General features: G+C 37.9%; 7 protein-coding genes across 23 annotated transcripts; 3 read left to right on the top strand and 4 right to left on the bottom strand.

Moving 5' to 3' along the window:
• The first annotated feature begins 7,048 nt into the window (after window positions 1-7,048).
• Window positions 7,049-34,173, top strand: LOC149083227 (pyrethroid hydrolase Ces2e-like). Its single transcript, XM_089236425.1, has 10 exons — window positions 7,049-7,485; window positions 8,030-8,230; window positions 9,586-9,745; window positions 10,737-10,922; window positions 12,980-13,170; window positions 15,677-15,839; window positions 17,355-17,635; window positions 20,909-21,062; window positions 24,133-24,268; window positions 33,541-34,173. The coding sequence occupies exons 1-10, from the start codon at window positions 7,264-7,266 to the stop codon at window positions 33,929-33,931; spliced, it is 2,085 nt and encodes a 694-aa protein (XP_089092551.1). The 5' UTR covers window positions 7,049-7,263; the 3' UTR covers window positions 33,932-34,173.
• Window positions 34,174-41,736: 7,563 nt separating this feature from the next.
• Window positions 41,737-82,575, bottom strand: LOC149083228 (5'-deoxynucleotidase HDDC2). 2 transcript variants are annotated; one of them, XM_089236430.1, is made up of 8 exons: window positions 82,435-82,522; window positions 82,234-82,337; window positions 78,497-78,565; window positions 64,030-64,160; window positions 57,618-57,720; window positions 51,035-51,103; window positions 45,614-45,746; window positions 41,737-41,941 (listed from the first exon to the last, which is right to left on the bottom strand). In XM_089236430.1, exons 3-8 carry the CDS (start codon window positions 78,563-78,565, stop codon window positions 41,811-41,813), a joined length of 636 nt encoding a protein of 211 aa, XP_089092556.1. In that variant the 5' UTR covers window positions 82,234-82,337; window positions 82,435-82,522; the 3' UTR covers window positions 41,737-41,810. The 2 variants fall into 2 exon arrangements, with proteins under 2 accessions (XP_089092556.1, XP_089092555.1); XM_089236429.1 differs by lacking the exon at window positions 82,234-82,337 and having other exon boundaries at window positions 82,435-82,575.
• On the top strand, window positions 82,556-101,672 carry Ak2 (Adenylate kinase 2). Its single transcript, XM_089236428.1, has 6 exons — window positions 82,556-82,656; window positions 86,229-86,381; window positions 88,937-88,982; window positions 94,286-94,476; window positions 99,027-99,194; window positions 101,380-101,672. Exons 2-6 carry the CDS (start codon window positions 86,262-86,264, stop codon window positions 101,602-101,604), a joined length of 750 nt encoding a protein of 249 aa, XP_089092554.1. The 5' UTR covers window positions 82,556-82,656; window positions 86,229-86,261; the 3' UTR covers window positions 101,605-101,672.
• A 5,210-nt stretch (window positions 101,673-106,882) lies between these two features.
• On the bottom strand, window positions 106,883-131,679 carry LOC149083230 (alpha-tocopherol transfer protein-like). 2 transcript variants are annotated; one of them, XM_089236427.1, is made up of 6 exons: window positions 131,226-131,679; window positions 127,988-128,172; window positions 117,953-118,195; window positions 114,007-114,203; window positions 110,701-110,811; window positions 106,883-107,352 (listed from the first exon to the last, which is right to left on the bottom strand). In XM_089236427.1, the coding sequence occupies exons 2-6, from the start codon at window positions 128,160-128,162 to the stop codon at window positions 107,119-107,121; spliced, it is 960 nt and encodes a 319-aa protein (XP_089092553.1). In that variant the 5' UTR covers window positions 128,163-128,172; window positions 131,226-131,679; the 3' UTR covers window positions 106,883-107,118. The 2 variants fall into 2 exon arrangements, with proteins under 2 accessions (XP_089092553.1, XP_089092552.1); XM_089236426.1 differs by having other exon boundaries at window positions 127,988-128,177; window positions 131,226-131,678.
• A 14,488-nt stretch (window positions 131,680-146,167) lies between these two features.
• On the bottom strand, window positions 146,168-162,991 carry LOC149083231 (alpha-tocopherol transfer protein-like). 2 transcript variants are annotated; one of them, XM_089236431.1, is made up of 6 exons: window positions 162,791-162,991; window positions 159,104-159,285; window positions 156,370-156,612; window positions 149,965-150,161; window positions 148,719-148,829; window positions 146,168-146,650 (listed from the first exon to the last, which is right to left on the bottom strand). In XM_089236431.1, exons 2-6 carry the CDS (start codon window positions 159,258-159,260, stop codon window positions 146,423-146,425), a joined length of 936 nt encoding a protein of 311 aa, XP_089092557.1. In that variant the 5' UTR covers window positions 159,261-159,285; window positions 162,791-162,991; the 3' UTR covers window positions 146,168-146,422. The 2 variants fall into 2 exon arrangements, with proteins under 2 accessions (XP_089092557.1, XP_089092558.1); XM_089236432.1 differs by having other exon boundaries at window positions 146,311-146,650; window positions 162,876-162,932.
• Window positions 162,992-166,599: 3,608 nt separating this feature from the next.
• RpS8 (ribosomal protein S8) lies at window positions 166,600-183,714 on the top strand. Its single transcript, XM_089236433.1, has 6 exons — window positions 166,600-166,693; window positions 170,480-170,586; window positions 173,782-173,881; window positions 177,001-177,176; window positions 178,936-179,065; window positions 183,571-183,714. Exons 1-6 carry the CDS (start codon window positions 166,690-166,692, stop codon window positions 183,678-183,680), a joined length of 627 nt encoding a protein of 208 aa, XP_089092559.1. The 5' UTR covers window positions 166,600-166,689; the 3' UTR covers window positions 183,681-183,714.
• A 27,209-nt stretch (window positions 183,715-210,923) lies between these two features.
• LOC149083233 (uncharacterized) lies at window positions 210,924-281,985 on the bottom strand. Of its 14 annotated transcripts, none has more exons than XM_089236438.1 (12): window positions 281,906-281,985; window positions 266,047-266,201; window positions 265,629-265,796; window positions 253,295-253,450; window positions 246,463-246,672; window positions 245,759-246,368; window positions 232,561-232,666; window positions 231,973-232,048; window positions 230,403-230,554; window positions 224,235-224,419; window positions 216,092-216,272; window positions 210,924-211,069 (listed from the first exon to the last, which is right to left on the bottom strand). In XM_089236438.1, the coding sequence occupies exons 2-12, from the start codon at window positions 266,166-266,168 to the stop codon at window positions 211,035-211,037; spliced, it is 2,001 nt and encodes a 666-aa protein (XP_089092564.1). In that variant the 5' UTR covers window positions 266,169-266,201; window positions 281,906-281,985; the 3' UTR covers window positions 210,924-211,034. The 14 variants fall into 14 exon arrangements, with proteins under 14 accessions (XP_089092564.1, XP_089092566.1, XP_089092560.1 ...); XM_089236440.1 differs by having other exon boundaries at window positions 216,078-216,272; XM_089236434.1 differs by having other exon boundaries at window positions 232,537-232,666.
• Window positions 281,986-288,358: the final 6,373 nt, after the last annotated feature.

The following is a 288,358-nucleotide window of genomic DNA, read 5'->3' on the forward strand; positions in this document are numbered from 1 at the left end:
CCTCACAAAAATGAGATCCGGTTGAAATTCTCTAGAATTTACAAGGTAGGAGGACCTCGGAAAAACCACTTGGCCCGGGGACCCCTGATGCTCTTAAGACGGCACTGTCTGTTCCATCACCATGTGACGACTATAGACCTTCTGAATCTAGAGATGTTTATAATACAGTCAAATCTCGTTACAACAAACTCCAAGGGACTGCAGCAATCGCTTCATTGTAACGAAATTTTACTTTTTTCATCGGAATTTCCGATCTTAGGAATTTTACTTCGTTAAAAAAATTAATTCATTCGTAAAAAAATTAATTCGTTAAAAAAATTTCGTTTCAAAAAATTTATTTCGCAGAATTCGATTCTAAGAAAGAAATACTTATTTACGTTCTAGATAATAAAAAAAATGAAGTTAAATTTCAAAACTAACTCAAAACAACTGAAATCACTTACGCATTGAATTTTTTTCGAAAAAGCCTTTTTTCCACCTATTTGTTGTTTCACCTACGGATTGTTCGAGAGGCAAACAATCCGCGCGTAATTTATTTATTTATTTTTTTGACAAGTATTGTGGAATCCGAGGAAACAACAAATATTTTTTAAAGTATAAGCGTACTCAAACGCGTGCAATGCTTGAAATAAATGCTTGAAAGATTTGGCATCCAAAAGCACATGTAAAAGTGTTTTCTCATCGGAACATCTAACGAATTGGTCCAAGGGCCGGCTCAAGCGAGGGTGCAAGGGGTGAGGTGCACCCGGGCGGCAGGTTATAAGGGGTGGCAGCGAAGACCCCAAAATTTAACACAGTAAAAATTCACGTAACATCACGCTTTTGAGTCATACCTCGACAAAGGAAACGTTGAGCAAATAGACACGGGGCGTCTAACCATAATACCAGAAACAAGGATGCAAGCTATCAGGGAGGGTCGAGACAAAATCTGTACCCGTGCCGGACTTATTTTTTGTGTTTCCTTGCCCCAACAGCTCTTACATCCTGCGTCAGTACTTCTAGGCTGGAATATTTCGTGGGACTCAAGCCAGATTTTCCAAGATGCCCCCTTCTACAGAAAGAAAGAAAAATTATAAGGATTTAGTCCAGGGACTCTGTCAGTCCCACTTGGGGGTATACCCCTCCCTCATGACTTATCCAAACAATTACTAACAGAAAAAAATTCGCCCTTTCATCTCGGATTTTGCGCCCCTCCAGAGCAGGCAGAAAACGTTTTCTTTGATTTTTTTCGGCCAATGAAACTATTTTTACCCATTCACCTCGAATTTAGCACCCCTCTTGAGCGGCACCTTGTGCGGCCGCAATGGGTCACATGGCCAAGTGACGCTCCTGTCTTCTATCACAAGGGGCAAGAGTGCATTTCCCTCACCCAGAATTTGTTCCAAAATAGTCAAATGAAAGCAAAGGAAAAATTCGGCTTCTCTCACTTCTCGACCCTGGAGTACCAGAAACACCTGAAAAAAAGTTTTCTTAATAAAAATAACCTAGTTATATATTATCTTTACAGGATAAGTGATGATGCCTTACAAAAATAAGTGCTATTTCAAGTTATCTAGCATTATCAAGAATGGTAAAATAATTCTGGAACAAAAAAAAAATTCTACTTCAAAAGTGGGACGTATGATCACGCACATTTCCGTGGTAAACAATGATGTGCGGCTTTCTTCTAAAAAAAAAATCAGGTTTATCTCGAGGTCCCCTTCACTGAAGCATTGTCAGGCTCCGGCCATGTCAGTGTCGTCTCAACGCATGGGCTTACCCGACAGACCAGACACGACCCAGGCTCGGGGTCAAAAAATACAAAATTCTATTTACTCTACATTTGACACGCACACTGTACATACACACATATACATAGGCGTACGCAGAATTTTCTCGAGGGGGGGGGGTTTCACTTTTTTACCTGCAAAATAACACTATATATATATATATATATATAAACAGTTAAAAACTATATTTGCAAAAATTTAAAAAGTACTCAAAAATGTATCTATTTACAACTGCCACGGGCGGCAGAGCACATTCTGTGGTCTGCCGTATCTGACGATAATAGCCGGGTCATTGTTTACAATCTCTGAGAGGTGTCCAAATTCGAATTCATAGATGTATCGAATTGAGATTTGGTTCATTTTTTAACCTGTTCAAATAATGTATTCTGGCACAAATCCCTCCGAATATCTGAATTCCGCATGTATCATCGAGCCCCAGTAAGCTGACGAAGCGTTTTATTTTCAAAAACCTGTAGAGCACTAAAGTTACCTTTTCTGGCGAAGGCCCACACTGGGGCCGCATATGTAATTGTAGACCTAATAACTGAATTATACAAAATTAATTTACTTCTAAGGCCAGGATTACACTATAAAAGTTTGGTAAAAGTCCTTTTATAAAACTTCAACAATGCAGCCAATAAGGTCACCTGTTGCATTTTCTAGAATGTAACTAATAACCCTTATTAGTTAGATTTTTCGAGTTTTATAAAAGGGATTTTTATCAAACTTTTATAGTGTAATACCGGCCTAAACTAGTGTTTAATTTTGGGGAAATATAACAACATTCCAAGATTTTTTGTAGTTTTTTGCTTTACGTGTTCAGTATGGGCTTTAAAGTTTAATTTTCGGTCAAAGATTATTCCAGGGTATTTCATTTGAGGCTTAGGTTCAAGTCTAACGTTTTCCAATTCAAAATAATGGTTAGGACCTGAAGGAGGATTCTTCAACATGCCATTAAAAACGTTCGTCAGAGAAACCCTGGCAGAATGGGGAAGTGCTTTAATGGCAAGATTAAAATTTTATCAATACTAGGGGCTTTATGAGGTTTAAGATTTTTAATTAAAATGTATATTTTAGCAATGGTTGTTAAAGGAACATCACGGATCTTGGAGGGGGGGGGGGGAACAAGTTGCCAGAAAATTATCAATTTTTCTGCGTATCTCCAGCACCGTAGGACGATCCTGTATCCCATTTGGGGAGAACTGTTTCTCAAACTGGTCAGCGAAAGCCTCGGCAATCTTTATTGGTGTATATACAATACCATTGTTTCCGCTGCGTATTCTTATGATTATATCACGTTGAGGCTTACATATCTTTAGTGCTCTCCAAAGAGAACCATCGGCGACATCAACCTCCTCCATGAAGTTATTGAATCTCTCATTGACATAGGATTTAATTTCCTCCTTGATTTCTCTTTCCATCAAGGAGAGAAGCCTTTTGTCTGATGTCCACCTAAACCGCTGCCACCTCTTGTGGACTTCCCTTTTTTGCCCTAATCTTCTGCAATAACTCTCTTGAAAGTCCAAATTGGTGTCATTTATTTTTGTTTTTATAGTACACCTGCACATGGCACCAGTGATATCACTCTTGAATTGGATAACATTTTCCTGAATGTCCTCAACGGTCAGCCTGTCCAATGAGATTACCGGAAGCTTCGATACCTCGACTGTATAGGCCTCCCAATTTGTCCTGGATTTTCCTTGGGATCAAAAATCTATCTAGAGGATGCGGTGAATCCAGAGTAGCCGGTGACGTGACAGAAATAACTGATTCAAAGTTCTTTGAAATAACGAAATCTATCACATCCGGTCTATGAAAAAAGAATGCAGGGAAATGTGTCGGTGAACTGGGAGCATTTATATCAATATTGTTGTTTTGTATAAATTTATAAAGAGAGGTACCCCTCACTGTAGAATATACATTGTTCCAGGCTATGTGACGAAGGTTCCAATCTCCAGCAATTATTGTAGGATTACCCGACTGGAAAATAAAAGATAAAAGATTAAGATCCAACTCATTATTAGGGGACTTATGCAATGAAACCAGATTGATGCCAAAATTATTGATTCGTATTGTAACAGCAACTGCCTCAATGACGGAGGAATCAATTAAATCAACCTCATTGAATGGAATACCATTATAAACAAAGTTTTTCACCCCATCACCCCTGATGTGGAGGCGGTCCTTTCGGATACATGAATATCTGTGGATTTTTATCCTGTCACTAGGTACGAGCCACGTTTCCTGAATAAGAAATATATCAATATTGAGCTCGAATAGGTCTTCGCATTTAACAGATCAAAGTTATTTTGGGGGTCTACGCCTACATTTGAATCGATCACTGGGAACATTTTTACCACGGCGCAAGAACAAAAGAATGCACTCACCTGGACAATATCCTCAAGCTCTTCGACCGAGAGCCAACGAAGAGGGGCCACAGCAAGAGTCAGTCCACGAGCAAAGCTTTGTCAGCACACAAGTCCATCTGCGTCAGTCAGGTCCACACGCCAGGAAATGCCACCATATCCAAAAGAGTACGCCGATCTTGCAACACACGACCCCCTGCAGCGGTTCTAAGCCGCTCGTGGGTATACAAATTTTCTTTGTGTTCCTTTATTTCCTTAATGTTCGTTGAAAAGCCGATTCCAGGTGGGTCCAGTGTGAAAACAGCTCAGGAACCGTTCACAACACCGTACAAATTACTGAACAACCAATTGCGAATGCTTTCATTGCATGATCCGCGCGCTAGTATATACGCGCCTTTACGGACAAAGTCTCGTTGTTATTACGTGATTTCACCATCCAAGCATCACCTGCTAGAGATAGAAGGCCTCTGCACTGTTTGCCATAAATGTCATTCAAACTATCTAGAAAGTTTGCCACATTTTGAAACACAGCATCCTATTTCGTTTCTTCTTATTTTGGCGTAGAATCTTCCTGATTGGCTCACAAATACCGCGTAGTGATTGGATGTGGGGCATAGAAATCGCCAATTCTGAACCCGAGAGATGACGATGATCGACAGGGTATTTTTTTTCCCTGAATATTCTGAGGAAAAATGGACTGCTTACTGACGTCACAAGCTGAGTGCGGAGACCTTCTATCTCTAGGAGGTCATGTGTGTGGGTGGTTCAAAACTACCATGTGTCAAAATATTTCCATTATATGTAATGTCTTGTTGAAGTCTGAGTAACATAGGAACCCTCACCTATGAATGTTTTAAGAGATTGAGCTCCTCAGCTCCTCCAAATTCATGAATACGTATAATGCTCGTTCTCCGTCTCTGTACGCAGTGCTCCTGAATAGGGATCTTCGACCCCGTGGCTCGCCAAGTCAATTTCAGTGCGTTTGTAGGGTGTGAGACAAGGGCGTAGCGGGGGGGGGACTTGGGGGTCTGGTCCCCGCCCCCGAAATGTGGGAAAATGACAGAAAAAAGGGAAAAAGATGGCCAAATCTATTGTTCTATCACTTTGGTTCCCCCCCCCCCCGAACGAAATTTCTGGCTACGCCCCTGGTGAGAGAAGTTCTTCTCCCTCTATACTGAATATTCACTTACATTTTCATACACTGTTGTCAGTTTGCTCTTTCTTTGGACAACCACAGCAGCTGTATATGTTAGGAATGTAACTTTCATTCTTATTTGCAGGCCACGACAACCACCGATGTTTTCTTTCTGGTTCGTGTGCTCGGATAGCCCCAGCGAGGCTTTTCGAGCTTGGACAACCCTAGCAAACTTTCGTTCTTATTTGCCGGCCTAGACGATCCCAGCAGGGCGTATGGCCAAATAAATTTTTGAACACTGTAATCAGTGTGCTCTTTCTTACAGGCTTGGACAACTACAGCGAGCAGCGCTAGAGAGCTACTGCAACTTTCGTTCTAGTTTGCGGGTTTGGACATTACTTGCAACTTTCACTGTTGTTATTTGTAATATTGGACGGCCACTTTTGTTCTCGTTTACAGCCGCGGCAACTTTCGTTCCGATTCATGCCCTTCATTCGTTCCTCAGAAGTGACGGGCTTGCAGTCATTGCATGTTTGAGTAATGCAAGACTATATCTTGGCGCTATTTTATGCTCTTTACCACTACCCTCCACTGACACTGCCCCCCCCCCCCATAAGTTATGGACTCCCATAAGTTATAATCTGTCTCGAAGTTCGTACCGTCATCCATTCAAATTTTGTCTCCCCCTCCCTACCATCCCCTCCTTACTTGCCGAGAAAATAGATTTTACCAACAACAGTGTAACAATAGATTAATTTCCAGACCAAACAACAGCGCCCCCCCCCCCATTCATTCACATATCCGTGGGGTTTATTAGGGGTTTTGTTATTTAAAAATAAAGAAAAATTTTACAATACAACATGCGGTATGAAATCTAATAATCCGAATCATTTTGATGGTATGGTTATTATGATCATTATGTGCTCTATTATAATTATTTTACAAAATCTTCAATAGGCATAAAAAGGGTTTTCCCATCTAGTGGCAGGGGTTCTTAACCACTTGTCGACAGATGCCTTGGCAACGCAGTCTTAACGTATGGGCCCACGCGGGCATGGCCCGGGGGCCTCAAGAGAAGAGAGTCTCACGAAAATGAGATATACAGTCAAATCCCGTATTAACGAACACCGTTATAGCAAAAATCTGGTGTTAACGAAAACTTTTCTAATCCCCCAGGTAATTTTACATAGAAACAATGCAAAAAAACCCAGAATTCCTTTATAACGAAGTGATTTCTCCGGTCTTTTGGCGTTCGTTATAACGGGATCGGACTGTAGTTGAAATTTTTGAGGAGGATAGGCCCTCAGAAAAATCACTTGGCCATTGAGTGCTCATGGTGATCTTAAGACGTCCCTGAGCCTTGGGGGGGGGGGTCCTTTGAGTTTGAGGGTTTCGTGATTTAAAAAAATTACATAAACACTCGTCGTTTTTATATTATTATCCGTTGAATATTGTTCTGTAAAGAGGTTTATGGGTTTTTATTTTATTCGCTCAGGGAGTCCGTGGGATGCTAAGCATCAAGAACCCCTGACCCAGAGCGAGATTTCTGGAAGCTGTTGTAGCAGGCTTACCAGAGGAAAAAAGAGCAAAGTAATGTTTTTAAAAGCGAAAATCTTTTGTTGCTGTGCAAGTAACTTATGCATTTGTTCTCATTCCAATGAGGAAGGATTAAGTGGATGCATTCGAGGAATCGATTCCCGCTGTCATGGCAACAGTCTCTCGTAGCAACATCAGAGAGAGAGAGAGAGAGAGATTCCGAAGAGAGAAAACAGAGATTTGTTCATCTGTCAACCATTTTTCGTTGAGCTGAAAAGGAAGGGGGGCCCTTTTCTCAACGTAATATCACAATCTCTTTCTCTCAGAATAAATACCCAAGGGAATGACTGATGTGTTTGGTGAAATGATGCGGATTGCGTGATGCGCGCGTTCTTATGAACACGGGGTACAACGGACCTAAAGGAAACGGAAGTGGCCGAAAAGGGATAAAACGTCGATGGGTCGCTTCGGGATCTTTTTGCAGGTCGCGGTCTTACTTGTTTCGACACATTTGATGTGTTTCGGCGAACAAATCGACGACGAACTGCTACCACCTGTAATAAACTGTACCGCTGGACTGATCCGAGGGAAATACATCCGCCTATCAGACGGAGGAACGGTGATTGCGTACCTCGGAGTACCGTACGCAGTACCACCAGTTGGACAACTGAGATTTAAGGTAAAAGAAAAATTTATTAGTAAGTTCGCATATCTGTTGAGGTTAACAAAAGTTGTATATACTGTATGCGTATAATATAATCTTGGACTCGGAAAAGTAATTTCGTATCCTGGTCATCGCGTAGTTTGCGCAACGATCTTCCGCTGAAGATTCGAATCCCATTTCTGACAACGATTCATCAACTTTAATGAACTGTTGGTCACTGTTTGTTGATGAGTGATTTGTCACTCCCCGGTCATTTTATGCATTCATCTGAGCATGGCCGGAACTGGGGGGGGGGGGCAGGGAGAAGGCAACTGCTCCGGGCGGAAAAATTTAGGGGTGGGGACAAATACTGTTACAAATAATTATCGAATTTTAACGTTGTGAGGGTGGCAAAATAATGTTTGCCCCGGGCAGCAAAGATCTTAGTTACGGCTGTGCATCTGAGTGTGTAAGAAGACTGCGTTCTGATGAAATGATCAAACTTCCAATGTATTTGAACTTTCTTAATTTGCGAAGTAGGTACATTCCAGGCGTTTTGATTTTTTTTTAACTTTTGCAGCCTCCAGAACCAGTTCCCAGATGGACGGACATCTACAACGCGACAGAGTTCGGCCCCTTGTGTGTCCAGAGCAAAAGTCGTTCGCATTGGGACATAATAATGGCTCCGGATAAGAAAAAACGCGTCCTCAAAAGACTCGGCCTCTTCGATTATCCTCAGGGCGAGGATTGTCTCAACCTCAACATCTATATTCCCTGGCCGGTAATTACACGTTTTTCTACACATATTTAATCCAGAATATTGTAGTAGCACAATTACAAAGTATGTTTTCTGGGGGGGGGGGGGTTTTTCAAAATACATAAACAGAGTTTTTTTCCGTTGAGTAAAGGGTTCAAGAATATCTCAAAAACGAATATCACGCGACTGCGAATTAATGAATGTCAGAACCGTGTAGCTGACTGAAGCAGTCGTTCCCAATTTTTTGCTCGCGATTGACACTCCATCTAAGCCTTGCTTCGAATTTGCTGAACTAAACCACACTCATTTAGCCTTAAATATGGATATTCTCATCAGAAATTTTGTTGCTACAGATCGGCTGTCTCAGGCAGAAATGATCTTTCAGCAATATTTAACAAGATTCGAGATGTATCAAAGAGTTATTCAGATATCGTTTGATATCATTGCAATTGCAGATTATATGAAATTGAGAATGTGAGAAAGTTATGCACCTCTATGTACCTCTCAGTGATATCACTGGTGCAAGACGAGTTGATGCCTTCTAGTCTGTCATCAACAAGTTAAGACTAGAAGAGCTGAGGCACTCCAAATATTTTTTGAAGTATGGTTTCAGTACGTTACACTTATTCAGGTTTACATCATACATACCACCGTAAGCACAGATACATAGAGGGATCAGACCTCAAGAATTTGAAAATGTGATTGCATCATTCTTTTCCCCGTACATACGCCCTGGAATTCCCTATATACTATGACGCATCTGGCAACTCCGGGACCTATTTCTCCAAGAGAATGCTTTGTTCGTATCGGTGTCGCTGCGTGAATGTGAGTCGGCCGTTTATGCATCGATTATCTAATTATATCTAATTTGTTTTTCAACAAAAAAAATTAGTAGCACAATACACTATATCAAGAACAGTCAAATTTCAATATTTGTCATCAAGAGACCAAAGCCTGTACAGAGCGACCAATTAAAAAGAAAGACAATATTATATAAAAATTAATACAAAAGTTTTAATAAAATAATCATTGGCGTACGAAAAGAGGGGGGTTTGGGGGTTCTAAACCCCCCTCCCCCGAGTCAAGATTATAATGTTATTTTACAGGAAAAAACGTAAAGCCCCCCCAGAAGGGAAAAAAAATCTGAACCCTCCCCCGAGAAAATTCTGCCTACGCCTATGAAAATAGTAATAATGATTTTGCATAAATTTTTTAACAATTATATCGAAATACATTTTACATGGCAGTGGTATTTAATGCAAAAAATTTGATGCGAGACAACCACAGGCAGGTGGTGTAAATGTAATCTTGATGTAAATGTAATTAGCATATTATAATAGTATTTTAGAGACTTGAACTCCAGTCATGTGTTTCGATAGCTTCCCGCGGAATCTGCCGACGGTCCAGGACTGTCCTCCATGGTGTACTTCCACGGCGGATCGTACAAAACGAACGGCGGACGCTTCTATCCCGGGGAATGGCTGTCGAATGCGGGAAATGTGATCGTCATTACGATGAACTACAGGCTAGGTGTTCTTGGTAAGTTCATCGCTAAATTTCATCTTTTCGCATAATTGATTGATCAATCAAAACCCGACGTTAAGTTATTATAGTTTCTTTATGACTGACGGCCGACGTCTCTGGTAACACCATTTATCATCCTAACATCTTTGTTTATAATAGAGTTTCGTTTTTGAAACGGCGATTCTTCGAGCAGATAAAGTTCGTGGAAGAGCGAAACCATATCTTGATTAGTTCTGCGCATACGATGCAAAACCCCGCGATAACGAAAGATGAAGTCGAATGGAAGTGAAAAGTATTCAGGCAGACTCAACCCATTCTATAAAACTCCAAGAAATGAAAAAGAGAAAACACAAATAAGAAACGAGAAACCGTTCAATTATAATAACGGAATCGTCACCAGAACAATCATGCGTCCTAACAAGAAAACAATTAAAAAATAATAATAATTCTTATTTACGTATATACCAAGCGTCGTATTCATTAAAACACCGCGTTCGGATAGACGGGTACCGGATTCAGACAAATTAGCATTTCCCGCTAATAGTGCACGCGGAGTGCCACAATTGGTTTAATTTTTCCATATGCACCTCCAATATATCCTTAACGCAAACTTCAAAATATATTTCAGCACTGAACGCAACGCCGTGAAGCATAATCGCTTTTACTCGGGTATTTTACACCTATATACTGGTGTACGCTGGAAAGTGACGTCTCTGTCTCAGAAGTTTACCATTCATGAACGAATTTGGGAAAATGCAAAAGACATCATGACTTAGATTACGTCATCACTCTAGCGAGCTATTATATTCTTACATTTTCAAATGGGGAGGAAAAGAGACAGTTTCGGTTCCTTCAAGAAAAGAATCGAATGTTGCGCGTTACGTAAAATTTAGCGTCTTGTATTTTCATGTGTACATTTTAATACGAAGTTCATCTTCAGTACGTGAAATATTTCAGTACGTTGTACCATGACAATTTTCTGTATTCTTTGCTCTCGTCACGAAAGGTTTTTTCAGCACGAACGACGAAGCCGCCGAAGGAAATTACGGACTCCTGGATCAAGTTCTTGCTTTGAAATGGCTTAAACAGAATCTCGATGACTTTGGCGGAAATGCGGACGATATAACAATTTTCGGAAACAGCGCTGGTGGCGCCTGCGTAGGCTTACATCTCGTTTCTCCTCTTTCAAGAGGTAAGAATATTAGGTTCGTCCCTCACGATCTGACGAACATCAAAGTAGCGAGGACCTCCGAAACTCTGATTCACTAGGTTGGTCGCCCAAAGGAAGCTACCATGAGTGAAAACAAGTCGCGTGTTTGCACAAGACTACTTTAGCGGTCTTGAGATTACACACGACTGGCTTGTAATCACTCGTGGTAACTCACAGTGGTCAGCTTAAAAGTCGTCAGTGCCGTCTTAAAATACGGCCCAGCCCAATTTCAAATGATGAAAATTAGGGTACTGGGCTAGTAATAAAACCTGTTACAATGATATTAACTTTTTCCCGTACAAAGGGCTAGATATCTCGTCCTAGAGTAGCTTCTTGATCGTAAATGCAACTCGTACACATTCCTCTGCGGAATTTCTAAGGAATCAGCTTTACGTGTAGCAACATGTTGTCAGAGGCGCATTTATGGTTTTTCCGCCTGAGGGCTCTACACGTATTTTGTTCCCCCCCCCCTCTTCCATTCTAGTCTAATTTTCTTGCCTACTCTTTCCTTGAATACGCCACTCTATGCTATTACCCGTTTGGTCTTTCTTGCAAGTATACCTGTGTCTCTTAAGTCACTCTTTTAGTCACTCCCATACTTGCACACTATTTTGATCACTCACATGCTTGCACACGCTCTAACGCTCTAAGTCACTCTTTTGATCATCTACACTTTTGCACATGCTCTGAGTCATTTTTGAATATTCAAATGCTTTCACGCGCTATAGATCACTCACTGATTCGGTCCTTCGCTCTGTAAGTCACTCTTTTTGTTCATTCAAATGCTTGCTTACGGCATAAGTCACTCTTTTGCTCACTCACATGCTTGAAAAGGTCACTCTTTCGGTCATTCACTGACCTAATCCCTTACTGTCTCAGCAGAAGCGGATTTATTTAGGGTTATACAAACTTTGCCACCCTTCTCCCATTCTATTAATTTTTTGGCTACTCATTCCTCAAATTTTCCGCCCTTCTGAACTTGCCACCCTGGGCTTTAGCCCGCTATAAATACACCACTGCATGTTGTGTGTCGTATTAGGCAGGATGCACACTGAATTTCACGTTTTTTAATCAATCCATGTCGAGTTGCAGGTTATATCGCTTGTAGTATGGATCCAGTGTCGAATGCCCTTATTTACACATTTATTTAAAATATTTATGGCTTATTTATAGAGTAGCTGAAAGAAAAACTTAAGAGAGCTCTCCCTCTTTCTCTTTTCTTTCTCGTCACCTCGAAGCTCCATTGGTTTACACCCTGTGAATGGAAATTGTTTTTCTGTTAGTTCTTTCGTTTCATACACTCTTTCACTTAATGCGCTTCACTCAGTTATAAGACGATTTTCTTTTCTGCACTAACAGCCAGAGATATAGCATAATAATGTTATTTTACACTTACGTGTCTTTTTACCCCCGTTCCTTTGCATAGACACATAAGAGATAAGAGATCACTGTATTTACGGCAAGTGGGATGGATGTGGAATGGATGGAAGCCTTATAACCACCTATAATTTGCCTTGCCCTCAAAGTGATGCTGATGATGGTGTCTATTCAAAAAAAAACTCTCATTACTGGGAGTATTGAAAATGTGGCAAACCATTATAAAGGCATAAACTATTATACATATATACCGGCAGCGTTGAAGAAGTGAAAAACCATTGTAAAGGCATATACACGTCTGAAACGCATTGCTAGGGAACCACGGTAACCGAAGTAAACGTTCCGAAAGTGATTGTTGAGGCCCAAAAACCGTTGTTGCACGACAGTTTTTTGCCCATTTAGGGCATTTGCCCTGGTCTGACGAAATTTTAAAGTAGCCTATCGTTCAAGTCGGGTCCCATTTGGTGTATATGCAAAATTTGGCGACGATCGATCTAAAATTGTAGATTTGTATAGAGAACATACACACACAGACACACAGAAAATCAATTTTATATATATAGATAAGTAGATTGTACAAATTTTGTAGGCAAATCACTTGTAAGTAATGCGTTTTGTGCATCCAACTACGAATAATATAAAGAAGCCTTTCTCGTTTGCAGGATTATTTTCTAAAGCTATAGCGCAGAGCGGAAGTCCACTTGGGCAGTGGGCTCTGCAGAAGAGGCCACGGATTTACGCGCAGCAGCTCGTCAAGAAATTCAACTGCCAAGATACGGAAAACTCCAGGGCTATGGTCGATTGTTTGAAGAACATATCCGCCTACGATATCATAGAAAGGAGTGAAGATGCCGTAAGTTTCTGTCCTATTTTTTTTCATATAAATGTGCTATCAAATCTTTTTTTATATTTTATTTTTATCTTCTATCAGAGACGTGATTGCTATCTTTCGATCTTTTAATCGATCACTTCAGAAAAGATCGCGTTTAATATAATTTCCTTCAGTGATAGCAGCTTTGAAAAGCTTGAGTGTTATTTAAATATTTCTAAAAAACGACCAGTGATGACGGGTGGGGGAGTAAATGGTTAGAACCCCAGATGTCAGTTTGGATAGAGCTCCTTGAAAAATATCTAGAAAAAGCACCTTAGATGAGGGTGCCTTCGTGAAATGCATTCCATCCAGAAAATGTTGTACGAACCGGAATAAGTGGTTATTAGATGGGGGCAATGCCTTATTGTAGCAGAAGTTCCAGGAAAAATTCTACAATTTTGTCATTATTGTCAGGGAATTGGTTAACGTTCGGCAGTGAAACCCATGTGCTCTATCAATTTTTTTTTAACGAAGCTCATGTTTGCAACACACTTCCCAAGGTTTTCCTTTCAGAGAGGGACGGGACCAAAGTCATAAAAAAATAAGTTCAATCGTTTTATTCCATAAACATCAATCATTTTCGCACATTTCTGGTGGGATAGACAACCCTCCCCGTAGAGCCCCAGCCCTTCCACTGTATGTGCTTAATTATTATAAAGTAAAACGACCCAAGCAAATAACATCACGCTTATCCATAGGAAATGTATAACAGTTTGTTTTCGAGATCTATACAAACATCACATCACACAAGTGATGCTGTTTGATGGCAGTTTCGAGTCTTCTTTCAACAGCGGCGGTAATTTTTGAATGTCCAAAAGAATTTGATTAGCTTCAGTGAAATTTACCGATTTTTTTTCAATTTTTCTAATTCAGAAACTGGTGATAAGCGACGCTGAAAGATGGCCCTCACCCACCCCAGTATTATTTGTAATCATAGCTAACTTTGAACACCTTTCTCGCATCTTTAATACTTTGAACACTACCGTTGGGTGGCCAAAAGATTGGTCTTCTGGAAGCCTTAGCTTTTATCCTGTACAGCTACAATCGGTTCAACTGTTAATCGGGTTCTACTTAAGGTACTAACTACAGGAGTTGGACAAAATCATGTGAACACCTGCGAAATGAGACAAAATCTTTATTAATAGGCTGTTGGCCCTCCTTTTTCATTAATTACAGCTTGTATCCGTCGTGGAATGGACAAATACAAGTCATGCACAACAGTCACAGGGATACGTAGCCACTCCTCCTGCAAAAAGGCCACTAATTCAGAACGTGTCTTTGGAGGTGGAAATCTACTGCACATTTTGGCCTGCAAAATACCCCACAAAGGTTCAATTATATTAAGATAAGGGAACCAAGCGGGCCACACGAGGTGTTGCAGTTCATCAAGGTGTTCATCAAGGCAGTCTTCGACAATTCCAGCAGTGTGAACGGGCAAATTGTTTTCTTGGAACACAGGTCGCGCGAGAATCAGGGAACAAATATTGCACCATTGGATGAAGATGGTCGGTCAGAATACTGACATAAACCGCTGCATTAACCCGCCCATCCAGGACAACAAGTGGGACAAGACCACGGTGAGACATCGCGCCCCACAGCATCACTGATCCCCCTCCATGCTTAACAGTAGGAAGGAGACAATCAACGTCATAGGCTTGTGCTGGCATTCTCCAAACGTAAACACGTCCGTTAGTCTGGAATAATGTGAACGACGATTCGTCTGAGCAGATGACATTCTCCCATTGTTGTTGTGTCCAATTCTTATGTTCGTCGTTTCAAGGCATTGCATGGTGTCACCAATGATTTTGGAATAGTCGCTCTACCTTGTATGTTTGCTGCCTGCAGTTCACGGCGGATAGTTTTTGTCGATACACCTTCTCCTGTAGATGTGTGTTCATCTCAGATGTTATCTGGGATGCTGTTATCTTGTGCTTTCTGGCCACAATCCGCTTCAAAACCCTTCTGGGTCTATCAGCCATCTTGGACTTTGTTTGCTTTAGGCTGTCATTACCATTGACACAGTACTTCTCCCGACACCGACAAGGGTGTCCGTTTTCATTACTGTGTCCCCGGCAAGACGGCCTTCAACAATCATGCCTCTTTCGAAATCTGTGAGGTCAGCCATAACGAAGTTTTAGCGCCGCAATATACATTGCATCCGAACACTATCACTGCTACGACTAGACTAATGTGTGCACATTATCGGCCACTAAGAGGAATTCTTCCACACTAGAGGGCGGGAGTATACGACAGGTTCCCTCTAGTGTTGTTTTTTGCACAGGTGTTCACATTATTTTATCCAACCCCTGTACTTCTCACGTACATAACACGATTCAGGTTCGAAAAGTTTAACCAGGAACACTTGAATGTGTTGATTTATTTATTTTTATTAATATTATTTTTTCCAATTTTACCGAGTAAGCGGAATGCGAGAAAATTTGCCGAGATCTGCCGACCCTAATAAGTATATTTTTCGTTTGATTTCCAGAAGACTTTAGAAGATTCACTGACTCTGCAATTCGCTCCAGTCATTGATGGAAAGTTCCTCCCAATGCATCCGATTGATCTGCTCTTGAAACAGGATCTGGTGATGAACGTACCAATCATGATCGGTCTAACGAGAGATGAGCTGGAAGTATGGATGACCAAGTGTAAGGTCCCTTTTCTCTCTCCATCGTTCACATTTGTTGCCTCGTGAAAATACATTCACAACATAAACTTTCGAACCTAAAAAAGAACAAAGATTAAATACAAAAAAATTTCAAAAAATATATCACTGTATCGTTGCATCGAGTGTTGTTGCAGTGAGATTTCACTGTGTAATAACATGTTCAGTAGGCTACTGTAGGCTTATAATTTCCTTGAATTTATAAAAGTCCAAAGCACGAATATCACCGTAATCGGTGCCAGCGGTACAACCATTGATTGCCTGATACAGGACTGAAATACACTCATTTTTATGATAATCGTGTACAGCCAGAGCCGTCTTAACGCATGAACCAACCTGGGCACGGCCCAGAGACCTCAACTATATCTAAAGAGTGGGGCACCATGTGATCTGGAACTATGATTTCCGGGTGTAAGCACAGTCGGCTCCCGTATTCGTGGTTTTTTTCCTTTTATTGGATTTTTTTTTTTTTTTGCAACACTCAGAAATCGTCATTCATGTGTTTTGTTTACAAAATTTGAGTTGTGCATATTTAGAATGGTTCGCTAATGACATTACTTTCACCACTAGAGCCGTGGCAGCCTCCAAGAGAGAAACAGTCCCTTCGGGTTGGATTAACCTTTTGCCACAACGTGCACTAAAGAACACAACCACTTCTAAAGAGGCAACTGAAGATACTATAAAAGACATTGTCACGTTAGCGAAACAGGTGGATGGAGAAGGGTTCTATGATATGGATATAGAGGAAGTCGAACAGCTAATTAATAGCAATTCAGAGGTGTTGACCGAGGAGGAATTGATGCAAGTTGATTGCTCCTGAAACTGAAGCGGTACCGGTTAGGATCAAAATAAAGAAGTAGAAGACAAGTTCACCATGAGTAACAGCGGAAGGCTTCGAACATTCAAATCAAGAATAGATTGTTTTCATGACATAGATCCCTCTATGGTACGCTCTTCACATTTAGAAAAATTGCTAAAGGAAGCCTTGTCATTATATTCCAAAATACTCGGTGATATGAAGAAGAAACGGCAAACAGAAATCACAATGTTCTTTCAGAAAACATCGCCAACAATCGCTGCACCCTCTTTTACATTTCGTTCTATCCTCTGCGTCAGTCTGCTCTTCTCACGATGTTCAATAAACGAGATATACAAGAAAAAACTATGGTTTCGGTTATTCGCGGATTTCCCGTATTCGCTGTCACACCGGGAACGTAACCCCCGCGAATGAATACGGGGGGGGGGGGGGGCTGACTGTATGCATATTATTGATAGATAGGCTGTTACTTCCAGCTGGGTAAACAAGGGAGGGAGGTCAGAACATCACTCGTGGCCCGTGACGTTGTGCCCGAATCTGTTTACGTTTAAAAATTGAAAAAAATGATGTTTTATGAAGTTGAGTGTTGTCTGTTTTGAAAAGAAATTATTACAAAGTAAAAATGGAAGCTTCGTAATGGTTGTCGCGAATAAGGCATTAATATTGACTGTTTCCTCGCAGCTTACCAGGAGAGAGATCCCTCGACGATACCTTTTACGAAGGAGCTTCTGCGGAAATATCTCATTCATTTATTGCGCAAACAGAACTTGGCAGACATTACCTTGAACGTTCTACTCCACGTCGTGTACACCGAATACGTTTTCCACCATGAACCATCTTCGTCGCCTCGCCACCGAAGCCTCAGAAAATTGCTGCTCAATATTCTAAACAACAGCAGCTCCAAATTCGAACAAGAAAAGTCTCTTTCTGATGTTTTGCCGGATATAAGAACGCTCGGAAAGGTGAGTCAGTTGCTTTCTTATCGAATCTTCATACCTTATCGACCGGCGTCAACAAACTTCTTTTTTGGGGATCATTCAAGTATTACGTCAGCATCTGGGGGGGGGGGGGGTTCGGATTTGCTGACTTTTGATGACAAGGGGGGGGGGAGGGGGTTTGAAGGTTGCTTACGTCATCAACCACCCCTTTTTGAAGATATCAAATATTCTAAGCTGCTGACGAAATTTTGCTGACGGGGGAGGGGGGGGTCAAAAATGGCTGAAAATCTGCTTATGTAATACTCGAATGGCCCCTTTTCAGCCGCTATAAACCTATTCAAGCCATTTCAATTGTGTCGGAGCCGGCCGCGCTGTGAGTACCCGCACTATTTTGGGTCATGAGAGAGAGAGAGACCGGGCAACGACAGACCCAATTCAAAAATCAAAATCTTCTACATAAGGCTCAAACCGAGCAATCGTGGATAATCAGCCATAAAACAATCTAAAACGGGCCTAAACAACACGGTTAAAAACAGTCTCAGTTAAACCTCCATAATAAGTCACTTTTGGAAGACCAAAAATATGACCTCGTAGGCGGAGGAGGACTCGTTAAACGGATCAAGCCAAGGACGAGCTGATATCCTATCGATGCATTCAAGCAGAAAATACAAATTTTAGTTATTCAAACGAGTTAGTCATGAAAATTGATTACTCGACTTCTTCCTTAATCGATTAATGTTTATTTGCTACACGATTACGCATTTAAACAACACAAAATATGACCTTTTTGGTTTTTAACAATTCGCAAATTTTTCCGCATGTTTATAAAATCCAAATAAATAAATGAAAATAAAATATTCGATATTATTTGTGGGTCCGGGGGAAAAAAGTTTATTTTTACACTGAAAAAACACTGATGAGTTTTGTTTGTGTGGAATTGGAAGTTGAAGAAGGGAAATCCCCTTTTCTGTGAAGAAGAAATTGGAAAACTGTCTCTGATGTGCTTTCTAGACCCGATATAAATTTTCTTAACACTGTAGATCGATTTTTCATACTCCTCCACTATAACGCTGCTTTGTCTTTAAACGTAAACGAACTGTTTTTAAATTTGGAGAACATTCTGACAGTAGGGTGGAGACAGGATTATAGACAATCGTCCAGCTGGAATTAGACCAGTGGTTCCCAACCGGGGCTGCGGGAGAGCATTTTTGGAGGTGCGAGATGTAAAAAAAATTGCACGTTGACTGAATTATTCAAAAAATTAAAATGGTGATAAAAAATTGAATTTTTCAATTCCTAAAAACCACGAATCACATATATTTTGACGCCTCATCGTCTGACTTTTGTTCGCAGAAATGTGTGATAAGAATTTTGATTTGCAAAAGTTTCTTTTTCGATTTGCGATCGCATGGTAGAATATGTTTTGCAACGTATTTGTGACGCGGCTCCCCCCCCCCGCCCTCTCGAGCCTATAAATATCGGATGTATTGCTGCAATAACGTTTTTTTTTTTTAATTTGTTTTATTTTTTTTTAATTTTACGTTAGGGGCCGTTCAAGTATTACGTCATCATCGATGGGTGGGGGGGTTCCGATTTGCTGACTTTTGATGACAAGGGGGGAGGGGGTTTGGATAATGCTTACGTCATCAACCACCCTTCATGAAAATATGAGTTAAGTCGCATTGCTCTGGGGGTGAGGGAAGGACAAAAAGGTTGGGAACCACTAAATTGACTTCGTTAATTTTTACATAATCAGATGACTCCGAGAGCCCACACAAGGACCATTATTTATACTTAGAATGAGACAACCGAACCATGAATACATTTTATGGGTATTGTGTAATATTTTATTATATGCATATATATATATTGTTTCTAGTTTTTGTAATAGCATTTTTAATTGTTGTTGCTGTATTTCAGAAACATGACATCCATATTTGTTATAGGCACCTTTTTCCTCTGCCACCTCGTTAAGCATTTTGCCTGTTAGGCCTTATATTTGTAGTATGTTTTACCCTCACTTGGGTATGTGTATTCAATGATATGGAGCCCATACAGTCAGGGCCGGACTTAGGCAAGTGCGAAGGGTGTGGCTGCACCGGGCCGCTAAAGTTTTAGAGCAGCAAAAGGGGATAAAAATGTTTTGATTACATTTTGACTTCAACTTCTTACCAAAGCAATAGCTTAAAATTCAGTCCAAGATCGATTGATAACCGCTTACGCCCACAGCTGTTGAGCAAGGCAACTTCGTATCTTCACCACCAAGGAAGGCTACTCCAAGATAGAGAACCACTAAGGGCCTGGATAGATAATCGGTCTTCTATCCCTGAGAACCCCAAATCTTCAAGTGCCTGGGGGCGCACTTACAATTTTTTCACTGGGAAGCGGACACTTTTGTCCATATTTATTGCCAAATGACATTTTTTTATGACTACGAAGGAGTTTTAGAGTCGTTCTCGGAAACCAGAGTACCCATGGCACCCTGGAGTATTAGAAACCCCCTGTTCAGAGGGGCCGCAATAATTTTTTTTTGCACCGAGCCGTAAAATACTTAAGCCCGTCCTGCATACAGTATATTTCTCATTCCCACATTCCTCGGCTGAGCGCTGAGAGGCGTGCACATACAGCGTTACAGAAGTTTTAATGCGTATCATTCCAAAAAATTTGTGAAGTTGCACTTCGGATTTTCTTTCTTTTTCAAAATGACACAATTCGACACCTGGTGGTGTCACACATGACTTCTTTCCTTAGCAGAGATTATAGCGTTATATTTCGCGGGAAAAACTTAAATTCACCTACTTCAGAAAAAAAACTGCCCCCCCCCCCACACACACCTTGAGAAAATATCCTGCGTACTTTTATGATAATCAGTATTTCATTAATAATTAATTTAATAAAATTCAGTTATATGTATATATAATTATATAGGTTGTTTCCCTCGGCAAAGTCGTTTCCGAGCATTATAGAATCCGCACATATATACAGGAATGCATGTACTCGCACAACACCACCTATAGATGGTGGTTGCCTTCTACAGGTGGTGTTGACTAACGCAGCTCAATGATGAGATGGCTCGAAATTCACGATGATGAGGAAAGCAAAGGAAAAACATTGATGCGCGGTATCGAAAAGTTATTCAAATTCATGAAAATAATGCTAAGAAATCATATTATGATGATGAAAAATAATTATTCAGAAAAAAAAAAATAATAATTTTCTTCGGAACGTGTATATCGCAAATCTCTCGTTTGCACGCGTACCATTCATGATGGATCTTTTCCTTTTTTTTAATCGCAGATCATCAGCGACATTGACCTGAAAGCACCCGCTGTGAAGTTCTTGGAGCTTTTATCGAACCACGAAAATATGTCCGTCTACATGTACGAGTTCAACTACGCGAGTGCCGATGACGTCATCACCAACATCTATGGAAGCAACAGCGCTGGGGTCGGTAAGTGTCACGAAACACGTGAAACGTGGACTTTTTTAAGAAACTTTTTGGAAAATTCCGCAAATTGAAACGTTGTGAACCCTTTACGAATGCAAAAGAAACCAAAAATAAAATTCGTATCTTCAGGCAAATTACCAAACCTATTAAAGTTATATGTGCTATTTTAAATGCGTTCAAAAACTCGATATACAGTATGGTATAGAAAACCAATATATACGCATATACAAGGTGCTTAGCTATCAGCACGTGCTGTATTTTACTGGTGAACCGTTGATCGTACAAGCGAACTTGTATACTTCCACTAAAGAAAAAGTGTCCAAATAATGCGTAGAACTCAGATGCATCATTCATGCTGCAAGGGTGTGTATAGTTAATAAATAAAAAAATTAACTTTTTATACGGACACATACACACACACAACCTGTGCTTAAAAGTCCAATGAGAAATTTATTGCCCAGTCTTTCTCGATGACAACAAAAAAGAAAAAAATTTCACGTTTCTAAGTGCAATAGTCGCTGAAATATTTGAATTCAAAAAACGAAGAAAAGTTGGGGAAAAAACAGGATAAATGTGTGCGGGTAAAACGCGTTTTACCAAAACCTCCTAGATACTACCATATGAGGCTTTGGTTTTACCCAGCATCAATATATTTGAGACACCATCATCACTGATTTAGATTGGAAGAGTGGATCTATCAACGGGGCCGTTATTTCAGCTTTTTCCGAGAGGGGGGGGGGGCAAAGAACATGTACTCAATGTATGCATACATAAACTCTTCAATTCTCAATGGAGGTTTTATTGATAAATAAAAATGTGCTCTTGTCATACCCATTCATAAATCAGGTAATGTCAATGATTTCAAAAACTATCGTCCGATCTCTATTTTGCCCGTTTTTTCGAAAATTTTGGAGAAGATAATGAAACACAAAATTATAAATTTTCTAAATCAATTAAATTTTTTTTCGAGCAATCAGTTCGGTTTTCTTGAAAATAAGAATACCGAGATGGCAATTTTGAAATTTTCAGCAAAAGTATATGAAAGTATTAACGAGAGCAAAAGAACCATTGCTATGTTTTTAGATTTAAAAAAAGCCTTTGATAGTGTCGATCATCCAATTCTTATGCATAAGTTATATTGTTCAGGTCTGAGAGGCAACACTTATCACTGGTTTAAAACTTATCTGTCAAATAGAATGCAAGCAGTTAAAATAAATGATACAATAGGAACATACAGGATTATTAAAACTGGCGTCCCACAGGGTTCTGTTCTTGGACCGATTTTATTTCTAATATTTGTTAATGATATCAATAACCTGGATCTACATGGTGATTTGATTAGCTATGCCGGTGACACAGCTATTGTTTTGTCAGAACAAACGTATACCATGCTGAAATCTGATACTGAAGAAGATTTAACAAAAATTAACACTTGGTTGAGGCATAATAAGTTAACCTTGAATCTCAACAAAACTAAATACATAAATTTTCAATTATACAATAGAAATATTGAAACACTTATAATTCGATGCCATGAGTTGGGATGTTCTGATGACCAATGTTTTTGTCCGATTGTCTCGGAAACTGAAGAGTATAAATATTTAGGAGTCACTATAAACAAAAATTTGAAATGGAACTCTCATGCAACTGCACTTAGTAACAAAATAAAATACATGAATGTTCGTTTATATTGCTTAAAAAATATTATATCTTCTCAATTTATTCATATACTTTATTTTGCTTGGTTCTACTCACTTATTCAGTATGTTATATGTGTTTGGGGAGGTGATTATGAGTCGAATTTAAATGTTTTAATAAGTGCTCTGAAAAAAACTATAAATATTATTTCCTCTTGTAACCCTACACCATCTGCCTATAATTATAAATCAGACTATAGATTTAATATTGAAAAATTGTATATATACCGAAGTCTAATGTTTATTTATAAAAATCCTACTTGGTTTGAAATCAAGCAATGCCCAACAAACACACGTCTCCGTCGAGGTTTTCAATATAATATTATACAACCTAAAAAAACATTAACCCAAAAGCAATTCATATATTTGGCTCCATTATATTTTAATAACCTGCCAAATGAAATAAAATATGAAAATGAATTAAGAGCTTTCAAAAAATTAATTATCAATTATATTAATATTTTACTACAATAGGAAGGTACTTCTCGGCCCCCAGTATACAGTGTTGTGTCACCTAGGCCTTTGAAATATTTGTCTATCTCTATACTTGTATTTTGCTTAGTACTTGTTAGTAGCCTATATGAAAGTGTTTGCCACTACAGAAACATTTATGTTTGTATACTCTGGACGGATCAAGCGATCCCGTGAGTAGAATACTGTATTTATATATTTATATATATTGTTTTTTTTTTTCTTAATAATAATAAACTATTTCAATTTCAAATATATTTGTATATATATACCATTTTTAGTGTATTTCCAAAAGCCAGGGGGACAACGGCCCCTCTGTCAATAACGATCCACTTACATAAACGAGAACAGAAGAGAAACATGTCTTTCAAGTGACGACCATTCAATGATGGTCACTTAGACTAATGGTTCTTTCTCACAGTGTGCTTCGTGAGTCTTAGGGGCATCGCGGTGAGCTGCCGATATTGATGTGTGTGTCTGTTCGGTGCTTTCAAGTGGTTCGTTGTTGACTGTTTTTGGGAGCCGTGGATAGACGTTGACCAGGGCAAGAGAGCAGAGGGTGACTAAAGTTTGAGAAACACTGACTTGAACCAAAAAGACGGGCATAATGCCTCAATTTCACTTTAAATAAAGGTTTTCTAACCGTGCAGTGTGATGCGCATAAGTTTCTTTCCCACCAGTGTTCCTTCAAGATCCGCGAGAGGCGTTTAAAGGCATTTTCTTTGTTATGAGGACAATGCAGCAGCTCTCGTGTCATCAAAATACAAATCGGGGCCAAAAACGGGACGTATGATCAGCCTTTGACGGAATAAACATTTTTTAAAACAAAATTCATAATTTCCCGCTTTCCAGTGAAATTATAAACAAAAATTAATGTTTATTTTTCTTTTTCGAATATGCAACAGGATCGTACCACGAGAGCGAGCTGTACTATCTGTTCGGCTTCCCACATTTCGATCTCCACAACGCGCTGAGACTTCCAGAGGATAAGAATATATCGAACATGATGATCAGAATGTGGACGGACTTTGCAAAGCATGGGTAGGTCAATTATGGTTCTGCACTCCAATTTATTTATCATTCAGTCGCTGAGAGGTGCCATATTTATTTCCGTCGAGTTGCCTAGTTTGGTATTCGCTAAAGACAAAATTCTCTCTTAGACCATATATATCACTCACTCTGACTATGTATAACGTGATAAACCGGTCCCCCGCCGACCAGCACAACTCGGAGCTGGCTTTTGTACCAGAATATGTTTTCCGGGACAAACCATATTTTAAGATCTTAAAGTACCAACAGCTTTCACAATGCCATGGCCTTTATGAGGGGCAGGTCCTCCATCCTAACGTAAGGAGCCCATCCAGGATGTGGAAGCAGTGTACCCTATTAGTATGTATTCAGAACAACAGGGCTGGACGGGGGTAGGTGCGAAGGGCCCGTAACGAGTTGCCCGTAAAACTGCATTTATTTACTAAATTGATCACGCGCGTATTACATTCAACTGCTTTAAAATGCCAGAACTTAAAGTTCTGCAGATTAGTGAAAAATATAATTTATAATAATAGACACACACATATAAGCCTATGGTAGTGAATAATAATACATGCACCCCCTTCCACTTCCTCCTTAAATGGGTCGTTGATTTTCGACAGGACCTTAGTTAAGAAAGATTTTTAGTTTGCTCTTTGTATTGATATTCAAGAAAATGTTTAGTTGCTGATGATTGAAAAATATATGATCAACCCCAGAGTCCTGTCAGCCTTTCCCTTGTGTGTGTGAGGTGCATTGTCTTAACAGCACCATGAGCCCTCGAGAAAAGAGATCCTTTGGGCAAGTCTTGAAGTGCCAGCCAACCCAAAATTATTTTTTCATTCACTAGACAATTATTTTGTCCGAAGATGATGTCACTCTCCGCAAATCATAGGAAGATTTCAACAGCCCAGGGGTGGGAAGTGACAAAGTCCATTTCGGAGCAGCAAAATTCAGGATTCGGAGCAGATATTTATAAATTGGAGCAGCGAAATTAACAAGAATATTTTCGTTTACCCCCAACCCTTTTAAAAATAAAACAAGTCTTTTGTTATCAAAACAAATCTTTTCATCAGCTTGTTTTTTGTTTCTCAGGCTTTTGGCACCTTGCATTTAGAAAAGTCCTCTACACTTGTCAATACAAGATTCATTGAAAGACTGGTTATTTGTGGAGATGAAGATTACAAGGAATAAAATTCATCACTGCCCCTCACGGGGACTCGAACCCCGGTCTCTCACTTGCCGGACGAGTGCTCTACCATCTAAGCTATGGAAGCAGATAGAATATTTCAACCTTGGAACGTATATATGTGTTGAAAGGCACCGTACCTGGACGGCGTCAACAATCAACTAACAGCTCGCGAATGACATACGCCAACCTTTTTTCTTGCCAACCTGAATTTTCTTCCTGGTAATCTTCATCTCCACAAATAACCAGTCTTTCAATGAATCTTGTTTTGACACCTTGTTTGAAAGAGCGGCTGTTATAAAATTTTTCGCACCAGTCTATTTAAGAGGATTTTTGGTTACTGAGGGCACTATTTGCTGTCTGGAACAGCAGCACTTCAAATGGGCTAAAAATTTTCTGTAAAGTTTTCAATTTTTTTTATACTTGGAAAGAAATTGTTGCAAAATGGGAGAAAATTTCGGAAAAATCAACACACGATGTTTGGCGATGCCGCACTCATTATTTGGCGATCTGACACTCGTTATTTGGCGATGTTAGCAATCTACCGTCAAACCGAAAGATACCCAGGCCACATCGCCATATGGCAATATCGGCTCATTGTCCACACGGACTGGATACCTCTTTCAATTTATTCATAAAAAGGCATACATTATAATCATAACAACTATAAAATCATAATCTGAGTGTAAAATCATAATCTAAGTATAAAATCAATTGCGAGATCACAAATCTACGTATACAATCGGAAATCAAGCACATAATCCTATATATTCCGTATTAAATCTTAATTCGAATATAAAGTCCTAAATCACATATTGAAATCAATAATAAAAATCAGATAAAATTCATAATCGATTTCATCCTCAATTGAAATCGTTCGATTTCCATGACATTATACTGGTCTTGTGCTATCAGTCAGTCTTCTTTGTAGTTGATCAATTTATTTTTTCTTTGTGAGCGGCGAGGTGGTGCAGTTTGTACTTGTGCTATATGCTGATAAGGCGTCCGTGGGATCACTTTGTCTCCGTTGTCTTCTGTCCATCTAATTATTTTTTTTGACTTTATTTATTCTACTTTTGTTTTTAAAAATCTCTCTGATTCAGAGTGTGGCATTTTCAGCAGCGGGCACAGCCATGTGCTTTAGATGTGCAGTTAATGTACATGTTGCCAAGTAATGGATGGAAGTGCCGATTTCACCACAAAGGCAATGATCTGTTCCTCGTTTTTTGAAGCGGTGAAGGTAATTTGGAAAAGGTCCGTGATTGGTTGTAAAAAATACAAGTTCTCTGCTTCAATTTTTTGCGTTGTATGAAACTTTTGGTACTATTTTGTGGACACTTCTTCCAGTTTTGGCATCATTCCATCGGGTTTGCCATAGATTGAGTATTTCTTTTCTTGCCTTTTGTTTCGCTGTTGATGATGGTAATAATATTTTAATTAAATGTGCGCCATTGATTGTCGCTGCTTTGGCTATTGCGTCTGCTTCTTCGTTCCCCCACTCACCAACGTGCGCCTTGATCCAAGATATGCGAATTTGTCGGTTCTTGTGGAGGACCTGCCGAATTTCCCTAGCCATAGCATGGATGGTCATCGGGTTCTGTATTGCATATATACTTGAAATTAGCAATCTGCCACTCATTATTTGGTAATGTTGGCGATTTAACGCCTCGTTATTCGGCAAAGTTTCTAAATTAGCATGCGTAATTCGGCGGGCATGCGATTTTTTTTTACTCCCGGAATGAAAATTTTTTTCACGAAGCATCGGGATTTGACGCAATGGCGATTAACTACAGTAATTTCTGCTGCTTCCAGTGGCGACTTTTTTTTTTTAAACGAAAACTGACTCGCATTTACGTTTTAAAGCTGAAAGACCATTGCAAACCATCTTCAGTTGCACGATCACGGATATTGTCGGGGTTTCGCGATGGAAAGCCCGATGAGGGGCCGGTAGTTTAATAAGGCGATAGTTTAGGTACAGTGGAATGAAATACGCTCTTCTCGGAAAGAATCGTTTCTTGGCAAGCAGGAAAAAAACATTTTGGCGTCCTTTACGAAATTCCCGGCATACTGAAGCAAAATTCGCTATTTAGCGCAGAAAAATACGAAAATACTGTATACTGTTGGAGCAGGATGGCGCAAGATGTTAATTTTGGTGCAGTGTGGTGCAATTGGCGCAGAGTTCCCACCCCTGGCAGTAGGATGATGCGAAGATGAACTTAAGAAAGAAAATTCAACTGCTTTGCTAAAAATATCTTCGCATCAGTCAGCTGTTGCGATGATCTGCGGAGAGTGGCATCATCTTCAGATAACTCGCCATCTGGTGGCAGTGTCAGCGAATTGTGAGCTTTGACTTGATTGTCCGTGCACGGTTCCTGTTCAGCGCACACGTGCTTCAAGGAGAGAGAGGATTCGTCACCTTTTTAGGGTAGTGGTCTAGCGCGCTCATCCGGTGAGAGGACGTGGATTTGTTTCCCCGGAAAGGCGGTTGAATTTTTTGTCCTGAATTCATCTTCGCATCAGACTATTGAAACTTTCGTATAATTATTTTGTTTGCCAGGGCCGCAACTAGAAGAGTGCGGGGGGATTTTTTGTCCCGCACACTGGATCAGGAAGGTCTCTGAATTTGACCCTGTTTTTCCGTTTAAAATTACGGGGAGGGGTTGTCAAAATGGCGACTGGTCTTGGGCGAAAAAGTAATTTTTTTTTTAGTTGCGGCCCTGAATAGGGGCCATTCAAGTATTATGTAAGGAAATTTTTAGCCATTTTTGACCCCTTCCCCCCTGTCAGCAAAATTTCGTCAGCACTGCCCCCTACCTCCTAACACATATTGGTGGGATCAGAAACGTACGCAGGAGGAGGGGGCATAGGGGGAATCATACGCATCCCCCAGACGAAAAAAAATTTTTAACGTAAAAAAAAATTAAAATTTCGAAAGAAAATACCTTTATATATGTATGTGTGTGTTGTTATAATCGATTTCTGTTAATTTCAATGCTATTTGAAAGGTAACAACTCAAAATTTCTCTTTAAGAAATTCATTGCGACCCACCCTTTAAGCCATACATGGTAAACCCTACCTTCACCAATTCAAAACCTCGCATGGTGGAATGATGAACTAACGTTAGAGAGGAAACGTCTGAGAGCACTAAAGAGGAGGTGTGAAAGAGAAAAGGATCCGGACAATCAAATAAGGTTAAAGCAATTATATCGAAAGGAAATTGCATTATACAAAAAGAAAGTCAACAGGGCAAAAAAAGAAGGCTGGATGAAGTTTTGTGAAAAATCGACGGAGCCTTTTGGGAAAGCGTACAAGACTGTCACAAATATAAGTTCATTTCCTCCACAAACATTCCTTGTAAATCCTGATCATACAACAACATCTTTGCAAGCTGCCCAAAACATTTTAGAAGAAATTTTCCCCCAAAATAATGGGGAAAACGAAAATACTGTAACGGCAGTCAAGAAATACACAGAATACTGATACCAGAAACGATCCACCTTTCTCAATTCAAGAAATTAATAGAATAATTGATAAACTAAATGTGAAAAAAGCTCCCGGTCCTGATGGAATAACAAACGCATTGATTAAAAGTATACATGCTTTCCACAAATTCTTTTTCCTGACTCTATTCAATAAATGCCTCAGCTTCAATAGTTTCCCTACAGCATTCAAGAAAGGGCAACTGATACTATTTCTAAAACCAGGAAAAGATCCGAACAATATCAATTCATACCGTCCAATAGTTCTTCTAAACACAGTGGGCAAAATTCTCGAAAAGTTGCTGACACAAAGGATCAACTACTACATCGAGAAAACGAAGTGGATCAGTGATAAACAACATGGATTTAGAAGAGGGTTCTTGACTGAGACAGCACTCTCAAGGATTCATGACAGCATACTAACATTTAAGAGCCAAAAACAAGATGTTGCCCAAATATCAGTAGATATTAAGGGAGCCTTCAATAACGTTTCACATAAAACAATAGTAAAACAACTTCTCAACATCTCAATGCCGGACAATGTGAGGAGAACAATGATTGATACAATCAGAGAAAGACATATCCCTTTTTTACAGATGAAGGTGAGGCCACTATAGTTCAAACGAAAGGGTGCCCTCAAGGTTCCTGTAGTGGGCCGATGCTGTGGAACCTTGTTATAAATGACTTACTCACAAAAAACTGGCCTGAAAATATAAAAATTCAAGTGTATGCGGATGATATTGCTATGGTAATTGGTGATTCTACAATCCGCAAGGTCACTGAGCACGCAAAAGCAGCAATGGTATTATTGGATACTTGGCTCAAGAAAAATAATTTAGAGATCGAATTCCCACAAATCCAATTACTTGTGGATTTCTCACAAAAAGGGAAGACCAACCATTAGACTGCGAAACAATCCAATAAGACACAATATGAACATCAGATATTTAGGAATAATGTTTGATAGAAACCTGACATGGTTCAAACATGTGAATTATCTGATCACGAAAACACAGAAATGCTTACAAAATTTTAAAAGAATGGCTGGTCCTGCATGGGGCATTAATACAAGAATTAGAAATACGCTTTATAAAGTTGTCGCCATCCGCGTTATAGCATATGGTGCTATCGCATGGTTCGGTGATCCCAAACAACAATTAAGAACAAAAGTAGACTCTCTTCAAAGAAAATTCCTGCTATTCATCACTGGAGCCTTTTCCACAACACCAAACAGTGCTTTACAAGTATTAACTAACAATCCTCCACTACATGTACTTTTGGACAACGAAGTACAGAAAGCAAATTTAAGGCTAAAGCGTGAGATTAAAATAAACATATGTAACATATGTTTGTACATGTAACATATCTTCCTACAGATGTAGAGCATAAACATCCACCATGGACGTATCCCCCGGTGAAAGATATTTTGCCGACACAGGTCTTGACCACAGATGCAGAAGAATCAACAAATCGAATTATTTTCACAGATGGTTCAAAGACCGTGGACGGTGTAGGGGCCGCCTACGTCAGTATATACATGGGTGAAGTAACGGACAAATGGAACTGCCGATTGCTCAATAACAACACTGTATTCCAAGCAGAGTTATACGCAATCTGGATGGCGGTCAATTATGCAAAACATTTTGCAGAGAAATCGACTATAAACACAGACAGCATGTCATGTATACAGGCAATACGAGACGTAGAATCCCCTCATAGCCTAGTGCATGACATTAGAAAAATACTGATGGACAACAGAAAGATTACAATACGGTGGGTAAAAGCTCATGTAGGCATTGAGGGGAATGAAATGGCGGATAAATTCGCGAAAGAGGCTACAAAACATCAACATGAAAACCACCTAATGAAATTACCGGCATCCTACATTAAAAATCTGCTCTCGCAAGAAGCGTCAGAGAAATGGCAACACCATTGGCAAATATGCACAACTGGAAGAAAGGTCTTCGACGTCATACCAAAAGTGGGTAAAATGAAAGAAGTCATGCCGAGAGAAATAATAATGTTCCTCACAGAACACGGTCCATTCGGTGAATACATGCAAAGGTTCAAAATCAGCCAGACCAGCACGTGTAGATGCGGCCATCCGGGAAGCGTGATACACTATGTGACACAGTGTGAGTACACAAAGGGATACCATTTGGAGGCGCCGCCGAGCGGAAGAGAGATCTTGTGGAAACGGAAAATTATTTTACAAAGATCTGCAACGAGAAAACTACAAGTCTTGGGCTATTTGATGAATAATAAAGAAACTATTTTGATAATAACTGAAAGCAGGGAACAATCCACTAATGATTCAGAAGTAGAATCTGAAACAGATGCAGATTCAACATAGAGGGGCGCACTTAGGCTCCTAAACCATAAAATTTTAGTAATACACCCTGTATAAATTATGAATGTTTTTGTATATACAATTTCATAGTATGATGGTGGTTTAGTAACCTCGAATATTTGTATGAGCTCATTATGGCATTTTTTCCAATATATGTGTCGTGCATAGTAATGTTTATGTGTATCAACAATTATATAAAAAGGGAAATTTATATTATGTAAATAGTGTATATTATATAAATATATTATGTAAATGTATGTATGGGAAATTAAAATGTGATCGCTGCTACCCAGCACTGTGAACGGGGGCTGTGTTTGATTGTTCCAGCTGCACTTTTATAGTATGATAGTAATTTTGTAACCTTGAATATTTGTATGAGCTCAGGGTGATATTTGTACCCAATACTACCTTCATAGTAATGTTTATGTGCATTCCCAATAGTATAAAAAAGGGAAATTTTTGTAAAGTAAATAATGTATGCATGTAATTCAAATGTGAATGCCCAGCACTGTCAACGGAGGCTCGATTTGATTGTTCCCGTCGCAGTGCGGGCTATGTGTGTGTATATATTGCATGTTCTGTAAGGGGAAGAGCGAGCAGAACTGCTCAGCGCTGTGGACGGAGGCTTTGTTTCTTCGTTTCCCGTCACAGTCGAGGCGCTGTATATACGTAATTTGTATGCATTGTGTATTTAGACCATTCTCAAATCTCTCCCACTTCAACGTGCCAGCTTCTTTTTCTTCTTTCATGTCCACAAGTCTTTTCCACCCTTCTTTTGAAATCCCAGGCTGCGGTCTCCGGCCCTTATGTGCCACTGGGCGCACGTGCAATTTTTCTCCCTAGTCATTGGATTCAGTCACCCATTTTTGTCAAATGGCTTGTACGTTGCATCGAGTTGATGGCTGTCTTCATGGGGAGAACGACGCGAGTAATTCGAAACTTGTGAGCACAGGGAAAGGAGAGCCATCACTATAAATCTTTGTTAACTTTTCCGACACAACTCTGCCTCTTTTGAGGTAACGGAAGTAAGGTGCTTTGCATCAGTCCGGGGCTGTGAGCGGTTCTATCTATCTATGGTAAACCCTTGACTCGCGGACCAAATGTGGCCCTGAAGGTTATCTGATGTGGCTTGCCCCCTCAAACCCAATTTTGTAAAAATGAACTAAGCGGCACATTTACAGATCGCTTAAATGACCCGTGGCGCATTCAAAGATCGCTTAAATGACCCGTGGCGCATTCAAAGATCGCTTAAGTAACCCGCGACACAATTCCAGAACACTTATACGATCCGTGGCACATTTAGTAATTTTCCTCCCCTTGAGTGACATATGGCACAATTTTAATACCTCACTCAAGTTACCCGCGGAACATTCCCAGATTACTTAAGTGTGATCCGCGGCATATAATTACGGATCACTTGAGTGATGCGTGGCACAATTCCAGAGCACTTGAGCGGCCCGGACACATTTCCAGATCACTTGGATCCGCGAAACATTTAGAGATCACTAAAGTGGCTCTGTAGGGCACTTATCAATAGGGGGGAGGGATGTTGCTTCAAGTGCGCACAAACTATCGAAAGGTTTTTCTCGTATTTGGCGCACCGAGTAAGATGCCATGAAGAATATTTCACATTGCCATAAAGGGTGGGTGATGATCTAAGCATAATCCAAACCCCCCCCTCCCCCCCCCCATCGATGCTGACGTAATACTTTAATGACCCCCATATGCCGTGTTATTATGAGGCTCCTTATTCACCTGAACTATCCAGTGGGCCTAAGCGCATGCGCATGGCCGCAAATTGGGGGGAGCAGACGGTTCTCGTGCCTCGGGCGCTAGACACGAGGCGGCGCAAATTTCATTCTGAAACCACTTTTTCAACATTACAAGGGGGAGTCATAATGCGCGCTTGCCCCGGGTGACCAAGCATCTAGTTGCGGCCCTGCATATAGAATCAACTCGGAAAGGCTCTTTGGCGGACCCGAGTGCCCCATAAATAGATTTTCGGTAAATGTATAGAGCTAAAATGAGTTTGGGCGTATTCCCTATCATACCTCTCGTGGGGGAAGTGGTATGCATATAAATAGTAGAGAAGGACCGAAAAACTTCTCGTACCGAGTTCGATAAATGACCTAGTCCGGACCTACAGAAGAACAACTACACACATCAGTTTTGGCCCATCTGGGGTTTTTATGGGCATCATGCAGTTTTATGTCAAATTTAGCCACACGTATGACACCGATGTTTTTTCCTTTTTCATTGGCACAGGAACCCAACTCCAGAAGGTGAAGATGATTTATCGAATTCAGATCAACGTGAAGAGAAGTTCATTTGGGAGCAATATACAGAAGGAGCGGAATGTTTCGCCTCGTTGAATCTTCGCCCGTTCGTATCGCGATCGTACGAGAAAGAACGAATGGTGTTCTGGAACCATTTCGTGCCTCTTCTCCTCGACTATCCAATCAGCTGGTTCGAAATCAATCAGCCAAAAGCTAAAACTATATCGAAATTTCTGGAAGAATGTCACTTTGAAATAATCCTCGCTCTCACATTTCTAGGCTGGGCTACATTCATCCTTATCCTGGCGGTGGTTCTTCACGCATGCATGTGCCGCACGTGCAGGGTCTTCAAGCTGAAAAACGTTCCGATTCCAATATGATCATGATGCGATCGGTTTTCCATTGCTTTACCAATCGCTGAGTCAAGTGGAAAAGAAGTCGAAAAAGAGAACTCGTCGACGTTTCTCTCATCATCACCGATCGATTTGGAGGACCATGACCAGTAAAATGGAAATCCGTACTGTTAAACCAATTTCATCATTTGTGAATTAAGAAATTACTAAAACCTTCAACATTTTTTACGTTAAGAAAATTTTACAATAAATATAAACTTTTAAATTTTTTTCCCCTCTCATCACTTATATTCGCACACACCCACCTTAACATCAGTAGAGCCGGAGTGCTCGAGCAACCCACAGTATTTTGCAACATCCAGCAGATTGAGCATTCCAGAATAAATTCAGAAATCAAAATCTACCCAAAGACCAAGTCGAGCAACCACAGGTCTAAAACACTGTTGACGCCTATGCTTAACACCATTAAGGAGCCCACTTCCAGGGCAAAGTTATGTTCTTAAGCTCTCTACCTAGCTGAAAGAGTTTCTGCCTTCCAATTTATATCTTAGGCTAACTACACACTACGGTTCGGCTACTGCGGTTGATCTTATCAACAACAGCGGAATTTTGTGTGGAACACACACTACACACTGTTAGCAACCGGGGTTTTTATTTTTGAATGTCACGTGACATCTCGGGATTCGTTAGATTATTTTCGCCAAGCTGAAGTTGGCTGCGGTTAGCATGCAAATTCGTGCTCATAAATTGCATTACAGTAAAACCCTCTCTTAACGGACACGCCCTCAAATGCGGTCACTCCACTTTTACGACCAAATAATAATTTCCAGTTGTATAATAAAAGTATGTATTTCAAACCCCTGATTAACGGTCACCCCTCTTTTACGGACGAATTTTTTTGTCCTGTCGGTGTCCGCAAAAGAGAGGTTTTACTGTATATACTAACAAAAATTTTCAGGTAATGAAATTATTTAATTTTTTGTAACAATATTTGCCGTTTGAAATTAATGCGAAGTTAAAGAAAGACAGCCTACAAGTTAACCCATTTTTGACCGCTCTTACAATTCTTGACCAAATCGCGCAATTTTTTTATATATGACTAGCTTACCCGTCGCGCGTTGCTGCTATCTTAGAAGAAAGGAAATTCAAGGAAATGTGTGAAGGAAAGGAGAAAAAAAATTCAAAAAAACTGCCAGAAACCTTCGCGGGAATGTACTCCCAAAGTTTCATGGCGATCGGATGAATGGTGTAGTAATGCATAAAGGACAGACAGACACACAAGCATTCATTTTTATATATATAGATGACTGGTAATTCAAATAACATACTTTTGAAGTTTCATAAAAATTGGACATGAATTTAGCACCTTTTTTGTAATTAAAGTAAATTTCTAATTAATTGAAATTAATCATCTTAGTTCAATCATAATAATTAATAATTACAATTCTGGGAAACCCCACGTGACGAAAAAAAAATTATTTCCTATTTTTTTTTTTTAATTATTTCTGTTGATGGTCCGGAAAAAAAATTCAGATAGAAAATCGGAATGAAATTTCTGAAAATTTCATGTTTTAAAAATTCTAAAAAATCAAATTCATTGTAAACAAATTTAAAAAACAGATACTCATTAGACCTTTTAGGTTTTTTTTCATTACAAAAACAACACATAGACAGGCACGTTCATATACGATACAAAAATAAATACCAAAAAGACAATAATATGAAAGCAAAACACACACAATGCAGCTCTGAGGGACACATATGCATTTCTTCTCTGGTTCATACTTATATTTTTACTGAATGTTTCAAAAATTAGATACAGAATTTGCAAATATAAAAAGTACCTTCCTTCAAGATGTCTATTTATTTTTACTTCTGATCATTTTTTATGAACTTATTGCAAATGGTTGCCCCCTCCCCCCCCCCCCGGTAATTTGTACTTTTTGTATGAGATACTAATTGGTTTTTTTGCTAAAACGTTATAATCGGGATTCAACGCATTTCATTCAAGTATTTTAAAATATATACCTCGGTTTTAACGGCGTAATCACGTTACTTTATGAATGTCATTATAACCGAGTTTTAATGAGATTATAACGAGCTCTTGTAGGAAAGCAAAAAAAAAAATTAATTGGTCAGAAAAATTTCATTTTTTCTTCATCGGTTTTTTTTTATTATCAGTGCAAGAGCGCCAAACAAAGAATTAGTTTCTGTGAAATGAAACTTCATACAGTTCCTCGAATTTGTCTTTTCCCCTCATTTTTCTGGCAACCTGAGAAGAGCGATTCCTTTGTCCAGTGCATCTGGAATCCCATCACCCTCCTTGTCAAACCACTTAATAGACAATGGAGAAACTGGAGAAACCGCGAGACACCCAGGCTCTGTCGCAAGAAGCAACGTAAGCACTTTCCCCCCCCGGAGGGGGGGGGGAAACAGGGCATCTCCGGTAAAACCAAAATTTATTGACTTAATAGACAATGGAAGACATAACCGCGAGTCCAGCCGAACCGTCATCAGGGTGTTCAAACCTTTCCAATAGATGATGGCAGCTTCGCGGTTACCACAACCACCAATAAAAATGTGGATTTTCTCGGTTGCAAAAACCGTCGCCAGTGGTTACGGTTGTATCTGTGCGCTGACAGAATAAAACTATAGATCAGCAGTTCTCAACCGGTGCTCCGCGGAGCCCTTGGGGGCCGCTCGAAGAAAACAAAAAAACAGTAAAATTGAGAAAAATTATAAATATTTTAAAATAATAAAAATAAATTAGTAATCTCGATGAATAAAAAAATATTCCAACGAAGCTCCGCCATAGAAATTAGACCTGAAAGGGCTCCGCGAGTCAAAAAAGGTTGAGAACCGCTGCTATAGATGAACCGCAACCGCGCCGCAGTCAGTTCTCGGCTTTACTCTTGAAAATCATTATCACGAGGCTGTCCGTGTACTCGAGCCCTTCCCCGGGCCGACATCTGCTATAGGTGTTGCCGGGTACGCCCATGCATTAAGACGGCACTTCACAAATTTTTGATTTCATAATTTCAGTTCAATCATGGCCCCCACAAGGGGCCTGACAAGGCTACAGCCCTGGGGGCCCAGGGCTGTAAAATATAAAAATAATTAAACATACTGTGCACAAAATCCCTTTGAGACACCAGCACAAAATCAAACGTGAGAAAGAGGAAATAATGCCACACAAATTGATTTGTTTGGAAAAATGATTTTTGACTAACCAAATACAGAGTGTGATCCTATAAAATTACGCCAGACTTCGCCTATACTAAGTTCTTAGACACTTTTCTTCTAACGGATACAGTAAATAAACGTTTAAAATCCTGATGCACAATGAATGGACTGGATGACTAGTCCTAAAGGACCGTTTACACGCGGTAAGTGATTATAAGTTGGTAAATAAATTTTAAGTTGCCAAGTACAGGCCCGTTTACACGAGGCAAGTGCTTTAGTTGGTAACTTAATTTTAACTTACCGATTCTTCTTGAAAGTGTTCACACGATAAGTGGTAAGTAGAGGCTCGTTGGATAATTTTTACGGAGGTGAGCGTAGTTAGCGCATGCGCCCTTCAGTCTACTCAAATCCACGGAGAGAGACAGACGCATCGCGCGGGAGTATAATAGTAATAATTTTTTATTTATCTGGCATTCAGAGAGGTGCTTTTTTTAAAGCTCATAGCTTTCGTAACGATGGATGAAGATAATCAGGTAGAACTAACGAATACTGTGATCAGAGCCACATTATGATATTTTTTTTAAAGAATATAAATTTATTCAATTTCACTTACCCAAGAGGGAAAAAAGAATACACAACATATTATAAACTTATGTAAGTCATCCAGAAGAAATAGTATAAGATTTCTCTATTTCTCCTCTAAGTTGTAAATATCGATTATATGATATTTTAATCGAAGTTAAAGAGGAGATAAATTATGAATTATGTAAGCCGAAAATACGGGAGAAGATTCTTGGCATTCGTAGGAAATTCTAAGAGTTAAAAATTAAATAATGAAAATTCATTAAACATAAAAATTATTTCCAAATTTTCGAAATTATTATTTCTTAATTTAATCTATAGAGATGATATCTTCATGTTAAATATTTGATCATGTATTTTTAGAACAGATGGCAGCAAATTCGTTCTGGACGAGAGAAATATTCGAAACCACCCCCTCTCTACACCTTATATATATTTTTGAATCTTCAATTTTTTTCAACTCCTGACATCACGTCGATAGAATATTCCATAGCTTTTTCCAACATCGAATAATTTTTAGCTTGTTTGTTAAGGTAATTTTCATTTCTATAGTTCAACAAACATTCATGGCGAAGATATAAGTTGCCAACTAAATCACTTGCCTCGTGTAAACGGGCCTTACGTTACAATGTATGCAGACGATAAGGGCCGTTTACACGGCTTTAGTTGGTAAGTGCACAAGTGATTTAGTGGTTAAGTGAAATAAAAACGGTTCTATTTTTTCCGGTTAAGTAGACCTATGCGCATGCGCCAGTGGGTGTGACCTGCCGCTCTGGAGGGGTCTTTTTCATGGAGGAAAAAATAACAGGAGGTGACATCAGGCACGAAAATTGAAGCCGTTGTGGCAACTCTATGGGCTGACAAGTAAGCCCAAACAAACCGCTCTTTTCCCTATACTTAACATGTGTTTTGCCGGATCGAATTCTCTTAAAATATTAATATCTAAATATATTTAAGCACCATGACTGTTTAATGCGTCTTCAGGTAATCTACATGATCCGATAATGGGGGAAAAATAAAACTTTATCCTTGTATAAGGGGTTTTTATATTTTTAATTTATTTTTGAAAGGGGAAGATCATTTTTCACTCTCAACTCGTCATATGTTTTTAGTTCAGTGCTTCAATTTATTTTAAAAATTTGATGCATCACATTAATGTCTATGGAAATATGATTAATTAAAATAATATGAAGCTCCAATAAAATGCAGTTTTCATAATTTTTTCTTTTAACTGTTTATTTTGCCTTTTTGTTTCGTTCATCATTATCATAGATCCGGGACATTTCGAAAGTGTTTGAGGCCCGTGGGCGCTCGTCTTAAGCTTTACATGAGGAATTTTGATTTCTGAATCAATCCTGAGGTGCTCGAGCACCTTCTGACAGGGACGTAGCTAGGATTTTTGCCACCCGAGGCAAAGAGCATTTTGCCGCCCGCGTGCCTCAAAGTACTGGAAGTGCTCGAGCGTCTTCCGCCTCTGTGTATTTATTGTTTTGCTGCCTGTAGGCTGTACAAATTTCGCCACCCCATCTTCTTCCGTTCACTCTCATATTCTTGAATACGTATGAGTTACTTACCCCGACCCGGCGAATGTGATTTGCCATACGGGGGTTCCCCGAAGGGAGCATTTATTTTCTCAATCAAAAAAAAAAAAAAAATTTTTTTGAATACGTATGATTGAAATATATGCCGCCCATCCGAACCTTCCGCTATGTAGATGCAGTATTGAGAAAAAAATATTAAAAATAAAAACCTTTTTTTACGAGCCGTGATAAGTCATCTCTCTGGCCTATAGTATTTAGGAAAATCATCACTTGGGCTGTTTTTTTCCCCCTCTTCATTTTGTACCTATGGGGTCATTCAAGTATTACGTCAGCATCGGGGGGGGGGGGGTTGAAGGTTGCTTACGTCATCAACCACCCTTTTTGAAGATATGAAATATCCTATGCTGCTGACAAGGGGGGGGGGTCAAAAATGGCCAAAAATCTGCTTACGTAATACTTGAATGGCCCCCATTACTTCGCTTTTAAAGTGGTACATGTACGAAAATTTGAAAAAAAAAAACAGTTTCGAATTGAATTTGAAATATAAAATTGTCTGTGCTCGAGTTTTTGTTGTTCTAACTGGACTGGAAGTACTTCTACAATATTTTAATATAAACAGCTGAAAGGCATTATATATGCTAATGTTTTCCATATATAATGTTTTTCGCAAAAAAAAAAGATTTTTTTTTCAAACACCGCGAGCTTGTTCAAGTGTCTTTAAACATTGTGTCTCTCTCAGCACTGAGGTATTACATACTTTGACATAATTTTTTTAAAATTAAAATGCCGGGAATGAATTTTGGGGCACAAGATATGGGTAAGTTTTGGTTATTTTTGCAAAAGGTTCCATGTTGTTGAAGTTAATATTCGAACACAAATAACAACTAAAATTGTAAAAGCTCCCGTTCAATTGCATAAATATATCCACAGAAGTTGAGGGAAAAAATCGAGTTCCTAAAGTGAATAGTAAATTTTTAAATGATTTTTAAAAACGGGGATGTTTCTCATAGGAAAGCCACGGTTTGTTTGGGCTTACTTGGTCCCTTTAATAGAGCGATCACTGGCAACCCAGATTCCCCATGCTTTCTCAACGGACGCGCTGGTCGCGTCACCTCCTGTTATTCTTTCCTCCATGGGTCTTTTTGCTCTCACGGAGGGGTTTATTTTGATCTCAAGCGTGAACCTGTTTATGCTCCGTCTTCTCCTACCGTTTCGCTAGAATTCCACGGAAATACAGGAGAGTGAAGTGGCCAGAGGACATAACCTTAAAGTTTGTCGAAGAATATTTTCGCCATGGAAGTTTGTTGAACTATAATACCCTTAGAAATGAAAACGACCTTAACAAACAAGCTAAAAATTAATCGATGTTGGAAATAGTAGAAACTGTAGAATATTCGGTCGACGTGCTGCCAGTTGAAAAAAAAATTGGAGATTCAAAAATATATCGGGTGTTGGTGTGGAAGATTTATTATATATTAAAAAATTAAAAACTTGACGGGCGAATATTTCTCTCATGCATAACGAATTTGCTGTCATGTATTGCAAAAATACATAATCAAATATTTAACAAAGATAGCATCTGCATTAAATTAAAAAAAAATAATATTTCAAATAATTTTTACGTTTAATGAATTTTTATTATTTAATTTGTTACCCTTAGAATTTCCTACAAACGCCAAGAATCTTCTCCCATAATCTTTTCGGCTTACGTAATTTATCTCCTCTATAACTTAGATTAAAATATCATATAATCGATATTTACGTCAGTCTATAATATGTTGTGTATTCTTTTTCCCCCTCTTGTATAAGTGAAAGTGAATAAATGTATTCTTCAAAAAAATATCATATAATGTGGCTCTGATCACAGTATTCGTAAGTTCTACCGGATCATCTTCATCCATTGTTGCGGAAGCTATGAGCTTTGAAAAAAAAAACACCTCTTTGAATGCCAGATATATAAAAAATCATTACTATTATTCTCCCACGAGTTGCGTCTCTCCCCCCTCCGTTGATTCGAGTCGAATGTAGCGCGCATGCGCCAACTGCGCTCGCCTCCGTAAAAATTATCCAATGCGCCTCTACTTACTACTTATCGTGTGAACACTTTTCTGAACAATCGGTAACTTAAAATTTAGTTACCAACTTAATCACTTACGGCGTGTAAACGGGTTTTCATACATCTCCACAGGTTGCCCAGCTGACATCTGCAACAGTCTTTTCAAAAGGTGATCCTCACGAGACTACAAACGGATCTGCAGGATGCGTTCAAGAATAAAGCAATAACAATGAAGGGAGTGACTGACAGAACATGGAGTCCTTGGTTCCCTCTATGTTCAACGAAGGCGACCTTGCCCTTGAAAAAGTCCTAAGTAAAAAACACTGGCCTATATGAACTAAATATGATCCCCAGCATTTTTGTGTTGTACGCGATATCATTTTTCGCAGTAAAATTGAAATTTCCCTATTAGAAGCCTTCATGAAACTAAAGTATAAGCAGCATTGGAAATGAAAATAAAAATATACATATTTAAAAAAAATATGACTTTATTTCCATCCAGAATATTAATTTTCTATAAGAAAAATACACAAACAAAAGAGATTTACATTTGCTGGGAATCCCGAGTCTTATCTGCTTCCTGACCACTGGAGTTTCTTTCCTTATCCCTCACTCTCTTTAGGGCATTAATCCAGGTTAGAACTTCTGCATCAGTATTTTCTGCATTAAAAGTAGCTGGAAATAAAATAAAGTTTTTTGAAGAAAAAAAGGGGTCCACAAGATGCAATCACAACATAATCATATGGATAATTTTCAGCCTGTTCTTGAGTATACGGTAATAAACAAGGTGTCCACTTATAGTGCTGTTTAATGTTTGTTTCAAATGTTGTCATCCAGAATCCTAGAAACGATCTGGTAAATGAAAAAAAAACTATTTCTGAAAAAGTTACACAATTCAAATTTTTATATCTTTGTCAGGTCCTAATTAGTAAAAAGTATTTGTGCGCTGACATGCTGAAAAAAAAATGCCATAATTTAAAGGCCAAAATTGAGTTATAAAACATTGAATTTTATTCATTTTGGGCATAATTCCTTACCAGAAAATACATCATTCCAGCCAGCCAAGATATGGGAGGGGGGTCATACAAAAACTTATAATCTAATAACAATAAGACTTTTTTGAGAGTTTGTTCAATGACAAAGAGTTAAACTACTCCTGATGAACAAAGTGCATTGAAAATTTTATCATTATTTCTCTTGAGAATAATTTTGCATGTGACCCCAATTTCTCATTAAAAAAAAACGCTTTAATTTTAATCTCCACGGATCGTTTAAGTGTTCTGTAATTGTGTCGCAGGTTACTTGGGTGATCTTAGAATATGAAAGTGATCTTTGAGGCCTACTTCAGTGATCTGAAAATGTGCCATGGGTCATTTAAGCGATTTGTAAATGTGCCGTTAAGTTCATTTTTACAAAATTAGGTTTGAGACGGCAAGCCACATCAGATAACCTTCAGGGCCACATTTGGTCTGCGGGGCAAGGGTTTACCATATATGGCTTAAAGGATGGGTCGCAATAAATTTTTTAAAGAGAAATTTTGAGTTCTTACCCTTCAAATAGCATTGAAATTGACAGAAATCGATAATAATAACACATATAAAGATATCTTCTTTCAAAATTTCAATTTTTTAAAAATATTTTTTGCATTAAAATTTTTTTTTTCGTCTGAAGGGGGGGGGGGTGGCCCACGGGCCCCCTATACCCCCTCCCGCGTACGTTTCTGACCCCACCATTATGCGTTAGGAGGTAGGGGGCAATGATGACGAAATTTTGTTGGCAAGGGGGGAGGGGGGTCAGAGTTTTGCTGACGGGGGGGGGAGGGGGGTTGGAGGTGAAGAGGGTCAAAAATGGCTAAAAATTTGCTTACGTAATACTTTAACAGCCCCTTACAGTTTCTAGGATGATGAGTGACAAAATTTGTATGTGAAACATTTTTTATAATTAGAAGTTCCCTCCAACACTAACAGTTAAGGAATATTTTTGATTTTTCGGAGTAAGGAATATTAGAAATTAGATTGTATGCCCTGTATAATACTGAAAAATTTTCATTATTTTCAAAAACTCAATTGCGTATTTGCATTTGTACACACACCATAATTTACACTGAAAAAGACAAAAATTTATGAATATTAACAACTCTAAGATACAATCAAAAATGCTGATGAATATAAATAAAAACAGTTCACCAAATTTTCAACAAAAAAAAACCTTCCCTTCAAAAACAAGTTTTATTCTGGTTGCAAACTATAAATTTGATTGAAAAGTTGGAGTACAAAAAAACTACTAAATAAATAATCACACATAGTTAATTCAAGTCAATGTCCTTTAAATATTTTTCTTTGATGGAAAAACTTTTATTTTCCTGAAAATTACTGATTCGCAATGACGAGACATATATCTACTACTATTCCTTTGTTTCTTGTTCTAAAAACCTGCTCTCTCTCTCCCTCTCTTGCTTTACTATATCACCCCTTCTCTACTCATCTGATACTCCCTTGTGGGGCAAGGGGTAAAAAAAGAAGGGTTTCTACTTCCTGTCTATGTATATTTGATGAAAACTGAAATGTTAAAACTTGTGATTGAGAGAATGATGAATTCAGACAAAAATTGAAACGTTTTTAAGACAAATAAAATTTGTCTTAAAGATAAGATGGGACTATCTTTTGATAAGGGTTTACAGGTTTCCTCTTTGTCCATCAAGGTATAGTCCCATCATTGATGGGACTATACCTTGATGGGCAAAGAGAAAACCTGTCTGCAACAGAAAATTCCATCAGTTTCTTAACGTCTTGTGCAGATTTCACTGTATAAGGCAAAAATTTCTCAGCGTAAAACCAGGCTCTTTACATATGAGATGCTAAATGTAATATTGCATAGAGTTTGTTCTATCAAGGATGCTAATAATTTCCTATTTGTTGATTTTCATTATAATTAAACGATCAAAAAAATTCTACATAGGGTACTTGAGGTATATGACTACCTCTCATCACTTTTTCTATAAAATGGTACTGGAGTGAACTTTAATATTTTTTGATAAAAGTATTATTGTTTTCACCATTTCAAAATAAATTTTGGGCTACCTACGTCATTTTCTATGACAAAGTTATTTTTATGTTAGATTTTAAGCAAAATTCATGCATTATTCCAAATGCAAATGAAAAAATTCTATGAATATAATGATTTGTTATTTTCATAGTACACTCAGCTAGTAATGGTGCAGGTTATGAACAAAAATTTAAAGGATTGTATGCAGTACTCGTAAGTTACTCAAATCTGTTAATGTATGTGCAAATTTTTTGAAATTTCATTCTACATATTGTGTACATAAAACACTGTAATTAGACAGATACATGTGACAGACATTAGATTTTTTTCATGTAACCTTAAAAATACATAGCAAAATATCATCAAAATTTCGTAATAATGCAACAAATAGATTTTTATAAATCATGTTTCAAACTCGGGTAAAATGTCAAAAATAACATTCTTCTTAAAAGCCATTTAAAGTTTTTATTCACTTTAATTGTATGTGAAAACACACAGCAATAAAGTGGACATAATTTTAGTTCTGAGCATCATACAAACAACACAGAGCTTGTTTGGGAACCACAAAAAATAGGGTTTTCATAAAAAAAAATGAAAATAAATATTTTCTTCCAAAATGACATTTACACACACACACAACATAGTCGGATATCTTGATAATATTCTCATCAGGCATAGCCTTAGAATACATTTTGCAACAAAATATAAAATTTAAGGACAGACTAATGTGCAAAATGTTTTGGCTCAAAATTGGGCAACAGACACGTCAGCACTGACTGCAAGTATGAAGCTAAAGAAGAAACTCCTTTTTTTCCCTCTCGCACTTCTTATTCATAGTGCAAGAGGTACAATGTCTGATCCTAAGAATTATAATAATAATATGGATATCTTGAGAATACGTGATGATCATGTTATTGAAGAAAAAAGCACTATAGTGGAAGGGAATTCAAATGAAATAGTTTTTCCAATTAATGCTGTATCTCAAGTTGCAAAACTAGCAATTCTTTGGATAACAAGTCATTAATCAAGCGAGCATTTTAAACTTTTTGATCTTTACTAAGAAATCTTATAAGTTTGAATAAATGAGTAAAAATAGTTACTCATCAGGATCACAGGTAGTAGTTTAATTTTACTATGTGACAGAATTCACGCCTACCAAAAAATTCAGAATATTAAAATTAATATGTTGTATTGACATTTGAACTTGTTTTAGATGTCAAAAACCCAACCTTATTTAGTGGGTAATGATGGAAATAGAAATTAATTTAAAATCCAACAACGTTAATGGTCCAAATACTGCACCTTCTATGTTAAGAAATTCCAGAGAAATGCTATGGCCAGCACGTCTCTCATATTCAAAGGCTTGTAAGATCATGTCAAACTTGTCTAAATTTTTAACTGCCTTTGCTTCTGCTGTTTCTTGTAGCTCATACTCCTAATGAACAGGATAAATGTATTATAACACACAGCATAACATTATATAATTTCATTATTTAAAAAAAATCATTTTCTCATATAAGCAAAGAATACAATACCCACATTTCATTTATAAGCTGAATGGCGCGGGGGGGGGGGGGTTAAACCCTTCCGGATACATTTAGGATAACTGATTTGGAAATTTTCATTGACAAGCAGCTTAGGTATTCTGAATATTGTTCCGCAGTGGTCAAAAAAGCAAATATAATGCTAGATTTAATTCTTAAAACTTCTACTCTCCTAGAGTCATCCTTCTGCTTTTCAAAGGCTAAGTTTGTTCTGGCCTAGAGTATGTCATACAGCTTTGGAGACCCTATCTTCAGAAAGATATAGACTTGGTTGAAGGGGTGCAAAGAATTTGCACTGCTAATTTGCACTTGTTAATGCTCATTAACAGATATACAAAGCTTAAGCTATAAAGAAAGACTTGATTCCTTGAATATTTTTTTGGAACAACACAGCCATTATGGAGATATGATTAAAGTATTTAAGATTTGCAATGGAATTGATAAGATGGATCACAAAATATTGATATGCTGTCATTCAACTGCTTTAACTTGAGGACACCAGTTTCAGCTGGTTGGGGAAAATTCCAGGCTGTTTTGTGAGTTATTGGGATTTTTTTTCCAAACACAGTTGCAAATGCATGGAATAGGTTACCACATCTGATGTTGTGAATTCCCCATGATAGACACCTTTAGGAGGAAATATGATAAGCTGGGTAGGAATACCAAGAAGCTATCCATATCCAAATGAATGAAACCATATTTCTGTGTGCAAAGTATTTTCCTATTTTCTGATTTATTAATATTGGTGATACCGTAATTTGCCACAACTATGGTCCAACCCATTTTATGGATCACAAGCTGTTACCAGCATCATCACTCACGTGGATATGGTAATCTGAAAATTACTCGTCGATGATTTCCCATGTAACATTTGAACCCCTCATGATCCCTTTGGGGGATGATTTTTAAGAAATCCTGTCTCAGTGGGTATTTACATTATAAAATACAATATTGACTAAATTTCGATTCATATTTATGGCTTCAGCGATTTTGGCTCAGTGATGATTGCTCCATATTACCTTTGAACTCCCTCCCTAAGGGGGCTGAATTTTGGACAATCCCTTCTCAGTGAATCTCTACATTACAATACAAAAATACTTACCAAATTAATATGATCCCCCCCCCCCCCAGTAGTCAAATTTCGAAAAATCCTCTCATAGTCATGAAATGAAACTTCTAACCAAATTTCATGATGAGCTTCAGCAGTTTTGGCTCGCTGTGATTTCTCTATGAACCCCCTCTTTTTGGCCCCCTTGGGGGTCAAATTTGGAAAAACTCCATCTTCTAGCAAAGAAGATAAAGATGGGTATATGATATAGTTGAAGTAGATTTTCTTAACTATGATTCGTAAGTGATTTAAAACACAAAATATATGATGGACCATAGTTGGGACTTCATAGTACAACTATGGTCCAAAATTTAATTTTTTAAAAATCCATATTTGAGCTACATAAGGAATAAAAAAAATGTTTAATGTTAATGCTGGATCTTACTACAGGCAATATCAGCAAAAAAAAAAAAAAAAAAAAAATTGAATAGCTTGGATACAGAAGTTATGATTAATCTAGAAAATGCGTTATTTTGGACCATAGTTGTGTGAAATTACGGTAGCTGAATTTAGGTTACGATAATCAGATTTTTTTGCATTTTTTTTCTCATTTCTTTTTATTGATTTTTCTTTATATTTCTAGCTACCTTGTTGGACAGTTAGCCTGTTGTGGCTTCTGATTTTATATTTGCATTACAAATACAAACACAAAGGCTTAGGGCCACAACTAGATGCTTGGTCAACCGGGGCAAGCATGCATTTTGTCGCCCCTCATAATGTTGAAGGAGAGGTTAAAGAGTGAAATTTGCACCCCTCTAGTCCAGCGCCCGAGGCACCAGACCCGCCTGCACCCCCTGGTTGCAGCCGTGCAAAGGCTACAACAGGCAAATCATCCAATGAGGTGGTTAAAGATGCCATAAAAAATATGGATGTCACAAACACAGGGTTGGTGAAAAAAACCAAAAAACCAGGTTTTTTTGGTTTAAACCAGGTTTTTTTGGTTTAAACCGGTTTTTTTATTTTAAATAGTATTAACATTAAAAACAATAAAATATCTGAAAAATCATTCAAACTTCCAATAATTAACTAAAATAAAATGTTTATTAATGTAATTAACACTATTCCCATGCTAATTAATCAATAAATATTTCTTACATTTTAACAAAAACCAACTTTTGCAATTTAATTATTTTTTGCTTAACTCAATGGATTACTGAGTGTTTGAAAATTCTTTTAATGTTATTATTAATCATATAATATATAAAGGTTTTTCTCCAGTTACTTTCAGTATACTTAATTAGGAAGCTATTTTGCAAAAAGTAATAAAAATTAGGTGAATATAATGTATTTAATGAAGCATAAATAATGCAGATTAATTAGCAATGGTTTACGATATACGGGGTGATTATAACTAAAGTTCTGATTTCAAAACACTGTAAAAAAAGAACGATTGTCAGAATGACTTGAAAATTGACATGAATATTCCTGAAAAAATTCAATTTTATTTGGTAAAGGGGATAAAGTACTTAAAAATGTAAAATTAATGATATCATGCAACATGTGGGAAATTTGTCCGCAGAATGGAAATGATAGACAGTCATGGCAGAATGATACCTTAATTATAACATTTCACAATTTCATAATTCATGGAAACATCACAAAAAACGAAGTAATTGAACAAATAACTACAACTTACTTAAGAAATGTTAAATATGTTGTCCACCGCGTGTTCTGGCTATGAGGTTGAAAGCACAAAAATTCTTGTTCAACAACAGAATCAAAGTATGCCCCATGGTCATAATGTGGATGTGCTTGCAATTCAGCTTTATTAAACCACTTAATCTGACCACTGTTTATAACATTTTGAGGTATCCCCACAGCCAGAAGTTGCAAGGGTTAAGGTGCATCCTGTCAAAATGGGTCTTCAGCAGCTGGTATTACAATGTGCATCTTGATAGAAGTTCTATCCACACACTGATGCTGTGGAAGTGCCGAAATGATGTGGTTGCACAAAATAGATTATACTGCTGGCCAAGTACAGCATCGTCTACTTGCACATTTTACACTTTTTGCTTTTGCGAAAGAAACTTCCATTGCTTCAGGAGTATCCATGCAAATTTTCAAGTTATTCTGATCAGTACTTATTGTATAGTTTTGGAATCAAAACTTTAATTATAATCACCCTGTATATAGCTGATTATTTTTCGGAAATCTGTTACTACTATACAGTAGAACCTTGATTAATTGGGCTTAACAGTGTGTGTGTGAAAGTATAAAAAAAACAACTATTGAGAAAAGACTGGGAGATATACAGTAGGAAATGTGCTACTTCTTATGGGAAAGAAAATGAAAATGTATGTGAGGTAATGTTAGAACTAGTACACTAGTCTGTCCTTTAAGGACAGCTGGTGTCTTTATTGGATTATAGGACCACCTGCCCCTAGCATGATGGTGTCACTACTGTAGCTGCTTCTTTGTGAAGGGGAAAAAAAACCCTGTGAGATAATACACCATTACATTTAGATGTGTGATGCAATCCTTATTCATGAATTTGCTAAAGATAGAGCATCAGAATGTAGCCAAAGGTTATAAAATGTTGTAAGAATGAGAAATTTAGGCTTTTATATATAACTTTAAATGACTAAGATACTTCATATGAAAAATATATATATATTCTGGCCACTTTTATGAGACTTTTTGAAAAAAACCACTTATAAAATATTATGTCATTTAAAGATATACCATCAGAATGTACCTCAAGGATGTAAAATGTGGTAAAAATTAAACATTTCAGCTGATAATGAACCAATATGATATTTTTCAAGGGAAAAAAATGATATTTAGGCAACTTTTATTTGATTTTTTGAAAAAACCCGAAGTGGTTTTTTTAAAAAAAACCACTTGGTTAAAACCAAGGTTTAAACCAACGTGGTTTAAACCAAACAACCCTGCACAAACATAACTAAAATGCAGCAACCCAATATAAAAGCATATATCAGGAATTAAACTGATAATTAATTAGTATTATGGTCAAGCATGAATTTTTTTAAATCTGTTTTAACCCAACCTTACTGTTATCTCTTTTCCTACATTATCAAGAAATAATTACAAAATTTTAAAAAGTATGTCTTTATGCCAGAAAAAAAGGGCTCAATGTCACGTGAAATTTACAGAATTTCTCCTTTATGAACAGGAGAGCAGTTTGGAGAGTTTGCTGTGTTTCTTTATTGTGACAAGATGCTTTTTGTACAGTGAATCTCTAATTTATTCAAAAAGGACTTAGTGTCTGTCCTATATCTCTGTGCAGTGTAACAAAAGTACAGCAAATTAATAGCATTATTTAAACATTGAAAAAAAATTGGCATGGTGCCCTTTACCTCTAACACAATGTAATATGGAAAAATAATTTTGAAGAGTAATTTCACTCCTGTCCAAAATCTTAAGGGATAATTTTATAAACAAAAGGGTAATTTTTTTAATGAAAAACAAAAATAACAAAAAAAATTACCTAAAACTCGAAGGAGTATTTTCACTTTTCAATGAAATTTGGATTAAAACTGAATGATGTGAGAATCAAACATCTGTATGTGTATTGGTGAACACTACTCTGGCCTACACAGCTATAGTCTCATTAATTCTCTCAGGGGAAATGACAAGATAGATCAACTCCTCAAAAGCCTTTTATTTTAGCATTGACAAGCCTAGATATTTTGTAAAGTTTATTTCTCAGTGGAACACTTTTTCCTATACCCCTTAGTTTACACCTGCAGAAAATCAGCAGAAAGCCTACGTTATTAAAAGAGGGATATGGCATTTTATAGGGGATATTTCTATTATGTTGCAGAAAGGGTTAAGTAGTACTGGCAACATGTATTATCACTATTTTACTATTTTGCAGGGCCCTAACTAGGCTGGGGCAACCGGGCCCCAAAAAAATGTACACTTATTTTGCATAATAACCCTTTCAAGAAGGGCCCCAAGGAAAAGTCTGTCCTGGGGCCTCGAAAAGGCACACTACAGCTCTGCTATTTTATCTTTGTAGACTACCTATATTTTGAAAGCTCCTAAATAAAAAAAGAACTATAAAAATGATTGAGGAATGGGGCTGCAAAATTATTAAAGAAGACACACCTCATATAATTCTAAAAATTCCTTCCTTGTATTCTCATCAACTAAAGAAGAAATCCTTTTCATTGCTTCCTGGAAATAAATAAAACGAATAAACAGAAACAAGGAAAAAAACAGAGCCTACAGTCAAAGAGCACTTAAATAACATTGAAGAGTTTGAAATACAGTAGAACCTCAATATAAGTCATCACTCACATTCTCGAAAAATTATGACGGGTTAAGCAAAGTACTGTTAGTTTCAACATATATTGTGAAAATCTTATAAAATTTGAAGTAAAAAAATTTATTGAAATATGAACTAAAATTATAATATTAGCAAAATTTATGGATTACAATAGGAAAAAAATGAAATTTTTACCTTTTCTGAGCTTTTAGCATTTAATGTATTATGGTAAAACACTGTTCTGATTTAGACCAATCAGAACTGTTAGAATAGTTAGCTTTTTCCTACAACATAACACAAGCACACATTAATTTTACATATACAGTACATGACATTTAATTTTAGTGCTTTGATTTCATCAGTAGTTCATGATAAAACTATAAGGTAATCTCGAACATAAGGCTTACTTTTAAGATGAGGAGCCCTGGGCAAGGAAAATCAGGCAATAGTTTTTTCACAAAGATATTTTGTTTAAATTCGAATCCCCAAATTAGCAAGGACCCGTGAAGAAATCAGCTCAAACAGTCCATAACGTTTCAAGAATGTTTGCTTTTTAGTCAGAAAATGAACAACTTCTGCCCAAATATCGTTACTTGAGCTGTTCCATTTTGGTACATAAGACTTTTATGGTCATTCCTGAACGTATGGCAAGATCTTTTTTTTTTAATTGTGATAACAACATGACAAATTAGTACAAAAAGACAAAAACAGTAACACAGAACAAAATACATACACACATAAAAATAAGCATAAATTAGGAACATTCACTCCGCGACCCCAAGGGATTAGGGTGTCTTTCCAGCAGGTCTATAAAAATAGTCATCTGTTAGATAAGTGGTAACTGTTGTTAATTTTTCAAAAATAAGTTAATTTATGTGGTTAGGGTTTTATAGAATTGAGTTCACTCTTTTTTTAAATGTAAGATAACACAATTCTTTAGTTAATAGCAAGTTATATAATACTCATTTGCATTTTATCTTATTAGTATGATCAATATTATATATAAATTTTTTCATTCAATCAGCATATGAATCAGTACATAAATTTTGAATATAACTCATGCAAGAATATATAAAGCAAAACAAAAAGCGATGAGCATAGTTTGTAAATATTGACTTCAGTATGTATACATAGAATGGTTAAAATTCCAAAATGCTAATTTCTTGCAATATACCAATATTCACAAAAATAATTATAGGCCCACACAAAACCGTATACCTATAATGCATTACATCAATAAATACATTATATCAATGCATCCTGTTTCTCAAGCATCGTATTTATTGCATAATTGCTCCCTCTTTACTAAAAACTATCCTAAAACCATTTAGAAATTTGTAATTTTCATTTGTTTCTTTTTGGATGCTCTTAAACATTGCACAAAATTTTCAAGCTGATTTATAGAATTGAAAATATGATTTTCAAAACTTCAAAAGCCTTATTTGTTTTAACATGTTAGTTTTTTTTTCTGTTAACAACCTTAGCTTCTGAAAACATTGGAATAAGGACTGTTATTGTCTTAGATTTGTTTCCATCCTCTTCACGAAAAGATTTGATATGTGTGAGACTTTTATTTTCTACTTCTTCACCAATGTCTGCATTCATGTGTATCAAATTTTTTTCTTACAGATGAATAAGTGTATGGACTTTGTTTAGACATGGTGTGAAACGGCACTAAGATATATTTATATCCCAAAATAAAAGAACAATATTGCCAGAGACACACAAATATCCAATGCATTTTGCCTGACAATAAATTGGGATTTCAGCAAGTTCTGTGGAGAACTTAATTACTACATGCTCACACACAAACTTTTTTATTTTCCAAGTAGCAGCAGCATTCACACTTGCCATTTGCAGGTCATAATGAAGTCATCCAAGATCTGGTAAAACACCAGATGCAGGAGAAAAACAAAAGCTAGTGAGTGGAACTGGTAACAGAAAAAAAAAATCATTGCTTTTTACTCGAGTGAAAATAAAAAACATTCAGATTTTTTTTTTTTTTTTTGCTGATTGTAATTTTTTAATGTTTCAATGTAGGCTACTTGTTATATTCTGGAGAAGATAAGTAAACCACAGAATGAAGGAAAAAGAATGACTAAAATCTAGCCAGGAATTCTGAAAAAAAATATATATAATCAAATGAAGTATCTGAATCATTACCAAACTTTAAATTATCCAAAACTGGGAAAAAAGCTTGGTTAATTTTAATTCTAGGAAATTCCTAAAATTAAAATTAACCAAGCTTGTCTATATACAGTTTGCACACAATGCTAACCAGTTTTTTCTCCTTAATCAACAACTAGGATGGGAACATTAAAAGATAAAACAAGTACAGTGGTACCTTGGCTAATGAAGACGATTCATTATAAAATTTTGTTTGTTATCCGAAACATGATTTCTCACAGGTTTCTATGTAAAAGCATTTAATTTGTTCCAAGTTTGGTCCGAAATTTTGAAGATAAATTTAGAAACCAGTAAAAAAAGTGTTATAAAAAAAAAATTCGCCAAAGACTGAGCAGCTTCTTTTCTGGACAGCTTCACAACTGAATGAAGGATTTAAAGGAGGTTAAAAAAAATGAAAATTTGTTTACACAACTTCAATGTCTATTAAAAGATAAGCTTGTCAGAAGCTGATTCTTCTACAGGAGCTGGCCTCTTTCTCTTTGCTCTGGAGGAGAAGTTTAAAAATCTGTCCAAAGTCAACTGAACCGCTTTATTTCTAAAAATGTTTTGGAAGAGAGCATTTGTCTCCAATCAAGGAAGGCACACAGTCTGTTTATTTCAGCTTTGTCCAGATGCCATTTTTTGGCCAAAGACTGAAAATTATAGTTTAGGGGCCGTTCAAGTATTACGTCATCATCAATGGGGGGGGGGGTTTCAGATTTGCTGACTTTTGATGACAGGGAGGGGGGGGGGGTTGGATAATGCTTACGTCATCAATCCCCCTTTATGAAAATATGAGTTGGATTCAGAGGGGAAGAGCTGATGACAAAATTTTGCTGACAAGGTGGGGTGGGAGGGAGTAAAAACAATGGCCAAAAATTTGCTTACGTAATACTTGAATGGCCCCTTACCTTTTTTTTATATCTCCTGTAAAAATTTTTTTCTTTTTTCACACTGCCTTCTTCATCTGAAAACTCATCTTTGATGTTCCTTTCTTATATAAATACAACGCCACAACAGGCAAATTGCCCAACGAGGTGGCTGACTTAAGAACATCATGGATCCCTGAGCTCTACCTACTACTGCTACACCACACATGCACCCCGCCCACACCCCCCGTGTACGTGTAGTGAAACCTGACGTGAAGTTTTGTTGTTTCTCTGTAATGCTTGTTATGTGTAGTGCTGCCATCTGCCACCAGTTTTTCTAACTATGAGTGAAGTGTTATGATTGAATGATTTATCGTTGTAGGACTGTTGCTCTCTGTGGCGAGACTTTTTAACAGGGAGATCGGCTCGCATTTGCGCCTTGAAGTTGGGAACCACAGAAAACCAACTTCAGCTGACCACCACTGTGGGGTTCGAACCCGGATCCTCGCATCGCGAGTCCGTCACTATAACCACTCGACCACCACAGCGGCGTCTTGATCTCTAGTTCTTTTCTTAACTCATTCTATAAACACATATGTGGGTCATTCTCCAAAAAAAAACCACAATCCACATTTTCGAAATGAAAAATTCAAAGTTGAATTTTTAAAATAAAATTAATTGCAAATTATTGCCGTGAAGTTTTAATATTTCATAAATATTTTTCATTTTTATTTTGTAATAATATTTTATTTTTCGGGTTTTATGATTGAAAGTCAGGGATTTTGTCCACTGTTATGAAAACAAATATCGCTGTAAAAAAATGTTATTTCTACTGTTTTTATCTCTTAAAATAATGAAATCAGCTGATATCTTACACATGCTAAAAAAAGCAGTTCTAAAACAATTTGGCTTTCATGTCGTTTTGATGGTTTTCATGATTTTTTCCGAATAGAACATAGAAAAGTTCATTGTTTACATATATTTAGCTACTCAAAATCAAAACTTTTTATTTCTGGCAGACAATGGGTTGATAATTTATAATTTAACATCATAGCTTGAAGTGTTCTTAAATTTTTCTGCCTGTGAACTGCAAAAATGTTTCCAGTAACAGAGTGGACACCATTGTAACAGTGTGCACAGAAATGTTTAACTGGGAGAAAGATATCTCAAATATTCTAAATAGGCTATGCAAATACCCTTTCAGTTTCTCAAAAATTATATACAAAGTGCGATAGGTGACCCAGATTCTTCTCTATAACCGTTGAAAAATGTCCACTCCATGAGGAAATTCAAAAAACACATGTGTGCATCCCCTCCCCCAGTTTGAATTTTGGTCCATTGATGTTGACAAATTAGATGTTGCATAAATCTCATGTTTATGCCTCTCACATTAGTGGTCCAGAGTTGACTAGGGGAGGGGGGGGGAAAGGGAGTAGAGCCTGGAAACAACAAAAATAATATAGGAAAATAATGGTTCTGTTCCATAAAATACAGAATGTATTATCATGTAACAATGTTTACTCATACTAAAATGCTCCTTATGACACATCTCCCTGGATCTGTGCCTGGCAGTGATTTTAATGATCTCTACTACTTTACTTTTATATTTTACTGAAAAATAACATGGTGGAGAATGTGGTAAAGGGTTTAAATTAAATAGATAACTTATTAAATTCGATTTAAACCTTCAAAACCTTTCAACGAAGAAAAAATTATGTTATATCATAGTTTCCATTCTGTTGCATTGCTTGAGTTTCTGGAAGACCTAACAGAGTGGAGACAAATTAGCCTAAATTATTATTTTTTCATTATAAATTTAAATGATTGATGAAAACTTTTGTTATATTTAGAAGCATATCTCCATGTACTATCACTGGATGTTGATATAGATGAAAAAAAACTTAATTATTTATGATAATTACGTAACAGAGTGGATATCAGACAGAGAAAAATCTGGTAATAAAGACATAATGTGAATATTAAGTCGTTTTGCAGAAGTCAAATCGAATTGTTGATCAAGCATTAAAAGTAAACCTTTCAATGAGCTCAAAAGTGTTATCAGATTTAATCTGGAATAAACATATATTTCCCAAATGACCGTAACAGAATGGACATTTTAAAATAGGAAAAATTTCCTGACATGAACAAAAAAAAAAATAGTTCTTCATAAGAAAAAAAAAAAAAATTCTCAAAATTTTATTGTCAGTTTTTTATTCATCTATGGCGCATATATACCTGGTAAAGTGTGATTGCGCGTTTATAAAAAAAAACAAATTTGAGATTTGCACCAGGTCGTTTTACTTTTTTCAAGATGGGACAGCCAGATTTTGACGTTTCGCTACAAACAATGGTTTTTAAAAAAAAAATTAGATACCATCTGAAACAAATTAAGAAGTACCATATGAGAGAGCATTAAATGAAGAACTAGAAAAAAATTAAAATTATACTACCAGAGTGCTCTGAACTTTTGTAAAAAAAAATATAAAGTCTCGGAAACGGTTTGTAAACTTTTTTTGGGAATGATCCAAATACGGAAATGCTTTTCAACTAGGGAGGGGAGAGAGAACACCTTGTAGCCTCCCGCATGATCTTGCATCCTGATAATGATAACTTACAGGCAAAAAAAAAAAGTTTGGTCAAACCTTATTTTAAAAATTCGCAAAAAAAATATTGACAGAAAAAAAATTGATATCATAAAACGAATACCCAATAACAAGTACCATATGAGAGAATTAAATGAAAAACTAGAAAAAAAATAAAATTACTACTAGAGTGCTCTGAAATTTTGTAAACAAAAATGATAAAGTCTTGGAGAGAAATGGTTTGTACACTTTTTTGAGAATGACTCATACGAATAAATTCGTTACAATGCTGAAAATTCACGTTTGATTTTTGATATGTGGCTTCACAAGTTGGACAATTCGAAGTTTTAAACAAAAGACACATCATACTCATCATACTATTACTGCTCCCTTTTTACAAAAACTATAACTTGATGTTTTGTGAACACATCAGAACTGCACTTAGAGGGAGCGTGACAGGTGTGGCATCGCAAGGCCCAGCGCTCATGAATACTTTTGATTTGTGATAATAAATCAAGGTGGCTGTGCTTCAACGGTATTGAAATGTTCATGAAAACTGAAATATAAGGAATTAATGAACATTATACAGTAAGCATATTTGTATTACAAGGGAGGGGGGGGGGGAGGGAGGCTTATAAAATTTTTTCTACACCGGGCCCAGCATCTAGAAAATCTACTCTGTTACTGGAAACATTTTTAAAGGCACCCCTGGAATCGAATTCTGATAAGTCAATAGAATTCAAGCTTTTAAATTGAATACCGTATTTAAAAACTGGAAAAAAAACCATATAAAATAAGCAGCATACCGATTCTCTGCGATGTTTTTCTTCCTTTGCAACTCCACAATGAGGCGTCAAATCTCCTACAATAGATTCAGCCATGTCATGCACCAGTGCCATTTTGATGCATCTGAAAAATATGTTGCTTAATATTCCTCTAAAACTAATGCAGCCAATTTTGCATAGTCATCTTTCACTTGTTTGTGTGAAGGACTGACAAAAAATAATGAATGAGAGTGAGAACTGCGTGCAACGTTGCTTCTGTAGCTTAAAGCAAAACTAAGTTAGAAACATATTATACTCTTGAAATTGGTGTAAAATTAAAAACACTGCCATATGATAGAAAGAGTCCAAGTTTATTTAAATCAGTGATTCCCAACATGGGCGATGGAATGTTCCAGAGGGCGGAAGAAGCTACGGGTATAATATAGGATCTTATGCGTTGAATTGCATTGGGAGAAAAAATTTCTGAAGAAGGGGGCGATGGGATAAAAAAGGTTGGAAAACAATGATTTAAAAATGATTACACTCCAATTTTTTTTTCAGCACAAAAAAAAAGAAAAACAAGTGGTCATAGATATGTTTACAAGTTTAAACACAAATATGTATTTTATTCTCTTCGTAGTGCAAATATCGGAAACAGATGGCAGCACCAGCAAGAACACGAAACAACCACAACTGACACATAGATATATTAAGGGCCAGAGCCATACATATACTCAGAACATACACATTTCAGCATGTACCAATTGCTTAGAAATTCCACAAAGGAATGTGTACCAGGTACATGTACAGTTGAGAAATAGTTGGGAACAGCTGAAGTTTGTTTTCTGTGGTTCCCAACTTCAAGGTGCGAAAGCAAGACGATCTCCACATTAAAAAATCTTGCCATAAAGAGCAACAGGCCTACAATGATACAAATATTCAATTACACTTCACTTCTGAAAGACAGATGGCAGCGCTGAAAATCAGGCACGACACACTGTATAGGGTTCATACAAAATTTCCTAAATAAAAATTAAGAAGTCATGGCAAACTTCAGAACTTGCGAGTTTTACAGCAAAAAAAAAAAGGCACATATGCAAATGCATTTTAAATCTACCACACAAATTTTCACTCTTCTCAAAAATATAGATGTACAGCAGTTTAGAAATTATAACTTTTGATTTTTTTTATCCAGCATTATAAGCATTCATAAAGTAGTCAATCCACATACAGATAATCCATACTTTTCTGCTGTCACCAAACTGTTTTAAAACGTCCAAATTTTGGTCACGAGTAAAGAGATTTGACACAATGATGATCTACCTTAGTAAGGCCCTTACACACGGAGCAGACGCAGGTTCGCATCCACATGCCTTTTCACACGAGCACATATTTGTGGGTGCTTCGCCCATATCTGTAGACTCATTTTGTTTTCACCCAATGAACGCTGTACGTGAACAGTGCATTGTTTTTTATATAGTATTTAATTTTTTTAAAGTTTTATTTTATTATTTAAAAATAAAATTGTGAAGTATGAACAAAAGGAAGGTTCTAGCTGTACTAAAAATATTCTTAAAATATTTTAATATAAATTGCTGGCAGGCACTACATATGCTAATGTTTTTCACTAAAATGCTTTTTTCTCAAAACTAAGTTTTTTGTTAGATAAGGAATTTTTTTTTTTAAACATCACTCATTCAAATGTCTAGGGACCCTGAGTGTCTCTCACCACTATGGTGGTACATACTGTAAACTGGGGTGACTTTGTGTCAAGGTTACGACTATGTGCCATTCACAGATGTTAGGACTCAAGCGCTTCCTGGGAGCATATGGATGAATAATTGGTTTCAAAATTTTTCAGGCCAATTCAGGAGCTGTAGATACTCATCGACAGCATTTATTGCATCATCTGCTGTCAGCTGTTGTCTAGAGAATTTTTCAGCTTTTATTGTGATTTAAACTAAATTTTTCAAGTGCGTGTAAACCTCTCCTGGTGCAGACAGTGTGTGTTTCATGGGCACTAGGTAATTTAATATTTCTATGTAGAAGTTACTTACGGTAAAAAATACCTATATTAGAATTGTAAAAATACTGCATTTTGACAAAAATGACACATAAACAAAAAAGGGGGGGGGAAATTCAGGTGGTGACTTTGTGCCATGTTTTTTCAGGGTTTTTATCGTTTTTTCACTAGTTTGTTATTGTCCCAGCAATGGTTCGCAAGTATGTGTGAAAGCTGGGTAGTCGACCCTACCGCAATTACTCAAAAAATGCAACACTTGAAGAGGCTCTTAGTGTGATAAGAAACAAAAAGATGCTCACCATATTTGATCATATTGGGGAGCCACGTGTAATGGCCATGAAGAAAATTGGCAAATTTTACTCATGGCCAGAGAAATTTGGTATGATGATTATCATCATACCAAATTTCTCTGATATGAAATATGAAAATTGATATAGCTAATGAAATTTGGTATCCGAGGTGCCGAATTATAATGAAAATCAAGAAACCTTGACCTATTAGTAGAGACAACTTTGTAGTAGATTCGAAGAAATGAATGTTATATTTATAGTGTTATTTTTTAAGAAGAGCCTTATATTTCCAAGTTTTAAGAGTTCTTTATTTTTGTGGATGTTTCAGGGAATTAAAATTTTCCAAAAACAGTAAAAATAAATGCTTCCTTTGCTTAAAAATGTCAATAAACTTATTTTTTAGGTTTCATGGATTATTTTATTTAAAAATTAAAAAAAATTACCAAATTTTGGGCAGAAATAATTTTTCCAAGGGTTCCAAGTAAAGTTAACCAGAATTCAATAAAAATGGGTGTGACAGGTGAGAAAAAGTGATGACACATAGTCGCCACCCCTAGGGGGTGACTGTGCCACACAAAAGAATGTGATGTGCTTTCCTTGTCATCATTTTTTTTAAACCAGAAATTGAAAGCAGAGATGTGTGATTTAGTAAAATCCCCAGCAGCCTAGGCCAAGCATAAGAGAAGATATCAATGAAAAGCCTAAAAAAAGGTGGCACAAAGTCGTATACAGTACTTTAACACGAGCTTTTAGGATTTTAATTGATGGTTATTTTTTTATTGAATTTCAACTTTACAACATGCAACTTTTTCAAAAATCATCAAAATTTACTCATATTATGTGCCATAAAATTTTTTTAAATAATTTTAATAAAAAATCCTTGTGTTAAAGTATGTAACAAGTAGACAGATAAAGTTGATATATCTCAGAAGGAAATGGATGGATAGACGTATGTGGGTACATCCTTTTGATGAACAGGGACCTTCATATGGTGTTTTTAAGGGTATTTATGGCAAATAATTAAACAAATTCCATGCAAAATCATCTTTAAAAGTAGCCAAAGATGCGGGCAAGTTCGACCTGGACCCGCATCATGTAAATAGCTACATACAACCTAATGTACAAAACCTGTATGTTAGGTTGCGGAGCCTGCACTTAGGTTTTGACACATGCGGATGCCATCCGGACCAGGGTTTAAGCTATGGTCACATTTTTCGCAAAATGCAAAAGAAAATCGTAGAATACGAATGAAGTAGTAGCCACTTTTACAAAAATTCATACAGGAGATACAAAACGAGCAGACATACAACCATGTCATTACATTAGCATTATAGAGTTTTGCTTAAGCTTTTCCCCCCATTTTCGCTTTCTTGCAAAAGGAATTTTTTATCCAGCTTAAACCCTGATCTAGAAACCACACAAACACTTCCAAGTTGTAAATGCATTCTGCATCACTTGAAAGGCTCCGTATGCACCAATAGTTAAAACTTCTTCCAGACACACTTCACCTCCGTGTGAAAGAGCCCTAATATCTGCTATTTGCAGTGTTTGCGACTTTTTCTTTTATTTTGAAAACAGAAACCACCTCTCACATTTGAACTTCAAAGTTGGTAGACTAGAATAAGCCATCTTCAGTTGCACGACCCCGGATATTATCAGAGTTTTGCGATAAAAAACCTGATGAGGGACCGATAATTTAAATAAGAGGCTGTGGTTATCCCAATCCAATTTTCAGGGACTAAATCAATTGCGGGAACATCCATTCAAAAATAAACAAAACAAATCTGTGTCTTTCTCTCTCTCTAATTTCGTAAATTTTTACTGGACTTTCAGCAACTCTTTAAAGGCAAGACGGGATGTCATAATTTCTTAATAAAATACTTCTTAGGCAAACAAGTATTACGTAAGCAGATTTTCCGCCATTTTTGACCCCCTTCCCCCCCCTTGTCAGCAAAACACTAACCCCCCCCCCCCCCCCCCCCGCAGCAAAATTTTGTCAGCAGCTTAGAATATTTCATATCTTCAAAAAGGGGTGGTTGATGTCTTAAGCAAACTTCAAACCCCCTCCCCCCCTTGTCATCAAAAGTCAGCAAATCCGGAAATCCCCCCCCCCCTGATGCTGACTTGAATTTTAATACTTGAATTTTGGAGAAGAGTGAAATTACTCTTAAAAAATATTTTTTCGGATAATTCTGAGCATGACTATGGAAGATGGTAGGAGGGGGAGTGGTGGGAAAGTACGCAGGAATAAAACATGCTCTCTCAGAAAGAATCATTTCGCGTCACAGTGATGCCAACTCATGGGAAATTTCCCATATTCGTGGCCAAAATTGGTCCACATGGAAAATTTCTTGGCATTTGTGGGAAATTTTGAGAGTTCATCAAACAAAAGAATTTTTGTTGAAAAATACATATAAATGCAAAACAATGCTTTTCTACTGTAAAATACTTGAATACATATTTCCACTGATAGATGGCAGCACAATTTCCAGAATGTGCGGGGAAAAATTTAGTCAAAAGGGAAATTTTGCTTGACGAGGTTACCATCACTGCACGACACGCGAGAATTTAAAAATGCTGAGAGCATCATTGGTGACACTAACCCCAAAGCAGAATGTTCAGCACTGTTCTGCGACGAGTCCTCGGCTGACTGGAAATTGTTCTGCTGTTAAAATCCCCATACTTGTAATAGTGTTTTTTGCACTTTTTCTTAAAATTCTTCCAAATTGTTCTGCAGTGGCGCTAATTGTTCTGCGACGTACGTCGCAGATTTTGGCACATTCTGCTTTGGGGGACACTAATACATACAAAGCAAGTATAAAAGTATATTCGAGTTTCCAAGTACTGCACACACACAAAATTAATATATATATATACAGTCGAATCCCATTATAACTCTAAGAGACCAGAGAACTCGCTTCGTTATAACAAAATTTTGTTATAAAGGAATTCCAGGTTTTTGCATTGTTCATATGTAAACTTATCTGGGGGATTAGAAAATTGTTCGTTAAAATGAGATTTTTTCACCATAGCAGTATTTGTTAAAACTGGATTTGACTTGTGTTCACAAGCAAGCGCTATTTGGAACAGAAAAATATGAAATACATTATTTGAGCAGGCTATTAATTTTGCCGCCTATGTCAGAGTTCCCACCACTGGTAGAAGCACCATTTTCTGGCAGGAATGATATTTAGAACTTAGCTAATGCCTTTTTTATTTCAATTTCATTGTTAATTTCTTTAACAGCACAACAATCTTCTTTTACCGTTTTTCTCAGCATATCAGAAGCGGGTAAGGCTACTGGAGTCCGACCAATCAAGTGTCATAATGTCTTAGCTGCACTGTCATCAGCAGAGCTGTTCCGAACCCCTACAGGGTAGCCTTGAAATCCCTATAAAAGAAATCTTTCCCCCTCTTGCAACACCTTTCTTTTTCCTCCCTTTTTAAGGGAACTTCTTTCAGCATCAAGTAGGGCATCAAGGGTGGGCAAAGTTGCCACTGGCTATTTCCTCCCCATAAAGTGCTGCCAAGAAATGACAAACGACTCAACTACTCCGCTAGTCTGTCATCAATGTCATATTGAAGTTGGAAGCCATGCGAACTACATGTTCAGAAATTATTCAAGATTTTCATGCTGATGTAAAGTAAGCGCATATTTCATTTATTTTTATAACTATGTCTTTGCATATTTCGCTATTTTTATGTGATAGAGCATATTTTCAAAATTTTAAGGCATACTTTGCATATTTCATGATTTTTTATAAAAAGTTAATTTTTTCCCTGCTCTTCCAATCCTGCTTCTGGCTGATTTTTGCGGTTCCTGCCTCTGACGAGAGCCCTTAGGGCTACGATTTTTATGCACTAAAAACGGAATGTCGTTGCCGATTGGTAAAAAATCCTGAAATTAAAGTTTTTCAACCAATCAGCAATGACATTGAATTGTTAGAGCATAAAAATACTAGCCCTTTAATGACACTGGTGTATGGCTGTAAATAGATTAATCATCTGAATCAGTGTCTGTAATTCGTGGGAAAAATTGATTAAAATTGGTAAATGGGGGAAATTTTTTAAATGGGGGGAGTGTCAACAACTGTAAACCTATACAAAATCATATGTGGTGCAATGTTAATGTAATGCATACCTATCTCTGTCCAACTGGGATCCCTCTTTTCTACCAAGAAGAAAGGCCATAATTGCCATGCGATACATGTGGTCTGCCACACTTTCACATGGTTGTATATCTCTAAGAACCCAACCAGTCCTTTGAGTATCCTAGAAATAAGCAACACAAAATATACATTCGAGTTAATTTTTTAAAATGCAACATTGAGAACAGAGTTACTCTGTCAATTAAGATTACATAAATTTTAGAAAAGTGCTGAGTTAATATTTAAAATCATTCTGTGATTACCGTAGATAAAATGGAATTTTCAAAAACCGAGTGTAAGATATACTCAAAACAAAAAACACTTAAGCTTGGGAGTTCTTAACCTGTGGCTCTGCTGAACCCTTAGGGCTCCTTCCTAGTGACTTCCAAGGAACTCCTGGACAGTAAAATAAATCAGTAAATTTGATCAGTGAATGAAAAAAATGCCCATTGGGGTTCTGCCATAGACTAAAAAGAGCTTCACAAACAAAAAAAAAGGTTGAGAACTGCTGCTTTAGTTCAAGTCTTTTACTAGGGCTCAAATTTTTATGACCTAAAAATCTTGAAAATATGCAAGCATTTATGACCTAAAAGACATGGGAATATGACCTTAAAGTTTAAAAAGTATGACCTTAAAATTTTCCCATTATTTCATCTCTTCTTTTTCAGTTTGTTTTTTATCTTAAGTATTAAGTTACAAAATAAACAAAAATTCATCAATTTAATGCTTGAATATTTGTACAGTTTCAAGCAGTGCTCCCAACAAGAAAAGGGCAGAAGGTTCTAGTGCTATGGGCAATGGATCACGAAGGATGCCAAGTTTGCTTTTTGTTTGTTCAAAATTATCCGGAGGGATAGTCAAAATTACTTTATGACAATTGTGTGGTTACAGCCCCAGTTATAGGATCTTTTGGATGATTTTGTTAAAAGGGGAAATCGACTCTCACATTTGCAGCTGAAGCTAGAAAATGACAGACAGAAAACCACCACCACTGCAAGGATTCAAATCCAGGTCCTAATGATAGAAATCTTTCTTGATGCACACATGATTGCACAGCAGCTACCATTGGCGCTGCTATCCCCAAAGCCCTGGAAAAAAATTCTGTAACATTTTACTCCGAATATTCAGCTTTAAGCAGTGCCAGAATTAAATGGGGGGGGGGGGCAGAGAGAAAATACCCAACTTGAGGAAGAGGCAATTTTAGTGATGGGAAGTAATGGCAGAACCAAGTCTGCGCCCCTACTCACAACAATCCCTATGTTCAGGCATGTAGAAAATACATTGATTTCGAATGTCAGAAAGGATAAGATCTTTCGCACATGCTTGGCATGCCATTCAGAGTTTCCCTTCAGAAACATAGCAAGAGAATTCTCTGAGAACAAAGAAATAGCTACTGGGAATGCAAAAGGGGGGTTGTTTTTTTTTGGAAAGAAAAGAAAAAAGAATTCACATTGTAATTGCAAAAAAATGCTATATCACTGGAAAAAATGCTTACAGATTAAAATTTTTGCTGATAAAATTTCCAAAAAAATAATTTATTGCTTGAAAATTCCTAAAATATGACTGATCACTGAAAAATACTTGTACATTACTAATATCTAGCATAAAATTCTCTGATCTTGGCACTCTGGAGGAGTTCATTAATTTTCTTCATACCCAAAATATGCATGATTATGATAAATTTTATGATATTAACATTGTTCACTTCAACATTCGTAGCATAAGAGCAAATTTTGACCAGCTGATGGTTCTATTGAATGAATCTATGGATTATATTGATATTCTTGTATTGTCTGAGGTTTGGGTTTTTGAGGATGAGGTTGATCACTATAGATTGCCAAATTATAATTTATTTACGAGATGCAGAGATTATAATAGTTCAGGCGGAATTTTCGTTTATACAAAAAAATCCCTTCAGTTTTTCGAACTTGATTCTATAGTAATGCAAACAGGAGAATTGATAGTTATTCAAGAGCCTACATTAAAATTTACCATCTTCAGCTTGTACAGATCACATTCATTCCCGCAAACTCAATGTATTGAAGAACTTGATTCACTTTTTAAAAATATCAAATATAGAGATGTTTTACTAATTGGTGATATAAATATTGACATCCTTAAAGCTGATTCTGGTACCCACTCAGACTATCAGGACATGTTATCCAGTCATGGATTTACCCCTTTAATTTTCAAAATAACAAGACCTCTCTCTAACTCCTGTATTGATCATATTTTTATTCGTAACTCATTTAGAATCAAGGAAATTTCTTCATCTATATTTACTACAGATTTGACCGATCATTATCCAATCTCATGTAAACTCAAGTTTTTATTGATTAATCCAAGAACTGATGATACTGACAGGAAATGCTTTAAAAAAATTGACTTATCTGGAATCACAACCTATCTTCAACATTATAACTTTGTTTTTACAAATGAAAATCCAGGATTGGTTTTTGATGAATTCATGGTTAAACTTGAAACCATAATTAACAATCATACATCATACTCTCAGATCAAACCGAAAAATAAAAAAAATAAACCTTGGATTACCTCTGACATAGTTGACTTAACCAAGATTAAACAAAAACTTTTTTTGAAAACAAAAAAATACCCATTTGACATAATAGTCAAGAATGCTTACAAAAACGTCACAACATATCTCAAAAAACAAATTAGAGCGACAAAAAAAAATTATTACTCTACTTGTTTTTCAAATTGCTCTACATCATCCGAACGTTGGAAACTAATTAACAAAATACTTGGATATGATAAAAAAAACTACACTCTGCCTTCGGAAACTAATTTGCATGTACTGACTAATGATTTTAATAACCATTTCATAAATGTTACACAAAAAACCCACGAATACGGAAATTTTGAGCAGTATATTCCTCGCAGTGACAAATCAATATTTCTGGCCCCCACAGATCGAACTGAAGTCTATAAAATAGCAAAATCTCTTAAAGACACTGCATCTTGTTATGATACCTTGACTACTAAAATTCTAAAGAGCTTTCCTGAATGTATGTATCAACTACTGGCTGACCTAATTAATAATTGCATTGAAAGGGGTGAATTTCCTGAATCACTCAAATCAGCCATAGTTATTCCTATTTTTAAAAATGGTAATCAGAATAACCTCAGCAACTATAGGCCCATCTCAATATTGTCACCTACCTCGAAAATAATTGAAACACTTATTAAAACTAGGATTTATTCTTTTTTAAAAAACAATTTCTTCTCTAATAATCAACATGGTTTCCTACCAAATAGAAATACTGAATCTGCTCTTTTAAACTTTTCTGAATATGTCTACAAGAATATTGACCAATCTAGAAAAACAATAGATATCTTTCTGGACATAAGAAAAGCATTTGATAGCGTGAATCATGAAATCTTGCTCTCAAAATTGTACTCCTATGGAATTAGAGGAAATACTTTTAATTTTATCCATTCTTATCTCACTAATAGAACTCAAAAAGTTAAATGCAATAATTGTTTAAGTAAAGCCATGAAGATAATCAAAGGAATCCCACAAGGATCTAATTTAGGACCATTATTATTTATAATTTTTATCAATGATCTATGTAATTTAAATATCAATGGTAAAATCATCACGTTTGCAGATGATACTGTAATTCTTTATTCAGGAGATGCCTACCCAACACTTATCAACAATATAAATACCGATCTGTTAACAGTTCGTAATTGGTTTATTGCTAATGATCTTCATATCAATATTTCCAAAAGTAAATTTATCAACTTTTCCTTACGCAATATTCCACATATTGACTATGACATAATTTTCCATGAACCAAATTGTACTAGTAATAATTCATGTGACTGTCAACGTATAGAACAAATATCCTCTATAAAATATCTAGGTATTTATATTGATCAAAATCTAAAATGGATATCTCATTGTAATCATTTAAAATCAAAACTTCATTTCATTTTATACAAATTCTTCAACCTGAAACCATATGTAAACCGATCTTTCTTGTTAACCTATTATTATTCAATGTTTCATTCACACTTACTTTATGGTCTGCCACTCTGGGGAAGTGATTATGTCACCAATATTGCACCCATTATTTCTTTACAAAAAAAAGTTATTAGAATTTTGGCAAGCAATTACATCACTCCAACAAATGAACTTTTTCTTCAATTAAACATCCTTCCTTTAAGACATCTATACTTTTACCGATCCATACTTATAATTAAAAAAAACCAATTCTCTTTACCTCTGAACTCATCAAGAACATCTAATAGACACAATTTTATTTACTCAATGCCTTTAGTTCATAAAACTATCCTCAAAAAACATTTTAGCTTTCTCATTCCTAAATTTTTTAATAGCCTTCCAAATGATCTCATACAGTCCCCCTCATTTTCAATTTTCAGAAAAAACCTCAAAAAACACATGCTACGAATTTTCAATATTGAAAATTATTTCTGATTTCATCCACGGAATCTCAATCACCCCCTGTTGTGTGTGTATTACTGTCTTTTCACCTCCAGCTGTCGAATTATTCATTAAAATACCCATGCTGTCAACTCTGCCAGTCTAATTCATACATAATCATATGTTGATTTATAGTTTTTTTTATGATCACTAAAGCACCCCCCTGTGACCGTTGCATTATTGCATTATTTATATATATTTGTATTTTATGTATTATATGTGTTTGTGTGTAATCACATTCCCCCCCCCCCAACCCCCCTTCCTATTTTGTTTTTTTCATGATTTTTTGTTTTCAATCTCAAAAATCAGTAAATAGTGACTATTTTACACTGTATGATAATTGAAATGTTATTGAATTAACTTCATTGTAACAACCAGTATGGGACCTTGGTGTCTCCTTGGTGGTTTTCACTAAACTAATGTATTGTTATCATTCATCTAACATATTAATAAAAATTGAAATTGAAAAAAATTGAAAATATGACCAATAGCTCTAAAATGCCCAAAATATGGCGAAATAAAAATCTGAGAGCTAATTATTACTATTGTCTTATTTATCCATCCAGGGCCACAAGTAGATGCTTAGTCAGCTGGGGAGGGCATGCATTTTGGCGACCCTGAGTAATGCAAAAGGAGCAGTTGAAGAATGAATTGGGCATTCCCCCCTCTAGTCCAGCTCCTGGACACTAGACCCACCTGCTACCCCCTAGTTGCAGTCCTGCACCCACCAAATGTACCAAAAAATAGTCTGAGGTTTCATGAACACCATTCAGAATCATTCATCCAAACAGAGAGGTGCCACTTACATTCCCATCAGACAATAGAGATGGGCCACATACAAGTGTATGGCTACTGCAAAAAGTCAATTTTCTCTAGGCAGATGGTGCAACAATTAATCTCTAGGTGAGAGATTGGTGTCTGAATTGTTTTAGAGCTTTCTTTCTTTCAAACCGAGCACAACTCAGGTCTATCACCATTTATGGGCGATTTACTACCTAGGGAGTTGTGCCAGAGGTGTAACTGTGTGTGTACCTGTTGGTCTGAGTGCACATGTAGTGTTGTGCTTGATTTTTCAGTGCTGCCATCTATATTTCAGAAGTGAAGTGAGTTGTGTTACGATTGAATTACATTTGTGCTGTTTGTAGGTCTGTTGCTCTCTGTAGCGAGACTTTTTAACAAGGAGATCAGCTTGCATTCACGCCTTGAAGTTGGGAACCACAGAAAACCAACTTCAGTCGACCACCACTATGTCAACAAAGGGGTTTAGAGCTTCTTGAATTTATTCTGGGGCACAAAATCAGGCAAGTGTTCTAGCACCTGCAGCATCTTTGGCTCAGATGCCACTGAAGGGTTTCTGAATTGGCTATTAACTGCTGTTCCATTCAACCTGCATGTGCTTGAAATAACAATGATGCTACAGAATACTATGGTAGAAATAGCTAATTAGCTGCATTTGTAACGAGAAAAGAAAAATCAAGATCTAAACATAAAAAAAACTAAATTGAGCAGAACATGGTAAAATTTGGATATGCACTGATATATAAATGTCTGAAACAAAAGCAAAACAAAAATAGTTTTTAAAAAAACTGAATATAAAATTGAATGCTTGTAAAATATAACACAGTTGACGGTGTTTATTAGAATCACAGATAATGTTATCGTTTGGGCATTGTTATCACTTTTGCAAACAGAATGAAGTAATATAACATGGGATAAACTTTGTTTATTGCTATTGGGTATTCGTTTTATGATATCAATTTTTTTTCTGTCAATATTTTTTTTGCGAATTTTTAAAATAAGGTTTGACCAAACTTTTTTTTTTTTTGCCTGTAAGTTATCATTATCAGGATGCAAGATCATGCGGGAGGCTACAAGGTGTTCTCTCTCCCCTCCCTAGTTGAAAAGCATTTCCGTATTTGGATCATTCCCAAAAAAAGTTTACAAACCGTTTCCGAGACTTTATATTTTTTTTTACAAAAGTTCAGAGCACTCTGGTAGTATAATTTTAATTTTTTTCTAGTTCTTCATTTAATGCTCTCTCATATGGTACTTCTTAATTTGTTTCAGATGGTATCTAATTTTTTTTTTAAAAACCATTGTTTGTAGCGAAACGTCAAAATCTGGCTGTCCCAGCTTGAAAAAAGTAAAACGACCTGGTGCGAATTGGAGATATGCTTCTAAATATAACAAAAGTTTTCATCAATCATTTAAATTTATAATGAAAAAATAATAATTTAGGCTAATTTGTCTCCACTCTGTTAGGTCTTCCAGAAACTCAAGCAATGCAACAGAATGGAAACTATGATTTAACATAATTTTTTCTTCGTTGAAAGGTTTTGAAGGTTTAAATCGAATTTAATTGGATTGGATTTTGAATTTTTTGGCGCAAGGACCAATTTGGCCAAACTGCGCCAAAACATGACACAAAAATAAGAAAAATGTCCTTTTGTCGTGTCAAAAAACTAAAACATATAAAAAGGAAAACAAACGTAAAAAAATGACATGAATTGTAAAACTATAATTTGTTATAAAAACCAATGGCTTTGATGAATTTAAAAATGCGAGATGCATCGCAATGGTCAGATAAAATGTCATGAAGTGAAAGATGATTCTGACCAAAAGCGGTCGTAAAATGATGACGATGGTGCGAACAAGTAAAAGCATGGGTAATGGTAAATGGACTTTGACAATGAGGGCACTGCGGTTGACTCTCTCGTAGTAAAAGATATGATTGTGTGATGCGACTGTGTCCTATGCGTAACCGGGCAAGCAGAACTTCCTCCTTTCGGTTGGTCCTGCAGCTCGAACGCCAGTGGCCAAGTGTGGGCTTGATGGCATGAAGTTTATTATTAGTTTGATTGTTCCAATGATCCTGCCAGCGGCGATGCATCACTTCCCGGAGGATTGAGAAGTGGTCACTGGCAGGTACCAAAAGGCTATTGTCAATGTTAGTTGTTGTTCGAGCTGCGTTGTCTGCTTTTTCGTTGCCCGGTATTCCTACATGACTTGGTACCCAGTAAAATTTTACTGTGGTACCGTGATGAATGAATAGTTCATGAAAAATGGCATGAATGAATGGATGAGTGTGAAAAGTGAAGGAACACAGTGCTTGCAATGCGCTGAGAGAGTCGCTATAAATGATGCATCGTCGGTGGCGTTTGCGTCGTATATGACGTAGAGCCTGAAGGATTGCGTACAGTTCTGCCGAATAAATAGAGAATGTGTCGTGAAGTTTGAAAGATGTCTCCTCACAGCAGATGTAGGCACAACCGACATGCCCAGGGCTCTTGGAGCCATCGGTATATATGGGGAAGTACCTGTTGTACATACCCCTGTGCCTGAAGAATATCTGTCGATATATAACATCTGCTGTGGTGGCTCTAGAGTATAACGATAATGAAAGAGAGACATCTGGCAGAGACTGCTCCCATGGTGCCAGTTGCAAAGCAACTGGGGCCACACGACTGATGTCTATTTGTTTTTCTTCTACAAGTGCCCTCATACGAAGACCGTACGATGGAACACATGAAGGTCGAGCAGCAAAAAGTCTATGAAATGACGGATTGAAAATGACATTATGAAGTGGATGACCTGGTAAAGACTTCATCTTGATATAATATTTCAAAGAAAGTTGTTGGCGTCTTGATGTCAGTGATGGCTCGTTGCATTCGACATAGAGGCTTTCCATGGGAGAAGTTCGGAAAGCTCCAGAGCAAATGCGGAGAGCGAGATGATGAATTGGGTCGAGCACACTCAGATAACTCGGAGGTGCTGACCCGTATACAATGGAACCGTAGTCGAGCTTTGATCGTATTAGAGCTTTATATAAGTGGAGGAGCGACTTACGGTCTGCTCCCCATGATGTAGAAGAGATGACCTTCAAGAGGTTCATCGTCTTCATGCAACGAGCTCTCAACTGTGAAATATGAGGTTTAAATGTAAGTTTCTTGTCAAATGTAATGCCGAGGAATTTTGTATTCTCTACAATAGGTATTTGACTATTATTTAAAAATAATTGTGGGTCATCATGAAGCTCACGATGCCGGCAAAAATGCACAGCGACGGTTTTGTCAGCGGAGAAAGAGAAGCCGTTATTATGAGCCCACTTGCTGATCTTGTTGAGTGCGGTTTGTAATTGTCTCTCGGCTGACCTCATATTCACTGATTGATATGATATCAACAGATCATCCACGTATAGTGCGCCAGTGACTGACAACGGGAGTTGGTTCAACACCCCGTTGAGTCTTAAAATAAAAAGTGTTACACTTAAAATGCTACCTTGAGGTACACCTTGTTCTTGGATTTGGGGAGCTGATAATGTACTTCCGATCCGTACCTGGAAGATGCGTCGAGCGAGAAAGTTCTTAATGAAAATAGGCAAGTTGCCCCGCAAGCCGCAATTATAGAGGTCGGAAAGAATTCCGTGCCTCCATGTACGATCGTAGGCCTTTTCTATATCGAAAAATATGGCTAGCATATGCTCCCTCTTCACAAATGCTTGTCTTGTCTTATTGATGTCTCAAGGCATAACATATTGCATGTTGTGGACCTGAACCGTCTAAAGCCGCTTTGATGTTTAGATAAAATATTGTTAACCTCAAGGTAGTGCATAAGGCGATAGTTGACCATGCGTTCCATGAGCTTACATAAACAACTGGTCAAAGCAATAGGTCTGTAACTGTTCGGTTGTTGAGGATTTTTACCAGGCTTCGGGAATGCAAGAACTATGGCTGCTCGCCAGGTGTCAGGAAATGAATGACTGAGCCAGATCCGATTAAATAAAAAGAGTAAATGTGACAGTGATTCTGGTGAGAGATGCCGAATCATGGAATAATGAATAGCATCGGGCCCTACAGCTGAGTCAGGACTTCGCTGCAAGGCCATCGTCAGTTCATGAAGGGTGAACAATGAATTGTACCCCTCCGGTGTAAAAGGCCGGAAGGTGTACGATGTACGTTCGGCTGATGATTTAATGGGATGAAACGATGGGGGATAGTTCGCATCACTGGAGACAGTGGCGAAATGGGCGGCGATGGTATCCGCAATATCCCTCACATCGCTGATGATAGTGCCATTGGTGTTTAAAATAGTGATCGGATGAGACTGATAATGACCATTGATTTTTCGGATCCGGTCCCAAATGACTTTAGATGAAGTAGATGAATTGATTCCCGTGGTAAACTTGTGCCAGGACTCGCGTTGAGACTGGCGCCTGGTTCTTCTCGCTATCGCCTTTGCTTTTAAAAATGCCAACTTGTTGTCATGGGTAGGATACCGCCGGAACCTACTCCATGCTTTCTTTTGTGCTTTAATCGTAAGATTACATTCGTGGTTCCACCAAGGTTTAGGAAATTTAGGAAGTTTCGAGGAGACTTTGGGTATTGTTTCATTTGCTGCAGAGATGATACAACTGGTCACAAGGTCGACACAGTGGTCGACGTCGGGTTGCGAAACCATATCCTCCGTGATTTCTGCCTTGACCGTGAAGTCTGCCCATCGGGCGGCCACAAGGAGGACCCTCAGGTATGCTATGGCTTCGATCAAGGCACTTAACCACTAGAGGGAAATGATTGCTCCCGTGGAGGTCTGGATCAACCGACCAGGACCAGTTCAGCAAGAGTGAAGGTGAGCATAATGATAAATCTATTGCAGTGAAACTATTGTTTGGGGCATGGAAATGAGTGAAACTGCCATCATTCATGATGGTAAGGTCCATGTCATCTAACAATCGTTCAACCATTTCCCCACGAGGGGTGTTGCTGTTAGAACCCCAAATCATGTTATGTGCATTGAAGTCTCCAAGAAGAAAAAATGGTGGTGGTAATTGATCAATCAGTTGTTCTAGATCTCTCTGTAAGAATGTGTCATTTGGTGGCAAATAAATGGAACAGATGGTAACTCTTAGGCCTGTAGAGATTTCCACCGCGATGGCTTGCAGGTTCGTGAGCAGCGTTAGAACGCGCGACGACACATGATGCGGAACCAGCAGAGCAACACCGCGGCAGGCTCTACTCCCGTCATCGTAGTCAATACGAAACAGGGAATGTCGCCTAATGTTCCATGTCTCCGAGGGCTTCGTGAAAGCTTCCTGGAGTGCCACGCAAACAGGATGATAGCGATTGATTAAATCCTTTAGATCTTCGTAATTGGATCTAAGACCACGAATGTTCCATTGAATAATGTTGGCCATAAATTTTAAATGGATGTAGACGGTTCAAGGTCCTTGAACTTATTTCGGTCTAATTTCCGGCGAGTACCACCGGATTCTGGCGGATTATCGAGATCCATGTCACCAATTGATTTGTCATCAAGCAGTGACATGTTTTGTACTGTAGGGTTCTTCTTTGCTCTCTGAATGGCTTTTCTTGAATATACGGTCTTGAATAGTTTTATTTTAGATTTATTTCCAGCATTGATTTTTGGCTTAGTAGCTGTAGTTACTTTGAATGTGTTCGCTGTTGCTTTTCCTGCTTCTTCGGAGGTGGTGGACTCCTTCCGTATTCCAGCAGAGCAACAGCAGCCACAACTATTACATGGTTGGTTAGATGATGTTTGAGTGGATGTATCAGCTATGGGTTCGGTCTGAGTTGTCACAGATGCTTTGGTGACATTGTTAGTCTTATTAGCTGTTGGTGGATTTGTTACCATATTAGAGTATAATGTACTAGCTATTGGAGTTTGGTTAGGGGTTACACGGCGGCGTGCTTCAATATATGAGATGTTATTAAGGACCTTGATCTTCTGGATCTCTTTTTCTTCATTCCATTTCGGACACTTTCTGTCAAATGCGGGGTGGTCGCCACCGCAATTGACGCACTTGAATGGTGAATTAGTGCAGTTGTCCGAAATGTGGTCCCTCTCGCCGCACTTTGCGCAGGTGGGTTGACCACGGCACGCCATTCGTGAGTGACCGAATTTTTGGCAGTTGAAACATCTTACAGGGTTGGGTATGTATGGCCGGATATGGAGGTTATAGTAACCGATTTTGACATCTTTCGGCAATGTTGGGGATGAAAATGTCAGGATTATATTACGTGATGGAGCTAGATTGCCATCTTTGCGGCTCATGATATGTTTGGCAGATGTTACGCCTTGAGACGCTAGCTCCTGAGTTAGTTCATCTTCATCCATGTTAATTAAGTTAGGGTCTGAGATGACACCACGTGAATAATTCAGCGTGGGGTGGATTTTGATTGTTATGGGAATGTCCCCGAGAGACGTGAGCTTTTGAATGAGTTCGGCTTGTTTGGGAGTGTTAGTTTCGACGAGAAGGTCTCCTGAACGGAGAGCCTTCACTGATTTCAGAGTTCCAACTGCGCCATAGAGAGCTTTATCAATCAAGAATGGTGATACTTTTGACAGCTGTTTATTGGTATCAGAGCTATGCAAGAAGAAGAATGAGATAGATGACAGATTTGAAGAAGCGGTTTCTGAGACAATTGTTTCACTTAGAGTAGTTCTTTGACGTTTTGGTGCATTTTTTGTTTTTCCCATATTTGAATGGGTATTGTTCCACTCCCACCCACCATGCCCACCATGGAGCCCTACGAGGGGACGCGCACACGTAACCGGTGAAGGTTAGTAGCAACGTCAGGTTAGGTGGGAGCTATACACCACCAAAGCAGGCGAGCAGACGCGTTCAAGATCCAAGATCGTCGTGAAGCAGCACCAACAAACCGCAACGATGTCCGGCAGGCCCGGCCCCTCTACCTGCCCAGTAGTGTAACCCCTTCAGCCACCGAGGCGACCACAGCCGATTGACCTGGACGGGGCTAATCCAAGCCTCCCGTTTCGGCTGAATCCGAGGCCAAAGCTAGCGCATCAGGCTAACCAGGATCCCCATCTCCAGCCTTACGGGTCTCCACGCACGGCAAACACGCAGGTAGACAGCGTCCCGGATGGAGCATACGCTAGAAGCAATGCCCCATCCGAGAGGACCCCTCCCCGCCGGAGCGGGGCCCACAATGAGGGGTTGGACACAGAAGACAAACATGTACAGGACAAAACGAGACGCAAGACATGTACTGCAAGATGTGTAGAAATAAACGTGTAATTTGGGCTATTGAAGGTGAAGTATATGAGCACAAAAAGCGATGACAATGACGTGTGATAGATTTGGCGTTACCCAGAGTGCACCACGAGGAGGCCTATCACATTACACCCCATCGAATTTAATAAGTTATCTATTTAACTTAAACCCTTTACCACATTCTCCACCATGTTATTTTTCAGTAAAATATAAAAGTAAAGTAGTAGAGATCATTAAAATCACTGCCAGGCACAGATCCAGGGAGATGTGTCATAAGGAGCATTTTAGTATGAGTAAACATTGTTACATGATAATACATTCTGTATTTTATGGAACAGAACCATTATTTTCCTATATTATTTTTGTTGTTTCCAGGCTCTACTCCCTCTCCCCCCCCCCTCCCCTAGTCAACTCTGGACCACTAATGTGAGAGGCATAAACATGAGATTTATGCAACATCTAATTTGTCAACATCAATGGACCAAAATTCAAACTGGGGGAGGGGATGCACACATGTGTTTTTTGAATTTCCTCATGGAGTGGACATTTTTCAACGGTTATAGAGAAGAATCTGGGTCACCTATCGCACTTTGTATATAATTTTTGAGAAACTGAAAGGGTATTTGCATAGCCTATTTAGAATATTTGAGATATCTTTCTCCCAGTTAAACATTTCTGTGCACACTGTTACAATGGTGTCCACTCTGTTACTGGAAACATTTTTGCAGTTCACAGGCAAAAAAATTTAAGAACACTTCAAACTATGATGTTAAATTATAAATTATCAACCCATTGTCTGCCAGAAATAAAAAGTTTTGATTTTGAGTAGCTAAATATATGTAAACAATGAACTTTTCTATGTTCTATTCGGAAAAAATCATGAAAAACCATCAAAACGACATGAAAAGTCAAATTGTTTTAGAACTGCTTTTTTTAGCATGTGTAAGATATGAGCTGATTTCATTATTTTAAGAGATAAAAACAGCAGAAATAACAATATTTATATTTCATAGCTGCCAACTTTGTAGAATGAGGATTCGGTAGATTTTCGCAGGAATCCAAAGTCCATACAAAAATTAATTTAACAGGGATCTTTTAAAACATTTTAGGGATTTTTCATCAGTAAAAGGGAAATTTATAGATATTTTCCCATTGCAAACACCATGGCACTGTGCAAGCTATCGATAATCATGTCCAACCAGTAGGTTAAAGTCCTTGGGTTAAATTACCTCTCAAAAATCAAATCTTGCAAACCAAAAAATTTCTATCATTTTTTTATAACTTCCCCCCTCCCATTTTTTGTCCTATTTTGTGAGAGAGAATGACCCAAATGCATACGACAATTTCATTCTAAGGCCGGGATGACACTATAAAATTATGATAAAAAATCTTTTACAAAACTGGGAAAAAAACCAACCAATAAGCCAATTGCGCTTATTGGTTGCATTTGTCAACTTTTATAGTGTAGTAATCCTGGCCTAAAGCCTCACAATGGCTCAATGAAAAAATGCAGGATTTTAACTTACTGGGGGGGGGGGGGAGAGAGAGTCTCGTTTCAGAACAGCATAATAATTTTAAAAATATAACTGTTGAACATTTTGCAACCAGTTATTAAAAAAAAGTTGTCCCACATTTTACCAATACTTATTTACCATACCTCCCATTCAACCGAATGGAATATGGTCACCATACTTGCTAATGGTACTTTTTCAGATATAAGTATTGTTATCAGAAATAGAGTCCTTATGTGATCACATTAAGCTGCATGGATGTGGTTCTAAGACCATGGCCATAACTGCAAAAAATCAACTGTGCACTTGACCCTCAGAGAGGGCACCAGATAAGCTAATTATAATATGATGTGGAGTCCCTTCAGGTTAAGTAGGACCCTATTCAAGACTGCTATCAGGTTTGTTGGGATTAATAAAACACAAAGAAGTAACAATGATGAAAAGTGATTTACCTTCAAGCGTCCCATCAGCAAGAAAAACTCCAATATTTCAGGAAGTGTAGATGTTGCCTCCCGTTCCATCTGAAAATAATTCCATAATAAACACACACATATACTATAGAGAAAATGTAGCCAAAAAAAAAAAATATTTTTAGACATCTCTGAGAAAATTGGACTCTTTGTGCTGAGAGGGATTGATTGAAATATTGAACTTCGGGACCCGCTGTATGCCTCTAGGGGCGGGACAGCAATATATATAAGATTGATATACTATAGAGAAGATATCGCTTCACAGAAGTGATTTTTAACCACAGGTGCAAGAAAATAAAGAAAATGAAAAAAGACACTGGAAATTTTCATTATTACTTTGATCGTTCCTAGGAATGCAAGAATACACTGGATATGCAAGAACCTTAAGGCCTGTCTACACACCTCAAGTAGTTTAGCAGCTAACTAAATTTTAAGTCGTTAAGTACTTTAAAACATATGCAGACATTAAGGGCCATTTAGTTGTTAAGTAGATAAACTGGATTCTATTTTTTCAGTTAAGTAGGTCTTATGCCCATGTGCTAGTGGTCACAGCCCACTGAAGCACTGACTACTTGATTACTATGTTGGGACAGAATTTTGAGCATTTGACAATTTACTATTTAGTTGACTAGCTTGACACATACAAATGGGCCTTTAATGGTAGTTCACTCAGTGGTTCAGTAGATGGTGAAGAACCACAGTGAGAATCAGTGTTCGCCACTGCGATCTCCATACTGAAAAACACTAAATAGCGTTGGAATGGCACCTGTAGCACGAAAATCCCAGGAGCTAGGCAAGGAAAAAGTAAAAAGGACTTTACCGTGCACCAGAGCATTAATGTTCGTTTCATTCATCACAACGTTTCTTCCGCAGAGATACCAGACTGATTAGTCCTCCACATGGTCATGTGGAAAATTTGTGAAACACAATAAAATGCTTTATTTTATGCTGCTTCTCTGTCCTTATTGGTTGTCCTTACTTTTAGCCTATCTACCGCCAGTGATTTTCATGCTACAGTTGCCGTTCGAAAGCTATTTAGGGTTTTTCACAATGGAGATCACATTCCAATACAAAAAACTTGGTGTTGCCATTTGATATTTTCAAAATTTTCTCACTGTAACCGTAACTGTTAGAGTGACACTGTTGTTTTCCATATCATTCTTGAGCGCATACATCAAAATACCTTATGCCAAAATTTCATTCAGTTTCTGTGAATGGTATGATAGTTAGGGGCCCATATTTCGAGATAGTTTTTTTATAATCACCCTGTATGTATGATAGGTAGGGATACTCAAATTTTGCATTCATGAAATAACCGCGATAAATGCAAAATTCACGAAATAAATGTGGTAAATGTGAAATTTTTGCCAATTTTGACGAATAAATGCAAAAATTTGAATTTTACTACTTTTCTGCGAAATCTTGATAATTTAAATTTTATCGTTAATTCTTCCATGTGTTTATAAGCTATAATTGACACCTTAAAAGAATACGAAAATAAAGGATCTAGTATCAGACTCCACGAGTTACATGACTGCGTGCTTCAAATTATTAAAAACACTTCTTGGTGACAACATTTTGCACTACCAATGCTAGGCGCATAAAGTGAGTCTTGTGGGTGACACATTCATTAAAGAATTCAAAGAAATTAATTCTGTTGTGGAAAAGACGAAGATAACTTTTTTTGCATTCAAGAAAAATGAGCAGCACGTATTTAAGCTACCAAAAAAAAAAAGGAACACAGTATGAGTAGGCTATTACTAGCCGCAAAATTCTTCCAGATGCATGTAGTAACGAGGCAGAATTAGTGGTTCAAAGGTGTCATTCATCTGAGCGAATATCACATATTGCTGCTTTTCCCAATAAATATGAAGACGATTACTCCAGCATTAGTTTCTTAAAAATAAGTTTTGACAATGAAATTGTCAAACCCTTCTAAAATACGGGTTCAGTTGACTTTCGTTTTCGAGTTCTGTGGGAAAATTAAGCTAATAGACAATTTTGAAAGGATCAAATTTTCCATTCGCACATGTTTTGTGGAGTAAGTTAGTAGATTTGAAATTTTTTGGGCTCAAATTTCAAGGGCAGTTTACGAAAAAAAAATTGACAAATGAGTACAGTAGTCTCCCTTATTCAACATAAACGAGCCGGCAGAACGTCAGATAATACGGAGGCGTTAAGGAAAAGCCGTCAAACTGTATTATAATTTTGCACATTACGAACCTAATAATCATGTTTACAGCAAAACAACAGAAAAAATTAAGTGAGAAAATGAACTTACAGTTGTAGAATATTTTCAAGTTAAATACAGTACTTAAGAAAGTTCAGTCCTATGCTTATTTAAAAAACTTTTTGATCATAGTCTGCTTTCCTGGCGAGTGCCGTTCCTTTGCTGCCAAATCTCGCCATCTTTGCACCATCATTATGTTGATTCCTGCAGCTTCTTCTTGTTGCTCAATGTATTTAATTGCAGTTTCTAAAGCATTAACTCCATCGTTATGTGAAATTCTGAAAGCTTTATCTTTTTTTTTTCTGTGATAAACAAGACTCCACTGTATGTTGGAATTGATGAACGGCATAGCATTCAACTGAAGACACAGCAGCAGAACAAATTGACTCTACACATGGCATCCAACCAATGTTTTCTTAATGCATGGGTCTTACCGAGCACAGCCCAGAAACCTCAAGTGCAAAGGGGCCTAAACTGCATCCCACCCGCACAATATGCATATCGTTTTAAGTATCAGTGATTATCTAGATAATTTAATAACGGAAATCAACATTGCATATATGATGTAATAAATTTTTTCAACATTTATCTATTGCAAAAATAGTACAGAAGATGGTTTATATCACCGCACCCATTTATAAGCAGTTGAAGAAAGTTTGGAAGGTCAAGAACCATCATGAATCAGGGAATGCCAAATCATTCCATAGTTAAACACTGAATGTACTTCAGTGTTTATGTCATTGGCGTATACAAGGGGGGGTTAGGGGTTCTATCCCCCCCCCCCCCCGAGCCAAGATTATAGTGTTATTTTGCAGGAATGAAAGTAGCCCCGCCCCCCCACACAGACGGGGAAAAAATCTGATACCCCCCCCCCCTCTCGAGAAAATTCTGCGTAAGCCTATGGTTTATGCTATGCTTTATACAAATTGTAGGAGCAGTACATATTTGAGAGGTTTTCGACATGATGGTTTTAACGTCAAAAACTGCAAGGTGTCAAAAACCTCCCAAAAACACTGGTATATACAGTTCAATCTTTGCTTTGATTCTCCTTCACTTGTGATAGTGTCTTGTCTACATCTGTCAGGCCCACAGCCAGAAATTTCGTTCAGAGGGGGACCATTTTCATTCCGGGGAGGGGGGGGGGCGGCACAGTGATAGAACTGTAGATTTGGCCATCTTTTCCCCTTTTTTCGGTCATTTTCTCATATTTCGGGGGGGGGGGTGCTACGGCTTTGATCTCTGTTGCTGTTTCTCTTGTGTGTGCAATGTCGTTGAAGTCGAAACATTAATTAGACAAATACTAATTCTCGTTCTTATTAAAAAGCTTGGGGGGGAGGGGGAGAGGCCAGAAGTTGGTTGACCTTGCCAAAGAATATGCCCCGTTAAAAATTCATTATGCAAACTCATTTCTCGCGACATTTCGAAGCTGTTGCGCGTTTTGTTGGCAAAAATCTGGAGTAATAATTTGAATGCATTTTCGAAAACCTACCAGTAATAGGACGTACCACTGGTCTGATATGTGCCGCACCTTTGAAAGTACTGTAGAACTTTGGGCACCAAGAGGACGGTGTCCGCGTCACTTCGACAAACAATCTTCACGAAAAAAATAAACACAAACAAATGATTGTTTGCTTAAAATAAAGTTAAAAGCAAAACAAATGATAGAAATGCACGATTGGAGCATTAATACCTTTCAAGAGTTGACGAATCCTCGAACATTCAACTTATTTCGGACGCACGAGGGACGGAGGGAATAACTCGTTCGCGCAGCACTGGATGGCGCCACCGGTGCTAGTATCGTATTATTCAATTCACGCTATTGTTTGCCTTGTGCAAATTTACTGGGTCACCTCGTCGGTCACGTTTCTCTTCCTCGTGCACCGCCAGGAGTCGCCTTCGTATTTAGATCTATGTAATTATATTTTCTATTTTATTTATAAGGGTATTTGTTTACATTGCATGTAGAGTTGTGGCCCCTGATGATGTGCGGCATTAATTCCCCAATGAGGGAGAAACATGTTTTTATGTGATAGAAGTACCTACTGTGTATAGTAAAAGCTCTCTCAACCGGCCTATCTACGACCCAGCTGGGTCGGAGGCCGGAGAAAAAAAACAACATTGAAGATAACATGCATTGCATGTAATCAATCGGTGACCACTACACCTTACATTCCCCCCGAACAGTTTGTTTATTTGGAAGAAAATAAAAATTAAATTTTTCGTTATCAATTGACTTTTCAAAAATTATGGACTGAAAAACTAATTTATTTAAAAAAAAAAACATATTCAGGAATACTCACACTTACCCATGCTGGAGGGGGGGGGGGGTGATGCCAAGGGGGTTTGAATAATGCTTACGTCATCAACGCCCTTCATTTAAATATGAAATATTTTAAATGACATCTTTACTTGGAATGCCAAAAATTATTTAAAACTTTTCCTAGTTTGTGGACATTCAAACTAGCATTCCCCCTACTTCTGTACCGTCTATGACCCTGTATGATGTGGATAAGAAAACAAGCTGCGATGATTATGATTCTCGAGACAAGGAAAGAAACTACTGACAATTTTCTTGTATCTTGGACAACTAATTTTTTTGTTTTCAAAAAAGAAGCAAGCATTTGGTGCATTCCTCGAAGCAATGCTTTTCATTGTTCTGCAACAACCCTGGCTAACTGCGAAAGTTCTGTAGTAAAATTCCCAGAATAATGTTTTCTACATTTTTTGTGAAATTCTAGATTGTTGAGCAGTAGCACTGGTTGTTCTGCGATGTACATCACAGATTTTGGCATATTCTGTTTTTGGGGGTGTATTTATTTACCATTTCCCCTGAAATACTTGATCACGCGTGGTGTGGGTCCATCTTGCACTCTGAAAAAAATTTGTAATCATTGGCTAGCCAAGACCAGACGCATTCGCAATAATTCTATTAATCGTGTCAATAGCTAAATGGGAAATAATTACTTCAAATTACTCAAATGGTGGTTTATAAGCAGCCTTATTAAATATTAAGAAATTAGATAAACCATGATGAAGAAGACCAGCGCTCAAATGCTAGTGACTTCGTTTACCAACTAGCAATGGCAATCTATACCACTCCTTCAATCAATGCTTAACTTATAATGCTTATGCTTGGGTTAAACCAGTAATTAATAAACTTAAAACACAAGCAAAAAATATAGTGTGTTCAGTCTATAACCGTGTGAAAATAATCCCCGTGCATACATAGTAAAGTTCACTATAGCGGGGTCAGATTCGCTATGTATATTCTTAAATGGCAATCCATTCAGAGGCATAAGCAGGATCGACCTTTCATTGAACAAAAGGCTTACGGGATGGGTAGTAATAGATTTCTTTAGAAATTTAGTTCTTAACCTTCTATAGTGTTGCAATGAACAGAAATTGATTAGAATATACAAAGGCATTTTCTTTTGGTATTTTAATTTTTTTTAATTGTTTTTGCATCTAAAATGTTTTGATTGTCTGTGGGTGCACATAAAGGGCCTCATAACCCCTTCCCCACGTGCACTTCGCGTAATGGGATAATACACCCCCCCACCCTCCCCAGCAGGGCCGTCTTAAGAGCATCATGGGCCCCTGGCCATGTGGTTTTTCTGAGGCCCTACCTGGTAAATTCTATAAAATTTTTACCAGATCTCCTTTTCTCTTGAGGCCCCCAGGCTGTGCCCGTGTGAGCCCATGCATTAAGACAGCACCCCCCCCCCCCCAGTCGAAGCTGGCAAAGTTTTGCTGACAATGGTTCAGAGTTTCACTAATTTTTGCTTACAGTGGGGGAAGGGGGTCAAAACTTGGTAAAACTCTGCTAATATACTTGAATAGCCCCCATACCTATAAATATCTTACATGACCTTGTGGTAATCATTTTGGTTATGATGTTTTTGGTGTATTTATGGCCATTTAGTGTTTCTTAACCACCAGGCCCTGACATCATTCATACTGAGCAGCGAGTGATTGGTCGTTTTCTTTTTTCCTTATTCATTCGCCGTTGGTTATGTGTTTGGCTGGTCCTTCCCCTTGCAAAAACAAGTGAAACTGGGCTATAGGCTTTCAAATGTTGAGACCATTGATTTATGGCATCTCCATTGGCAGTCAACCTAAGCCCCCCCCCCCCTCCCACTAAGCACAGCTGGAGGAGGGAATTAAGTGCAGAGGGGGACCTCATGATAATGACGTCTCATAATTATTCAGAAGAGGTATTTCTAGCCAGGTAGGGGACCTCATAAAAATCACTCTGCTTGGGAGATGATGATGTTAACCTTTTTTCTGTCTAGTGCAATATGTTGATTGTTGAGTTTGGGCTCAAAGTGCTTTATAGGCACTCATTCAAAAACATAATAAACACCTAAGTAAGTTCATTTATACAACACAACTGTCAAGTGATGAACATCATTATTAGGGTTGTTAATAGAAGAATAAACAAAAACGTTTCTGCAAAAACAGTGTTTGACATAAAACCCATCAAACAAATTTTAACGCTGAGCGAGGTGAAAAAATGGGCTCTCTGTACTTATCAGATCAAATTGTGGCGACAGAAAGAAAAAATCGAGAACCTCAAGAAAATTTTTCTTGTCACCTGTCAGTATACATGTGCGCTGGAAGGTTAAAATATCAAAATTTCAAAATGTTGCATAATCGAATGCAGTGAACCTAGAACATCACTTTGATCACCACCCATGTTCAGTTAGGTTTTGAGTGAACTGACTGTTATGCACTCAACCCTGACTAGATAAGAGACAGCTATTTAGTATCACCAGTGCCTAACGACCTCATGTTATCGTGACCATTCCATTATAACAACTAATAGGATAAGTCCCAAATGTTTTCACATAATGATTATTCTATATGCTTTTGGTATAATGACCACTGGATAGTCAGACCTCTGTATCTCATCCGTGAGGACCTTAAAAAAAATTATTTCATGAGCAGAATGACTTAATAACGAATGAGCCCCTAATTCACTAATATGCTGACAGGGACCAATAAAAAGTGAAGTTATAGGTCAGATGACGTTATACTGAGGTCTTACTGCCTAATGCTGTCTTTAATGGAGGGGGGGGGGGGAGGTCGTTATAACGAGTGTCAATTGTATACAGGACCGCAACTAGATGCCTGGTCAACATCTAGGTGCAGCAAGCAGGCATTTGGTGTCCCCTCTGGTACGGTATCTGGAGCACCAGACTTTCCTGCTCTCCCATTCCAATTTCAGCCCTGACTATATTCAATAACTTATTTTAATGGGAATCTCTATTTTACATTGAAAAATTTGATTTGAACTTCAGAGTATCCGTCATGTTAGTAGTCTTTGGGAACAAATTGATCCATTTAAAGTCAAGGTAGTAATAGTTCTTCACTTAGCATTTATAGTAATCCTAATGAAGAATTCGTATTTATAACGCAGAGCAGAGTATTGTGTGTAGTTAGAAGCATTTGTAATTTTGTTGTATTTATTCATTTTTAATAAAGCTTCAGCTGTCTTGTCTTTTCCGAATTTGAAACATGTCATCACTTGGTTTAAAAACAGATGATCAAGCTGAGCATGTGCATAAAAATGCAAATGTTAAGAGAGGTATAAATGCTGTGCTTCTTGGACCACCAGGTGCTGGAAAGGGAACGCAAGTAAGTTTTCTATGACTTCATTGTAGAATTTTTTGTATATGTATTTGTATTCCTTTATGTGAAATAATTTTTCACTTCACTGCAAAAAAGCAAAATGTCTTTCCTCTGCATCGTGTTCTTAACCCAGGACCAGAACTATAAAAGGGGGGGGGGAAGTGGCAACTGCTCCAGGCTGTAAATTTTAGATGAAAACAAAAACCGCTAGTATAAAATCAATAAATTTTACAGTGGTGAGGGCACAAAAAGAATATTTGGTCCTCCCACAATTACGGCTATGGGCAGAGATACGGGGGGGGGGGGGGTGCGTTGCTCTCCCCTCCCCCAGCATCATAGGTGAAGTTGACTGATCTAATGTATACATGCATATATAAATTGACATCATCATCGGGCCCCCCAGAAATAATGACCGTGCCCACCCCCCAGGCTTCCAAGTCTATCTCCTCCTATGATTACAGCCCTGCTTAACCCATGGTATTTCGGATGTTGTGGATCGTAAAAATCAAGAGCTTATGACAGTGTAAGAAGTTAGGGAGACACCTGATAATTAAAATTTTATCTGTACTCTAACATAGCCGATAGTCTTTATAAGAAGCATGCGTTATTGCAACCGTTCCATTATAACGACTGGTATAATAGGTCCCAATTTTTTTATAAGTATGTGATGAGCAATCTTTTATCAAACTAAAAACTTATTAGAGTTCCAGTTGAAGCTGAATATAGGCTACTATTGTACAGGCCTTGACAAATCAAGAAAAAGTCCAGGCTAAAGTAACTTCAAACATTTTATTTAGACAGGGAAAGATAATATCTCCAAAGAAAAGACAGAATACAAACTAAAAGGTAAATAAAAATGATGTTGCCACACATATGTAACATAATACACACTCTGAGGGGTGCACAAGATTAAGTGAAATACTATTGGGAGTCTACTAGATTAACAATATACAGGCACCAATCAAATATTTCATCGGCTATGTTTCAATAAGGGTAGGAAAAAAAATTATGTAAAACCAGCACCGTAGTGTGTTGTAATTGCACATTATAAGAAAGTCCTGTGCCTGTAATTATAAGTTATTGCCCATTATTAATTACAATAACTTAATTTCGATGTTTATAATAGAATACTTTTTGCATATCCAAGGCCGGGCCATAGCGAGAGGGGAGGGTCTGGTTCCCCCCCCAAAATGAGAGAAAATGACCCAAAAAAGGAAAAAAGATGGCCAAATCTATTGTTCCATCACTTTGGTTTCCCCTCCATGGCTCCCACAAGGGTGGGACTGACAGGGCTCGAGACCTGGGGCCCGGGATGATTCTCATCATTTTTGATTTTCCATCTTATAAATTTACCAGAGAGGGGGGCCCTGTGAAAAGTCTGGGCGGGCCCATCAAAGGTTGTAGCCTAGGAACCCTGCTCTAAGATGGGGGTCGTGTGTGTCCCCCCCCCCCCCCGGAAATGAAATTGTTCCCCCACCGAATGAAATTTCTGGCTACGGGCCTCTAGTTATCACACAGACAATTTCAACCTTCAGTACATTTTTTCAGTCACCATGAGAATATTTGAGAATATTCTCTGGAAGGAACTTGAGAATATTCTTATTATACTTAATGAGAATATTCTCCAGCTACTTATAATAGCCCTTCCAGAGAATATCCTTCAGAATATTTATAATGATGTATATTATAGTAAATAATCTTTATAAATAACTTCAGGACATATTTCTCTGGAAGGACTATTATAAACAACTTGAGAATAATTCTTTTTATTTTCGATAAGAATATTCTTCAGTAATTTATGGTAGTAGTCATTTTAGAGAATATTCTCCCTCCCCATCAAAAAGACGGAAAATTAAAGTATGCAGCCCACAATATTAAACTTTAAAAGCAAGAAAATGCAACCAACATGACTGAATTTCACAACTTGTAAAGAAATATGAGTGATAAAAATTCAAGTGTATGTACACTGAAGAAAACAACAGTTCTGTGTCTTGTTAGAATGAAGGTGATTATAGCAAGTTTCCTTTGTTAGTCAATTTGGTTTAAATTTTTACTTTGAACTTATTTCTGAAAATTTACTTAATTTTGAAAAGAAATTTTTTAATCTTTAAAGGTTTTCAAAATCTCAAAAACAAAAACTTTTGAAACCTCTCGCTATGACCAAGAATATTCTCAAACGAAAAGTTGTCCTTATGTGATTATGTCAAAAATTATTTTGTTTTAAATGTTTCCAGCAATGAAAATGAAATTATATTTCATAATATAAACAAAAAAAAAATTAGTAAAAAATTTTAAATTATGTAAAATGAAAAACAAATAATCTCAATTATTCTCCAATTTTTACATCCAGGAGAATATTCTCACCTCGCATCTCTCTAGCTTTGGAAAATAAAAATTCTCCCAGTCCTTGCAATCATAGGCTGACAATCTTTTTTATGGCCACTGTATGTGTGCAATGTCACCAAAAAATCTTTGTTTTTCCCTTTTATTTGTATTTCAAATTTAGATATTTTACATTCCTTTATTGCCTTGATTTTTATAGAAACATTACTTTTTTTCAGGCACCTCTACTGAAAAATGAATATAGTGTCTGTCATCTAGCAACTGGTAATACTATTGTATATTTGAGAAGCTTTTATATATTGTCAAAAGAGAACTCTTTTTTTTTTTTTTTTCATATTAATTTTTCGTTTTTTAAAAATGTTTTCATTCAATTTTTATTTTTCAGCATAGTGTTTAAATATTCTTCTTCTACTCTTATATGCTACCTGCTGGACTGTTTCCACTTTTATGAAGCAGTTCATTTCCAGCATAATAAGTTTTTTACTTCTGCTACAGATTTGATAAGTGTGGAAATGTTCCCTTGTGAAAATAAGCTCCTTGTTTTTACTTCCCTTATTTATTTATTTCCTGTGTGTAACTTAACATGTCTCACAATGTTTTCCAGGTGATCCTTGGCTTTTGGAAATAGTTTTATACAATCAAAACTGGAATGAAATATTGTGGCAGCATTGTAATTATCATTGAAGAATGCAATTTCATTATTAATGGTATTTAATTTAAAAAAAATTGTGTCATTCTATCTGATGAAGTTTAAATAGTGCTTTGAAATGCAACTCTGTGTTGTGACAATGCTTCAGATCTGCTCATGATGATGAAATGAATACATGGGTTCATTGCTGTATGCATAATTTTCTCAAGGACTGGGGATATCATTTTTTCCCATAAGAAGAACTTGAATCTTGCATAGCAGTCAAGTCTCAAGTTTTCCAAGGGGAGGCTTCAAAATTTCTACTTCATCTTTCAGACTTCCGAAAAACTTTCGTACCTTTCGAATTTCGACCATGCTTGTAAAAGTTTCCTACTCATGGGGGGGGGGGGGGAATTCTGTTATGTATCTGGCAAAACCAGAAAATATGCAGTTATTATGTTATGTGAAGGTGGCAATGAGAACGAATGACAACATGCCGGGAATGGGTCAGTGTAAATATTGTCCGTAATGAAGTAGAAATTAAAAGAACTTTCGAAAACTGCCAAATTCAAATCTAGGTGTGAAAATGCAGAGTGCTCAAAATCTGTCAGGAACTTCATGCTACGTGCTCAATTCATATGAGGATTACAGGACAGCACAATCTGCGAAAGGATCCTACAACAAGCTGAACTAGCATTCGACGAAATGCTTGAAATTGCATTAGTGATTGAAGCTTCGAAAATAAAGAACTCTACAAGAGTAATTACGGTTCCACCATGAATAAAATTTTGCAATGCAAGAACAATGGAAGTTCGCGACGAAAATCGACTTCACATTGACGTGACAAATCGCCAAGTCCGAAGCAAAACATCAACTTGAGAAACATCAGGTTGGACAACATGTGTCTCCATTGCAGGAGAAACAACCATGAGACTCAAAACTGTTGAGTGAAACACAAGCTCTCATGCTAGGTGTGCTTCAGAAAGGGTCATATCAGTATGCATTACAGAGCTCCTGAAACAGAAAAATAAAGGTGGATCTGAAGGAAAGAGTGTTCAATATGTGGAAAATCCAGATCACTTTCGAGTAAGCCAAATTGTTGATATACGCACCAACATTGCTGAAAAAGACGATAGAATATTTGCAGTCATTCAATTAAATGGGAAAAATTGTTTTTTGAATGTGACTCTGGTAGTCGTGTGATCATTATGAATATAAGTGACTACAGGCACTTAAATCTAAATCTTCCAATCCTGAAAACAAATATATTTTTCTGAAGTTATACAAGTGAAAATTTTCAAACCCATGGGATATGTCAAAGTGACTGTATGCTACGATGCTAAATCCAGTGAAGATGAATTATATCTTGTCAATTTGAAGTGAGAACATATCCTTGGTCGAAATTGGATGCGTAAATTGGATATCAACATAAATGACATTCACAATTCTACAAGTGTGAAGCATATTCCAGTGTGTACTGTAAAAATATCTGTTCCTAGTATTGTCAACGAATACTCTGATGCTTTCAAACAGACAGTGGGCAAGATTACAGATTATACATGCTCCCTAAAATTACAGAAAGATGCTAAACTAGTGTGTTAAACCATGTCCAGTACCATATGCTTTGCGAGGAAAAAGTTGAAAAAGAACTAGATAACTTGTGTGACCAAGAGATCATAGAAAAAGTAGATCATTCCGAATGGGTAACTCCACTTGTCATTATGCCAAAATCTGATGGTTCTGTAAGACTGCTGATTACAAAATGACTGTAAACAATCAACTTCATGATGCCAGACATCCAATACCCAAGATTGAAGACAAGTTACTGGGGATCATATTTCTGCACCTTGGACATCCACAAAACATATTTACATTTAGCAGTCGACAAAGACTGTAAGACTGTGCAAAAGTTCAAACAATCTCTACACATTGAGGTACCTATTTAGCAAAACAATTGTTTTTGGAATTAAAACAGCACCGAACAAATTTCATTCCTCCATGGATCAGTTTTCTCAAGATTTAGATGGAGTAACTGCATATTTTGATGACTTAATTATACAGGCAAGACTTATGAGGAATTCACAACACACTTTGTGAATGTTCTAGATAAATTACGAAAATGTAATTTGCATGTAAATATGAACAAATGTAAATTTTTTGAAAAAAGTGTAGAATACCTTGGACATGTCATAGCTTCTAAAGGACTGAACAAATTTCCAGCTAAAGCCAGGTTTTCCTAGGAGCAGGTTTCGACAGTGTGCGCAGCGTGAAAAAGTTTTACTCCTAGGAAAACCCGGCTTAAGGTTCAAACTATTCAAGAAGCACCCAAACCAAAAAATGTTGACAAATTGAAATAATTTTTGGACTTAGTTATGTATTACTCGAAATTCATCAAGAGTGCATCAAGGCTACTTCATCCACTGAACCACCTTCTCAAGAAAGGTATACCATTTAACTCGACAGCTGATTATGAAGCAGCATGGATAAAAATCAAGTCTGAAATTGCTAGTGACTAAGTCCTCATACCATTCTCTCCAGAACTTCCAGTGACTTTGGCTAATGATCCATATGGTTTATCCAGAATATTATCGCATATTATGCCTGATGGAAGTGAATGTCCAATTGCATTTGTTTCAAGATCACTAACAGCCACCAAGAAAAATTAGTCAGCTCTATCGAGAAACTGCAGCTGTATATTGGGCATGCAGAAAGTGAAGTCGACCGACAGTGTTCTCCAGCTCCTATTCGATTTTCACCTATTCTTACGAGGCACTTCCCTCGGAAGAAATCTGTCACTTTTAGTGATCATTTAAGTCAATGAGAGATCCCTGCAATTTGTCAACACAAGACTTTATCTATGGTAGATGTCTCTACTGAAACAGAGAAAACTTCAAATGCAACTCCTCAATCAACAAGAACTGTTTTCCCTCCAGCTCAGTCTACTCAACTGAGATGCTCAACACGCACCAGAAAACCAGTTCAAAGATTGAACTTGTAACTGTTGATTATCAAATGTTGATTTTGTGTGTAATTTTTGATTGCATCATTAATCATCTCTTAATTCAGTGTGGGAGAATTTTTATGTATCTGGCAACACCAGAAAATATGCATATATTATGTTATGCGAAGATGGCAACAAGAACAAATGGCAACATGCCGTGAATGGGTCCATGTAAATATTTTCCGTAATAAAGTAGTTAAAAATTACAGCTTTATATTTTCCATAATAAGGTAGTTAAAAATTACAGCTTAGCTCATTAATTAATCATCAAACTTCATCAGTCAAAATCGGCTTTCTCATCAAACACAATATATTCGAAAAGAACTTACCCAGAAAAAAAAACCTGTTGCTCTTGTTTTTTATCCCCGAAATGATGTCACAAACATAATGTAAATTTTCACCATTTCGTCAGATCACAAAAAAATATTTAATTTTTTTTGGAGAGGGAAGTCAAAATTCCTCAAACAGCCAATGACATTTCCACCTTTTGACATCCGAAATTGGCGAGATGAAGTACATCTGATTTGACCACATGCCCGTTTCAGGACCAATAGAGATTTTTTTGTTGGCATGATTTTATTTGAGTAGTGATGACAGGTATTTTTACCTACTAGTTGGCAATGATTGGTGACTTGGCTTGCACAATGTCATGTTTTTGCTGAGGAGGAAAAATTTGTAAATTTTTTTCAAAAATCCCTTTTATAATTATTTTTTTAGAATTTTAGTCCGCGTGAAAGTTCTTCTAATTCCCATTTTCCAAAGTTGGCAGAAATGATCTTAACTCACCTCCCCCACGCATACACCAATACATGGGCTACTCAAAATTTTTTAACTGAAAATTCAGTTTAATGCAAGATTAAATCCCTGTAATAAATGGTTTTTGATACATGTTGCATCTATCTTTTCACTACATGCTGTTAGCAAATATTCTTGCATTCGTGGGAAAAGTGGTGTTATTTTGCCTCAATCTCCTGCATTTTGAAGTGTTTTTAGTTGCACTGCGTGAAGGAAAATGGACAATTCGAGTCCTTCAGTTTTCCGATCTCTTGGTCTCTGAGCTACTACTAGATATCAGTTTAATGCAAAAACCTTAGGAAATAAAAACTGGTTATTATTAGCGACTACTTCAATAGTTTTGAAGATGTCGCTAATGCTTGAATATTGTATTTTAACCAGTTGTTTGGCCAGTTAATTTCTTGGTGTGCTATCCGCGATGCCCCTTTTCATGCAGATGCTTTTTTGGAAGTCTGAAGCTGATAAAATATATATTTTTTATGAATATGGTAAAACTGAGTTTATCATGTAATAATAACAATAATAATTGAAGTAATTACTAATTAGCTTTCAAAATATAAATATTGGGTTGTTCAAGTTCAAAAAGAATGCGGGAAACATTTCTTGAAATAGGATTGTTCAACTATTCCTACTGGCGAGCAAATAATGTAGAAGGTCATCTTAGGAGATGGCAGCAGTTTTATGACAAATTATTTTATCACATCCACATGATATAGATGGAAAATCAGCGTGACGTCATATGCTGTCCCATTACATATGGAGGTGGCAGTTGCCATCGTAGTCAGATGGTTGGTTAAATTGTCATAAAATGTGATTTTATAATAATAATAAATAGCATAAAATTGGTAAGCATTTACCGCCTCTTGTGGTATAAAAGCCTCAACTTGTCAGCCGAGGGTTATACAAAGCTCTTCTCAAATTATAGCAAAGTAATAACCTTGAGTTTGGTTTTCATAAATTGAGGTAAATGGAGCTGTTGTGTTTTCATGAAATTTTTTGATAGTTTTAGTTACATGCTTTCCAGCTAAACACGGCTGAGTTTGAATCTGGTTTTTTGTCATTAATGTCTATCAGCTTATAAAATATTTGATATGTAGTTGCAATGAAAATTAAATGAATATCTGTTTTGTTTGTTTGTTTCAGGTGATATGTTGAGAGCTGAAGTAAGTTCTGGTTCTTCTTTGGGAATGCAAATTAAGAAGCTTATGACTGAAGGTGGATTAGTCAGCGATTCGATAGTCGTAGACCTCATAGATAAAAATTTGGATAAACCTGAATGTCAAAATGGATTTCTTCTTGATGGGTTTCCACGTACAATCACCCAAGCAGAAAAGGTGTGACTTTCTTTTGCTGTAACGTGATAACCGTATATAGTGTCAAAAATAGATTCTAATGCAAAATATTTTTGGTTTTAAATTTTTTTAATAACTACCGTATTTTAATGTGTATAGGAAACCCTCTGATTTTTTAATGTGTGGAAAAAAGAATACTTCAAAGATATACTTTATTTAAGATACAAAAACAGAGATAATTTTTGTTCTCATCATTGAAACCACTAAATTCTTCGTCATGTACATCTGATACATCACTATTAATGTCACTATATCAGTTCTATTTGCACCTAACCTTAACCATACATGCATCTTGTCGCACATTTCTCTGAGGAATTTCTTAGGAATATGTGTTCTAAGTGTATCCGAGCCTCTCAACGCATTAATGTTGTCAGTGTTGGGGTGGTTTCATGTTCAGTGGCATGCTGATATACATTCATTGTAATCTGATTTATGGATACATATATAGAAGGATACATACAAGGATATGTACATATTATGGATACATACAAGACAAGATAGAACCTCCATAACGGATAACCCCCCCCCCCCATTAACAGGTGCTTTATAAGTCTGTAAAACACAGGGTTATATAATTTTAGTTAAAACAGGTCAAAAATATTGAAATGGCAGGGGTGGGAACTCTGCGCCAATTGCGCCGCACTGCGCCAAAACTAATATCTTGCACCATCCTGCTCCAATAGCGTATTTTCGCATTTTTCTGCGCCAAATAGCGAATTTCGCTTCAGCATGCCCGGAATTTCGGAAAGGATGCCAAATAGTTTTTGTTCTTGCTAGCCACGAAACGTTTCTTTACGAGAAGAGCGTGTTTTATTCCACTGTACTTAAACTATCGGCCCCTGGTCGGGCTTTCCATCGTGAAACCCCGATATTGTCCGTGATCGTGGAACTGAAGATGGTTTGCAATGCCTTCAGTCATTGTGTTAAATCCTGATGTGTCGTGAAAAAAAATTTCATTCCGGGAGTAAAAAGCGCATGTCCTCTGAATTACGAATGTTAGTTTAGAAACTTTGCAGAATATCGCCAATGTTGCCGAATAACGAGCGTTAAATCGTCAATATCGCCAAACAACGAGTGTCAGATCGCCAATCTTGCCAGATAATGAGTGCTGAATCGCCAAACATCGAGTTGATTCTTCCGAAATTCTCTCCCATTTTGCAACAATTTCTTTCCAAGTATAAAAAATTAAAAACTTATAAAATGTTTTTAGCTCATTTGAAGTGCTGCTGTTCAAGGCAGCAAATAGTGCCCTCAGTAAGCAAAAATCATCTTAAATAGACGGGTGCAAAAAATTTTATGACAGCCGCTCTTTCAAACAAGGTGTCAAAAGCCTAAAACACCAAAAACAAAAATGAAGCTGACGAAAAGATGTTTGATAACAAAAGACAGTGCAGTTTTATTTTGAAAAGGGTTGAGGGTTAATGAAAATATTCTTGTTAATTTCACTGCTCCAATTTATAAATATCTGCTCCGAATCCTATATTTTGCTGCTCCAAATCCCGAATTTGCTGCTCCAAATCCTGAATTTGCTGCTCCAAAACTGCTCCGAATCCTGAATTTTGCTGTTCCAAGGCTGCTCCGAAATGGACTTAGTCACTTCCCACCCCTGAAATGGTCTTAAACTGACATTGCAATAGTTTTAAATGTTTTCTTTCATATTAAATTTTAAATTAAGATCGGTTTTTCACTTTTAACAAGGATCAGAATATATTATATTTTTTTAAAAAAAAGGATTGCTTTCACTTTGACCAAGTATAGTTCTAACCATGCAGAAAACCTGTTTCAACCATCCTGGTTGATATCAGTTTTAACTATTTTTTACTACTATAGATGACTCCAAATGATCGAGAGAAACAGCAACCAATTTTTCCATTATTGATTTTTTAATGAGTAGTTTCTCATAAAGCTGCCATAGTATCATGCCACCCTCTTCTCACAGAGAAGAGGGTGGCTCATTTTAATGATCTCGTACGTTTCATGAAAAACAAATGTTATGTTGGATGGTATCAAAAGTTTGAAAAAAAAATAAATTTAGCTTCTTTAGAAACTACACACATTATAAAGATCATTGAATGATCAATGTAAGTGAAGAGAGGTTGGCTTGCTGGTACATTATGCAATGACATGCCCTCACACTTTGGGAAAACAAACAACTCTTACAAAACAACCTGGAAGATTAGAACCCTCTGTAGTTACTCAAACACCATTCACAGCTGAAGGGCATAATTGTCCTTTTGGAACAAAACCTACATTGCCAGCATGATAAGAGAGCAAGGGGAAGGAATTATAAATACGTAGAACGAATCAGATCCTGTCAATTCACTGCCTCACTGACAGAAAGGACAGGCAACATAAGCCCTGGGTTATTTAAATCTAAATTGTTGTCTCAAGGTGCTGCAGACAGAACCTGTCTACCTATGACTCATTCCAAGACAAGAAGACATTGACAATTTGCATTATGAACAAGAAGAGCATCTACGACGATACTGGAAAACAACTGGACTGTGAACTATAATCCCAATGAAGATGCAAGGTGGATGATCCAGATTGCATTATAAATTTTAAATCATTATACTATACTTCTAATTAGACTCTTTTATTTCAGGAGCATAAAATGGATGCTCATGACTCAATTTATCGATTCATGATTATCATGATGCTGGGAAATCAGTCTTTGACAGAATTGCAAGGGGCCAAGATTTTTTTCCGTTGAACACAGGTTTCCGTTTATAAAGGTTCAAGTTTTAAATAATGTGTAAAATTACGTAATGACCTCTTATGTAATTCAAATAAAATAAAAATACATTAATCAGAAATAAAATAAATAATTTAAAATATTGTACCTTATTTAATCTATATACATGAAATTGATTTTCTGTCTGTCTGTGTTTGCATGTTCTCTATACAAATCTACAAGTTTGGGTAGATCGACGCCAAATTTTGCATATATACAAAAGAAGACTGAATTGAACAATAGGCTTCTTTAAAAGTTCATCAGAGCAGGGCAAGTGCCCAAAATGAGCAAGAAACCATCGAGCAACAATAGTTTTTGGGCAACGATCATTTTTATAATGTTTACTTACATTACTGTGGTTCCCTAGCAACGCGTTTCAGACATGCATATGTCTTTACAATCGTTTGTCACTTCTTTAATGCTGCAAAGTATTATGTATAATTTTATCCTTTATATATATAATAAAGGAATAAACATGTTTATTTAACTTAAACAAAAGTTGAGAATTTTTCAAACTGGAATCATACCTCTACGATGGACAGTTGATGAGATAAAGGCCATGTTAGCACTTACAGGACACCCTGTACGTGTAGCAGTTTATTCTTTTATAATGGTTTGCCACTTTTTAAATCCTCCCAGTAATTGAAGAAAACCCAGGCCGTGCCAGGTATCTAGCTTGTTACTAAATATTTATCACTTGATACAATACATTATTTATTAAAAATACATAGGCCTACATATTTACTTTAACATTACAGTATATACATTACATACATTAACTACCTGCATTGCCAAATAGTGAATGAAAAACTAAAAACAGTGTAAATGAAAATAAATTTTTATTTTTTTCCAGTAGTCAATAAGAGTCTTCCATATGAGGTTCACACTGGTTTGCTGCCTGACTTTCAATAAACAGTTTTGCTTCAGAAATCATTTTGTAGGTCTTGCATACAGTTTGAAAATCCAACCCTCCCATAGAAAAGCCTGCTTTTTCAAAAAAATTTGTTACAGTTTCAGGAAGCAACTGTTTTACTACATATGGCTTATTAATATCACAGCATCAAGTACAGAAACAGTTTTTGGTAATGTAGGGGTGAATGATGTAGAACCCACATTGGCAAGCAGAGATTGCATAAAAAAATTTCCCTGTAGAGCACTTTAATATTTTGTAGGATCCGTTGGTTGCAAAACACTCATTGTGTTTGAAATTTTCCTCCGCCCATCCTTGGGGGAAAAGCTTTGTTATCTGGCAAAAGATGTGAAGCAGGGTGAATCCAGTCATGTCATGGCACTGTTCTTATTTGAGGTAGCGATATTTTGAATGAATGCAAAGAAAAAAAGTGTTGATTTTCAGTATGAATATAAGATATAAGTCCACTTGTCTGTATATTCTCCTCTTACCTGAAGAAAAGTGATTTATTATGAATGGCTATTGGGTGATGTGTTCTTATGGCATGGTCAGAACCTTTCATATACTTTCTCCTCAATATCTGGATTCCGAGAAATCCAGACCTCAAGAAATGGAGGAGGAGAGGGATACAGTCACACAGCTGTTCAAAGTCGAACACTCCTGAAGACAGATTTTGTTCTCTTTTTTTTTTTTTTTTGTAGGAAAGCAAAACATCTAGGACTTATCATATCAGTTGTAATTAGTGTTATAACGAGTATTGATTGTATTGTTGCTTCCTGAGCTGTATATATATATTAGCTATGACCAATTTATATATTTTAATTTTCTGAATTTCAAATTTTTAAATTTTACATGTTTCATTATCATACGCATATTATGATTTTACAGCTGGATGAGTTGCTGGATAAAAAGAATGCTGACCTTGATTCTGTGATTGAATTTGGCATCAATGACTCGCTACTGGTCCGCAGAATCACTGGCAGACTCTTCCATCCTTCCAGTGGACGTTCCTACCACGAAGAATACCATCCTCCAAAAAAGCCAATGACTGATGATGTAAGTCATCTATCAATGTAAAGCATGAGAGTTTATATATCTTGGTGTTCGATGAACTTCTCAAAATTCTTAAGAAACCTTCTTATTTCTTACCCCAATCTAATAAAACAATTTCAACCATTACACTTCACTCATAGTTAGAAAAATTGATGGCAGATAGAAGCACTAAACATAACAAGCATTACACAGAAACAAACTTCACGTCAGATTCGCTACGCATACACACACATCCCAACATGTACCACCAATTCATTAGAAGTTCCGCAGAGCAATATGGACGAGGTGTATATCTGGTTCAGTAGTGGTCTAATGAAACGTCTCCCAAATGGCATAGAAAAATTTTAAATTTTTGTATTTCCAATTATTATTTTTTTAAGTTCAACTGCCACAGAACAAATTTGCTCTCTCTTTACTATCATTTTTCTTATTTCAACTGAAATCAACCATAGATATTTTCATTTCTTTTTGAGATCTCTAATGAAATGACTTCTAGTGAAGCAAATGAAACTCAGGTAATTTACTGTACAGTGATACCTAGGTTGATGAAGATACAGCAACACCCCTCTTAACGGACACCCCCTCATAAGTAGTCACTCTTTTACGGACAAATTTTTTTATCCTGCCGGTGACTGCAAAAAAGAGGTTTTACTGTAATTCATTCTGGAATTACATTTATTAGCCGAAACCTATTTCCATAGGTCTCTATGGAAAATAAAAATTGTTTAATTCACTCCTGAAACAGCCCAAAATTTGACGATCGGTTTCATAAAACACTAAAAAGGCACTGCTAAAATTATTAATACTGATCGGAAGCTGAGATAAGCACCTTCACAATCTGACGAAAGAGAATTTAAAGGAAGATGAAAAACTAAACATATCTTCTATTTTATGTACGCTATGTAGCTATGCTATGCAGTCAAGTTTGTGAGCCATAATGAAAACAAAAGTGTGAGGGGGGCATGCTATGTTATTCAGCTCATTTTTCTCTCACACACATGCAGATGATGAAGATATGTTTCGGGAGCGTTCATTACTGTTCAGTTTGAGTGTCTTACTGTATCCACTGAATCTATTCATGTCTGAGGTTTTTTTTAAAATGTATTCTCTCTTAGCTTCACCAGTAATTTCACATGAAATGGCTTAAAATCTTTCTGAAAGAGAAATAAAGATGCATCTAGGAATGACTGTGAGGCGAGCATAAATTAATCTACCTCGGGACTCCAACTCATTGGAGATTCATTTTGATTGGCACAAAAAAATTCAGCTCAATCAAAAATTCAACTCAGCTGTTTTGTGTTAGTGCATGCATCTGTATCAGCTAAAATGTTTGTTTGCTGAATTCGTATTTGTTAACCAAGGCAAAAGAACATCTGAAAAAATCTTTGTTAGCTGAAAAATTAGTTAGCCTAGGTATATCACCGTATAAATTATGAGTTAGTGTCCCAACTGCAGATTCACTTATACCAATATGTGACAGTTGCGTGAGTTGCGATTCAAGACAGACATGCATTTTATCTCACGCGAAGGGACAGACTTTATTTACACAACATATTATGTACAGGACAAGAAACAAACTGACAATGAGTGATAACTCGAATAATCAATCACCTGATGGCGATTTGAACGCGTACATCAATCACTGCTCTTTGGGTGTATCTTTTTCTTCCCACATGTGTTGGCGGCAGCACCACAAACTTCTTAAAAGCCATGAGAATTGTATTTGTTCCCAATCGTGAGCATTACTGGGTCCAAAGAGCAATTTTCCCAATTCTCGGGGCTGGGAAATTGCAAAAATGTCTTGAGAACAAGTGGGAAGGGATTATGGTTCGAAAACCCTACTTGATATACCTTTGTTTGATGCCAAAACATAGGGAGTGAAGAATTTTCGGTCAGAGACATCAATAAAGTTGATTGTTGTGTGATATCTATAGTCTTGAAGGTTACAATAATCAGGCAAAAAAACCATACGTATGAATGTGTCAGAAACTCAGGCAAAAACAATTTTATTTGTCATTTTTCATTGTTCATATCCAAAAAATTGTTTTAGAAGGTTTTGACATCGGACTTTGTCCTCAATGTCCCAAGTTATAGATTTGACTTTTGTATACTACGTTACTCTATTATACTGTATATAAGCTGTAGCAGAGCATTTTTGAATAAATTAATCATTTGTGTATATGTTTAGGTGACAGGAGAACCTCTGATCAAAAGATTTGACGACAATGCTGAAACTCTGAAGAAAAGGCTGTCCACTTATCACGTCCAAACCAAGCCGCTAGTAAATTATTACAAGAAGAAAGGAATTCATACCTGCATTGATGCTTCATTGGATACACTGGCTGTATTCAATAACATCAAACAGGCATTCGATCAGTCAAAAACCAAGGATAGAGTAATTTTTTATAACTAATACATTTATACGACTTTCATATGTCGGTGTTGTTGATTACATTGGATGAATAAAGATATTTTTTGCTATTTAATCAAAAAGTAATTTTATTACAATTTGTCACATCAAATAAATTTTGTAAATTGTCCTGGTTAAACACAGAATATGAATCTTTTAATTTTTATTTACTCCTTTCCTTCAGTAGTGTATGTACAGGGGGGCTAAGCGGGCTATAGCCCAGGGCGGCAAATTTTGGAGTATAGGAAGAGGGGAGGGGAAAACATTTTTGTTTTTAAATTCATGTTGCATAAACGTGTGGAAGTGCCATGTGTCATTTCTATCGTAAATAATATATTATTATTAAGCCATATTGTTTATTTTTATTTATTTTTTGTTTTTTTCACACAGACTGCCGTTGAAGTAAAAAAATATATGATTGTCTAACCTTCCTATTTACAGTTATTCACCACGCTTCCCAGCTTACCACAAAGAACATTTCAATAGCTAAATTTCGGCTCTCTTTGAAAGTAAAAGATAGACCATTCTACATGCAGGTTTTCTGAATATGAAGGGAAAACAAATCCTCTAATTTTAACGACGCCTGCCATATGAAAAAGAATCTTCTGCAACAAAGATGCTTTTATTGGCGCCGGTGAGGGCTTTGATGAGTCTTTGGGCTATGGTTGACCATCTGGGGGGGGGGGGATAGAAACAATGTTTAGGGGATATAAATTAAATGGATTAATTCGATTGCAATACAATTTTTTTTTAAACTTGTTTCGGAACCGAAATGTGATGAAGCTGGTCAATCCGGAACAACATCCGTTTGCAGTCACTGATTGGAATACAAAAAAATCATGGGCCCTACCATCCCCCCATGCTTATAAAAGGATATCCGAGAGAATTTGACGTCTAGCGCTCAGGATTACTATATAGGTTAGAACCCCTTTATACCCCCCCCCTTTTTATAAGAAGGCGTCTTATTATAGGTCTCCATTCTGAGAGAACATGCGCATTAGAGACGAATAGATGTTCGAAAATTGGTATGTTTAATTATGACAGGCTAGCAGCAACTGTTGTACAGTTGGAACAATAAGAGCACAAAATCGGAGGTAAACGAAAGGTTCATGGTTCGAGAATCCTACTCGAAACTCTACTTTTTTTTCCCCCTTACTTTATTTCTTCGGATGATTCTTTGGGTTTTCTTCTGAATACACGGAGGGAAAACGATGCTTATTCAAGAAGTAGATGGAACCACTGACTGAGATTCGGATTACGGTATTTTACACTCGCGATAGCGTTGCGTTTGTGAAAAATTCCTGTTTTTATTTATTTTTGAGAAAAATCATTACAGCACAACCACAAAACATTTTTGAAAATATTTCACACACATTATTTCAAAATACACTTTATATATAAAGACGTGCGGTTAATATTAATGTAATGCATTACTGATTTTGTTGCTAGACTATAACCAAGTACGTAGAAAGTATCTCGCACGATTGATTAGTGCAGAGATACTTTCATATTCGAATGTATGCACCATACATCGAATTAAAGTTAGTGTTTTCCATCGATGTGTAGACGCCTGCGGGCAGCAGGTTGAGCATCCCCCCACCCCGGTACATGGCAATCATGGATAATAGGAACAGGATACGAATACAGGACAGAAAAGTAAAATTTAGGCGCAAATATATACAGTACCACTTTTTGTCTTTTGTTTATGATTTATTAATAATGCCATGGGTGAGGGGTGAAAAAGATTGAAATGGGAGGGGGCGGCAAAAACATAAATACGGCCCTGCTGTCCTTAACAGGGAAAACATCCTTGAGTTCTCAATTTCACTCATTTCACCAATTTTTTTCTCTTTTAATCATTTAAGTGACGGGGAGGAAATAACTACCCGTTATATTATTGTCTGAGGCTTTCATGGCCGGTGGAACCCCGGAAACCGTTTGCAAGTCATACCCGTTATATTTGTGGTTTTCTTTTCTTTGAATCAACTGCAAATCGATGCGACATTGAATCAATTTGATTTTCCGATTCCATTCTACTGAAGAAAAACCTAGTCATCTGGGAGTAAAGTATAAAAACCCATGTCGGCACCATTTTATACGCTGATTACCTGGAGTCTTCCGCCAGCACCTCCTAGAGATGGAAGGCCCCGCACAGGTTGCCAAGTTCATCTGTAACGTCATTGAAGACTACCTAACAAGTTTGCCACATTTTGAACTACTGCATCCTATTGCGTTTCTTCGTATTTTAGCGTAGAATCTTCCTGGTTGGCTCACAAATACCGCATGGTGATTGGATGTGGAGCATAGAAACAATGCCGTCTTAACGCATGGGCCCACCTGGGCACGGCCCGGGGGCCTCAGAAAAAATGAGAAGTGGTTGAATTTTTCGAAAATCTGCCAGGTAGGACCTTAGAAAAATCACTTGGCCCGGGGCCCATGATGCTCTTGAGACGGCCCTGCATAGAAATCGCCAATTCTGAGCCCGACCATTTCTTTATCGCACAACGGTGATACTCGCACGAGCAGGGAATTTTTCCCTTGAATATTCTGAGAGAAAATGGACTACTTGCTGACTTCGCGAGCAGCGTGCGTAGGCCTTCTATGTCTAGGAGGTGCTGCTTCCGTACGATCGGATTTCGAGATCAAATGAATATTGTCTGTTTCACAAAAAACGATATAGCTCCTTTATTTTATAAGTAAAGATTTTAAAAACAGAATCAGAACCGATTAAAATGTTTTGCCGCTCATTGGTGAACCGGCAAATAAAGATAAATCTTCTACCACCTCAGGACTCTCTCCTTAACATTTGCGCCGCCAATGTTGGAGAAACGTTAAAAGGAACTAAAGCCAAAACGATACCATTTATGGATACCATATCCTTTTATACAGGATGGCCTGTAAGTGATAATGCGGCCACTAATTTATCTCATAAACCGTTCGTCATAGAGGTATGATTCCAGTTTTAATAATGCGTTCAGTGAGTCACAAAATAAAAGAATTAAAATTTTTATATGATTCTTCTGTCCTCTAACTTCTAATTAGAAAGTTGTTGCGCTGTCTCTTCTGAGCTAAAAAACGTCTCGTGTTTTTAACTGCAATGTTCACTGAAATACATGAATCCAAAAATCGGGAAAAAGTTGGGGGGGACGGAAAAATCTAACTGAAAACGCTTCTTCCCCCCCCCCCTCCCCACACACACACATTTATGTTCTTTCCTAATTTTTCTCGATTTCTGAATTCGAATATCTCAACAAATATTGCGCTCAAAAATATCGGATTTTTGTAGTTTAGCCCAGAAGAGACATGGCGCAACTTTCTAATTGGATGTTAGAAGACAGGAGGACCGTATAAAAATTTAGATTTTTTTTATTTTGTGACACACTTTCTTTCTTTCAAACAGAGCACAACTCCGGTCAATCGCCATGGACAATTACTACCGATTGAGTTGTGCCGGGAGTGTGAGTGTGTGTATCTAACAGTCTGAGTGTGTATATAGTATTGTGTGTGAATTTTTAGTGCTGCCATCTGTATTAAAAATTGAAATTTGTGACACCATATTCCCACTCCCAAAGCTGGTACAGGGTAAATTTTTAACATATTTTGATAATTTTTTAAATTAAAACCATACCACTACGACGAACGGTTGAGATGAAGCCGCATTAGCACTTGGAGGGGGGAGGGAGCATTCAAGTATTACGTCAGCAGATTGGTAGCCATTTTTTACCCCTTCCCTGTCAGCAAAATTGCGTCGGAGACGTAGGTAGGGAGAGCATGAGCTTCCTATGCCCCCCCCCCCTCCCCGACGACAAAAAATGAATTTTTGATGCAAAATTTAAATGTTATATTTGTTTTATTTATATATTATAATCAATTTCTGCATTTTTTTCTGCTAATTTCAATGCTATCGAAGGTTAAGAACTTAAAATTTATTTTTAGGAAATCCATTACTACCCATCCCGTAAACTTTTTGTTCAATGCAAAGGTCGATCCTGCCTACGCTGCTGATTGGATTACAATTCGAGAATATACATAGCTAATCTGACTACCACCGTCTGACACTGCTGTAATAAACTTTGCTATGTATGCACGGAGATTATTTCTCACGTGATTATAGACTGAACCACCACCTCCTAGAGATAAAAAGCCTCCGCACGCTGCTCGTGATGTCAGCAAGTAGTTCGTCCTCACTCAGAATATTCAAAGGAAAAAATTCCCCTGCACGTGCCAGTATCATCGTTTTGTGAAAAAGAAATGATCGGGCTTAGAATTGGCGATTTCTTTGCTCCACATCCAATCACCATGCTGTATTTGTGAGCTAACCAGAAAGATTTTACGCCAAAATAAGAAGAAACGAAATACGATGCTGTAGTTCAAAATGTGGCAAATTTTCTAGGTAGTCTTCAATGACGTTACAGATGAACTTGGCAACCTGTGCGGAGGCCTTCTATCTCTAGGAAATTAGATAGAGGACTGAACACACTATATTTTTAGTTTGTGATTTAAGTTTATGAATCACTGGTTTAAGTTAAGCATTAATTACAGGAGTGGTATAATTTGCCGTTGATATAGTCGGTGCGAATAACAGAACATTGTGCGCTTAGTCTTTTTCATCATAGCTCATCTAATTTCCAGAGATGTTGATCAGTAATTTGAAGTAATTCCTTTCCATTTAGCTATCGATGCGATTATTAATGCGGAATTATTGCGAATATTGGTCTTGTCTAGCCAACGGTTACAATTGTTTTTCCGAGTGCAAGGTGGGTCCATACCAGGCCTGATCAAGTATTTCAGGGGAATGGTAAATAAATATACCTAACATTTGCTTCGTTTTTTGAAAACTTACCTACGCACAGCTTTCGATCATACATTTCACGAGTTCTTTACTTGTCCCGTAAATCAACGCAGTTTGTTTTCTCATCCACATCACACAGCAGCATAGACGGAATAGATAGGGGGGGGGGGGTGACGATCTGCCATGCACGAAATGTTGTATCATTAGAATAATTGGCAGGGCGAAAATAGACATACCCCGGTCACTATGTATAACCTCGGTGAACCACTTCCTCCCCGTTCCAAGAGTATGTAGCCGCTTATGTACAGGAGTCCAGCAAATCACTCAAGCACAACGCATGAGACGTGCTGAGTGGACAACAGCACTTTAGCTGACCCCCCCCCCCATAAGTGAGACAGGACGGGGAGGGTGGTCTGCTGAAGTTTACTAGATAGAGAGGTCTATAGAGGACTTGACAATAGATGGGAATTTTAGTTCAAACTAAGGAAAATTTTTCTCATTTTTCGCATTCCCAGTAAAGATACCATTAAGAATATTTAATATTTTTATGAAATGTGGTTGATGACGAAAACATCATTCAAACCCTATTCCTCCCCCCCCCCACCCCACTTGTCAGCAAATCCCAAATCTCCTCCCTTCCTATCGATGTTGACGCAATACTTGAATATGGCCCCTTACAGCCTTACAGGACATCTTGTATACTCCGAATGAAGATTGATTGTGTGTCAGAGAAAGAGTCCGAAAGCTGTACTACTTCGCCGTCTGATGTAATCTGCTCGTCGCTGTTCGAAACCGTACGTGGAGATCTTCGTGAAGTAGCTCTCGTTCTGGAGCAGACTTTCGGCGAGATCCTTGCTCTGCACCGAACCGCTCTCTCCGCCAAATTCTACAGGAAGCATATCCGGAGATAGGCCAGTTTTCATTTGCAAGCTTGACAGATCACTTCCATGGAACTGGAACTGAAATATAGAACAGATTATATTATACTGTACTCAAGATGTAATCTCTTCGAAGCCAAGTATTTTGTATGGGTATTTCACTTTTTAATTTCGAGAACTAAAACTCACTGAGCTGTAGGGAAGCTGGAGTGGACTCCCTATAGAGCAATAAAGAAGTGTGCGAGTCCGACGCGGAGGAATACAAAAGTGGGTGTGAAGCATGGGCGGAGATACGGAGTGGGGCCCCAAAGGTGGAGTCGACTGATCTAATGCATATATGTATATACGAATTGACATCATCATCATCTTGCCCCCCCCCCCAGACTTCCAAGTCTATCTTCGCCTATGGTGTGAAGAAGCGAAATAGGAAGCTTACTTCGGCATTTTTGAATGCAGTCTTTCACTTTTTACTCAATTGTATTCGTATTATTTTATTAGTATAGTCGTACGTTTGTCCATATACAAATGGTGATATAACGTATTCTGCCTTTAATTGCACTAACCAATGGGGGGTATTAAAGGAAGATAGAAATGAACTTTACTGCGCGTAAACAGGGCCGGAACTGGGGGGAGGGGGGGGGGTAAAGATATCATAGCCCCAAGGAAAGATTGCGATACTCGTTACCTTTGTAGTTTAGTGGTCTAACTAGGGCGTTCACCCGGAAAGTGAAAGGACGTGGGTTCGATTCCTCGCAAGGACAGTTGAATTTTTCTCTCTTTCCTAAACATATCTTCGCATCAGGCAGGTGTTAAAAACCTTCGTATGGATAGCGGAGGGTGACATCATCCTCAGATATAGAGTATATTCAATTCAAAGTTTTGTTTTGAGTCCCTCGAGAATCAGAATACAGCGATGATGATTCGTTCGGGACTCACATTTGTTAGCCGAAACGTGATTTCCCATAGACTTCTATGGAACATCGTTTGATTCGTTCCACAGGTTCTGCCCAGAATTTTAAAGATGAGTTTTTTTTGAAAACTCAAGGAATGCTATAAAAAAAAGACAAAAACTGACTCAAGCTAAAATGACAGCTTCAAAATGGGATAAATGAGAATCTACAGGAAGATAGGAGATATAGTGAAGATCTTCCGGTTCAGGAGTCGTTCGTGTTCTGGGTGGACGCACTCAGAGTGCAGTGGTACAGAGACTGCAAAAAAAAAAATGATTTGGAATTTTTGTAGACAGCGTTAGGTTCAACTCTGCTGCCGATGTTATTTTTGCAATTTTTCAAGAACATAGATACAAATTTTACTTAAATTTTTTAGAATAATAGAAGTATTCATATCGATTAAAAACAATTACAACTACCTTCACCTAAGGTGTATATTTTCGTTGGAACAGTTGATTCTAGAGTTGATTATGCCATCTAAGTAATTAAATTAATTAATTTCATAAAAACGACAAAATTTATCCTACATTTCTTACTTAGCTGACCCCGTTGGGTATTGCCCCGACCCCCACGCTCTTACAAAAAAAAAATTCTATGAAAACTTTAACTATAGAGTCGTGGTTTTGTGGTTTTTAGTTTAGGTAATGAAACAGCGTATCTACCTACAGTAAATTTTTTAATGAACTGTAAATAATTGGGTAATTAGAGATTTCCCTTAATTGTTCGGCATTACTCCGATTTCCCCTATAAAGCGATAGGTTATACTGTATCGGACTGGCTCATCCACTTTCTTTGAGCATCAGTATCATTGCTATAGCCAATCACTGTTCCCTATTCTACTGCTTTTTTCAACGATTTTCAGAGACATCACTTGGAGCGCAAAGATGGACAATGAGTCCGCTCTTCTTTATAGGCGTTTAACGATTGCCTATAATACTGACGTTACACTTTTGCTCAAATATGGCGAATAAGTCAGATTGGTATTTCAAGGAGCTCTATCCTGAGCTTTTGGAAGAATTGCTTACAGGTTACAACGTATTATTTCATAAATTTACAACAATGGAGTAAGATTGAGGATAAAAAGAATTCCGTCGAACTAATCGATCTTTGCCCAGCCTCCCACTTCCTTCGTTGCAACGGGAAGTAATACGAAAAACTTATTTGTCAAGTTCATAATAGAAAATTGAGTTGGAAAGAAGAGTGTTTGAAACACAAAAAGAACAATTAAATCCATATTCCTTCCTTGCGTGTAAACACACAAATGTTGTTGATATACTAATCAGATGCTAGAAGTATAGGAAGAAATGGTTCTGAAAATGATTATTCGTGTTTGAAATGAAATAGTACTTTATACATACAAATACAAGTCCACAACCGGCAAAGTGGCCAACGAAGTGGCTGAGAAAAAAGATGCCCCTAACAAATGTTTATTTATTTTTATACTCACACAACAAGCATATGACCAATTACTTTGGAGTGAAGAAAAAAGTAAAAAACAAACACATAAAAAAAAACAGCACGTTGCAGGAAGGTAAAGAATAATACAAATAGTAACGGCAGTGCCGTCTTAACGCATGGGCCCACCCGGACACGGCCAAAGCCTCCTTGATACTACTTCTAGGAGGCTTTGGCACGGCCCGGGGGCCTCAGGAGAAGAGGGGCCTCACAAAAATGAAATCCGGTTGAAATTTTCTAGAATTTACAAGGTAGGGTCTCGAAAAAAACCACTCTTGGCCCGGGGGCCCATGATGCTCTTAAGACGGCCCTGAGTAACGGAACAATAATAATAACGTAAATAAATATAAGACAAATAATGCCATACGTGTATACAAAAAAAATCAAAAAGCACATGAGAACTTCCACAAATGAGGAAGCGGAAAAGAGGGGAATTTTCTAACACGTTAGTTCGGTATGATGAGACATAGAAGAGATTGCGGTTACAAAAATTGATGCTATTACAGTGAAAACTGATTTGCGCTAAAATGGCTGGTACGTCCAAGTCGAAGTGCAGAATTTTCACAAAATGGTGATCAATGCATTCTGACGGCGGACTTCGAGTGATTCATAGTTAAAAGTAGATCTGAGTATTTCGGTAAGAATTCGAGTATCAAATATTTGAAATTTCTTGAAGTAAACAAAGCACAAAAGCCTATTTTGTGTGCGTTCGATCTTAATGTTATTGCACAAGTTATATGGATTCCAGATTATGGAACAATATTCTAGAACTGATCTTACGTAAGAATTATAAGGACGCAGAAAGTTTTCTGTGTTTTGAAAAATTTGCTGTTGAGAATTACGAAACCGACATTTCTTGGTGCTTCTGAAACAATGTCATAATATGCTGGTTGAAATTGAGAGTCATGTCAAAAGTGTAGGCTACTCTACTCTTTCGAGCGTTTGATCATCAATATTGTAATTGTACAGGATGGTACTATGGATGTCATGTTTCTAAAATACTGCAACTCAAATATTGTCTTACCCTATTTCTTATTTTTTCGGACAGAAACCTTTTGAAGAGGTTGAAAACAGCGCTAAAGAACATGGGCTCGTGAATGAAGTGAATGGCCTTGATTCTCACGGGAAGGCAATGCTAAAAAATTACGAGAATGAAACCAAATATAAGTGAAACTTAAATATTCAGAACTTAATCTCCGGGATTACACTATAAAAGTTTGATAAAAGATCTTTTACAAAACTTGAAGAAAATAACCAATGAGTCTATTGGGTTCGAATGTAACCGATACGCTAATTAGTTTAATTTTTCGTTTTATAAAGGAGCTTTTTCAAAACTTTTATAGTGTAATGCCGGCCTTACGGACATGCACATTGCATTTCTCACTTCAATTAAAATCTTTTGTTTACATCCGTACCTAAGTCTCGCCACAGAAAGCAACAGGCCTACAAATATACAATTATTTAATCCGTGGCGACAGTCTGCGCAACACTCCCCTATTGATAATTAGGGACTTTTATTAATAATAGGAACAAAATACTTCAGAATTTCTGGGAATGATGTCGCAGTGACTACCAGTGTCGCTACATAATTCCAGTGATTAGGATTGAAAAAATATCTTATCACTTTTTTCAGTATTTGTCTGCCTGTTCTGCAGAGCACTTGTTTTACTTCCTGCTTATGCTTTTGGTGTGCATTTACTTGTCTTCTGTGGTAAATTTCATAATTTTTCAACTTTTCTTTTTTTTTTTTGTAATAATTACGTGTCTCACGTAAGTCCCCAATTATGCCCAAACGATGATTTCCTAGACTTTGGATTCACGTGCATACATGATCAAGGGATCGTTAAGCCTCAATGCGTCATATGTAATGAAGTACTTAGCAACGAATCACTGAAACAAAATAAGTTGAACAGGCACCTCTTGAAAATAAACGCAGTGCTTTAATGACTCGAGAACGAAGCTTCTTCGAAAGAAAAGAACAGCAACTGAAGCAAAACAACACCTTTATAATCGAAATAAGGCAGTTTTTTTCCGTCCAGCAAGCAACTCTAGCTTCCTATTATGTCGCTTCGCGAATTCGAAGGAAACAAACCGCACACCATTGGTTCACTTTTGGTTAAACCAGCAGCTATAGATATAGTCCGCATTACACGTGATGAAGAATATGCAAAAAAATCAACAAATACCACTGTCCAACGCGCAGGCGTATTTTTGATATGACGACAAATATTTAAAAAGAAGTTATTTCATCCATCCAAACCAGTGCAAGGTTTAGTCTGCAACTGGATGAAATCACTGACGTGAGTGAAGAGGTTCAATTACGTACGATATGCTGGAGGTTTCGAAATTGAAGAAGAGTTTTTGTTTTGCCACCCGCTCACTACCAGTACTACAGGTGCAGACATTTTCAACCTAATGGACTTATTTTTCAAAGAGGAAGGTTTATCTTTGTCTCAATGCAGCAGCATCTGTACTGATGGGGCGCAGTCTATGTTTGGGACACAACAGGGATTTTGTCCAAAAGTGAAAGAGATAAATTCGCAAGTTACGACAGTTCATTGTCTTCTGCACAGAGAAAATTTTGCATCCAAGAGGCTAGCACAAGATTTGACTGTTGCTATGAAAGAGATCATTCAGATTGTCAATTTCATAAAAGCAAGAACCGTTTTCAAAAGCAAACGCTGTTGTGTGAACTGTGTTTGTTTTGAATAAGTTTGAAAAAAAAGTTTTATACTTCCATTTTCTAGTACGTACCTATGTAAAGATCATGGGCGGAGATACGCGGGGCGTGGGGGAGCATTGCCCCCCCCCCCCCAGCATCAAAGGTTGAAGTTGACTGATCTAATGTATATATGCATATATGAATTGGCATCATCATCATCATCATCATCGTGCCCTCCCAGAAATAATGACTGTGCCCCCCCCCCCCCACCAGACTTCCATAGATCTGAATTTTCATTTCAGATGTGTGTTATGTTCAATATTTTTACAGGGAATTCAAATTGATAAAAAAATTGCATTTTATTCTACCGTGATTTGAGGTAGCTCTTTATTGTGCCTCCATTTGCAATTTTTTTTTATGTTCGGCGATTTTTTTTTTTTTTTTGGTGAGAATTGACGTTCCCCTTTTTTCTCAATAAAATATGGTCAGCCAAACAATAAGAAAAATTAAAGAGCATATCTTGTAATTTTAAAACTAGGCCCATGAGTCGTGGCTGAAAAAGGTTAAGAACCCCTGAGGTAGGTACACATCAATATCCTCGTTTCGGTGAAACGCCCTTGACAAGGTTTGGCAAAGAACCTGTAAGCCGAACGTACATTTTGAGAAGAACCACGATATTGTAAATTACCAATATTGAAGACATCATAGTTTCGAAAAGCTTTTTTTTCTCGGTCGTGTGGTCGTCATTCTAACTCCTGACGCTGGCAGCTTCAAACCATATTTAGCTCAAAATGCGCGTTCCCGGAAGTTCCGTAAGACGGAATTATCTGAATATATGTTTCCCGAAAAATATATATCTTCTGGATCTTAAAATATTAATTAGGCCTACGTATCTACTTTATTACACACCAACTCCGGTCGGTCCTAAAGCCAGGGCCCCACTAGTGTCGAGGCTGGCCCAATACGTTCTAGGGTTGGTCATGGTCAAGTAGTGTAGCCACTCCTCCATTGCTAATGACTGTTAAATCCTGGAGGCTGGAAGGTATTGAAAAGCTGGTCGAACAGGACGACCGGTCCCTTCCAGCTTCTAAACCAAGTTAAATGTTCCGCCTTCCTTCCAGATCTTCCAATCCGTCTGGCCACACGTTCGTCGAAGAACGCCAACAGTCGCAACACAGAGCGTGTTCTGGAAATAAATATTCGCCAAGGAATATTTTGGGCCAAGCTGGGCCAGTGCGTAGTTAGTCTATGGCGTTGCTGCTTCTTTGTATCAGAGGAAAGCAAATACTGGAAGCAAATAGTTGCGAATGACTATTGACCACTATTTAACACGAGTAGGGCTCTGGCTTAACGATAGAGGATAACACTGGTTGTGTGCGATTGATCTGGAGTCAGGGGCGTAGCCAGAAATTTCGTTCGGGGGGGGGGGGACCACTTTCATTTTGGGGGGGGGGGGACCAAAGTGACAGAACAATGGATTTGGCCATCTTTTTCCCTTTTTTCGGTCATTTTCTCACATTTCGGGGGGGGGGACCAGACCCCAAGTCCCCCCCCCCCCCTCGCTACGCCCTTGTCTGGAGTTAACTACAAGTGGTAGCGGATTCGTGTACATGAAGGGCGAAATGGAAAGAAATCGATCGTCAAACTAAATGAGAAGTAATTGATTACTTGCATAGCACGAACAAGCCTGTAGTGCAGTGTAGGAGAAGACAGGTGCCTCGCCAGTTTGAGCGTCAGTCCTTTCAAGTCGATGATTAGAACGACTCCGCAAATCTGAGTCACTTCCGAACGTAGGAAATGCTCGGCACATAGAATGACCGCGGCGAAAAGCTCGTTGATACTAGATTTACCGACGTCGTATGAACCTGTATATGATGGGAAAATATAAAATGGAATTTCAAAGAGTCAAATAAATATAAACCTGCATCCAACGAAATAAATTTATCGATCAGTAGCACGAACGGATTTATAAAATGTATTTTTTTTTTCTTTTGTGTCAAATAGTGTTTCCTGTCTTTGTTCTATTCGATTCAATTCGAATTTGAATCACGGCCATACCACAAGGAGCAAAGGCGGATTTGCCACCTGTTTGCTATACAAACACTACCGCCTGCTTTCATTCTTGTCAAATTATCTTGACTACCCATCTCCAAAATTTGCCGCCCCGGGCTATAACCCGCTTAAGTCTCCTCTGTAAATACGTCTCTGACAAGGAGGAGGAGGCTGGAAAAGGCTTTAGCCCCAGAATCACCCTTTCTCCATATATATTTTCTATTTTTCTTTTCTTTTTACCAAATCAACTAAAAAATCTATTATATTGCGTTAATTCACACCTATCTGTGCTTTTTCTAAAGCGTCAAACGAAGAAGAGGAACAAAAACAAAAGAACTGATCCGATAAAAAAAAAAAGAGGTAGATCGTTTTTGTCGCCTATGGCTTTGCAAATTTCGACACCCTCTCTTCATTCTAATTCAGTTTTATTCACCCCTCATTTCTGAAACTGGCAATCCTCAGCAATAGCCCACAATGTAAATACGCCTTTGCCCATAGGTCTGGAAACACTTCCGGCGCCCCTTGAATTTTTTAATTTGTTGATGTGTCGAGCGTGTTTATCATCAGTGGATACAAATGCATCATCGAAATGACGTGGGAAAAGATCGCGGAAATCATCACTAATTTAACGCGACTCATTTTTTTTTCACCTATGTATTGCGATCACTGTGAACGCTGGGAGAATATCGAAGCAGACAGTAATGCATGCAAAAAATAGTGAGCATCAACAGCATGAGATAACGGAATATTGCAACAAATGCGTTGCAATACTCATTTCTCAGTCTGACGGCAAAGACTATGGAAGCCATTGGACAGTGTCATCGGTAAGTACCGCGAATCCTTATTTAACCCCTTAAGGTACATTATAGAGAAGAAATACATTTGCGCTGTCTCTTCTTTCTTTCGAGTTTCTTCATTTTGGTAACCCTGTAAAACAAAAACCCCCTTTACTTTTATCTCAACACGATAATTTTATTATTAATATTATTATTCCTCGCTACGGTTTGACGAGTAAAAAACAAAAAGAATTGCATGCATTGGGAAAGGGTGGTTCGAAGATGGAGATGACACCACTTTTTCAGATTCATCTCTGCTAGTTCAATTTCACATTGTTCAAATTTGTTGCCAAAAGCCTGTACGCAAAGGAGTCAATTTAGAGATTTAGCGCCTGATGCTTCCGCAGAGATGCCACCGACTCCTCATCCAATCACCGTTGGTGGTTTTGAGTTGGAAACTCTCGCCGACGCATTTAATCCAGGTGAAGCTTCCAACTGCCAAGGTCTGATTCTATCTAGTCAAACAGATGGTGGAGAGATGAGGTGGTGTAATGGAACTATTTCCGATTCGGAATTGTAATTCGAAATTACGCGCAGAGTACCAACACTCCCCCCCCCCCCTCTATATATCCTACACATCCTAGGACATATAGAGAGAGGGAAGCATCTCTGTTGGTACTCTGCGTGTAACTTAAGAATCAAGCTTAAACGTAACTTGTAAATAGAGATATCCTAGAAGAGTAGTAACCGAGCTATTATATCCATCAAATTTCGGTATGCTTCCTGATTGTCGTGGACTGATCTGAATACGCCAAGCTAATATATATGTGTAAATACAAATTAGCGTAATCATATTCTTGTGTCCCTTCCTTCCCCCCCCCCCCACCCCAGATCTTCAAGTCTATCTCTGCGTATGTTTACATGGGGCAATAAAAAAAAGCTGGTATTTTACTACCGACATTAGAGATTTTCACTGAAGGCGGCTACACGCAATTATAAGCTTAGCGAGCATGCGTGTTCAGCGTTTTTGTACAAGCATGCGCAATTTCTTTTTCGCAGCCACACGGTACTAATACAAATACAAGGCCACAACAGGCAAAATGCCCCAACGAGGTGGCTGAGAAAAAAAAAAAATCTGCAATCACAAAAACTTGATTCATCAGAAAACAACATGATCCTCATACATCTGAGAATTCAACTGCATGCACATTGCTTTATACGTAATTAACGTACGAAACTGCTCACAAACACTCCCGATAATACTAGAAACGCTAAAATGTTATACAGTGAAGAGTACCTTAAAGGTATCCGACTACGTTCGAAACGTAGTTTTGAAAGAAAATATCGATTATTATTTTTGTATGAAATTCGGTGTAGCTAATGTCGTATGCTTGCACAAGAACCAGTTTGTTACTTGGAATATGTCGAGCTTGGGAGATGAGTGCTGTCTTTGTCTTCGTGTACGGGGGAAAAACGCCAACAAAAATACAGTAAAGTTCCTTTTGACGGCCATCCCTCCTCTTTCACTGTCAAATGATAATTTTCCTTGCATAATAAAAAGTATTCACTTTCACTTCAAATCCTGATTAACGGTGACCCATAGGCGGAGTTAGACTTGGAAGTCTGGGGGGAGGGGGCAAGATGATGATGATGTCAATTCATCTATACATATATGCATTAGATCAGTCGACTTCACCTTTGATGCTGCCCCCCCCCCCACGTATCTCCGCCCATGCGGTGACCTCTCTTTTATAGACGAATCTTTTTGTCCCACCGGTGTCCTAAAAAAAGAGGGAGCTCTGCTGTACCAACTTCACTGAAGCGTGAGGACTGCAGAGTTTCACTTACGTAAGCGTGACTTGTACAAGCATGCATGATCGAAATTCGTTCAATCTTCATATGCCGCTAGTACAATCAAAATTCTAAGTCGAAATTCTCCTACATACGCTCAAGCATGCATGTGCAAAAAGATAGCATACTTGTCAAGCTTGCTGTTACGTGTGTAGCCGCCACGTAATGATCGATGGTTCCCCCCCTCCCCAGTTCACCCCGCAAAGATTATGGGAAAACAGATATGAACTCGCATTCATTCCCCCAAAAAAGGGATAGTTTAGAATTTCTCCTATTTTCACAACTATTTTGACATTTCCCTACCATTCTAGTGAATAACCCTACATTCAGGGCCACAACAAGAGGGGGGGGGGGGGGGTGGTCTGGTGCAACACCACCTATAGTGGTGTTCCTTCAATAGGTGGTGCTGTCTAGTGCCCTGGGTGCTGAACCAAGAGGAGCACCAAGTTTGTGATGTTAAAATTGCGGTGGCACTCATTCATTGTTCGTTCAAAATTACAGAGTAAATTTTTGTTTCTATTTACGTTCCTGCATACAGTGAAACCTCGTTAAAACGATATTCGATACAACAATAAATCTCTTAATAGTGAAGTTTCTTTGAATCTTGTTTGGAATCGACATTGGCTTTGGCACCCTGTGCTACGAAATGGAAAATTTTTGTATTTGGGTCTCTTGATCAGAGGCGGGGCTCGCCTAAGTGGGCTATAACCCAGAGTTGCAAGTTCGGGGGGGGGGGGTCGGCAAATTCTAGTGATGGTTGGTCAAGAACATCAAATTATAATGGAAGAAGAGGGTGGCAAAATTTGAGTAGCGCCAGCACACGGCAAAGCCATAAATCCGCCTCTGCGCTTGATCCGTGCCATATCATATATTGAAATATATACTGAATAGAGAGGGAACCGAAAAGATCGAATAGATGGAATGTAGCTACTCACCGAGTTTGCCGACTCCGACGAAGCTTCCGTCTTGATCTCTGAACGGGAGAGGCATCATTATGTTCTGATCGAATACACGTTTCAGTTCATTCGGTTGGTATTCGGTGAGAATTCTGGAATAGCGCAACTTGAAAGTGTAGAAGTTTTTGAGAGTTTTGAAAGTCGCGTCCGTGTCGAATTTCCGAGAGCGCAGGAAACGAATCAAGTAGGCGTCATCCGTGCACGGGCTGAAGTCCTCTTCTCCTGCAAAGATAAAATGTCATACAGTGCTCGGTGAAAGCAGCCAACCTATCAGGGGCACCGCGACGCAGCTGCCCTAACAAAGGTTTTTCGAAAACAATATTTGTTAAACTGTTCTGGGGAGCGGAGGATAAGTGTTGATTAGGGTAAGACCTAAGGGGTATCGCGGTGAGATAAAGTTTGAGAACTCTTGCGGTATAGGAAGGCTCCTATGCCGGCGAGACTTGAACGTCTCGTGAAAACTACATTTCGCGCGTTCACAGGGTTGCACACCCGTGACCCGCCAAACTGCTGCATCCGGCATATTCCAGCGGAAGAGTGTCAATGCACGTAACACGATATAATTGTCCCTTGGCTGACCATATTTCGAGATCCATTCGAAACATCGCCAATTATGGCAAAAATGTCGTCAAATATAAGAGAAGTTGCCAACTGTAGCTGAAATTACTGAAAAATCGCAAATGGTGGAAAAGATAAGGGCCCCTAAGCTGGAATTTTTGGCAGCCCTAAGGCCAGACTTTTCACTGACTACAGACTCTTCACCCTTTATAGTGAATTAATAGCAGGAAAAATCAAAAAATGGTAAGAACCATCTCGTGCCCCGGCTGGAGCCCTGTTAGCCAACGCTCTTGGGAAGGGGACATTAATGTATTCGGCAATTGATAAAAATATAAAATGCAATTCACGGAAAAAAAAATATGTGTGACAAATATGTGAGCATGGGCGGAGGTACGAGGGGCCTAGCGTCAAAGGCAAAGCTGACTGATCTGATGATGTATTTGCGTATATATGAATTGACATCATCACATCATCATGCCCCACCCCCAGACTTTGAAGTCTATCTCCGCTTATGTATGTGAGATGAATATTTTGTTAACCATAATTTATTATGATAATTGAAGTCTTAATTATCATAATATATAGTTTATAACTTATGAAAATAATCTCAATCCTTGATCAGTAAAGAATAAAAATTGAAGTGAGTTTCATCCTCGAGGAAATACGAGAACATTTCATAAAAAAAGGCAAATTTCATAAGACGGACAAAATTGCGGGAACATACAGTAGAATATGGGTCATATGATCATAATACCGTGTTTCCCTCGAAAGTAAGCCTTTGCTAAAATCGTCAATGAGACGCATTTAGCATGTCGTTGCAACATATGACGGATGTATTGAACTATATAAAATGATAATGGCTTCATTATTATTTATTATCAAATTAAAATATAAATGATATAATTGAAATTCATACTTGAAATAAGTTATAATATAAACACACACAAAAATTAAATTTTCGTTAACACCTAAGCAGGCCTCTTTGGACGAATGGTGAACGCCTACGTAAACAGATATATTTGAGACTTTTGACTTTTATCAAAGAAAACAAAGAAAATTACTACTCGCAGCGTTTCTGCTTATAAATAAAAAAACAACAACATATGGCCGCTATTACACCGTAAAAGTTTTAGAAAATTTCTTTTATGAAACAAAAATGCAACCAATAAGCGTGTTAGTTACATTCGAGCAAATGTAACCAAAATTAGGTTACATTTAATTAAATATGCTTATTGGTTTTTCAAGTTTTACAAAAGAAGTTTTGTAAACTTTTTATAGTGTAATCTCGGCCTCTGACATATTCGGCTACCCAATGAATGTCGTTGTCACAATAAAAGTTTTGTATAAGAACTTTTATCAAACTTTTATAGTTAATTCCCGGCCATAATTAAACATCCCTTACAGTTCAATGCTGAGGACCGAATGAAGCGACGACGAGTATTTCCAGTGGGCATGGACACATCGCCTCGTTTGGTCCTGAAAATATAAACCAAACTTCCTGTTTACTTCAAACGACGACACCCGAAAGAAAAGTTTTATGATGTTGCCATTTTTTGTCGATTTTTGTGTAATCATCATTCAAAAATGTCTTCAGAAATATAGTTACTCTACCAAAATATAAACCTTAGCGTATGATTTTTCAGGATGCTCCTAACATAGGCGCACGCAGAATGTTCTCGTGGGGGGGGGGGGGGGGGGCAGATTTTTTTTCCCTTCTGAGGGGGGGTTTTTACTTTTTTCCTGCAAAATAACACTATAATCTTGGCTAAAGGGGAGGGGGGGGGGGGTTAGCACCCCAAACTCCCCCCCCCCCCTTTGCGTACGCCAATGGCTCCTAATATAAGCCCTATCCCGAAAATAAGCTCTAATGCATTTTTCGAAACATAAATTAGCATAAGACCGGGTATTATTTCCGAGCAACCGCGGTAGATATACTAATTTCTGGCGAGCGGTTCTCCGCGAGTAGCAGAAATACCCGCGGACTGAAAAGGTTGTGCACTAGGGTGGGTCGAAAAAAAATGAAGTTTTTATTTTCGAATCGCTATGGCGCGGAGAAGTTGCCTCCTTCAATAAGAACAAAAACGACGCACAAAAATTTGAAATCGGTTGATATTTTTCGGTCGCGCATCGTACTTGAAGTTTATTAAAATTCACGAAAGTGAACATTTTTCTTAAAAAAATTTTTTAATACTACTTAAAATTCTACAATTGACACCCAAAAGTTTTTTACGCTTATTTTATGGTTCACAATAAAGTGAAACAAATTAAAACATCATTAATATTTCAATGTTTATTGGTGTCACAACGTGTTCGAAAAACAAGAATTAACCAAATTTTTTGCAAGTTTCATTGTGCAGCTCTTCGCCCGTTTTGTCAGAACGAAACGACCCAATTCCCCACTGAAGGTAGCTGCACGTCGAGTTCCGCAAACAACCATCCAAAGTAGGCGTGTGTGTGTGTGTGTAATTTACATTATCTTTTAAAACTAGTTACCAAATCTGACTAGGATTCGGTGGTTTACAGTTTCTTCTACTGGTTCTTTCAAAATGCACACCTTCGAAGTCTGACTTTTGGGAGAAATCAGACACACACATGTGTGTCTGATTTCCATCGTGTATCCCTCTCCGTCGTATTTTTTCAGCATATATATGGTGCAATGAATCAATTAACGCCAGGATTCCGTCACCGGACTTATCCTGTTGCCGAGATCTCTTCCATTCCAGCTTCGTTACGGAGTTTGAGCCGTATGCAGTGTTGTGTGGAAATTTTTAGCTGCCATCTATATTTGAAATTGTGAGTGATTGAAGATGATTGAATATTTGTACCGTTGTAGGCCTGTTGCTCTCTGTAGCGAGACTTTTTAACAAGGGGATAGGCTCGCATTCGCGCCTCGAACGTAGGAACCACAGATATAGATGGTGCATCTACAGGGCCAAAATCTTTTTCTGGGCCCATTGGTTAACAGCTTACTGGATGTGAAAGCTCTCTGTGATGGAGTATGAATCTGTAGATTGTTGGATTGTAGAAGTAGACAGGAAGATGCTGAGCAAAGACCAGGAATATTATATTTATTAAACATATCCAAAGCAATAAAGTCGGGACATTGTCCTGAGGATTTGTCAGTTCGAGATCGTACATGCCTGTGTTGTTCCACGTCAAAAAGAACAAGTATTTCAGTGACACGCTAAACATGTTTTAGGCACCCAGTTTAGGGACCGATGCAGGGCACCGGTGTGTAGGCGCCTATCTGTAGGACCGGTTGTTGAGCTCCATTATTAAATATAATAACAATCAGAAGGTTTTATATAATACATGTTTAATTTGGTACGGACACATAAAAATGAAAGACATCACATGACAATGGTTGCTTGCCGACTGCGAAGAAAAACATTCGATTTTTTATCGCAACTTGCGTTGCTAGGTAACAAAATATTCGCATCAGAAAATTGCGAAGTGCGACGTCATTATTTTTCCGCAATCGGTGAAAGTTCAAGTAGAGGTCGCTACACACTCCCCCCCTAGTGTCAACGAAATGTCGTGGTCGAGTATCTGTCGGGGAAGTGGACATGACGACCGGAACGAGTCACAGTTGCTGGTACTGTACTTGGATGGACGGGTGACGTCGAAGGCACTTGGGTATACTGGTCACTTAGGAAAGCTGGGATCAACCGATCGATGGAGATTCTCCTGGATGTCCCGTTGAAGTCGATGTCGAAGAATTTATCTCGTCGATCTTTGACCAGAAATGGGCCTTGATACGTTGGTTGCAAGGCAGAGTGTGGTGCATCGTTACGCAGGAAGACATGAGATGCGGATTGTAGACATGTAGGAACATATGTTGGCGTAGATCCGTGAGTTGTTGTAGGTATGGGTTTCATTGAACGCATTAGTTTTTGAAGTTGATGGACGAAATCGGATTGTTTGATGTCTGGTATTGCGGAGAAGTACTCGCCAGGCAGTTGCAATGGTGATCCGTAGAGGATTTCGGCGGAGGAGCATCCTAAATCTTCTTTCACTGCGGATCTCAGGCCTAGTAGTGCTAATGGAAGAGCGTCAACCCAAGCTGCATGGGATTGGATTCGGCATCTTAGGGCAGCTTTCAGAGATCGGTGTTGTCTCTCGATGAGGATGATTCGCCTGAGGATGATATGCGTTCGTCTTGTGATGTTGGAATCCGAGGTATCTGCTTAAGGTTTGGAAAAGATGACTCTCAAACTGTCTTCCTTGGTCTGTGGTAATCTTCTGTGGTATGCCAAATCTGGCAAACCAGGTCGCAATTAGGGCTTTGGCGACTGTTTCGGCAGTTTGGTCTGGCATAGGTGTGGCTTCGATCCATCTGGAATATCTGTCTAAATGAAAGACATCACATGACAATGGTTGCTTGCCGACTGCGAAGAAAAACATTCGATTTTTTATCGCAACTTGCGTTGCTAGGTAACAAAATATTCGCATCAGAAAATTGCGAAGTGCGACGTCATTATTTTTCCGCAATCGGTGAAAGTTCAAGTAGAGGTCGCTACAATGTCTTTCCAACTGTTCAAACACTGCGGTATTTATTTGACGACTTACTTAAAGTTGTTAATCCAGTAATCGAACGTAATGCGTTGTTTGCATACCCTGAAAATTTAATGTTGGCTATGATCGTTGATGACATTCAAGAGAGATCGAATGCAAAACTTTCACCCTTCATACCCTGACGGTACTTTAAAGTACCAGGTTAGCTCATTTGTTTCAAACTAACTAATTGTTTCAAAAACATTGTTTTTTGTTGTCATTAATTAGAACTAAAATGACCTATCAAATAATTTACATGATAACTATTTATTATCGTTATCACACATTTATACTTTTACTTTGATTTATTATAATTTTCTTATTCTACTTTTCACAATGTCAGATGTAAAGAATTAAAAGCAAGATAATACGTCTCTAAAGGAAAAACCATTAGACACTTCGTGCTACGTAAGATAAACCTTGAAGCTACCGATTACATTGGAATTATTAACAGGAATACAAGATTGTTGTATCCTTCCACCAATGCTACGGCAAGTATACGATGATATTATATCATTCATCAATTCCGACATCAGAGGCATCGAAAAGTTTCTCCGACCGACTCACACAGTCGAGAGATATATCAAACTTGTTATCGAGGCCTCAACTAAAGTATGTAGACATGATACAACTTTTAACCGAACGATGGCGATATCTTGGATTCTATTTATTGTTAAAAAAGAAGAAAGAAAAAGGTAGCATTCTCTTCTTCGTTTAACCCTTTACGGCGCACTACTCTTTAAAGTTGGAATTTCAACAAAAAAAAGTTGTAGGCTGTTTACTTAGGCCTAAAGGAGTACGCAGGTACAATTTTGTAATCGCAAAACAAATATACAAAATTTCTTGTAAATACGAGGATTTTAAATAGCGCGTCACAGCTGAAGCTCATGGATTTCTTTGTTTAGTAGGGTCTTCTATGATTGAAAAGGAAGGTTCAAAGTAAATGGTAAACCTCTTTTTATCCATTTGCAATTGAATTTAACGGTTTGTGAGAAACTAGTCAAGTTGGGTGTTCCATGCAGTGGAACAATGAACAACAAAGGGTTAAGATTTTCCATAAGTGTATTAAGTTCATTTTTTCTTAAGGGGTCATCTAAATGTTAAAACTAGATCCAACTTTTGAAAGTTCAATGGTAACACCATTTTTTTTCTTCCATATTTGGATTCAATATCTCAAGAAATGCCGAAATACCAAATTTCATCAATTTTGAACGAACAGTTAATGAAATATAAATTATTGAACAATGAGTGTCGTAATGTTAAACATCTCTTATTTTTGAGCATAATTGCTGAAATAATATAGGGATCTCCTTACTTTTTATTTTAAATGATACTTTCTAACGGACCAGACATAAGTTTATTACTCATTTTGAATTTGGTTTTTTTTTAAATATGAGTTAGGAATTATTAAAACATATTTTAAAAATTTATGAATAGAAGCATACATTAATTTTCATTTCATTCGAATCGGCCAAACATTTTTTTTAAGTATTCGAGTAAACAAATAAACAACGAAATTTTGCAATTTTTCATTATTTCAGAAATTTGTTTCATTCCTTAGACCACATTCATGAGCTGAAATGGTAAATATAATAATGTGCAAAGAATTCACAATTCTCCCAGGTCAGGGCCAACATAATGGTCAGATGCTGTGCCTCAGGACGCACCAGTAACAAGACTCCGGTATACAAGCCGCACCGCATGCACTAGGGGAGAGAACTCCGGCATATAAGCCGCACCCAGTATGATTGCTTGCTATGGATAGTGGGCCATACGCATTTTGACGGGATTTAATAACCAATTAACTGAACTCTTCATTAATTAAATTCTAATTATGAATAATTATTAATGAATTATTAGCTGAACTCTCCATTTTTTGGAAAAGAGTATTTATACATTCTCTCATAGACAGTGAAAGGAAAGCAGAAGGAAACTGCGTAAATAGCTACAGCGAAACTACAATTTCTTACCAGACCAGATTCAAATGTTTGCTCTTATGCCCAGCTTTCAGGGTTAATGGTAGGATTACGGACGGACTAGTTAACAGCCTAGGAAGGTTGCTCTCCTTAACGAGATCACACCATTTTCAAGAAAACAGTAATAAAAGTGCCTATTTTTTATTCAAGAAAGTTGTATACAAAATAAGTGTATGAAGAATATATGTATTCCTTTTTAATTTTTGGAATTTTTTTTAGCTTGAAATCAAGAAAATTTAAATTTTCAGGAAAAACCAACAATCAGGTTTATTGTGACTGAATGTTGGCTTTCCAGTAAGTATGAAAAAATACGTGTTTTAAATATTAAAAGAAAATTTTATGAAACTTACACATAATACAAATAAATATTAATATTTTTTTCCTTGTATGTTTAATTTCAGAGCATGAGATGCAAAGTCCAACGTCACAATCTGGACAGTAGTACCGAGTTTCCTTCCTACATCTCTTATTGTTTGCATCTCTTCTCGAACAACAAACCTTGCATTCTCTTGATGGTTGCCTTTTCTTATCAGATGGAGGTATTTGTCTAATAAGACAGCGGCTCTCAACCGGAGCTCCGCGGAGCCCTTGGAGCTCCTCGTGCACTCCCCAGTGGCTCTGCGGCCACTCCAGGAAAATAAAAAAAATCAGTAAAATTTAAAAAAATAATTATAAAAACTTCTAAATAGTAAAAATAAATCAGCAACTTTGATGAATAATTAAAAAATTGGCCTCTGTGGCTCCGCCATAGAATTTTTTTATAAAAAGGGCTCCGCGAGTCAAAAAAGGTAAAGAACCACTGGTCTAAGAAAATGCCTTTCAATCAAACGGTTAGGGTTATCCTCCAAGCTCGGCCGGCCTCTTTTTTTGGAACAGCATCTGATGACCGATATGTTTCAATAAGTTCATCTACTAAAAACAAACGAAACATCACAAATGGGATTTTTCTCTACCTTGTTTTTGTAAATAAGATAGGAATTCAAAATAATTTGATCTAACGAGTGAAAAAAAAATATTTTCTTATAGTATTTCTTTCCCCTTTTTTTCGAATAGTAAAGTAATCTCCAAGATATTGGTGTACGATATCTACTGCTCCCATATTTTTGTTGTAATCATGTACATCTACCATGTCATTTGTATGGACAGTAGATAACATTATAAATAGTCTGGTATGTAAAATAAGAAATAACAATTTTTCCGGGTATAAGAAATGGATTGTTTTTAATCTTTTTGGGGCGTTACTTTGAACGCTCCAGCCTGGAAATATCACGGCACGAGAAATAGAGGGCGAAACCTCAGCTCGTCATTTTGAAGGGGGCGAGAGGCAAGGGGTTAATGTACATCAGTAAGTACAGCGGTGAGTAAGTATAATCGGGTCTTAGAAAAATTTCCACTCATGGCCGGATTTTGGACTTTGCTTCCTTCATGGTTGCGAAACTTTTCCCAAGCACTTCACGATAGAAATGTTTTGTTGGTGTAACTTTTCGCCAATTTTTCCAACGTAGGGAATTTAATCTTTTCCTAAGATTTTTCTGCCCTCGAGTTAATATTGTCAGTTGGCTCGCAGCTCGACCAAATGTTTTTTGGGTCTCGCGTATTTTTTTTAGTTTTACTTGCTTAAGGCCCTTTCTACAGGTGCAATTTTGCGGTAGCATCGGGAGTTCTATCACCCTCTTGACGACTTTTTTTCCCTCGTAGGGAAAGAAATGGGAGTAGAAATTGCCCCTTCTTTGTTAGGGATACTTGGAGAGTGTAACTTCCTTTTCTATAATCCTATGAGCGGCCAATTGAACCGGCCGATCCACGTGACCTCTGACGATATCTGAAAATCCTTAAAGTGCGTGTTAAAAACCCACTTTTTCCACTTCTCATGTAAACGGGGTTTTGAAAGGAAAATTTTTGAGGGAAATTTTGCTCGTCGGGATTAGGGCCAAAACTGGGTGGGGGGGGGGGCAATTTTAGGTGGGAACAAAGGACACCGTTATAAAATGATGGAATTTTAAAGTTGTGGGGACGGCAAAATAATGTTTACCCCGGTCGTTAAAAACTCTAGTTACGGCCCTGGTCGAGATTATCACCTCCGATGATTGTTCAAGGAAGACTGCTACTGTTACCTCTATAATTCCCATAGTAGGTTTTGAAATAAATCGCGTGACCAGAGTGTGTTTAAAGAGGTTTTGTGTTTGTGTGTTGAAAATGCAAATTGTTTTTGTCTAATCAGAAATTTTTTTTTTTCAACATTAACCGCAATTTCGTCAATCAAAACTAATATGAAAAATATAATAGCTATTTCATCTTGTCGCGGGCCGCACAAAATCATCTCGCGGGCTAGCTGTTGCCACCTCTCGTCTAAATGAACCCATAGAATCCTATGATGCATTTCATCACCCACTTTGGAAAATACTGATCTGTGAACGTGACACGAACGTGCAAATATTGCAGGCAAAGTCAATGAAATTCGGAAGCCGATTGCGTTTGATTCCGTGCTTTTTTAATAGGAGTCCAGGGACTTATGAAGTGAAACTTTTTTAGGAGAGGTAGTGAGTTTTTAGATGTACGTCAGAAAAAGTGAAACGGAGTAACGGAAGTGACGTAAGCTTTCCTTTCCCTTAAAAACGGTTGCTTGAACCATTTTGCGGTTTGTGTCGGACAAAGACAGTTTATTACCTTTCCCTACAACCCGTAACGTTGTTGGAATCGTAGAACGTCCCCTTCAGAGATCGTGGGAGGGGCGATGCACACGGTTTGGAGGAAAAGAAAATTGAGTTGGGGGTGGAGTGGGAAGGAGTGCGTTCCTACGCTTCGATATCTTGCGACCAGTAAAAGATAGATTTGAGGCGAGGTAAATCTAGTCATGCCAAATCAGACTTAAACAACCTAGAAGTTTCACATCTACTGCGCGAAATTCCCACGCAGATTTTTTTACCTTCAATGAGTTCCTTTAGCTGTTTAAGAGTTGTCTTGGTGGCTTCTGGAGTCTCCCCTAATTCATTTTCAGCTTTACGAATAAGTTCTGAAGTCAAGGTCGTCTGTTCGAGTGGTAGATTCTTCTTTGATGATGAACCATTTTGACACAAATGAGACATCGCACCCATCGTCATTTTATCCTCTCTGTTCTGAAACAAAAATGTAGTTAAACATGAGAAATCCGTCCAGTAAATCTACTCTACGCAATTTATCTGTTACCAGGGAATGTTAAAATACTAAGTAATGAGAGAATGGGCAATGCTCCATTCTCTTATTTGTGCTGTTCTTTCCCAACTTTTCTCCGATTTATGAATTCAAATATTTCTGCGAATTCGAAACGTAGAACTTTTTGTTGGCCTCACGAGAGACAGAATAACAACTTTCTCTAATTGGGTTTTTCAAGATAGGGTGACCAAATGGTTTTTTAAATTTTATTTTAATAACTACACAACCCCTTGTGCATTATGAATGATGTATCAAAGTCTACACGTTATTTGCTTGCTTTTTTCTTACTGGAAAGTATCAGAGGCACCAGCATGAAAAAGAAATTGGGGGGTGTCTGAAAGTTTCTGGTCGCGTCCAGTATATACAGGACTCACGTGTGTACGCAGGAGAGGAAAGATGCACTGCATTGTTTATTCATTAGTTATTGGAGGGAAGCTCAGCTACCCCACAAAATGTATTGGGGGGGGGGAGGGCTCAAATGGCCTCAGCCCCTAGGTTCCGGCGCCTATGGGAAGTATGCTTCTACGATCAACGGTTCATCAGCAGTTTGCGGTGCGAGGTGTTAGCTATGCACCCTGTATGTATTTTTCACATATGATTCGCGAAGTGTCTTCAAAGCGCGGTCCTAGTGTGGTTGCACCTGTCGCACACCCATTACGCCAGTAATTTGTGACAAGGGGGACTCAGCCATGCACCCTGTATATATACAGGATGGATACTATATCGACACCCCCACCCCCCTTCGTGTTTCCTTGTGAAAAACTGAAACAGAAAAGCTTTTCCCGTTTTGGGATCAGACAATAATGTTTCGGAAGTTATAAAGTTTGGAATTTTTGTGACGTGTCAGTTTTGTAACGGTCAGTTACGCGCCAAACATCAACGAAAGTGCATTTCTGCTCCAGCGGGGGAAGGGAGGAGGATTGCCATGCAGATGAACTGAAATATTAAATCCCGTTGGAAGCCAAGTTCGACGATTGGTACTTCTTCTCTCCATGTAGTAACCTTATTATAATCTTGTGATTACGTGTTAACTTCGCCCTCTATATTGGCAAATTTACCACCAGATTTGTAAAGTGTGAGCCAAATGAGATCTATTTGAAAAATTGTTTAACCAAATCAACACTTTTTGTCAAAATGTGGTAATTTTCTCTTCTTCACTTCTAAGTGAAATCTTTTGCAGGAAGGCGCATACATTGCATAGTGTATGCTGCGCAATCTTTTTTTTTACTCTGTCTTTCGAATTAGATCTCATGGTCGATAAGACGGGCCAACATTTTCATCGAAACTGTTTACGCGTAAAAAGCTTCAATGTAGGATGTAAAAATGGTAGCTTGACGAAGGTGTGACTGGTGCAAACAATAAAATAATAACAACGATTCAATCAGAAACTTTTAATCAAACTAATAAATTTATTTACGAATTAACATATGCAATATAATTAGTGGTTTTGAATTTTTCCTATTGATCGAGTCACATTTTCATAGCGAATTCTGTGCATGCTGCTGCAATAAAGATTTTTAATTTCCTTGTGACTGGAATTGATTTTTTTTCGCGCTGAAATGTTAATAAAAATTTACTTCACATTTTTACAAGAAAGATTCTGACGATTTCTAAATTTATTCCAACTTGCATGATTCGCGCAGCACTTGGTAATTTTTTCAGATAAAGTTTCATTCGGAGGCGTATTTATAAAGGAGCGGTTGCCACTTCCCCCTCTCAGCAGTGATGCACTTGATGCTCTCGCCGTCCTAAACACTACTCATTTTGCCGCCTCGTTTGCTTCGTTCCTTAATTGTATTCTGAAAAATTATTGCCCCCCCCCCCTCCTTAGCTCTCAATTTTCAAAATGACGGCTATCTCTTTATAGTATGAAAAAACAAAAAGTGATAAGAATCGTCCCGGACTGGAGTCCTGTCAGCCCCACCCTTGTGGAGGGCATGGTCTTGGGCAGAATTTTAAGCTGCTCAATTGCTTTGTTAACGTTAAGTCAAACGTTAAAGTCAAAATGTAATCAAAGTATTTTTATTCCGTTTTGTTTGCGGCCCAGTGCGGCTTCACCCTTCGCACTTGCCCAAGTCCGGCCCTGTTCATATGAGGCCGTTCAAGTATAACGTAAGCAAATTTTTAGCCGTTTTTGTCGTCTACGAACAGCTGAATAAATCGCGTCCAGACTTAAGATTACTGGGAAAGTATTAACGAGTCCATAAAATCACACATGGAATTTAGAAATGAGATAATAATTGCGAGAATTTTAATTGTTCGGTCGCTCAAATCGTTTTGATAATACTAGGTACATAATGCTGAGTAATGTAGTAGCGAAATTTCACGATTGGAATCCTGTGCATTTACCAATATCAGAACAAAATGAACTCAAAGACAATTAAAATGCAGTTGATGACTGCTGCAGAGTTTCGAGACCTGATAGAGCGAAAAATTGAAATTCGCTTGTAACGAAAAGCCCGTTACAACGAAAATTTTTTCCCATGATTGTGAGCAGTTATTATAACAGATTCTTTTACTGTATACATACGTATACTATGTATCTTTCTTTTGTTTTTCAGCGCCGAACTCTCTGTGGACTTGAATTTTCCGAAATCAGCCATACCCCGAGGAAAGAGCGTGAACCGTCAGTCGATGAACTCTGATCGCGGTAAATGTTACACGTAATAACTGAGCATCAGGGGCATAGCCAGAAATTTCGTTCGGGGGGGGCACTTTCATTTCGGGGAGGGACCAAAGTGAGAGAACAATAAATAGATTTGGCCATCTTTTTTCCTTTTTTAGTCATTTTCTCACATTTCGGGGGGGGGGGGCAGACCCTCAAGTCCCCCCCCCCTCCCTCCCTCTCGCTACGCCCTTGGTCTTCATGACGTCATTTTCAGCGCCGTCTCTTAAAGATTCGCTAGTTCTTTATAGCTTATCAAATCGATCTTATTAATAGAAGGTGAAACATGAAAGAGAAAATAACTTACGAGAGAATTTCAGTTCCAAGAGATGTCGCCGTTTCAATTGAGGAGTACGCGTTTCGATGTATGAACTTGGTTGTCTGTGAAAAATTTAATGTAGAGTATCTTCTTGCACGGGAATTGAATCAGAGTTATCGAGAAAACCACATGCCGAAAAATGATGACACGATCAAAAGCGTCTGTTGGCCGTAGGAAGCCACCGAGATGGACAGGTTCGCTTCGAGGTCGACGCATTAAGAAAGTGACCTTGGAAATTTGTTTGTTCAAACAGAAAACAGATTTTTCTTTGCTTCCACCTTTATGGAAGTATAGAGGTTCATATTAGCTTCTATGTTCTACCTTGACCGCTCACACCGTTGTTGTTGTTGTTGCTACTCCTGTTCGTCTGGCGGATGGCTAAGGCTGTGAGGGCTGAGAGTGGAGAGAGAGAAAGACTGAGAAAGAGGTCAATCGCTCGCCATGACCGTCGCCCGCTCATGTACATTGAAATCATATACGTGTATGAAAAGTAAAAGAGAAAGTTTACTAAACCCATTCTTAAAGAAGGGGACAGAGAGAGAGGGGGGGATAGAAATCCTCCCTCAGGGAACAGAACTTGTTTTGCAGACATCGATTTATTAGAAAACATAAAACGATAAATAATAATCAGTCAGGTGGAGGGTTTTCTGCAAGTTTGACAGTCGAAGGTTCCCTCTCCCTCGCCTTGGATCATTAAAAACAAATCGTTAACGTGAAAGGCTTATTTTGTGCCTGGCGGAATGGTTTTCATTTACTTTGAATGAAATTTGTGAATTTTTCGCGAAAGAAAAAACGAATAATGTCGCACACACAGATCTCGACCACTTCATTCATTCATTTCATAGAGATCCGCAATTTTATTTTATATTTCAAAAGTTAAGATAAATAATGTACTATCAGTGCTCCCGGGGTCTCAGCTCTGTCTCCTCAGATGTAAGTAATTCGTCCACATAGACATGGGCCACGGCGGAGGAGGCCAAAGGTTGTTCGAAACAGGAGGCTCCACAAAGATAAAATGTATCGATTCGATTAGGAATTTAGTTAGAGCAGCGTTTCTCGTAGTGCAACTGAGCAAGAAAATTCGTATATTGCGCATGCCATCTTTGTAAATATATTCACACAACTCAATTGTATATGAATATGCACACGTCTAATTGTACGTGTAACTGAATGAGAACAAACTTGTAATACGCACATGCTGCATAGAAAATATTACGATATTGTACATAACTTTGGTAAGGGAACAATATGAATATAATGAATATACATATGCCTATTTGTACTGGGCAATTGATTGAGCAAATTTGTACTCTTAAATACCTTTTTGTGAATATACTCCGCTATACACACACACACACATTTGTGTAGACGCAAGTTTTTGTATTAATATTGTATACTAGCTATAATACCCGGTGTTTGCCCGGGTTTTCTTCAATTACTGGGAGGATTGACCATTATAAAGGAATACAAACTGTTATATATAAACTGAAGAGCCAAAAAAACTGGTACAGGCATGCGTATGCAAATAAAGAGATATGGAACCAATCAGAGTACGGCGCTGCGGTCGGCAACGCCTATATATATCACAACAAGTGTCTGGCATAGTTGTTAGATCGGCTACTGCTGCTACAATGGCAGGTTATCGAGATTTAAGTGAGTTTGAACGTGGTGTTATAGTTGGCCAACGAGAGATGAGACATAACATCTCCGAGGTAGCGATGAAATTTGGATTTTCACGTACGACCATTTCACGAGTGTACCGTGAATATCGGGAATCCGGTAAAAAATTAAATCTACGACATCGCTGCTGCCGGAAAAAGATCATGCAAGAACGGGACCAACGACGACTGACAAGAATCATTAAACGTGACAGACGTGCAACCCTTCGGCAAATTGCTGCAGATTTCAATGCTGGGCCATCAACAAGTGTCAGCGTGCGAACCATTCAACGAAACATCATCGATATGGTCTTTCGGAGCCAAAGGCCCATTCGTGTACCCTTGATGACTGCACGACACAAAGCTTTACGCCTCGCCTTGGCCCGACAACACCGACATTGGACTGTTGAGGACTGGAAACACGTTGCCTGGTCTGACGAGTCTCGGTTCCAATTGCTTCGAGCTGATGGACGTGTACGGGTATGGAGACAACCTCATGAATCCATGGACCCTACATGTCTACAGGGGACTGTTCAAGCTGGTGGAGGCTCTGTGATGGTGTGTGCAGTTGGCGTGATATGGGACCCCTGATACGTCTAGATACGACTCTGACAGGTACGTAAGCATCCTGTTTGATCACCTGCACCCATTCGTGGCCATTGTGCATTCCGACGGACTTGGACAATTTCAGCAGGACAACGTGACACCCCACACGTCCAGAATTCCTACAAAGTGGCTCCAGGAACAGTGGCTCCTCCCTTCTGACTTTAGACACTTCCGCTGGCCACCTAAATCCCCAGACATGAACATTATTGAACATATCTGGGATGCCTTGCAACGTGCTGTTCAGAAGAGATCTCCACCCCCCTCTTACTCTTACGGATTTATGGACAGCCCTGCAGGATTCATGGTGTCAATTACCTCCAGCACTACTTCAGACATTAGTCGAGTCCATGCCACGTCGTGTTGCGGCACTTCTGTGGGCTCGCGGAGGCCCTACACGATATTAGGCAGGTGTACCATTTTTTTGGCTCTTCAGTTGCGTTATATATATATACACACTAGCAGGATTAGAGAAGTGACAAACCATTTTAAAGGCATAAAAATGCATGCCTGAAACGCATTGCTAGGGAATCACGGTAACCAAAGTAAGCATTAAGAAAGCCATTGTTGAGGTCCAGAAACCATTGTTGTCCGACAGTTTTTTAGCCCATTTTAGGCATTTCCCGAACTCGGGCGAACTTTTAAAGTAGTCCATCGTTCAATCGGGTCCTGTTTTATATATACACAAAATTTGGCGACGATCGGTATAAAATTGCAGATTTGTATAGAGAACACACACAGACAGATAGAAAATCAATTTCACACGTATAAATGTTGTATACAGGGTGATTCAAAATTCAACGTACAAAGTTTTAGGGGAAGTAGAAAGCACAAAACAGAATCATATAGGAATGCATGATCGGAAACCCCAACCTGATCAGCTGGAGGGTAAACGAAGATGCAGAAATGGCCTGCAATAATGGGTGGAAAAAACTCTTTATTTAGCGATACTTTACATGAGGACAGTTCGTGTACACATTAAGTTTCACAACAAGTGCTCAAAGTTCTTAGAAGAGTTGATCCACTTTGCCCAAGAATATTGAGAAGACACCAACGAATCAACGAATAAGGCAAATACACAAAAAATAATAAAAGTCCTAATGCATTTTAACACCAATGGGTGCCGTCTTCAGAGGAAAAATTTAACCACTAGTCTCGCTGACCGAGTTTCCCACTTGAGTTGAATACCAAATCTTCACGCTCGGTTGCTCAGCGGAAGAAGTACGTCTGTTCACTTCAAACGTCGTGGTTAGAATGAAGCTGTGAGCCTGCGTGAGATACTAATGCAGCGTCCTGATTGGACATTTGCGGATGGGAAACTCGGTCAGCGAGACTAGTGGTTAAATTTTTCCTCTGAAGACGGCACCCATTGGTGTTGAAATGCATTAGGACTTTTATTATTTTTTGTGTATTTGCCTTATTCGTTGGTGTCTTCTCAATACTCAAAGTTCTTACCATCCACGTCGCAAGAATCTCCGTCGCAGCTACAAAAGTACGCGAAATGCCAGGTATTTTTGAAAGGGTTCGACAATCATTACGTCGCAGTTGTGAAGCGTGAATAACTGAGGACGGCAAGAATTTTGAGCACTTGTTGTGGCTGCGGTTCCCATCTTCGAGGTGCGAATGCAAGCCGATCTTCCCATTAAAAAGTCTCGCCACAGAGAGCAACAGACCTACAACAGTAAAATCTTCAATCATTACACTTCACTCATAGTTCGAAAAATAGGAGGCAGATGTCAGCACTACAAAAGCATTGCACAGAAACAAGCCTCGCATTAGGTTCACAACACGGACATTCCAACATGCACCAATTCGTTAGAAGTTCCGTAGTGGAATATGGACGAGGTGCATGTATGGTTTAGTAGTAGCACTTGTTGTGAAACTTAACGTGTACACGAATTGTTCTCGTGTAAAGTATCGCTAAATAAAGAGTTTGTAACGATACTATTACATAGCAACAGCCAGCAGATGGCGTTAGCCATCTACGATTGTCGCTGAATGATGGGAATATATATTTATATGAATATATATATCTGTGTATTATTGGCGAGCAGAGAGAGTCGAGACTTCTAAATGTTCAGATGTGTTCTTTCTCGACTGCTATGTAAATAGTTAAGTCTAATTAACAGTAATTTTTTAATAGTGTTAAATATATGCAATACAATACAAATACAACGCCACAACAGGCAAAATGCCCAACGAGGTGGATGAGAAAGATGCCCATAATAAATATGGATGTCATGTATTTCAAAAATACAGCAACCCAATTAAATGTGGTGGCCGCTATGGTGGTCGAGTGGTCATAGTGACGGACTCGCAACGTGAAGACCCAGGTTCAGACCCCACCGTCACCACAGTGGTGGTCGGCTGAAGTTGGTTTTCTGTGGTTCCCAACTTCAAGGCGCGAATGCGAACCGATCTCCCCGTTGAACAGTCTCGCCACAGAAAGCAACAGACCTTCAAACAGCACAAATGTAATTCAATCATAACACTTCACTTCTGAAATATGGATGGCAGCACTGAAAAATCAAACACAACACTATATATGCATTCAGACTGTTAGGTACACACACAGTTACACTTCCGACACAACTCACTAGGTAGTAAATCGCCCATAAAGGGTGATAGACCTGAGTTGTGCTCGGTTTGAAAGGAAGAGAAAAAACCCAATATTAAAAATGCAATCACAAACAATATATATACACTTATACATGATGAAATATTATTCAATGCTCATAAAGAATACTTATGGTTGTCTAATTCTAAGTATGGATAGCTTCTCGATTTACCCCAACATGTTTATCGTATTTCTTTTTAAACGTTTCAATAGTGTTACAATTTACTACCTCCGGGGGTAAGCTATTCCATTTATTAACAACCCTATAGAGAAGAGTTCCCCGTGACACCATAACTTAGAATTACCCCATACCGATCTATACTGATGTCCACTTGTAAAAGCAGTCGATTGACGGTGTACTAATAATTAATGGTCCATCCTATCCACCCCGTTGAAAATTTTGAACTCTTCGATCATATCTCCCCGACACCTGCGCTCATCCAATGTAAACATATTCAAAAAATGAAGTCTTTCTTCATAACTCAATCATTTTTCCAGCATGGCCCAGCCACAAGGTAGCCTGCTTATATCCCACAAGGGACAGAGCGGGGCTATATTTGGTGTTTGCATAACTCAATCCGCGTGTGCCAATAAGGACACGCGTAGCTATTCTCTGCATCCCTTCAACCAAGTCTATGTCCCTCTGCGGAAAGCTGACCATATTTCCTCGAGATAAATACGGGACATTGGGATTCCAAATACGGGAAAATACGGGACATCGCCAATTATTGCCAAAACCGAACAAAGTTGCCAAATATTGTTGAAATTGCGGAAAAATCACAATGGCGGAAAATGATGCATTATTGCAAATTGCATTGAATTAAAATATATTCCACGAAAAAAAAACGTTAACCAAGGCAAATGTGGGAGATTAATATATTCTCATATATACAGTAGTTGTAATTATCATAAAATAATTTATGAGTTGAAAAGTAATGTCAATCTTTGACTTACAATAAAGAATAAAAATTCAAATAGGCTTCGTGTAAAATACGAGAAAAACCGGGTCACTTTTGCCAAAAAGTCGGGACGACCAAAAAACAGAAAATACCGGGACTGTCCCGGGAAATACGGACGTATCGTCATCCTACTCTGCAGGCATGGTCTCCAAAACCTTACAGCATACTCCAGTCCAGGACGAACTAAACCTCGGAAAAGCGGAAGAATGACTTTAGGAGAACGTGAAGAGACCTTTTGAAAATGAGACCAAGCATTCTATTCGATTTTTCGACCACCGCTTAAAAATGTTCAGAAAACCTAAGTCACTTGTCAATGATAATTCCCAAATCAGTGACCCTAGTTGCATCCGCGATAGTGGCATCATTCAACTCGTAAGAGAACCGTGGATTGTTCGAACCAAACTGAGCGACCATGCACTTGTTAACGCTAAACGTCATGCTCCATTCATTTGCCCATTCTGCAATCCTGTTTGAGTTGGTCTGGAGCAACTCCCTATCGCTTTGATTCCCGATTACCCCCATTAGCTTCACGTCATCTAACGCGAATTTGTTAACAATCCCATCGATACCCTGATCGAGTTTATCGATAAAAAATGAAAAAAGTATGGGGCCAAGGTTGTGTCGTCTGTCCAACCCCGGAGAATTCCCCGTTCACCATAACTCGTTGTGACCTATCTCTTAACCACGATTCTTCTATCCAATTCAGCAAGTTGCCCCCAATTCCAATCTCGTGTAAACGCTTCAAGAGTTTAACATGTTGGACACGATCGAATGCCTTCTGGAAATCAAGGTAAACAACATCTACATTTTTTGCCCTTACCAAAGCCCTCGTCACGTGTTCATAGAAGTAAAGGAGGTTAGTCACACATAACTTCTCCTTCCTGAATGCTGATTATCCGACAATACATTATTCTCGTCTACCCACTTCGCCAACTACCTTTTTGATAATAATTTCCAAAATTTTCGAGAGGAAGCTCGTCGAACTAACTGGACGATAATTGGACGCAGCTTCTCTACTACCCTTCTTAAATATTGGAACAACATTAGTTGTTTCCAATCCCGTGGGACGATACATTCAGCAACACTACGTCTGTATATCTGTGCGACTGGCACCAACAATTCATTAGCATATTCCCTGAGGACCCTGGGATAGATATCATCTGGTCCTGTGTGCTTTTCTTGCACATACATTTTTTAGAAGATTTAGGACCTCCACGTCTTCCACTTGAATATCGTTGAGGATTTTATAACCCCAGAGAGTCTTTATAATAAAGTATTTTAAGTCAACATGTGCGCAATATTGTGAATTTTTGCACTATACGTTTTTCCACCTATTATTGGCTTGTCATTTCTGCATCTTTGTTTATCTTCCAGCTGATTAGGTTGGGGGTTTCCTGTCATACATTCCTATGTGATTCTGTTTTGTTTTTGTGTTTTCTACCTCCCCTAAAAGTTTGTACGTTGAGTTTTGAATCACTCTGTATGTATCAGTAAACATTGTAATAATGCACATGGAATTTTGGAAAACTACACTTAAAATGCTCATTGTATAGGTACAAGTGTTGGCGAATTTAGATTGCACGCTTATACGCAAATCTATTTTTAGTGCGTACGCGAAGCTGATCAAGGGTAAAATCAAACAAGCTATTGAACGAAACAAGCAGAGTCCGCTGAGGACAAAATTTTGTGTCCCCCATGGAAGTCCCTTTGGCCAGGTCCAGCGTCGGCCGGCAAGTGCTGAGCTAATAGAGTGTGAACCATGCAGAGCCACCTAAAGGCCCAACATGGATCGGCCAACAAGTACAAAGAATAGATAAAATACCGAATGAGACCAGCAGAGTACATAGAGGGTGCACCTACGGGTTCCTCAATAATTGAAACAAAGCTCATGTGTAATAAAGTTCATACCTTTCGGGTTGTTTTGCCATGTTCCAGGCTTCTTTGAAACAGATGTTTTGTCCATTGCTGCGGTAGACATTTGCTGCAATTTTCGACAAAAAAAGGAGACCGTTCCGTCTCCTTTACCTTTATTCCCTGACACTTGTGCTGGAGACGCGGAAGGATCAACTTCATCGTTGTGATGTCGAGCAAGTCGTCCGCAACATGTTGATGTTGGTGGGACGTAGCGGCTTTCGATTGGGTGGCTGAGGATCTGAGACTTCAGATTTGAATGGGGGATCGGAATTCGGAAGAGTTGATTTTTTAACCGCCCTGATCTTGGTTTCCTCGATTGTTGGCTACCATGTCGTGCTCAAGTGCAGCGCTTCTTCCTTCGTGTTGGAATTATCTTTGTGTTTAACAATCTCTATGGCTTCGCGGTTCAGTCGGGAGTAGAAATATGTTTCTGAAAAGAGAGGATATCCATGTCTTTGAAGTGGATATCATGACCCTTAAGGACGACATGATCAGCGAAAGGAGATTTTTCTGTTTGCCCCATGCGACAGTGGCATTGATGTTCTGTAAGGCGAGTTTTTATCGAGCTCAAAGTGGTGCCGATATAGACAGATCCACATAAACAAAGAATCCTATAAAGTCCCACCGATGACAAATGGTCTCGAGGGTCTTTAGCCGATCGAAGAAGGGTACCTATTGTTGGAGTGGATTTGTAGATTGTGGATACGTTGTGTTTCCGAAGTATGGAACGATTCGGTCAAGTGACATTTTTTACATACAGGAGATGAGCTGTACTTCCACGTGAACAGGCAATCCTGTAAACGATGCGGGATCTATGACATGCGGGATCTGTCTGCATCGGCACCACTTTGCGCTCGAAAAAACCCAACATTAATGCCACTGTCGCATGGGAAAACAGAAAAATCTGCTATCGCTGATCCAGCCTTCCTTAAGGGTCATGACATCCACTTCAAAGACATGGATATCCTCTTTTCAGATACACATCTGTACTCCCGACGGAACCGCGAAGCTATAGAGATCATTAAACACAAAGATAATTTCAACACGAATGAAGAAGGGCTGCACTTGAGCACGACATCCAGCCAGCCAGACCAGAATTGAATTTTTAACCGAGCCCAGCCCTCAAGGGTCGACAGTCGGTATACGAACTGACCAGGAAGGTCTATAAACATGGTACCCGACAGTCGAGAAAACCAAGATCAGGGCGGTTAGGAAATCAACTCTTCCGAATTTCGATCCCCCATTCAAATTTCAAGACTCGAATCCTCAGCCACTCAATCAGAAGCCGTCACGTCCCACCAATATCAGCAAGTCACTTGCTCGACTTCATGATCATCCAAGGAGATAGTTTCGTCTCCTTGCTTATCGATAACTGTACTGAAGATGTCTACCGCAGTAGTGGACTAAAACGTCTGCTTCAAAGAAACCTGGAACGCAGCATAACAGCCCGAAAGGTATGAACTTATAAACTCCGGCCGTGAAAGTCTGCCTTCTCTTTTTCAATGCTCATTTGGCCTCATTAAAGAACATAACCATCCTGTGTTGTACTGAAACCGAAACTATCTTATTATGGACCCTACATGTGAGAGCTGTGCCACAAGATACCTATTGCGTGGAAGTGTCCTATGAGCCTATCCGCACAAGGAATTGCTCACGAAGCGAATGTACATTTATGCTGAACCATGAATGGTGGGCCAATTGCTGCGCAGCAGCTAAATTGCTGCACACACATTATAGCCCCGTCCGTCCGCAACGGGGCATTTCTGCCATAACAGCGTTTGCCATTCGTATAACTTGCCCCTTCGAGTTTCGTCTTGGGGCCCGAGTGTGATGGTGGATGGGGACGGGCGCTGCGTAGGATGTGAGAGGGCTTGTGGTCAGTTCCCTTGCTTCCGCCCTAGGGATATGGCCTAGTGCCGGGCCGCTCTTGTGGCGGCCGGGAGATGGGTGTTGCAAAATTTCCGCTTCAACCCACCCCTTCGAGGGTAACAGGCACTAAATCACCCAAACGATTGGTCTGGGTTGTTGTCGGCATTAGTGGTAGTAGCATTTCTTACCTTTTCTGAACCCGAGGACCATTAAAATCTCTGAAACAATTCGATGAAACAACGGGACCCTATGATTTCCGCTGTGTGGTCGTGTGGTTATGTACTCGCACCTCGAAGACCCAGGTTCCAACCACACCGGTGGCGCAGTGTGTATTCCATCAACACCTGGCTCCAACAAAGGGATCTGAAAATAGCAACAAAAAAACATCCTTCCTCTGGATCTCGTCAAAACGACCTCCATCAATTAAGATTGGATATAAATTCATAAAGAAAAATTCCCAGGTAAAAATTCTTGGAATTATTTTTGACGATCAACTCAACTAGTACGGCCACATAGCAGAAATATCGAACAAAATTAATGCTCTTCTACCAAAACTTTGGTGTTCGGCAGGCAAGAACTGGGGCATTAATATGCAAATGAGAAGAACTCTGTACCTCGCGCGCGCGCGCGGTTGTCCAAAGAATCATCTTGTATGCAGCAGTCATCTGGGGAGCTCACCTCACTGCAGAAAGACCAGACGCGCCTCCACGTTAATATTCGTGAGAACCTCTAACGTATTGGAGACGCGCCGGAGACCGTTTATTGAGTAAAAGAAAATCTGACTGCAAGAGCCATACAGAATGGACACAACCGTGGAAGACAATACTGTCCCATCACGAGTCCAAGATTCTTGGATAGATATATGTGAGAAAAGGAAAGGTGACAGAGCAGCGCGTCCGCTTTCGAGGGAGCTTGGTGTCCAGACCTAGGCTCCCACCCGGGCCGTCTGCGCCGGGGAGCATCTCTGCTGGCCGTCTGCCAGAGAGTGATGGCTCCCATCTAGCCGTTGCTAGAGAGCGCTCCCATCCAGGAAGCTGGAGAGCCAAGTTTTACCAAGGGGGGACACCGCGCCGTCCCTCTACGACGGTTACAGAAAGAAAAAAAAAAAAAAAAAGATTGAGCGAAGCAGAGTGCCCGTGCTGTGCAGATTTCCAAAATGATGAAAAAAAAAAAAATAGTGCAAGAAAGAACAGTATACAAATATACAAAATGTACAGGAGATCCTATAATACACACTATATACACACGATAATACACATGTGATCCTATAGTTACGGCGTCGACATCAGGAGCTTACACAAGCCCTGGGTGTGGTGAGTGGGTGAGTTGGTCGTATCGCATCTCGTTGAGGGGTTTCGGATTACACCAGCATAAAATGTTGACCGGTGGAGCGTGATCTGGTAACTGGCGGGTCAAGATCATCCGTATTTCCGCTGTCAGAGTCGCTAGACGGGGGGTCAGACATGGTATCTTGACGTAGAAGGTGCGAAAAAGCTTCCAAGAAGTTAATTAGTGCAGCAATTTTGTTGTAGTTGAAGGGGCTGCGCATCATACGTCGTTTCCATGCATATTGGTGCACGCTCCAGTCTCCCAAGAAGAAGGAGTGGTACGATTCCGTAAGGGTACATATGGAAACGTAGTGATGGAGATCGCCGATTCCCCCGCAGGCGCAGAAGTGGTTATTCGAGGCCTTAAACCTCTTCAAGTACGTCGGGAAGGGACCATGTTCCGTGTAAAAGATGATTTTCGTCCTTGACCACACCTCCCGACCACGTGAGACCGTTGGGACAATGAGGTTAACGTTGGTGGAAGTCTCCTCCGCATTCCATATGAGTTGCCACCTGCGGAGGACCAGCGAAGCAAAATGTGACTTCGCGTGCGAAGCTGGCAGCGGGAGAGTGATGGCAGAAGTGGCTGTCGTGGCGCTTTTTGCTAGGGTGTCGGCCTCCTCGTTGCCTTTAAATCCTTGGTGGGCTTTAATCCATGAAAGGCGTATGCGTGGGTGCAGGAGGAGGGTATTGCGAGTGTCGTTCACCAGTTGGGTTCGGTTGAACGGGTTTGATATGGCGGGAGCTCACCTCACTGAAGAACAGGGTCGCCGGATTGATTTCATCTAAAGAGGTTGTCTCCTGTACATTTTGAAGGCGTACTCAACATCTCCTACAAATGCGCTCCTGGTAGTGACGGGGCTCCCTCCACTGAGGCTATTTGATGAGTTCGAGGCCAAAAAAGGTCTGTGTAGGAATAAGAACAACATCCAGCTTCAAAACGGCACATTTGTAAGACATCTTCAACTCCACAATAATGTAACTGGTTGGACAGAAGATCCAGCAATTTCTCCAACTGACGCACAAATTTCCACAATTTCATCAGAAGACAGAATAGCCTCAGTTGATGATGAAATTTCAATCTACGCTGACAGCTCCAAGACGGGAAATGGTGCGGCCGCTGCATTTGTTATCTACAAGGCAAATGACATTTTGTTCCGATGGTCGTGTAAACTTCATAATAACAATACAGTTTTCCAATCGGAACTATTTGCCATTTACATGGCATGCAGGAAAGCAATGGAGCTCGGCAGAAAAACTACTACATATTTTCAGACTCTCTCTCATCCCTACACGCGGTCAAGGATCCCCTCTCAAGACATCTGGTCGCAAGACAGGTCATATCCTCCCTGTGTGCCAGCCCGAATATTAGTCTGGCATAGATAAAAGCGCACACTGGTACACGGGGAAATGAGGAGGCTGACATCATGGCAAAATGTGCAACAGAAAGAGAATCTTCAGACTTTTCATTATTTCTTCCCAAATCTTGGGCTACGGGAATCCTGAAGAACGAAATGATGGACAAATGGCAATACAGGTGGTCTAATGAGAGAAAAACAGGATGTAAAATCTTCGCTCTCATTCCTACAGTCAAGGCCAAATTAAGGAGATGGACCAGAGAAATGTTTCTCTTCTTCTCAGAACACGGTCCATTGCCTTCTTAATGTATTTGGCTAGATTCCATCGAAGAACGGACAAATGTAGGTGTGGTGAGGAAGGCGCAGTATTACACTACGCCACGCCACGTCACGTCCTCTTACAAAAGCCTATCACGTCTCTTGTGTCCACCTGTCAATGTATAGCAGTGGAAATTGCATCTTCTTGGGAACCAAGAATTCCATCGAAAGATCAATAAATTAATTAATTACATAGAAAACCTAGACCGAATGGTGCACAAAACCGGAATGAGATGTGTAGTACTGCCCGCACGATAACGCTGTCGTATCTTCCCAGCTTGTATAATTATTATTCTATTTTCTGCTGGTGGCATCACAACAGAAATCGGGAGTCAAAGGCGTCTGGCTCTGGTTGTTTATGGTCACTGAGCTGTAAGTAAAGCTTTACTTATAGCTCAGTGTTTATGGTTGATATTGTCCTACTCACCGGCGCGCGTGTCTGTGTCTCACCGTGCACGGGGCCACATTTCCCTCTACCAGCATTCCCGTTTGTATTGTGTAATCCACAACGGATTATCCGTTATAAATAAAGTGTAAATATATAAACGAAATCGTTTCATAGATCAACTAAAGATGCAAGACTTCTGCTCTGACTCGGACTATGAACCCTAAAAAGCGTCATAAACATGAACAATGAAGTCCGTTGTGTTCCCATTGTCATCATTTTCACAATAATATTTGAACAATGATGTGTGTGTTTCGTAAGAATTTCCATTGAAATGCCTATATACTTTTCTATCTATTGCGTATTGCTTCCAGAGCCGTCTTAAGAGCATTACGGGCCCCCGGGCCAAGTGATTTTTCTGAGGCGCTCCCTGGCAAATTCTCGAAAAATTCAACTACTTCTCATTTTTCTGAGGCCCCTCTTCTCTTGAGGCCCCCGGGCCGTGCCCGGGTGGGTCCATGCGTTAAAACGGCACTGATTGCTTCATATTGTTTTTGCCATATAAAGCTGTGTGTCTTATTCATACCCCTAATTGAAAGTTGTTGTATAAATCCTGCATTTGTCGGTTTCATTGGACTTGTATAAATTCCTATAGCTTTATCTTAAAACTTTTTGATTGATTAGGATATTGATGTTTTGCATGGACATTGCTTTTGTGTATGCGAATTTCCACTGCCTGACTCGTCGGGAAAAAACTGACAGAGACTTTGATGTTTTGTATGATCCCATTTGAACGGCATTGAAAACTGATGGACGACTGTCGTCACATTCGGTCCCTTCCGTTTCTTGGAACTGTGAAACTATCATACTGTTCTGTGGAATCATATATATCAATATTCGCTTTATCCTTCACTAAGTCTGTTTGTACTATCGCAGATTTTTGTATGTATGCATGCTTTTTGTGCTCTCATTTCAGCTATCGGACTTCCAGCCGAAAGAGACAGCAGTGGAGTGACGTGGGAGTGAATCCTGCGGCTTGAGTCGGGGATACCCGCTGAGCCCGGATACTCGAAGAGTTTTTCCAGCAAAGCCCAACCGCAAGGTGAACTGCTTATATCCCGCAAGGGACAGAACGGGGGCCATGTTTGGTGTTGGCGCAGTGTAGTCGGCTGAAGTTGGTTTTATGTGGTTCCCAACTTCGAGGAGTGAATGCGATCCGATCTCCTCGTTAAAAAGTCTGGCCGCAGAAAGCATCAGGCTTACAACAATACAAATACTCAATCATTACACTTCGCTCATAGCGCAACACTATACATGCATTCAAACTGTTGTGTATACAAGCACACACTTCCGGTAATAAATGGCATTACATTTAAATGCAATACATTGGGCAGTGAATTGCCCATGGTGATAGGACCACAGTAGCACTCGGTTAAAAAAAAAGAAGAAAGTGGGTCCGCATGGCTCCCCCCTCCCCAATCTAAGGCCCGTAGGCGTACGGGGACGAGCAGGGGGGGGGGCTCGTACAGCCCACCCCCAAGCAGACGAAAAATGTAAAATTTATATATTTTCGTAGAAATTCTAAAGAAAGAAAGTTGGTAACGCAAAGTTTTTCCGAAAGGAATTCCTTGACCCCTCCCCCACCATCATAGGCAGAAATAGACATGATATAGGTTGGGGGGGGGGGAATGATGATGATGCCAATTCATATATATGCGTATACCGGCTCCGTCATTTACGCTGGGGGGGGGGGGCATATCCCGTATCTCCGCCCTCCACAAAGCTTTCCTTTTTCCTTCCAAAGGTCAATCCTGCGTACGCTCTTGCAGGTCATGTTGGCTCCCTTACTGCCCTGGAGTATTCTAATAGCCAAAGAAACAGCAACGAGAAATTTAACCAAATAATTTTTTTTTCACGCAATAAAATTTATGTAATCTTTAATAACAAATTCCGTTACTCCGATGTTTTCCATCATTTAAACAAGATAAAATTTTCGGTTTTCAGATGTAAAAGAAAAATCGTGGGAACATTGATTTTATTTTGCTTTTTGAAAAAAATTATAAAATTTTATTAGAGATACATTAGCATTTATTTTACAATATATCAATCATAAAGTAATAAATCAAAGTGAGAGCAAATTGTTGAATAGGTTCATCGGTGTCAAGACCCATCACAATCAAACGAAAAGTCCGAACGCCATGCTGCTCTTCTTTCTGATGAACTGCGCTTTATTCTCTTGGTAGCCGTACTTATATATCTTGGCGTAATAAGGCTCGTTCTCTGACAGCGTGTCCGCGAATTTTCGGCTCTCGATCGGTCCGAGCTGACCACCCATTTCTTGAGGGAGAAGAGCCGCGGGAACCCGTTTGTGTAAGTTGGACAAGTTGCTTCCGTGGAACTGGAACTGCGGAAGAAATTAAACATATGACATTTTTGTATCACTCGACCTCACTGGAAAATTGTTTACACGTTCTGACTTAGGGGTAAGAACACACATATACATTCCCTTCCTCTCCCCCCCCCCCCCCCGATATAAAATTTGGAGCAAATTCAATGTTGCAAACAGTCAAAAAATTTTCTAACTAGATTTTTCATCAAGAACAACTAGAAACTAGGCTTAAACAACCAGAATTAATTTTAGTCATTATTCATACGACCATACGTCCCGTATTTCCCTAAACAATCCCGTAATTTCACGTAGTTTAATAATAGACTACAAGTACACAGTACAGGAAAATTGTTTGAAAAAAACAACAGAAAAAAAAAACTAGATTGGTATTTTTTTCAACAAAATGGCCGATAAAAGACCAGATCCAATTGGAAAATAACTAAATTGGCATAACTGGGCAAATTGCTCATATATAAATGCTTAATTTGATCCAATCTCCAGAATGAACATTATGTTAAAAAGATTCATATACACTATACAGTATTCTCGGTAAAGTGTTTAGGCATGTCCGATTCGATTTAAATTTAACGTTGATTAACATATATTGAAATGTAGCCTCTATAATAAATGCAATAACTCTCGCGAAAAGAAATTTGTGTTCAGAATTAATTGTTTTATTTAGTAGAGGAGTTTTATTATGTTACGCATTTATTGTGGCCATTTAATTATTTTTTCTTCGTTCCGTTTTGGTAGAGGACAGAAAGATTGAAAAGCTGAGCAACTTCCTTAATAACTGTTTGTGGCAAAAATGGAATCCTCAAGAAAAACCGCCGTCGAAGCTCTTAAACCACTTGTCTGATAGGTTTTTAGTTTTCTTTAGTTTTCAGAAAAAATGAGTTTTTTTATTTCTTTATTATATTCATATGTCTATGAACTCTATGACTAGGAACAACAGACAATTACACACAAAATCGCGCTAAATTTTTAATTTTGATTCACTCATTACCTTTTTTTGAAATTAAAAAAAAAAATTGGAAAGCTCTTATTTGAGAGTTTTTTTTTGCGTGGAATATAAATAATCTAGTTTTTAGATAGATTAAGTAACTGAACCAGATTGTGTATCTAGATGTCATTATATTGCTGTTGCGTGAAGTAAGACATATCGTTTATGCAGATTTAGTTAAAGGTTCACTTTTCGTTAGTGCCTTCTAGGGGTAAAAGATTATGATGCCCATGCTGTGCACGAGCAAGTCAGGCAAGTGGTTGAACAATGCGTAATTCGATTAGAATCATTATCAACCTATCAATGTACGTAATGTCTCATAAATTCGTAAATAGTTTAAAAATTCACAAAAATTGAAGGAATTGGTATTATTTTAATGCGGTTTGCGGAAATGTTACTCTCACTAAGGAGAATTTTTTTGTGGTCCAGAAAAAAATCAGTTCAAATTTTTGTCGACAGAGGGCTCGGCATGAAATAAAATCACTAGAAATATAGAAATCAGAGTCCTATTAAGTGCAGGGTGTACGATTAACAGCTCAATTCTGTTATTGATGCTTACATGAGGCTTTCATTGTGATGTTGACACTGGCGGATAAACATTGTTCGTGAAGTTGTTTTACCTCAACCACGAAACTCCGGATGAAGCTTTTCGAACGTTTCGGACATGATTGCACCTTCTGATTTTATTTCGTGCAGCACCCTCTATTGATTTTTTCACAAACAGTATTGAAATATCCTTCAACTTTTATGAATATTTTAACTATTTACGAATGTATGGAGCAATCTGTACGAATCCAAAGGAAAAGGCAACGGTTCCCTGTCATTAGAATAAGGTCGATTCTGATAACTTCTTTTTGAACACAGAAACCATCCTGCACCTTCACGGGACGAATAACTCCCACTATTCCGTTATATCAAAGTGTGCGTCGCGGCTCACCAACCTCTATCAGGAGCGTCACGAATCATTGGTCTATTGATGTGTGACCGTTCAGTGCTTTGAAATGATTCTTTTCTAGAATATTCTGGGAAGCTCTGGTATACGATAAGTGAAGTAAATTCTGACCATTGTGAATGTCTTACCCTGTTGCGGATTTTGTCACTGAGAATTGTCTTTAGGATATTGAAAATGACACTGAAGTAGAACGGTTCGTGCGTGAAATGAATGGCTTTTATCCGAACTGGCAAGCAATCCTGGAAAAAAAAAATTAAAAATTTAATTTACGACGAAACAATTAAACAAAAAAACGCCACATCTATCATTCTTGATCATCAGCCGCTATGTTGTAGTGTGGGTGGGCATCGTGCTGGACTCTCATCATGAGGATGCAGGTTCGAACTCCTTGGTGGCACCGTGGTGGTCGGCAGAATTTATTTTTCTGTGGTTTTTCAACGCGCAAATGCCAACCGGTCTTCCATTTGAAAAAGTCTCCTCGCATTAACAACACCATCTATAGCAGAAGGCCTCCGCGCGAACCTCGTGACGTCACTGAAGTTATTTCACCTGTAGCCATTGGATATAGCAGGAAGACGCATGCGATATCTTTACCTTTTTTGCAGTATATCCAATGGCTATAGGTTAAATAACTTCTTCAGTGACGTCACGACTTCCACGTGGAGGTTTTCTGGTGTTTGCAGAGAGCAGGCAGACCTCCCACACGTGTACGAGTTATGAACTTAACGTGAGGTTTGTTTCTGTGTAATGCTTGTTATGTATAGTGCCGCTATCTGCCATCGATTTTTTCTAACCACACTTCACTCATGGTTAGAAAAATTGACGACAGATGACAGCACTACGCACAACAAGCCTTACACAGAAACAAACTTCCCATTAGGTTCACAACACGTACACGCGCATTCCGGCATGTACCAATTCGTCAGAAATTCCGTAGAGGAATGTGTACGAGGTGCATGTACGGTTAAGGTGGTCTTGATCACTGAAACCTTATCCACAAAAAACAAATAAAATAACCTGCATTATTCACTCTTTCGAAGCGAACATCTATTGATTAAAAAGAAAAGGTTGGCGATAAATACAGTGAACGTTTGATTGATTCATCCTCAATAAAAAACTATAAATAGTATGTATGAGATACATTTTTTAACCCTTACAGCGGCAATTTCGACGAGGTATCTCGTCAAACTTGATCTATTTTATTTCGGTCACCCCGAAATATCTCGGGTTTTTAACACGTTTCATTTCCAATGCGGCAGTTACAATGCGGATCGGAAAATTTTAAAAACCACTTAAAGGGTTAAACAGATAATTTATGAAGATACTGTACAATGAAAAAACAAACGTTAGCGCATTCGAAGACGAAAAATTTACCTGTATAGCTCGTACTATCCTGTACAGTAAAGTCGGAGACGCCAAATGTCTAACCAGCTTGAGTCCCATTCCTTTGAGGTCTACAACTATGACTACTCCACAGATTTGAGTAGCTTCCGATTTCAAGTAATGCTCTGCTGCGACTATGACCGCTGCGAAGACTTCTTCTATCGTCGCTTTGTTGAGGTCGAACGCTTCTGATCAGCCGAACGAAACAGAATCGTGGGTCACAAAGCACAAAAGTATTTGCATTCGTAAAATTAAATAAATATACTGCATATATGTGTGTGTGTATAGCTACGAGAGCTGACTTTAAGGTATAACTTATAATCGAACGAAACAGTTAAGGTATAATGTTCGAAAATATAATATATGATATTCGAAACAGTAGATTATACAACATAACAATTATTTATTTGCAATATTAACAAAGGTAAAATGAAACAGAATTTGGACAAGAACAGGGATATGTGCAAGATGCGACCGTCATCTGTAAGCAACCATCGAGCTTATATTACTGGAGAGGGCATCCAGCCACCGCGACGGCAGCGACATCAAATGCAAGGAAATCACGTGACTCGGTGAATTTTCTTTCATTAATTCTGGAATTATTTCCTTTATTAATTATTATTTCTTTCATTACTTCTGGAATAATTGCCTTCATCAATTCTGGATTTGTTTCTTTCATTAATACTGAAATTATTTCTTTCATTGATTCTGAAATTATATCTTTCATTGATTCTGAAATTATATCTTTCATTGATTCTGAAATTATATCTTTCATTGATTCTGAAATTATATCTCATTAATTCTGAAATTATACCTCATTAATTCTGAAATTATATCTCATTAATTCTAAAAATTATATCTCATTAATTCTAAAAATTATATCTCATTAATTCTGGAATTACCTCTTTCATTGATTTTGGAATTATCTCTTTTATTATTTCTATAATTTTTTTTCATTAATTTTGGAATTATCACTTTTTTATCAATGCTGAAATTATCTCTTACATGAATTCCATAATATTTTCTTTCATTAATTTTGGAATTATCATTGTAATAAGTTCGATGCTAGAGAGAGTATGACGTCAGCGGTCTCTTTGAAATTTTATATTTTGTTTTCTCTATGTGCATTTTGGTTAGAATTTCCAAGTGTGATTTTCCCCCATCCCGATCATGTAAGGTTTGTGCAAATTCTACCATCTTTAATGTAAATTTTGCTTCATGTATTCACATTACGTATATGTACTCACATATTTACATGTATATTACATAGTGTAAATTTTTGTTTTAAAGCGGTCCTAAAGCAGGTATAAAGGTATAAAGGACGTAAATAAAATGTCATGTCATGTAAGATCACGTGACTCGATGAAAACAAACACAATCCCCGTTATTTTCTTATGGCATCCACAGGAATTTAAAACAATAAATGAAAGAAATAATTTTGTCATTAATGAAAGCAATTATTCCAGAAGTAATGAAAGAAATAATAATTAATAAAGGAAGTAATTCCAGAATTAATGAAAGAAACTTCAAGAATTAATGAAGGAAAATTAATGAAGGACAATCCAGAATTAATACAAATATAAAAACAACGCCACAACAGGCAAAATGCCCAACGAGGTGGCTGATAAGAAGATGCCCATAAAAATATGGATGTCATATGTTTCAAAAATACAGCAACCCAATTAAAAATGCAATTAACACAAATTATAAACAATATATACACGTGATAAAATATTATACAACGCTTATAAAGAATACTTATGGTTGTCTTATTCTAAGAGTGGATAGCTTCTTGATTTACCCCAACATGTTTATCGTATTTCTTTTTAAACGTGTCAATTGTGTTACAATTTACTACCTCCGGGGGTAAGTCATTCCATTTATTAATGTTGTGAAAACTACAACAACTACGAACTAAAAACTGTGGTCAATGCCGTCCTTCTTCTGTTGTTTACCTTTTCTACTTCCCGGGCCACGATGTTTATCCGCTCTGTATAACCACATTTAATTATATTATGTATTAGTTTTTTTGACACATTAAAGTAGGCTATTTTCCTACAATATGCTGATCAATACAATTCCGTTTTCGGCTCCACCATTTCTCAAAAATACAACAATTAACAACCCCACTAGAGAAAAATTCCCTGCGACACCACAACCCTGCATTGCCCCCCCCCCCGCAAAAGCATTCGACGGCGGTGTACCAAAAGTCCATGGTCCATCTCATTGAAAATGCCGAACACCCCGATCACATCCCCTCGACACCCGCGTTCATCTAATGCAAACATATTCAAAAAATGAAGTCTCTCTTCATAAGTAAAGCCCTGTGTGCCAATAAGGACACGCGTAGTTCTCTGCACCCCTTCAACCAAGTCTATGTCCCTCTGTAGGTATGGTCTCCAAAACCTTACAGCATACTCCAGTCCAGGGCGAACTAAGCCTCGAAAAAGCGGAAGAATGACTTTAGGAGAACGCGAAGAGACCTTTTTGAAAATGAGACCAAGCATTCTATTCGATTTTTTGACAACCGCTGAACAATGTTCAGAAAACTTAAGTCGCTCGTCAATGAGAATTCCCAAATCGGTGACCCTAGTTGCATCCGGGATAGTGACACCACCCAACTCGCAAGGACACCACCAACTAATGAAGGACAATCCAGAATAAATGAAGGAAAATTCAAGAATTGATGAAAGAAATGATTCCAGTATTAATGTGTTCCATGGGTGGAGATACGGGGGGACGTGGGGGGTGGGGCAATGCCCCAGCGTCACAGGTGGAGTCGACCAAAGCGCTTGAAGAGGCAAGCGCTTTGGAGTCGACTGATCTAATGTATATATGAGCTGACATCATCATCGTGCCCCACCAGCAATAATGACCTTGCCCCCCCCCACACTTCCAAGTTAATCTCCGCCTATGGTGTGAAAAATAAATAATTTAGTCTTTTTTCACATCTTTAGAAGAGTTCTCTATCCTTTTTCTTAATCTTTAAAACCAATAGTTAGAGACCGAACTGTACATTTCTGTGGGCAAACGAACTTTGTTTTCACCGAGTCACGTGATTTCCTTGCATTCGATGTCGCTGCTGTCGCGGCGGATGGCTGGATGCTCCCTCCAGTAATACACACTCTTTCCTCCATGAGTAATATAATATAAGTTCGATGTAAACAACAAAATTTCACAAGCCAGACGGCCTTGACTTTTGATTTTTGTGGTACTGCCACAAAGTGGAAAATTATATTTTATAAGTGCTGGGAAGACACTACATGTGTACGTAAACCAGTGCCGTCTTAACGTATGGGCCCACCCGGGAACGGCCCGGAGGCCTCAAGGGAATAGGGCCTCAAAAAAATTAGTAGTAGTTTAATTTTTCGAAAATTTGCCAAGTAGGGCCTCAGAAAAATCACTTGGCCCGGGGGCCCATGATGCTCTTAAGACGGCCCTGACATAAACACAGAAAAACAAACAAATCTTGTCTTGAATTAGATTACTACTTAACCGCACATGCACCTCATACACACATTCCTCTACAGAATTTCTAACGAATAGGTGCATTCTGGGATGTGCGTGTACGTGCTGTGAAGTCTGTTTCCGTGTAGTGCTTGTTATGTGTAGTGCTGCCATCTGTTAGCAATTTTTCCAACAACGAATGAATTACAATGATTGTAAAAATTATATGTTGTATTCCTGTTGCCCTCTGTCGGAAGACTTTTTAGCGGAGAGATCGTCTCGCATTTGCGCCTCGAAGAACAGAAAACTTTATTTAGACAACCTTTTTAGCCCACGGGGCCAGATGCGATATGGCTTGCGGGCCAGAAACTGGTGTACTTATTGTGATATGTGCACCGATACTTTTTTTGGGAGCACCTTCCGGATGAAATCCTATACGCAGGCCGCAAATAAACAAACATTCCTACATGTAACTAGATATAATAGAGAAAAAAAGCATTCCGTAAAATTCATCGCAATAATTGATGAGCCAACATGTCACTTATAGAAAAGTACTTACGTGGTGAAATTTACATTTGTCGAAGTTGAACTGCATGTTTTAGAAGGGGTTCACTGGAACACCGAATGTTGGCGCTATCATTCCTCCTGGCGACTATTAATTCGTTTATGCTGGTTACCAGCAAAAACGAATACGATTTGACATTGATCTCAACAATCGATATATTCAATGGCAACTAAATTCTGGTATGTGGTGTGCGCAGTTGCTGGAGTGAGTAGAGCGCAAGACTCATTACTAGGGCTCGAATTTCTATGTCTTTGCATATTTTTTTGCATATTTCGCTATTTTTACGTAATAGAGCATATTCCCAAAAATTTTAAGTATATTTTGCATAGTTCATGATTTTCGATAAAAAGTAAATTTTTTCCTTGCTATTCCAATCTCGCTTCAGACTGGTTTTAATATACTTTTCTGAGATTTTTAAGGCAATCTTTGACAATATATTTTTCTTTGGGAAATTAATTTTCCCCTTTTTTTTGTGTTTTCTTCACAAACTCTCTCCCTCCTTTTTTTAGCTACTGGATAGCGCTGACATAACTTGAAATTTGAATGTTAAAAATTGAAAAATGAGAAAACTTGAAGAAAAACATACCAAGAGTAAGACTTTTTTTAAAGCGTGCCGCCTGAATTGACTAATAGCGGCACGCTTTAAAAAGAGTCTTACTCTTGGTATGTTTTTCTTCAAGTTTTCTCATTTTTCAATTTTTAACACACTTTTTGTATATATATTTTTGTGTTCTTAACTCATTTGTTATTTCGTATTTTTTGGTTATAATTGTGTATTCTCATTTTTGCCTTTTGACTTCCAAAGCTTGTTTATCGCAAAAATGTCGGGGGAACTGATGGTAATTTTATGCCTATTAGGCTTACCATCATTAGAAACAGTTTTGCAGTTTCGAGCAATGTGTGTGGGGGGGGGGGGGTCCCCCTTGAGAACGACCTCCTCATTGATCCATATTTTTCCTTTTTACAATTTTTCAATAACTTCTCATCTTTTCTCATCTTCTCACTTTTTCATAATATTTCGGACTATGTGTATAAAGCAGCCTTTTGTGGTGCGATACTCTAACTTTTGAAATTTTTCATTGAAAGCTGATTTTGTTAATTTTCTCTTTGATGCTATATATATATATATATATATATACACACATTAATAATAAGTTTTGGCTCAGGTGTAAAGAGGATAACTGAAACTAGTGGTTTTTTTACGCCTTTATACTGGGCTGAAACAAGAGCGGGCAGGGGCTGCTGCCCCTGGTGGCAAAATTTAGAGGTTGGCAGTTTTAGGTGGGAACAAAGAACACCATTGTAAAACTATCGAATTTTAAAGTGAATTCGAGCCAGTCTCCCATTTACTGGAATGCATTTTGGACTGTGATGTTTTGTGAGACTATCTATCTTGTGTCTAGTCTCTCGAATTACCACTGCTTTGTAATCCTGAATATTCATCGGATGGACTGTGATGTTTCATGTGGGAATATTTTTCACCACATCACTGTAATTTTTTTCCTTCTGTCCCGCCCATTTAACAGAACTGTGGTGTTTGTCATGTTGTTCTTTCCTGACAATTTCTCACTCGATGTTAAACACTTGCTGTCATTTCTGTTCAGTGCCTGCTTGTGCCATGTATTGGCAGAAGAGCTGAAACGAGTGATTGGCAATCGAGATGCCACGGGTCCATCTACAGATGGATTGGTGGGGACAGAGTACAATGATGACATGGACAGACACGATCTGCTGGAAAAGGACGGACATTTGGTTTCGTTCTGCTGCTCTTTTGGGCGATAAGTCACGGACGGAGGTGTTCTTTCGTAGGCTTGTGGAGCCGGGGACCGCCGGGATGCTTTTGCTGGGTCGGAGATCTGGTGGTGCGATGCTGGCGGGCGGTGCATCTGTGCTCCTTCTTGACCGACGGGGGGTTTCCAGGAGCTTCCCGGAGTGTGGCTACTGCTGCTTGCAATGGAGTGGGGTCCCGGTGGCTTACGAGTTCGCCGGGCCAGATGCCAGGAAAGTTCTTCCAGCATGGCCCAGCCGCAAGGTAATCCGCTTATATCCCGCAAGGGACAGAGCGGGGGGCCATGTTTGATGTTATGGTAGTGTCCCATTTAAAAAAGTCTCTCATCGCAGAGAACAGGCAGACCTTGAACACGATATTGACATAACATAAAAATTCAAGCATTTACCATCAAAATATGGGAAAACAGGTGACAGCACCAGCAAGAACCCGAAACAAACACAATTTTCACATTATACATATATAAATACATTAGGCCCATACATACACTCAGAATATACGTTCCGTCATGTACCAATTCGTTAGAAATTCTATAGAGGAATGTGTATGAGGTGCATGTACGGTTGAAAAGGAGTACTAACCGTGTGGTATTTACCTATTTTAGCGCATCCGATCAGGCAGCCGCTTTCATCTCTGTAAGGCATTACCGTCAACATGTTCATGTCGAAAATATGCTTCAACTCACTCGGCCGATACTCAGTCAATACACGGGAATACCGAGCTTTGAACGTATAATAGTTTTTGAGGGTCTTGAAAGCATTTTCTACATTGAATTTTCTGGACCGCAAGAAACGAAGTAGAAAAGAATCATCCATCAGTGGTCGAAAATCTTTCTCGCCTTTGGGGGGGGGGGATAAAAAAAAACACAACAAAACACAAGCTCTAAAAAGTGCATATTTTATACACATTTAAGATTCTAACTCCATTGTTATAAGGTAGTAAGATTTCTCCGCAAGTACAGTGAAACATTGCTACAACCATGCTCGATATAAATTCCTCTACAAAGATATTGTTTTCAATATTGTTTGGGATTGCTTGTAGTATAATGCTAAACACCTTTCGATACAACGATATACTTTATTGCGAAAAATTCCTCTGTAACGATATTTTTTAAAAGATTTTTAAAACCGCTATAACGATATTTTTCTATATTTCTCTCAAAATTGTCAAATTGTCTTTAATTTAATTTTAACTTCGTCGTTTGTTTTCATTCTTCTATGCCAAAAACATTGATGTTTTGCACCACATGATCACCGAAAGTACTTTCCTTGCGCGTGGCTATATTCTCATCTCGCTTCTCTTCCTTTCATTCGTTGGTTTGGTCGCCGCCCCCCCTAGCCTAAGGCTAAGAACATAGCCACTAGCCTATAAGGCTACGATCATAGTGGAGTGAAGAGATACGAGTTACAAGAATAGTGACTAGGAAGAAAAAAATGTATAAGGGTGGAGGAAGAGATGTCCGCACATATTAAGGCCGAACACATAGTCAGGCGACCACAAGGTACGGAGTGCATAATGGAAACTAGCGACGAAAAAAACTGTATTATTTTGTTGTACCCCTCACATACTCGAGAGGAAGAGGCACTGACGAGGTACGGGATTCGAACAATGGTGTTTGCTTTTACCTCGATATGGGAAATTTCGCTATCTGCTGATTGGATGTTTCTCCCCTTTTTTTCCTCTCCCTCTTCTGCAGAGGCATCATCATCATCACACCCGTTTGCATTTCAGAACCCCTCCGGCTATTTTCTCTATCCTGTTATCTGTTACTAAGCGCGGACGTCTCTTCCTCCACCCTGATGCATTTTTTCTTCCTAGTCGCCCTTGCATCTCTTCGCTCCAATATAGCTGCAGCCTAAAAGAGGAAGACGAGAGAGAAAATGGCTGGAGTGGTTCTAAAATGTAAGGGTGTGGTGATGATTATGATCCGCCCCCCGGAAGATAGAAGGAAAAAAAAGAAGAAATGGACCAATTAGCAGATAGCGAAAATCGGCAGTTCGAGGTGAAAACCAACAGCATTGTTTAAGTCGCGCACCTCATCGAGTGGCCTCTTTCTCTTCTTTGTCTCGCTCCTCGAGTATGTACGGTGTGGAACAAAACAATACAATTGTTTTCCTCGATAGTCTCTATTATGCACTCCCACACCACGTGGTCATCTCACTATGTGTTCGGCCTGATAGAGATAGTTAAAATGCATCACCAACAGCTTATACACGAAGGAGTTAAAGCTTTGTTTTTTCTAATGATACTAACAACGCAGATTTAGAAAAGATGCCAACAACAGCATAAACTTCGTGGCACGTGATGTTATTGTTTTCTCTCGATACAACGATATTTTTTCTTGGCCCGCAGAATATCGTTATATCGAGGTTTCACTGCATATGTTTCTAGTAAAGAATTTCTTGTGATTTTATAAGGTAAACCATATTTAATAAAATTAACGCTAATCCTCAGGCCCCAGACGTGCCTTGTTAGCCTCTCTCTTGCGGAAGTCACGATGCGACTAAGATGTGAAAATCGTCACGCCCCCCCCCCCCATGTCCCCTATATCTTGAATGAATGAACGCCAGAACTTTGCCACTGGACTTATCCCGTTGCCGAGATCTCTTCCAGCCCAGTTTCATGGCAGAGTCTGGAACAAGTCCCTATATCCTGTAGTGGGGCCCGTAGGCTATGATCTTTGGCGGGCTCTTTTCATGAAAGCCAAAATTTTCATGGGCCCTTCTATAGTGAATTTAAAGCATGGGAAAAACAAAAAATGGTAGTAATTGTCTCGGGCCTAAGGGCTGGTTATGTTTTTAAAGGAAAGTAAATACATTTGTATGTTATCTTAATCTATTTTTGCTAATTCAAAATGTTTTTTGAAGGTTGGTAACCGAGAATTCTCTCAAAGAAATCCATTGTGCCCCCTCCAAAGGTCAGGCCTGCGTACGCCTCTGCCGGATGGGGGGGGGGGCACGAGAAACCGTTCAGGAGTATCAAAAGACAAGAATCTTGTGAGATCAGTTGGAGATAGATTGAAATGTGGAGCGTTGAAACAAAACTTTTTTTGCCGGGGGGGGGGAGAGAAGGGGAACGGTAGAATAAATAAGCTTTGAAACTGCTGTATTCCAAGTTTCCACGGTATAAATGCAATATCAATACGGGAGCATGGAAAGGGAGGGAGTGAGAGGGAGACTTAAATGCAGCATTGGGGGGAAAAAAGAAAGAAAACTCCATATTTATATAAGAGCAACCTATTACTTAACGGAACATCGATGTCAGATGGACAAAGGAGATAATTTAACGATTAATTTTCAAATATTGAGGAAGGTTTGTTAAAAACTTGCCGTTTATCAACTTCTTGAGCTCTTTGACAGCTTCCTTTCTGACCTCCGGCCTTTCGCCGAGTTCATCCTCTGCTTTCTGGAGGATTTCTAAATTCGGTGATTCGATGTCCAATGGCAAATATTTACTTGATGAACCTGTGGGACCTTTACAACTCATTCTTGATTTATCCAATTTCCCCTCTCTAAAAAAAACAAAAGAAAGAAGGAAAGATTTCAACCTTAGCTGTTTCCTCCTCCTTCCTATTATAGTATTGTATTAATTAATGTTATGAGAATAGAGGCGAACTGATCATCACAATTCGCCATTTTCCTGCTGAAAATTCTATCGGTCAATCAATCGTCTTGATGGCTTTAGCAGTGCCACTCAGTGTCATCTTAAGGCATGGGCCCTGCCGGGCACGGCCCGTGGATCTCAAGTGCAGAGGAGCCTCATGAAAATGAGATCTGGTCTAGATTTTGGAATGTAAGCAAAAAATTGAAAGGCCAAGTAAATGGACCTCAGAAAAATCACTTTGTCCAGAGGCCCATGATAGGGTCATCTTAAAGCGTGAGCTCACCCGGGTATGTCCCGATGGCATCATAACCTCCGATCTGATTACAGTTTTTGAGAATAAGGGTAACGCAAACATAGTGCGTCCGTATTTTAGATTCTGGAAACCGGCGTCATCTCCGATTGGTTAAAAATCCAAATTTCAAGTTGAAAAAAATTGAAATTCGGGTTTTTAACCGATCGGAGACGTCGCGGGTTTCCAGAATCGGAAACACGCGTGCACTATAATCGCACTCGGCATGGAAATTCGTAGCTCTCATCTGTCTTCCAAATCACCTTAATCTGCACTGTCGGAATGCCAATGAGTAACTACACAGTGGAACTTCGGTTAGCGAGCAATGCGCATAACGAGCAAAAATTTTGAAAAAAATAATTGATTCGATTAACGAGTGATGATTCGCATTACGAGCAAAAAATTTGCGCTTTGTTTATTTATTGTCACGTTTTCACAACTAAGCTGATGATTTTTCGCTTTCGTGCACACACGTACTGTGAAATTGTAGGTAATATTCTCCCTTACAGTGTTCGGTCAGCGTGCCTCACTGGAAAAATTGAGTGTGACTATTATAAGAAACTAGATGTCGCATTGTAATCGCGCGTATGTGCGTTTGTTTTTTATATAAATTCTGCTTGGCCAGGAGTTGACTACACGAACTGATGGACCTCCATTGCAAGCAACAGCAAGCAATTTCCCATCTTCGAGAAATCCTAAAAACGGAGGCAAAAAGTAAGTGTCATTGGATACGTTCTTTTTAAAATCACACAAAAAAAGAACAAGAATGCAAACAATAGTGAGTCCGTAAATCGTCCAACGCGAGACAGTCCTCTTCTCTCTCGTTGTTTAAAGTAAGTTAATTTGTATACATTACCGTATCGCATGTTTGTTTATGGCGTTATTACATTTATATATACTGTACATATTTCACTTGAAAGCTCTAATTCTTCACCTGTCTTTCTGTGTGTGTGGTCCCCTTCAGCACTTGTCGTGACTCCCTTTTCCATTTGTGGTCCCCTTTCTCTATCTGTGCCCCCCTTTTAGAGTATCCCAGGGCCACAAACGGCCACATGGCATCAGGTTGCTAACTACTGCAGTATTATATATATATATATATATATATATATATATGTATATAACATGCAAAGAAAAATCATTTCACTGGAACTTTTGCTGTCACCTATCGATTAAAATTTTGAAGCAAATTTGATAATTTAATAAACATTATTGCGTATAAAAAAATATTTTATTATACCATATTATATTATTTTTTCAATATACATAGTTCACCAATCGGAAACCTTTTACCAACGTTAACTGAAAAATCATATTAGTTTTATTCGGTAGGTGGCAGCCATATAGGCAGGGAGGGCTCGGGCCCTCATATCCATGGGGGTGGGGCCACATGATGAAATCTGGTACTACAATTTCTGGATGTAATTGATATGTAAGCTATTACTTCTCTCCAGCCAAGTACGGGTGACCCGTGAACACTTTATCAGTGCCGTCTTAATACATGGGCCCACCCTGAAACGGCCCATGGGCCTCAAGTCTGAAAGGGATGCTCATGATAACGATATTTGGTCAAAATTTTCGAGAGCTTCAATATGTGAATAGCATACTAGACTGGCATTTCTATCCAAGTGTGGGGCCTTAGAAAAATTACTGTATGGAGGGGGGGGGGAAGCCGATGGGGCTCTTGATCCTGCACTTTTCCCGAAGACCCATGATGTTGAGACGCTCTCCCCGCAAGAGGGAACTAGCCCAGGATACGCGTGGGCCAAGGTCAATATCTCTGAAAATTCATTGGCTCGTTCAATATATGTATTTTATTGTATTACATACACACATATATATATATATATATATATATATATATATATATTATTGCATTGTATTACTGATTAAATGCCGTTCTTATTAGTCATTTTTATGGGAATGAATAATTGTGGAACGAATTATATCCGTTTCCCTTATTTCCTACGGGGAGTTTGATTCGAATAACGAGCACGTTCGTGGATCGAATTAAGCTCGAAGTTTCACTGTACCAATTTTCCTTGCGGGCATCCGACACAAGAGTGACGCACACTTGATCTGCGAGATTTCATAACTGAGCTTGTATGTATCTATGCAAGTATTATAAGGAATTTTCGTGAAACTCGTATCCCGCAATCCTTTCTGATATATTCCTCAGGCACTGGCGCCAGTTCCTGAGTATACTGCACCTTGACATACGTAAAGGAGAGAAGAGGAGGTCCACATCGTCGAAAGAAAAAAAAAACTAGATGATGTACATTCCTTCCCTCTTGAGGAAATCCTGTTTACGCTCATGTGATCGGTACAGAAAATCCCGTCTCCAGTAGGTGAAAATTTAGTTTTCACGATTGATACCCACAAAAAGTACATGCAGTGTATGAATACTGTACATGCAACTGCGTTTTACAACATGATACTTTATTTGGACGTGAGTAAATGTCTCTGACGTAAAAGCGTCAAACAATAAAGATCTTTGAAGCTAATAAATTGTTGAATAAAAATGTAGAAATTCGCGCGTTTTTTTTTTTTATTATTAAATTTTATAAAATTATAGCTCCAACTTGTTTTCCCCTTTTTTTTTGGGTCTCTGACCGGGATGCAATGGGTACTCCAGCATTCACAGAATTCTGTACCATCGATCTGAGCACCCTCGGAATTAATTCAGAAATTAAAATTTGCCTTATAATAAAAATTGCCTTATAAAGCACCCACAAGTGCATAGCACTTCCGACGCCTTATTTTCTCTGCCCACACGCATGTTTGAATGCGTATGTGTAAGAAATCCTTTTTGTCGTTCTAGGTGTGGGAGTTTCAACTGTGCTCGATTCTGCGCACGTTCCGTCATTCATACACGGCTTCAAGTTCGTCGTAAGAACGATTGCTAATGGCATTTGTCGCAAAGTTAAGTGAAAATATTGTCAGAAAGATACGCGCGCGAATAGATTTCGGAATTCTCTGTATGTTGAGAGAAAAGAAAGTTCCGCAAAGAAAATTCCTAACGTCCGTGATTTCTTGCATAAAGCCCCGAATAATGGGTTAGTCAAATCCGTGATTTCTATAACCCTGTTTATATATATAACAATGACAGAAAAAAAAAAAAACTTACTTTTTTCCCCCGATATATCCAGTAGCGAAGAAAGCAATGCGTCAACACTAGATATGAAAAAATGAAGCTTATTCAAATTACTTACACGCGTTACCGATTAGCCAAAATGGAATAACACTTCGAATTCCTTTGTCGCTGGCCAAGAGATAGAAGGATAAAAAATGGAAATAAGTGCGTCGTCACGAAAATATTTCAACTTACAAGTATTTCCTTGTGTGAAAACACAAGGAAAATTACATAAATACAATCAGTTCAACCTTGAATATAAACAGTGCTTTCTGCAGTGAAAACTATGGTTGTTTTTTTCAATGGTCAGGAGAAAAATGGCATCCTTTTTCATCATATATATTCCTTTTTCGTGCAGCATCATGTGTTGGTGTTTCCTTCATAATTTTCTATCCCCGATTTCCGCCATTTTATTCAAAACGTTGTTCAACGAGCTCAAATTCGAGGTCGTGAAGAATTTAATTCTAAAAACTTCTCTCAAATGAACAAAAAAAGACAACAAATTCATACACACACAAAATATATAGAGCAATGATTCTCCCTCAAAACAGATGTCCGTGTGCCCAGGAAACAACTAAGATGCTATGTTACTATATCAATGAAAAATAGCCACACCTTTTTTTACTTCTATTTCTAAACCGATTAACTTCACACTCAAGCTTAAATTAAAAATTTCCTCTGGGAAATGCTTTTAGAGAAGTTGAAGATGTGCGAGACAACAATCGAAACCTCTGAGTGTCTAAGACAGGGGTCTCCAACCTTTTTCAAGTCGCGAGCACTACCTGTGCCCATCATCAAAAGAAGAGCACCCTTATGGTAAGTTTAGCATACGAATGCATGAAATGACGATGATTTTAATTCTTGAATGCAATTCCTCCAAGGTGTTTAATTGGAACGTTGATCAAGTGCTCGCGAGCACGAAATCTAACACGAGCATCGTGCACCCTGGGTACTTCAGGGAGCACCGGGTTGAAAATAACTGGTCTAAGACATGGGTTCCCAAACCGTGGGTTGTGAAGATGATAATAAATTTGTGATTAAGACATTCTTATGACGGAAAATCTTTGACGACGCTCCTAATTCATTAACACCATCCCCTCCCCCACAGAGGGAGTGGTGCTGACAGGGCTAAAGCCCTGGAGCCCGGAACAATTATGTTTTTGTTCGATCAAATTCCATATTCAGTGGATATGCAAATGTAAGTACCTCGTCGAGTGACGTAGTGAGATTGCATAAAAAAAGATTATGTGAACTCCGATCGGATGGAGACGGAGACCGATACGGGTATGTCGATTTTGTGATAAGGTTTTTTTTCCCCTCCGTTTCAGTTTTCAGTAGAGCTTAAGGATTTGAAATAAATAGATGTATTACTTTAGTGTGTTGTGTTTGTATGAAAAAATTCGTGTCGTTATTTGAATTGAATTTTTTTTAACAAGGTTATGAGCCGACAGCACCCAAATCCTAAAAGCTCTAGTTTAATCGTAAATGTTATAGCTAGCGAAGTTTTTCTAGGTATTGATAAATTATGGCTGAAAGTTGCTCAGATCGATTTGTTTTTCCCAAGTTGAACGAGTTCAATTATTCAACATGGAAAATGGACATGAAAGTTATCCTGACGGATCGCAATTGTTGGGACTTTGTGATGGCCACAGCTCAAGAATATCCTGACGATGCTCTAGAATGAGACAAAAGCGACTTTGCTTGGCGTAAGCAACGGTGTTACAGCAACGGTTTACACAACAATTTATCAAGGTGTGGAACGAAAATTTCTTCCTCTGATAAGCAACACAAATGATGTGAAAGATAGTTGGCAATTTTTGAAGGAAAATTTCGAACCGACATCCAGAATCAGACTAGCAAGTTTAATCGACGAATTTTTCGAGCTGAAATTTGATTCAGGGAATGAGACGATTGGCATATTTTGCAAATGAGTTGCCGAGAAACAACTTGAAGTCAACGATGCGGGGTTCAAAATTTCAGAAATTTTGTGCTGTTTCCAGTTGATACGATGCCTACCACAAGAGAGTACGACAATTTAGTACAAATCCTATATCGTTTAGCGGACGACGAATTCACTTTCTTGAACGTCGAGAAACAACTAATTAGTGAAGCTGATAGAATCCAACTAAAAGAAAAAGTACAAGATTCATCGAAAGACTGGTTATTTGTGGAGATGAAGATTACAAGGAAGAAAATTCATCACTGCTCTCCACGGGGACTCGAACCCCGGTCTCTCGCTAGCCGGACGAGTGCTCTACCATCTAAGCAAAAAGGTTGGCGTATGTCATTCGCGAGCTGTTAGTTGATTGTTGACGCCGTCCAGGTACGGTGCCTTTCAACATATATATGCGCTCCAAGGTTGAAATATTCTATCCGCTTCCATAGCTTAGATGGTAGAGCACTCGTCCGGCTAGAGAGAGACCGGGGTTCGAGTCCCCGTGGAGAGCAGTGATGAATTTTCTTCCTTGTAATCTTCATCTCCACAAATAACCAGTCTTTCGATGAATCTTGTATTGACAAGTGGAGAGGACATTTCTATATGCAAAAGAAAAAGATTCTAACGCAACAGCAATCGACTGCACATGCAATGAAATCAATAAAACGTAATCGGGCTAAATCGAGTCGTCGTCCTGAAATCGACAGCAGTGGATGCGTGTTGGACAAACCAAACGAACAGTCTAGGTCTTCAACCACCTACGATCATCTTATGGGGCCGTCGAAATTCTGTATGTACTGTAAAGAGACTAATCACACGGTGGATCAATGCTTCAAAAAGAAAAAAAGTGACAGTGATCATCGAAAGAATACTCAGAATATGTTTTGTGATAGTGCAATCCAGGGCCGCAACTAGGGGGGTGCAGGCGGGTCTGGTGCCCCGGGCGCCGTACTGGCGGGGGCGCAAATTTCACTCTCTAATCTCTCCTTGAACATTATGGGGGGGGGGGCCAAAATGCATGTTTGCCCCGACTGACCAAGCATCTAGTTGCGGCCCTGGTGTAATCACCGATCAAGATCAAGCCTTCTCATCGACAAGAAAGATGGAAGAATTCCTGATTGACACAGCAGCGACTTCACATTTTTGTAATCAACGATAATGGTTCAAGAACTTTAGAGAACTGCCATCATCGGAAGCTCTTGTAGCTGACAAGGACTATGGCCAATAATGTTATAAAAAAGTAGTTGTCTTTTAGTGTCTTTTCTTTTCCTAAGTTCCGATTTTTAAATATTTTATAGCTGTTTACGACTAATTAATTTCTTCTGTGCGTACTTTTGTTATAATATATAAGGTAGTGAGAATTATCGTAAACCAAGAAGAGACGTGATTGGTTGAAATCGTGTAATCGCGGAATAGCGGTGCATTTGCAAAATTAGCAGCCCGGTATTTTTCGTCCCGACTTTTTGGCAAAATATCCCGTTTTTTACATGAAGCCTACTTGAATTTTTATTCTTTATTGAAGTCAAAGATCGATATTATTTTTCAACTCATAAATTATATTATGATAATTACAACTATAAATAAGAATATTAATCTCCCGCAATTGTCTTGGTGAACGTGTTTTTTTTCGTGAAAGTCATTTTAATCCACTGCAATTTGCAGAAATGCTTCATTTTCCGCTGTTGTGATATTTCCGTAATTTCAGCAATATTTGGAAACTTTGTATTTTTCCATATTTGGAACCCCAATTTCCCGTATTTCTCTCGAAGAAGCGATTGTCCCGCAAACAATGGATTACTATATGGTCACGCAATGTCTCTGACAAAAATGGTTGTTTGGTTTGACATTTTTCTGCAATGTTAAATTTACATTGAAAGTTGGCAACGGCCAGCGCCAAGTCTCGAAGAACGCGTTGTGTCTTGCGTTTTCTCACCGCGAGGTTGTCTTTGATTTATAAATGGGTAAGTTTATTGAATCTCTTTTGATCGCCGTTAAATTCGTATCCTATTAAATCAAAATTACTCGTCATGGCTCCTTATTTGTTGTAGGAAATATCCAGCATTTTATTTCATCGCCAACATTGTCTTATATTTTTGTAGCGACCCTTTCTCCAGCCCCCCCCCCCTCCCTATCTCTCATTATGGTATATTTATAAAGGTTATCCTGCACCAATTTTTTTTTGTTCTTATCAATGTATGATTTCGATGATTTTATCAGCCGTTGAGTGTTCTGAATACTCCGATGCGTGGAAATGATGCATGCCGATGATTTCATTTAGTTTCCGTGGCTTCACGTGCTAAACCTATGCAGTGGTATATACTATGTTCATATCTGGTGGAATAAATATATATTCCCCCTATTTCTTAAGGGAAGGGAAGTAGAAAAATCTCATTAAAAAACGCAACTTCGAGCTTCTCGTTTTGTTTTGAACAACATTGGTGCGACACTGAAACATGACCGTATTATTTGGTGTGATTTAGTAATTGTAACCATGTCATGCATGTTGAAAGTATTTCTAAGTTCCTTCAATGGGGAAGTTTCACATGCAGTTGGGGCTATATTCGTGCACAGTGTTTCTGAAATTAGGTTTGATGTTATTTAATTGTATTAGACATTTTGCCCTATGTAAAAGTGCTCTTCGAGATGAAATTCTAGTTGACAAAAACCCAATCTAATGCAGTTTCCCTTGGGGCATGTTTTTGTGTAGTAAACACTGAATCCAGTGTAACGGGCCATTCACATAGCAAGAGCAGTATGACTGTTTTCCTACAATGTGTGAGGCGTCTCATTCCAGCACTCTTGTAGTATTTTCCTAGCGACAGGTTTCGAGAACACAAGGCTATTATGTGTAATGCAAAAGTTCTGCAGTCTGCATGTTCATGCATTTTGCACAATTTAATCACCCAGCGCAACAGAAATGCGAAGAAGATAGGCAAAACATGCTGCACACACCCATATGACTATTCCAGAAACATTTGGCAAATCATGCCCGACATATTAAGGGTTGGTGTGTGCAGTCTCTCAATGTGACGGAAAACTGTCGTTGCTTTTCTCATTGGTGAGTGAACGCATGTTGCACACTGGGTTTTATATTGTGCAAAGTACAAATCTGCTCCTAGGAAAATGGCTTTTACATTTGACATGATTAGCTGCCAGGTTCTGGAGAAGTAAGTGTCGTATCTTTTTGTTTTCACAGAGAATCGAACACTTCAATATGGTATGCAAACAACGGCTGATGTGCATTGCTAGGTGAATACAAAAGTGTATCATGAAGTCACATTGTTCTGCTGATGTGAAATGAACCTTTTCAGTTCACCTGGTGTATAAACCTTTTAGAAAAACATCACGTACATGAAATCTTTCTCAATGCTTTGGGTGTCACCTCTATCTCTGATGTATCCAAGGGCACAACTAGATGCTCGGTCACTTTGGGCAAGCACACATTTTGGCATTCTTCCGCTATAAATCTTGTACAGTTTGCCCCAGAAGTCGCTGTGGAAGATTCTCGCGCATCATGAAATATTTCACTTCTTGGCTCAAAACTAAAAAAGGAGTTTCTGCCCTTGTCTTGTTAATCAGTAATTAAAGCAGGGTTGTAAAAAACCTGTTTTTTGGGCCAAATGGGAAAATTGAATTTCTTTTTTTCTACGACTACAGAATATCTAATTTAAACGTGTGTTCCTTCCTTTTTTTGTGTGTGCATCTTACATTGTTTAAATATATTTGTTTAGTGCATGTTAAACTATGTATTTGATTAATAAAATTGGGAACAATAAAATATGGGAATAATTGTTCACTTACAGCCCAAGTGGGATTTTTGGTTTAAATGGGAGGAAAATTGAATTTCCTTTTTCTACAACCTCAAAATATGTAATTTAAACATGTATGTACATTAGGGTGGGTTGAAAAAAAATGAAGTTTTTATTTTCAAATTGATATAGTGTGGAAAAGTTGCCTCTTTTAATAAGAAAAGTGTAATTTGCCATACAAGATGGTGACTACCACATAGCAGCTAGAGATGACAAAACTGGATATTCAAGGTCGAGTTTTTAGATTGGGGTATTTTTTTCCCCACGATATCGGGAAAGTTTTACAATTTGAACAGGCATTACAATCCTTTGCTATTAAAAAGAATGTGCATTCCCAATATTGTAGGAACAAGACGAATTTACGCCGTATAGACACTATCTTTGAATACGGGCCAGTGATGGTAATCTCTTCCAGCAAAATTCCCCTTTTGACTAAAATTTTTCCCACGCATTCCGAAAAATGTGCTGCCATGTAGTGGGGGGGGGGACCCAGTTTGAAAATGGCAGTAAGACATGCTACGAACACGGCAAAAAACAACCAGCACCACTGACTGGCAGAATTCTTCGAACATTTTGGAACACGACAACCCAGCAGAACAATGAACCAGAGCGTGCCAACGATGGCAACTTATCGCCAGAAAAAAAATCTCCAATTTGGCGTGTCCCTTATACCAAAGCTGTTCCCCAGCTTTAGTCTACTGTAAATTTGATTTAGTTGGCTCTTTTTTATGTCTGTAGGAGTGCATCTTTTCAATCTGCATGTATCAATGTCCAGACTTCATCTTGATGCTATTGTCTTGCACCGAAAGATCGCGTGCTCTGAAAGTATAGGCTCCGTTATTTCAATGCATTTTCTATTATCTGAACCTTTACAGGAAATACTTCAAAGAATTTCAGAAGGAGAAGTGTAGGTCCATCTGGAAAAAAGATTTTGAGGGGGAAATGAGATATAATCAGGCTCTAGTGACAATAATTCTGATGAGTATTGGTGGAAAATTCAAATTCTCAGCTCACATCTCGGCTATCTTACGTTAGTGTGTGCATTCATATCATCGAAAATTTTTCTTAGCTGAATCAGTGTTCGTTAGCCGAGACAGAAAAAACATGGAAACGTCTTTGTTAGTCAAAGTTGTAAATTGAGACATTCATTAGCCGAAGGGCCACTTTACGTATAGAGAATCTTTTTTTTCAACATCTCTTTACAATTTTACATCTGAGTAAAAACAATTCAGCCATTATTTACCCAAGTATTAATGCATCATAAAATTTAACTTATTTGTCCACTCTAGATGTGCTTTGCCCCTTTCAGTAGCTGAATACATATCTTCTGTAGGTACATCCTTCAGTTTGTGAACTTGTATAATTCATGCTCACTTCCACATTATTGCAGTAGGGTATTATTTTCATGTTTTATTTATCATGGAAATTCACCGTGACATAACCTCTTTCACAGAAAGATATACACGCAAGACAAAGAAATATAATCAGTAAATTTTTAATTTATGCAAAAAATTCCAATTAAGAGTTTTTAAAATTTGTTGTGCTTAGATTTACACAGATATTCTGCAGAATACTTAAGCATTATTCACCCTAACCGAATATTCGGCAAAAGGGTCGAATAGGCAGAATATTCATCCTATCTCTGATGCAAACTTCCAAGGTTTCACACAGCTTTGGTTGGAAGTGGTTTAGCAGTGAAGTGGAATAGGATCGTCTATTTTTCAGTTAAGTGGGCACTGGTGCCAGTGGGCAGGGTCTCGTATTACATTCACTACATGATTATGTTGCGACATATTTTGAGCAGTGTCCGACTTGTGTTAAATGCTTGGCTTAGAAATTCGTCTGATGCCTAATATTTTTTTTACACGTCAAGCTCTATATTCATACTTATACTGTTTCTAGATATATAATAAAGTTAATGCAAATTAATCATTCAAGGTATATCACGAGATCATTGGCATAAAAGGAGGAAGACTGGCGGCAAGAGGAAACCAATCAGAAAGAAGAGGAAGTTTGAGTTGGGCCGGCCAGCAGCAAACACTAAGGTAAATTCAGTTTTATTATTTGAATTGTGTGGTTAATCAAGAATGTCTAAAAAATTGTTTAAATCAGCAGCATATGAGTGATCAAAGTTTTAGTACAGGATTCGTTTGATGGCCTATTCAAATATTAGCTTTGGGCTTGACAAATTGTGTGCCAGCCAAATTTCTTGTCAGGCATATTTATTTTCAATAACCATTATCCATTTTTCCCCTTTTAAATTTAGTGGGATTTGATCCTATTTATGATCATGGGCAGGCCGACAGAAATTTCACACCACCTGTTGTTTTCAGGCTCTAATTTAGTAATGCCACATGGAAAATTTTAGGTGCCAATATCTATTTTTTAGTAACAGTGGCAACATGACACGTGAGTTTTTTTTTTAGCTGCATCAAGATTATTTCAGTTGCTAGAATAATTATGTAAATTAGAGGCTGTACATACTCGTAATAAGTAGGGTTAGGATTTCTATGACTGCATATTTTTTTGTTACTCCCACTCTACTTTTGCCCCCCAATGATCTAAGTTGATTCATCGTCCAATAAATTCCTCAATGTTTTTGCATACTTTGTTTCATTGTTGTCAACTTTCATTCAAAAACAGTCATAAAAAATGTTATAAATAGGAAAACAATTGGAAATCTCAATGAGAATTACTTATTGTTAGGACCATGAAAATAAGTGGTACTAAGTGAATAAACATTTGAAATGGGAGGAATGTTATAAGTGGGATCAACTGTATATTTGTTTTAGATTTATTACATTATTTATTACATTGCTGAATTCCATGCATCAAATTCTAAGTGCTAATGAGCTTCTTTGCAAGTTTCTACTAGTAGGCAATGAAAGTAAATCAACCTTTGGATAGAACATGTTATTAGAAGACATGCGTCACAGAACAATTTGGAAGGATTTTAAGAAAAAGTGGGAAAAAAACCACTATTACATGTATGGGGATTTTTACCCCAGAACAGCTCGAGTCAGCTGAGGGCTCGTCGCAGAACAGTGCTAAACATTCTGCTTTGGGGCCTCCTTCTCTTACCCAGAACAGGGCCCACTGTTCAGTCTCAACGAAGAAATATAAGCAGGTGATCAAAGAACTGGGTCATGCTGGAAGAAAATTCATAGAGATACCAGTGAATTAGGGGGGGGGGGCTAATTTTTTTCAAGATGAATTTTTTGAGAGGGACCCACTTTTTTCACTAAAAAAGAACCCAGATTTTTCGAATAACCTGGGACCCAGGTAAATTAAAGTACAGCGGCATCTCTATAATACAGATTATGAGAGAAACGTAGCTCAAGAACCTAAGGGCAAGATATAACTTGCCAATGCCAAATACTATGCTAGTTTTGCAGAATACATCTTCAATGACTATCACCAAACCAGACATGCACCCAGTCCATGTTCCTCTGCTGAACTTCTAACGAATTGGTGCATGTTGGAATATGCGTGTCTGTGTTGTGAACCTAACGTAAAGTTTGTTTCTGTGTAATACTGCTGCCTCTTATGTGTAGTGCTGCCATCTGCAAACAACTTTTCTAACCATGAGTGAAGTGTAATAATTGAAGCTTTATCCAGGGGTGTGAACTTTGCGCTGCACTGCGCCAAAACTAATATCTTGCGCCATCCTACTCCAACAGCGTATTTTCACATTTTTCTGCGCCAAATAGCAAATTTTGCTTCAGTATGCCTGGAATTTCGGAAAAGACGGCAAAAAAATTGTTCCTGTTAGCCACGAAACGTTTCTTTACAAGAGAGAAGAGCGTGTTTTATTCCACTATATTTAAACTATCGGCCCCTGATCGGGCTTTCCATCGCGAAACCCCGATATTGTCCGTGATCATGGAACTGAAGATGGCTTGCAATGCCTTTCAGCTTTAAAGTGCAAATTCCAGTGTTTCCGTTTAAAAAAAAAAGTCACTGGAAGCAGCAGAAATTACTGTAGTCGATTGTCATTGTGTTAAATCCCGATGTTTCGTGAAAAAAAATTTCATTCCGGGAGTAAAAAGCGCATGTCCTCCGAATTACGAATGTTAGTTTAGAAACTTTGCAGAATAACGAGTGTTAAATCGCTAATGTTGCAGAATAACGAGCGTTAAATCATCAAATAGCGAGTGTCAGATCGCCAAACATCGAATTGATTCTTCCGAAATTCTCTCCCATTTTGCAACAATTTCTTTCCAAGTATAAAAAAATTAAAAACTTATAAAATGTTTTTAGCTCATTTGAAGTGCTGCTGTTCAAGGCAGCAAATAGTGCCCTCAGTAAGCAAAAATCATCTTAAATAGACGGGTGCAAAAAATTTTATGACAGCCGCTCTTTCAAACAAGGTGTCAAAAACCTAAAACACAAAAATCAAGCTGACGAAAAGATGTTTGATAACAAAAGACAGTGCAGTTTTATTTTGAAAAGGGTTGAGGGTTAACGAAAATATTCTTGTTAATTTCACTGTTGGAATTTATAAATATCTGCTCCGAATCCTATATTTTGCTGCTCCAAATCCTGAATTTTGCTGCTCCGAAATGGTCACTTCCCACCCCTGTTTATCGTTTGTAGGCCTGTTGCTCTCCGACGAGACTTTTTAATGAGGAGATCGGCTCATATAAGCGTCTTGAAGTTGGGGAATCTTCAGTGACTGATGGGGTAATAGAAAACTGTCAGGTGAACCTGGGTGGTTTCTAGCACCTGAGCAGGGTTTAAGCTACGATCAAATTTTTCGCAAAATGCGAAAGAAGTTGTGGCCACTTGCGCAAAAAATGCGTATAGGAGGTACGGAACAAGTAGACATCCAACCATCGATCATTTCATTATCATTATAGCATTTTGCTAAAGCTTTTCTCTCCCATTTTCACTTTTTTGCGAACAGAATTTTTTATCTAGCTTAATTAAACTCTGCACCGGAGTTATAATTAAAACAAATTCTCAGATAGTTCCTTATGCAACGAATGTGCAGATATATCTGGGCAAGGGAAGGGGACTTGTTGTATAGCTTTTAGGATCCTGTAAAATAAGAGACCAATTTTTCTCATATTTAGCTCGTGGAGGGGCAATCCCCCTCAATCCCTGAAGTTTCCATTGATGTTGATTTTAGAAAACCCCAGATTATTGCTGTGCAATTTCAGGTATCTGAAATTGAGCATCATTTGATGTACAACATATTCGTGTCTGAATAAATTGTAATACATGTTTCTGGTTTTTAGATTGGACCAAGGCGTATTCATACCGTAAGAACACGTGGTGGTAATAAGAAATACAGAGCTCTAAGATTAGACCAAGGGAACTTTTCTTGGGCCTCTGAACGTGAGTACATGTGTATTTGACTTTGATGCAATTCTGTCTCTGGTAAGGTAAATGTGGTTACAAATGGAACCTACATGGAAACCATACATATTTTAGTCCTCTCCGAAGTCTGAATTTTTCACAATGAAAAGACTTTTTCAAAATTCCCGGATTCGGAATATTTCACTTGTAGACAATATAATTCAGGTGGTATACTGGTATATGATAACGATTTCCTAAGCTTAAAACATTTAACATCAATCACCATGCAAACAGCTGAGATTGTTGTATTGTTTCACCAATCTTTAAAGTTTACTATATTATCTGTTTACCGATCTCATTCATTTCATTAATGAATTGAAAACTATTGATCGAATCAAATGTAAAAATGTTTTAATTATTGGGGATATCAATATTGACCTTCTTGACTCTAACTCTAATATTACTACTGAATACTTAAACTTATTGTGTAGTAAAGGATTCCAGCCATTTATAAAAGGCATAACTAGACCTCGATCGAATACATGTCTTGATCACATATTCATACGAAATTCATCCGAGATAACTGATATATATTCTATTTTTTCCTCTGATTTGGCAGATCATTATGCAATAATTTGTAAGCTCTGGTTCAGTATTCCCAATTCAACTATCAGATCAAAACAAACTAATCCTCAGTTTAAAGAACTTGATTATCGGAAACTTCATATTTTTCTTCAAAATTACAATTTTTCATTCAATAATATTGACCCTTCTAATAATTTTGAATTTTTACTTAAACTTGAAACAATAGTACACAGTCACACTAGATATATTAATTGTAAAAACAATAGATCACTCATGAATTACAACACCTGACAAAAATTAGCAAAAACTGTATTATAAAACACGAAAATTTCCATTCGATATCCCATTAAATATAGCCTATAAAAATGTTGTAAAACGAGGAAAAGGTGGAATCCAAAATAAACTCTGCTAAACTTGAATATTTTTCCTACCAATTTTCAAAATGTAACACTCCCACAAAACGCTGGAGATTAATTGATGGTCATAACAAACTGTTTTCTTCCGATTCTGATCCTATTTCTCTGGCCCAAAACTTTAATTCCCATTTTGTTAATATTTCTCCACTCAATACCAACATGAATGATGATTTTAAGCAGTACATGAAATTGAATTGTCACTCAATATACCTTTTCCAAACAACTGCTGATGAAATTTCAACAATTATTAAAAAATTGTCCACTTCTGGATCCTTAGCAGAAACAATCAATACCAAGGTCTTGAAAATTCTACCATACAATATTTTGCATACTTTCTCAGATTTAATAAATGTATGTATGACTAGTGGTAAATTCCTGAGGTCTTTAAAATCAGCTATCGTTACACCCATTTACAAATGTGGAGAACCCAATGATTTTAACAACTTCATACCAATCTCAGTTTTACCCTCTATCTGAAAAATATTTGAAACAATTATCAAAAATAGAATCTTTTCTTTCTTGTCACATTTGTTTCTTTTCTAACAATCAGTTTGGATTCCTTCCTAATAAAAACACAAACTGCTCTACTAACATTTACTAAATTTATCGTTGAAAATATTGATAAATCTAAAAAAACCATTGCAATATTTGTTGATATAAGAAAAGCATTTGATAGCGTAAATCGTATAGTACTCAATAAGTTGTCATATATCGGAATCGGAGATAATGCTTTGAATATAATTGCTTCTTATTTAACCCAGAGAACACAATCAGTCAAAATCCACAATAGCCTTAGCACCCCATTGAAAATAGTGAAAGGCGTTCCTCAGGGATCTGTCTTGGGACCATTATTATTTTTAATATTCATAAATGATTTATGTAACTTAAAATGGCAATATAACTTTCGCAGATGATACAGTATTACTTAACTCATCTGATGATTTCCAATCTCTAAATAACCTAATCAATACTGATTTAATTAGAATCCAAAAGTGGTTTGTTGCTAACAACCTTCAGATAAATACATCAAAAACTAAGTTTTTTATAAATTTCTCTTCCCAATCTAACATTCACTTTCACCCTAATTTAATTTTGCATAATCACAATTGTACTATTAATTCTGATTGTAATTGCTCGTGTCTCGAACAAGTTACTACAATTAAATACCTTGGCGTATACATTGATCACAATCTTAAATGGAAGAGTCGTGTCGAATACTTGCAAAAAAGATTACGCTAGCAATTTATAAATTTTACTATCTCAAACCCTACTTGAATCAGTTGTTTTTACTAACTATTACTACTTGTTTCACTCACTCTTACTATATGGTCTAACTGTCTGGGGTTCTGACTACCTTTCAACCCTTTACCCCATAATCAACCTCCATAAGAGAATAATTAGAATCATCACAAATAATTTTACTACATCAATACAACTTCATCAACATCTTGGAATACTTATATTACGTCAATTATATTTCTATAAATCTATTCTTCTAGTCAAAGGTCAATTCTCCTTGCCTTTAAATACATCTCGATCTTCAAATAGACTAAATAATATATATTCACTTTCGTTGCCTCATAAAACACTGTTGAAGAAACATTTTACTTACCTTATCCCAAAATTCTACAATACATTACCACCAGAAATCACTCACAATAGCAATATATCATCCTTTAAAAAATGTGTGAAGCAATACATGTTCTCACTTGATGGTATAGAAAATTTGTTTTAATGTTTTTCTCTTGCTCATATAATCCTTAAATAACGTAAGTTTAATTTAATTACATGCTGCATCTAGTCGTTTTTGCTTTTATTCCAACATCCAATAAATTTATATTTTTAGTTGCAGCGTGTAGAACTGTTTTTAAATTGCACTCTGTTGCCATGAATTTTTATTTTTAGTTGAATAATTTTGATTTTTTTTTTAGTTGACACTATTCTGTTTTCCATATTAATTTTTACTAGAATTTACCAAAAGGGGTCATTTTTTGATTGACTCCTTGGTAAATCTTTCTTTTTTTTTATACTGTTATATAACAAATTTGACTTGATTTGGGAAAAAAACTTGATCTTGCTAGATAATAAATTTTATTTTAAAACAAATGAAGAGAAATTAAATAGTTGTAAGCTTTTTTTCTTTATACATTTTTGTAGAATGTGCGAGAAGGACTCGTATTATTGATACTGTATACAATGCAAGTAACAATGAACTTGTGAGGACGAAGACCCTTGTGAAAAATGGCATTGTTCTGATTGATGCTACTCCTTTCCGTCAGTGGTATGAAGCTCATTATGCGCTTTCTCTCGGAAGAAAGAAGGGAGCCAAGCTGGTAAGAAACAGTTTTTTCTCTTTTAACAAAAGGGCTAATGACCCATGGATCTTGTTTTATGACAAAAAAATAGGTTAGTTTCTAATAATTGTCAGACAATATTTAAAAATATGTTTTAGTAAGAGACCAAGAACAAATGTTGAACAAGCTGCTGTACTGTAATTTCCCTGCCTATATAATCGGAGCCATAGTAATAAGACTAGCACAAAAGGCTTCGAATCAATAATCATTGAGACCCAGTTCCAGACAGGTATTTTAGTTTAATATCAGCTGCCAAGTCTTCCAAATTTTCTGGGAGTCTCCCGAATTTTAGCTTCATTTCTCGCACTCCCGAAAAGTTCTTGAATCTCACAAATTTTTACAAAAATCACAAAAACCCCTAATTGTTCCTAAAAATTTCTAGTTTCTGAAAACAACCCCTAAGGAAATTCTTGCAAAAAGTCTTTTGCCTCTGTATTTTTCCCCCCGTTCAAAATGATGTAAATGGGGGAATAGTGGGAAATTCCTATTTTAAGGAAGTTTTTCAAACCCTCTGATGGTAACAAGAAAGTTGTTTGTCTTACCGTGCAGGGAAATAGCTTAGCAGCCAATAGTTTTGAATAATTAAAGATTATAGTGACGTGCATGTGGTCGAAACTTCCTCTTTTGTTGAAGTTACATGCTAAAACAAAACATGAATACTGATAAGCAAAAACATATTTAACCAATTTGAAAGATACTTATTCCCCAATGAATTTCCTTTCATCAAACATTCCAGAAAGGGGCAGACTTTTCGTTTTTGTACAAGTTGTGTTCTGGACATAAACATCGGTCATGGAAAGACTGCTATCATCACTCATGTGAAATGTAAAAAAAAACCATCAAGCAAGTGTCACAAAAAGTCCATGTTCTTCAAAAATTAACACTTTTTTTGCATCTTCCGATGATTTTGGAGTCATTCGTGCAGAATGTTTGTTCACATCGTTTCTGATTGAACACAATATTTTTTTTACATCACCATTGAAGTTTTTGCCTCCAATTACACTTGTTTTTTGTGTAGGGATTTTATTCCTAAAGGTTTAACTTCCATGTTTGGAAAAATCCCTATTTTATTTGGAAAAATCATTTATTAGTATAAATAAAAAAGCTAGGTTTTAGTATAAAATAGAGTTCCCCACGAAAATCTCCCTAATTTTTATTTTAAAAAGTTGGCAGCTATGACATCATTACCGTGACATAGCCAGATCTGTTTTTAAATGGGCGTTTTTGTGGTTTCATCTCAGACAGAACACGGGATAACATATTTGTTTCTTAAGTTGTAGTTATGTGTTCAATTACTTCATTTTTGTGATGTTTCCCAGAATTATGAATTTGTACTTTCATGTGTGTAAAATCCCTATTTATTTGGAAAAATCCCCTTTGCGTTTATTAGGGAGTGGATTTAGTATAAAATATGGGTCCGCGTGAAAATCTCCCTAATTTTCATTTTCTAAAGTTGGCAGCTATGTAATAAAGTGTTATTCTAGCCATTGGAAACTCTCTGATGAGGAAAAGAATCACACTGCATCAATTTTATAGTTTTATGAAATGTGTCATTTCTGGGTGACTTTTCTTACCATGCTTTCCTATATGAATGTGATTGTATTTGATGTTTTCTACATCCCTTGAAAGATTTTACATGGAATTTACATAATCGCTATGTATATTATTTTACGTGTAGACTGTGCCAAAAAAAAAATTTATCAATAAAGTAACATTATTGGGGATTCCCATTTTCTAGACAGAGCAAGAAGAAGCAGTGTTGAGTAAGAAAAGAAGCAAAAAGACAGAAAAGAAGTACAAGGAGAGGCAGAAATGTGCAAAGGTGGACTCCCTGCTTGAAGATCAATTCATGACTGGAAGAGTTTTGGGCAAGTAAAATTTTCTCCCTAAAATCATTTCAATCACACTTTTTCAATGTACTACTTAATTAAGTAACAAATCACGAAAGGGAAAAATTATATTTTAGAACGTAGTAGGACCTTGATTTATATTCTGATACTTTTCATAAATTGATTAAGCAAGTAAAACGATACAAGTTTTTCTCTGAAATTAATATAATTACTTTTTATTGTCGAGTTATTCAGGGTCAGGAATTTTCAGGATTTTTGGAAATGACTAAATACGTGCACAATGCACTTGATGAAGTTCTATTAATGTTGATCATTCAGGTGACTAGAATGTCTAATTTTGAGTTATGAATATCGGTTGATTTTCAACCCTTTAGCATCCATCTAATGAATTTTTATGTTTTCGCATAATCGAAGGAATGAGAGAAATCATATTTCGTCAAAACATTACAGTAGAGTGAAAATGTCAAAAGATAGACACAAAAGCACACAATTTTTCTTGTGGAGTGGTTCTCTTCCTGTGAACGTGTTTTTTTTTTTTTTTTTAATTAAACCCTACCTTCTTTTCTCATGTAGAAATTGCCTTTTCTGATAATATAGTAGGATTTTTTCCTTCAGAGGTTGGCAGGTCTAGTGTGTTGGTGGGTCATTAATAGAGCCCGGATTGTATGCACTAAAAATATGTAAATATGCCCTAAAAATATGTAAATATGCCTTAAAAATGTTGAAATATGCACTAAAAAACCGAAATATGATATTGAAAGTGGAAAAATACACATCATAGCTGCCAAGTCTCCCGAATTTTAGCTTCATCGCTCGACCTCCCGAAAAGTTCTTAAATCTCCCGAATTTTTACGAAAATCACAAAAATCCCTAATTGTCCCTAAAAATTCCCTACTTCATTTAAAAAAATCCCCGCTTATGAAAACAATCCCTAAGGAATTTCTTGTGGGGCATGAAGCCTCTTTTTTTTCCCTTTCGAAATGACGTCACACGTCGTAAATGGGGAAATTCCCTTTTTAAGGAAGTTTTACAAACCCTCTGATGGTAACAAGAAAGTTGTTTGTCTTATCGTGCAGGGAAATGGCTTAGCAACCAATAGTCCTGGATAATAATTGAAGATTCTAGTGACACGCATATGGTCAAAATTTCTTTTGGTGAAGTTATGTACGTGCGATATAACAAAGCATGAATACTGATAAGTAAAAACATATTTAATCAATTTTAAAGATACCTATTCCGATGAATTTCCTTTCATCAAACGTTCCAGAATAGGGCCGACTTTTCGTTTTTGTACAAGTTGTGTTACGAGCATAAACATCGGTCATGGAAAGACTGCCATCATCACTCGTGAAATGAAAAAAAAACCATCAAGCAAGTGTCACAAAAAGTCAGTGTTCTTCAAAAATTGACTGTGTTTTCCTTCATCTTCCGATGATTTTGGGGACATTCGCGCCGAATGTTTGTTCGCAGTGTTTCTGATTGAACACAATATTTATTTTTACATCATTGAAGTTTTGGCCTCCAATTTCACTTGTTTTTTGCGTAGGAATTTTATTCCCAAGGGTTTAACTTCCATGTGTGTAAAATCCCTATTTTAATTTGACTTCAGTAGGGATTTTATTCCCTACACTTTAACTTTTATGTTTGGAAAAATCCCTATTGTATTTATTAGGGAGTGGTTTTAGCATAAAATGAGGGTTTGCGCAAAAATCTCCAGAATTTTCATTTTCAAAAGTTGGCAGCTATGACACATTAAAATTGGCTACATTGATTGTACCTACAATTTAAAAGAATAACCATGCAATAAAAAATCCAAAACATATATTTGAAAAAGAAAAAAAAGTAAAAAATATGCTAATTTTCTCCGCAAAAAAAAAATTTTCCGAAAACTCGCCATATGATTTGCTGCATGCTATAAATAGAAGTAGAAGGAATTGAAAGATTTGCAAAAAAAGTTTTGTAAATGATAAAATGCTTTGAAAATTATCAAATTTATTATTAATAGTCTTTTTTGTGATTGTTTCAGGTTATAGTGACAGTTTATCTTTCTTTTTTTTATTCGATGACTTCTTACTGGTTAGTCTTGCAGTTTTTTTTCAACAGTATATGTTGAAAAGTGTGTAGAAAAATATAGCCCTAAGTTAGAAAATGCTATACACTTTCTAACTTAGGCAGACCTGCCAACTCTCCCGATTTAGGCGGGAGACTCCAGATTTTTCATCCTTCCTCCCGCTCTCCGGATTTTGGCAGAAAATTAGATTTCACGTCGTGGCTCAATAATTACCATCATCGTTAGGGAAAACACCCGTAGAGGACAGTCGTAGTCATTTTCATCGAGCAGCCGTAAAAAAGGGTCTTTGTGACCGCATTTAAGCAACTGGCAAAGACGCAACTTTGTTTTCGTAGCATTTACCAGGGGCATGACCTTCGTTGCCAAAATTCCTGTATAATCGTTATTGTATTCCATTAACAGCCGTGCGGTAAACACGTTTTTCATCCGCAGCTTTGTAATTTGAATTTTTTTAAATCGTTTCTTCCGATTAAACATCTTCAGAAAGAAAATATAAAACTTTAAGCTATATACAGCTAAATATAAAGCTTTTAAGAATTCATATAACCAAGATTATCAATCACTGATAGCATCCACGAAAGGAAACACATACTTTATGAACAGTATGTAGATGTCATTTCTCTATTCTGCATGGAAAGAATGGCATAGAATTATATTCTTCTCGGGGGCAATGCAGAACGTGCCTTGGGGGGGGAGAGAATGTAACTTTTTCTTAATTTATTTTTAAAAAAAATTTTATGAATTTTTTTTTTGATTGAGTCTATGAGTGTCGAGGAGGGGGGGGTGTACCCCTCTCGTCTCCGGATTTCAAAAGTTGGCAAGTCTGCTTAGGGCTACATTCTGATGCTCTATCTTGAGCAAATTCATGAATGAGAATTGCATCACACATATGTGGTGGTGTATTATCTCTCAGGCTTTTTCCTTTTCACAAAGCAGCAACAGTAGTGTGACTTCATCATACTAGCTAGGGCAGGTGGTCTTATAATCCAAAAAGACACCAGCTGCTGCTAAAGGACAAAGACCAGTGTACTAGTAGTTATATTTCCTCAGATTTTCATATTCCCATGAGAAGCAGAAACAGTACTGTAAGTCACCATTATTAATATTGATTTTTTTTCTTTAATATTTTCAGTATTACCCCTTAGTTATAAGGTTCTACTGTTCAGTAGTGAGGGATTTATGGAAAATAATCAGCTATATAAAGGGTGATTATAATTGAAGGTCTGGTTCTAAGACACTGCAATCAGAACCATTGGTCCAAATGGCTTGAAAATTGGCATAGATGAGCACGCTGAAGCAATGGGGGGGGTTTTTTTTTATAAACTTTACAAGTAGATGGTGCTGTACTTGGCCAGTGGTATTATCTATCTTTTGCAACTTCATCATTTCGGCACTTCAACAGCATCAGTGTGGTGGATAACAGAACTGGACAAATCCCAGGTCGCCATGACGACTAGAAAATTGGTTTTGGCGCCTAAAATTTTATATGCATTGTTAAAATGAAGTTAAGTGTGACACAATTTTTTTTTGCATTTGTGAAAATCTGTCTCCCAACATGGGAATGGGTCGTAAAGTCATGGGGGGAAAAACATTATTCTGGACTTTTTCTTGAGGAAAAATATGTTTCGCTCCTAACAAATCTTTCTTATCTTACCTTCCCCCCCCCCCCCCAAAGAAGAGAGAAGGGCATCTCCGGCAAAAAAGGTTTTACTGGGAACCCTGTTATGTGTGTTGCAGCGTGTCCTGGCATTGAGGTGTCGAATGGTATGGTTTATGTCAAAGTGTTGATTGTCACTGTTGATTTACACTTGAACTTCCTGGATTATTTTTCAAATTATTCAATAATATTATCCCTTTTCTACTTTTAGATGCCGAAACTTTAGGTATGGTATTAGGTTTATTCTGTGGATGTGTTTGTTGCTATGTGAATATAAATTCAGGATGATCATCAAGTGGCATTTCTTGTGTCATTTTAAAAACATCAAGTTAAGAACTTTTAATGTTAGAATTTTTTCCTGTTGTGGGGCTTATTACAGTTCACGTGGTAAGGTTGGCAGGCAATTTCTTTTTATACATTACTGTGGGGCTGGACAAATCCCAGGTGCCGTGTCAACTAAAGAATTGGTATTTGTGACTTTTTTTTTTAGTTGTTTAATGGCAGGCTGGGAGCAGCACAAAAAGTATTTGAATTTATAGTGCCGTATCTGCTATTATCATATATTTTAATATAATCAATTATACAACTATTGTAATCAGTTAGAGAATGGATTGTCTTTTCACATGCTATGTATGTAGATTGCAAATTGTAGTCTCTATCTCTTCCCCCCCCCCCCCCCCCAAGAAATAAAACTGCCTCTCAAGAGCGGCCACATTTTTACGGTCCCGTTAGTAGCCGTTGTTGGGAGATTTTATTTTTTTTTATCATGACTAATGCTTTTCTTTCATCCAACAGCTTGCATTTCTTCGAGGCCTGGTCAGTGTGGAAGGTGTGATGGTTATATCCTTGAAGGAAAAGAATTAGAGTTCTATCAAAGAAAAATGAAAGCCAAGAAAGGCAAATGAATATAATAAGCTAATAAAATAAACTTTCGGTGTAGATTGTCTTTCACATACTTTTTTATTCTATTTTCTTGTTAGTAATTGTTCACAAAATAAAATGCTGAGCTCGTGAATAACATGAACAGGTGGCAAATCGCAAGACTGCCGCATACCTAAACATTCACTGCCTTGTGAGAGAGGTTCTATCTAGTATGTATATGACAGGGTTGGCAGGTTTTTGACCATGTAAAACGAATGCTGTGGGTATAAAGTCCTGTCAGCTCTGCTTTGGTTGAAAATACTTTAAAATTCTGTGAATTTATGCACTCGGAGCTAAGAAATTTTTTAGGTGAAAATAAATGAGTTTAATTTGTGTATTAACAGGTGCTGCGCGGGAATTTTTATCCAGAATAAAATTTTGGGCAGATCAGGAAATTATTGAAATAGGTATTTTTTCTAAGTAATTATAATTCCAAATATAAAACCCTTTAATGTACGTAAAAGTAAGCGTTTTGTTATTTAACATATCCTATCAGGTTAATAAAACTATTTGACAACATTGACAATAAGTTTTTGACTTTTTTAATACTCATTTAGTTTCTGAAGTCAAAAACGTAACCCTGATGCCCTATCGCAAATATTTTGAATAAGCAGCTCTATTCCGCTTAGCAAATTGAACACAGGTAATGAGTAGCTTAAACCATAAAATTATATTTTATTTGTTGACTTATGTTTAAAAATTCAAAATTGCAAATTATAATAACATTTTGTTTTAATGTAATAAACTAATGTTTAAAAATAAAACGTAATATGCAAAAAAAGTTTTTCATCATGTTATATACCTATTGTGTTCAAAAACATCAAAAAGCATTCATTTACGTTTTTGACAGTTTTCGACGGTTTAAACCAGTTTAAACCAGTTTTTGACGTCAGAAACCCAACCCTGGTATACATTGCTGACATGTGTAGGTCACAAGTGGATGGTGGAGAGATCTTTTGGGTGCTTGTATGATAAAGGCTTGACGTGCATCCTATTCTGCCCAATGTATCTAGGGTTTCCGGGTGGGAACTTTTTAAGATTGCCCATTCCCGAGAATTCAGGAAAAATACTGTTTCAACACAGTAATACTTGCAGTGGAATTTTAAAAAAGCAATTTGTTGGAAAATTTTCTCTAGCATTGCTTGGAAAAGAAATAGAGGAAACAAAGATACACATGGGGAAGGGGTCTTCAAGTTTCAAATTCTAAAAACTACAACTAACCTTGGGCCTACTATAAAATCCTAATACTGAGAGAACTGTACAAAGAGCCTGAAGCAACAAAAAGGTCCTTTTCCATTATATGACCTGTTTGGGGAATACCGCAGATGTACACACTTAAGATTTGAAAAGAAACATCACTTTTTAAGAAGAAAGAATTTAGTAGATACTCGCCTTCGTAGAAAGCACATACCAGGTTAGGATTACTGCCTTTGTGATTTGTTTGATTAATTTTACTTTCTTGCCCGCTTCACAATGACAGGCTATTTCGCAATTTTAAGCGTAGATGCCAAAAATGAGAAAACAGGATTCCCAGGGACTGCATTATATAGCCTTGATATAACCACTGTTTTTCAAGCAATCATCAAGACAAAGATCGGTATGGGATGAAAATGTGCACACAGCTGGACGAAGGTCCGAAGCAACACTCCCACTTTAGGGGGAAAAGTGAGATTCCCTGTATTTTTAATTTACTTTTCAAATTGGGGTGACCCTTGTCGGGGAGAACACTATAATACAAGTGCAGACCTACAAACCCTCCGGATTTAGGCGGGAGACTCCGGATCCTTCCCGTCAATGACTGCCGTCGTCGTTAGGGAAAACACCCATAGAGGACAGCCGTGGCCATTTCCATCGAGCAGCCGTAAAAGTCTTAGTGACCGCATTTAAGCCACTGGCAAAGACGTGACTTTGTTTACGTAGCGTTTTTCGCCAATCATTCATCGGGCATGACCTTGGTTGCCGAAATTCCTGTATAATCGTTATTGTATTCCATTAATAGCCGTGCGGTAAACGGAAGTGTTTTCGTCAGCAGCTTTGCATTTTGAAGTTTTTTAATTGATGTCTTCAGAAAGAAAATATAAAACTTTAAGCTACACTGCTGGCCACCGTAAATGCAACACCCTGAAGGAAGCATGCAAATAATATGAAATTTACAACATGCATTAGCGGAGGTGAGATATGCAAATGATTAGAATTTCAGCGCAGACGCACATCACGCGCGCCTGTGGCGCCACTTCAAAGCGCTATTTAAGGCTTGGAGATTTCGACGATTTGAAGTACGGCAATTGTGTTTTTCTTGTGGGTTTTTTCCAAAAAACGATCAATTATGCCTCGTAGGAAACAGCGATCATCTTTTGATCAAGTATCCGAGTTCGACAGAGGAAGGATAGTGGCCTACCGAGATTGTGGATTATCTTTCAGGGAAATCGGTAGTCGTGTTGGACGAAACCAAACAACTGTAATGCGGATATGTGATCGTTGGATGCAGGAGGGTACGACGGACCGACGTGTTCGATCGCATCCACCTCAGTGCACCACTTCACGTGATGACAGGCGTATTGTGCGTATGGCAGTGACGGATCGCTCAGCCACATCACGAACCATAGCACAGCACATTCAGTCTGTACCGCATCATCCAGTGTCTGCGCGTACCATTCGACGCCGTTTACAGCGGAGTGGTCTGTCCGCAAGACGTCCATTGCTTCGTCTACCCTTGACGCAGAACCACAGACGTCTCCGCCGCCAATGGTGCGATGAAAGAAGGATGTGGACGGCACAATGGAATGGAATTGTCTTTACTGACGAGTCACGCTTCTGTCTGCAACACCACGATGGTCGGATTCGAGTCTGGAGACACCGTGGAGAGAGGATGCTGAACAGCGGCGTTATGCACCGCCACACTGGTCCTGCACCGGGTATTATGGTATGGGGCGGTATTGGATATCACTCTCGCACTCCTCTAGTACGCATTGCCGGTACTTTAAAAAGCCAGCGCTACATCTCCGAGGTGTTGGAGCCAGTTGTCCTTCCTTACCTTCAGGGCTTGCCCACAGCCATATTTCAACAGGATAATGCGCGACCACACGTGGCACGCATTGTCCAAAGGTTCTTCGTCAATCGCCAGATTGAATTGCTTCCCTGGCCAGCTCGCTCTCCGGATCTTTCGCCGATAGAAAACGTGTGGTCCATGGTTGCTCAACGACTGACCCAGATTACATCCCCAGCTGCCACACCAGATCAACTTTGGCAACGCGTGGAAGCTGCTTGGTCTGCTGTACCCCAAGAACACAATCAAAGTCTCTTTGAATCAATGCCGAGGCGTGTGGCAGCGGTGATCTCCAACAATGGCGGCTACTCTGGCTACTGATTTTGGCAGGAACCACACTTCACAGAAGTCTATAAATTTAATCATTTGATGCTTGGTCAACATGTTATCTACAAAATAAATATTGTTGCGATATCTCTTGTCTTTCTTGGTGTTGCAATTTGCAGGGCTCGGCACGGGTCACTTTTTTCACTAAAAGTCACTTTTTTAGAAACTGGTCACTTTTATTACGTATTTTCAGGCCCAGGTCACTTTTTTAGCAAAAAAACCTCGGTCTCGCGCGCTTTTCTGCTGTCAGTGTTTTTCTTTTCTTCAAGGAGGAACTTTATCTGTTCAATATCGCTAATTTTCTCCCTCCCTTCATTGAACTACGATCGAAGGCATCTTATCTTCCCGGGAGCATACCGTGTGACGTCAGTATAACTTGATTTCAAGGCGCTTGGAAAAAGAAAGCTCCTTGGTTAAAGAATCGTCATTTTATGGAAAAGCCGGTCGGAAAAAAAACCTAGCATAAAAGGCGTACTTACAACAAAGAATTTTTTCCCCCCATACTACCATTCTTTCTTATTTCCCCACGTGCTCACTCGTTCTTTCATTTTCATCTTATTTTAAAATTGATCCTTTATTTTATTTGTTTTAAAAAATTTTAGTCCTAAGGGCCGAATACCTTTCTTGGAGCATCGAGCAAGTTACATTTGTTGTTTGTTCTATCGTTACTTTTGTTAATTTTTTTAAATGTTATTTGAAATGACGATTAGAGAGCCCGTGCAGAAGCTAACTTACGCGCAGCGGGAGAATACCAAAGCGCGTATTAAAGACGCGTATTATTAATACGCTTTGGAGAATACTCTTGTAGCTGGCCAAGGTTAAAGAAGCTCGTATGTATTTTGAATTTACTTACAATAAAAAAAAAATCATCCGATTGAAAATCGCGATCTATCGACAAATAAAATTCGTACTATTTTTCTAACTGGATTTAAATCTCGGCAAGAAACCGTACCCCCAAATTTGATCGAAAGGAGAACTATTTATGAAAAGATGACAGAATCCTGCAATTCAACATTTAGTTTAACACAAGGGTTTCCAAATCAGATGAAAATTTGTCATCAGGCTGTTAAAAACTCAGTTAACGTGCATGCGAGCCGTAACTAGAGGCGGATTTAACGATGGGCACACCGAGCGCGCCTTTGGCCCCTACTTCACATTTTTTCCCTAATTTAAAGGGCCTGATATTAATTTTTTTTATGCCCGGGCCGTAACTTAATTTAGAGCATCTTCACGATACTGATTGTTGACTTAATATTGTTGGATTGTTTTCCTTTTTTTTCTCTCTCCATGCACGTGCGGGAACCGGTTGTTCCGACGCTGTATGCAAATCGGCGGCGGCGTACCCTCACGGGAGCACGGATATATAGACTGGTTTTTTCTCTATAGGTGAGATGCCTGTTTTTTCCGCATGGATGTATGTCGGGATTCGATTTGTTTCTCCCTTTTGATTGCCGGCCGTATTTTTGATGAACGAAAATGATCTTGTTTTTTGTTTTTGCAACTTTTACGGAAAAAGAGTTCAAAATGAACTTCTGATCATTGTTTTTCTTCAGCTCAGTCGGTACGCTCTGCCCCCCCCCCCCCCCAACAAATATCGACATCTTGCGCGCCATTCTTGATGTGTAAAAAAATCTTATTTTTAGACTTCGGAAGTTATTAAAACGTTTGTCTCGAGTCTGTTATGACCGCAATAGGAGAGGGTGGGGGTCTGGTTCCACGGGTGTTGAACGAGGAAAGGTGCCGAGTTTACTCATTTTCTGTTAAAAAGAGTGGATACCGGCCCCGAGCGATAGTAAATTTTCGTTCGTACTTGCGACATCGATTGCTACATACCGTGATCAGATCCAAAAGCGGGGGGGGGGGGCAATGCCTTGGACGGCGTTTTTGATGGAATGGTATATTTAAGAAAAGGCAATAAAAATTCCTTTGCAAAATTATCGAATTTCACAGTCAAGGGGCAGTAAAATTACGTTTCCCCTCCATAAAAAACAATTGTATTACGGCCATGGTAAATCGGGTGTCCCGGATGGGGGCGAATTCACTATTTTTGTTCGTTGAAAGTTACGGGAGGAGTCGGCGCTAACGTGGTGACTTGTTTTCGCGCTAAAATAGGTAGCCCTGACAGCAGCATCCATAAACTCTGTATCAACTTCATTTATAAACCCCGTATGTTGTTGATTCGATTTTTGTGTTCATTTCATCCTAATTTTCCGTATTTCCCGATATATTTCTATCGATTTTCGCATATTAGGTTAATTCATATTATAAATTATATATTTTTTTGTAATTTTTTATGTGCCCTTCGTCAGCCATCTTGAATTGACTACCGCAAAACGGCGATTCCTTGGCTCGAAAAAAAGTCGCCACGTTGGTGCTTACAAGGTTCATGGGAAATTTACCGGGGAAGGCCGCTGAGTCTTTTTTTCTGTTAAAAATTATACTGTTTCCAGGGGTAGGAACACCGCGCCAAAATTAACATCTTGCGCCATCATGCTCCAATAGTGTTTTCGTATTTTTCTGCGCCAAATAGCTAATTTTGCTTCGTATGTCCAGAATTTCTTAAAGGACGCCAAAAATTTTTTGTTCCTGCTTACCGTGAAACGATTCTTTCTAAGAGCGTGTTTTATATATATTCCACTGTACTGGTAAAAAGTGTGTTTTCGCCGAATTACGAATGTTAATTTAGAAACTTTGCCGAATAACGAGTGTCAGATCGCTAATCTCGCCAAATAATGCGTACTTAATCGCCAAACGTCGTGTTGATTCTTCCGAAATTCTCCCCATTTTGCAACAATTTCTTTCCGAGTATAAAAAACTTATAGAAAATGTTTTGCTCATTTGAAGTGCTGCTGTTCAAGACAGCAAATAGTGCCCTCAGTAAGCAAAAATCATCTTAAATAGACTGGTGTGGAAAAATTTTATGACAGCCTCTCTTTCAAACAAGGTGTCAAAAGCCTGAAACACCAAAAACAAAAAAGGAGCTGATGAAAAGATTTTTGATAACAAAAGACAGTGCAGTTTTATTTTGAAAAGGGATGAGGGTTAACGAAAATATTCTTGTTAATTTCCCTGCTCCAATAAATATCTGCTCCAAATCCTATATTTTGCTGCTCCAAAACTGATCCGAATCCTATATTTTGCTGTTCCAAATCCTGAATTTGCTGCTCCAAAACTGCTCAGAATCCTGAATTTTGCTGCTTTAAAGCTGCTCCGAAATGGACTTCGTCACTTCCCACCCCTGTGTTTCTGGGTAAAGGAGTAAATGTGGTTTTTTTTTTTGCAGAGGTGTATGTTGTGTGTAAAAAAAGAGAAAATATATATTTTTACAAATTTCAAAACTGGTTTATTTTTTACCTCACCCAAGGACAGTATTATTTTGGTGCCCCCGCCTGTAAAATAGTACTCCCCCACTTTTCCCAGTCCAGCCATAGGTGGAGATACTTTAAGGTCTTAGGGGTGTAGCACGATGACAATTGATATACATCATATATATGTATACATCAGTAGGCTCTGCCATTGACGCTGGGGGGAGGGTGGATTGCCCCTCTCTCAACATATAATAATTAAAATAATTTAGTTAATTTAATAATTTGAATACTTTATTCAATTTAATAATTTAAATATTTTATTCAATTTAATAATTTAAATAATTTATAATTCAGTAATTTAAGTAATTTTTTAATTTAATAATTTAAAATGTTAAAAATTTAATTTTATGGTTTTTAATCATTAAGTAAATTTCTTAAAATTTGTTGGAACATATTATACAAACCTAGGTATGTAAATCAAATTTGTACTAGTTAAAAAAAGTTTGAGTACATTTTGTATACTGTCATTCATAGCATAACATGAATGAAAAATCCACTTGAATGTAGATTGGACAAATTCTCTCATCAAATTTTGTGTTATTTCATTTTTTTTTCCTTCTTTGGATGTGAAAATTTTTTCCCGTTTTTGAAGTTTTTCCTGCTTAAATTGATTTTAAGATGGGTTGTGGAAAGCAACATGGGGGAAAGGCATTGCTATTGTTACTTTAAAAGGATGTAATGTTACTCTCTCACACATAGTTGTTGATAAATTTGATAAGTTATTCAAAACTTTTCTGGTTAGCAGAATGCGTTTGAGTTTGATTTAATTATTTCTATCTATTATGTAAAAAAAGCAATTTCAATGAGTTCTATTGAAATGCAAAGTTAAAACTAAATTCAATTTCAATTCATTCAATTTGGTAATAAAAATTCATTGTCCATTTGGTCTCTCTCTCTAAAAATATTTTGGTCACTATTTGGTCACTTAAACATTTCGGTCACTATTTGGTCACTTTTTCAAACATTTTGGTCACTATTTTCACTAATTTTGAGGCCATGATCCGTGCTGACCCCTGAATTTGGGTGGCCAGCAGTGTATATAAAACTTTTAAGAACTCTTATACCCAAGATTATCAGTCATCCGTGGAAGGAAACTTATATTTTATGAACAGTATGTAGATGTGTAATTTCTAATTCTGCATGGAAAGACCATGACATGGAAAGTCCAGACATGGTCCACGCTCTGTCCCAAGAGGGATATACGCGTTTTACCCCGAGGGGTTGGAGCACGCTGGGGAGCATGGAAAGACTGACATGGCATTATATTCTGCTCAGGAGCAATGCAGAACCTGCCTTGGTGGGGGGGGGGAATGGAACTTTTTCTTAATCGATATTAAAAAAAAAAGATTTCGAATTTTCCTTTTTTTTCATCGAATCTATCGGGGGTGGGGTACCCCCTCAGGAGAATTTCTGGATTCCAAAAGTTAGCACGTCTGCAAGTGGAAGAATAATTTGTTCAGTAATGTTAAAGCTCAAAACGTTTGTAAAGACGGAAGAGTACTGTTTGTCTTTTGAGGGAAGTTTTTTTTTGTTAGGGATTTGTCTAATTAGGGGATATTTTGGAGAGAGCTACACTTTTTTAAGGAGTTTGTTCTCTTTAATGGTCACAAATCAACGCTGTTGAAAGTTTTTATCATGACGTGATTGCGTGGGAAAAACAAGTCAACGCCTGCGAGGAGCCTAACACTCCAGAGATGAATATGATGCAAGATGAAGATTCTGTGATGTTTGGTCAGAATATGATATCTCCAAAAAAATGGCTGTGAGATAAATGCACAAATACGTGTGTACGGCTAAGCAACATGCTGATGTATATTTTCATTTGCGTTTATGCATTTTGATTTTTAAATGAAAATGCTTGTATCTCAAAAATGGGATTTTGGAGTTGTTCTGACCAAACACCACAGAATTGGAGACCTGATTCAAAAATAAAATCTGGAGAAATTCTTTAATTGTTCTTTTGTGCAAAAAAACACATGGACAATTATTTTTATGAAAGATGTGTAAAAATTTGATCAGAGTTATGAAAATGTTAATATATAGATAATATGTTAATGTAAAGCTATAGAAAAAAAGTACGATATACACACATATATAACTTTTTTTCTTTGCTCAATCTGAATTTCTATACGCCAGAGGTAAAGGCACCCTGCCACAAAAGGGAAATTTTACAGTAGAGTCGTTTAAAGATTTTTTTAGTGCATTGTCTCTATGGAGCTCGTTTGAAAAAAAAAAAATCCTCATCTTTAACAAATGTTGAAATGGTGTTCTCTGCAACTCCATATTCTTTGGCGAATTCACTCGAGTTTTTCCCGATTGTAGTTTTTTCAAGATTTCAACTTTCGATATTAAAGTATGAAGTTCACGTGGAGCCATTGAATTCACGGCCGTCAATACTCGCAATGGAAACCAAATGAGATATTCAGCGTTTAACCAGGCTTTTTCTTTTACTCCTTTTCCAAAAAATCGTAAACTTGAGTTCCGCCAAAAACTTATCCCAACAGAATATCAAAACTCAAAAAAGATATGATTTTTTTTTATCCCTATTGGATGTTGATAATATCCACACTTTTTTACCATGAAAAGAACGAAAGACCCTAAAATTTCACCTCGAAATAATGTCCAAAAATAAGTCTCCTTTATTCCTTACCCAGCTTTACTAGCATCATTAATGTAATGCGATACTAGCGTCACATATCTACAGACTATGTATGGTTCCAGAGCACTGAAAGCCGGGATTACACTATAAAGGTTTTGTAAAAGATCTTTAATCAAACTTTTATAGTGTAATCCCGGCCTAAGCGACAAGTATCATATTTACAGATCAAGTGACCCTTAAGCTCCGTTTACACGTGCAACATTTCGGTAGCATTGGGAGTTCTAGCACCAGCTTGACTTTTTTCCCTCGTAGGAAAAGAAATGGGGAATCAGAAGTTGTCCCTTCTTTGTTGGGAGCTGAGGTGGTGGTAATGGACTCGCATCGGAGGACCCGGGTTCGAACACTACAGTGGTGGTAGGCTGAAGTTGATTTTCTGTGGATCCCAACTTCGAGGCGCGAATGAGAGCCGGTCTTCCCTTTGAAAAGTCAAGCCACAGAACAGAGCAACAGGCCTGCAACGATACAATTATTCAATCGTTAAACTTCACTTATAGTTGAGAAAATTGGCGGCATATGGCAGTACCACGCATATCAACCATTGCATAGAAACAGACTTTACGTTAGGTTCACAACATACATGCACAGCTTCCAGCATGGTTCAGGTCCTCGACCACCGGTTCAACTCTCTTCATTGAGACAGCGGTGGGCATGATCTGGTTAGGAGGAGGGATATATGGGGAGTGATAGGTTCCCAAATCGTCCTCCTTTTTCATGTCATTTCAAGCGTCCTCGTACGTTTCGGAAAGTTCGTTCTTTTGTCTTCCTTTTCCGGTTTCCAGAATTCATTTTCTTTTTTCTGGGGGAAAATTTTTTTCACTTTGATACATATTTCTTCATAGATAAGAGTTTTTTTTCTTCCCACACATTCACCAATGTCCGCCGAAAGTCCCAGAATTATTTCTGTTTTTGCGTTTTTTAGCAGTTCTGTTTAAGAGTTGGGAGAAATTATTGTGGCCAGTTTTATTTGTTGGAATAGTGGCACCATCTATTGTGAAAATTGGGATAAGTGACGTCACTAAGGGTGCATGCAGGCTTCCTCCTTTCTCAATTTTCGAATCTGGTTACCCTAACTGTAACCTCCTTTGCTATAATTATTTGCTAGGCAAATTGAACCGGCCGACCCACGTGACATCTAAAGAAAAGCGGGGTTAAAACCACTCTTTGACTGGCACCCTACGTGTTACGACGTGCCACGTACTCGTTCCATATTCAGACGTGCGAAGGTTACGTGCACCCGCGAGCTCTCTCCGGGGTATAGACGCCACACTTCAGAGGGATATTGGCCCTGAGATGACAGGACTCGGCTGCATTGTTTTTATTACAGAAGTTAGCCGAGCTCTCTCTTCCTTTGCTGCTTTCGGCAATGATTGATGCTCTGGCGGCTCAGCCTCTCCATCTGGGGTGAGTCTTTTTGGATTGTGCGCTCTAATCATGCTCAGGTTTTGTTCCGCAATCCGCCCCAAAGCAGACGGCGAATATGATAAATTTGGTTTCATTCGTGCTAATATCAATGCACTATTTTATACCGATTTGTCCGCATTACTTGATGTAACTGAACCCTGGTTAGGCTATTTTTATGATCGTCAATCTAACTTGGGCCCCGTCGAGGAGGCTGCATGCGATACGGCAGAGACATTTTATACCCTTCTTGCTAAATATACCAACTACATCAACAGCGAAGAGGATCCTACTGCGGAACTCATCTCGGGAACCTGCGAGTTCTTTGAGTTGATCAAAGAGAAACCATGTTGCCATCTCTTAGCCAAGAACTTTCTCAAGAACCCAATCTTGGACGACAAGTTCCCTGAAAGTATAAATAAGAGGCTACATAGTACTAGGAAACGCAAGCGTTTGCACGAAATGAGCCCTTCCCCTGTTAAGAAAACTATTGCGTTCTCGATCGCTTCTTACGATAGCTCGTAAGACTCAGTGGCTAGCTACGATGGCTCTAGATCTAACTCGAACAGAAGCGTTAACACTAATCTTCACGTGATACTTGAACCAAGCGATCTCACAATGCCTAACGCTGAAAATGGTCGCATAATGCCTTGCGTAGACATAATGCACCAAGCAGATAACTCCCCCCATAACTCATAGCGTAAACAACGTTCCCATAATGCACCCTGCCAACTGCAATCAATACATCCCACTGAAACAACACTGGCAGGCCCTATAGCCAATCAGAAGGACCGCTTAGCTGTTTTGGCTACGAATGTAAACAACGGGGATACGCTTTCACCCCCTCCCACCCCCCCCCCCATAGATTACACTGACGAAGAGAGGTTTACTCCTGTCACTTACAAGAAGAAAAATAATATTCCCCCGATTGTTTAAAGAACTAGAGATCAAGAAATTCTGCGAATTCCCCCCCCCCCCCGACTCAAAATCAGCCCCAAGCACTGCCTCAATTAAACTGTATTCCGAAAATGATTACATCATAACACCAAACATGGCCCCCGCTCTGTCCCTTGCGGGATATAAGAAATTGCAGAAAAACCACGAAATTCTGTAACAATAAAGGGTTCTACCAATTGCCCGCCACCCATTATCAGATGTAACTAGTTCACGCCACTAACGGACAGACCGAACTCATTAGCATTCACAAAAGTATTCCATCCTAATTACCAATTCTAACTCGTATCAACTTGAAAATGATAGAAATCTCGAAATAGTAATCAGGGGTCTCCCCAGACGCAATAACTAATAACATTTTGTCACAAGGACATGAGGTCATAAAAGTGTCATGTATGACAAATTATCGCACTGGGCAAAATTACCCACTACACCTGGTTGAATTTGCACGGAAAGATAACGGTATATTCATCATTACAGAAATTACCGGCATTCCGGTTCAGATAGAAAGATAAAGGCAAACGAAACACACTACGATGTTGGAACTGCCTTCGGTTGGGACACGCTTACTTCTCATGTACGTAACGCCCCCGTTGTACCTTTTGCGCACTTCACAGCGGATGCCCCAAAAAAGGTAATATCAACATGAAAAAATGCTTCCTGTATCAAGGCAAGCATTGCTCCACCTATGGAGCTTGCCCCGTCAAGCTTCAAAGGTAATCTCAAGAATCAGGCAGGCTAATAATACCATCATTACCAGCAGTAATCAAAGATGACCCTTCCATAATCACTAGCCGACGGACCTTTGCGGACAATCAAAGGCTCATCCTCCGAGGTACAAGTGTCAACAAACGTCACACCCCCGCCACCCATTATCAGATGTAACTAGTTCACGCCACTAACGGACAGACCGAACTCATTAGCATTCACAAAAGTATTCCATCACTAACAAAAAACGGAAACACCCACTCTTTAAAGGATACTACCACAAAACTTGAAAAAGCCATTGAAAACCAAATTAAATCAAATCAATCCCAACGCTGGAATTCGCCCGTTACGAAATGGACGTAAACTATGAAATCAAATCCATTATTTTATTTACACAAAATTACTAACATGATTAAGCCACCAAAAGAAGTCGAAACAAACTTTCGGCAATTTTATTGTCTTACAGTTGTCCTAAATCTCTTAGCCCAAAGGAATAACAATTAGTACAAACAACAGAAACGCAAATTTTAGCCTACCGAGGGCCCTTTGCATATTCTCTTGGAACGCAAACAGCTTAAAACCCAGTCTAAAAGAACTCACAGAAACATTCGTGGAATATAATGTTGGTATTTTTCTCTGCCAAGAGACTTGGTTGGTTCCCCAGTACCAAAATAAAAATTCGCAGGTATCAATGCATTTGCAAAGACAGGCTGCACAACAGAGGAGGGGGCGTGGCCGTTTTTATTCGCAATAATATTCATTTCACCACTCTTCACTTAATTAATTCCAAGTGTGGAAGCAGTTGCTATCACTATTCGTATTAACAATACTAATATCAATCTCGTTTCTATTCACAAACCTCCCAATAATGATCTTGACTTAAATCTTTTCTCCCATATATTTGACACCAGAGACCCCACTCTCGTCGCTTGATTTGTGTAGAGAACACACACACAGAAAATTAATTTTATATACGTACTAGCTATAATACCCGGCGTTGCCCGGGTACAAAAATAGGAAAGAAAACATGTTGCGAACTTGCACAATATAAAAAATGAGAGAAAGCATGCTATATATGAACTTGTATAACGACAAAAATGAAAGAAAAACATTTTGCAACTTGCATAATTACAAAAATAAATAAGGGAACATGTTTCGAACTTGCACAATTGCCAAAATGGTAGAGGAATGCGGATTTGTATAATTAAAAAAATGCGGGAGATAAATCTGGATGATAGATTTAGATTATACCCAGTAATATAAATATTAAGGATTTTGGTCTATTTTGGCCAAATGCCTAGCTATAATACCCGGTTTTCTCGAATGAGGCTTTTTGGATCACGTGATATAACACCCTTTTTCTTTGAGGGTCTAAGTTAACCAATATGGTGACTTCCTCAGCGACTCATGAAAGAAACAAAAATCTAGATTTAAAGAAACATAGAAATGAATATATATATTTTTCTTTTTTAAGGAGCGCCAAGTATTTTGATTCCCCCCCCCCCCTCCCACTTGAACTTTAAGTTGCCTATTTCAGCTTTCAAAAATGTACTTTTTACGGGCCCATAATAATTTTAAAATATCCTAACCCACATGAATTTATGCAGGTAAATATTAAAAGACAATACGAAGACATTAATGTTCATGCTTGAGAAGATATAAATAAAAAGTTGAAATCAATGCCATTGCATGAATATCCAGCTCGAAAGTAGGTGCGGATAATTACTTCATATTTAATTTCCTGAGCTTCGTATCTCTAAGCGAACTCAATATTTCAGAAATGAAGAATTCAATACTATAAGGGGACGTCGTGTCGGAGGGTGCGTCTGCTTTCCGGGAGATGGCGGAATATTTCTAAACCCTTGATATTGGAGGGGTGTCCAATTAAAGCACGAAACTACGGAGCTTAACGAAGAAGACTTTATTTCGAAGCACACTCAAAACAGACAACCGTACAGAACGGAAGCCACATTCCAACTCACGTTCTCTTCTCTTGGAAGATAGATTTTCTCTTCTCAACTTCTTTTAACAACGTATAAACAAACAAAGCATATTATGTGGTATAAGGCCACAGAGTTAGTAAAAATGTCCATACTGGAAAAATAGATTCGTTACAATCTCCCCCTCTGGCTCCGACGACGTCTCGGCGAGGAGCCAGTAACAGCCATCTTTACTTTGGGAGTAGTTCCTGACGAACAGAACGGGAAGCTCCGGGCAACTGCTGACACTCTTGTCTCAGGTCGAAGTTCAGTTCTCGAGTCACACCGGTTCTGGGGACGTTGACTAGGGTTCGGATGCACTTTTGAAGAACGTCACTCTCTTGGGGTCCGGGTAACCACGGTTGTGGTCTCAGCATCTCGTAATGGAGTCAACTCCCTTTGGAATCGGTACTGCTTTACGGGATTCAAGACGAGTTCTTGTTTCCTCCCGTTCAGGAAATCTTCAGCTTCCTGAGTAGATTCAACGGTTTCACTGATCTTATCCAAAACATCATTCCTACGTTGGGACTCGCTGAAAGTCCGTGAACTCTTCTCCACTACAATGAAGTTCAACAGCTCACACTGCTTGGCTCCTTTACCAATTGGGCTGGATAGCTTATCAGCGTGGCTGCCTGGACAGTTACGGGCAATATGACCACGATTTTTACACTGGTAACACACTGTCTGATCCCAACATCTTCGGGCAACGTGTCCACGTCGACCGCAGTTATAGCAAGCATGTCCTCCTCGCAAGGTCGAGCGAGAATTTGAAACACGACACTTTTCGTATCCTTCTCCAGGCCCACCTTTACAGCGGTATACCCTGTCATCACAACTCTTGTTGATCTGGTGCTTGAGGAAAGGTCTTCCTCCCCCTAACTTGGAGCATCTATGGGATTCTTCTGAGAAGGAATAAAGTTCTCGCTGCTCGAGGAAAGTTATCGGGCCTCCCCCTGGTTCGAAGCATCGCTTAAACTTTGCCGGGAAGGAATCAAGTCTTCGTTGCTGAGAAGTAAGGTGGGTACCTTTATCTTCACGAAGTCGACACGAGGGTGACTCAGCAGGTAGTGCCAGGAGGGCACTGCTTTCAGATGGACTTTCGACGAACGGATGTCGCTTCTCAGGAGCTTCAGAGAAGTACCACTTTCCTTGCTGAACATCCAGGACGATACCAGCATCACTGAGAAAGTCAGTACCGAGAAGGGTTCGGCTTTCTCTGGCTTGTGGTAGCACCATAATCTTGGTGGGAATCACTTTACTTTGGACTTTAATGTCCACAGTCGTAGTTAAGACTTTGGCTCTACGAGCATATCCATCGGCTAGTCTCATCACGATAGTCTTACGGGAAAAGGGCAAACCATGTTTTTGCAGGAGATGGTATAGCTTCTCCCCTGCCACCGAACGGGTGGCACCCGTGTCAGCACACACTGCTCCACGCTTATGACAGATCATGACTTCGATAGCATTTCCTTGACGTCTCTCGGTCGAGAAATTGTAAAAATCCAAGGCGTCGACACTAACTTCTGGGGTGTTCGTGGCAGGATTGCACGTTCGACATCGGGACTTGACGACACTAGGTTCTCCGCACCCGCAACATCTTAGGACATGACTGCTACTAGCATCTTCCGATTCCGTATTAGGATGGGATGATAAACTGTTTAAGTCCAAAGCGTTAACACTGGGTCCAGGTCTATCCATTGGAGGATTACAAGTTCGGCATCGAGACTTGGTAACACCAGGTTCCCCACAACCATAACATCTTAAGACAGGATGACGTCCTGCCTCTTCCGATTCCGGATTCACACGTTGATTAGAATGAAAGTTTCTTTGTCGCACTGGGGACCTAGGGGGTTCATGTTGCTTAGAATGTAACTTCTTCCTCTCGCATTGGATTTCACTCTTTTTGTTTCGAAGGTTATCATAAGCATCAAGTTTCTCCACGATCTCTTCAGGGATAGTCCACTCACTCCAAACATCCAGACAATGTTCTTTAACTTCAGGTGGAATCCTCTTCTTCATCTGATCCGAAATCATCAGATCTTTCAGCTCGTCAAAGTTTCCAATGTTCAGTTCGGACAGCCAGCCTTCAAAGTAACTTTGGATCTCAAAGTGATAGTCCTTCAAGGTGCTTTTCTGTGAGTAGAGAAGGGCTGCCGGAACCTTTCCCCACTCAGCTTGAAACGGCGTAAGAGAACCTCCCGGATGTGGTCGTAATCATGGGCCTTATCTTCAGGTTCTCGAGCAATGAGTTTAGCGACTTCATTCGGCAAAACTCCCAGCAGATACGCAACCCAGTTCACCTTCTCCACTTTCAAGAATTTTAGCTGTCTTTCAAACAACTTTAGGAATATTAGGAATAGCGACATATCATCTTCACTCGGATTGAAATTCGGGATCAACCTCTTCACGTCGAACTTGGGCTGATCGATGAGAGCGACGGATGGCTCTTCTGCCGGTTGCGAGAGTCGTTGAAACTCAAGCTGCAACCGTATCTTTTCAAGTTCAAACGAACGTTCTCGTTCCTTTTCTTCGGCGATTCTAGATCGTTCTTTTTCTTCGTCGATTCTAGCTCTTTCCTCAGCTATTCTAGCTCGTTCTTCTTCTCTTTCCTCAACTATTCTAGCTCGTTCTTCTTCTCTTTCCTCAACTATTCCAGCTCGTTCTTCTTCTCTTTCCTCAACTATTCTAGCTCGTTCTTCTTCTCCCTCTCTTTCTCCGATAATAGTAGCCAGCAGGGCTTTCACAAATTCTTCCTCATAACCGGAGGACTTTGTTATTATATGCTTGCGATCTACTACACGCGAATCATTCGGAACTTCCTCTCCTAATTCTAGAGCGAGTAGGATCAAATCACGTTTCTTACCTTTGGCCAAGTACGCCATTTCGATTTTAAGCGCTATCAGGAACCTCACAGTTGAGATCGAATGTCCGTTTCGTACTGCCTTGAGTTCGAGCCATGACATTGGGTGCCAGTTTTATAAGGGGACATCGTGTCGGAGGGTGCGTCTGCTTCCCGGGAGATGGCGGAATATTTCTAAACCCTTGATATTGGAGGGGGTGTCCAATTAAAGCACGAAACTACGGAGCTTAACGAAGAAGACTTTATTTCGAAGCACACTCAAAACAGACAACCGTACAGAACGGAAGCCACATTCCAACTCACGTTCTCTTCTCTTGGAAGATAGATTTTCTCTTCTCAACTTCTTTTAACAACGTATAAACAAACAAAGCATATTATGTGGTATAAGGCCACAGAGTTAGTAAAAATGTCCATTCTGGAAAAATAGATTCGTTACAATACTATTTTTTATTATTCATGTGACAGAAAACCCCACCAAATTTCCGCAACTTCTACAGTAAAATCGGTAATTTTAACATTGATTTCTATGAGGATCTCCTTCACCTGACCCTCAATGGATTGGATTGGATTTTAAATTTATTGGCGCAAGGACCAATTTGGTCAAACTGCGCCAAAACAAATATAAAAATAAGAAAAATGTCCTTTTGTCATGTCAAAAACTAAAACTGTGCATGATAAAAAAGCAACATGAAACATAAAACAATGACATAAATTGTAAAAACTATAATTTGTCGTATAAACCAATGGCTTTGATGAATTTAAAAATGCGAGATGCATCGCTATTGTCATTTAAAATGTCATGAAGTGAAAGATGACTCTGACCAAAAGCGGTCGTAAAATGATGACGATGGTGCGAACAAGTAAAAGCATGGGCAATGGTAAATGGACTTTGACAATGAGGGCACTGCGGTTGACTCTCTCGTAGTAAAAGATATGATTGTGTGATGCGACTGTGTCCTATGCGTAACCGGGCAAGCAGAACTTCCTCCTTTCGGTTAGTTCTGCAGCTTGAACGCCAGTGGCCAAGTGTGGGCTTGATGGCATGAAGTTTATTATTCATTTGATTGTTCCAATGATCCTGCCAGTGACGATGCATCACTTCCCGGAGGATTGAGAAGTGGTCACTGGCAGGAACCAGAAGGCTATTGTCAATGTTAGTTGTTGTTCGAGCAGAGTTGTCTGCTTTTTCGTTGCCCGGTATTCCTCCATGACTTGGTACCCAGTAAAATTTTACTGTGGTACCGTGATGAATGAGGTGATGCAGTTCATGAAAAATGGCATAAATAAATGGATGAATGTGAAAAGTAAAAGAACACAGTGCTTGCAATGAGCTGAGAGAGTCGCTATAAATGATGCATCGTCGGTGGCGTTTGCGTCTAATATGACGTAGAGAATGAAGGATTGCGTACAGTTCTGCCGAATACATAGTGAATGTGTCGGGAAGTTTGAAAGACGTCTCCTCACAGCAGATGTAGGCACAACCGACATGCCCAGGGCTCTTAGAGCCGTCGGTATATATGGGGAAGTACTTATTGTACCTGCCCCTGTGCCTATAGAATATCTGTCGATATATGACATCTGCTGTGGTGGCTCTAGAGTATGATGATAATGATAGAGGGACATTTGACAGAGCCTGCTCCCATGGTGCCAGTTGCCAAGCAACTGGGGCCACACGACTGATGTCTAATTGTAGTTCTTCCACAAGTGCCCTCATACGAAGACCGTAAGACGGAACACGTGAAGGGCAAGCAGCAAAAAGTCTATGAAATGACGGATTGAAAATGACATTATGAAGTGGATGACCTGGTAAAGACTTCATTTTAATATAATATTTCAAAGAAAGCAGTTGGCGTCTTGTTGTAATAGATGACTCGTTGCATTCAACATACAGATTCTCCATAGGGGACGTCCGGAAAGCTCCAGAACAAATGCGGAGAGCAAGATGATGAACTGGGTCGAGCACACTCAGATAGCTCCGAGGTGCTGACCCGTATACAATGGAACCGTAGTCGAGCTTTGATCTTATTAGAGCTTTATACAAGTGAATGAATGACTTACGGTCTGCTCCCCATGATGTAGACGAGATGACCTTCAAGAGGTTCATCGTCTTCATGCAACGAGCTCTCAATTGTGCAATATGAGGTTTGAAAGTAAGTTTTTTATCGAATGTGATGCCGAGGAATTTTGTATTTTCTACTATTGGTATTTGACTATTGTTTAGAAACAATTGTGGGTCATCATGTAGGTCTCGACGCCGACAAAAGTGCATAGCGATAGTTTTGTCAGCGGAGAATGAGAAGCCGTTATTATGTGCCCACTTGCTGATCTTGTTGAGTGCGGTTTGTAATTGTCTCTCGGCTGTCCTCATATTCACTGATTGATATGATATCAACAGATCATCCACGTAAAGTGCGCCAGTGACAGACAACGGGAGTTGGTTCAACACACCGTTGAGTCTTAAAATAAACAGTGTAACACTTAAAATACTACCTTGAGGTACACCTTGTTCTTGGATTTGGGGAGCTGATAATGTACTTCTGATCCGTACCTGGAAGATGCGTCGAGCGAGAAAGTTCTTAATAAAAATGGGCAAGTTGCCCCGCAAGCCGCAATTATAGATGTCAGAAAGAATTCCGTGCCTCCAAGTACGGTCGTAGGCCTTTTCTATGTCGAAAAATATGGCTAGCATATGCTCCCTCTTCACAAATGCTTGTCTTATTGATGTCTCAAGGCGTAACAGATTGCATGTTGTAGACCTGAACCGTCTAAAGCCGCTTTGATGCTTACATAAAATATTGTTAACCTCAAGGTAGTGCATAAGGCGATAGTTGACCATGCGTTCCATGAGCTTACATAAACAACTGGTCAAAGCAATAGGTCTGTAACTGTTCGGTTGTTGAGGATTTTTGCCAGGCTACGGGAATGCAAGAACTATGGCTGCTCGCCAGGTGTCAGGAAATGAATGACTGACCCAGATCCGATTAAATAATATGAGTAAATGTGAGAGTGATTCAGATGAGAGATGCCGAATCATGGAGTAATGAATGGCATTGGGCCCTACAGCTGAGTCAGGACTTCGCTGCAAGGCCGTCGTCAGTTCATGAAGGGTGAACAATGAATTGTACCCCTCCGGTGTAAAAGGCCGGAAGGTGTACGATGTACGTTCGGCTGATGATTTAATGGGATGAAACGATGGGGGATAGTTCGCATCGCTGGAAACAGCGGCGAAATGGGCGGCGATGGTGTCCGCAATATCCCTCACATCGCTGATGATAGTGCCATTGGTATTTAAAATGGTGATGGGATGAGACTGATAATGACCATTGATTTTTCGGATCCGGTCCCAAATGATTTTGGATGAAGTTGATGAATTGATTCCCGTCGTAAACTTTCGCCAGGACTCGCGTTGTGCCTGGCGCCTGGTTCTTCTCGCTATCGCCTTTGCTTTTAAAAATGCCAACTTGTTTTCATGGGTAGGATACCGCCGAAACCTACTCCATGCTTTCTTTTGAGCTTTAATTGTAAGATTGCATTCGTGATTCCACCAAGGTTTAGGAAATTTAGGAAGTTTCGGGGAGACTTTGGGTATTGTTTCATTGGCTGCTGAGATCATACAACTGGTCACAAGGTCGACTTCGGGTTGCGAAACCATATCCTCCGTGATTTCTGCGTTGACCGTGAAGTCAGCCCATCGGGCGGCCACAAGCTTCCACCGAGGAGGTCCCTCAGGTATGCTATGGCGTCGGTCAAGGCACTTAACCACTAGAGGAAAATGATTGCTCCCGTGGAGGTCTGGATCAACCGACCAGGACCAGTTGGGCAAGAGTGTGGGTGAACATAACGATAGATTTATTGCAGTGAAACTATTGTTTGGGGCATGGAAATGACTGAAACTGCCATCATTCATGATGGCAAGGTCCATATTGTCTAACAGACGTTCAACCATTTCCCCACGAGGGGTGTTGCTGTTAGAACCCCAAATCATATTATGTGCATTGAAGTCTCCAAGAAGAAAAAATGGTGGTGGTAATTGATCAATCAGATCTTCTAGATCTCTCTGTAAGATGGTGTCATTTGGTGGCAAATAAATGAAACAGATGGTAATTCTTGGGCCTGTAGAGATTTCCACCGCGATGGCTTGCAGGTTCGTGCGCAGCGTTAGAACGCGCGACGACACCCTCAAAGCGATGATGATTATGACGCCTATTCAAAAAGCCTCATTACTGAGAGTATTGAAAATGTGTGGCAAACCATTATAAAGGCATAAACTATTATTCATATTCTGGGCAGCGTTGAAGAAGTGACAAACCATTGTAAAGGCATATGCACGTCTGAAACGCATTGCTAGGGAACCACGGTAACCAAAGTAAACGTTCCGAAAGTGATTGTTGAGGTCCAAAAACCATTGTTGCCCGACAGTTTTTTGCCCGTTTGGGGCATTTGCCCTGCTCTGACGAAATTTTAAAGTAGCCTATCGTTTAAGTTGGGTCCCATTTGGTATATATGCAAAATTTGGCGACGATCGATCTAAAATTGTAGATTTGTATAGAGAACATACATACAGACACACAGACAGAAAATCAATTTTATATATATAGAAGATTGATTTTCTTGTCTGTCTGTCTGTGTGTATGTATGTTCTCTATACAAATCTACAATTTTAGATGGATCGTCGCCAAATTTTGCATATATACCAAATGGGACCCGACTTAAACGATAGGCTACTTTAAAATTTCGTCAGAGCAGGGAAAATGCCCCAAATCGGCAAAAAAATTTAGGGCAACAATGGTTTTTGGGCCTCAACATTCACTTTCCGAACGTTGACTTTGGTTACCGTGGTTCCCTAGCAATGCGTTTCAGACGTGTATATGCCTTTACAATGGTTTGTCACTTCTCTAATCCTGTTACCATATGTCTAATAGTTTATGCCTTTATAATGGTTTGCCACTTTTTCAATCCTCCCAGTAATGAGACTTTGAATAGATGCCATAATCATTATCAGCATCGCTTTGGGGGTCAGGCAAAGGATGATCCCCATAGAAATCAGTGTTGAAATTGCCGATTTTACTGTAGGAATGCGGAAATTTTGTGGTGTTTCTGTCACATCAATAATTTTAAAAATTTTATTGAATTCTAGATTTTTGAAATATTGAGTACGCTGAGAGATATGCGAAGCCCAGGAGATTGAATATGAAGTAATTAGCTGGACCTACTTTTGACTTGGATATCCATGCAATAACATTGAATTCAACTTTTTATTTACATTTTCTCAAGCGTGAAAATCAATGCCTCCGTATTGTGTCTTTTAATATTTAACTGCATAAATTCATATAGTTTAGGATGTTTTGAAATTAATTATGGGCCCATCCATAAAGTATGTACATTGAAGAAATTCCACAGTTTAATTAAGCATTTTTGGAAGCTGAAAGATTCAGATGGATAACTTGAATTTCAAAAGGGGGGGGATCGAAATACTTAGCTCCCTTAGAAAAGGAAAAAAATATATAATGGCGCAGGAAGTCGCCATATTGGTTCACTTAGACACGATCTGCATGCCCCTCAAAGAAAGAGGGAGATATCACGTGATCCAAAAAAGCCTCATTGAAGAAAACCCGGGCAACGCCGGGTATTATAGTTAGTTTTATATACATGTATAATTTGGAAATTTTTGATTAAAATATAACTTTTTTTTCCCATTAAACTATTATTGATTTTGAAAAAGAAGGCTTTCAGTTTAAAGTCCCTATAATATCATTTTTAGTGTTATTAGGTATGGCATTAGCTTATTTCAAAAAGAGGAAAAGAGTGTATATATATATATGCAGGTGGTCGCATTCTCTTTACCACTGAAAAAAGTCGGGCCTTTCTTTCAGACATTAAAGAATAACGGGGCTATTATTAACCAAGGGGGAAAAAAAAAAAAAAACATGCTTAGAACACCAAACGAAAAGGGAAATCACAAAAGAAAGCTAATAATTTTTTCCCCTTGAAAACATGCCCTCTCGTTTGAGTTACCATCTGGTCTGGAAGTACCAATAGTGCGCACAATGTGAATGTTTGTAGTTTCATCCGGCGGTGCTTCTACTATTGATGGTATAGCCCGTAGCATGGACATCTCTAGATGATGGCTGCCCCGAAGAGAAGGAATTGCATGCCTTCCTGGGAACCTTTGAACTGTCATAGGTTAGTAGTAACTAGAGAGGCTTGAGAATTCCTTCGAAATTTTCAAACACCACCATCTGAATCATTCTCTTATGTATTCCGGAAGATGGATATACAACGTATAAATTCCAAATTTTGACAATTTTTACTGCTGAACTTCCGAAAAAAAAGGTAAGACGTCTTATTTCCGATTTTTTCCTCAATCCAATTACTTATTTAGTACAGTACCGACTTTAGAGACATTTTGTTTCGTGAACAGAGTTCATACATAAAAAAATTTAATTAGACATTTCATTTACATACATTCGTGCTGTCTCTATAGTACTTCCGTGATGCATGTCTGCCTTTTCAGTATTACTAACGTACGCCATTATCCCGAACGTTACAACTGTTAGAACGGCTGCACGCTGGAATAACTTCACAGGGCTGGCGTCCACGCCTTTTATTCACTGTGACGCAGATTTTGCATACGGTTTCTTCTTCCCCAGGTTACATTTGCATGCATGGTGTTCTTTTTCTCCCGATAAATTTCAACAGTAATGCCATTTAAACGTTTGAGCGGCCGTTTCGAAACACGCTAGTGCGTTTCGTGTTAGACCCATGCATTCTTTGATGACAATTGTTTGTATTGGTGCTATCACCAATATCTACAATGTGATTGTACTATCACCTCTTAAAGTTTTTCCCCATCTTTTCTGAATCACCTTGTATATCTCGCTCAGGCATTGTATACATATAGCTGACCGATGATTGTTCCAAGAGGTCATCAGTTTACGTCAGGATTCACCCAAGGCGGAGTAAAAGACAGAGCTCTGGGGGGGGGGGGGAAAGCTTAAGCGAGGATGCAAGGGGTGTAGTGTCCCCGGACGGTAAGTTGTAAGGGGCGGCAGCCTGGACTTTTGTTTACACATTTGTTTTTAAAATTTTATTATAATAAAGATTTACAAAATACCACACGCTGTCACTCTATTTTAGCCATACCTTGACAACGATGATGTTAAAAAGACAGACAGGAACCAGGGACTCTACCATCTCCCCCCCCCCTTCCCATGCTTATAAAATGATATCCGAGAGGAAGTCTAGCGTCGCGATTACTATAGGTATCAATTCTGAGAGAGCATGCACTCTACACTAGAGACATAGGTGGGGATAGATTGTAAGTCTGGGGGGGGGGGGCACGATGATGTCAATTCATATATACATTAGATCAGTCGACTCCACCTTTGATGCTTGGGGGGGGGGGGGCAATGCCCTCGTATCTCCGCCCATGACTAGAGACAAATGGATGTTCGAGAATTGATACATTTAATTACGAACGGCTAGCAGCAACTGTCGAACAGTTGGTACGACGACGGTGCAGAATCGAAGGCAGCCGAAAGGTTCGTGGTTCAAATCCCGCCCGTAATGCAATTTTTTGCTTGTTTTACCTCACATCTTCAATTTTTTGAATGATTATTTTTTCCCCCCTTACACTCAGGTGTTGTTTAATAACGTTTATAACTCTTGTTATTAAACTTTCTGACATTCCCGGAGGTGTGTGGGGTCACTGCGCTTGCTGCGGGAGAATGGTGTATCAACCAGCCGCCCCATACACGTTTTATTACTTTTTGCGTAATAAAATGAAAGCATTTGATGTTTTTGTGATTGTATAGTAAAAATTAAAAAAATGTATTTTTTACATTTTTTTATTTATGTACGTAACGATATCGCAAGTGTAAAATACCGTAATATCAGTCAGTGGTTCCCTCCACTTGAACAAACATCGTTTTCCCTCCGTGTATTTGGAGGAAAACCCAAAGAATCATCCGAAGAAGTAAAGTAAGAAAGGGTGGAAAAAAAAATAGAGTTTGGGGGGGGGGGAGATTCGAAACTATATGAACCTTTCAATTGCTTACGAGTCTGTGTTATATCACTTTTCAAACATGGATTTGTCTCTAAAATGCACATGCGATCTCAGAATGGAAGCCTATAGTAATCGCGGGCGCTAGACGTCAGTTTATCTCGGATATCCTTTTATAAGCATGAGGTGGATAGTAGGGTCCCTGGGCAATATCACCGATATATGCGTATAAGCTATGTAGGAGGTATTGACCTCTACGGGCCGTAACACTAGAAACTAAGGAGGGATTCTCTCATATAGGGCATGTGCGCATTTTGATGCCCACCCAATAATTTCTCAGGAGCGGTCAAATAAGGGCAACGAAATCAGTCGGATTCTCACTTGTACAGGGCCTGGGGCACCAGAAACCCCCTCTCACTTCCCTAGTTTGTTCTGAAAACCTTAAAGTATTTTGACGATAACGAAGTTCAACTCTATGTTTGAAATTTTCGATTCATTGAAAAATTCAACCCTAAAAGGACAATGGATGCGACAGCCCATCAATAAGAGCTGCAATGCGTGAAAAGTTATCTGTAATAATTGAACGATGAAATAAAATGATCCTGGACCGAAAAAGAATTTCTTTAAAAATTGGATGTATATGGTCAAGGGTATTTTTGTTGGATAAAGATTGGTTTGTGGCTTTAGAAGGATAACCAAAATCAGGTTATCCCAGAGTACCCTAATCTAGCCTTTTAGCCTCCCAACAGGGTCGTCTTTAGGGGGCGGCACACGAAGCTTTGCACCCAGGCGGCAGGTGAGCTCGAGCAGCCTCTGGTTTTTTTGCATTTTACACCATAAATGCACTGCAAAAACAACCATGGCTATTTATTTTACATACATATTTTTTGGTATTCGATTAAATTGACCAGAATCGCCCCCTTCAGGAGTATGCGACAGATGCGTCACACAGGGTACCGCGCTTGGAGAAATATAAAAAAAAAAGTTTAATGTTTTGCAACAATAGAACAAGGTATCTGTTTCAACTATACAAACGATAGTGATTATTCCAAATAATGCATCAAATAAACGGGAATCATTCACAACTCGAAGGAGCCCCACAGATCATTTTCTCTTCGGGCTCTGCATGTTAATGATGGCCCTGGAATTGACCTGAGGGACCTCAAACACTTTATTCTGGGCTTGAAATCAATTCAACTCTGATAATAATGTGCAATTATAAACTCTAATTGAAATAGACAGATTAAGCACAACTAGTTTTTCAGCTAGTTTTTGGACCCTCAATACCTTAATTTTTAGTTATTTTCACTTCTTTCCCTAAATTATAAATGATTTTTTTAGCCTACCTATTTTGACAATTTTTAGTGCCTAAACTTTTAGGCTCTATCTCAACGCCTTCCTGAAATAATGAGTAACAAAAAATGTTCACAAGTCGAAAAATTTATAAGTTGGGGAGTGATTGCATAAAATTTTTTTGCACCAGGCCGTGAAACTCCTAAGCCCGGCCCTATATCAGTCTTCCATATTTTAAGAGATGAGGGTAAATGATTGAATTTTCATGTTTTGTGTCATATGAAAGCCCTCTGTGGACTTTTTTCAAATGTAAGACCAGCCTAGCATTTACATATCAAAGTTGGAAAACTGTAGAAAACCAACTTCAGCTGATCACCACTGTGCACCCAACTAAGTTTGAACCTGGATCGTCAAAATGATGTCCACACTGCTACCATAAACACTACATTACAGATTGGTGGCTTCATTGGCATTTTTAATGCATAAAGGCGAAGAGGCCTTCGGATCTTATCTTCAGGACCTTGCACTGTAACCCCCTTCTATTTAAGCACATTATTTTCATCTGGAACTAAATCAGTAAGCAATAACAATTTTCGACTACTGCTGAGGGTTAAAATTAAAATAGACCATTCATTTTGTTTTTCAAATTTTATTATACAGATGAAAAACGACCCTTTTGTTTTAGACATTTGATAGCTCTTAGATAAGTTTTTAAACACCCTTTTTAACTTCAAGATGTTGAACTCAATCCATCGGATACGATCCAGATAGCATTCTCCCTGAAAATTAAAACACATTTTCCGTATTAATATGGTGTAATAGAGCATAAGTATCATGAGCTATTTTTCAGAACTTGTGTGTGTGAAGGGAAAATAACTAATTGCAGTAACCTTTCACTACATTGCACAGGACAAGAGAAAAATAAAAAGGGTAATATAACTGATAGGGTAATATAATCTAGGTTTCAATGTTAATTAAATTTCTCACAAAATACGAAAAATATTGAATGTACATTGTAATAAAAGGTAGGGTGGGGGTAGACTTTTATACAGAAAAACCTTGATAATGTGAATCCGGTCAACATGAAAATAATTCTTGGTCCAGTCATCCTCTATGGCGATATGTTAAAAAAAATAAGCTATACACTATGGAAGATCGCTTCCAATATGAAAGGATTTGTCAACCTGAATAAAAAATATGAGTTGTAGAGAAATTCTAAGAAAGTAAGGGTTGAAGTGAATGTAGTTAATGCGCCAGACAAAGGGGGCACGATCTTGGTTGCCATTGGAGAGAGGGCATTATTGCCCCTCAGTGTGTAGGGGAAAGAGGGAAACTACACACACATTCTTACAGATGTGTTCATAAAAAGTTGAACAACCTTATTTTGGTTCAAATATTTCAATGCATGGGTTAAATCAGTATACAGGGCACCCTGTAAGTGCTAGCAGTGCCTTTATCTCAACCGTCCGTCATATAGGTATGATTCCAATTTAAAAAATGCTCAACAAGCATTCAAAAATTACCTTGTATCAGTTTTGAGAGTGGAAATACAGTCTCACAAAATAAAAAAAAAATCTAAATTATACGGTTCCCGTGTTCAAAGGGAAAAACATTGTTTTACCTACATTTAATGCTGTTCTTTCCCAAATTTCCTCCCCTTAATACAAATTTGAATATTTCTATAAATATTGCACTTAGAAGTTAAAGGACGGGGAACCGTATAAGAATTTTGATTTTTTATTTTGTTACAAACTGCATTTTCACCCTCAAAACTGGTACAGGGTAATTTCTGAACGTCTGTAAGCATTTTCTACAGGAATCATACCTCTAAGGCAGACGGTTGACATAAAGGCCATGCTAGCACTTACAAGACACCCTGTATAAAGCATATGGATTCAATTCTTACCTACTAATGAAATATACAGGGTGATTATAAAAAAACTATCCCGACATATGGGCCCCTAACTATCATACCATTCACAGAAACTGAATGAAATTTTGTCATAAGGTATTTTGAGGTATGTGCTCAAGAATGATATGGAAAACAACAGTGTCACTCTAACAGTTACGGTTACAGTGAGAAAATTTCAAAAATATCAAACGGCAACACCAAGTTTTTTGTATTGGAATGTGGTCTCCATTGTGAAAAACCCTAAATAGCGTTCGAACGGCAACTGTAGCATGAAAATCACTGGCGGTAGATAGGCTAAAAGTGAGGACAACCAATAAGGACAGAGAAGCAGCATAAAATAAAGCATTTTATTGTGTTTCACAAATTTTCCACATGACCTTGTGGAGGACCAATCAGGCTGGGATCTCAGTCGAAGAAACGGTGTGACGAATGAAACGAACATTAATGCTCTGGTGCACGGCAAAGTCCTTTTTACTTTTTCCTTGCCTAGTTCCGGGGATTTTCGTGCTACAGGTGCCATTCCAACGCTATTTAGTGTTTTTCAGTATGGAGACCGCATTCCAATACAAAAAACTTGGTGTTGCCATTTGATATTTTCGAAATTTTCTCACTGTAACCGTAACTGTTAGAGTGACACTGTTGTTTTCCATATCATTCTTGAGCGCATACTTCAAAATACCTTATGCCAAAATTTCATTCAGTTTCTGTGAATGGTATGATAGTTAGGGGCCCATATGTCAGGATAGTTTTTTTATAATCACCCAGTATATCTGAAAATAATCTCCTAATCGAATTATATACTTATGTTTATTACAATCATATGTTTATTACAAAAATACTCAAACTTATGAGATTAAAAAAAAATCTGACGATTCACAAGAATGATCAAATCATCAAAAATAAACATAATAAATAGCATACTTTTCAGTATTTGGTAGGGTACCCCATGGCTTTAATTACTGCACTGCATCTGTGGGACATTGAGTCTACCAGATCACTCGAAGTTTTGGTAGGAATTTTTTCCCCTCTTGCTACAAAAACTGAAATTTTACATCCAGATTGGAAATTTTTTTTTTAGCTTTACAGCAACTTAAGCACCTGCCATAGCTGCCAACTTTTGAAAATGAAAATTCTGAAGATTTTCGTGCAAACTCGTATTTTATGCTAAAACCACTCCTTAATAAATACAAAAAGGATTTTTCACACATGGAAGTTAAACCTTTGGGAATAAAATCCCTATGCAAAAAACAAGTGAAATTGGAGGCCAAAACTTCAAAATGGTGATCTAAAAAAATAAATATTGTGTTCAATCAGAATGCAAACAAACATTCTGCATGAATGACCCCAAAAATCACCGGAAGATGAAGGAAAAAAGCGTCAATTTTTGAAGAACACTGACTTTTTGTGGCACTTGCTTGATGTTTTTTTTTTCATTTGACGTGAGTGATGATGGCACTCTTTCCATGACCGATGTTTATGTCCGTAACACAACTTGTATAAAAAAGGAAAAGTCTGCCCCTTTCTGGAATGTTTGATGAAAGGAAATTCATTGGGGAATAAGTATCTTTAAAATTGATTAAATATGTTTTTGCTTATCAGTATTCATGTTTTGTTACATCGCACGTAAGTAACGCCAACAAAAGAAATTTTGACCACACGCACACTATAATCTTCAATTATTATCCAGGACTATTGGCTACTAAGCTATTTCTCTGCACGGTAAGACAAACAACTTTCTTATTACTATCAGAGGGTTTGTAAAATTTCCTTAAAAAAGAAATTGCCCCATTTACAACATGTGAGGTCATTTCGAAAGGGAAAAAACTGAGGCAAAAGACTTCATGCCCCACAAAAAATTCCTTTTAGGGATGGGTTTCATAAGAGGGGTTTTTTTTAAATGAAGTAGGGAATTTTTAGGGACAATTAGGGATTTTTGTGATTTTCGTAAAAATTTGGGAGATTTAAGGACTTTTCAGGGGGTTGAGGGATGAAGCTAAAATTCAAGATATTCCCGGAAAATTCGGGAGACTTGGCAGCTATGAACTGCCATAGATTCTCTATTGGATTCAGGCCAAGTGACTGTGATGGCCATATCAGAACTGTTGTTTTTTTACAGTAACCCATGACTTCGCAGACTTGGCTGTGTGCTTTGGATCATTGTCTTGTTGAAAAATCCATCCACAAGGCATTTGAGTCCTAAAGGGTAACTAACTAGATGGGCCTTTAAAATTTCCAAATACTTTTTGCCCATGATGCCTGTTATTCGCACTAAAGGACCAGCACCAGATGATCCAAAGCAGCCCCCCCCCCCCCACCATCACGTTACCACCACTATGATTTCCTGTAGGAAACTGATATCTCCTGTTGAATTGCTGACCTACTCTGGCCTCCTAATATATATCATTGTTTACTCGATTAAAACATTTGGAACTCGGACTCATCACTCCAAAAAACCTTTGCCCATTGTTTAGGAGTTCAACTTTGGTGCTTATAAACAAAATCAAGTTGGACCTTTCTATTCTTAATGGAAATCTAAAGCTTCTTTTTTGGACTTTGACCAAAAAGACAAGCTTCATAAAGATACCGCTTGATTGCAGACACCAACAAAAACTACATAACTGGCTTAGAATTCTTGGTTTATCTCCACTGCACTTTTCCTCAGATTCTTTACCAAATGTTTTATCAAGCGATCATTTCTGAAACAAGTTTTTCTTGCATTACCAGAACCACACTTTCTGTTTACCTCCCCACGCACTTGAGAAACTGCTTCCAAACATCACATATTGTCCATTTTGGAACACTTAAAAGTTTAGAAATATAAATGTAGCTTCGTACATCTTACATACGTTTCACGATCTGGTTTTTTTTCCCAGAGAAATTTGTCTTTTACGAGGAATTTCCCTCACTTCCAAAGTTGCAAAAAGAAAATATTTTCAAAAAAAAATGAAAAACAACTCCAGAAACAAGAAAAATTCACACTGTCAGACTTTTTTTTTAGTTTTGAATTCATTTCAGGGAGCAGCATATTATATTCCTTTTCTTTTCCAATAAAATTAGCTCAGTCGTAAGAGTTAGATAGATAGATGTCGTACAACGTGATTCCAATTCACACAACATAATTTGCATTTTGTTTTGGGGGGGGGGGGGGAGAGAGAAACAATCATCCGCTTTTTTTAAACAGTACTGTATCTGAGTCAGTTTGCTGTTGTAACGATTTAAGATCATAGATGGCGCTGTGGCACAGACTTTTGTCCAAGAGGGAAGAAAAAAGAGCTGTTCACACACTTTTTTTATGTCATACGTAGTTGACGGTTGAACGCTGTGTGTTACGTATCGTCTGTAATTTTTATTCATGTGAATGTCCTATTTAATGTTGTGTTTTTCGCCATTAATTGTTGTGATTGTTTAAAATTTGCTGCCTAATCCATCTTTGCCTTTTCATGCTATGCACATGCTGTGGATTGTTAGATGCTTGTCCATTCACCATGAGGCACAAGCAGCAGTCAGTTTCTCTTGAGGTTAAGCAAAATTGTATGCTTATTTTTGCAGTGTTTCTTCACAACGTTGGAAGTTTAGTGAACTATATTTATTAAGTATAATTCAATAACAGTGTTTCCCAACCTGGTATCTGCGAGTACTATGTAAGAGGTCATTTCCTTTACTACCAATGCATAAATGACACATTTTGTATGGTGAAATTGTAATTTATTCAATTTTTTGATATGCAAATTTCAATGAGGGATTTTTAAAAGAAAACGCTTCGAGATGGTAAAGTGGAAATGCATCGATTTAGTAGAGTTAATTCATATGAAATTTTTGTCTTCTTCCTTGAGTCAAAGAAATGTCCTAATGTATCTAAATTGAAAACAAATTACCTAAAAATTCTTACTTCTGGAAGGAAATCCTCTTCCTCGAGCTGAAGATGGCCCCTGATACGAATATCTTCCTCTGAACCCTCTAGATGTTCCCGCCTTGGATAAACGGCCTCTACTGGTTTTCGTTCTGAACCCTCGGAATGACCCTCTGGTACTAAAATGCTTGGGATGCTTTGGACTCTCTCGATCATCATACTATGAAATAGTGTTTCACAATATTACATCAAACGTTATTAAATTCCACTGATATTCAATAATAATTTTCAATTATTTGTGTCATATGCCTAAAAACTTGAAAAATCGCTGATGTGAACCAACAAGTTAATAATACAACAACTGTTTGAGTAAACTTAATTAATTCAAAGTTCAAGGGGACTAAAAAACAGTATTAATTTAAAGATATTTCAATAAGGATATTAAGCACATTATCCCTGTGTTCTGGCATATCCAGAGGTGAGTTTGGGCATGAATGATTGGCTATTCTAGGTCATCCTCAGTATAACTCAGGCAGAGAAAATTTTATAGGTGCCAATTCCCAGAATTTAAAAATTGGTTAATATGATGAAATAGGCCAATTTGGAATTATTATTCATGATATTTCAGCAAGATCTCTCTCTCTCTCTCTTTCTCTCATTTAGCGAAATTAAGTAAATGTAGATGTAGCTTGATTCCTGTAAAAGCAAGCTCTATTTTCACAAAAAATTTGATCCGAGTACACTTGTTTTCACTCTTTATTTCTAACCGATTTGTGATTCCTCCGTTTATTTTATTTTCCAGCATCTTTAACAGATTTCCAGTCTCTCGTTTTACTTCCAAGTTTTCTATTATTCATTCTCTTGATACCGCATTTCCTTTTACGCCTTTCACTGACATGTTTAGTGTTTAATGGAAATTTATGTTACAGACCAATGTTTTTTCATAGTATTCAGATCTTGGAAGGGGCGATCACTGTCCTCTGAAACTGCATCTGTTTTGGTTAAACAGATATATACCGTAGCTATAAACCGTAGATCCAAATACAATTAGCCTTGGTATGCAGAATATGATAATGATGAGACAAAAATGGTAACTGTGGCTGTGAGGGATGCTAGCTTGTTATCATATCGTTTTCATTATCAGAGTGTCTACCACATACCCAAAGAAAAATCAATTTTTTTTACCTCTTGCTTGTCTGCGTAAATAAGCTTTGCTGGAATCTTACATTAAATACCTTTCAAACCCCCATGACCATGGTCTAGACAAAGTAATTTTAATTAATGCACAGCTGGAAACCATTTTCCATTGAACACTAGACATTCTGGTGGATGGTGTAAACGGAAATGGCATATCAAGAGAATGAATACTAGAAAGCTTGGAAGTAAAACAAGGGACTGAAACTCTGTTAAACATGCTGTAAAATACAATATATGGAGCAATCACAAATCATTTAAAAATATAGAGTGAAAACAGATGTACTTGAATTGAATTTGTTGTGAAAATAAATCAAAGGAGTCAACTTTTGTTTTTTTTGAAAAAATAGCTGGAAACAACAATTGAAGGGTTTTTGTTGTTGTTCTGTGGATAAGCAGCAATTCGCTTAGTTTGACCAGGCCATCATTTGGGTGGTCAGGGATGCTTTTGAAAATACACTAAAAATGGTATATATATATATATAGAAAATTATAAATACATTGAGTACATGTTCTTTGAGCCCACTATTGCTATGCGTCGCAGAGCTTTGATGCGCAACACGGCCATCGTGCACGTGGCTTAAAACAGTCAATAGTAGTTTTACATCCACAGGATGCTTTTTTAACGTGTGAGAACGCCCCCCCCCCCCAGCAGCACTTGTTTCGGAAAGATTTGTCATAGGCGCCAAAGGAATTCCTATATGACGAAAACATTGCAGGGTGGGGGGAACAGTCTAGGGTTGCCAGATGTCTGTATATACGACCCGCAAGGACATATGCAGGGATGGATTATATTGAATATTTATGAATCACCGAGGGTTTAGGCGATCTCGCGAAGTTCCTTGGGGGATACGGGGGTGGGTGGGTGATTTCCCTATTGCGCCCCTCCCCCCGTTTATTGAAAAAAAAACTTATTGGTAAAAAAAAAAAGAAAACAGGGTAGAGAAACAACCTATATCTGCTTATCTGGGAAGTGGGGGGGGGGGGAGGCTTATGTGGCTTGAACCCTTAGGATCCTGTGGAGTATTGTACTCAAATGAACTTTGAATTGACTAAAAACAAGGGTTTTTATTATAGTGGGAGGAGAGTCCCTCCCTCTCTCGGTGAAAGTAAATCTAGTAAATATATTTAGTAATTTTTCAGGCATGTAGAATATTGATTCTGGCATCAGTGGCGGATTAAAGTCGGTTGAGGCCCTTGGCACAAAAGAATATTGGGCCCCTTAAATTAGAAAAATTGTAAAGTGTGGGCTTTTCAGGGCCTTTCAGAAGTCTGGAGCTCAGTGTGCCCGCCGTTAAATCTGCTTTGCTTGGCTTCCTAGACATATGATAAAGAAGTATACACTAGAGCCAATGAGAGAATAACTTATAATCACATTTATTTACATAGACGCCTAAACCAGAGCGTTTGACATGCTCTCTCGTCCAACAGTCAACAACCTATCTTGTCGGCTCCATGACCTTTTCACCCAATCTGATTATTATACATCACTTCTGACACAAAATCTGCTTATGTCTGGCATGCATTATTGTAAGTCACGTACCTGATGAGCCATGTAAATTTTTGGAGATTTTTCCAGACTAGATCTAATACCAGAGGGAAAGAACATTTGGTATTTCATTTGACCATGTGTATCATAATTTTATTTATGTACCTACTTGTGTCCAATAGAAATTGATCTTATCTAAGCACTTTAAATGATCGGCCTGGTGGCTACCCAAAAGTAACAAAATGGTTGCAGGTGTGAGAAAGATTTTAAAAATATTCTAAAGCATTGAATTTTATTGATTTATATGTGCTGTATATGAATGGCCATCTAACAGCTGAGGTGCCTATATATACGAACATGTTCAGTTTAACAGGACTGGTAGAGGCATTGAAGGTGTTTCGAATCAGTGAGTGCTCACTCGTCTTGAGCTTTATACACTATCTACCAATAAGTATTTGGACACCTATGCAAATGACGATATCTGCGGTCCTGCGATACGTTACGCCCTCCGCCGGTATATTTCGTGTAGGAAACAACATCGGCATTAGTCGCATGCAACATGCCGCGCAGTTCGGAGCTCTTTGATTTCGAGAAAGGTATAATTATCGGGTATCACAAAAATGACCGATCCTTAAGGGACATATCTAGCAAGCGGAAGTATCCAAAATCGACAGTGGCCTATGTGATTAAGAAGTGGAAGGTGAGCTGTGATTGTCGGAATTTGCCCAGAGTCAGCAGACCAACGAAACTGGGAGATAGAGACCGACGGGTGCTATCCAGAGAAATTCGGAAGAACCGCACCCAACCGATGGCCCTCATCCACGAGGAGTTTCAACAGGCATCCGGGAGTATTGTTTCAATGAATACCATCCGTAAGGAAGCACATCTGATTGGTTTTCATGGTCGTACTGTTGCTCATAAGCCTTTGATCACAAAGTCCAACCGCGTTGCTCGGTTAATGTGGTGCAAAGCACATCGAAATTGGACCGTAGATCAGTGGAAACGGGTTCGTTGGAGCGACGAATCAAGGTTCACCCTCTACCGTTCGGATGGCAGGGTCTGGTGTCTGCCTGGAGAACGTCTCCTGCCAGAATGCATTGTGCCAACAGTCAAGTTCGGAGGAGGTGGAATTATGGTCTGGGGGTGTTTCTCCTGGTATGGACTGGGACCCTTGGTCCCCATTCATGGTAAGCTCAACGCCGATGCCTACTGCACTATTTTGGATGACAATGTGCTTCCTACATTGTGGCAGTTTTACAGGGTGGACCCCTGTTACTTCCAGGACGACAATGCCAGCTGTCATACTGCGAGGTTAACCAAGGCTTGGTATGGTGCCAATGGGGTTCATAGAATGGACTGGCCTGCCCAGAGCCCAGACCTGAACCCTATCGAGAACCTCTGGGACAAGTTGGATCGCCGAATTAAGGGGTGCCCTACCCATCCAAAATCGGTGAATGAACTGACATGTCTTCTCTTCTCCAAGCCGAGTGGAAGAAAATACCACTAGCCGTCACACAAGGACTTGTGGAAAGTATGCCCTGGAGGGTTCACGCTGTAATTGCCTCTCGTGGAGGCTCTACCAACTATTGATTTTGAATAAAGTTAGTTTTTCTTTTCTATCACAGGTGTCCAAATACTTATTGGTAGATAGTGTATATAGGAAATTTCAATTTCTGAATAAATTCTGGGGTACTGTGAGACCTATGTCACCTATTACCATAAGTGCTTGAGCACCCACCGCAACGCTGGTTTCAACACCACCGAGGACTGTGTTCTAATTCTCAGTTATAATTGGCTTTACTAGATATCATTAGAATAAACCATTGTGGGCACAAAATACAATAGAACTGTGGTGCTGCAAAAATGAACAAATTGCACATTTTCTCAGTAATAAGACTCTGATAGTGAAATTTGATTTCTGTTTGTGTTGTAAGACAGTGCTTACTATGGGTGGAAATACATGGGAGCATGAAGGGGTTGCAGCCACCTCCCTCCCACATCAAAGATTTGTATGGTCGATCAAAATACATTATGTATATATGTATTTACATCATCATCATGTCCCATGAAAAGATTAAAATTGATTTATCATGTAAATTCACTTACATTTTCATTAAGAACCCCCTAAACAAAAAACCCCCTAGGGAGTCGCGAGTTGCAGTTTGGGAACCACTGATATGAAAAAATTGTCCACCATGGTTTATTATGTCGAATGAGAAAGTCACTGAAACGTCCCCAAATTTTGCTTTTGGTATGTGGTAGACATATTAAAAACACTGATTTATAGTGTATCATTCAAGGCTAGGACTTTTATGCACTAAAAATGAAACCTCGTTGCTGATTGAAAAATTCCTGACACTGGTTGTAAATAGATTAACCATCTGAATCAGTGATGGTAACGCTTGGGCTAATATTGGTGAAATTTTTTAGCGTTTGTGAGAAATTGAGTTTTTATCAAATAAAAAAAATTACAATTTTTTTTAATTGAATTTTGTGCAATGCTTTCTACAATGCCTGAAGGTAAATACTCAGCTGCATATTTTTACCCATAGATGGCAGCACATTAATTCTGAATTTGTGACAGAAAACTTGCTGGCTTGAAAACTTGGGTCGCTTAATAATTCATGAATATAGAATGCAATTTTAACCTGCCCTTGTAGGCAGTATATACAGGCGTGTAGCAACCCTAGATTCCCCCTCTCCATTTTCTATGTATCAGAGCTCCTACGACGAAACATTCTTTCAGACACAAGTTCCGCGATCATGCGCTATGTAAATGAACTGTGCTGAACCACTCAAAAAAACTGCTTTTATAACACTGTGGGTGGTTTTGATGGAAAACTAGTTTATGCGCATTTGGGCATTGAGTAGAACACAGGTTTAGATGCAGCTTTAGCCTTCTGCGCGCAGACAAAATAGATCGGTTTCGAGTTTGTCTTCGCTCTAAACTCTCTCACATGCGTATACTCATTGATCATTATAGTAAAGATCAAAATGCAATATATAAAAAGAATAAAGTAAAACACTGCAAGAAACTCAGACCGGATTTTTTTTAAACCAATTTCTGTAGTATTGAGAGTGTCTCTCGTAGCTCCTTAGTTTATTGTGGCCGTAATTTCTATGAACAATCTGTGGCGGTTGGCAACTCTGCTTATAATAACTGTAAACAATTTTTGTAGTGATTGCAATGATTCGTGCATTTTTGTGAAATCGAATTTCCTCTCAACATGCCTAAAGGACTTCTTAAAAACTGAAGAAATTGGTTTCTGAATATGGTGAGAAAGTATTCTGTACAAATGAAACAATATTGTTTTGCTAATTGCACGATATTAAAGTTGCTGCAGAAAGGAAATCCACTATGCTGTTTCTGTTTTTGTTAAAAAATTTCAGTATGTGGTACATTAACTGTAAAAGAAAAATATTTGAAAGCTCTATGTTTTTGATTCTCTGCTACAATAAGTATTGGTTCAAAATAGTTTAGACTGCATCAACACTTCTTATATTATTTTGCTAAAACTAATGTTCTCTGAGATAGGAATGAAAAGATTTTAGGACTTTTTTTGTTTTATAGGGCATGTTTTACAGTTTATTAAGGGCATAAATGCATTTTTTGTAACTTTTTGAGACATAAAAATCCTAGCCCTAATCATTACACTTCACTCATAGTTAGAAAAAGTGATTACAGATGGCAGCATTACACAAAACTTCACGTTAGGTTCATGGTACGTACACACACCCATTCCGGCATGTACCAATTCGTTAGAAATTCCATAGAGGAATGTGTAAGAGGTAATGTACGGTTAAGTAATAGTATATTTTATAACTGTGCAGAATGGCTGAAAAGATAACCATGTTTTTCGGTGTTATCCGTGATCACCTTCCCCAACATTAACCAGGATAATCAAGGTTCTACTGTATTTCTGCCATAAATGAAACCCAGTATATTAATAGTGTGGCTATCCTTGAACAATTTTGTATTCAATTTTTTTCACACAGATATGAATATATACAGTGGATAGTCATTTCAAACAGGTAAAATGCATAACTTTTTTTTCCAATTTTGTTTTAAATCACTTTTTTACTCCCGGTAGTTTAACTGTGTTTTTCAATTCTCCTTATTCACCTTCCATCACCATTTGCGGGGATAATCTAGGTTCTACTGTAAAAAATGTTTTAACCAGTTTTGGCCAATTTTGACTGATATGTTTTAGCCAGTGGCCTGAACAAAATTGGTTTAGCCAGATAAAATTACAACCCTGGTGACAGGGAGGCATGGAGGTCCACGCCTCCTTCTTCTGGAAATAAGAAAAACATGGTTCAGTCTATTGTTCTGTCACTTTGGTCCCCCTCAGCATGAAATGCGGCAGATACTACTTATTAGAATCACAGATAATAGTTATCATTTAGGTATTGTTATCACTTTTGCCAAGTATGGAACAAACCAATATCATGAGAAAACATTAGTCTATAATCAGGATTTCTGTCTATATTAACTATTAACTTTTCTTTGTCAAAAGTTTTTTTTTTTCTTTTTGTATATTTAAAGCTGAGGTTGAACATCATTTTTCCCTATAAGTTACTAATTAGCGGGACTATGTAGGGACATGAGAAGGCTCCCTTATTGACAGAAATTTTCCTACTCAGTTCACAATGTCCTGATCAAGCTGTTCTAGTTCATATATGTGTGTAGCACTTCTTTTGCGATTCCTTTCTTATACTGAAGGTATATGTAAGGTAAAAAAGTCCCTTTCTTCAGTTCACTGTCAGTTTCTTTCAACTCACCGCATTCACAGTTCCTCAGACGGAAGACTCACAAGGGAATCTATGAAATGCATATTATAATAAGTATTGGAATTAGCTAATATTGGCTAATATTGGTGAAGTTTTTTAGCGTTTGTGAGAAATTGAGTTTTTATCAAATAAAAAGAATTATCAAAATTTTTTTAATTGAATTTTGTGCATTTTGAATCTATGAAATGCATATTATAATAAGTATTGCAATTAGTAATACACTTTAGGCAGATCTCTTCTAACTTCTTGCAATTTCTGAATTTTCTTGAAGGTGAAAAATCCTGTTTTAAAAAAATATGAAAATAAAAAAAATAAAGATTTAATATTTTGAAACCGGTTATGTGGGGAAAGAAAAATGAGGTTATCCGTAATGAGGTTCTGTTCAAATGTTCAACCAAACAGGACATATAGTCATCGTACTTACAACTGGGATATCTTTTAAATATAATTATTGACTGGTTATTGTTATCAGAAACACTGAGTCCTGACGTGATCACATTAAGTGGCATGGACTGTATGTGGCGACAGCCCTGGAAAAATTGCATGCAAATGGCAGTATTATGTTCAAAATATGATTCCAAAAAATTGAAACAGCATTTCAATTTTTAAAAAAAATCAAAGCCACCTAAGAGGGAGTTGTGCAAAAAAGGTTAATCAAAAGAAACCTTAAAATCTAAAAATAGAACATATTTTCAAAATATGGGATACCTTTTGAAATGAAGATACTCTGGGTGGTTCAGAAGATTTCTCCAAGTAAAGGTTATACTTGGATCTGCTAGACTTCTGTGGCACCACGGATGATACTTTCTCCTCTTTAGCACGAGCACGATCGTAATAATGTTCATTTATCCATGGTTCCCTGGGGTCTCTTTCACATTCGTGGATATCTTTCGCTGGAAGAAAAAGTTTGACTTGACAATGCAGTAATATTTTTGCAATCTATAAAATGAAAGCAGTATATAGTAATGCAGACGTGCCAACTTTTGAAATCCAGAAATCCGGAGATTCCCCCGAGGGGGGGGGGGGGGGTCTCGATCAAAAAAAGTTCATATAAAAAAAAAATTCAAATTTTTTTTTATATGAACTTTTGATTTATATGAACTATGAAAATTTCAAAATTTTTTTTTTTTAATAAATTAAGAAAACGTTACATTCTTCCCCCCCCCCCCATGGCAGGTTCTGCATTGCCCCTGAGAAGAATATAATTCCATGCCAGTCTTTCCATGCAGAATAGAAAAATCACATCTACATAATGATGTTCATAAAGTATAAGTGTTTCCTTTCGTGGATGCTATCAGTGATTGATAATCTTGGGTATATGAATTCTTAAAAGCTTTATATTTAGCTGTATATAGCTCAAAGTTTTACATTTTCTTTCCAAAGATGTTTAATCAGAAGAAACGATTTAAAAAAACTCAAATTACACAGCTGCGGACGAAAAAACGTGTTTACAGCATGGCTGTTAATGGAATACAATAACGATTATACAGGAATTTTGGCAACCAAGGTCATGCTCCTGATAAATTATTGCCAATAAACGCTACAAAAACGAAGTCGCGTCTTTGCCAGTAGCTTAAATGCGGTCACAGACACTTTTATCTATGGCTGCTCGATAGAAATGACTACGGCTGTCCTTTATGCATGTTTTCCGAAAAGGACGACGGTAATCATTGATGCCATGACAACGTGAAAGCTCGCGTAAAATCTAATTTTCTACCAAAATCCGGAGAAATTTTAACAAATCCGGAGTCTCCCGCCTAAATCAGGAGAGTTGGCAGGTCTGCTGATGGTATTAGAAATCCATCAGCACAAAACAAACGACAATACAGCCTTTTTGAATGTTTAAAATTTTTTAAACTAAAAAGCAAAAGTAATGTTATACCAATTATAGTTTGAGTAATTTCGCAATTTTTAAAAATTTCATTTCATGTTTCATCTTCTCAAGTGTGATTCTTTTACAACAAAATTTGAAATGTATAATTGAAACCATTGAATTCTACTAATAATTTTTATCAGGTCTACTTTAGTGGGAGGGGTCCATCATTTTCAAAGAAGTCTCAGTTGCACAAGCTTCACGTTCATACAACATTGGCCTCTTGAACTCTTCATATAAACGAGGTTCCACAGGATATTGCCTAGCTTTATTTATAATTTAGTTTCGTCCTGAATGTTTATTCAGGAAGAAACTAAATTATATATCAAGCTAGGCAATATCCTGTGGAACCTTGTGATTAAGATCACACTATCAACCTTTGATAAAGATCACACTATCTGATCTCATCACTATAGCAAACAATGAGGGAATGAAAGCAAAACTGATCAAAGTATGCACTGACAGGTCTCAAATACCACTTCATATATTTGAACACTTGTATCAACTAAAGATGGCAACATTAACTGATGATATATTACAATGATATACATAAAAAAAAACCCCTGGAAATCGTACACAAAGCTGTAATTTCTAAATTCCAAGTTTTCCTTTCATTATGCAGCATTATATTGATTCAATTTAATGCAGTCGAATCCTGTTATATCAAACTCCAAGAGACCGGAGGAAATCACTTCGTTAAACCAAAATTTTGTTATAAAGGAATTCCAAGCTTTTGCATTTTTCCTAGGTAAACTTATCTGGAGGATTAGAAAAATTGTTCGTTAAAATGAGATTTTTGCCATAAAGGTATTTGTTAAAACGGCATTCAACTGTATGTGAATGATCTGGCTTCATGAGATTACTAATAATATTATATGCTAAAATATATACAGTCAACGTGGCTTATCATTCTAAGGTTTATCATTTGGGTATTATCATTTTCACAGAGTATGACCATAAATTTGTTTATAGTTATCAGGATTTTGGTCTGTCATCAATTCTCTCTCTCTCACACCTTTCTGATACACCTCTAGTTTTCTTTTTGCATATTTTGATGCTAAAGTTGAACCAGATCCATTTTTCCCTACAAGTTGATAATGATAACTTATGGGGGAAAATGAGTTTGATGGGGAGAACAAAGGCATTTAGGAGGTCAGAAGGCTCCCCCCCCCCTCGTCGACAAAAATTTCTTCATTCCATTTGTAATGCTGCCCCAATCGGCCATCATTATAGGCCATGTACAGTCACATACACTTATAACATACTGTTACGATCTGTACATGATAACATGATAGATGGCGCGATTTATTCGATGGCACTCAGAAATATCAAAATCGGTTATACTGGTTTTGGTATTGCGCAAAGGAATGCGATTGGTGAAGAACTGGTGGAGGGTTGGACAGAAGCTTCCAGAAGGTTACGCCCATCCAGACAGTGGCACCACAAACATGGTACTATGAAATAGAAATTTGTGGAATGTTCTTTTCCTCGAAGTTTCAACCGGAGCTATAAATATGAGGCGATCGTAAGGGGGATGCCAGATTCCAGAGGCTGGATGAAAAGTCAGTTGTGATTGAACTTTGCGAGAAAGTTGTTAGCTCTCTGATTAGCTTGTAAATACGTGTAAATTGCTGTTCTGTAAATAAATCTGTTTGTCAGTCGAACCACTTCTTGTTTTGCGATCTCAGTCTTGTGAAAAATTATCCGGAATACAATTTTATAATTCCTGATTTTTAGCCCATTCACTTCAACAAATTTTTACCTCTATTATTACATACCCCACTTAAAACATACACTATGGATATAACATACCAAAAACACTTCCTTAACCTAGAAAATAATTTTAATTCAACATATGGCAAACAAAAACCTAGAGAAATGAAGCCAAAAACTGACTTTATTTTGCCCATGTATTTAGTGTGTGTATGCAGGTCTTAATTTTTTTTTTCACAGAAAGTTGTGGGAATTTTTATAAGGAAAAATTTATAGTCAAAATAAATTAGCACTGTAATGGTCTACAGCTGCGTTTCTGAACCTATGGTTTGTGACGATAAGTGGTCCGCAGCCAGACTTAATAATTTCAATTCTAATTAAATAATGTTTTTATTGATATTAGTATTATTCTTATGGGTTCAAATAAAAATTAGATTTTCATACCTAGGGAAACTTAATGTAATCAATGAAAATACTGTAAATTGCAATGATAAATATGGAGTAAATTGTATTTAAAAAATGCAATTTATAACAAATTTTCTGATCACTGCTAGAGTTGGGAAATTAAGGATTGCAGTGAATCATAGTAAATTATAATGTATATCATGAAAAAGCATTCATCATGACTGGGGACCATTTTCATTGAGAAAAATACAAGAAACTGATTTGAAACATGACAAAATACAGATATTGCCAATTGTTACCTTAAACATTGCCACAAATTGGAAAATTACCAATTGTTACTGAAACGGCTAAAAATTACAAATGAAAAGAAAATGAAGGACTCTACTGGAACTCGCAGCGAATTGAAATGTAGTTAACTGAAAAAAACGGTGGTCATGATCAGGGCCCGGATGTTGTTAACATCTGCGTTTTTTTGCATTTTTCACGCTTAAGGGATTTTTCAGGTTTTAGGACATTTTTTTCCAAAATAAAAAGTAGGTTAAAAAATTTTTAAGTGAAAAAAATACATTACTTCCATCACTCAATGTGTATCTTCCTTTATAGATGACAAACAAAGTTCAGAAACAATTTCAAGTAAATTTAGTATAAATTCTGATCCTGCATGGGATGTTGAGAGAGAGGAATTTTCATTATACAAAAAGGGGAACTGGTATAGTACTTGCATGTACTACTATACCAGTATCTTAGCAGATTTCAAAATTTGAAATTTGCTAATTCATGTTGAATGATTTTGATCCATAAGAATGCTGCATTCAGTCAGATTTTATAAGCTTTATTTCGCCTCAGGAATATTGAAGAACTGATTACATACATAAGATCAATCTTCAGCATTTTGGTTTCCACTATTCAGTCTTGCAGAAAAGCACGTGGAGCTTTTGATGCTATCAGTAAAGTCAGTGTGCTAAAAAAGAAGCAAGCCAATTTGCTATACTGAAATTTGAAAAAATAAGGGGGAAAAAGCTGACTTATTGCCAGCAGAAAAAAATTTGATGGCTTTGGGGAACATCTAAGTTTTGAAATTGAAGAGAAATTAACACTGTGCAAGTGGATCAGAATCCCCCCCCCCCACCTATTCCCAATAGCATCTGTTGATGTTGAGAGAAGTTGTTTTGTCTTTTCAGAAATTCCTATTTTGTCTTGTAGATTTCCCAATGCACTTATAAATTGAATGCCCAATTCAACTTATAATGAAAGCCCAATTGAATGCCAATTCCCAATGCACTTATGAATTGTTTATTTGAAAAATTCTATTGACAATTTTTGATAAAATCTAATGGTGAGAATATGAATGCAATTTCCAATAGATACTATAAGAATTTTTTTTTCTTTCATCTCCAGTCAATATATCAACTGGTTCAGTTTCCGAAGAAATTTGTTTTATTTTAGCAGCATTTTTTCAAATTTTTAGGGTATTTTTTGTGAGTTTTTGGGCCATTTTTTATGGTTATTTTTCCGGATTTATTAGGACAACAACATCCGGGCCTTGGTATAGTCATATTTATCATAGCATAATTTATAAGTTGTGGAAGTTCTCTTCATTTACCATTGCAAGTAAAGATTACAAATTCTAATGAACTTCATTGAAAAAAATGGAGAATTGTATAAAGTCAGAATGGAAAAAACATAGAAATGTCCTGTAAAATACAGGACACATGATCGCGCAACTAACACTAAGTTAGAGGTCCGCCGATTTATCAGATATTTTACTGGTCCTTGGGTTCATGAAGGTTGAGTAACACTGGTCTACAGTTAAAAAGCATCACCTGTTAATTACTAATATAACTATTCTAACAGTAAAACTGTGTGTTAGTTAAAAAAACTGTCTTTATATGCATTTCTTTGGAAAACTGCATGGAATAAGCTCTTCAAATTATTAAATGTTTACTTTTTCTGTTACTTTGGATCATTTTGTAAAACGATTGTTGTGATCAGGCCCGTCATTTGGGGAGGGGGGGGGGATCATCTTAGCTTTGAAAAATATAATAGAAATGAACAAACATGATTAAATATATATATACACACATATATTGAGTACATGTTCTTTGCCTTCCCCCCACTGAAAAAATTTGAAATGATGGGTCTGGTTGTAAAAGCAGAAATGAATGAAAACCACTAGCATAAACTCAAATAATACCAGTATGAAATAAATTAAGAAAAAATGTGTGCATATTATATACATTGTATCTTGTATGTACTGTACTCCAATAAAATTATATTCATTCTATACTAGATTTAATTTCTTGCTGCATACGCTTATTTCAAGACAATCTCAATAATGCACTTCATGAATAAATGTGACTGCTATACATATAAGCTAATTTCAAGACCGCGCTTATAACATACACGTTTGTTACAAAATACACTTCTCGAATCACCAAGGGGTATGTTATAGGCAAACTCAACTGTACATATAGAAAGCTTTTGAAAAATCACAACATTAAAAAAAAGTTCAAAAGAATATTCACACGCTGCCCATTTCTCCAAAAAAAAAAAAAATTCCTAATGCATATATAATATTGTTGCCATAGCTCTTTAATGATGATTGGTCCATAAAAAAAGTACAAGAGGGAAAATTACTTTTGCCTCTTTTATGCCATGTTTCAGCATAATTCCTGTGAGGAATGGGGATATGGTTCCAACCAAGTTGCATGAAAAATCCATTACAAGGTTATTCCATGATTTTAAGTTTCTGTTGCAAGACTTCAATTTTGAGAATACCCAATTGCTATTTAAGCTTTATCATTGGCTGCTCTCTTTACATTAGAAACATAGGGTACAAGAGATGGAAAAAAAAAAATAGAATCTAATATGAGACATTAAAATACCTCTCCCATGACCTAGGATGTCAGCTGGATGACGTTGTAAACCTGGATACCAAGAACGACTCAGGGTTTCTGGATTTCCACGGCTATTGTTACCTCTTCGGTGTACTTGCTGTCTATCATCATGAGAAAAGAATGAGCTGCTTTCTTTGTACCTGACAAAAAAATATGAGGAGTGGTTGAATTTGGTCACTATAAGTGAATACTAGATAATAGAATAAAAATAATTAAATGAAGCATTCAGCCAAACAGTCTATGTCATTTTTTCAAACTTTAGAGGAGACTTAATAAAAAGTTATTGATGAATAAGGGAAACACCTTTTTTTTGCATGCGTTGCAACTATGCAAAGATGCATAGCAGCTACACCTGTTAGTTTCTGCAGGAACTCACTTTAGGAACTTTTTTTTTAGGAAAACTGATTTTGCAAAAATGTAACGTATACTGTTATTTGGCTGAACGCTTCAAATGGATAATTTTTTTGACAGAATCCACTTGATATCATGCAAATCACATAGGATAAATGAATGTGACAGCACAAAACTGGTAATTTATTCCAAGATTTAAAGATCTTCCACCCGGAATTATAAAGTGTGTCAGCATGACACCAAGAAAAATCTATTCACCCAACCGCAACTTCCCTCTTTTCAGTAATTCTTTTCTTGTCCGGTACAATGGCTGTATCCCTTATACATGCCTATCATCCATCCACCTGATATCACATGGTTCTAAGGAATAATGAATTTTGGGTGTGAATCCCTCAGATTTCTTATCATCCAAACACATCTCTAGGCACTACTACTACTTAACCATACATGCAAATTGTACACATTCCTCTACAGAATTTCTAACGAATCCGCACATGCCGGAATGTGTGTTCTGAGTGTATATGTGGCCCTAACATATTTTATGTTGAGTTGCACTTGTTTCATGTTCATGCTGCCATCTGTCTTCCATTTTCTGAAGTATTGATGGAAATGCTTAAATTTTCATGTTATGCCAGTATTGTGTTGTATGTCTGCCTGCTCTCTGTGGAGAGACTTTTTCAAATGGGAGACCTTCTCTATGCACTGGAAAATAAAGAATAGAAGAAAGAAATGCAGAAAATAAAATTTGGGGAAGAAATTTTACACGAAGAATTTCAAGGCATTATTGCTACTAGGAATGCTCCCCCCTTTCCCTTTCAATTATTTCAAGTCAGAGTATACAGGGTTTTTCCTCCAAACTAATGAAATGTACATTGCAATAATGTTGCAGACGAAAACCTTTAGCGGCTCATCTTGTAACAGAGCAAAGTATAAGCAAACATTTTTGTTTTACTATGTTTTACTTTTAATATTTCAACCTGCAAAAAAGATTGTTTGCAGGTTGCCGATAATTTATAATTATGACCAGAATTAATATTGCAACAAATGTTATTATATAATAATGCAAACTATTGACAAGACATGCAATTTATATAGCTAAAAACTGATTCCATCAAATGTTTATTCAAAATTCAAGGAGGTGTCATTTTGAGACCTCTTGGAACCCTAATGTTGAGTGGGCAATTAATAACACTAAAATGTTTAATACCTGGTATCATTCAAAACAGATGGCATGGCTTTCTGCATGTCGGATTCATAAGTAGTTCTAGATCGGTTATCGCTTCCTACAAAAATTTGATGAAAACTAAACTTAATTTTTTTCATAACTTTGCAAAAAATTAAATTGATATATGAATTTGTTATAAACACAATATCTATTTTTTTTATCAAAGTAGCTATATAAATAGTATGTGTCTATCATTTTAAAAGCTGCAATCAAAATAAAGTTGTTAAAGTCGGATTATAAAACCGGGTTTATGATTTAAAAGAAAAAATCCCATTGAATCTCTTAAAATCCTAAGATTGCATTCCTCAGAAGAAAATGTTATTTTATATGCTATTTAAACCAATTTCTGTTAATTTAAATGTTTTTGAAGGGTTAACTCAAAATTTCTCTGGAAGAATATTTTTGTGCCCCCTCCAAAGGTAGATCCTGCGTATGCCCCCCGGCTATGATGATGATGCCTTCATAAAGGAATCACAATTATATAGGTTGTTGCTACATTTATGAATTTACATTACCTAAAATAAATTCTGAAAATTGAATAATTACCAATTCTGAAAATTGAATAATTACCAATTCTGAAATCTCGGTCTGCAGAAGCTGATCTAATGCTTCTATACTTTTTGTCAAAATCTCCGACATTATGCTGCTGATCATAGAAACTTCTACCTCTTTCTTCCTAAGATGGAAATAATAACTGAATGCTTACAGATTCAAAATTACATTCAAGATTTAGAAAAAAGTATAATGTTACACTAATAGCATTAGCTGATTTAATTCAAAGAACTCAGATCAGTTCTTTGAATTAATTCAGTGGTTCGCAACTGGTACTCCATTGAGCTCATGGAGCTCTGTGTGCAATTCCCAAGGGGACCTCGCAAGAAAAATAAAATAAGCAAATTTGATTTTTTTTTAAAAAGAGCCCTACGGAGAAGGAATTGAAAATAGAAGGATGTTACAATACATACTGCTGTCCGCAAGACAGAGCACCTAAATGAAGCTTCCAGTTTTATTTTTTTTAAGCTATTCAACAGGAAAATGAATTTTTGCTTTATTGATACGGTGAAGCTAGCACATTAATAAAACTGCTGGCATTAATAAAACATTAATAAAATGGGTGCTCGATGCCTGCCTGAGTATTTATTCACCTACATCATAGTTTCCCAACCTTTTTTTGTTTTGTTTCACATCGCCCCCAAGGGGTGTTAACGCCCACGTTGGGAATTACTGACCTACATGAACCAGATCCAAATCTAGATTGTGATCCAATTTCGAGGCACTGAAGATGGAAACTCAATCTGTGACATGCTCCAGAGCTGCAGGACAATGAGAGCTCATACTTGGGAATGGACATGAACAAGATCAATGAGGCTAATGACAGTGAATCGACTGGACTTTCAGACGTGCCAACTTTTGGAATCCAGAAATCTGGAGATTCTCCCGAAGGGAGTACCCCCCCCCCTCCACTCATATACTCAATCAAAAAAATTTTTTTAATCGATCAAGAAAAAGTTCCATTCCTTCCCCCCCCCCCAAGGCAGGTTCTGCATTGCCCCCGAGCAAAATATAATTCCATGTCAGGCTTTCCATGCAGAATAGAGAAATCATATCTGCACATACAGTTCATAAAATATAAGTGTTTTTTTCATGGATGCTATCAGTGATTGATAATCTTGGATATATGAACTCTTAAAAGCTTTATATTTAGCTTTACATAGCTTAAAGTTTTATATTTTCTTTCTGAAGACATATTTAATCCGAGGAAACAATTTAAAAAACTTCAAAATACAAAGCTGCTGATGAGAAAACTTGCGTTTACCGCACGACTGTTAATGGAATATAATAACGATTATACATGAATTTCGGCAACCATGGTCATGCCCCTGATAAATGCTACGTAAACAAAGTCACGTCTTTGCCAGTTGTTTAAATGCGGTCACCAATACTTTTTTTACAGCTGCTCGATGGAAATGACCATGACTGTCCTCTATGGGTGTTTTCCCAAATGACGACGGCAGTCATTGACGTCACGACAACGTGAAAGCTCGCGTAAAATCTAAATTTCTGCCAAAATCTTGGAGAAATTTTAACAAATCCAGAGAGCGGGAGGAAGGATGAAAAATCTGGAATCTCCCGCCTAAATCCAGAGAGTTGGCAGGTCTGGACTTTATTATAAATAACAACACAAAACGGATGATCTAGATCACTATAAAAATTTCAAGTTGTTATTCTATACTTCTGATTGGATGATTTTATTTCACAAGCTGAATGGATGCCGATGACTCAATTTTTATGAGTATATTTTTATGTTTCATATTTTTAACTTTGGATGATGTTAGTTTTTTTATGTTGTTGCCAATCTTAGAGAATTGTTAAAATAATTTAAGTTTGAAAATAAAGGAACCCAGATTTGTCCATCCTTAGGAAAATGTTTTGATATCTTGCAAAAGATGCGAGATAAGGTGAATCTGATCATGCCATGTTGCCTGCCTGACACAGAATTAGATACTGATCCCTGAACTTTGATGTTTAACCGTTTAAAGGCCAATGCTCTATAAATGGAACATAGCTTTTATTTACAAAAATATCAGATAAAAATTGATTCAAACATTTCGGGTTTTTTTATCATATATAGACGAGAGTTCAAAGTATTTTTTGAAATAAATTCGGAAATTTTAGGTTGATATAAACATTTTTGGCAGAATTTTAAAATTTGATATTTTTTGGGAATTATTTCCCCATTTTGATAAAAATTTGCCAAATTTCAATTTTGAAGTAAATCGAAAATTATTTTGTGTGTTTTACCTCTTAACCCTTCGACAGTTACGCATATTCAGATAAATCCTTCGAAAATGGGCAGAGCCTGTTCAGGAAAGACGATGCTTTCCCCATTCTCACCAGCAGGTAGCCGGATTTTCGGTGATTGGGGATCCTCCCATCGCAACAACATGAATAGACCTATTGTGGGTTAGCCACAATGGCCTCACTGAGTGTTTAAATGTTTATGAAACCTAGGAAATCATTTTTCCCTGATTTCTTGGAGAAAAATTAGAAATTTTCATTTTCACCAATTTCTTTCTATTTTTTGGATTCATGCAAAAAGATCATTATTTTAATTGAAAGATAATCATAAATAATTATTATTACATGAAAATCTCGAGCGTCAACGTTTTTTCATTCACAACAGAGTATTCGATTGAAAATAATGAAAACTTCGAGAATTTTAATAAATTCTATAAATTTTCACTTCTGAAAAACGTTCAATGTTTACTAATTTATTTTTTTTAATCAAGTAATGGTAAAAAAAATTAATAAAGAAATCAAAGAATGTAAGTGGAAACGTACGAAGAATTTTGATCATTTTTTTTAAAATTCTTTGACGAAAATTATGTGCGTCTTACTTGAGGCTTCGACAACAATATTTTTCCACGAAAACCTTTCTTTTTTCCTTTCTAGATGTGGCTTATACATCCTTACCGGAATTTACGGCGATTGAATCGAAAGTTTCGTGAATACTCAATATAAAATCAATTTCTATTGTATGACACACATTGTGGACATTCAATGTTTACTTGACAAATGTCAGTCTATTAATTTATCTGTTGGTATTCAGTATGTGATGATACGAATATTCATATATGTATGCTATATTTAAACTTCTGTAAAATGTTTTGAAAAAAAATATTAATAATTAACAGTTGATTAATTACCATACAAATGAAATAATTTTTTCGTGGATAAATTAATTAATAACTTTGTCTTTGACAAAGTTTCGTGAAATGTTTGTCTTAAGCTGCCCCAATTATTTTCAATATACAAGTTAGTTTTCATCAACTCTTTATACTAGGTGTCCTGTAAGCAGGACCGGAACTAGAGGGGTGCGGGAGTGAACTGCCCGGGCGGCAAAATTTAGGGGGAGGTAGTTTTAGGTGGTAACAAGAGCACCTTTAAAAAAAGTATATCGAATTTTAAAGTTGTGGCGGTGGCAAAATAATGTTGGCTCCGGGTGGCAAAAATTCTAGTTACGGTCCTGTCTGTAAGTACTAGCTCTGCCCTTATCTCATCAACCGTCCGTCGTAGAGGTATGATTTCAATTTAAAAAACGCTCAGCAGGCGTTCAAAAATTCCCCTGTACTAGTTTTGAGAGTGAAAATACAGTGTGTAGCAAAATAAAAAAAACTTAAATTTTTATACCGTCCTCCGTGCTTTCAATTAGAAAGTTGTTGTCCTGTCTGTCCCCATGCCCAACAAAAGAATTCCATGGTTTCTAAATGCTATATTCACAGAGGTATTCGAATTCGAAAAACGGAGGAGATTTCGGAAAAGAACAGCGTTAAATGCGGGAAAACAGTTTTACACGCTTTTAACTCTGTTCTTCCCCAAATTGCCTCCATTTTTCGAATTTGAATATCTCTGTGAATATAGCATTTGGAAACTTGGAATTTTTTTGTGGATTGTTCGTGTCGCACCAACACGCTTTGATTTTGGTGCCACATTATTTTGTTGAATATATTCTGTAGCAAAGTCATTGATCTACGTTACTATGTTTTCAATAACTGGTTCATAAAAAAAAAAAAAAAAGGTTTAACTAGTTGAATGAATTTGAAACGTTGTATAGTGGGACCTATATGCCTGGGTTCCCACTAAAATGGCGTACTCGAGGTGGTGGTGGAATTTTCAATACAACACGACTGCACTAGTCTCTTACACTCTGGAGTTCATCCTAAGATTCGGATGAAACTGATGAAAACGAGCAATCGTTCTCCGAAGTTGATATTAACTTCTCTCATCGAATTCATCTTCACTCAATAGAGCCAGTATTATTGTACTTATGGGGGGTTTGCTTTTACTCGCCTGTCAAATAGTATGAATGTTATACTGAATCATCAAAAACCATTGTGAAACACACATGGCTCAAAAAGTAGAAAAGAAGAGCGAGGAGAAAGGAAATAGGTGGGAAAGTAGGAATGTGTGAGATCACGAGACAAGCATTGTTTGAAACAACCAAATGCTTATTTGTGTTTACCTCTGGTGTTGGCTATAACAAGCCACGATGATAAGAGGCTTATACTAATGGGCGGATACAGATAACTTCACGGGTACCAAATGAGAAATTCTTGTCTTTCTCTTGAAATTCTTCCTCTTCCTAGAATTTAGTTCTGCCTCGTTCAGTTATGATCAGCTCTGGTCAATACAACCAATTTATTTTGAATGAACTGCTTGCTTTCTTCCATGGGCGTCCGCAAAACCTACCTTTGGGGAGGGGGTAAAAAGAGACACTGGTGGGATTGAAAAGAAGGAGTGTTCACAGAGTCTCTTCCAAAAAAATTGAGTTAACTCCCTAATCCAGACTGATCCGTGGTCCCGTCACATTTGTCAAGCTGTTTTTTCTTTCAAACTTAGGCCGTAAGAGTTGAAGAAAAAAAACCAAGTTTTTCTTCGTTTTATTTGAATGCATTAACACCTTATATAGATCTCTTTGTATAATCTTATAATCTTCGGACATCAGTATACATACCTTTCCTGCTCAATCGAATTTCCTATTCAGTTGTGACATTATCAGGTTAAAAAAACTTGTAAGTAAGATGACAAAAGCTAATGCTATACAATTGATCCTAGCTGATAAGACAGTTAAAAAATTTTCGCCCATGACACAGGATAAATACGACAGATCACCAATGATCTTTACTGAATAGAAACAGGATGTGAAAGTTTTTGCTCTTTGGGGGAGCTTTCTTTACTTTTTAGCACGCAGACATATAGTATAAAAACAGTGAGAGAATAAAATAATGCGAGGAAAGAACGAACACAAGGCTTTTCCTTTTCATTGAGTGTAGCACTCACTACGAGGAAAAAACAGATCTCTGATAATACAGATTCAAGAATTGATCGGATAATCTGGTATTCAATGCTCTGCCCAAAGTATATGCACCTGTTTCTTGGGCATTGTAAAATATATTGAGCATGAGATTTTTTCTTTGGTGACGATGAAATCCGAAATTTTGACACACCACACGCTTTCCACCTTATTCTTCTTTCTACCATCGCCCAACTTCTATTCGGTGATCAACTTCACAAACGGTCTTTTTTTCCGGAATACCGAACGGCCGTTTCATAAAAATTTCATTGTACTTTCAAAATGTTATTATTTTGAGAGCGATAGAATTTTCCAATGAACTGCATCGTATATCACAACCCATGTAAGTGGGCATTCTGTGATCCACGCAGTTTCACTACAACAGCACGTTTCTGAACATGACATTGACATTTATCAATCACAGAAAGAACAGAGAAGACTACGTCAAAGAGGTAAATATGATCATAGGGGTAGGCAGGATTTTCTCTGAGGGAGAGAGGGGCGTTTCAAAATTTAATATTTCCTTGGGGGGGTTACGTTTTTTCCTGCAAGTTAACACTATTATACTGGCTCATTGGGGTGGTTAGACCTTCCCTTTTGCGTTAACTCAGGAATGTGATAAGTTAGGATTGGAAGATTGTGCAGGCTTGGGAAAGTGTCATTTCAAAAACTTCACAGAACTGACTGCAGCAATGTACGACCTAAAGTTCCAGAAGTTTAAAATAATTATGGTAATATTCAAGTTCGATGTTCGCAAAGAACGTGAAAGATGTGTAATGGATACTAAAATTTCTATGTTTTTGGAATACATCAGCAGTGCAATAAACTCGATTTATAGACTGTGAGGTTATTGAGGAAATGATATGCATAGATAATAACGAGAGACTGTAGTTGAAAAAATAAAGAAATGGTGAAATTGCGAAATTCCTTACATTTACTCATACAATATTGTTTGTCGAGACCGATACAAAAGAATGTGTTTGATTGTGACAGACTGTGATCAATGATAGTTGAGGGGAGAGGGTTTTTCCATTCGACTATAGGTGTGAGGAAAAACAAACTATATTTGAAACAGTCAGAAGATGCAGAAATAGGATTTAATTTTTGGGGACGGTTTATATTATGTTAGAGATATAGGATGGATGGCTTAGTTACAGTATCATAGTTGACCACGGATAATTTTATATAGCATAGTTTAGCGGAAAGTAAGTCAGTTTATGATGAGAGGGTGAAGGAGTGGGGGGGGGGGTCCTTTCTTTACTACGAAAAAAAATTCAGCTCAAGAGGTGTTAGTTTAACGTTAATAGTTATTTTGAAACATAAATTCTGTATCATATCCATTTCTAAACTAATCATCACCCGAAAGTTTCAAAAATAAAAAAAAAATCAAATATAGAAGAAATAACTGAGTGAAAGGGAAAAAAAGCAATACTCTATTTTTGGACTGAAAAAAAAAACTTCAGACCACAGAAACATCTTCAAGAATTCTCTTTCCCCACAACCCTTTGCACCTCAAGATAGCAATTACAATGCAAGGGATAATAGCATTGTTACCGTGTGCTTTCTGTATTGTGTAGCTGTATAGAGCGTCCTACAATGTCATGATCTCTTCTGAATACTGGAGGAGGAGCTCGTCAACTGCAGGGGCGACATATTTACACAAAGAAAGTAGGGGAAGGCAACTGATCAGGTCGGCCGGATATATACGGCGCTGCCCAGATTCGCCACAACATTTTTCAGCGGATATATACGGCGCTGCCCATCGAAGGGTTAATATATCAATCAAAGTAAATCAATTTGTTTGTGCTGTTAATCATTAAAGAGCTATGTGCGTTCAAAAATGCATGTTCCATTTATGGAACATTGGTCTTTCAAGAGAGTGGAATTCTAGGGATATCTAACGTGCAGTGCATTGCTTCAATTTTCCCATTCGAACCCAAGGGTGTTGTCATCGTTCCACATGTGTATAGGGACTAATTCTGGGTAATATGATACAGAGGAATGTGCTTTCTGGGGTGGATTGTTTATATTTGGCGAGTACTTTTTTATTCTTGCATTCTTAGAAATGTATGTTTTTGCGAACTTCAGACTAATCAAACCGTGTTCGACAATCCTAGATAGTCTTGTTGTGTTCAGCTGAGTGTAACCATATCAAAAGGTATCTTACATTAGAAGCTGTAAGATATTTAGAAACTCTTTCAGATTCTGAATTAGAGAATGCAGATATATGCCAATTACGTGCTAATGAAAATGGAAACATTACGGACGAAGCTGATACTGTTTAAAATGGTCTAGAATCAACAGTGCCAACTGATGTATGTGAAATGCTAGATAATTTTGCGACAACGAGGATGAGCTGTTAGAAAACTCCTGAAATGTATTCTTCAAAAGATGTAGGACAGAAAAAAGGAGCAAAACGCAAGTGCAATAATCAAGTTTCATGAAAAGGCAAAACAGTTTTGAGCGATCTGGAAAAAAAAAATTATTACACGAGAGAAAAAAATTCTTTCTAGAATCCGATCAAAACTTCAGCTCTGGATTCCACTGGAAAAAATTTGACATATGACCATTACAGCACGTTGGATTACAGCACATTCAGAGTTGCGAGAAGCGGATCGTATTTCGCATTTGGAATTTCGAAGAGAAGTGACAATGGACCTTCTACGAACAAAGGAGGGGTTGATTATTTATCCAGCTCCATGTTGTCAACTGAAAAAAATATGTCAGGTCATCTGATGGCCATTATATTGTATACGATGAAAGGACGGTGTGTGGTTTGCCAAAAATGTGTATAAATGCTACCAATGTGACAAACGGGTCCATCAAATATATATGTTTTCCTTCTTTTATCACGGACATTAGAAAAAATTTTTGAATTTTCTGCAATCATTTTTATGTTAAAAAAAACCAGTATGTGTTGTGAATTTGAATTTGTAGTAGAAAATACAAAATTTTGTGTGATAACTGTACTCCAGAAATAAATAATCGTTAGAATACAGGCTATACCAGTTTCCGCTTTCACCTCTCCCCAAGTGCCAATGTTCCATTTATGGAACATCGTGAAAAACAAAGAAAAAAATTTTTTCTTTGAATTTCAAAGTTGATCTATGCATAGGCATGCAAAAGAACCCTGAATTCCAAATTTCAAAACAATAAGTGACTTTGTTCATAGTTCAGCCTTTAAACGGTTAAGGTATTTATGAATCAAAAGGGTACAACAATCTATTATCTTACAATATCTCAGCAGAGTTGCCAGCTCACTAAAAAATTTCCATCCAAAGTCCTCAAAAGTATTCAAAAAGTAGCCCAAACTATTCTAACTTGTTAGATACCATTACTAAACCACACATGCACCTCGTTCATATTCCTCTACGGGAACTTGTTGGGTACATGTTGGAATGTGAGTTTACGTGTTGTGAACTTACAGTGAAGTTTGTTTTTGTGTAATGTTTGCTATGTGTAGCGCTGCCGTTAAATTTTCAAACTATGTATGAGTGAAGTGTAATGGTTGAATAATTGTACCATTGAAGACCTGTTGCTCTCTCTGTGGCAAGACTTTTTAACGGGGATATCAGCTCGCAGAACATTTTAAAAACACATATATATATATATATACAGTAAAACCTTGATAAGTCGTCACCTAAAGTTATCGAAAAATTATGACGACTTAAGCAGAGTTCCATCAGTTTTAATGTGCAATGCCATAAAAATCGTATAAATTTAAAGTAATATGACATTTATTAAAGTATGAATCAAAATAACAATATTAATAAAATTTAGCGATCGCAAAAGAATAAATAATAGCAATTTTTTACTTTTTTTTTATCTCTTATTACTTAAATTATTGTGGTAAAATGTACACTTTGATTTATACTAGTAATTTTTAATTTAGACTAACAGAGCAACTGTTAGAATAGGTAGCTTTTCTTCATAACAGAACTCTATATTGCACATTTTACATATACATCAAATTTAATTTTAGTGTTGTAATTCATCACCAGTAGTTCATGATACAACTACAAAGTAATCTCGAACACTTTTGACTTTGTGGAGGGGCCCTGGGCTGGAAAAAGTAAACAGAAGACCTCAACTTTGGAAAGAAGGACTGATTTTTTTCAGCAAAGATATTTTGTTTAAATTTTAAGCCCTAAATTAGTATAGTCCATGCTTTCTATGATAATTTATTTATTATCCATAGCCGCGTTGCACTTTAACTTGATTAATTTGATTCTTTGATTTACATAACTTTTGATTTCCTTGCGCTATATGTAATTTTTGACGTGTCAATAAATTTTGGTTGCCGGAGATGCTCTGGTCCCCCTCCCCCAGGTGGGGTGGGGGGGGGGGAAGTACTTACGTTGCTTCTTGCGACAGAGCCTGGGTGTTTTGCAGTTTCACCAATAGAGCCCCCATGCAGAAATTATATCTAGCTTAAACAGTCCCCAAAAACCTTAGTCGGCAAATGAACTTCCCCAGCGCAACTTTCGTTACTTAAACTGTTCCGTTTGGGTATATAGGATTTTATGGTGACTTTTAAGCATATGGCAATGCTGTTAACAAGCTCTTTCTTTTAATGGGAGCCATAAAAATAGTCTGTTCCTCTTTCTCAATCTTTTTCATAGTGACAACTTAACAGAAATTAGCGACGAGTAAACAAGGGTTTAATAACATTGTTGTCTATGAGAGCTGGAACAGGCTGAAGAAAAATGACGACTTAGCCGGAGTGACGACTTAACACGGTTTTACTGTATATACTAATTTCTGGGAACAGTTATGGAAAAGGCAGATGTGAGAGCTCTGACCCGGCTGGCGAAGCATCTAGTTGGGTGCTGCCAGAACATCTTAACGCAATGACCCATCATAGTGGTACAATGATTTTTAAGAGTAAGTATGTGAATTGGTACGCAGGCACTTTCAGGCTAGGCAGGGGCCCCCAAGATTATCATTTTTGTATGTCCCCCTCCCCAATTCTATTAGGATGGCTCTGGTCCTCATTGTTGCTGTGGTGGGGTTCTACTAGATTCTAAAAGTAGTCACACATTTTCCTACCATAGTTTGCTCAAATGCTTCGCATCTGCTTCTTTCACAGGTATGTGGTCATGCACTATCTACCAATAAGTATTTGGACACCTGTGATAGAAAAGAAAAACTAACTTTATTCAAAATCAATAGTTGGTAGAGCCTCCACGAGAGGCAATTACAGCGTGAACCCTCCGGGGCATACTTTCCACAAGTCCTTGTGTGATGGCTAGTGGTATTTTCTTCCACTCGGCTTGGAGAAGACATGTCAGTTCATTCACCGATTTTGGATGGGTAGGGCACCCCTTAATTCGGCGATCCAACTTGTCCCAGACGTTCTCGATAGGGTTCAGGTCTGGGCTCTGGGCAGGCCAGTCCATTCGATGAACCCCATTGGCACCATACCAAACCTTGGTTAACCTCGCAGTATGACAGCTGGCATTGTTGTCCTGGAAGTAACAGGGGTCCACCCCATAAAACTGCCACAACGTAGGAAGCACATTGTCATCCAAAATAGTGCAGTAGGCATCGGCATTGAGCTTACCATGAATGGGGACCAAGGGTCCCAGTCCATCCCAGGAGAAACACCCCCAGATCATAATTCCACCTCCGCAGAACTTGACTGTTGGCACAATGCATTCTGGCAGGAGACGTTCTCCAGGCAGACACCAGACCTAGACCCTGCCATCCGAACGGTAGAGGGTGAACCTTGATTCGTCGCTCCAAAGAACCCGTTTCCACTGATCTACGGTCCAATTTCGATGTGCTTTGCACCACATTAACAGAGCAACGCGGTTGGACTTTGTGATCAAAGGCTTATGGGCAGCAGCACGACCATGAAAACCAATCAGATGTGCTTCCTTACGGATGGTATTCATTGAAACAATACTCCCAGATGCCTGTTGAAACTCCTCGCAGATGAGGGCCATCGGTTGGGTGCGGTTCTTCCAAATTTCTCTGGACAGCACCCGTCGGTCTATATCTCCCAGTTTCGTTGGTCTGACGACTCGGGGCAAATTCCGACAATCACAGCTCACCTTCCTCTTCTTAATCACATAGGCCACTGTCGATTTTGGGTACTTCAGCTCGCTAGATATGTCCCTTAAGGATCGGCCATTTTTGTGATACCCGATAATTATACCTTTCTCGAAATCAGAGAGCTCCAAACTGCGCGGCACCTTGCATGCGACTAATGCCGATATTGTTTCCTACACGATATATACCGGCGGAGGGCGTGACGTATATCAGGACCGCAGACATTTGCATAGGTGTCCAAATACTTATTGGTAGATAGTGTAGATACGTCTTCCTCAACCAGCCAGGCCATGGTCTAGTATTGGACCATGACAATCATACCGTAAAATAACACAGTCCATACAATAACAAATCTTAGGGACTAAGGTCTCTTTAATAATTAGCCATTTTTAATTGTGATATATTTTAGTTTATTGTCATATTAATAGTGTTTAATTAATAAAGCAATATTAATTTTAATTTACTGGACTGCAGTCTCATGAAGGTTGAGAACTGCTTGTTTAGAACCTAGAGCTACTTGAAAATGGTGCACCAAAAGGTGTTGTGTTTGGGGAAGGGGAAAAAAAGCAAGGGTAAAACACCATGTTCGAAAGTTCTATCATTTCCCTGCATAACGTGGGTGAGTGGGCTATGGCAGGGGTTCTCAAACTTTTTCCATCTAGTGTCCCTTACCCTAATTAATGCTTATCTGTAGTTCCCCAGAGGAGTTTAGCAAAGAATCTCTTCAAAAAATCTTTATTGGGCTGCAACTCTGCTGCAACAGTTTGAGAACCCCTGGGTACTCTTCACAAATGAAGGTGCCATCTAGCGGTGGTACCTCAAGCTAAAATTAGGGAAAATACCTTATCAATATTCTTCCCTGATTCGAGCCTGGGACCTGACGGCAACCTTCACTGTGGTCGACAAACATCTTACCACCACCCACTCTGGAACATCTATGGCCTCTGGCACCTTTTATGGCACTGCTTATGGCTTGCCCCTCAAGAAGAAAACACCAAATGAGGTGGGAACTGAAGTGAATGAAAATTTGTTTGCTCTGCTAGCAAAAAGAAAAAAAGTAAGTAAAATTCACAAGGAACAATTTTGGCGGAAACCACCTGAAAAACCACCACCCCACCAAAACCAAAAATTTCCAGCCAAACCATTTTCAAATAAGCCCAATTTAGCAGGAAAACCGCCAATCGTTCACTTCTATTTCCCAGTCAAAAATCATCCTGTTTAGTGTAGTGGGGATGCAACTTTATATCTAATCATCTTGGACACAAATGCATATTTCAGAACTCTATCGCTTCTCTTACAATGAATTTGTTGTGATTTGCAAATCAGTGACCAAGTTCTGTGATGACAGAACATGTGTGAACTGCGCATTTGCTGACATATTTGTTATGTTTCTTCTAGTGATAAAGGTAGGGTTCCATTACAGATCATACTCAACATCCATGCAGTTTCAATGTGGTCACCACTCCATAGCGTTTAGCACCCTTATAATCAGTATGTTTTATAAACTCACATGTTATAGAAGTAAAAAATATACAATTTAGAAATCAGTGGTATGGCATCTAATAAAATTACCAAGTCTTGCAACAAATAGCGCTATACATATTTAAATCTCATTGTAATATCAATCTATTTAAGGTTATTATCCCATTTAATCTAATCAGAGCTGAACTTTACTCTATTGTGAGGTATGTCGCTTCCCCGCCATTTGTTTTGAAGCCTCCTGCAGCAACAGTGCAATGAAGTTTTAAAGCCACTATTTCATTAGAAAACTATTTCCCCCTTCGAAGAAATTCACAGAGCATTTGAAATATGCATCATAGACACTGATTAGATGCTACATATACTTCAACCGCAACTTACTCTTTCCACAGTAGTCATCTCATGTTTCTTATTTTCTAATCTCTGCCATTTTTCAGTCAGAGTGTAAAGACCATCCATATGCAATGTTGGCCCACGATAGGTATCAAACTTGTGCCTCGTTATTTCATAGTTTTCCATATCTTTATGGTTGAAGACGTAATGACCAGAAACTCTTGATGAATACATTTTTTGCTCAAAATGAGCATCTTCTCGTAGATCTCGAGATGCTTGTCTTATTTCTTCTCTCTCAAATATTGGATTATGACCTTCTTCTGGCCTTCGAACTAATTTTACTTCAGTTGGATCAATGATGCGTCTCACTGTGGGAGAGTATTCACGCATGCTGCGCTTTATATCAATAGTAATATTTTCAAGTTCTTCTTTGCTGTAGTGAGTATGCTGTTCTGCTCTAGCTCTGGCAGAATCACAACTTACAGCTCGAAATCTTTCATCAAGGGTGAGCCCATAACTCTTGTTTTTATCCAAAACATAAGTTTCAGGTTTTCCACGCTTCCCTCCAGAATATTCTCTCGGATGATACACCATATCTGTATTCATCGAAACTTTCTCTCTGGGAAGTTGGTTAGATGGAAGGTGAGCAGCTTCATATCTATGGGGAATTAATATTCTATAAGTAACTTATACATTACAGCTAGATAAATGAGAAATAAATTCGTAAGAATTTGATAATTTGAAAAACTAACCCATCGTGAACAGTCCCATAAATTGACTTATCTTTGGCGGAAGCAACCATATACTTCTTGTCATCATATCCATATGAACTACTTGTAGAACTCACAGGATCATGGCGAACATTTTCATTCTCTGAACGAGATAAACGGTTCTTCTCTCTTGATCTGCTATTAGCAAGATACCGAGGAACAGGTGATGATTGCCCAAAATGAGTTTCCTCCCTATACAGATAAATAAACATGATAAAACGAATTAACCAAAACAGAGAATAAAAAGTGTACATTATCAAATAATTTTAAAAGCACAAGTATAAAAAAAAAGGATTTACACAAAGATTAAAATGCAAATAATATTTTTCGCAGCCTCCGCAAGGGTGAGAGGGCTCCAGCCCCGAGACAATTCTCATTATTATTTGTTTTTTCATGCTATACACTCACTATAGAGGGGCCTGCCAAAGATCCCAGCCTAGGGAACCCTGCTCCAGGATGTAGGGGCCATGCATTAGGAAATCTGAATTTCGAAATAATGCCTGATTACTAAAAATTCGTAAAATTCCTTTTCAAAACTTTATTTTTTAAAACAAGCGTGATGCATTGTTTTGGATGATCCGAAGTTTAAGTGCTCACCAAACTTGGAAAAATTTTAGATCAATTGCTGACAAGCTTAAAAGTGGATCCAGAGATGTTCTAAGCAAATGTTAATCTTTTCAAAGATTTAATTGTGCTATAGATCAAACATAACTGAGATATAATCTGTAAATCTGCACTGGATTGAAGATTTATTCATTCATCATTAATTAGGTCAGCAACAGAATTTCAAGATCAAATGTTTTACACAATAATTGGCCCATCTCCAACAATGCAATGTTAATGCAACAAGATTGTTTCTTGTGATGGATGTGTTTCCAACATGTCTGATGTTGCTTGATATAATTTACACATTTTTATTCTTTCACAGATTTCAAAGCTTTCACGGATTCAGACCTTTGGTAAAAAAAACGAGCAAACTCAAAATTTTTTAATATAAAAAATAAAAATATCTAAAGCCCAATGATATTTATTTTGATACATCTATTATTTTGAATCAGTAATTAGAGCATAAAATTCAAGGCTTTTATACAAAAACAATTTCTCTGTTTTTGAATCAGGAGAACCAGTGCTACATTGTAATGCATTAACAATACATAGTGCAGTTTAGCTCCTATATTTTTCTGCAATTTTTTCAATGCACGTAATCTAGAAATAGAACAGCGTTCTTTCTGTACTGTATCTAGGGATTAAGTTAAAATCTTCTATACCTCTTTTAATCACTAACTTTATCACATATCAATAAAATGATTAACATATAGGTTACTTTTACTTCAATATCATTGAATTTATGTGAAGAAAATACAAAATTTAAATTTTGTGATTTAAATTGGCATACCCTGTGAAGAATGTCTACTTCATTAGAGAGGCAAAGAAAATAGGTAAATATATAGTCAACTCTCGTTATAATGACCCCCTTTGTTCCACAGAAAACAGACGTTATATTGGGAGGTCGTCACATCTAATGTTTTCAATAAATCTTAAAATTTAGATTCTTTGCTTTTTCCAACTTTTAGATTTTCCCTTTCCATGAAGGCCTATGCGAAAAAGGGAACCCTAACTCTTCTTTCATAAGTGAATCACAGCTTTTAATTATGTTAAACAAAGTGCTTTTTGTCATCATATGTTTATATACTGTTTCATATACCTCTTTTGGAGGTTCATATACCTCCTGACAACAATTTGTAGTCTTCTACTGCCAAAACTTAAAATTTGATATCTACCATTTTCCCCTGAATTAGCCTGCCTGGCTTCCAGTCCGCAAGTTATCAAACCCATTTTCTCACCAATAAGGTTGTTAAGTGAGGTGACTCGCTCCGATGGATATTTTATATTTCACAATAAAATTCTCATTTCGTTGTTTTTTTTTGTATGCTGTGTATATAAAATATGACAAGTGTAAGATAACATGAGATGGCGTGGGTCCCTTCCAATTGCTTTTAAAATATACCTCCACCATAATATGTGCACATTCATCCGTCTTAACAAAACCCCAGAACTTTTCTCCAACATCCAACCCCATCTCGCCTGTAATCACCACAAAGTTTGTTAATCGCTACAGTACCCAACTGTCCAGGGAAAATATGTTTTAAAAATTTTGTATGTTTTTATTTATTTTTTTTGACACAAAATAAAGTGTTCGGACTCGGCCACGAAGCTGGGCTGGAAGAGATCTTGGCAACAGGATAAGTCCAGTGGCAAAGTTCTGGCGTTCATTCATTTGCATTAGCCGGCAAACTCGAGGGACACCAGATTTTTGAATGTTGGGTCTGGTCCATTCCCAAAGGGAAATTTTTGGTTAATGTCTTGAGTTGGCAGTTTTTACTTCAGTATAATGTCTGATGTTTAATGAGTAATACATATCATAATATTCCCATTCGAAAGTTAATTTTACTAAACAAAACAATTTGACCAGAAACTTTAAAATATCAAAATGTTTAAAATATTAGCACTTCACATGTTAATTATTAAACATTTTAATTTGCAAAAAAGAATTTTTCTCTTTAATTAAGGGGTGTCACAACCTGCGAAGTTCAATTTTCAGTCAAAAATTACCAAACATATTTCTTTCAATTGCAAATAAGATACTCAAATCTTTTTATGAATCAGTTTGTTCTTTCAAAATAAAAAGTAATAATGAATTATAGTGTAAATATATACAAGAAAAAATACTTTGAACGTGATTTTCTAAAATTGCCGTTTTTAAGTTCATCTTAGTAAGATTTGAAAGAAACTACACTGCACCAAAAATCCTGAAAAATTTTGCAGAAACGTTTATTTGACATGTGTTAGTAAAATAGATCTCAAACTTAGATATCTGACCATGTTAGAATTTTTGAAAAGTTTGAAAAATATATACACTCATTGCCATAAAAATTTACACACCCAGAAGAAGTCGTCAAAATGAAACGAAATTTTACACATGTAAGTACTACGTTGATATAAGTAAGTGATTAGAAAATCCAAGAAAAAGGATCATTTATTGCAGAAAAAAGTACAGATGAACAGAAGTTTTAGTACTCTGTTGGACCCCCTCTAGCGCGAATGCACGATGCGATACGAGCGGGCATTGAGGCATACAAGTTCAGTATGATGTCCTGAGACATCTCGTTCCACAGTTGCTGTAAATGCGCCTCTAGTTCGACCAACCTCGTAGGGTGTCCAACTTGCCGTCCCAAATGATCCCAGATATGCTCGATTGGTGACAAATCTGGGGATAGAGCAGGCCAGGGAAGGGTGGTAATGTGGCGGAGGCAGTCTTGTGACATCCTTGCTGTGTGTGGCCTAGCATTGTCTTGTTGAAAAATGGCTCCTGGGAGCCCTGCCATGAGTGGCAACACATGTGGCTGAAGGATGTTATGGACATACCGCTGGGCTGTCATTGTGCCATGGATCAATATTAGGGGTGACCGTGTATCGTAAGCAATGCCACCCCATACCATGACACCAGCTGTGGGAGCGGTGTGTCGCTGTAAAGCAAAGGCAGGATTGAAGCGTTAACCACGGGGCCTCCACACACGAACACGATTGTCATCACTGCTCAAGTTGAATCTTGATTCGTCGCTGAAGACGACCTGGTTCCATTCCATTGCAGTCCAATCCCGTCGTGCTCGACACCACTCCAAACGGAGGCGTTGGTGTGTGGGTGTCATTGGCAGCACACGTACTGGGTGCCGCGATACCAGATGTCCTTCAGCCAGGAGCCTTGCGATGGTTCGGGAAGACACAGGGGCCCATAATGAAGCTGCTGCCTGTGTCTGGATAGCGGCCAATGAGGCAGTTGGCTCTACGCGTGCGTTTCGGATGATGTGACGGTCTTCTCGACGACTGGTCTGTCGAGGGCGTCCTGAACCTGGTCACCGTGTAAATGACGTCTCTTCTGTCCACTGGTCCCAACACCTCCTCACAGTAAAATCAGAACGGCCTAGTTGACGAGCTACTCGCCGAGCTGACCACCCAGCTTCCATCATCCCGATGATTCTTCCCCTATCGAACTCTGACAACTGCTCATATGGTCTTCGACAGCGGCGTAACGGCATGTCTACCTCAGCATTTCCTTTGCAAACGATTAAATACACTCCAGCAAGCTCTGCTTACCTGTTTTATACTCCAAGGAGAACGAAGTTCAATGCCCTCTAGTGGCATTACGCAATGCGCAATCACGCTGTATTTCTAATCATTTGCATATCTGCCCGACATGTACCTTCAGGCCAACTTTCGTTTCGATCCCACAATTATTTCTTGGTGCGCAAATTTTCATGGCAATGAGTGTAAATTTAAAAAAATCTAAATTCACAATATTTTTTTAAATATTTCCCATTGATCAACTGCTAAATTTGAGGTCCATTTTACTAACACATGTCGAATAAACATTTCTGCAAAATTGCAGTATTTTTGGGGCAGTAGTTTTTTTAATCTTACGGATGAGCTCAAAAACTGTAATCTTAGAAAATCGCGTTCAAAGTGTTTTTTCTTGTACAGGTTTACACTATAATTCATTATTTTTTTCTTTTATTATGAAAGAACAAATTAACTGACTGACACAAAATTTTTATTATTTTATTTGCAATTTAATGAAATATTTTTTGAAATAATTTTTGGAAATCCAATTTCAGGGGTCATAACACCCCTTAACATAACTGTGGCAACAATTGTTATTTGAATATATCAATTACAAGTTTTGACAGTTTAAACCAACTTTGGCACTTGTCATACCAAAAACCCAACCTTGATACAAATTATTTATTTATTTATATAGGGCTAGGAACCAATTAAAATTCTTAACTGGTTAATCAAACATTTTTAATTGATTAATATAATTTTGTTCAAATATTTTTTCTAACCATACAATATTAATTCATGCTATAAAAATATATTTTACTCACTTCACACACATCTATTCCCCAGATGTGAACAAATATAAGAGTAAATTGAGAAATTAAGGCTGCTTGCTTGAAGCAATTTAATATACTGAACATAATTTGTAAAAAAACCAGGAATTTCTTCTCTTGGATCTTGTAGTTTTTTTTTTTTTAAATTGGTTATACTAGGTTAGTTACTGATTCCGAAACTACTCACACTGTTGCTTGTTTCCCTAAAAACTTCTCCCAAATGGAATATGTGAGAAGAGAAGCTGATGCTTCCAATAGAAAAAAACTATTGTTTTTTCATAAATACAGTCATTCAATTTCGGTCTTGTCTTTCTAAAACACTCCTCAAACTCAATTTAAAATCAAAATCACCTGTTTCCCTTGAATTGATTTGTATTTCCTTATGCCGAGAAAGTGATAAAAAAATAAATTCAAACATTTTCAAATATGGTCACTTATCCAAAATGTTATACAGTAGAACATCGATTATCCGAACAACTCAATCAACCGAATGTCTTTTCAACCTAACTCATTTTCAGTTTTCTATAGTCAACGATGCTGAACACTGTATTCTCTTGGAACTTGAATCCTCTTATCTCCCAAGTCAATAGCTTCGTTCTATTGTACAATAATCCACTTCCAAACAACTGTACCTACCGTACCTGTATAGATAGTATTGTATAATAGATGTAAACAATGGCGAACCTGGGTACAGTGTATGCAGTTGCAAACAATTGACAAGCAAACAAACGCATGAATAGGAGCAGATTTAGCTGTCATCTTTTTTTCTCATCGACGAATTCATCTTAATCCTCTGGGTGTGCCTTAATGGAAGGGAGGCAAGGGTCAAACAACAAAACAGTTCTTATCACGGTTTTGTCTGGGGGGGGGGGAAGGGGGGTAATCTTTCCTAGCTTGTTTAAAACAGATATTTAGATATTTTTCAATCTTTCTTTAGCTTTACCAGCATCGATACTTTTCGTCTCTCTCAAGTACAGAATGGCGACAAAACGAAAACGTGTTTTAAACATCGGAAAAAAAAGTGGGAATAGTGAAAAGATTGGAAGCGGGTGATGGTGGAAATTTGCAGCTGAATATGAACTAGGTGTGACAACCATCAGTGATTTTAAAAAAAATGCGATAAAATAGAAAATTTTGCAGCCAGTTTGAAAACAGCAGATGAGTTGAAGTCTTGCAAAGATTTAGAAAAAAAAAAGTTATGCCCGTGTTTTCATGCTTTTAACGTAATCACTGAAGACGATGAAAATCTTCCAGATTCAAAAGAATTCTTAGATATGCTTCAGGAACTCCCAGTATTCCAGTCCTGGATGACTGTGAAAGTGATGAAGATGAACCAATGGTAGATGTAACAACGCACAGTGAGGTAGAACAGTATTTCACAAAATGTCTCGCGTGGTTAGAGTCGTGGCCTAACGCTGATCCACTTCAATTTTTAATGTTGAAACTATTATAGGATGGGATGGCAAAATGTCAAGCAAGTTGAAGCAATTAAATATGGATTAATTTTTTTTTCTTTTGTGGTGCATTGCTTTTTTTACTTACTTTTCAGAATAAGTCGGTTAATTTTAATTATTTCAAGACTTTTGTTGCTGCATTTAAATTTATTTCTTTGAGTTATCGAATCAGTTTCGAAATCAATTTTCCGAACACCCTTCGGTCCCAATGTGTTCAGATAATCGATGTTTTACTGTACATAGGTACATAATCTAATCAAATTTGTTAAACAAATCAAGTAAAATTACAAACTTTTGATACAAATTTGAATTGAATTCATTGATTAACCACCCCCATTAATTGGACCACAGCCCTAATTTTTATTAAAATATATAAATAATGATAAAGATAAAACTATATGTGTGAATTACCTTCTTGTTTTCTTTGGCATAGAACCATACGGTGACGAATGAATGTGGGGACTTTTACTTCTTGGCAATAACATTCGAGAACTTTCTGTGATTCTCCGTTCAATAGGAGAATGGGAAAATTGTTTTTTCTCGTAACTTCTTTTTGGGCCGCGTGCTCTGAATATTTTACAAAACAAAATGAGAAAAATCCAAATTTTGAGAACAATAAACTCAAGTTACATCGTTACATCATTTCTTTACATATATTAAATCATCAGAGTTCCATGATTGTACAAAATTAACCCTTTAAGCGGCAATGACAAGATATCTCACCATAAAAGCCTCTCATTTTGGCTTTGAAAAGCTCAGAAATTTTGTAAAAATGATTTCTCAATGGAAAACTTTCCCCTAGTTTGCACCAACTGAAAATCGGAAGAAAGCCTACTTTATTAAAAAAGATATGACATTTTGGGGGGGGGGGGGGGTTTAGTGATTTCCAACTGCCACTTAAAGGGTTAAAAAAAGAAAAAGACAACACTCTCAACTGCTATGAGAATTCAATTATGGAACAGATTTATAGCATCCACTTGTCTAAGCTTGAATACTTCTAACCATCCAGAATAAGGGTCAATGATAAAAAGCCAATTATCACCATTAAGATGTGCTAAATTGATATAGTAAAACATTAATTTAACAATCTTCAAGTTAGCAATTTAATGATTTCCTCCATTTAAGGATGAAACAGAATGGTCTAGGCCAGAGATACATAATCATTTCAATCTCTGAGCCAGATATGAGAAACAGTCTAAGACAGCAATTCCCAATGTGGATGTTAACCCAAGGGGGAGATGGAAAGTTCCAGGGGGTGGTGGAAGTTACGGGTATAACATAGGATCCTATGGGTTAGATTGCGGTGAGGGGTGATGGGAGAAAAAATTTCTGAAGGGGGGGGGATGCGACAAAAAGGTTGGGAAACTATAGTCTAAGATGATCATTCATGAAGATTTAGCAATTTGGTCTTAGCAAATGAATCTAGAAGTTCAACTTCTGGAACATGGTAGCAAAGCTTGACAAATCCCAACAGGGTTTAAGCTAGATAAAAAATACCTTTAGCAAAAAAGTGAAAATGGGAAAAAAGTTTTAAATGTTAAAATGCTAATGATTGATGGATGAATGTTTACTTGTTTTGTACCTCCTGTACGTATTTTTGTGAAAGGGGCTACTACCTCTTTTGCATTCTAAGATTTTCTTTCGCATTTTGCAAAAAAATGTGATCGTAGTTTCAACCCTGTGTGATCCAAAAGTTCCATGCCATTTTTCATGACAAAAGTCATCATATTTCTATTTATTATCAGATAATATTATATTAGCCAGAATATGCTTCTTCACAAAATTCAGTAATCCCTTGTGAATCAATTCCACAGGAATGTGTATGAGATTCAGGTATGGTTAAGAAGTAGTAGTAAAAGTTTTGATGTGACAAAAATATGAATCGATTTTTTATAGCTCTTGCCCCTGTTATAGAGTTTAAAAAACTTGTTCAGAAATTGTCTATTACCAGTGGCGGCTCGTAATCAGATATTTTGGGGGGGGGGTGCGCTGGTTTACAAAAATATACCACCACATATCGGTGATATGTAGTCAAGTACACGCAGGACCATAACTAGGAATTTTGCCACCCACGGCAAATATGATTTTGCACCCCCAAATTTTAATAATTAATAATTTTATACATATAAAAGTGTTCTTTGTTCTCCCATAAAACTTGCCGCCCTGTCAATTTTTCTGCCCGAGGCAATTTATTTTTGGCAAATTTATTTTTGTTTACCAAATTATTTTTAACATTATCTGTATAAATAAAAATTGTTTTTTCGGGTTCGAAGACCGTCGTCCGTTTGAGTTGGTTCTCAACGTTTCCCCAACACTAGTGGTTGGCATCATCAGGAGAATTGATAAACTGGATCAAAGTCAAGTTTTCCGGAGTCTCAGGTTGTATTTATGCACATAAGTGGCTTGAACTACACTATTGTTTTGCGATTGGTCAGTTGATTCTATGGCTGGCAGCGTATTGTAAACAGTTGTTATGCTGGTAGAACCTGATTGGCCAAGAGATGTGGAGTTATCTGATTGGCTATTGTTGTCATTCTGTTGCTGGATCTTGAAGGGGAAGGTTCTTGTTCTTCTGAGAGCTGGTGTCCAGGATCTGCTCAATTTCAAAGTTTCTTCTCTTATATTATAGCTGTTTTTGTGCTTGTATATTTCAATAGCCTCTCTGTAGATTCGTGGTCACCATTAGCTATTACCTGTGTTTCGCTGAACTGTACACTGTGGTTGTCGTAAAGCGCATGCTCTGCCACCGCTGACTTTTCTGTTTGGCCCATTCTGCAGCATCGAATATCATTCCCGCCTTTCTGAAGATGAAACGCCTCTTCATTACTGCACAAGCTCACAGCATCTACAACCGATTGGAGAAATCGTTGCTTCGCGAACGTATTCACTTCACGCGAAGAGAACTTGCCAGAACCGACAAAAACATACTGGATATATTCTATCACCTGAGTAGCAAGCTGAGTCCCGAGGACTGGAATAAAACTGATGGGATCACATACAGGAGTATGGAGAACCACATCAACTGCAACACAGAACATCAAAAAGTGAAGTTTCATAAGATCAACCAACGCCGGTTTGAGCATCCACCCATGGACATGAAAAAGACTGTGGTGAACTTGACAGATCGAGTGCTTACAGAAAACGAAGTATCAGTGCTCGCCAAGGGAGGAAATTTTGCCATCACCCCACGTGAAATTCCCACTGAAGAAATCATCGCAAATATTGAATCAGCCATGAGAAACATGCCAGAAGAGCAAGCAGAAGAAATATGAGTAGAAACATCCAGAATTCTGTCAAGAGCCAAGCCACCCCGGAAAAATCTAAAAGCAGCCGAACTACGAGCGATTAGGAGCCTCAACTCCGATAAAGATATTCTCATTCTGTCAGCAGACAAGGGAAATGCAACGGTAATAATGAAGACAGAAGAATACGGCCGTAAAATGACAGAACTCTTGGATCCATAAACGTATAGAGTGCTCAAAAAAGACCCAACACAAAAGATCCTGAGGAAGATGAACAGTTTGGTGAAATCCTCGTCTTTACCTGAGAATGAGAAAAAAGGTATCTGCAGAACAGAAGCACTTTCTCCTCGCATTTATGGTTTGCCGAAAATACATAAAGAACTGGTTCCGTTGCGGCCGATTGTGAGCTCCATTGGATCTCCCACCTACAATCTAGCCAAGGTGTTAACCACCATCTTGCAGCCACACATAGGAAAAACAAGCACATTTGTGAAAGATTCTGGTCACTTCGTCGAAAAAATAAGAAATATCAACTTGCAACCTGATGATATACTGGTGAGCTTCGACATCGTATCATTGTTCACCAAGGTGCCACTGAAAGACGTCTTAGCACTACTCGATGAAATATTCCAAAAAGATATAGTAGGCCTTTTCCAGCTTTGCCTTACTACAACCTATTTCACCTGGAACAACATCATCTATGAACAGACGGATGGAGTAGCCATGGGAAGCCCCTTGAGCCCGGTCGTTGCCAACTTCTTTATGAAAAATTCGAGGAGCAGGCAGTAACAACAGCGCCTCTCAAACCAACGATTTGGCTCCGCTACGTTGACGATACATTCGTTGTTTGGGGGCATGGTGAAGAAAATCTTCACAGATTCTTGGACCATCTCAATGGAATTCATGAGAACATCAAGTTCACTATGGAAATAGAGAAAGAAGGACAGATCCCGTTCTTGGACGTTCTGGTCAGCCGTCAAGGTCAACGTTTAGGCCACAGCATTTATCGTAAGCCTACTCACACCAACAGATATGTTCATAAGCTCTCCAATCATCATCCTCACCAAAAACGAGGCGTACTGAAAACCTTGATCGAGAGGGCAAGACGACTATGTGAAGGAAAAGATCTAGGTAAAGAGATTGAAAAAATCAGTTTTCCGCTCTAATGGGTACACGAAAGACGACATCAAGAAAGCCTTACGCTCCATCAAGGAATCACCAACGGAAAATGAGCAGTCACAATCAATTGGAAAAGCTGTACTGCCTTTTATCCCCGGAGTGACGGCAAGAATCAGCAAGGTCATGAAAAAACATCATATAAAGACCCTTTTCAAACCAACCAGAAAAATATGTGAAATGCTGCGATCAGCAAAAGACCACCGTGACCCTCTATCAACACCGGGGATCTACCGAATACCGTGCACCTGTGGTCAGGTATATATTGGAACCACAAAAAGGTCTGTGGCCACGAGAATAAAAGAGCACGAACGATGCTGCAGAATGGGCCAAACAGAAAAGTCGGCGGTGGCAGAGCATGCGCTTTACGACAACCACAGTGTACAGTTCAGCGAAACACAGGTAATAGCTAATGTTGACCACTTCTTCCCACGAATCTACAGAGAGGCTATTGAAATATACAAGCACAAAAACAGCTATAATATAAGAGAAGAAACTTTTAAATTGAGCAGATCCTGGACACCAGCTCTCAGAAGAACAAGAACCTTCCCCTTCAAGATCCAGCAACAGAATGACAACAACAGCCAATCAGATAACCACATCTCTCGGCCAATCAGGTTCTACCAGCATAACAACTGTTTACAATACGCTGCCAGCCATAGAATCAACTGACCAATCGCAAAACAATAGTGTAGTTCAAGCCACTTATGTGCATAAATACAACCTGAGACTCCGGAAAACTTGACTTTGATCCAGTTTATCAATTCTCCTGATGATGCCAACCACTAGTGTTGGGGAAACGTTGAGAACCAACTCAAACGGACGACGGTCTTCGAACCCGAAAAAACAATTTTTATTAAATGATGGCCGCGAAAACCTTATCAACTATTATCTGTATAGCTTTGCAATAAAAAAATAATAATGTTCTTACGTAAAAAAAAGTTTGCGTTGTCTTAACATTGAAAAATCACTTAAATTTAATAGTTGCCATCTGTAATGGTTTATGCAAATTGTGAAAATTCATATTCTTCCAATATCATGGGTCTGTGCCCAGCCAAAATTTGGGCTCATTTTTCAGACCCTTCAACAAAATTCTGGATCTAAAAAATGGACACTTTACAAAATTCTGGATTTGAAAAACAGTGTTTAAAAATAAAAATTAATGAAACCATAAATTTGGAATTTCATTTCTTTTGTGTAGATTAACTAGATTATTTCGTTTTCTGCAAAATTACTTTTTTTTCACAAAAACCGGACCCTACAAAAAGGTCTGGACAGACGCCTGAATATTATACTCTAATTTAAAAGGTGTATAAATTTCTATGATAAAGTTATAAAATATATATATGCTTTATTCAAATATATTCTAACTCTAAGTTAGAATAAGTCGATTAAGTTAAAAGGTAGTTGATTTAAAATGAAGTTTTTGCACGCCTAAAATGAGTATAATAACCTTGTACTAACCCATAGGTGTACGCAGAATTTTCTTGGTGGGGGGAATTCAATGTTTTTTTCTTCTCAAGGGGAGTTTACGTTTTTTCCTGCAAAATAACACTATAATCTCAGCTTGAGGGGGATTTAGAACACCAAACCACCCCCTTCGCACACACGAATGAACTAACCATTATTCTTTCCCCTTCTGGTTCTTATACTACCAAAGGGGCATCTCATACGATGTGGGACAGAAAGCGGCCTAAGAGGAAAGAAGAATATAGAGCTCCATGGGAAGCACTACTGAAGATTTACCATATGATTCGTATTTTATAGGACTTTTTTTTTATCAATGCTTTTGAAAATTTTTCTTTTCTAATTTATAAAAATTCATTAAAAAAAAGAAATTCAATGGTATTAAGTTGGTATCAAATCCATTTAAAGAATTAAATTAATGACATAATTTTCAGGGGGGCGTGCACCTACGCAGCTCCTTCACGAGCCACCCCTGCCTATTGCACATAGATTGATGTAGATATTTTATTAGAATTTCGATTCTAAGAAACTAATTAGGGAAACTAAAACTAGGGTCATGACAATCGTTCCTTTAACAGAGAGGTGCTCCTTAATAAGATTTCATTGCACATGTAACCGTATTCTCAGATGTTTGATTCATCCTGCACAGACTTACTTTTTAAAAACACTAGTACAGTGCATGCAGGATTGGTGACATAAGGATTTGTGTGTGTGTGTGTGGGGGGGGGGGAGACAAAAATGGTTTTGCTGCCTCCCTCCAAAGTGAAATTTTATACTTTTATTGCCCCTCCACACTAAAATTTGCTGCCCAGGCAGTTCTTCCCCCCCCCCCAGTTCCAGCCCAGAAGTGCAATTATGTAGGCCTGCTAACAAATAATCGTGTATTAACCATGTTTATATTAAACAAGTTCAACTGTATGGTGGAGCCCTACAATTCAATGTTCAAGTCCTCGGGATAATGCATAAAATTGCTGGATAGAGATACATGGACAATATTTTCTTGACATTATATTGGGCATTAGTTAGGCAAAGGATTAGTGTGGAATCATGAGGACTCCGTGTATGTTGTTTTATCTTGAGTAATTCTGTCATATGAAAATCCAGCATGAAATATTTTTGAAATTTTGTTTTTCAGAAATCTACAATGCATTTACATTTTGGGAAACGATAATGAAGAGCTAACAGCTAGGAGGAAAATATATTGTTTAATAAAATTTTTAGTTAAATGAAAAAAAATGAGTACCTACCAAGCAGATAATTGATAAAACTAGTCGTGAAGAAATCATTGTTGTCTGGACTGAAATTTATTTGAATTCCTAACAATCATTTTACTTTTCTTCTGTATTTTTTCCCCCAGATGAATGAATATTTGGAAGAAACTCTTGGTTGCGCCATATGAATTGCTTATTCAGAGTCAAAATAAAATTTTTCCACTTGAATATTGTTTCAGAACTACACAAAAAACCACACAGATTTCATCATGTACTTGATTGTCTTCGCTGAGATGCACAAATTTTCGAAATATGAGAATCAGTATATAACCAAGAGTATTTTGAGGAAAATATGTCCAAAAAATGACTCGTATACAATATGACTATATATTGGGTTAAAGTGACACAATAAAAAAAAAGATGTAACAGAGTGATGATGACAGATCTTCCTTTAGCAGATATGTTTTTGAAATTGAAATCATATCAATGATACACCCCCAAAGGAGAATGTTTTGCATTGTTCTGCAATGAGCCCTCAGCTGACAAGAAATGTTATGCAGTGAAAATTCTCATAATAGTGTTTTCTACACTATGTTCCTAAAATTCATCCAGATTGTTTTGCAACATATGCCACCGTTTTCAGCATATTCTGCTTTGGGGATGATACGGCTGGAAAATGAAGATGCATTCTTCAACATTCACACCAATATCTAAAGAAATATTCATCTTTGGTTTCTGCACAATTCACAGGATAGGACATGGTTCGATCTTGTAAAGTATTCTACTTTATTAATTCTAGGAAGAGTATGCAATGGTTTCTCTTCCCTTTTTTAGCTTAGGCATGAACTTCTTCTAATATATAAGCAGCGAAGGCTTCCACTGCCATCCTTCACGTATATAAATTGGACAAAAAAGTGTTTATTGTAGTATTTGGCAACATTAATTAGTATCAATGTTATGTTCAACAAAATGGTGGCATCGCGCAGTCACTCTAAGATCCCTCCGAGAAAATAGTTCTTATTGAAGCTACATGAATGTGATCTTCAATTATGTTGCATCAATGCATTATTTGGTAAAATAAGAAAGGGGGAAAATTTATTCTGTGGAATTTTCTTGACAGACAGGATTATGCAGATACAGATGTGTGTGTGTGAATGTGTGTGTGTATATATATATATATATATATCAAATTTTCTCACTTTTTCATTGGATACAAACTAATGTAATCAATCCGTCCGAAAAATCTGATTCACTTTGGGATTTATTAACATCAATGTCTATGAGGCTTTAAACTTGCAGCTCTATAATATAATAAAGTTATCTATTTTGTTGAACAGAGCTTTTCTTGAATTTTCTTTTTAACATATCTGTTGCATATACAAGTTAGACTGGTTTTAGCCAAGAATAAAAGAAAAAACGTTTGCATTAATTCATGAGTATTCTTAGCATGACTATAAAAAATTACCATCAACCCCACAAACTGTAAATATGCAAAGCATAGTAGATAGAAAGTGCACAGCTGCACCAGATGGATGGCAAGCCAATTTTCAAAGCTATTTTGATACAATCCAAACTGGCTAGAATGAAATCATGTCTTTGCTTGACTGCATGAAAACTAAAATGTTGGGCCATATATTTTGTACAGCTGAACATAAACTGATTTTTGAATTCATAAAACAGAATTTTTCACATAATCCTTTCTGAAATGATCAAACTTCATAGGAAGAATATATATATCTTGCTTCTAAAACAAACTTGGACATCTGGTGTATCAGTAACAGACAATATTATTAAATTTATTCAAACTCAACAAAGACTTTTGAGCTCGTCTCCACAGCACCAGAATAAGTAAATAATTCTCACATAATTTCTGCACAAGATATCTTTGAATAATCATTGCTACTATATCTACATTTCCATAAAGACTTCTCTCACCAAATTCGGTCAAGAATGTGCAAGTTGAAAAAGCTGATGTCTGATGTGCTGATTGCACTCTGCTGCTGGTTTTTCTTGTGAAAATGGGTCAATCACAAGGAGAAGATTGTAATATAATAAGCTGAAATGGAACATAAAGCTGCGATCCAGCAGGTAGTTAAAGTTTGATGAATCAGACAATAAATGGGAGAAAAATTTATCACTCTGTGAGTAGTTTTTTCAAACTTTAGAGAATGTGCAGAAATAGGATATTGATTGTATTGAGTTTTTCAAGTGATAGGTCTGCTTTAAGTTCATACAGGCACACAGTGTAGGTTATCAGTTTTTTTGTTTTTTTTGCTAATGAAATATTCCGAACATGAATAGCTCAGTGTTTTTTCCCTTTACAGATTTCCATATCCTGGAAGAACATGAAGGGGATTCCTATGCAACTTATATTCAGCAATTACTTTGGATAATACATAACCATTTTCAAAGATGACCAAATTCAATACACATTTACAACGCATATTATTTGTAAGAACTTTTTTGATTCAGCAAATAGAATCCAATATTTATTGGCCATATAAACTAGATATTTGACTGGATACTTTAATATGTTAAGTGCTACATTCGCCATGACAATTATCTTCCCTTTCAAGCTGCATCAGTCACCACTGCTAGAATAGTGTGTTCACATGTGACTGAGTTGTTTTAAGTTTGCTCACAAGCTGTTTCCAAACAGATATTAACTTGATTCTGCTTGATACTCAGATAAACAATTTTTCATGTCCTTGACAAAACCAAACACTTGATTGAATGTTCTCAGAATTTTCTGCAATATGTCCAATACATATAGCATATGTTTCTGGCCTTCAAAGCCTACTTTGGAATTCAAAAAATGAAATCGCATCTCTGAAAGGTCAAATTTTGTATTTATTTTCTTGCCTAACTAGAAAGTGATCCTCAAATTTTTCATTCCACAGATGAAACATCACCCAACTTTTGAATGAGTAAAGCTTAATACCCATATCCTGTCAATAGTATAGATTTCTTTCTTCAATATCATTGATGATACTGATAGAAAATTATATGTACTCTACTATCAATCTCAAAATCAAATGAATTTGATTCTAAAAGTATCATTCACATACGCCTTTATTTCATTTTGCTTTCCAGTTATAGTTCAGCTTAGACTGGCAGTAGCATGTCATTTCAAAGTTGTGATACATAGAGTTGTATTTGTAGTTTTTAGTCTATTTTTCAGCCGTTTAAGTGGTATTGATGAGATATCAACTCCTTAAAAGCCTCTTATTTCAGTATTGACAAGCCTAGGTATTTTGTAAAATGATTTCTCAACGGAACATTTTTCCATATACACCTTAGTTTATACCTGTTGAAAATTTGAAGAACACCTACTTTATTAAACAAGATATAACATTGTTTTGAAGGGGGTTCAGTGATTTCTGCTGTGATTCTGCTTTTCCTACACCAAATATCAAATACCTGAATACAAAGACCAGCTGAGGCAATACAAAGAGAGAATTTTATCAATCCAATTATTCACCACTGCGACTTAGCAAATATTTATAAAGAGCATGCCACACCCCAAGGCAAATGTTTTGCATTGTTCTGCAACAAGCCTTCAGCTGACCAGATGTGTTCTGATGTGAGTAAAAACTCCCACAAATGTTTCCTACACTTTTCTTAAAATTCTTTCCGAGATTGTTCTGCAGTAGCACTGATCATTCCGTGACATATGTCACAGTTTTCGGCATATTCTGCTTTGGGGATGCTTCATATGAAATAAAAAGTGCTGATATGCATGCAGGTAGCATTGCATGCTCAGTTAATTTACAATGCTTATTCCCAGTTCCTCAACAAAAAAAGAAATGTTCATAGTTTTGAGGAAGGTTGCATAATTTTCCATTTTGTAGGTCTCTGTGCTGACTTTTGTTATGATTTGAAAGCTTTTTCAAAAGCAGTTTAAAACATCCAGCCACATTGAGAGATTATATTTTGTACCCCTTTCCTTTTTCCATGCACTTTCATTATGGATATTGAGATAAATAAAACACTTCAGTAATATTTCATTTAGTTATGCAGATGGTGGTCTGTCTAAATCAAGAAGCCAAGTCCTCCATCCCAATGATGCTCATCTTACTGCAATTGAATGAATCATCTGGCACACTGATGTTGATGATAATTGATGCAAAGTACTAACAACAAGCTTCTTAATAAAAGTAATGTTTACACAGCTGGGCAGAGGTGGACAAGCAGAAAACATTGTCTGAAGAAAAAAAAACAGCAACACAAACTTGATAATGTGATGATGGTGCTGAACAAGTTTGGGAAGCTCCTATATTAGCATCCTATCCATTTTCAGAACTGAGATGGCATGAAATCTCAGTAAGGTTAATAATAAGCTTAAGAAGACAATGTTTTGACTCATACAGTATGTATCTAGTTTGTTATTTCTCAAGATGCTTTTTTCAGGCGATTACAAATTATGCATGTGAAATCGATTTACACTTTTCACATGTACGATTTCAATCTATTCAAGACTGATGATTTGTATGAGGAAAAAGAAACACAAAAGATTCTGTAAATCTTTAAATCTGGAATCACTTTTGTGGTGACAGCTATCACTCTGTCTTTCTCCATTCAACTTTTAGCTTTGTAAATGTCCCCCCCCCCTGATTTAAACCATTGCAAAATAAAAAAAGTCTGATTTATCATAAGTTTGCCTGCATGGAGCAAATGCAATTGCCTGCAGTCCTAATTGACCAATCTCATATCTCACTTTTTTACACTCTTCCTTCCCGATATCCATCCATGTGCATTAAATATATATTTTTGCGGGTGGAGTAGGATAAAGGAAGCTTTTAAATAATTCACTTTTCTCATACTTCTATGACAGTCAAAGCAAATTTGATAAAAATACGCTTCAAAGGAAAAATCTGAATATCAATCATCTGAAAGACATTTTCATATAATCATTTTCATCGCATTTTTCGTCATTTCCATAACACGGTCATTTTCTGCACACTGAGGCTAATTTGACCGAGACATACAGCTTATAGCTGATTCTGGATGTCTTTTTTTCTTCCTACGTCTCTCATCAAAAGGTTGGTGAGTTAATAGCTTGGTGTAAGGGGACTTCCTACGATACCAATGTGATGTATGGTTGTCTTGCACCAGTCCTGTTCTGTTGCATGTCTGTGTCAGGAAATATTCTGACAAGAACTGAGTAGACAGCAAATTCGCAACACCCAAACATCCTTTACAGTCTTATGTCTTATCAACTAAGGTTACCGCACCCACTTTCTTTCAGCCAGATCTAATTTTTTTGCAAAAATGCACAATTCATTTTCTTAGCAAGTAATTTTAAGGAACTCTTTTTTTTCTTCAAAATAGTGAATAACTCATGAAAATTTTCCACAAAAAAGGGCATCATTGCAATCAATATCAATCGTAATAAGTCAGCTTCTCTGGTCTTTCCCAACCTAAGTCATTGAATGATTGGGATAGAATCTAAGAAGTCAATACCATTTTGAAAATGGTTATTTTGGCCAAAAGCAAAATGCTCTCAAATAAAACAAATCTTTGGATATAATATGTGCTCAACATGATTGATAGGATCCTTGAACGTTGTATGAATGGCTGTTGTCAAAATATTGACATGCCTTGACAAACGCAGATATAGATTGAAACGGTGTTATGAATGGATGATACCTGTCGAAAGACAAAGCAGGATGATGACTCTTTCTCTGAGGTAACCTTTGTGGAGGAGTGAATGCATGAGATCTTGATAAATGAGATGATGGTTTTGATGACCTTGAAGGCAACAGAGAAGACAGCTCTGATTGCTTCATACCTCCAGATATGTTTCCACTCACCGACCTGAAAAAAAAAAAAAGAAGATCAAAACAAAATGGTAAAGTGAGTTTTTTGTCAACTTGAATTCCACACATTAACATTTGTGTTTTCAAAAGATGTGATTTCAGTCAGATTGTGAGTCAATTCAGAAAAACTCAAAACTACGAAAAACCATTTGTTACATTTCTTATAAAGTATTCTCAAAAAATAAACCCTATTTTTGGTACATTCTTTCAGCATGAAGAATCAATCATTCATTAATCCCAGCTCTTACCTATTAGAAACAAACTGCTGAGGTGATCTATAAGAACCTTGTTTACGTGAAGCTTGGATCTTTTTGCCAGGAGAACGATGTGCTGGACTCTTGACCATCCTCTGTGTTTTTAATGGCTTCATAACTGCAAAAATCTTATTCTCGCATCAACACTACTGGGGATGAACAAAAAATAATTAATTGAAAGCAAAATGAAATCTTCACGGATGTGTGCTACATTCTACATATCTCTAAAATGCCAGGTGTTATACATTTTTCAAAATAACCTGGGTAATTTCCCAAATTCTGATGGAAATCATTGAGAACAGCATTTTGATATATAATATGAATCTGTTTATACATCAAAGCTCGACAAATATTTAAAAAATTGAGTGTCAGCTACAGACCTGCCAATCTCCAAAAGGTAAAAATCCTGTACCTTTCTTATCAAAATCTTGCAATTTACTGAAAAACCTGGCAATTTTGCATGCCAATTTCTTTTGTGGCCATAATAAGAACCAACATGAGAGGAAATACATAAGATGACACATTTTACAGGACATTCCTATATTTTTAATCATCATTTGTCTTACTCTTCTGAAGGAATAACCATTTTTTCCAATGATGCTTCCTTCAATGATACTTGTCATTTTCATTGTTAAATTTTTTTGGCAAAATCATTTTAATTAATGGACAGATACGGATTAACTTGGAAATATGTGGGGATCATGTTACTTATTATTATATTAAGATTTATAGAAGCCCTCAATTTCCCTCCCATCAGCAATCAGGAATTTTGCCCACAACAAGCGATGTTTCATATTTTCTGGGGTGTCCCGATCCCCCATAAATGCTATGAAATATGACTGGCATAGAAAAAATCTACTAAATTATCTACCAGCTATCTTGCGATCAAACACTTAAAAAAACTGCCATGTTCATGGATTTGGATGACTGTGACCACCATTCATACAGGGTACCATTCAGAAGATGCAATATCGCAAGAGCTTCTTTATGCAAATGATATGGGAATTGCTTTAGAATAAAAAGAACCAATGGCAACAGAAAACCGTCAACTAAATGTTTCTTCATTTTCGATTGTTCATTCATGTTGATGGTTCAATTATTTGAATCCCAGCAATATGCATACATAATCCAGAAGACCTGTAAACATTGCAAACTCTGGCACAGTCAGGCTAAATATGAAAAATTGGCAGGTCTGCAGTGAGATTCAGGAGCAAAGAACTTTTTTTTTTCAGAGGAAAATAATCTGAAATATATTTTTTTCAACATTTCTGGGAGTTTGCAACCCCTTTCTACGTTGGCAGAATAGCATATGTAAATTCCGAAAACATTTTGCTCTCAGACTCAAATTTGGTAATCACACATTGAAATTTTAGGTGCCAATACTAATTTTTTGGTTGCCATGCCAACCTCACATTTGAAATTTATCATGCCCCATTATAGATTATACTTGTCGTCATTAGCTAAATGCTTCTCTCAATTATATTTATCGAAATCTGCAGAAATCTTTATGCTGTGTACCCATTGGGGGGCATCCTGTATCCTGTTAATGTGTGTGTGGGGCACTATTTATTTCCCACAGACTATCTTTCAGTACAGAGGCGAATGTCTAAACTAGGAGTGTTAGTAGAGAGGCATAGGGGCATGACAAGATTTAGGTTTGATGGGCTCCAAGGCTATTGAAGGTAATAGTCCTTCTCCAGCTGTCCTTTGTCAACAACAAATTGTTGCTGTTAAGTTTTTCAAGTTGAATATATGATATATGCAGTGGCGACTCGTGTTCGGATATTTTGCGGAACGCAGATTCCTAAAAAAACACTGCCATCTATCAGTGCAAATATGTAGTCAAGTGCATGCATTTACAATTAGTAAAGTATTGCACTGCATTGAAAACATTTATTTTTGTTTCTCAAATTATTTTTCACATTATCCGTATATCTATACAATACAAAAATAACAATGCTCTATCAACGTAACATTAATGTAAATAGTTTGTACAGTGAGCTTAATCGATATCTTAACAATGTTGAAAATCATTTAAGTTTAACAGTCGCCATCGGTGATGGTTTTTGCAAATTGTGAAAATTTATACTCTTCTTCCAATATTATACTCTAATTTAAAAATTGTATAAAATACTATGATAAAATTATAAATGTATTTTTTGTTCAAATACATTCTAATGTAAAAAAGACAACAGATTTGAAAGATAGAAAATGGATGGCAGCATCAGTACCCGGCAGGGTTGGTAAAAAAAACAAATAACCGGGTTTTTTTGGTTTAAATAGTATTAACATTAAAAACAATGAAATTTCTGAAAAATCATTCAAACTTCCAATAATTAACAAAAATAAAATGTTTATTAATGTAATTAACACTATTCCCATGCTAATTAATCAATAAATATTTATTACATTTAACAAAAACCAACTTTTGCCATTTAATTATTTTTTGCTTGACTCAATGTATTACTGTGTGTTTGAAAATTCTTTTAATGTTATTATTAATCATATAATATATAAAGGTTTTTCTCCAGTTACTTTCAGTATACTTAATTACGAAGCTATTTTGAAAAAAGTAATAAAAATTAGGTGAATATAATGCATTTAATGAAGCATAAATAATGCACATTAATTAACGATGATTTACGATATACAGGGTGATTATAACTAAGGTTCTGATTTCAAAACACTGTAAAAAAAAGAGCGATTGTCAGAATGACTTGAAAATTGACATGAATATTCCTGAAAAAATTCAATTTTATTTGATAAAGGGGAAAAAATACTTAAAAATGTAAAATTAATGGCATCATCCAACATGTGGGAAATTTGCTCGCAGAATGGAAACGATAGCCAGTCATGGCAAAATTATAACTTAATTATAGCATTGCACGAGTCCATAATTCACGGAAACATAACAAAAAAAATGAAGTAATTGAACAAATAACTACAACTTACTCAAAAAATGTTAAATATGTTGTCCACCGCGTGTTCTGGCTATGAGGTTGAAAGCACAAAAATTCTTGTTCAACAGCAGAATCGGAGTATGCCATGGTCATAATGTGGATGTGCTTGCAATTCAGCTTTATTAAACCAAACGCACCCCCTTTCCCCCGTTCATATTCCTGAGGAATGAGGAACTTCTAACATATAGGGAATGTGCTGGAGATTACAATTCACCAAAGTTTGCAATCTGACCACTGTTTATAACATTTTGAGGTACCCCACAGCCAGAAGTTGCAAGGGTTAAGGTGCATCCTGTCAAAATGGGTCTTCAGCAGCTGCTTTGCTGGTATTGCAATGTGCATCTTGATAGAAGTTCTATCCACACACTGATGCTGTGGAAGTGCCGAAATGATGTGGTTGCACAAAATAGATTATACTGCTGGCCAAGTACAGCATCATCTACTTGCACATTTTGCACTTTTTTCTTTTGCGAAAGAAACGTCCATTGCTTCAGGAGTATCCATGCAAATTTTCAGGTCATTCCAATCAGTACTTATTGTATAGTTTTGGAATCAAAACTTAAATTATAATCACCCTGTATATAGCTGATTATTTTTCATAAATCTGTTACTACTATACAGTAGAACCTTGATTAACTGGACTTAACAGTGTGAAAGTATAAAAAAACAACTATTGAATATTAAGACTAGGACATATACAGTAGGAGATGTGCTACTTCTTATGGGAAAGAAAATGAAAATGTATGTGAGGTAATGTAACTACTAGTACACTGGTCTTTGTCCTTTAAGGACAGCTGGTGTCTTTATTGGATTATAGGACCACCTGCCCCTAGCATGATGGTGTCACCACTGTTGCTGCTTCTTTGTGAATAGAAAAAGAAACCCTGTGAGATAATACACCACTACATTTAGATATGTGATGCAATCCTTATTCATGAATTTGCTTAAGATCGAGCATCAGAATGTAGCCAAAGGTTAGAAAATGTTGTAAGAATGAGAAATTTTGGCTTTTATATATAACTTTAAATGACTAAGACACTTCATATGAAAAATATATATACATTCTGGCCACTTTTATGAGACTTTTTGAAAAAAATCACTTATAAAATCTTATGTCATTTAAAGATATACCGTCAGAATGTACCCCAAGGATATAAAATGAGGTAAAACTATCCGGGGAGCATTTTCAGTGTCGTCAAAACAAGCCTAATAACCTGTACTAACTATCCCCCCCCCTTTCTCTTGTATTTCTGCTGATACAAGAGTAATGTGAGATACCCTGCTACTAAAGGGTATCTCACATTGCCACATGAAGGAAAGCGCCTAAAAACGAAAAAAATACAGAGCCTTCTCCATGGATAGCCTTGCCAAACCTTGTCCATATGATCAATATTTTACGGAACACTTTTTACCAGTGGCTTCCAAAAATATCTTTTCTAATTTATGAAATTCATTTAAAAAAAAGAAACTTAATGGCAATAAGTTGGCATCAAATCCATTTGAAGAATTAAATTAATGAGAAGTTTTCAAGGGGGGAAGCACCTACGCACCTCCCTCACGAGCTGCCCCTGAATATATGGTAGTTTATGGACTTCTAATATTGTGTTTCCCTGATAATAAGACCTAATAAAAATAGGCCCTGATTTTTTAGGATGCTTCTAATACACTGAAGAGCCAAAAAAAAACTGGTACACCTGCCTAATATCATGTAGGGCCCCCGCGAGCCCGCAGAAGTGCCGCAACACGACGTGGCATGGACTCGACTAATGTCTGAAGTAGTGCTGGAGGTAATTGGCACCATGAATCCTGCAGGGCTGTCCATAAATCCGTAGGAGTAAGAAGGGGTGGAGATCTCTTCTGAACAGCACGTTGCAAGGCATCCCAGATATGTCCATGTCTGGGGATTTAGGTGGCTAGCGAAAGTGACTAAAGTCAGAAGAGTGTTCCTTGAGTCAATTTGTAGCAATTCTGGACGTGTGGGGTGTCGCATTGTCCTGCTGAAATTGTACAAGTCTGTCGGAATGCACAATGGACATGAATGGGTGCAGGTGATCAGACAGGATGCTTACGTACCTGTCACCTGTCAGAGTCGTATCTAGACGTATCAGGGGGTCCCATATCACGCCAACTGCACACCCCCCATACCATCACAGAGCCTCCACCAGCTTGAACAGTCCCCTGTTGACATGTAGGGTCCATGGATTCATGAGGTTGTCTCAATACCCGTACACGTCCATCAGCTCGAAGCAATTGGAACCAAGACTCGTCAGACCAGGCAATGTGTTTCCAGTCCAATGTCAGTGTTGTCGGGCCCAGGCGAGGCGTAAAGCTTTGTGTCGTGCAGTCATCAAGGGTACACGAGTGGGCCTTCGGCTCCGAAAGCCCATATCGATGATGTTTCGTTGAATGGTTCGCACGCTGACACTTGTTGATGGCCCAACATTGAAATCTGCAGCAATTTGCGGAAGGGTTGCAAGTCTGTCACATTTAATGATTCTCGTCAGTCATCGTTGGTCCCGTTCTTGCATGATCTTTTTCGGCCACAGCGATGTCGTAGATTTAATTTTTTACCGGATTCCCGATATTCACGGTACACTCGTGAAATGGTCGTACGTGAAAATCCAAATTTCATCGCTACCTCGGAGATACTATGTCCCATCTCTCGTGCGCCAACTATAACACCACGTTCAAACTCACTTAAATCTCGATAACCCGCCATTGTAGCAGCAGTAACCGATCTAACAACTATGGCAGACACTTGTTGTGTTATATAGGCGTAGCCGACCGCAGCGCCATACTCTGATTGGTTCCATATCTCTTTATTTGCATACGCATGCCTGTACCAGTTTTTTTGGCTCTTCAGTTTACCAGCCTTGGTTAAAACCATCAGTCAGACTGACACATTTTGACCAACACGCAGTTGCTACATTCGACGAATGCATTGAATTTTAATTCAAATAATATTAATTAATTTCATATTACTCAGTTCATTAAATTTATACTTAAAATAAATGCCAATATCAATCAACTGCAAATACTCAAATGGATGCCTTAGATAAAAGGTACCTACAGAGTAAAGATTCATGCAAGAATGACTAACTATCTTGAAGTTTGTGATATTGTAGGTATATTAAACAAGCTATTGAAAGCTGGGCCATCTCAATGCATGAGGCCTACCCAGGGATCAAACCAGCGACAGCTAATGCAATAGGAGTAGGCCACCAGACAAGAAATGCTAATTTTAGGAGCTCTCTCTTGCTAGACATAAGAGATTACGGTCAAGGGTGCTTGGTAAATGGAGTTGTAAAAAATTTGAGACAAAATTTATATACATTTGCAGGTAATTAATGTCTATTTTTGTATGTTAGAAAAATCGGACATAACCTGAAAACAATCCTTAATGCATCTCTGAGCAAAAATTAATACAAGACCAGGTCTCATTTTTTGGAGAAACATTATGTATCTAAAGCAATACATAACTAAAAAAAATATTAGTATAATATTTATTATTATAATTAGTATATAAATTTGTATACACAATTTATATGTACACATGTTTTCAGCCCCCCCCTCATTGAGAATTTTGCCTGTTGTGTGTGTGTGGCTTTGAATTTATATTTTAATTTTTGTAACATGAGAATTAAAAACTTCAATGTGTTAAAATCTGATCTCTGAGCAACTTCTACAAAAATTAATAACTTCAGATTTTTGAGACCCTCTGCAGACCTTTGGGTCCTATAGCAAAATACAGCACTGCATAGGGAGCTCGTGCCTTCTCTAAAGTCAACCAAAAAAATTAAATATTTCCATAAAAAAAAGGGTAAAATATCAAAATAAAATACTTATAATTAAATGTTATTTTAATCAATTTCTGTTCATTTGAATGTTTTTTTCTTTTTTTTCAGATACCAACCTTAAAAAAATTCCTTCCCCCGAAAAAGTTGATACTGCGTACACCCCCTAGAGTAAATGAACCACCCTAAACGAACTAAGTAGTGGATTAAAATGTGCACAGGCAAACTAAACGACACATCAGAAAGTATAGGGGGGGGGGGGGGGAAGCCAACAATATAACATAGCCTACTAGCATGAACACATTGCCAGTTTGAAGTCAATTTCGTTGTCAACTTTTTTGGCAATTTCTTCCTACTGCAAGTAGGTTAGTCTTCTCCTTAGGTTGCACAGTTCTTTTTTTTTCATTTAAGCAACGTTCAAATGCATGTGTGGAGTGGGGGGGGGGGGGGAAGAAGAATAATTTTCCATACAACTTAAAATTTTGGGTTAATTTCCCACAATCTTCTGTAGACTTTTCAGTCGCCAAAACAGTGATATGTCGCTAATATAACCTTCCAGATCCTGAAACCTAGATAGCACAACTGCACCTGCTTTTCCAGCTTATTGTTGCATTTTCATTTTGTTTATTCTGGGCCTTTTTTCATATGCTCTAGTGCTTAAGCTACTTTTTCCATACTGTTTTTTTTTCCCTACGCTATGACTGATTGTGTTTATTTAATGTTTCTACATCATCCACAATTCAAAAGGCAGAGAAGCACTATCGAGTTCTGTATGAAAATGGGCCTAATAGCCAACAATTATAACTGTCCAACCTGCCATTCACCGATGTAGTTAGTAGCAAGGAAAGATGAATGTCAAGTCTGTCAAGTTGAACATTCTTATACAATGTGAAGGCATGTTTGGTTTGAAGAAAGCAGACTTACGCTTATCAACATTTTGAAAGTTACATACTTGTGGGTGAAGCAAACGAATGCTTAGATTGTTGACAAACTGCAAATGTCAAAGAATACAGTGACTGAATGGTTGAGTTTCTGCCACAAAGTACAGGGCGTCCATAATTAAAAGACCCCTATTTTAAAGTAGCCTACAGGCAAAACCAGTCATCAGAAAAGTGTGAAATTTTGTGGAGGACTTCATGAAGTGATGGGAATTAGTTTCAGGGGGAAAAAAATGTAGTTGCTCATGTCGCCACCAGAGGGCATTTCACTTTGAGCACTTGTAGTAAAAATTTATGTATGTCATGCAGCAGCTGTTATAAAACCTAGAAACATTCACGGCGATCTTGTTTCTCAATGTGTTTGCTGCTCACAATGACGATAAGTTTACAAGATCACGCTTTCTTGGTAAAATTGTTTTACCAAAACAGCAATTCCGCAGTATAACTGCTCTATGATAATATTAGACTTGGAAGAGGATTCGAAAAGGTCCAATGAATGTTAAAACATTCGGAGTACGATAACAAAATTTTAAACTAAAGGATCATTGGCTTTTCGTCCAGGAAGAAGAAAAAATTATCTATAGGCACAGTATAGGAGTTTTCGCTTCAGGTGGAAGAGATGACAGAGAGAGCTTCAAATTCTAATGTCAGGCATTGGATAGGCCATGTTCCATAAGATCATGCGGAATATTCCCTCCGATATTTATCTATACAAACTTTCACTTGTGCAATGGTTGCTTCAACATGATTATATAATTAAGGTTGTTTTTCATCTATATCAACATCAAGTGATAGTACATGGAGATATGCTTCAAAATATAAAAAAACTTTTCATCAATCATTTAAATTTATAATGAAAAAATGATAATTTAAGCTAATTTGTCCACTCTGTAACATCTTCCAAAAACTAAAGCAACGTACCGGAATTGAAACTATGATTTAAAATAGAGTTCTCAAAGTTACAAGGTTTTGAAATTTAAATTGAATAACACATCCATTCAATATATTTGAACCACTTACCACATTCTCCATTATGTTATTTTTCAGTAAAATATAAAAGTACAGTAGCACAGATCCAGGGAGATGTGTTATAAGGGGAATTTTAGTATAAGTAAACGTCATTATATGATAATACATTCTGTATTTTATGGAACAGAACCATTATTTTCCTATATTATTGTTTCCAGGATCTACCCCCCCCCCCCCACACACACACACAGTCCACTCTGGATCACTAAAATGTGAGAGGCATAAGCGTGAGATTTATGCCAACATCAAATTACTATTCAGTATAAGCAAAACATTTTTGAAATGAAAGAAAAATCATCTTGATGATACAATAGGTACCTATACAGCTGAGCAAGTCCATTGTCCAACTTTGACCAGATTAAAAAAATTTTACCAGACCAAAATTCAAACTACGAGGGGAAGGGGGGGGAGGTTTTTTTGAATTTCCTCATGGAGCAGAGTTGAAGCTAGATGAAAAATTCCTTTAGCAAAAAAGCAAAAATGGGGAAAAAACTTTAGCAAAATGCAGGCATGCCAACATTGGCTTGAAGCTTGTCAGTAGTGATGAATGTTCAGCTTTGCCATGGGGGGGATACTCCTCCAGGACAACATAATCATATAGTGCAATAAATAATAAACTCAAAAATTTATTAATTTTTAATTTTTTTAATGGACGTCTTGCAACCCTAGACCCCATATCTCTTTTTGTTTTGTTCTAAGCGTGATTCTACTTGGTTCTGCTAACCATAGACCCCACCCCTGTTGTATCAGAGCTCTTATGGCACCTACGATGAAACATTCTTTCCGACACAAGTTCCGTAAGCTCGACCATGCACTATGCAAATGAAGCCAAGTCCAGACCCGCCGTGAAAAAATCTGTCAACTCCACCATTTTCAACCACTCAAAAACCTGTTTTTAGACCACAGCGTGGGGAGCAGTTTTGATGGAAAACAAGTTTTGGAGCATTTGGGCATTGAATAGAGCAGCAGGTTTAGACGCGGCTTTACAGATTGCCTACCGCACACAGACAAAACAGATCGGTTCCAAATTTGTCTTCTCTCAAACACTCTCACGAGCACATACAAATTCATCGTTATGGTAAAGATAGATGCAATTTAAAAACTAATAATAAAAATAAGTAAAACACAGCAAGAAACTCTGGCTCAATTTTTTTTAAATCCAATTTCGGTAGTACTGAGAGTGTCCTCCTAAGCTTTGTAATTTATTACGGCCGTCTGTAGAAACTATGGACAATCATATAGCAGTTGGCAACTCTGAAAATGTTAAAATGCTAATGATTGATGGATGGATGTCTACCCATTTCGTACCACCTATACAAATTTTTTGCAAAAGTGGCTACTACTTCCTTCGCATTTTGCAAAAAATTCAACCGTAGCTTTAACACTGTCATGGAGTGGACATTTTTCAAAAGTTATAGAGGAGTCTCTGGGTCACCTATCACATTTTGTATATAAATTTTCAGAAAATAAAAGTGTATTAGCATAGCCTATTTAGAATATTTCCTAGACATAGATATCTCCCCCATGGACATCGAACGTTGTCATAGAATCAGCTCCAGGGGGTGGGGTCATGGATGCACACTCTTAATAGTCAAATTTCTCAATTTCAAACTTAAAAATGACATTCTCAAAAACGGCTTCAAATTAAAAAAACATTCCAATATCAATCTCCGAAGATTTTTCCTCAGAAACTCTGTAGCCAACTGTGGAGGGCTGGTCAGAAATTCAGGGAATATGGACCCTAGAAGCCACACTGGATTAACAGATTTCGCTTCCCATAAAATTAATGACTCTTTTCACAAAGATAAGGGAAATTTTCACATAAACAGGACATCCCCCAAAAAAAAGTCTGGACAGATCCCTGATATGGGTTCAAATAAAAATTATACCTTCATACTTGAGTTCAACATATACCACTGTGGGACAATGTCAGAACCCCAAATATGGGGTATCACCGAATTTAGTCAAAAAAATATAATTTACTAGCTATAATACCCAGCATTGCCCGGGTTTTTTTCAATGAGGCTTTTTTGGATCACGTGATACCTCCCTCTTTCTTTGAGGGAATTGCAAACCGTGTCCAAGTTCACCAATATGGCGACTTCCTACGCGACTCATGAAAAAAAACAAATCTAGATTTAAAGAAACGTAAAAAAATAAATATATATATTTTTTTCTTTTTTTAAAGGGTGCTAGGTATTTCAATTCCCCACTTTGAATTTCAAGTTATCCATCTCTGCCTGTTTCTGTTTCAAAAAATGCTTAATTAAAGCTGTGGAATTTCTTCGATGCACTTTATGGGCCCATAACTAATTTTAGAATATCCTAACCCACATGAATTTATGCAGTTGAATATCAAAAGACAATTCGCGGAGACATTTCGCGGCTAATTACTTCATATTTAATCGTATATCTATCTCTAAGCGAATCAATATTTCAAAAATTGAGTATTTAATACAATTTCTAAAATTATTGATGTGACAGAAAAAACCCCCCAACTTTCCACACTTCTACATTAAAATCGGCATTTTAACACTGATTTCTATGGGGGCCCATCCTTTGCCTTACCCTCAAAGTGATGCTGATGATGGTGTCTATTCAAAAAGCTCTCATAACTGGGAAGATTGAATAAAGTGGCAAACCATTATAAAAGCATAAATATTAAACATATACTGACAGCGTTGAAGAAATGACAAACCATTGTAAAGGCATAAAACACGTCTTAAACGCATTGCTAGGGTACCACGGTAACCAAAGTAAACGTTCGGAAAGTGATTGTTGCCCGACAGTTTTCTGCCCATTTGGGGCACTTGCCCTGCTCTGACGAAATTTTAAAGTAGCCTATCGTTCAAGTCGGGTCCCATTTGGTATATATGCAAAATTTGGAGACGATCGATCTAAAATTGTAGATTTGTATAGAGAACATACATACACACACACAGACAGAAAATCAATCTTATATATATAGATTGCCTAAAATGCAATTTTCTAATTGCTGCGGAGAGGTGAGTAAGTACTAGTATAAATGATAAACAAATTAGTACTCTAATAAGGCTGTTCCATAATCCAATTAACTCTTTAATTTAATTTATATTGACCCACTAGAATTCTCTTGGGGTGCCTGTGTCATAGCAATGTCGTTTTTTGTTTTTTGTGTTTTTCTCAGTTGGTTTGATCTGCGTTGTGTGCAGTCCAATAAAAAAACATTTTACTGAGAAAAACATTCAAATGATCAGACCATATTTCATAGAGAAAAATATGTTAAACTAGAATCTTAAATAACATAAAATATAGGATATCGCCAACTGTCAACAAAAATGTTGCCATAATCACAAATTATTAAAATTGCACAAAAAACCACTGAACCTGAGAAATATTGCGAGATGAATATTTATTGTCATAATTAATCATCATAATATAATTTATATGTTATGAAAACACTTTGTATTTACAACCTTAGTAGTTCCTCCACTAACGACCACCTCTGAACAACAGCAATCTCTGAACAATGACCATATTTCATTAGCACAGAAAGTGTCGCATAGATTTAAGATACAGATATATATATCTGTAATCTTAAATATATAACCTCTGAACAACAATTTCCAAATAACTGCAACTTTTGGACATGGAGTTTGAAAAAATATATATGCATATCACTATGAGAAAAATAATTTTCAAAGGAGAGTTTCATTTCCTGAACTCTATGGGGGAGGGGGAAATTATGTATGTTAATCAGCTAGATGGGTATATCAAAGGCAGTGGGAAGCGAAAAAGGTGGCGATCTTTAAATGCACCGTGGGTTACGTAAGTGATCTGTAAATGTGCTGCAGGTCACTGAAATGATCTGAGAATACATATGCCACTTACTTTATTCTTACAAAATAAGCTTTGAGATCACAGGTTACATCAAATGACTCTGAGGGCCACATTTGGCCCACACATCATGGGTTGAGTATGTATGGTCTAGTTCAGTGTTTTCCAAAGTGAACAATATTGCAATATACAAATACAACGCCACAACAGGCAAAATGCCAACAGAGGTGGCTGATAAAAAGATGCCCACAAAAATATGGATGTCATATATTTCAAAAATACAGCAACACAATTAAAAATGAAATTAACACAAATTATAAACAATATATACACGTGATAAAATATTATACAACACTTATGAAGAATACTTATGGTTGTCTTATTCTAAATATGGATAGCTTCTCGATTTACCCCAACATATTTATCGTATTTCTTTTTTAACGTGTCAATTGTGTTTCAATTTACTGCCTCCAGGGGTAAGCTATTCCATTTATTAACCCTATTAAGAGAAAAATTTCCTGCGACACAATAACATTGCATTGTCCCTCACCAATCGATACTGGTGTCCCCTTGTAAAAGCAGTCGATTGGCGGTGTACTAAAAGTTCATGGTCCATCCTATCCACCCCATTGAAAATTTTGAACACTTCGATCATATCTCCTCGACACCTGCGTTTATCCAATGTAAACATATTCAAAAAATGAAGTCTCTCTTCATAAGTAAAGCCCTGTGTGCCAATAAGAACATGCGTAGCTCTTCTCTGCACCCCTTCAACCAAGTCTATGTCCCTCTGTAAGTATGGTCTCCAAAACCTTACAGCATACTCCAGTCCAGGACGAACTAAGCCTCGAAAAAGCGGAAGAATGACTTTAGGAGAACGCAAAGAGACCTTTTTGAAAATGAGACCAAGCATTGTATTCTATTTTTTGACCACCGCTGAACAATGATCAGAAAAACCTAAGTCGCTCGTCAATGAAAATTCCCAAATCGGTGATCCTAGTTGCATCCGAGATAGTGACACCATTTAACTCGTAAGAGAACCGTGGGTTGTTCGAACCAAAATGAGCGACCATGCACTTATCAACGCTAAACGTCATGCTCCATTCATTTTCCCATGCTGCAATCCTGTTTAAGTTGGTCTGGAGCAACTCCCTATCGCTTTCATTCCCGATTACCCCCATTAGCTTCACATCATCTGTAAATTTGCTAGTAATCCCATCGATACCCTGATCGAGTTTATCGATAAAAAGTGAAAAAAAGTATGGGGCCAAGGACACTTCCCTAAGGAACTCCACTTGTGACGTCTGTCCAACCAGAGAATTCCCCGTTCACCATAACTCGTTGCGACCTATCTCTTAACCACGATTCTATCCAATTCAGCAAGTTACCCCTAATTCCAATCTCGTGTAAACCCTTCAAGAATTTACCATGTTGGACCCGATCGAATGCCTTCTGGAAATCAAGGTAAACAACGTCTACATTTTTGCTCTTAACCAAAGCCTTAGTCACGTGATCATAGAAGCAAAGGAGGTTAGTTACACATGACTTCCCCTTCCTGAACCCATGCTGATTATTCGACAATGCATTATTATCGTCTATCCACTTCACAAACTGCCTTTTGATGATAATTTCCAAAATTTTCGAGTGGGAGCTTGTCAAACTCACTGGACGATAATTTGACACCGCTTCATTACTACCCTTCTTAAATATTGGAACAACGTTAGCAAGTTTCCAATCTCTTGGGACGATACCCTCAGCAACACTACTCCTGTATATCTGTGCGACTGGCCCCAACAATTCATTAACACATTCCCTGAGGACCCTGGGATAGATATCATCTGGTCCTGGTGCTTTGCTTGCACATACATTTCTTAGAAAATTCAGGACCTCCACGTCTTCTACTTGAATATCGTTGAGGGTTTTATTACCCCAAAAGAATACACAACATATTGGAAACTGATGTAAATATCGATTATATGATGCAGATGCTATCTTTATGTTAAATAGTATAAAATAATATAATTTGATTATGTATTTTCACAATAGATGGCAGCAAATTCGATCTGGATGCGAGAAATATTCCAAACCCCCCTCCAGTTTTTAATATTAAATCCTCCACACCAGCACCCAAAATAGTTTTAAAACTTCAATTTTTTTCAACTCCAGACAGCATGTCGACCAAATATTTTATAGCTTTTTCTGGCATTGAATAATTTTTAACTTGTTTGTTAAGGTAATTTTCATTTCTATAGTTCAACAAACATTCATGGCAAAGATATTCTTCAACAAACTTGAAGGTTTTGTCCTCTGGCCTCTTCACTATCCTATATTTCCACGGAATTCTAGCGAAACGGTAGGAGACAGACGGAGCATAAACAGGTTCACGCTTGAGATCAAAATATCCCCCCCCCTCCCCGAGAGAGAGCAAAAAGACCCCCCCCCCCCAAGTGACAGGCCATGCCTACCGGCACATGCGCATAAGTCTACTTGACTTGAAAAAAAAAAAACTATCTTCATGTCACTAAATTACTAAATCACTTATGCACTTGCCAGTTACCAACTAAAGCCGTGTAAACGACCGTTATCGTCTGCATACATTGTAACCTACTTGGCAACTTAAAATTTAGTTACCAACTTAATCACTTACTTGTAAACGGGCCTTTAGTTCAGGACAAATTGCAAGAAAAATGCGAGCACCAGAAAAAAGTTTTAGGTGCCCAAAATAAAGCTTCTTTTGAATGGGCATGACGGCCCTCTTTCACATTTTGGCAGAAATATGCGGCTATAAATCCCAAACATTTTGCACTGCTCTCAGCCTGCAATTTAGTAACTGCACAGGAAATTTTAGGCACCAATACCAATTTTTTTAATCGTTAAATGGTAACCTGGGATTCGTACAGTACTGACTTTTTAACTACTAAATCACTCAACGCGCGTAAACGGGTTTTCGGTCGATACACTATTGGAACCCCGAAGAAATAATGAAAGATCACCAAAGTCGGATCACCATTTCGCTCACCAACACAGCGAGCATTTATTTCCATGTTAACAGAAACGCAACCCGCACAAAAACAGGCACATAATACTTTTCCATCTGGATCCGAACAAAATATTGAATAAATGAAATTCGATTCGGCATACTGTGAATTTGGGGCCGTCCCCAGGGTTCGGTTGTACTCACATACGACGGACAACCAATCAAAATCTTTTTTCCCCCAAAGTATTTGGGGGGGGGTGAATAGTTCCCAAACAATAATTTAATATCAGATTCGTACCGAAAGCAACAACTCGTGACGGAAATAAATTAAATTTTTACCTTATCCAGCCACAGACATACGCACACTTATATAACGAGATCTGGCCCTAGTGTTGCCACTTCAAAACTACGAAATGCTCACAGATTACGCGATTGCTTGGTGACCATATGTCCCGGGACTGTCCCAGTTTTTTTTTCTCTATTTTCTGACTGTCTGAATCATAAGTCGGGTTTTCCTAGAAATAGGCTTCTTGCACCGCGTGAACCGAACTGGATCATTTCGCGTCGGCAGAAACGTGTTACATAATCACGCTACCCGTTTGTGTTTTCCTACCGTGGCACATCAGCTCAGTGGCTATATAAAGTATATGGCCCTGGCATCAGCTACTCGTGTGCATGCTCCCGTTTGAAGGGAAGGGAAGCAAAGCACAACAAAAATGAAGGGAAGATCGGTGAAACGCGCGGCGCATGACGCATTTTACTCCTCCAGAAGCAGTCAGCCAATAACGCCCGACGTAAAGGGGTCATTCAAGTATTACTTTAGCATCGGGGGGGGGGGGAGGGGGTTTCGGATTTGCTGACTTTTGATGACAAGGGGGGGGGTTGAAGGTTGCTTACGTCATCAACCACCCCTTTTTGAAGATATGAAATATTCTAAGCTGCTGACGAAATTTTATTTTGCAGACAGGGGGGGGGGGGGTGTGGAGGTCTGTTTTGCTGAATTTGCTGACAAGGGGGGGGGGGAAGGGGGGTCAAAAATGGCTGAAAATCTACTGCTTACGTAATATTTGAATGGCCCCAAAGCGCTGTCGTGAGCCGCGTTGCGCTCTGTAGGAAAACAGTCATACTGATTTTCTTATTGGTGAGTGGACGGTGTGTCTCCCTGGGCGAATCACATTGCGCGCGGCACAGGAAACCGGCTCCTAGGAAAATCCGACTTTAGAGAAGAAATAAGGGTAGAAAGAGGGGAACTCTATTTTTTCTCCGCAAACATTGTGTCACGTGACTGCTGTCCTTCCATGTGCTGGTAAATTTCATTCTACTGCCATTTTCTCTGGTAAGCAAAGGCCTCAACTTCAAACCCGTTGTTTGAAGTGATGTTTCAAATTGTGATTTAAAAAATTATCAATTTCTCGGAGGTTTACCGCGGAGCTCCTCTGAGAAAACTTTAATAACCATCGAACTGAAAAGAGTAGAAGGAGGGAAAATAACACGCGTCGCCAAATTAGAGATAGTAGCCAACCACTGCAACTCCACCAACGGCAGTCACGTGGTGTTATGTTGGCGGGCGCTGTATGCAAGAAATGTGATTTCTCTATATTATATTATATATATACTTGCTTTCTCTATATTATTTCTTCTCTAAGGTCTGAAAAGAAGTATGCATCGAGCTTATATTGCTGGAGGGAGCATCCAGCCAATACCGTCTAGAGCAGAGACTAGAAGACTCTGTATGCTTCAGGTGCCCAATAACTATCGAAAGGTTTTTTTTTCGGTTTTGGTGCACCGAATAAGATGCCAGTAAGAATCTCCTATCTTCACAAAGGGGGGGGGGTTGATGACGTAAGCATTATGAAAACCCCCTCATCAAAAGTCAACCCCTATCGAATGACTACTTGATGAATACTTGATTGAATGACCCCTTTACAATCGTGTTAAGAGTTCACGACCCTCGGAGGAAAGCTATTCCATTTATTCACAACTCTATTAGGGGTAAATTCAAGTATTACGTCAGCATCGAGGGCGGGGAGAGGGTTTCGGATTTGCTGACTTTTGATGACAAGGAGTCGGGGAGTTTGAAGGTTGCTTACGTCATCAACCACCCCTTTTTGAAGATGTGAAATATTCTAAGCTGCTGACAAGGGGGGGGGGGTTAAAAATGGCTGAAAATCTGCTTACGTAATACTTGAATGGCCCTTAGAGAGAAAAACTCCCTGCGAAACCACAACCTAGAATTATTCTTGACCAATCTATACTATTCCATTGTCGAAGCAGTTGATTGACGATGTATTAATAACTCGTGGTCCATCCTATTGAAAATTTTAAACAGTTCCATCATTCCTCCTCCCGACCAGGGCCACATAACAAGGGCTGTCTCATGAGGAGCTGGAGTCGGTACCTGCTGACGTTATTCCCCTGCAGAATCGAGTACGTCTGCACTGCTTGCTAACTTGTTAATTAAGGCAGCGTGCGCAATCGCTGTGCTGCCTATTTTACTGAAATATTTCCAAAATTATCTTTTCCACCATGAATTTTATCTTTCGATTAGAAATTATCTTTTCCACCATGAATTTTATCTTTCGATTAGAAATTATCTTTTCCACTGAGAATATTTTTCTCGGACCACATTTAAGTTGAATCACGTACGTCAGTTAACTTTTATTGGGTTCATTGAAAGCCAACTCGAGTCAAATAATTTTAATTATCCTTTGAACTTTCTAGTAATTTTTGATTACCTTTTTGTTTTTTTCCATTTGAATTAGCTGTAGCTTTACGAAGTGTTGACTTCATTATTACCAATACAACTGCAATATAAAAACATGAGAAGCCAATGGCGTCGGAGCCGTGCGTGCTGTCAGACTCGAGTACCCAAGTAAATTATTTCAGAATTATAAATTTCCTGTATAAAGATAAAGACGAACACCAACAAGTTCCAAACACTTCCGACGCCCTGTGGGAAGTGAACATAAAAAATTCCTAATGTAAAGGGCGTCCATAATTAAAAGACCCTATTTTAAAGTAGCCTACAGGCGAAACCAGTCATCAAAAAATTGTGAAATTTTGTGGAGGACTTCATGAAGTGATGGGAATTTATTTCGGAAGGGGTGGGGTAGGTACATATATCGCCACCAGAGGGCATTTTATTAACAAATGACACATTTAGGCAAACGTTTACAATTTTAATAATTGTTACTGCAACAAAACATGTTCCACATGGTGGCCATCATTTTCAGATACCATGTGAAATCGCAAGATGGCATATGTCCCACAACTGACCGAAGTGTGTGCGAGGAAATGTTCAGCACGTGTCGTGAAATGCTGCCTTTAAGATCAGGTAAAGTTCTTGGATTGTAACGACTTTTCAAACGTTTTAAATGCCCCCAAAGCCAAAAATCGCATGCATTAAGGCCGGGGAATCGGGGAGGATATAAATTAGGGAAGTGCTGGCTGATGACACGTTCTTCTGTAAAATATGTTTTAAAAATTTTCTTAACGCACACTGCAATGTGTGGGGGAGTTCCGTCTTGTATAAAGATTGTGTCTGCATGGCCGGAACAATTACGTTCTGTAACAGCAATCGCTTCCCGGTGATCGAACCTGTAGAACGTAAGAAAGTACGGTAGGGACGTAGAAGTAGGAACAGAGAATAAATAATGCAGTAAATCCACACCATACCGTCACTTTTAGTCAATGCAACGGAACCTCTAAGATAGCGTGCGGATTTTCTGGTTCCCAAATTCGGCAGTTGTAAGTATTGACTGCTCCATCCAAGTGAAAATGCGCTTCACCTGTCCACAGGATATTCCAATGCCATTCTGAATCGACGAGCTAGAAACTGCTGCATGGAATCACGCCGTTCTCTTTGGGATTGAATGATGTTGTCCGTAATTTTTGAAAACCCAAGAGGTTTGATAACTCTTGGAATAACGAAGATTCAAACTGGCACCCTCTATCCGTTGTGATGCGCTTGGGACATTCGAATCGTGATATCCATAACGACAGGAATGCCTTCGCCACAGTCTCAGCAGTAATGTCCACGATCGGTGCCACTTCTGGCCAGAGCGTAAAGCGATCCACCATAGTGAGTGCATAAGAAAATCCTTGTGATTCTGGAAGCGGACCAATAATGCCAAGATGAACATGTTCAAAGCGTTCGGTTGAAAGTTCAAATTAACCTAAACTGTTGGTTGTATGTCTGTGAACTTTCACTTTCTGACACGGAATACAAAACTTGACCCATCTAGTGACATCTTTATTGACCGAGGGCCAGACGAATCGGTCTGTGACCAGTTTGATTGTGGCTCGGGTTCCAGGGTGTGATAAGTTGTGCACCGTCTGGAAAACCTGGTAACGGAAGTCCTTTGAAACGTAAGGTCTGACTTTCCCGGAATAGACATCACAATACAGTTCCCGGTCAGAGTAGAGCAGTGTCACTTTTTTTAAGTCCAATGAAGTTTGTGTCGATAACAAGTTCATTAGCTCCGCATCTGTTTCTTGAGCTTCCGCTATTTCAGTGTAATTGATAGAACATGGTGATGTAATTTCCTCAATTCGCGATAGAGCATCCGCAACCGAATTTTCTGATCCCTTAATATGATGTATGTCAGTCGTAAATTGGGAAATATATTCTGTCTGTTTTGCCTCGGTGATAATTTTTCCGATTTTTGTCAAAATGCATATATTAATGGTTTGTGATCAGTTAGGATGCTAAATTGTCGACCTTCCAACATATATCTGAAGTATTTTATACTAGCAAATATAACAAGCAATTCTCTATCATAAGCGCTATAGTTTTTTTCGGTCGAGGAAAGTTTCCGATTCCGAGAGAAAAAACCAAGGGGTTCTAGTGTCTGTCCCACTTGATTCAAGGTTCCCCCCATGGCTACATCTGAAGCATCCACGTTCAAGACCAATTGAGCTGTTGGAGATGGGTGTACAGCTTCGGCTAATTGTTGTTTACAGTCCTTGAAAGCTGTAAAAGCCTCGTCGGACCAATCAATTTTGTGATTCGAATTTTTAGTTGAGCCCTTTAAAAATTCTGTCAAGACATTTAGTTTTTCTTCTGCTCGTGGCAGGAACCTTCTGTAAAAACTTACCAGTCCTAAGAACCGCCTCAATTTTTTAAAGTTACTAGGCTTATGGTATTCTAAAATGGTCTGGCTTTCAGGCAAGAGCTTGATATCCTTTTCATTTATTACATGACTTAAGAATATCAATTCTTTAAGACCTAATTTCCATTTATAGGCATTAAGTTTGATACCATATTTATTTAAGCGATTGAATAGCAACTCCAAATGACGAAGGTGTTCGTCTGCGTCCTTAGAAAAAACTAGAATATATATATATATATTGCTTTGTAAAGCAAAAATCTAGGTTTCTTAAAAAATCATCCATGAATCTTTGGAACGTCTGAGCTGCACTGCAGAGTCCAAAATTTAGGAATGGGAACTCGTACAGTCCAAATGGTATGATAACTGCAGTTTTAGGATTATCTTCTTCACGTACTGGAATTGCGTGGTAAGCTCGAAAAATATCTAGTTTAGAAAACTTTTATCATAAAGCGCGTGAGAAAAATCTTGTAAGTGGGGAATCGGGTACCTGTCAGGGACTGTGAGCATATATCTTCCTATAATCTCCCACCGGACGTATACCACCAGCTTGTTTATCCACGACGTGTAGGGGCGGTGCCCAGGGGCTCTTTGATGGCCTACAAATACCTGTTTCTAACATATATTCAAATTCTTTTTTGATTAAATCAAATTTTTTAGGATGTAGTCGTCTGACTTTGCAATGTCCTGTCCTCTGGATGCTCCGTAGAATGTTTAAACTTCCTTAAAATCGATTGTTGGATTTGTGATATCTGGATATTCTCTCAAGAGGTCGTGATATAGAGAAAATCTATCTATTGTTTTTAGTGCTGCTTGAGAGCAAGGTTTGGAATCACCTCCAATGCTGAGATTAGTAATAGAATCTATGAGCCGTTTCCTTTTTTAGGTCCACTAATAGCATAGGCAGGTATAGACTTGGATGTCTGGGGGGGGGGAAGTCATTATTGCTGAGGAGGCACAATGATGACGTCAATTCATATACCTTTACATACACATACATTAGATCTGCCCACTCCACTTTTGATGCTGGGGGGGGGGGGGGTAATGCCTTCACGGCCCCCCCCCCGTATCTCCACCCATGACTAATAGACTGAAGTGCTGCAGGAAATCAGCGCCTATTATGAGTACAGATACCTCAGCAATCACAAAGTTCCATTTGAATGGCCTACGCACTCCCAAGGAAAGGTGTAAAAGGGTTGTGCCACATGTTTTTATTTTGGAATGGTTGGCTGCAAAAAGTACCAGATCGGTGGCTCCATCAGCACCTTTTCGTAGTGGTATACACGAAACATCACTTCCTGTGTCGATCTAGTAACTACAATTTTTTTGTCTGTCGTATACCTTTAACCGATGGCGATACTCAAATCCTTATTTTCGCCACCACCCAAGTAGCACAAAGATATAGATCTATATCGTAAAATTTCACTTTCCAATATAGATCTATATCGGGCGACGATATCGTTCTGGCTAAAAAAGGCATAGTCAGAGATAAATAAATGTGGGCTCTTCACAGAGAAAAACCCACAGCCTCCATTTTTGAAACATTTATTACGCGCACAAAACATACAAAACGATCACACACAGACATACAAAAAAAACGCGGCCTTTCCCGCCGACTTCTTCCGGCAAACTCACTGTTGCCACCACTAATCTTTACAATAATACTCATTCACTTGCGTGCCAC

This window comes from Pholcus phalangioides, unplaced genomic scaffold (assembly GCF_987345545.1).
Source record: "Pholcus phalangioides strain wild (caught in Gottingen) unplaced genomic scaffold, Ppha-v1.0 ptg000009l_1, whole genome shotgun sequence".
NCBI classification, from domain to species: Eukaryota; Metazoa; Arthropoda; class Arachnida; order Araneae; family Pholcidae; genus Pholcus; species Pholcus phalangioides.

Coding starts and splice junctions, on each gene's coding strand:
- LOC149083227 (XM_089236425.1), top strand. CDS start 7,264: ATGGGTCGCTTCGGGATCTTTTTGCAGGTCGCGGTCTTACTTGTTTCG. Junction 10,923..12,979: donor CGTTTCTCCTCTTTCAAGAG/GTAAGAATATTA, acceptor TCTCGTTTGCAG/GATTATTTTCTAAAGCTATA. Junction 24,269..33,540: donor ACGGACTTTGCAAAGCATGG/GTAGGTCAATTA, acceptor TCATTGGCACAG/GAACCCAACTCCAGAAGGTG.
- LOC149083228 (XM_089236429.1), bottom strand. CDS start 78,565: ATGGAACGGGAGGCAACATCTACACTTCCTGAAATATTGGAGTTTTTC. Junction 57,721..64,029: donor TCCCAGTTGGACAGAGATAG/GTATGCATTACA, acceptor CATATTTTTCAG/ATGCATCAAAATGGCACTGG. Junction 41,942..45,613: donor GGAATTTCTTAACATAGAAG/GTGCAGTATTTG, acceptor TTTTATTTCCAG/CTACTTTTAATGCAGAAAAT.
- Ak2 (XM_089236428.1), top strand. CDS start 86,262: ATGTCATCACTTGGTTTAAAAACAGATGATCAAGCTGAGCATGTGCAT. Junction 86,382..88,936: donor GTGCTGGAAAGGGAACGCAA/GTAAGTTTTCTA, acceptor ACTTTTTTTCAG/GCACCTCTACTGAAAAATGA. Junction 94,477..99,026: donor CAATCACCCAAGCAGAAAAG/GTGTGACTTTCT, acceptor ATGATTTTACAG/CTGGATGAGTTGCTGGATAA.
- LOC149083230 (XM_089236427.1), bottom strand. CDS start 128,162: ATGACGATGGGTGCGATGTCTCATTTGTGTCAAAATGGTTCATCATCA. Junction 118,196..127,987: donor GCTAAAGGAACTCATTGAAG/GTAAAAAAATCT, acceptor TTATCTTTGCAG/GAGAAGAGGACTTCAGCCCG. Junction 114,204..117,952: donor CGTCGGAGTCGGCAAACTCG/GTGAGTAGCTAC, acceptor CATCATATACAG/GTTCATACGACGTCGGTAAA.
- LOC149083231 (XM_089236431.1), bottom strand. CDS start 159,260: ATGAGTTGTAAAGGTCCCACAGGTTCATCAAGTAAATATTTGCCATTG. Junction 148,830..149,964: donor GGATAGTACGAGCTATACAG/GTAAATTTTTCG, acceptor TTTTTTTTCCAG/GATTGCTTGCCAGTTCGGAT. Junction 146,651..148,718: donor GTGACAAAATCCGCAACAGG/GTAAGACATTCA, acceptor TTTCTTCCGCAG/TTCCAGTTCCACGGAAGCAA.
- RpS8 (XM_089236433.1), top strand. Junction 177,177..178,935: donor GAAAGAAGGGAGCCAAGCTG/GTAAGAAACAGT, acceptor CCCATTTTCTAG/ACAGAGCAAGAAGAAGCAGT. Junction 179,066..183,570: donor CATGACTGGAAGAGTTTTGG/GCAAGTAAAATT, acceptor TTCATCCAACAG/CTTGCATTTCTTCGAGGCCT.
- LOC149083233 (XM_089236434.1), bottom strand. CDS start 266,168: ATGAAGCCATTAAAAACACAGAGGATGGTCAAGAGTCCAGCACATCGT. Junction 224,420..230,402: donor CATCCTAGGTCATGGGAGAG/GTATTTTAATGT, acceptor TTTTTCTTCCAG/CGAAAGATATCCACGAATGT. Junction 216,273..224,234: donor GAGTATCTTCATTTCAAAAG/GTATCCCATATT, acceptor ACTATTTCATAG/TATGATGATCGAGAGAGTCC.